A 288,358-nucleotide genomic window follows, 5' to 3' on the forward strand; every position below is an offset into this window, starting at 1 on the left:
ACAGGAAATGAATTCTGTCAACACTAAGAATGAACCTGGAAGCAGGTTTTTACCCAGAGCCTCCAAATGGGAACTCACTCTGTCTGACACCTTGATTTCAGCCTTCTGAGACCCTGAGCAGAGAACCTAGTTATGTCGTGCTGTACTTTTGAACTACAGTCTGTGAGCTAATAATTGGGTATTGTTTTAAGCCTCTAAATTTGTGATAATTTGTTACACAGCAATAGAAAACATACAGATGCCATTGGCTGAAAACAAGGGGTGCTTGGCAAATAGGCCATAGAATGCCCTCCCAGGGTAGCCTGTAGAAAGTAGCTACAGAATATCCCTGCAGCCTCTGGGAAAGGCAGATTCCACCTTTTACCCTCTACTCCAAACCCTCAGTCCCTGTGGTCCTATTTCCCTAGTTAACAGCACCCCCTCTACCTTAGCTCCTCTGACTATTAGCCGAGATGGACATTTTATGTGTTTGGGCTTTGGTTTCTCACGTGGAGGCTGCTACTCCTTGAGTCGCTCTTGATTCCGCACTTTTCACACCAGGACTAAACTAGTCCCTTGCCTGCAACGACCAACCCGCTCCTGCCACTTCCCACTCCAGGACCAGGCTAATGTTCTTAGAACTCTGAATCCCAATCTGTACCAAGCATACTGGGTTCCTGTTTGTCTGGGGGTGGGGGCGACGAGTGGGACTGGTCAAGGCTTAGTTTTATGGAAGGAAAACGCTGCAGATATGCAGTACCCTTGCAAAGCCGGAACTACTGCCCTGGTTTTTGAATTAGGCTCACCTCTTCCTTACTTTAAAAGGAATTAATACCAACAGCATTGATGTGAGAGCCCAAAATGATGATACTGGATGTTGCAAATTCACATTTTTTTCTCTTTACCTTGGATATCTGATGTTTTGAAATGACAGACATTCTTTAAGTTCCATGTCTAGAAATAGACCTTTAGATATTTATAAAATTCAAAAGTTATAGGGTCTTTTCATTCCCATTGGGCTATGCTAGAAATAGGCCCAGTGGAGAAGCCTGTAGATTATAGGTAGAGCAGCTGACAGTGCTGATCCGAGGCAATGGCATAGCAAGGCGCTCACTACTGCCAGGATCAGCCAGGTATGAAGAAGGGGCAGGGGACTTATAAAATTTTCTTATAAATTTTATAATTTATAAGACTTATAAATTTTCTCCAGAAAATTTAAGAAAATTGATAATAATTTTCAATTGATATTGAAAATTATCAATATCAATTATCAATTGATAATTTTCAATTGAAATTGATAATAAATTTCAATTTTCTTAAATTTTCTCCAGAAAATTTAAGAAAATTGAAATCATATCAAGCATCTTTTCTGACCCCAATGCTATGAAATTGGAAATCAGTTACAGGAAAAAAACTGTAAAAACCATAAATGCATGGAAGCTAAACAGTATGCTACTAAATAACCAAGAGATCACTGAAGAAGTCAAAGAAGAAGTAAAAAAATACATAGAAACAAGTGACATGAAAACACAACAACCCAAAACATATGGGATTCAGCAAAAGCAGTTCTAAGAGGGAAGTTTATACCAATTCAAGCTCACCTCAAGAAACAAGAAAATTCTCAAATAAACAATCTAACCCTACACCTAAAGCAACTAGAGAAAGAAGAACAAAGAAAACCCAAAGTCAGTAGAAGGAAAAAATCATAAATATCAGAGCAGAAATAAATGAAATAGAGACAAAGAAAACTATAGCAAAGACCAATAAAACTAAAAGCTGATTGTTTGAGAAGATAAACAAAATTGATAAATCCTTAGCCAGACTCATAAGAAAAAAAGGGAGAGGATGCAAATCAATAAAATTAGAAATGAAAAAGGAGAAAACACAACCACAGAAATACAAAGGATTATAAGAGACTACTACAAACAACTATATGCCAATTAAAATGGACAACCATGAAGAAATGGACAAATTCTTGGAAAGGTGCAATTTTCCAAGACTGAACCAGGAAGAATTAGAAAATATAAACAGACCTATCACAAGTATGAAATTGAAACTGTAATTAAAAATCTTCCAACAAACAAAAGTCCAGGACTATATGGCTTCACAGGTGAATTCTATCAAACATTTAGAGAAGAGCTAACACCTATCCTTCTCAAACTCTTCCAAAAAATTGCAGAGGGAGGAACACTCCCAAATTCATTCTACAAAGCCACCATCACCCTGATACCAAAACCGGGAAAAGATATCACAAAAAAGAAAATTATAGACCAATATCACTGATGAACATAGATTCAAAATTCCTGAACAAAATACTAACGAACAGAATCCAATAACATATTAAAAGGATCATCATGGATCCTTGATCACCCTGATCAAGTAGGATTTATCCCAAGGATGCAAGGATTCTTCAATATACTCAAATCAATCAATGTGATACACATATTAACAAATTGAAGAATAAAAACTATATGATCATCTCAATAGATGCAGAAAAAGGTTTTGACAAAATTCAACACCCATTTATGATTAAAAACTCTCCTGAAAGTGGGCATAGAGGGAACCTACCTCAACATAATAAAGGCCATATATGACAAACCCACAGCAAACATCATTCTCAATGGTGAAAAACTGAAAGCATTTCCTCTAAGATCAGGAACTAGACAAGGATGTCCACTCTTGCCACTCTTATTCAACATAGTTTTGGAAGTCCTAGCCATGGCAATTAATGAAGAAAAAGAAATGAAAGGAATACAAGTTGGAAAAGAAGTAAAACTGTCACTGTTTGCAGATGACATGATACTATACATAGAAAATCCTAAAGATGCCACCAGAAAACTACTAGAGCTAATCAATGAATTTGGTAAGGTTTCAGGATACAAAATTAATGCACAGAAATCTCTGGCATTCCTATACACTAAAAATGAAAAACCAGAAAGAGAAATCAAGGAAACAATCCCATTTACCATTGCAACAAAAAGAATAAAATACCTAGGAATAAACCTACCTAAGGAGGAGAAAGACTTGTACTCAGAAAACTATAAAACACAGATGAAAAAAATCAAAGGTGACATAAACAGTTGGAGAAATATGCCATGTTCTTGGATGGGAAGAATCAATATTGTGAAAATGACTATACTACTCAAAGCAATCTACAGATTCAATACAATCCCTATCAAACTACCAATGACATTCTTCACAGAATTAGAACAAAAATTTTACAATTCGTATGGAAACACAAAAGACCCCGAATAGCCAAAGCAATCTTGAGAAAGTAAAACAGAGCTGGAGGAATCAGGCTCCCTGACTTCAAACTATACTACAAAGCTACAGTAATCAAGACAGTATGGTACTGGCACGAAAGCAGAAATATAGATCAATGGTACTGGATAGAAAGCCCAGAGATAAACCCACGCACATATGGTCAACTAATTTACAACAAAGGAGGCAAGAACATACAGTGGAGAAAGACAACTTCTTCAATAAGTGGTGCTGGGAAAACTGGACAGCTAGAATGAAATTAGAACACTACCTAACACCTTACAGAAAAATAAACTCCAAATGGATTAAAGACCTAAATGTAAGACCAAACACTATAAAACTCTTACAGGAAAATATAGGAAAAACACTGTTTGACATAAACCACAGCAAGATTTTTTTTGACCCACCTCCTAGAGTAATGGAAATAAAAACAAAAATAAACAAATGGGACCTAATTAAACTTAGAACCTTTTGCACAGCAAAGGAAACCATAAACAAGATGAAATGACAACCCTCAGAATGGGAGAAAATATTTGCACATGAAACAATGGACAAAAGATTAATCTCTAAAATATACAAACAGCTCATGGAGCTCAATATCAAAAAAACAATTAAATTAAAAAATGAGTGGAAGACCTGAATAGCCATTTCAGCAAAGAAGACATACAGATGGTCAAGAGGCACATGAAAAGATGCTCAACATCACTAATTATTAGAGAAATGCAAATCAAAACTACAATGAGGTATCACCTTACACTGGTCAGAATGGCCATTATCAAAAAATCTACAAACAACAAATGCTGGAAAGGGTGTGGTGAAAAAGGAACCCTCCTGCGCTGTTGGTGGGAATGTAAATTGATACAGCCACTATGGAGAACAGTATGGAGGTTCCTTAAAAAACTAAAATAGAACTACCATACGACACAACAATCCCACTACTGGGCATATACCCTGAGAAAACCATAATTCAAAAAGAGGCATGTACCACAATGTTCATTGCAGCACTATTTACAATAGCCAGGACATGGAAGTAACCTAAGTGTCCATCGACAGATGAAGGGATAAAGAAGATGTGGCACATATATACAATGGGATATTACTCAGCCATAAAAATAAATGAAATTGAATTATTTGTAGTGAGGTGGATGGACCTAGAGTCTGTCATACAGAGTGAAGTAAGTCAGAAAGAGAAAAAAAATTCCGTATGCTTACACATATATATAGAATCTAAAAAAAAAAAAATGGTACTGATGAACCTGTGGCAGGGCAGGAATAAAGACGCAGACATAGAGAATGGACTTGAGCACACGTGGTGGGGGGAGGGGGAAGCTGGGGTGAAGTGAGAGTAGCATCGACACATATACACTACCAAATGTAAAATAGGAAACAGCAGCATAGCACAGGGAGATCAGCTTGGTGCTTTGCATGACCTAGAGAAGTGGGATAAGGAGGGTGGGAGGGAGGCTCAAGAGGGAGGGGATATGGGGATATATGTATGCATATGGCTGATTCATTTTGTTGTACAACAGAAACTAACACAGTATTGTGAAGCAATTATACTCTGATAAAGATCTATTAAAAAAAATGACACATGTACCCCAATGTTCATTGCAGCACTATTTACAATAGCCAGGACATGGAAACAACCTAAATGCCCATCAACAGATGAATGGATAAAGAAGATGTGGTACATATATATAATGGAATATTATTCAGCCATAAAAGGAAATGAAGTTGGGTCATTTGCAGAGATGTGGATGGACCTAGAGTCTGTCATACAGAGTGAAGTAAGCCAGAAAGAGAAAAACAAATATCGTATATTAATGCATATATGTGGAATCTAGAAAAATGGTACTGATGAACTTATCTGCAGGGCAGGAATAGAAAGGCAGACGTAGAGAATGGACGTGTGGACACGGAGGGGAAAGGGAGGGTGAGATGAATTGGGAGATTAGATTTGACATAAATACACTACCATGTGGAAAATAGGTGGCTAGTGGGAACCTGCTGTATGGCACAGGGAGCTCAGCTCCGTGCTCTGTGATGGCCTAGTTGGGTGGGGTGGGGGAAGGGGAGGGAGGTCCAAGAGGGAGAGGATGTGTGTATGCATATGGCTGATTCACTTCGCTGTGTGGCAGACACTAACACAACATTGTAAAGCAATTATACTTCAATTAAAAAAAAAATCAGGGAAAGAATAGGATTGTAACTGTGAAAGCTGGAAACTTGTCAATATACCCTGTTTGCACAAACGCGTTAGAAGAGAAGATGGTCTGACTAGAGCTTAACAACAAAATATTATAATAGAGATCATTTTTTTAGTGTTAATGTAATACAGCCAACTGAGGCAGAGATTTAAGTCATTTAGAGAGAGATAAACCACTGGGAGACAAAGATGATTTTTTTCCTGGTCCATAAGAAGTCTCTCTTAAAATTACCCCACTTTTAAAATTTCTAATTCCATGTACCTCAGCAATGTTTGATTAATTTTTTTTTTTTTTTTTTTTTTTTTTTTTTTTTTTTTTTTTTGCGGTACACGGGCCTCTCACTGTTGTGGCCTCTCCCGCTGCGGAGCACAGGCTCCGGACGCGCAGGCTCAGCGGCCATGGCTCACGGGCCCAGCCGCTCCGCGGCATGTGGGATCTTCCCAGACCGGGGCACGAACCAGTGTCCCCTGCATCGGCAGGCGGACTCTCAACCACTGCGCCACCAGGGAAGCCCTGATTAATATTTTGACTTTAGTATCAGAAATTGGGGTTTGGATTCTAGATAATTTATTAAATTGGAAGTCAGCTTAGGAAAAATCCTACAAGATGCTAAAATTTAGGCATGGTTGTATCCCAGTGTCTGGTCCCTAGATTTAAAAGAGTGGTAAAGAAATTAGATTCTGCAGCGAAGGACCAGAACCTGGGGAAAGGGGACAATGTCCAGTATTACCATCATCGAAGAGACTGTTCGGCCCCATCTATGAAAGCATTGTGACTTTGCCAATTGCAAAAAGCCCTAAGAGAACATTCTTTGAGAGTGGGCATACTAGTAAATAGGTCATGACTGAAATAACTCCTTCCTTAGCCACTTTAGCTTTTTAGAGTATCATGAGGCTTCTCACCCTGGAAACTACAAAGAGTGCAGCTCCTAGACTACACTTGTTGATTTTTTATGACATCTTCCTTTTTACAACCGTCTTTCTCCTTAGAGAATTGGCTTTCCCCATCCTTGAATTTGCAATCAGAAAATTGAATCTACCCCCATGGAGCTGAAATCAGTTATCTGTGTTGATTGGCAAAGCCTCTGAATTACGTTTTTCTTGTAACTTCCTGTCCCTATTGGAAGCCTGCTGTTTAGAGGCAGTGTTTATATTAGAAACAAATGCTTTGATGTCTTTGGCAGGGAGTAAAGCTTTCTTACTGGCTAGAGTCCAAAAGGAAGTGGCATTTTGGGGGACATGGATTCTAAAAATAAGGATGCTCTAAATATGTCTTCTAGATTTCAGTGATGAAGTAGATGTCCTCCCCATAAGAGCAACAGGCTGTGGGTTCATTTGATAGATAAAACATCTAAATGATGAATGATAGAGCTTATCAACATTACACTTTTCAAAAATATTTTATTTTTAATTGTGGTTAAAAATGCATAATATAAAGTTTATCATCTTACCCATTTTTTAAGTATACCATTCAGTAGTGTTAAGTACATTCACACTGTTTTACAACCAATCTCCCCGTCTTTTTCATCTGGCAAGTCTGAAACTGTATTCATTGAACAATAGTTCTCCATTTCTCCTCCCCCGGTCCCTGGCCACCTCCATTCTGCTTTCTGCTTCTACGAATTTGACTTCTTTAGATTCTTCATATAAGTAGAATAAGTACAATCACACAGTCTTTGTCTTTTTGTGATTGTTTAAATATGCTTTTAATAATAACCCCAAGTCCCTAACACCAGTTCCTCAACTGCACATTCCTTCAGTTGAGAAGCCGCCAAAGCACTTTGTTTTGTCATCATGATAATAGTTAACATGTACGTGAGTGTGCCGGTCAGTGTGCTGAGAGCTTCATACTTGAGATCTCTGTCGGTCCTCACAACAGCTCTGAGAGGTTAGTGCTAGGATTAGTTCCATATTACAGATGAAGACACAGGGCTAGAGCAGTTAGGCAACTAGCCCAGTGTCATACAGGGAGCAAGTGTTCAAGTCGGCATTCACGGCCAAGTGGTCAGAGCCCTGAGCGTAGGCACTAGACCACACTGCTTCTCCCCAGTGTCTGTCATTTGCCAGGGATGCAATGGGTCTTCTCTGCCGAATCCCTTATCTTTTTCCTTCCAGACAGGATAGGCATTTCTTAGATGAGTGCCCTTGTTAAGCTAACATCCAATTGTGCAATGACTTCCAAGTAGTCGTCATAATCCCAAGATTTTTGTGAGGAAGGTTGTTATCCTCAATGTACCTGAGCTCATCTGCATCTGCAGTGATCAGTTCCTGGGCTCCTGACAGCTTCTCATAGCTGGTCCGCCGGAGACTTTCTCAGATGCCCAAACTGTGCCAGCTTGTCCAGTTGGCATGCAGGGCAGCTGGAAATATTGGGGATGTAACACCCCCGGGGGAAACTCAACCACTCAGGGGTGGAAATAAGGGGATAAATTACTTCTCCCCCTGCACTCTTCTTCCTCGATCTCTCCCTTTCACCTTACCCTCATTTGTACCTTCTGCAATGACTCCGTAAATAACCCCCAATTTCTTATCTCAGCTGTGCTGGGGAACCCAAACTAAGACATTTGACAAACATGAAAGTGGAATTGCAAGCCAGCTGCTGCCCAGTTTGTTGTTTTTGCTGCTGTTGTTTTTAACCGAATTGTATCCTCATACCAGATGTTTGTTGGAGTATCAAGGGATGAACAGCCTTGACGATGGGACATTGGGCAAATATGACTCTGGGATAATTCACCAGAGTACGGAGGTACTGGGATTGAAAAGGAACTGGCCAGCCTTGTACAATAGGCCCTGGTAAACAGAACAGACACTGTGAAATTTCAAACCACAAACAGCATAAATTAAATTGGAACTTAGATGTATGTGTCATTGTTGGCTCTTTACAGAATAAATGAAATGCAAGCTGAACAAATCTAAAGGGCAGCTTGTTTCCTCTCTTTCTGAGGAAGCCACCCATGGGTGTCTGTTCATTGGTACTAGAGCACCATAAGTGGTTGTACCGTGTATTTCCCATGTGGACTACTACTGAGCTAAACCAAGCATTCAAGGGAAAATAAAACAGTAAATGCATGTGAAAAATGATTTTATTAAAGAAATATTTCACTTCATCAAACCACGATGAACTCATCAGAAAATCATGAAAACATTATTTTGTTATACTCCAATACAGCTGGTTCTAGTCTGATTAATTATTTATAAGTTAGTCAATCATAAACAATCAAGCAAATACCCTGTTGCAATTTACCTTTAATAAGCAGTCATGTGCAATTCACCCTACAGAAACGTGGCATCCAAAACTTTATGTAGGATGAGAGGGGACATGCTGTCTTGTTTCAGGAATCCTGTATATAATCTATGCTAAACACAGGAAGTTTGGCTCAAGAAACTCACAAGCGACTCAACTACTCAAACCAAGTACAATAAAGTGATTCCAGAATGATAGTTGGTGCTTTTGTTCTCTCAAAATAAGTTTATTTCAAGGGGGAAATATGAACAATGGAACAAAGGCAACGAAAATTAAAATAAGGGATGGGGACTTCCCTGGTGGTGCAGTGGTTGAGAATCCGCCTGCCAATGCGGGGGACACGGGTTTGATCCCTGGTCCGGGAAGATCCCACATGCGGCGGAGCAGCTAAACCCATGCACCACAACAACTGAGCCTGTGCTCTAGAGCTCGCGAGCCACAACTACTGAGCCCATGCGCCACAGCTACTGAAGCCCGTGTGCCTAGAGCCTGTGCTCCGCAGCAAGACAAGCCACCGCAATGAGAAAAGCCCACACACCACCATGAAGAGTAGCCCACACTCGCCACAACTAGAGAAAGCTCTCGAGCAGCAACGAAGATGCGATGCAGCCAGAAATTAATTAATTAATTAATGAAAATAAATGATGGTTCCAAGTGATAATGAAAGTTAAAGAGTCAAAATGAGTTGGAAAATTAACCACAGCCTCATTTGCACTGAGAAATTCCACTTAATCTCTTTCTGCCATGACAATAATGGAGGAAAAAGAATGATGGAGGAAGAATGGGATTAATGAAAAGATAAAAGGTAAAATTAAAACCAATGATTCTCTTTCTGTCCATGAAAACTAATCAACAACAACAACAAAGCTTTGAGAAAGAAGAGAGTTAGGAGTTTCTAATTTAGTTTGGAATGTTTCCATTGGAATGAAGTCAGAAATATTCATTTTGTTTGGCTACACTCTTACCTGTCTCTAGGTGTGTCTGTTTCATCTATTTTTAGAACAGAAGATTATTGAGCCCAAGGATTATAATTTACTTATTATATGTTAACAGAGAAATTTGGTATATAAATCTAGAAGCACTTCCCTTTGCCCTAGCCTAGAGTTATTGATTAGATTTTGCCCTCTTATGCATAGTGTTGAGTAATTATTGGAATGAATGTGTTTGAGATCGTCGATGGTCTGAACACATCCCAACTTGAGGGGGCACCATCCACAGGCTAGGATGACATTGTGGGGTGTTACCTGCCAGTGAATGTGGCCATGTGGCCTATAGCGTAGCAGAGAAGAGCTCACTAGAGCACCAGAAAGAGTCCCGTAGAACTGAACTCTGCACAGCCATTAGGGAACAAGCCGTACATAGAGACCAGTTTTGTTGATCTTTGAGTATTGACATTTTAAATCCTTGACCTTTATAAAAAACATAATGTGAAAGTGTTTGAGTGCTTAAATACATTATGTAGTATATAATGAACCCTTTTAAAAGTATATAAATATTACTTCAGCTCACAAAACGTTTATTGTTGTGCGTTTAAGGCAATGCATAAGCATTGGACAAACAAAAATGGGAATTAGGCTTTTTCTCAGTGATCCTACACTCCAATGGAGAAGACATGGTATCAGTTTTTTATGGAAAGTAGTAGATAACGATATGTATATAGAAAACAAGTTAAAAATAGTCCAGAGGTTAGAGTTGAGGTACAAAAGAGAGAAAGATCTAGAAGGACTCTGGGTTTCTAGTCCAAGTTTCCGTGTAGATTGTGGAGCCATTTGCTGAGAAGGGAATGGGAACGCTCCACAAGGAACAAGGATTTAGGGGATGGTAACGAGCTTATTTGTGAGTTGTTGTCAATGACAACGAAGACGGTGTGGGATATATGGCCCTGAGAGTGGCCCTAAAATTGAAAAAGTCACTGATGTTAGCATGCATCTGGGGCATTTGACTTATTGTTATAAAATGAAATGTAGTCATTCAAACACCACACACACACAGTCACACACAGTCATACATTACTCCTGTCCAAAGGACACTGTGTCTGTAGTTCAGTACAGGTGGCTGTTTGTCCCCTCAGAGTACGAAGCAGCTGTTCTAACTTCTGTGTCTTCATCGAAGGTTGTCATCTCCTCTGTGGTCAGAGTACCGTCTATTTACTGCTCCTCCGACCACATTTAAGTTTTTGCCAGGGCTATAGCTAAAGTAACCGCTTATCTCTTCAGCTCTCTACTGAGTCATCTTTTTTCTTGATTTGCTTCTTGCCAAATCTTCAGTAATGTTTCTTGGCCTCCAAGCTAACGCACAAACCAATACACATAGGCTTTTCTCAATATCACCATCAACCACAGTGCTCCAGGGGACCTGTCACAGCTACAGGGCTCTTGCTCTGCTCAGTGGGTTGAGAGTTGCGAGTTGAGAGCTCTCAGCCCCTGGCTCTTGCCTCCAGGGAGGGTGGGCTGGAGGTTTTGTCCTGGCCATTCCCAATTTCAGTCACTTGTGAAGTCTGAAGTTTTCAAATGCCTCAACTTCTGAAACATGCAACTTTTGTTACATGTTATTTCTGAATTGGATGTTTTTACTAAAGGCAAGCATGTTCAAATATAAAAGTTATTTTTTAGCTTAGTTTCTGCCAAGAAGTTCTTGAAGTGATGGTTTTTCATGCCGTAATAAATCTGGAAAAGACAGCAAGTAGATGCTACCTTAGTCTCACATTATGAAGGGACTTGTACACTGAGTTCAGGAGGCTGGGCTGTATTCTGAAGGCAAAGAAACAACCCAAAAGGTTTTGGATAGAAAATGACAGAGTCCTCCTCTTGCCCTAGTTCCTCTCCCCCCAAGATACAAGATGCAGGTTTAAGAAATTTCACTCTGAGAAGGAAAGACTGTTCTCTGGCCTCCACTGATTTTCTGAAAGTGGCTTCAGTGTGCCCTTGATTTCTGTAGAGTCAAGAGGATAACCGCTTCAGACGACTGTAAGACGAGCTCACGTTGTTTTCTGTTTCATCCACACTAGAACATTCCCTGAGTGCATTGTGATCATCCGCTTCCATCTTTCCACTTCCTGTGTACCTTTCTCCCTCCTCGTGGGCATGTGATACCTTATTCTTTTACCATACGGCTCAGCCAGGCCCTTTAGAAAGCATTCTCCCTTTCCCTCATCCGAGGTGTCCTATCACTGACAAGATGTCTCCATTATAGTTCTTATCATACGGGACTGTGGTTATTGTGTGTGACCGTCACGTGGACAGGGAGACCTGCCCTATGTGCCCCCAGAAACCAGCAAGGGCTCTGACGCTTCATGGATTCAATAAGCGTTTGTGGAATGGGATGGAACTAATTGAATTAATTAAGGGTAACTTGGCTGGTGTTCTTCATTCTTCAAACCTGTCAACCCCCTGTGGGGTAAAGTGTTACCACCAGCATTATCAGACCAGTGATGGTGGGCAATGAAATACCGGAGAGGCCTACTCCAACTCCCTACCTCTCAGCAGTTGTACACCCTGCAATATACCAAAGGATATATAGTAAAAAGAGAAAACCAAGGGAAGGAATCAGTGATTTACAGAAAGCAAATATCAGGAAAAAAAATAAACATAGATGAAAGGAAAAAAAATAATCCCTGGCATGCTACTATTTATCCCAGCTCAGGTCCTGTCTTTTTCCAAAACTTGCCCTTTAGTTTTTGTATGAGGATCTTTCTGATACATATCACAAGACAACTGTTGGTTAGGCCAGGTCTTCCCTCTGCCATCAGACACACCTCTCCTGGCCAAGCCTGGACAGCACAGTAACGAGTCTGGTTGGTGTACACCTGTTCTTGCTTCAATTCTCAGTCTCTGATTGTCTTTCTCTACATGTTCCTGAATTGCATTTTCTGTCATTCTCTCTATGTGACCTTGTCCATTTCCTCTTCAATTTCGATGTGTTGTTTTGTATACGATAACGGGCTTTCTTTATTTCAAATTGACTACTTGGAAAACTCAGAATTTTCTATACATCATTTTTGAATAATGAGTTCAAGCATCTTTATACAGGGTTTACCAATTACTTTATACACGTTGCTCAAGAAATAAGGCATTCATCAAAAAGAAAGGCAGATACGTGAGGTGATGCTGCGTTGAGTCGATGGGAGGAATCCTTGCACAATGTATATGTGTGTCAGATCATCATATTGCACACTTTAAGTATCTTACAGTTTGGTCCATTATACCTCAATAAAGCTGGGGAAAAATAATTAGTAAAATAATACCTCAAGTAATTTAAAGTTTTAAAGGCAACATACCTTTATTTTTAAGAGATAATTGTAATCTATTATGATACAATACAATAGATCTAAAGATCTGTTAAGATCTTTTAAAATTCTTATGTTCGCGTTAGTTTAGATAGACAAATAGATGAATATAGATATGGTCAAATGATCAAACTGGAGAACAAGTAATCTATATGAAGTAATTGTTCATTTTTAATTGATGTGTTTTCTTCTGAATTATATGATCTATATTCAATATTATATTATGATATGAATTATAACTTGTCATATAGGTGGCAAAAATTTTTCCCATCTGAAATTTGCCTTATAACTATGAATGGCATACTTGACTTACAGTTATTTATAATGCTTGTGTTATTTAACTGATGAATACTGTTCTTCACTGGCTTGCCTTTGTGTCATAGAGAAGGCTTTGCCGTGAAGCTGTAAGCTTCAGGCTCCTCACATATATGTGTCCTTTTCAGAGTTCTGGAAGGGAACCTAATAATATGTTAACATGGTCATAAAACGTATCAAAAATCAAATGCATTAATCATATTCGGTCTCTTTTCACTCTCACTTCCTCTCCATTACATACACTAAACTTCATGTCAAAATGCAGTCATAGAGACTATGTACATTTAGGAATCCAACCAAGGAAAGTGGAGTTCCGGACACATTGAGCTCAGCAGAACTCAATGTGTTTATGTGGTTTGCTCTCATTTCTCAGTATAGTTTTGTTACTGCTACTGTGTCTCTGTAGGAATGGCTTCCAGGAATAGGCACAATATGTTTGAAATGTACAGAGCCAGGAACGAGTCTGTGGAAAATCCTTCCATGTAAAATGATAAGCACCGAGTTTGGTTCTCAGCGATGCCCGGTCATAACAGAAAATTTCTCCTGGTAATGTGTATAAATAATTAAAAATTGATAATGCAGAATATGTAATTTTAAGAGTCCAGGCAATAAAATTATGTGTTGTATATTTCTATATGATATCAATAGAAATTATTCTGACATTAAGAAGCAAATTGTAATTTTAAAAACTCAGTTAATATTAAAAACATAATTCACTAACACAAAGAAATGGAAGTAGTGAATAAGCCCTAGGGTTGTTCCGGTTAAGGAAGAGAAGTGAATAATATTAACAAATTGGAAAAAAGATTTATGTTTTTTGCTGTTTCTATAGGAAATACTAACATTAAGACGATAACATAATATGACACCACAATGCCATCAAGTACAATTGGTTAAATGAGTGTAACCAATTCAAAAAGTGTTTTAAGATTATACCCTACAGAAAAAAACTTGCAATATCCCATGCCTTCCAATTTATATATGAAATAAACTTGTTAAAGCTTTTCCCAAATTCAACAATATTAAAAATTTGCATGATGTTATCCATTATGAGTTATGAAGCTATAAGAAATTTTTCTAACCTATCAATTTAAGGAAAGCTCTCTGATCGGCCATGATGAAAAGACTGGATTATCTTTTTCTTCTTTCTTTAGAAAATGATATTTAAAAAGTTATTGGCATATGAAGAGGCAATACAGCCAAAAAAATATAGGAGAAAGGTGTTACAGACTGTGTCAAGCAGTTAATTAATAAAAATCTTATTTTTTTCCAGATTTTGTGATGTCTATGATATTTATCAATTTTGTTTTCTTGTTCATACAGGTATTCATTTTTGTTCCTAATTTTGCGTTCACATTTTTACATTATTTTGTTTAATGAAAACTCTAAAATTGATTAAGCTTGAAGTGTCACAAAACTTGGATACAACCTTTGTATCATGTGTGGAGAATTCTTGACTATAAACATGATTTTCTATATTCAAAACCTTTAATCTATCAGGAATTTATTTTTGATTATTGTACGGGGTGGGAAATTTGTCTTTTTTTCAAAACGGTTAACCAGTTGTTTCAACATCATTTTAAAATAATATGTATTTTTTTCCTGTTGCTAACAAAAGTCACTTTAGCATATGTTAAATTCTTAAGTATGCTTGAAATTCTAGGATTCTTATTCTGTTCATTGTTCTTTCATTCCAGTACCACTGTTTTAATTATTATATTTTGATCATTTATTTTGAAAAATATGAGATAAAATCTCATCTCTTTCTTAGTTTTCAAAACTTTCTTGGTTATTACAGTTTGTTTATTTTTCTAGTTGAATTTTGAAAACACTCAAGTCATGTGTTATAAAAAGTTCATTATAATTCTGATAAATTTGTAATTAATTTAGCAAAAACTGATATCTTAATATTGAGTCTTCTTGTCTGGGAGCATTATTTTTTGTAGTTGTCCATGTTCCTTGGAAAATGTTGTAAATGTTTTCCTGTGGATCCTATGTATTTCTAACTAAGTATATGTCTAGATGATTTACTCTTGTTGTTGCTGTTGTGAAGGGCTCTCTGCTTGGTTATTGTTGGTTATTATTGGAAAACAGTTTTGTAATTAATATGTCGGTGTGTGTGTGTGTGTGTGTGTGTGTGTGTTGTAAATGACCATTTTCCTGAACTTTCTTGTCTATTTAGAGAATTTTCCAGCTGCAAACATTGATATCAATGATACTCTTTCATCTGAATATTTTACAATTTTTTTAGCTTTTCTATTATATTGGCTAAGATTCCAACATCACAAAATAGTAATAAACTGTTTACATCAAGTATTTGTGACTTCTATAGGAATGCTTCTGAAACAGAGAGAGAGAAAGAGAGAGAGCCATCTAAGTATCTGCGTATCTGTGTATCTGTTTGTATATGTATGTATGTGTACTCACACATATGTATGAAATGTTGAAGGAATTATTTTTTTCTAGTTTCCTTAAATACTTTATCAACCATGGATGTTGAACTAAACTGGGCACTTTTGGAGGATATCTTTTGATATAATCATTTTATTTTTATCATTTGCATCTATTACGTTAATAGATTTCTTGCTAAACCATCCTAAGAATAAACCCTACTATGGTAGTAATTTGTTGTTCTTTTAATACATCTGAATTGATGATATTTTATTTAGAATTTTTTCTCCTCTGTAATCATAAGTGAAATTTAGCTGTAGTTTTCTTTCATTGTGATAATTTTATCAGGTTTGGGTATAAGGTTAAAATAAACTGGGAAGATTTCCATCTTCCTTTATTCTCTGGGATATTTTAAATTGCAGAAGAACTCTATAATTTCAGAGTCTAAAATAACATCTATAAAATCATCTGGTTTTGGCAAATTTGGGGGCTAATTATCATCTTTTTCAATTTTATTCATGGTGGATCTTCAACATATTGAGCCAATTTTGGTTATTTATATATTCCATGCTGACAATGTACTTCATCATGATATTCTAACTCACTTGCATAAAGTTTTATGAAGTGTCTCCCAATGTTTTGTCCATGTACCCTATCAGTTAAAAATATTTCAGTAAGCACCACAAATTACTTATTTAAGAATTGTATATATTTACCACTTTACTCATGGATTACATTCATTATAAAACAAACTTGGTAATAGAAAAATTTAAAGGGTAAGATAAAGGTGAAATAAACTATTTTGAAACAGTTTTCACTTTTTATGTTCCATAAAAGAATTAAAAAACAAACAACCCTTTTTGCTCCTCTAAAATAGTTCCTTTTTTCCCCAGCTTTTTTGAAATATACTTGACATATAATATTGTGTAAATTTAAGGTGTACAAGTGTTGATTTGATACACTTATATATTGCAAAATTATTAGGTAACATCTCCATCTCATCACAGAATTACCATTTCTTTTTTTGTGGTAAGAACATTTAAGATCTCAGTTAATGGGCTTCCCTGGTGGTGCAGTGGTTAAGAATCTGCCTGCCAATGCAGGGGACACGGTTTCGAGCCCTGGTGTGGGAAGAACCCACATGCTGTGGAGCAACTAAGCCCGTGCGCCACAACTACTGAGCCTGCGCTCTAGAGCCCACGAGCCACAACTACTGAGCCCACATGCCACACCTACTGAAGCCCGTGCGCCTAGAGCCCATGCCCCGCAACGAGAGAAGCCACCGCAATGAGAAGCCCCCGCACAGCAACAAAGAGTAGCCCCCGCTCGCCGCAACTAGAGAAAGCCCACGAACAGCAACAAAGACCCAACACAGCCAAAATAAATAAATAAATAAATAAATAAATCTATTTAAAAAAAAGATCTCACTTAACAACTTTGAAATATATGATCCAGTATTATTTGCTATAACCGCAATGCTGTACATTAGCTCCCTAGAATTATTCATCTTACAACTAGAAGTTTGCACTCTTGGACCAACACGTCCCCATTTCCTCTACCACCACCCCCAGCCTCCAGCATAAAGTAGGCTTAATATCTTAGTACAAGTTATGTGATTAAATAGACTTTTTAAAAAAAATCTTGATTTAACACTTTGTGATACAGTGATCAAATATCTTTATTCTAAATTCAATTTATTTTGATATTTATTTTTAAAAAACTGTCCTAGCTACAAAGATACCTCACAGAAACACATCGGTCCAAACTGGAAAAAAAATAAGTACATCATTGGCAAGCTTACTAAATCACTATATTCATCTTTTTGAATTAATTATATACAATTATGTAGGTATTGGTTAAAATATTAGGAAATGTTCACCTCTCCTGAAGCCAATCAGTTGGTCTTTTAAAATAATCAGAAGTTGTTGAATTTTTATATTTTTAACAAATGAATTTACAAACCACTGGGACTGTATATTTTGAATATTTTAAAGCATGTTAGGTCATTTTGTGTCCAAGTTTTGAGAGTATGCAGATATAAGAAATATTATAAGTAACAAATTCTGTTTTCAGCAACAAAATTACATAATGGTAGAAACATTTCCAAACATTGATTCTACAAAATGATGTCTCCATAGCATAAATTTCTTTCAAAAGCAGTCACTTTCTATTTCCTTGTAAAGACATCATCATTTTTACTTTTGAGTGGTAGATTGTGCTAATATGTTTTTCAGTGACTTTTGAGTTGATACAACTGATGGCCATTTACCTTTGCAGAAATGGTCGGCGAATTTGGAATACTCTTCTCAATAAAGGAAACATGCATGCTTCACTGATAGTTTCAATCTGTGTTCTCAAATTTAAATCTCAGGTGTCCTCTAAGAGGAAGTGAAATCCCACCAATTTTTAGGTTGACATCTTATAGTTTCCATCAAAAGTTCATAAATTTGCAAATATATGATTTGTGGCATTTGGTAACTATCAACATTTAAAAAATGAAACAAATCACATCATATCTAATGGCATCCGAATAGCACAATAATTTGATATCTACCACCATCCATTTTTTTAAATATATGGATCAACCCAATCAAAAAATGGGCAGAAGACCTAAATAGACATTTCTCCAAAGAAGACATACAGATGGCCAATAGGCACATGAAAAGATGCTCCACATTGCTAATTATTGGAGAAATGCAAATCAAAATTACAATGAGGTATCACCTCAACACCGGTCAGAATGGCCATCATCAAAAACTCTACAAATAATAAATAAATGCTGGAGAGGGTATGCAGAAAAGGGAACCCTCTTACACTGTTGATGAGAATGTAAATTGGTGCAGCCACTGTGGAAAACAGTATGGAGGTTCCTAAAAAACTAAAAAGAGAGCTACCATATATGATCCCCAATCTCACTCCTGGACATATATTTGGAAAGAAGGAAAACTCTAAGTCAAAAAGTTATATGCACCCCAATGTTCGTAGCAGCACTGTTTATAATAGCCAAGACATGGACACAACCCAAGTGCCCATCAACAGACAATTGGTTTAAGAAGATGTGCCATATATATATATACTCACACACACACACATATATATATAATGGAATATTACTCAGCCATAAAAAAGAATGAAAAATTACCATTTACAGCAACATGGACGGACCTAGAGAATACCATACTAAGTGAAGTAAGTCAGACAGAGAAAAACAAATATATGATACCACTTATATGTGGAATCTAAAAAGTAATAAAAATGAATCTATATACAAGACAGAAATAGACTCACAGACATAGAAAACAAAGTTTACCAAAGGGGAAAGGGGGGGGGAGGGACAAATTAGGAGTATGGGATTTACAGATACAAATTACTGTACATAAAATAGATAAGCAAAAAGGATTTACTGCATAGCACAGGGAACTATATTCTATATCTTGTAAAAACCTATAATGGAAAATAATACAAAATATATATATATAAATTTTTTTCATACGTGTCTGAATCACTTTGCTGTGCACCTGAAACTAACACAATATTGTAAATCAACTGTACTTCAATTTAAAAAAATATGAATCAGATCTTATTTAACAATGGGAAATTGTACTTCATCATTTTTCTCCCTATATTACTATCCTCCTTCCACTACCTCCTCCCCCAGAGCATTTATTTTAATATATGTTTATTTTTGAAACTCTATGTTAATCACCATTATTTTCTCCAATAAAGAATATGCATATAAATTGAATGTTTAATTTTGTAATTACCTGTGAACATAAGGCTCTAAGTGTTAATTGCCTCTTGGATAGAGCTATCATTACAATTGTTAGTAGTACATAATTGGTCAGAACAACTTAACTATATTACAAATTTCCATAAATAATCATTAAACAACATTTTTTTAATTACTGGGAAAAAACTCTTAATGGCAAGAATGAGGTTGGGTTATTTTCATGTATCCATGGATAAATATTGCCTATGGCTTGAATGAGACAGGGCTCAACATCAGTTCTGCTCATGTGTTTCATGTTTCTGTATGTGAGCCCTGAGAAACCTTGTTCATATAAATCGATAGGAATGGAGGTTTTGTTAGTGCAATGCTGCTCAATTTATTTAACCACTTCTGGATCATATGCCAAGAAGTCACCTACTGATGAAATTACTTCTAATTATCTTTTGATGATTCTAATTCATTCTTCAACTTTGTTGAAAGCAAAGAATGGATATGTTACCCAGTCATTAGAATTCATTCACTTAAGCTTTATTGAGATCTACCAAATGATGATTATATTAGTCAGCCTTTCCTGTGTAGCCAGCAAAGTCTTAGTGGCATATAACAAAAAGCAGTTATTTCTCTCCCTGGCAAGTATGTAGGTCAATGGGGACAACTCTGGTTCATGCAGGGGGTCAATTCTGGTTTGTTCCGTGTTTCTCCTCCTGGAATCCAGTATGAATGCACAGTGGGCATGACCTCGTCATGTCAGCGGTCAGAAGCAGGTGGTGCATCTTAAACCCTAGGCTCAGAGTTGGCACACTGCCCCTTCTGCCCACATTCCATTGGCCAACGAAAATCAGGTGACCATGAGTATTATTGTCATGGATGCCTGGGGTAGAGGAGTGAATGTTTGCTAACCAATAATCTAGTCTACCACATCTCTTAGCTGCTTCTTTATTGTTGTCTGTTTTTATATTGGGTTTACTTTTTGCTTTGTGGTAACTTTGCTCAAAATAATATATTAAAATGTGTTGGTAGATTAAGAAAAGCATAAGGCAGGCTTCTGAGATGCTGGTAAATGCTCTGTTTTTTTTACTGAGGTGGTAGATACGCAGATGAGTTTGCTTGGTGATAATTCACTGTACATTCATGATCTGTGCACTTTTTCTGTAAGTATGTTATACTTCAAATAAAAGCTCATTTTAGTAAAAGGAGTTGAGACAAACAAATTCTCTTTTATTTTGAAATCTTTTCCAGTGCAAGAGTTTTATAAGGATCTTTTAAATTTACCACAATCTTTAACTAGGTATTTTATTAATGTCTTTAGAGCTGTAGATTTAAGGCATTCAACCTATGGAAAATGTCTGCTCTGAAACCTAATTAGCTAAGTCATTTCTCATTTTCAAATCTATCAACTAAATCAGATTTAGCTTGCATCATAAAAACACTCACTGCATTTTTCAGTTCAAAGAAATATGCTAATATTTATTTCAAAGAGTGTTATTTAAAAACCACTGTGAAATAAATTTTGGAACACATTTTGTAATACAGTTTACTAAAAGTGATTAAGGTTATAATTGTGTAGATTCAATATGATGAATTTATCTGCTGTATAAGTTAAAAAGTAAGAATAAATCTGTACACTATTTTTTATGTTTTAACATCTAATAATGCAGTGCAATGTAGAGCTAAAATGATGTTATTGTGAAGGGAGAAATATAATAAAAAATGGTGTTTATTAAATATTGTGTGCATACATGTAAGGAATTTGACATTTCACTTTTGCAATAATTAACTAAAAGTCATGTGTAAAAATACAAAAATAGCTTTATTAATTTTGCTCACCTCATGAGCAACCATTTTCTACATTTAATGAAAGAAGTTTTATATACTCCTAGAAGTTAATTATTCTAGCAACTATCCTATTAATTTGAAATTTAATAAGAGGTGGAAAAAAGTAAAAATTTAGACGATGAAAAAGTATTTTTAGGACATGAGTTGATAAAACAAGTTTTAATCAATAATTGAATAATATATATCAAGTCTAAAAAGAAGAAAATACAGTATAACTTGAAAAATGTGGACCCCAATTACTTCAAAAGCAAATAGTACTATCAATCTATGTTGTTCTTTGAATATGCTTCTCTTTCCAGTCAATGACACATCCTAGGGATGGGTGTTGGGAGCAGCTGAAGAAAATTGCTTGTGTTTAAATAAATGAAAGAAAAAAGAAACAGTCATTGTAGCATCCATATGTCTAATCAATGTCCCCTTTGCTTTGTCCACACTAAACTCTCCCTCAGGGCGCATTGCACTTCGTGACAATCCTTGTGAGAAGTAAGGAGCAAGATTGTAAAAGGAAATAACCCTCACTTCCCTCTCCCTGAAACGCTGGGTCTCAGAACAACCTACCAAGGGCAAATTTTTTTTTTTTGCGGTACGCGGGCCTCTCACTGTTGTGGCCTCTCCCGTTGCGGAGCACAGGCTCCGGACGCGCAGGCTCAGCGGCCATGGCTCACGGGCCCAGCCGCTCCGCGGCATGTGGGATCTTCCCGGACCGAGGCAGGAACCCGCGTCCCCTACATCGGCAGGCAGACTCCCAACCACTGCGCCATCAAGGAAGCCGCAGGGAAGCCCCACCAGCTGTACTTTTAAAAGGAACTATGTATGAGAGCGGGAAAGACTAGCAGCCCTATGGACTTTTATTGATCCATGGACTAATCATGAAAGGAGGCTTTCAAGAAAATGGTATTTCCAGAAGTCCTTTGGTGTGGTGCCCTGAAGTTTCCTCTCATTATGGGACAATACACCACCATGCTGAAGTTCAGGAGGGCTGAGGGGTAGATCTCCCATGATAGTGTTACTGCTGTTCACTGAACGTGTCCAAGCTCTTTACCTTCTAGGCTCATGGTAGACTCCATGAGACCAATGGACTAGTTCTGCCTACTGCATTGTAAAGGGAAATGATGTATGTCCTTTCCAGGCTGGAGCATTTAAGTCTACTGCAAGACCCTCCAGAGCTATCTTTTCCTTCTGCCATGATGATTGGCAACCTTCCATCCAATGACTACCTGGGTCACAGAGTAAGAACAACATGATACAAAGACCCAAAAATTCCCTGGTTGAATGTACAGCGTACATGAGAAATAAACATCTCTGTTTTAAGCCACCGAAATTCTGGGGTGGCTTGTTTCCCAGAGCGTCCTGACCAATTCAACTTTCTTTTGTAATGTAGGACAAGGCTCTTTTGAAAGGGGAGATAAGAAAGAAGGGAATCCATATTACACTAAGTGAGAAGATATATCAAAGTTGTGCTCTGCATAGTTAGTCCTTTAAACTATCCACATTGTGTGCCCTTTTTACAAGATAGACCATCCGTTAATAAAACACATATTTTAAATACTTTTCCAAAAGATAATTGGGGAATCTCAATGGAAAACAGAAGACATTCATGATAATTCCTCATCTCATTTCAGAGAATTCTGAAGACTCTATCATTTTAAATAATCTAGTCTGAACCCCACTTAGCTAAGTATATATTAACCAGGTTTGTGCCAGTGCACTGAAAGTGAAGAAAAACCAAAGGCAGCAATGTCAACACCTCAGCACGGTGAAATCCTCACCTCCTCTCGCCTACCAGGGAGACACAGGCCTGACACACATATCAAGTGAGGATCCTCTGTTATATACGACTTTCAGCTTTAGGAAAGTTTATTTTCATTTTTTTAGATAAAATACCTAAAATTAAATTTTCCAATATTTTATTTGCAGAACACTGTGGATCATTCTTAAGGAGACATCCACAACACACGAGAGAAAACTGAGAGTACTCACTCTTAAATTCAAATTAAATCTCTTTTAATCTGTAGTTAAGTATTCTCTATCATTACTAAGTTTAGGCATTTGTAACTTTGTTCTTGTTTTTCTTAATTGACTTGGTCAGGTATTTATCAATTCTTTTGGACTATTTAGGAAATGGTCTTTTGTATTGATCAATTTTCTTTTTTTATGTATTATTACACTTTTATATTTAATAATTATTTGGTGTTCCTTTTCTTAAGTTTATTTTATTGTGATCTTAGCTTCTTTTAAAAAAATTATTTATCTATTTTATTTATTTTTGGCTGTGTGGGGTGTTCGTTGCTGCGTGTGGGCTTTCTCTAGTTGTAGTGAGCTATATTAGCTTTGTGAGTTAAATACTTTTTTAGTTTCATTTTTTCTGGTTTAGTGATCAAAATATATTTAGGACTTCACTTACAAGATGAGTGAGTTCTGAGGCTCCGCTATGCTCTACACTTGACATTTCCTAAGAGAGTAGATCTTAAGTGTTCTCACCACCCACATAAAAAAAATGGAAACTGTGTTGGGTGATGAATGTGTTAATAAGCATGATTGGGTAATCATTTCACAGTGTATACACATATCAAATCATCACATTCGAAACCTTAAATACAATTTTTATTGGTCAATTATACCCCAGTAAATCTGCGGGGAAAGCATTTAAGATGATTATATTTTCACTTAGAGTATAGCTTTCATTGTATTGGTAATAAATGTTTTCCTTATGGTCAATGTCTAATTATATTCATAATGTTTAAATCTGTAATTATATAGTGCATTTGATTTCTTTTTTTTGACTCAAATGATATTTAGATAGGTGTTTTAATACTTTCAATCAGTTGGACTTAGAGAAAGAAGGAGGATTTTGGCTTTTATTTTCAATTTTAAATCTTTGGTTGCATTTATAGCGCTATGATTGAAAAAATCTATCTGTACCATTCTGCTTTGGGGAGTTTATTGAGATTGTTTTCAATTATTGATTTGGGGAACTGGTTGTCGTGGGTTTGGTGGGAAGGGTCCTGGATTTTGTATTTAATCTCTAGTCCTTTCTTACTAGGTCTAGGTAGGGCATAATTCTTAACAGAAAAGCTCTCAAGATCAGTAGCAAATTAGCTTTACTATAATTTCTTGAGATCACCCTCAAAGAAAACTTCCATTCCCCAAAGAAACACAATCAGCAACGGTAAAATGGGTTCTTCTGCTTCCCGGAACAGGACAGGATAAGCCCCAGATTTCCTTGGAATCGTCACTCTGGCAATTGGCTGAGAAGCCAAGAAGAACAGCAGTGTGGACATCCTCCCTGTGTGCCGGGCTGTTTTGTTTTTACCTTGGAGCCAGTGGGGTTAGGAGATGGAGAAATGGGGTTAAGTCTTGATGACTGGTACCACAGACCTGACTGTACTACTTAGTCATCTCACCCACCTGTAGATAATGCCTTGCCAGCTGTGACCAGAGTCAGACTGGCCTGGCCTGAAAGGTGATACAGCCTATACATGGCATGAATATTCTCAAAATCAGCTTTGCTAAAGGAAACAAAAATACAAGCTTTCCAAACACACCTACTCAAAAATTCTATGAACTTATTATAAAAGAAACCTTTATTTTATTTTTTAAATCTATTTTGTACCAGTAGGAAGTAGGTAACAGAGATCCTTGGTTACCTAACATCCAGCCTGGGGGAAAGAGCATTGACTCAACAAGCCCAGGGTTTGTCTCCTACCAGATCACTACAGGGACCCGATTCACCATAATTGATATAAACGTCCTGCCATTCTGTGGGCACTAGAAAAGCAGGGACACACTCTTTCTAAGGGACAGGTTTTATTTATATCCATTAAGCCATCATTACTAATGATATTATTAGGTTCTTCCTATTTATTCTCACATCATCGCCTACTTGATGTTATTGCTTTCCTCAAATGAGTTGAGAATTTTAATCACAACAGTAATAAAGCTCATTGAAAAAGTTAAATAAGAGATCATAGAAAATGAAACGTCTTTACCTCCGCCCCTCCCCTCCTATCCTCCTGAAGTATTAACTCAATGTTAGAAATTTGGGGGGATGCTTTTCCAAATTTCTCTTCTAACAAATACATACAAACAAGTATCAAGGTCTTTTAAATGGAATCATGCTATAGATATGAATCCCACAATTTTCTTTGAAGTTAGAATTTTCTAATATTCTTTATGTGTATAATATGCAGTGCTATTTAGCTTAGCATATAAAAGTTTGACTAAAATTTTCGTTGTATCGGTATAAAATAATTTATTTGGATCTCACCTTATACTTCACATCTTAAACTGATATTTTTGAATAGTTTTATTGACACATAATTACATATCATAAAGTTCATCTGTTTTAATAGACAATTTAATGAATTTTAGTATGTTTACCGAGTTGTGCAACCATCTCTAAAACGTGACTTTAAAACATGGCCATCATCCGAAAAACAAACCTCATGCCATCATTCCCCTTTCCCATCCCCAGTCTTGAGCAATAAGTAATGTAGTTTCTGTTTCAAATTGTTTGCCTGTTTTTGGACATTTCATATAAATGGGATCGTACAATTTGTATGGCTTCTTTGAACGTAATGTTTTTGAAGGTTATCCATATTGTAGCTTTTATCAGTACTTTATGCCATTTTTATTGCCAAATAGTAGTCCTTATGTTGATCTTCGCCTAGCATACATTTACCATTTTATTTTTACCCCCAGTAAAATCCTTGTGTTTTAGGTGTCTTGTAAACAGTAAAAGATTACATTTTGTCTTTTATCAAATTTGAGAATCTTTGTATTTTTTTCTTTTTAACAAAAGTTTAATCCACTCACATTTTTAATTTGATATTAATAGAATTTCACTTGTTTCTGTCATCTTGTTTAATGTTTTCTGCTTAATATCTGATATCTTCCACTTTTCTTTTTCTGGAATATTTCTGTTGAACTTTTCCTTTTTTTTTAATTTTGTTTTTCACCCCTGCTTAACATTTGGAACATATATAACCTACTTTAAGTCTATGAGTAGTTTCTTTAAAGATGAACTTACATTTCTCCATGTTCGTGAGTGAGATTAGCCTGTAATTTTTTGCTCATTATGTTTTGTTTTGTTTTGTTTTGTATCGAGATTGATTTGGCCTTATAAAATGAGAAATATTCCCTTTTTCTATTCTTTATAAAATTTTGGTAAAATTAATGTCTTTTTTTCCCCTAAATCATTGGGAGTTTTCTTTATGGGAAGGCTTTTAATTATGGATTCAATTTCCTTAATAAAAAAAGGATTGCAAAGATGTTCTATTTCTTCTTCTATTTCATATTTTCTCTAGGAATTTGTCTATTTCATCTACATTTTCAAAAGTATTGGGATAATGTTGTTCTTAACATTTTTACAATCATTGACATTTTTCAGGATTAAATAAATAATTTTATCTTTTTTACTTGACATTGTTTATATCTCCCTTCTCTCTTTTATCCTTGACCAAAGAACTAGCTTTTGGATTTCTTGATTTTCTTTATTGTATTTTTTTATCATTAATATCTTCTCTTTTATTATTGCACTACTATTTTTTTAGCAAAAGATTAAATTTAAATATAAAAAGATTCTGAAAATAAGGACCCCATAACATTAGAGAATAAATAATATACTTTTAAAATTCAGTTATCCTGGAAATTCTAGGGAGAGGCTCTGGAGATGGAGTGAGAGTGACATTGGGACAGTAAAGACAGCAAGGGACAAGAACACCTTCAAGGGAAGTGGAGCCCATGGAGCCCTGGGACCACGGGCCAGGCTGCTTGCTGTGCATTCCCCTCAGCCCACCCCACATCAGGCCTGTTTGGTGTGAGCTCATCTCTTGCAGTGCGTCTCCATTCGGAGAGGCTCCAGGAGGGCAGGACTCCATCCAGCAATTTGAAACTCCGCTTGGATTTCTTCAGTGACCTTTGGAATTTGGGCCATTAGGGAACAGTTAAAAAATCCTGAAGCTGAAGAGTGATGACTGCGTCCAGTGTTGCACTGGACACACTGGGATCCAAAGGCTTTTATTTAGCTTTGGGGCAAGACCCAACCCAAATCTGTCTTTGGAAAGAAGATTCACCTTCCCTTATCATTCATTCACAGTTAAACAGTCCAGTACAGCTGGGGCAGAGCAGGGTAAATAGGTAGAGTTTGGGGTAGCCTAGACATATTTTATCTACTTCCTCAAGAGTAGGTTCTTGTCCTTCTACCAAAGGTTAAACAAAAATGAGCTTGTTTAAATCAAGGTTCTTTAAAAGCCAGATCTTCCAACCCTAGAATCAGTCAACTGAGTGTCCTTTTCACTGGAGAAAGGAAAGGGCAGGGATATGATCTTTGTGTTTGCACAGTTACCAGAAAAGTCTTCTTCATGACTATTACTGCTCAACTCCACCTCCTTTTGTATTTCTTTTCGTGTAACTTACCTTTCCTTTTTCTAACTTCTTAAGGTAGATGTTTAGCTCATTGATCTCAGCCTTTCTTATTTCTAATTAATGTATGTAAAGCCATAAAACTCTTTCTAAATATAGCATTAACTTCATCCCACAAGTTTGATACACAGTATTTTATTTTCATTGTGGTGTCTTCTTTGATCCATGTGTTACATAGCTTTGTATTTCTTAGTTTCCAAACACATAAGTTTTTTCTGTTTATCTTTTTGGGTTGTGTTACCACTTAACTGCCCTGAGTTAGAGAAAATTCACTGTGTGATTTCAATCTAAGTGTCTCAGGTCTTACTTAATGGCCCACTAGATCGTCAAGTTTGCAAATGTTCCACGTGTGTAAAATGAATGTGTGTTCTTAGTCATTTGATCTCAGTGTTTCATATGTGTTCATAAGGTCAAGTTTTTCGATTGTGTTGTTCAAATTTTCTATATTCTTGTGGACTTTTAGTCTGCTTGTTCTATCCGGCATTGAGAGACATGCTGAAATCTCTGAGTACACTGGAAGATTTGCCTGTTTTTCCTTACAGTTCTGCCAGTTTTGCTTTACACATTTTGGAGCAATATTGGGTATATGTCAGCTTAAATTTGTTTGTATCTTCCCTGTTAATTGAAATTTTATCATTAAAGTGCATCTCTTCATATCTAGTAAAGAGATTAGACTTTGCCTTAAAGTCTCATTTGACTGATGTCAATCTAGGGACACTAGTTTTTTGCGGTGACAGTTTATATAGTGTATCTATTTCTATCATCTTATCTCCAACCATTATATACCCTTATGTTTTAGATGTGTTTTGTCTAAGCAGCTGAGTGTTACATTTTTATTCAGTTTAACATCTTTACCTTTTAATTGGATCATTTAGTCCATCTCCATTTGATGTAATTACTAATATATTCTTTTAAATCTACTGTCTTATTGAGTGCTTTATTAGTTGTCCTATCTACTTTGTGTTCCTTTTTAGCCTCCATTTTTTAACTTCTTTTGGACTAATTATTTTTATTCTTTGCTTTTTCCGCTACTAGTTTGGAAGCAGTACACTCGTTAATTATTCTTTTAGGGATTGGCCTAGAGGTTAGAGCAGTCATTCTTGACTTATCAAAGTCTAATACTAATTTATAACTTTTATTCTTTTTCAGGAAAATACACGAACATTACAACACTTTCATTTTATTTGTCCTGTTCTCAGACTCTTCCCTTTTTATTACTACCTGCTCTTTTTTTTTTTTTTAATATTTATTTATTTATTTTTGGCTGTGTTGGGTCTTCGTTTCTGTGCGAGGGCTTTCTCTAGTTGCGGCGAGCGGGGGCCACTCTTCATCGCAGTGCGCGGGCCTCTCACTGTCGCGGCCTCTCCTGTTGCGGAGCACAGGCTCCAGATGCGCAGGCTCAGTAGTTGTGGCTCACGGACCTAGTTGCTCCGCGGCATGTGGGATCTTCCCAGACCAGGGCTCGAACCTGTGTCCCCTGCATTGGCAGGCAGATTCTCAACCACTGCGCCACCAGGGAAGCCCAACTCTTATTTTAATAGATGTGATGTACTCTCAGATCATACTGAGAATATAGAGCAGAGATTTTTAAAGTAGGCTTTTGTTTCTTGCAGTAAATAAAGAAGTTGGTAAGGAAGAAAGGAGACTCGCTTGTCTCAAATTCATCCCCTTTTCTGAACCTCCAAGTCTTTTCGTATGTCTGGTGATTTGTTGCTGTTTCTTTTTAGCTCTTCCTTATAGAGGAGGGTCTTTTTATTTGTCCAGTATTGGTAGTCTAGATGGGTTTTATTGGAAGCTCTGTGGGTTGCTTTGCTAAACTGTATAAAAAATGGAAGCAACTCTTTCTCTCACTGAGTACACAGCCTTTTGTTATATGGCTTTTCAACTTCTCCTATCAAGGTTTGGAGTCTGTCTCCCTACTTCTCAATTTGGGCTGGCCTTTGACTTTCTTTGACAAGCAAAATATGGCAGGGTCATATACCAATTCCAAGCCAAGGCCTCAAGAGGTTTTGTGCATTTTGGTTCTTTCTCTTGAATTTGGCAGAACCACCACATAAAGAGCCAGCTAGCCTGCTGGAGGATGAGAGGCCACGTGAAGCCCAGGAGGCATCACAGCTGAGGCCTTCCTAAATCAACCAGCCTCAGCCAGCCCAGTAGCTGATGGTACCCATAAGTGAACCCAGCCAAGACCAGAAGAATCACCTAGATAAGCCAGCCAAACTGCAAACCTGCAGAATTGTGGGCTAAAGAAATATTTTAAGTTACTAAATTTGGGGGTGGTTCATTATGCAGCAAAAGCTAACAGGCACAAATCCCTATTCAAACCTTTTAGACTCAGAAGAAAGGAGGAAAAAAAAAGTTTGGATTTATTTTCTCATGTTTTAATTTGGAGGCTTAGGCATCCAGCAGTCGGTCAGGTAGGGAGGTGGTCAGGTGGATGGGGAGTTTCAGTGACCTGCTAAGACTACACGGTGCTAGGTGATCAGTAAACCATGGTAGGTCTTATCCTCAACTAGCAGTAATCAAGTGGTAATCAGGAGAAAGTCAGTGGGCCAGAGGGCTGTTTCTATAGCATTGTGGCCTCTGAGAAAGCCCATGGCCCTCCAGGTACACATCCATAGCATGAACTAGTACATCTATTTGATTTGACCTGTTGTGCTAGGAAGATCAAGGGAATGTAAGAGCATGGGACATCCAAACAAAAGAGCAAAAAAATAGGAGAAACTTTCAAATGATGATTCTTTGTACTGCAAGCCCCTTAAGCCAGAGTTATCTCTACAATGCAATCCAGTAGAAAAGTCTGACAAAAGTTTGGGGCCACTCACTCAAGCCAGGAAGTTTTACTGAATGCCTAATACTTGTGGTATAGTTTTAAGAGCTAGAAAAATAATTATAATAAATCAGATATTTCCTCAGTATGGCCTCAATGAGGGCTTTCCTCAAGGAAGAGGTGGGCTAGGAGGGAGTAAGGCAAGTATTTTAATATGGCAATATTTTAATATTGGTAATATTATTTTAATAATGTTTCAGTAATGGTACTACATCCTCAGAATTGGTGGGTACCATCTGGAAGTGTGAATTCCACAGGAATTCAGTGGAAAGTAGGGATCAGTTGATGATTCGTCAAAGGGGAGTCATCTGATCTTGAAGGAAAAGCAAGATCTGGATTAAGAAATGGCTTCAGCATGGGGTGGGAGGAGATGGAGGCTCTTTCAGCCCAGACACTGAAGAAGGAAGCTTAAATCACAGTCCATAGATCTTATATTTAGGAGGCAACATGAAGGTTGACAGAAGACCAAGCAGGAAGTGGAGAACTAGCTATGTGACCCAACAAAGTCGCTAAGTCTTGGCTTCCATTTTCTCTCCTGTGAAATTCAGGTGTTAAAGTTGATGTCTAAGTTTCCTGCCAATGCTAAAATTCTGAAGGGCTTGGAACAAAACACCGTTGTATTTTAAGTCATTAAATAGAGTTGTAGTCATAGTTTCATTTTCACAGCCTATTGTTGGTCACATTCTTGATTTATTTAACATCAAATCCTCATTTGAGAATGCAATAGCTAATTATAACACTAAAATGATGGAAAATATGATTTGCCTTGCAACAATATATTCTGACAGGAGCTCTAGGAAGGCCTTATGATAAACAAAACACAAACTTTGTGCATTAATAATGTGTACAGTAGAAATTGGAAAATGTGTGAGAGGGAACTGAATTGTTAGGGATATCTATAAAATAAGGGTTAAAGGCTCTAGGAAGAAAAAAAAGATTAAAAAAGTAAAATGATAACTTAAGTGTAAAAATGAGACTGATTATAGAAAGAGGAATTAGAAAAAGAAATGAAATTTTTGTTGAAATTTGATTATGCTAAAAAGGAAGCTTCAGAGCTTGTTAATCATGTTTAGTTTTGTCTCAATAAGAATAAAAGCAGATACAGCCACTATGACGAACAGTGTGGAGGTTCCTTAAAAAACTAAAAATAGAACTACCATACGAACCAGCAATCCCACTACTGGGCATATACCCTGAGAAAACCATAATTCAAAAATAGTCATGTACCACAATGTTCACTGCAGCTCTATTTACAATAGGCAGGACATGGAAGCAACCTAAGTGTCCAACGACAGATGAATGGATAAAGAAGATGTGGGACATATATACAATGGAATATTACTCTGCCATAAAAAGAAATGAAATTGAATTATTTATAGTGAATTGGATGGACCTAGAATCTGTCATACAGAGTGAAGTCACTCAGAAAGAGAAAAACAAATACCGTATGCTAACACATATATATGGAATCTAAAAAAAAATGGTTATGAAGAACCTAGGAGTAGGACAGGAATAAAGACACAGATGTAGAGAATGGACTTGAGGACACAGGGGTGGGGGGGAAGGGTAAGCTGGGATGAAGTGAGAGAGTGGCATGGACTTATATACACTACCAAATGTAAAATAGGTAGCTAGTGGGAAGCAGCCGCATAGCACAGGGAGATCAGCTCAGTGCTTTGTGACCACTTAGAGGAGGGAGGGAGACGCAGAGGGAGGACATATGGGGATATATGTATATGTATAGCTGGTTCACTTTGTTACAAAGCAGAAACTAACACACCATTGCAAAGCAATTATACTCCAATAAAGATGTTAAAAAAAAATAAAAACAGAAAGAAGTGGAACTCTGAAGTTACACTGATTAATAACTGAGATATACTTGCATGCATAAGGATTTAATAATCTACCCTGACTGCAGTAGTGTATAAAATCATAAAAATATATTCAAACATTATTTTCAGTACATATAATTTTAAACATTTAAAAAGTATTTTGATGGTATTCTGATACCTCTAAAGGTGTAATTAAATCTCCATTTACCTCCAAGTGCAAAACTTTTATGTTTTAGCTAAAATAGTGGTCATCATCCAGATTGTCTCTAGACACCATCCCTAGGTATATTAAATAATACTGAGTCCACATGTATATTAAAATAAAGTAGGATAAAATTTGACATGTTCCTGAATTCCTTCCTGAACCCTGACCTTTTTTCAATAGACTTGGAAGTCTGTTATTTAAAGCATCTCAAGTTAAAATGCTGTCATTTTCCATTAGAAAGTAGGTTATTGATTTTTCTTCCTTCTTCACCCACTGTCACTGACCCATATCCTGTTAAGAGCAAAAGAGCTGTGGCATCAGATGGAGGGTAAGGGTAGTAGAAAGTCTCTGGAAAGTCCGTGCTGAAAAAAACGGATTGATGAGCATGTACTAGGGTAGAGGATAAAATTCCTAAGACTGAATAACCTAGCATTTCATTCAGACACAAGTTAAACATTACACAAAGGAGCTGGTCTTTTTTTTTTTTTTTTTTTTTCAAAAATCAGACATATAGTTTCTCGGTTCTAAAGCATATTTGTGTCTACTGGCAGACAAGTACAGGTAATTGCCTCCAGGTGTTTGCCTGCAGGAAGTTATTGAAATTCAGTGCTAGTAATCGCAGTTTCCTCAGCAGCAAAAACTAACCTACAGGAACCTCATAGGCACAGGTATATTTTAGAATAGCAATGCCAGCCAGTTTAAAGGCCATAGACCCAGAAGGCCCAGTTTAACAGGGAACAAATTAACTAAAACAAGATTCAGGGTGTATTTTTAAACTATTATCAAAAATTTAAGATTTAAAAAAATACGTTCTTGGTTTTAAAAAAGTTTGTAAACTTGTTTCTTTTTCGTAAATTTTTACTCATTTATGCTAACTGCGTAGCAGAGTCCCCCCACCCAAAGGGAATTACAAGAATATGTTTCTTTAAGTTCTGTTTTTATGAAAGCTCATGTTAAAAAATAATTCATTATTAAAAACTAATCTGGATCTTTATTCCACTGTGAATAGATACCCTATGGTATTTAATTTATCTATTTTTTATTGAAGTATAGGTGGTTTATAATATTATATTAGTTTCGAGTGTACAACATAGTGATTCAGTATTTTCATAGATTGTATTCCACTTAAAGTTTTTACAAAATAATGGCTATATTTCCCTGTGCTGTACAATATATCCTAAACATCATAATTAATCCTATACCCCTATCTTGCTCCTCCCCAAGATTAACCATTAGCATTTAGCTCATTTCCTCCACTCAAATGACAATAACATTTTGAAAGGCACAAATCTATGAAGACAGAATAAACAAGAATGAAGACAACAGCAACAAAAATTTGGAAGCTGGGAACAGATCTGAGAAAGCTAAATTCTAAGTCAGCTATGGGAAAAGTTGAGAAGTAGCCTGATTTGGGGGAAACATTTTCAAATAAAGATCCAGGAATGGGCATCATTAGATACCTCTGGAAGTTCTGTTGCAAGTGAGGTTGTTTAAGGAGGAGCTGGACCTCCAGATCCCCTCCCTTGTTCCATGCAACAGGTCAACTGCCAACCCCAGCAGCTGACTGGAGAAAATGATTTCCTGCAGACAGACATGCAGAGGGTACAGTCCTAAAAACAGCAGGATTGAGCTTACATACTGAGTGCTAGGATTTCCTTCTCCTTTTCTGGTCTGAAACACTGGTGGACACACACACACACACACACACACACACACACACGCACATCCATCCAGGCAGGTGATTGAAGTCTTCTCTAGAGAATTTGACCAGTGTAAGAGAAAAGATCTGAAAATACTGACACTGAGGGCTCCACCAGGAAGAGCAACGCCAGGTCAGCATACAGTGAAGTCCCTGGTGAATAAACACTAGTCACACACTCATGTATTGAGCTTTCAGTTTGCAGTCCCTGTGTGAACATCCAGACAGGGATTACCAGGATCTACTTCTCCTGTGAGAGAGGCTGAAACAAATAATCAGCAATGGGAGAAAACAGAGGCTGCGGGGAGAATAAAACTGGAAAACTAATGTTAATACACTCAGGGAGAAGCTATGGCATGTAGGAGACAAGAAAAAGATGCTATTTTATAAATTTATTTATTTTACTTATTTATTTTTGGTGGTGTTGGGTCTTCGTCGCTGCATGCAGGCTTCCTCTAGTTGCAGCGAGCGGGGGCTACTCTTCCTTGCGGTGCGCGGGCTTCTCATTGTGGTGGCTTCTCTTGTTGCGGAGCACAGGCTCTAGGCGCGTGGGCTTCAGTAGTTGTGGCATGTGGGCTCAGTAGTTGTGGCTCACAGGCTCTAGAGCGCAGGGTCAGTAGTTGTGGCCCATGGGCTTAGTTGCTCTGCAGCATGTGGGATCTTCCTGGACCAGGGCTTGAATCCATGTCCCCTGCATTGGCAGGCGGATTCTTAAGCACTGTGCCACCAGGGAAGCCCAAAGATGCTATTTTAGAAAAAGAATATTTGGGGGGTAAAGAGCCCGTAGAAATTAAAAACAGAATTGTGGAAATAAAAAATTCAATAGAAGAATTGGAAGATAAGGTAGAGGAAATCTTCCAGAAGTGGAGCCAAAATGGGAAATAGAGGATGAAAGATAGGAAAACTAGAGGGCACGTCCAGGAGGTCAAACACCTGTCTGATAGGAGTTCCACAGAGAAAACTGAGCAAACAGAGAAGAGAAGACGCCCAATGAAATAACTCAATACTTCCCCAAACACAAGGACATGTGATTTTAGATCAAAATAAACCCAGCACCAGAGATAATAATAAACCTACACTAAGATACATCGTTGTGAAATTTCAGAACTCTAGAGATACAAAATATACCAAGAGCTTCTAGAAAGAAGAGATTTCATAAGAAGAATCGAGATTCAGAATGGCAGGACATTTCTCAACAGTAATGCTCAAAGCTAGAAGACAATGAATTAATGCCTTCAAAATTCTGAGCAAACATCTTTTCCATCCTAGAATTCTTATCCTGACAAATTATAAATTAAGTGTGAAGGTAGAATAATGACATTCTCAGATGTTCCAAGTCTCCAAAAGTTTTGTTTTCTATGAATCCTTTCTTAGGAAGCCCCCTGGTGGGTGGGCACCACCCAAATAAGGCAGTCAAGAGATGCAGGAGGTGGTGTCCCAGTTGAGAAACCAGGGGAAGGCAATCCCCAGGATGATGGTAGAGGGGATCCCCCAGGAAAACAGTGACACGTCAGGCCTTGGGGTCACTCTTCAGAACACAAGTCAAGAAGCTGCGGGACAGAGCTAGTCACTAAGACCAAATTAATACTGTACTGAGTAAGTTTGAATGTATTAAGGTGGCATTTACCCATCTTAGAATGAATTAACAAATACAAAGCAAAGGCACGAATTAAGCAATTATTTTCACCGGGGAAATAAAAAGAGACAGCATTGTAGTATGTGATATGGTCTAGCTGTGAATAGTGTTCAGAATAACACATGTAGTCATGTGATAATGTATCTGTAAACACTTTTGGTCCAAGCAAAATGATAATCTCTGTGGGGCAAAAGGGGGGGGGGGCATTGTAACCGTTCGTGCTGCAGGATAGAGTGGTGGTGATAGAGATAAAGGCTCATGTTTCAGAGTGAGAAGTCAATAGATGAGTCTAAATTGAAAGGTCAAAATTAGCAATGTGCATTTCTTACTTATAGTTACAAATGTCAACATTAAAGAATTGGCCAGAAGGACTGAGAATATTTGTGTCTAAGGAGTGGGAAAATATGAGAATGGAGATGATCGAAATCTGCTTTTTTTCATAGCATGCGTTATAATATTTGACTTTTTAAACTTTAAACTTTGATGAAAAATTGTACATTAATTTAAAAAAAAGCTCGGGTTAAAAAATATACTCCAGAAATCTTTGAGTGAATTATTCCTGAAGATGTGGCTAAAGTGGATCGTTTATCTGACGAAGACCATACCTCCCTACTTCTTCATTCATTCATACAGTGATGCTGTGAATGAACATTTGTTGAATGACTGCTTGTGCAAAGTACCATGTGAGATACCATGGAAAAGGTAAATAGGAAGGAATACTCATGATTTCCTTCCTCATGTTGCTTGAAAACAATAGGAAAGATGTGAAACAAGTTTTTACATGTTTATATGAATAAATGAAAAAAGATGTGGTGGTAGGGGAACTACATGTGACGGTATAAAAGAAACAGATTGGGACATTTTCCTGTTGGATGTGGCAATTTGAGTTGAACACTGAACAAAGAGGTAGATCAGATAATACTAACATGAGCAAAATCATAAAGAAAGGAAATGTTTCAACCAGTTGGGATGGTTGCAAATTACTCGATATAATGAGAACAAGGAATGACAGTGTTAACTCCAAGGGAGCAGGGACTTGTGGGTCTTGTTCATCACTGTATTCTCAACACCTAGAACATTGCCTGGCATATAATAGATACCCAATAAACATTTGCCCAATGAGTGGCTTGATAGGATTGGAAAGAAAAATGAAGAGTTGGTAATGGAGGGCCTTGAGGCCATGTTAAGAAATTTAGACTGTGTGGAATAAGAAAATATTTGAAGAGAAGATTTTCAGAGTTCTAATTTTGATGGCTGAATTCAGGATAAATTGGAAACATGAGAGATGTCAGGCTAGTTGGGAAGAAATGAGAAATAAAGGATTAAATAATATACAGTAGCCACTAAAGTAGAAGGGAAGAAACAGTTATTGAAGAAGCTTGCCGTGATTTTATGTACATATACTAAGTCTGGGGTTAGAAAATCTAAGTTTAAAACTTGTCTCTGTCATTTAATGTGTGTGAAAATCCTGACAAGTCAGAAATTCTTTTATGAATATCAGTTTCCTTATTAGTAAAATCAGAAAATTTTAAAAATCCTTTACCTGTTATCTAAAGGGTATCAGGTAACTTTCAAGGATATCTAAATATTGGGTTGGCCAAAAAGTTCATTCAGGTTTTTTCCGTAAGATGTTATGGAAAAACCCGAATGAATTTTTTGACCAATGCAATACATTAAGGAAGGATAAATTGAGTGGAACAAAGGAAGAGAAAACCTTAAGAGTGGAAACAGGATATTCACAGGGTTGAGAAACTGAGTCTAAGCAAAGCCTTTTTTTTTTTTTTTTTTTTTTTTGCGGTACGCGGGGGCCTCTCACTGCTGTGGCCTCTCCCGTTGCGGAGCACAGGCTCCGGACGCGCAGGCTCAGCGGCCATGGCTCACGGGCCCAGCCGCTCCGCGGCATGTGGGATCCTCCCGGACCGGGGCACGAACCCGTGTCCCCTGCATCGGCAGGCGGACTCTCAACCACTGCGCCACCAGGGAAGCCCGATATAGTATTATTAATTAAAGTCCATGGTTTACACTCGAGTTCACTCCTTGTGTTGTACCATTCTGTGGAACCCATAGCTTTTTAATCTACCATTTTTAATTGTATTAAAGAAAGTCTAAGAAGGTGAGGCTCATGATTAAAGACGATTATCACAAAGTATCTGATTAGAAAATTCACCAGTCTTTGAAGTAGAACCAACAAAACTGTAGATTCTTTACCCTAGAGTGGAGTTTATTGAGCTCGTCCAGCACAGTCACTTCACAGGTAAAAACTAAAACCCAATGAGGCATCAATGTTAATGATGAAAGTCACTACCTACCTATGTTTCACACGCACACACACACACACACACATAAAGTATTGGACACAAAATGCAATATTTCCCTGTAAGGATGCTTCATGGATAACATCGAGTCGGTTATTAATTAATTAGTAAGGAAGACTAAAGGGGGGTGTATGTGGAATTATAAGAGTTGTCTATTCTAAACAATTTAGACCGGAAGCTAGAAACCTAAAAAAAGTTAAACAATGGCACTTAGTGTTGCAGACATGGTCAACTACCTAATTGAGAGTATGCCAATTTTATATGAGTCTATCGGCCCGTCTCATGGAGTGGTCACAGGAAGGCTACCATTCAGCTGGATCTTAGAGAATGGGCAGGGTCTGGATGAGCAAAGGGGAGGAAGGCGGGCACTCCTTGTAGTGACAGTGATTGGAAATAGGGGAAAAAGGAAGCATCAAGCTCATTGCAGAAACAGCAAGTGGAAACATTTAGCTGAAATGAAGACTTTATTTGGGGAAGCAGCTGATGAAAATGCTGGAAATGCACACTTGGATCACACTGTGGTTTGAAAGGCAGCTGGGAATATGGGCTGCATCTTGTAGTTAGAGGGGAGCTACTGGGTTTCTTTAGTCAAGGAGTTACATGATCGAAGCATTATTTTTAGGAGACAATTAGTGCCTGATTAAGTGAAGCTGGGAATGTTTGGACTCTAGCCCTATCTTTTCCAAGTTGTTTTCATGATGGACAACTGTGTTCTTTCCCCAGACTCCAATGTTAATATTGGCAACACTGGAGTACTACTGAATTAATCTACTATGGAGAAGCTTCTTATTAAACATAATATAGGCTGTACTTGCTTTTCATCTTTAGCAATCTTTTGAATAAAAGAGGGAGCAAAAACTTTTTTTAATGTATCACAGTGGACCTCTACATCTTAGGATGATAATGATGAAATCCCAAGTCTTCTAAATGTGGGGGGAAAGGGAGTTAGTGTTGGGAAAACAGGCAGGAGGGTGTTGGTTAAGAGAAAATTGAGGGAATTGGAAAATGTGGTTGGAAATGATGTCAAAATTGTGGGTTATGGGTGGTTGTAAAGAGATAATTCTGATTTTAATTAGTCAGAGAATCTATATTCGAGAAGCTTGATGTCAGGTCAAAACAAACTAGAAGAAAAAGAGAGATTGTGCAGTAATCTTCATCCAGAGAATTCAGTGCACTTGTAAATATTAACAGGAGTAATTGTAATTGAATTTAAGAGGGCAAATGTCCAATTCACAGACTTTGTAGAACCTAAAAATAATATTGTCCTGGGTTTAAGAATAAGCCATTCACTTCAAATTCAGGAGCAAAGAAGAGCAGTAGAATGACAAGTAGGTACCAGTATGGAAATAAATGCTTACTTAAAAAGGAATCCCATTATGTACTATGTAAACAAAGAAAGAAAGGAGGATACAATGAAGAGACATGGAAGAATAACATAAAAGACATTACACACTGTGATGGATAAAGAGAAGGAACTATTTAGATAGATACTTTTGTAGAAGTGGATACATCCAGATTACTTAATAAGCACTCATTGCTCTTTTGTAAAGCATCCCTAGAAAGTAGGTTATGATTATCACCCCATTTTACAGTTGAGGACACTGTAAAATGCCCCTTAAAGCTTTAGCACATTAATCTTAGGTTGCTAATTGGCAAAGCGTCTAAATAGTAATTTGGCCATGATCAGAAACACTAATATTTCTTTCCGTTATCTGGGATCTTTAGTTTAACCTAGAAGAATGGTTCCTTTGATTTATCTGCTACACAACTGGTCGGTATCCCATGATGACATCTCAGTACTACCATATATTTTACATTACCAGAAAAATCAAGCAAGCTTCAAGGGTATCTTAGTAGCAAGAAATCCATACTCATGAGTATCTGCTAATATTTCTGCAGCATCCCAGAATTTCTTTTGTAAGTACTGCCCAAATTTATTCTGGCTTTCTTTGAATTTGTGAAAACAGACACAAATGAAATATTTTCTTGTGATTTGTTGCAGGGTGGCAGCTTGGCCTTTTGGGAATATGAATCACAGACCACTGTCATAAAATAACTTGTGTTTGGAAACTTTTTTGAATAATAACTGGTTTGGGACAAGACTTATTTTTTCCTAAGAAAATGAAAAGTTTCTTAATAAGAAATTTCATCAGAGATTTGAGTGAAAAAAGAAATGTGTGATTTTGTTTTAATGGTACCAAAATGGATACAAGATCATCAGATGCTCAGAATAGATACTTGTAAGGAATGATTATTGAGACAGTAAAAAAAATATATTTTTGAAGAAAATTCAGAAGCTAGCCACCTTCCTTCCCCCAAACAGACTTTAGGGTAATAGAAAACTATGCCTTTAGAATATGACAAATAAGAAAAGATCTACTGTTAGGGAAATGTCTGATTTACCTTTCTGGAAATCATTTTATTTGTTCCACAGGGGTGGACCATGGAACTTTCTGAGAGAGCAGGCTTACGAAACTGTTGTGTGATCAGAGCTCAGGGAGGGACTGCTTTGACTCTCTTGTTACTATGTGAGGGATAGAATCTTGCAACCAGAAGGTTCCACAACAGTTGGGAACGACAGTTGTATGAGTAGCAAGTGGAAGACAAATGTGTGTCGTGTTACTCCTGCTCGGAGACTACATACCACGAGTGTGCCAAGATTTCCTGCCTGCATCAGTATTTTTTATAATTACTGAACCTCGTGTGTACGTAATCCACGAGTAGCAAAAAATCTTACAAATAATATCTACACCTTCTTTAGGTTGGGCACTCTGGCCGATGTTCACACACACACACATGCACACACACACACACGCACACACACACAGCCTTATTTAGATGACTTTCTTTGTTTTTTTGTGGTTTTTTTTGCGGTACGCGGGCCTCTCACTGCTGTGGCCTCTCCAGTTGCGGAGCACAGGCTCCGGACGCGCAGGCTCAGCGGCCGTGGCTCACGGGCCCAGCCGCTCCGCGGCATGTGGGATCTTCCCGGACCGGGGCGCGAACACGTGTCCCCTGCATCGGCAGGCAGACGCCCAACCACTGCGCCACCAGGGAAGCCCTGGATGACCTCTTATAGCCCTTGTTCCGTTTCCTATCTTCCACTATAAATTAAGCTCCATCTCCTCCTGCAGAATTAAAAGAGCGTAAATTTAAAAAGTATGTTAAAGTTTACCATGAGCTGTTCTTGTCCTCTTATTAGTGGCTAACTCTTGTCGTTCATTTCCTTGCTGGTCACTTATCTGTGTACTAATATTATTTTTGTTCTCCTTGGCTTTTATACAGTCAGTTCTGCCTATTGCTCTTTCTCTGACTTGTCCCATTGTGGACTTTGACTCTTGATTCCTGGGCCCTGCTGCACTGATACCCATAGACATTTCGGCATAACAGGAACTGCTATGAAAAGAAGATACTGATAAACTCCAAAACTTCATCCAAGGAGCAGGCATGTAGAGAAAACTTTTTAGAGCCCGACAACATATGTAGAAAGCCAGAACCTGGTGAGTTTGGGAGCTGACAAGATTCGGGGTGGCAGAGAAGGTAGTGGAGCCGGTAAGTATACACTGGCAGTGGACATGTGTTGGAGAAAGAGGGCGCCTTAAAGCTGGTAGGCTTGGAGTTGTGGTGTAGGCAATTTATCTACAGGAAGAAAAGGTTACTTATAATCAATGACATCCAAGGGAAACTTGAACTGCTTAAACACTGTGTTGAATCCTGTCCTGTAGCCTGGCCCACACACCTAGTGTACCCCTGTGTTGATGCTGAAATTCCATAATTATAGATATAACCCCCATTAAAATGAAAATATGCCGGGAATAACCTAATAACCCGGCATATTTTGAACCTGAGATATAAAATATATTTTTTAAACCTGAAAATATATATATATATATTAAACGTGAAATCAGGTTCTACTAGATAGACCATCAAGGTGGGAATTAAATCTCAAAGAGGAGAAAGGTAACTTGGAAAAAAAACACTATCTGCTGCAGAACTGTGTTTAGGCGCCACGTGCTCTCCCAGCGCCTCGACGGCTCCAGGTGAGAGTGTAAAGGAAAGCTCAGACTGGCTAGGAGGCAGCAGGTGCGGGGCTTCAGGAGGTGGTCTGTGCTGCAGGTGGTGGGAGTCCCTGTAAGGCCAGATGTGATTGTACCTTGGACATGTTACTTAACCTCTCTAAGCCTGAGTTCCTTTATCAGTAAGGTGTGGATAACAACACCTTGCAGCTGCCAGTTATTATTTTTAAAATAACCTTTATTTGAGAATATTTTAGATCTACAGAAAATTTATCAAGGCTGTACAGAGAGCTCTTGCATACCTGCATCCAGTCTCATCCATTGAAAACATTTTTATATTATTATGGTACATTTGATCAAAAACAAGAAAATGCCATCAGTGCATTACTATCAACTAAACTCCAGGCTTTATTTGGATGTTACCGAATTTCTCCATTAATGACCTCTCTCTATTCCAGGATTCCATCCAGGGCACCATGTTCCATTTAGTTATCAGGCCTCCCCAGTCTCCAGAGACTCTTTTCAATATTTAAAAGGTAATTAATGTTAAAGAACACTTAGTAGAGTGCTGGCCATGCAATAAGGAATTGGTCAACACTCACATATATATATTTATAACTATATGACAGGCACTATTCTAAACACTTTAGAAATACCAACTCATCTAATCCTCGTGATAATTCTATGAAGACTCCAGTTATAGCCACTTCACAGATGCGTAAACCGAGGATCAGGAATGTCAAATCAGTTGCCCGAGATTATGCATCCGGCACAGCTGGGATTCAATTCAGGCTGGCTGGCTTCCAAGTTCATGCTTTTAATCATAGGTTGCCTTTCTCCGCAAATGCTTAATACACGCTGCTCATTAGTAGTAAATCCTGGAACTGGTGACTTCTCTCCAGTGTAGTAGGGGTATTACTAACTAGTTGTTTTCTCCCCTCCATTCCTCACTAAGAATATGTTTTTTTCCACATTGTTAGGTCATGGATAAGGTTGTATTGTTTTCATTGTATGCTGTTGGCTCTTTCTAGCGTTCCCTAGTATGCACTTGTCAACATTGCTTATGAGGAATTCTTTTAGGAACCACAAGTATCACCTCTATCAATCACTTCTAGTACTTTTTCACCTCTTTAACAGATAGGACACCAAATAATACTCATTAAACTCTTCTACTAGTTGACATTGAACTAGGTGCTTTTTTTTTTTTTTTTTTTTTTTTTTGCGGTATGCGGGCCTCTCACTGTTGTGGCCTCTCCCGTTGCGGAGCACAGGCTCTAGAGGCGCAGGCTCAGCGGCCATGGCTCACGGGCCCAGCCGCTCCGCAGCATGTGGGATCTTCCTGGACCGGGGCATGAACCCGTGTCCCCTGCATCGGCAGGCGGACCCCCAACCACTGCGCCACCAGGGAAGCCCAAACTAGGTGCTTTTAAATGAAGTTAGAGACTAAGTTCCTTGTAATAGCGTATCCTGTAAGGTTAATGGTATCAATATTGGCATTAATGTGGATTAAGTCATTGTTCTTAAACCTTGACATGGTTACATGTAAAGCCATTTTCTCTTCTTCCCCTCAAGCATCACACCATACCAACTTCCCCATTTTCACCACACAATCTACCAGGTTCTCAAAACTGTGTGAAACAGTGGACTTTTTTTTTTCATTCCCTTTTCGTCTTTGTTTCAGGGAGGTACAACGTTATAGAGTTATTGTAATGTTTTTCAGAAAATATAATCTTTAAGCTTTAGCATCTCAGTATCCTCTGGGTTCCAATCACAGCACTACCACTTACTAGCTCTATGGCTGCAGGCAGATTATTTAGCATTTCTAAGCCTCTCTTTCTTCATCTGTGTTATGGATTTATGGGGGGGAGTAAATGAGTTTATACAGGAAAGCTTGGCGAGTCATAAACTCTCAGTAACTGTCAATTACCACCACCACCATTACTGCTGTATTCCTCCTGCCGCTGATACAAATACTACTATAAGAACTTCTGCAGTGTAAATGCTATTTTCTATTACTGCCCATATAAATACTACTATTACTGCCCATACAAATGCTACTATTCCTGCCCATGCAAATGCTGCTATTACTATTTTTGCTGATACAGACACTACAGACAGTCCTGTACTGTATATTTTTTTCACTATACAACGGTGCAAAAGCAAGATTCAATAAAAATCATACTTCTAAGTTTCTACTTTATTTTGATGTTTTCCCAGGCTAGCAATTCGCGTGACTATGATACTGGGCAGTGGCCCCAAACCACATCGCCCAGGCAGTCACACCATCCAGACGGTAAAGAACCAAACACATACAACTATTCAGGTTTTCACTTTCAGTACAGTATTCAGTAAATTACATGAGACATCCAACGTTTTATTTTAAAATAGGCTTTGGGTTAGGTCATTTTGCCCAACTGTCGGCTAATGTAAGTGTTCTGAGCACGTTTAAGGTAGGCTAGGCTAAGCTCTGATGTTCAGCAGGTTAGGTATATTAAATGCATTTTTGCCTTACGATATCTTCAACTTACGATGGGTTTACTGGGCGTAACAGTACTGTAAATCAAGGAAGATCTGTGCTATCGCTATTTCTGCTGATACAAATACTACCATTACTACTACTGCCCATAAAAATACTATGACAGATCCTAAATCCATCAGTAACAATAATTTTCCTTAAAAAGATCCTTCTCAGTCCAGATGTCTCCAAATGACATGCAATATCATGTCTTAATGCCTTCTTAAGAATGCCCAAGAAGGCTTTTCTCAGCCCATTCTGTCTTCACAGGTCACTACCAGAGAACCCATTCCTGTTTGGCCGGGACTGTTTGGCCTCTCATCAGGGTATAGTTATTCACGGCCTCCCACTTCCTCTCAATAGTGCCCTGGTTTGCAGGCTGCATTTATATGGCCACCCTTCTTTTTTTTTCACATTTACTTTGACTTTCTGCTCTAGCCAGAAAAACCATCACACACAGTTTACTTGCTGTCTCACCTTCAAGCTATTTCCCTTACCTGGAATGCTATTCTCAGACTATTGCCAAATCACGAACTTTCTCTCCTTCAAAATCCTACTCAGAGCTCACCCTCAGGATGGAACTTTCTCTGATAATCCTGCCTTCCACCCAATCCAGAAAGCTCTCAGCAATCATGTAAGTAACTGTATAACTTTAATTGGCTCTGTTCATAAGTTGCTTCTTGTATCTTTTCCCCTCTAGGTATTTTTCCATGTGTTTATTCTGTCTCCATTAATTTGTAAACTCCCAGAGGGCAAGGTCTGAACACAGGTTGGTGTTGGCATAAAGTGGATGGACAGATAGGGCTGAGGGCTGAGTGTTAGACTGCATTATTTCTTGATTACTGATCTGTTAAAAAAAAAAAAAAGCATGCTTTGTTAGTGCTTTGTTTGTGATGGTCCTGAGCCTGCTAATCTAATGTAAAAATATATCCAGTTTCTGCTAGTGACCAGTTAAGGAAGATAAAATCAACAGTTACAAGCTTTCCATAAAGGGAGGGGAGGGTGCTGGGAGATTATGACCTGTAAGAATGGTATATAAAAGGCATGTTATTACAGAATTTCTTTTCTTCAGAGGTATCTTGTCTCTTCAGGGCTGCAGGTCTAAGAAGGGAAATAATATTTACTTTCAAAACTGAGATCTAAAAACCAAACAAAGCCTCAGAAAACGTACAGTACCACCTTGTTCTAAGTTTGTGCTGAGTGGAGGGAAAATGAATCTAACTGAGAAGGCCTCTTTTCTGTGTGTCTAACAGAAAATGCCACATGGTCCAGCGCTCCAGGATTACTAGATAGGCGGATTGTTCATTTCAGTCCAGGTAACAAAGGGAAGCGGGGCAAATGCTCCCTTCTCGCTGCGGGCTAAGAAGTGGGAATACTTTACCGTGACCACCTGCTTCCCTCTCTTCAAACCAGCACGTAAAGTGCCAAATATCTGTGTATCATTCTCGGCGCGGAGCCCACGGTATAAACCCAACGTAGGCGGTGCACCAGATAACATCAAAGCCCCAGGCAGGGGCCAGAAAAGGGGGGGCAAAAGCAGCCGAGGGAATGAAGCGCCTCCCCCTAGCATTTCCTCTCACGCCCACTTCCAACCTAGGAGGCTTTTGGTTTCTGCTTTTGTTGTTTTTAAAATTAAAAGTTAAACCCAGGAAGCTTTGGATCAGAGTTTGGCGTGGCAGTTCGGGTAAGTTTTCCCTCGGCTCTTTTGTCTGGCGTCTGGCTGGGGAAGAGCCCGGGCGTGGGGCACAGTTGGCAGAGAGTGCGGGGCAGGTTTTGTCGCCGGGTCGCCCCGAGGAGGAGGGGATTCGGCCGGTGGACGGGAAAGCCCAGCGCGCGCGGAGGGCGGAGGGCGGAGGGGAGGGACGGGCGGCGGCGTGACCCGGCCGACAGCTGGGAGGAACCTCCGGGATCTCCGCGTGGCGGAGGCGCTGCCGGGCCGCGCGCTGGGCGGAGGGCCGGGGCCGCGGGGCCGCGCCAGGGGGGAGCCCGAGCCGGGCGGGCCCGGCGGCCGCGTGGGAACCGGGGCAGGGGGCGCGCGGGCGGGGGCGCGGAGCCCCGTGGACGCGGCGGGATGGCGGGGTCCCCCGACGAAGCCCCGCGGAGGACTTGTGCTGGCGCCTAACTGCCCTGCGAGGAAAATGTGTGCGGAGCCTCTCTGTGACACTGCCCTCGCGTGAACCCCGCTCCCCAAGAGCGCTCTGGCTGCCGGGAGGGTGCAGCCAGAGAGGAAGGGGGCCCTAGGAGCCCCCTCTTTGTTTTTTTTTTCTTTTTCAGAGTAGGGTCACCTCCCCCAGTGTTCCAGAATTTTTGACAGTTCAAACTGCTGTTTACCATTCCCATTTATCTTGTGGTTAAAAAAAAAAAAAGCTTTTCCCCAAATTCCGTTTATAAGATACAATTTGAGAAATTGTATTCAATTTGCCACAAAATAATTAAAGCCGAAACTAGCTACTTTATAGTTTAGTTGGATTCCCCTGCATTCTGATAACTAGGAAGTTAGAATTGTAGGCAGAATTAGGAAAAGAAATTGCACTTGGAAAATTCGGAACTTGAAAATGGGAAAATGTTCGGTATTATATATATTTCCAAAAAAAGATTAATATTAATTTGATGCTCAAGATAGTTAAATTGTGAATAGTCTATTTAAGAAAAAAGTTCTTTAACAAACTGAAATGACAAAATTAATCTATTACAACTCCAAATTGCATGTTTAATTTGTTAGAGAGTTCACAGCAATGCCAAATCCCATATAAACCTTGTGTTCACACTATGTATTTGTTATGGTAACAACTATTGGGTTAAAAATGTATTCAGTTAGCATTTTTGACTTAGCAGGTGACACAGAGTAGAGTCAGTTATCATCAGCCTTACCTTAATCTTTATCGTCTGACAGATTAGGTGTACTTTCACATGTAAATGGATTTTTAAAAAATTATTTATTTATTTTTAACATCTTATTGGAGTATAATTGCTTTACAGTGTTGTGTTAGTTTCTGCTGTATAACAAAGTGAATCAGCTATACATATATCCCCATATCCCCTCCCTCTTGTGTCTCCCTCCCACCCTCCCTATCCCACCCCTCTAGGTGGTCACAAATCACCGAGCTGATCTCCCTGTGCTATGCGGCTGATTCCCACTATTTTTTTTTTAATTCAAGTTGTAAAGTTACATTTACATACGTTTTGTGATTGCAGTCCATTAAGTGTCATTTAATTTCATACCAGAGATGATTTTATCACATCGAAAATGAAAAAAATTGCATTATTTCATTGCAAGGTTGGAAGCATAGTGTGCTAAACATTATTTCAAATTTAGGCAGTTGTTGGCTGATCTTCGCTTTTATGACCAAATCTACTTTTTAATGGGCATATTCCCCCCTTTACGTGACACTATTTTTGGTTACAAGCTCGCCATTATTGAGTATTCCATTTTTAATCATTCGCATTCTGGTGCATTAAGCTTTTCTTAGCTCAAATGAGCTAGAGGTAGGATTTCCTCAGGGGAATTTTAGGGGTCAACCCTAGGAGGAAAAACCTAGATCTCTTTATGGAAGCCCCAGGGAACAAAACAATTCAAGTTTGCGCAGATGGCCAGCAGAGTGGGTGTACGGTCGTTCAGCATTTTTATTCCTTAAAAGGGGAAAGCACTTTGGTTTGTATATGAGAATTTTTTCTGCATCAAAATTGTTCTTTCACCTTATTCCTCCCAAGTTCAGCGTGGCTACTTAAACCAGTCATTTGTGCCTGCTTGTTTCGGTGTACATGTGGAATTTCTGAGCCCCAAACTTCTAACGTTCTTTATTTAGGTCTAACCCTGAAAACCTGCATCATTACCCTGGTGTGCAGCCCCTCCTGATTTCTTTTCCATAGATTTCCACTCCTTGCTTCCTCTGTTGCTTTCTAGCAGCCGGGGTCAAACTCTGGCTTATGGTAATTACTCCTTCTTCCCCCTTTCTCTCCTCCTTGCGACCCTGTGGCCAGGTCGCTGCCCAGGCCCGCAACCCCCTTTTCCTGACCCCAAAGAGCCCTCTCCTCCCTGCCCCAAGCTGTCAGGCGGACCGGCAAGGGTTAACTGCGCTCGCTGCTCCGGCTCTGGGAACCACCAGCGGGCATTGCAGTGGCCTCTGGAATAACCTTGGCTTTCCTCAATCTTTTAATAGAACATCCGCCACCAAAAAGTAGTTTCAGTTCAGGGTTAAAAATATGTCCCCTTCCACCCTTCAACTCAACACCCCGCCCCCCTCCCGTTTTTTTATAAAGTTGTTTTTCAAAGTTAATGAGTTTCAAGTTTCACAATGACTTTCCCCTTCCCTCCACGCGTTGCTGAGGAAACCCCCTTGGGGTCCCCCCGCACCCTGGCCCGCCCTTTTCCCTCTCCCCTCCCCCTTTCGGCCCGGGCGGGGGGCGGGGCTGGGAGACCCCATGACGTCACCGGGCCGGCCCACATCCTGCTTTAAAAAGTAAAGAGACGGTAAAGAGAAACTATCGCCCCGCCCGTCCCCGCCCCTCTTCCCGGACCAACCGCCCCCAACTGCGCGACCCGGCCAGGCCTTCCCTGGGCCGCGTGACCGGCGGGCCCGCCCCTCCGCCCACGCCGGGCGCCAGTCCCCGAACCGGCGCGACCCCGGGCTCCCGCCCCTCGCGTCCCTAACCCCGCCCCTTCCCCCCTCGGGCCGCACCGCCCCCTCCTTCCGTCCCCCCTCCCGTCCCTGCGGCGGCCGGGCGGGGCTGAGCCGCGGGCGGGCAGCGGGGGTAGGCGCGGTCCCGGGCCCGCCCCGCCAGGGAGACCCGGGACTCCGGGCTCCGAGCGAGCCCGGACCCGGGGCACCCACCCTACCCCTACCCCACGGCAGGGCTGGGCAAGCGGCGGCGCCAGTCCCGCTGGGCCTCCGCCCCCGGGGTGACCCCGCCCCTACCCCCGCAAAGACCCCGCCTTGGTCCCCGCCGGGGGACGCCCCCTCCCCCGCCCCCGCGTCGCAGCCCACGGCCTCCCCGCCTCCCGCCCCCGGGGATCCCCTGCTGCCCCGCCTACCCGCGGGAAAGCCTCCGACCTTCGCCCTCCCTACCCCGCGCCACCCGGCCCGCGCTCCTCCCGTCACCCCTAAAGACTCTAAACGTGCCCTACTCTGCCCCGGGGAGAGGTAAAGCCCGCGCCTGCCCTCCTCGCCCCAGACCCCGGGGTCCCCCCGCCCCGCCTCCCGCGGTGCGCGCTCCCGGCCTCGCCGCCCGGCCCCCCGGACGCCCCCTCCCCGGCGGCGGCGATCATGCCGCGGCCCCGGGCGCCGGCGAGCGCTGCCGCCTCTCCCTCTCGGCGCTTGCGGCCCCCGCCCGCGCGCCCCGCGCTCGCCCCCCCGCCCCCCGGCCGGCTCCCCTGTTTAATATTTCAGCGCTGGGTGGTGAGAGTGCCAGTCGCTGGCCTTTAGTGTGGCTGCTGCTGGGGGCGGCGGCGGCGGCGGGGAGGGGGACGGAGCCGGGGGGACCGGGAGCAGCAGCCGGAGGAGGTTATGTTTGTGTTTGGGGTTGTCAAGTGAAGGAGGGATCCCAGGCGCCGCCGCCGCGCGGGGGTCGAGGAGATTTCGAGCTGCGGCCGCCGCCATCAGCAGCGCAGCTCTAGGGCCGGCTGCAGCGGCAGCGGCCCCGCCGGGCGTCCTGGCAGCAGGTTCGGCGCGGGCTCCGCGGCGGGGGCGCTGCAGCTGGGAGGGCGGCGGGGGACCGGCGTAGTGGGGTGGGGGGCAGGACCACATCCCTCTCCGCGGGCGGGGGGCGTGCGGGCGCGCGTGTGTGTGCGTGTGTGTGCAACCGCAGACCTTGCAGAGGGGATGGCTGCGTGCGGGAGACACTTGCCACTTCTGGGCTCCCTCGCCGCGCGCGAGCGGCCCGAGCTGCGGTCCTGCGAGCCGAGCAGGTACGGAGGGACCCAGCCTCCCCGCCCGCGTTCCAGCCGCAGACGCATTCTGCAAGACGGTGGGGGGTGAGGGAGGCCAGGCCTCGGCTTCCCAACCTCCCGGCTTTGTGGCTTGCTTTTCCTTTCGTTCTTTGCTCTAAGTGCCTGTTTACTCCCAGCCACCTGGGTAGTTTCTTTCCGGGTTGGGAGTACGCGCCTGCAGCAGTTGGGAAGAGGGCGGTGGGTTTGGGCGCGGGTCGGCTCCGGCTCGCCTTGGGGTCGGGCTGGCGAAGGAGTTGCTGCTGGAGAGGGGAGGGGGCGGCGGCGGAGCTGGCGGCGAGGAGGAGTCTCAGGGCTGCCGCGCTCGCCTCGCCTCGCCTCGCCTCGCCTCGCCTCGCCTCGCCTCGCCTCGCCTCGCTTCGCCTCGTCCTCCTCCTCCTCCTGCTCTCCGCATTCACTCTGGGCTCCTTCCTGAGCTGGCACTTCCATTCCCCCCTCCTCCTGGCATGCGAAGCGCTTTGTTCAGTGCAGCGTTGCGGAGGGGTTTTCCCAGGCTCCGCCCTCCACATTCATTCATGTTTTTTCTCGTTGCAACTAACTGTCTTTACGCTTTTTGATCGTGTCATGTTTTTGCTCCATGTAGTATTTATTTCTTTCCGTAAAGGAACGGTTCATCACTCGTCTTCATCGCTACAGTGCTGCTGTCGTTGGAAAGACTCACTCCCCCCCTACAAGGATTTAAAAATGGGATGGACAGCTAGGGACAGTGGGTAGGCAGAGAACAGGGTAGCGGAAAGCTGTTACTGATTGGGAATTTGCATATTTTCTGTGCAGGCTCCGGATCTTGTGGTGTCACGTGATTGAATTACAGTCGGAGTTGTCGCTTTAAAAACTTCTAAATATCGTGACCTTTTAAAAGCGTTAAGTTGGGAGTTAAGCCTTCATACAGTTTATTTGGCCCTGACGTCTCTACATTCTCTCTTGAATCGGAAGCTCCGTCAGTTGGATGGTGGATGTTTTTCGTGCAGGGAGTTGGGGAACTATATCTTTTATAGACCATTTAGCACAGTGCTAGATGAAGTACACGGTATTGAACCTTCATATTTCATATTCTTTACCATGCAGTTAAAAAATTGCAAATATTTTTTATGCAGTGCCCACATGCAGCCTTATCGGGGTTAAAATACTAAAGTTAATCATAGCCTTCTTTCCTTCTGCTTCTTCTCTGCTGTATTGAAACCATAAATTTCTAAAACCTTATACTGGTTATTAGATACAGCCCTATGGTCCCATATAGGCATTCTTAAAGAGGATTAATATTTGATATTTCCGTGTGCCAGGCAGTGAGCAAAGCACCTGAATTGTTTAGTTCTTACAACCCAATGAGGTGGATACCATATCCTAGTTTTACAGTTGGGAAATCTGATCTTCAGAGAGGTTAAGTACCTTGAACAAAGCCACACAGTAAGCCTTGAACCCAGTGTGATTTGACACCGAAATATATAGTCATGACTTGTTGTGCTATACAGCCTCTTGAACAAAACCCCCAGAGCAGGTACTATTTCCAGCCAGGAAATAAGCGTTGAGAGTACCTGAGTCAGGTGGTGCCACATTTCTTATTTGTTGGCCGTGGGCAGGTTCCTTAACCTCTTCCTGTCTTAATTTTCTTATCTTTAAAATGGATAAATGATAGCTACCTAAGCAGTTATCATTAGGATTAAATTAGGTAATGTGTAGGAAGTACACAGGCACACAGTAGGTGCTTTTGTTTTTTTCTGTAGTACTGGATGTTTTAAAAGTATTAAACAAAGCATTGCTATTCCATTCTTGTGTCTTTGCTTAGTGATTAAACATAATTTCATGTTTAACATCATCATCATGGGCTTTGCTTATCAGCCTTATTGCAGGAAGTTAAAACTAAGATTTTATAGCTCAGGGGTCCTTGAGGATCTCATGGGGGAAAGAGATGGTTAAGTTTTGGATTCTTACTGTTTTGACACATTGTATTTCAAATCGCTGTTTTTAAAATGTGTATGTCAGGACAGGGTTATGCTGCAGTAACAAATAACTCCTAAACCTCAGTGCTTAAAACAACAAAGATCTCCTTTATGTTTCTGCTCCATGATCACGTTGGGTTGGCGGGAGCTCAGCTCTGTGTTGTCAGACTCGCTGTCTAGAACAGTGCCTGTCTCATGGCAGAGGAAGAAGAGCACTGGGGGATCTGGCTTTGATAACTAAATGCTCCACCCTGGAAGCGATGCCTGTTTCTTCCACTCACAGGTAATTAGCCAGAACTGGTCACGCATTCTAGCTAAACACCGGAAGGGAGAAAGAACAGTCCTAAAGGAGCCTAGAAGAGAGAACTGGAATAATGGGGGAACAGCCTCAATAGCAACCACATGTATTAATTGAATTAACTCAGTAAGACAAAATGAATGAGACATGGTCCATGCACTAAAGAATTTATAAACGGGCAGACTTGTACTATATACAGCAAAACCCTTTTATAGCCTGATGTACTTTAATTGTACCTGGAAATGTTGCTTTAAAACACAATTCACTGAATTTTTTCACTCTTTTTTGTTAAAGGTACAGTGATTTTTTTCCCCTGTGTTTTTCACGGGAAAGCCCAGATAGTGGAAAAATGATGTGTCCTACATCGAATTAAAAGTTAGTAGGTAACCTTCTGCAGTGGCCTTCAGCTTGATTAGATTAGTTGAGATTTTGTTGAGTTTAGACTAGTGCAGTATTCAGCCATAACTTTTGAAGTGTCTTTTTCCTTTGAAGGTAGTAAAAGGTAGTGAAATGTGACTTTTTTTTTTCTTTTTCAGCACATGGATTAATTGATGGACATTGGGTTTATGGAGCTGCCTTTCTGTGACCTGCTCTTCCTACAGTTTCTAAGAAGAAAAAGGGGCCCCTGAATCAAAGAAGATGCCTCGAACTAAACAGATTCATCCCAGAAACCTAAGAGGTAGGGCTCTGCATTAGATAGAAGTAGGGTTTACAGTCAATCTTTAATCAAGTATCTCATTGGTGGCAGGAATGGCAGCTTGTTAGATGGTGACCCTGCTCCATGGTCCGGCGGCTCCAGGACCCCTGTTCTGTTTCTCTGGTTCACTTCCTCTTGCCCTGCACAATTTCTGTCTCTCAGGAGATGCTTTGTAAATATTTGTTGAACGAATTAATTGAATCTGACAAAACTACAGTGCCTTCCCAAGCATTAGTGTGGGTATTAAAGTCTGAGATTCACTGTCTCTTAACAGGCACCTTGTTTGGAATGAGGAATCTGAAATAAATGGTTGGATATTCTTTGCCAACTGGATCACCATGAATTACTTTTTTTCACCCCTCCCCCATACTTCTTTTGAGATTTATTTTTGTACCAGTCTATACATTAGATTAACAAGAAGTGAAGACAGTTGTAGTCGACGTTAACTCAGACCATTGTTTGCAGGACTACTCAGGAAGTAGGTATACTGATTTATTTTCCATAGGGAAGCAATTGGTCAAAAATGTGTATGTATATGATATACATTTCATATAAAACAAAAAAAATCAGCATTTCCTCTTAAATGTGAAGAGATATTTTAATATTAGGAAAGTCAGCTTTTTTTAGCTTATTGTTTTAAAAGATTTGTATTATTCTAATGTACCTTATCCACTGGGAACGGTAATTATCTTTTATATTTAACTTAGTAGGTAAAAGTGTGTAGCAGTGTTAAGCAAAGAACTGTTAAAGCAAATAATTCCAAACTGAGTAAAGTATCTTATGAAATATTTACAATTACAGAAAAAATATTCTCAAGCACACGCAAGGTAAGAAATGACTTAAAAATCAGACAAATTTAATTGAAAATGTTCCTTGGTGAAATAATTTGGCCAGTCCCTGTAAGGCGGTAAGTGAAAATGTGGCCAATTACGTGGCCTACTTGAATCTGCAAACAGTGCTCATTTCCTACCTAAGCGTACTAGAACTCTCTGCCAGCACAGGTGGATACCTCAGCCTGAGTTCAAATTGATGATTTTAGTACCAGTGTTCAATGAGATGAGGATTTAGATGGAGTGTGTTAAGTGTCGTATGTCGAAGTCTGATTTTCAGGGTCACATAGAAAATGTTGGAAACTGACTGTATTTGCCTGTCTCTTTTACTAGAATCTGAGCCCCCGAAGTCGGACTTTCTCTCATATACTTCTGTAGGCAATGGCTCCATGCTCACAGCCAGCTGAGGCGGGCGTTTGGAGTCCTGGGCTCAGCTTTTATAATTCATCTGTCCAGAGAGGGTACCCTGTTCCGATGGATCTGCACGCTCTAAGGCAGCCTTGGGGCTGGCAGGGGCCCTAGCCCAGCACAACCCCTGGCAGCTAATTAGGAGCCCAGATACTCACTGAAAGAATGAATGCCTGATTGATCTGAAAGTATCGTTCATTAGGTCATAAACATTAAATGTTTTTCATATTTAAAATATATCCTTTATTATATTCTAGATAACATGGCTATCCAGAGAAATGCAGAGTTTTAGGCCATAGACTTTTCCTTTCTGTATCAAATAAATGTACAACTCAGCAGGCACTTGTTTTTTGTTTTTGTGAATTTATTTATTTATATTTATTTTTGGCTGCGTGGGGTTTCTCTAGTTGCAGAGGGCAGGGGCTACTCTTCGTTGCGGTGCGCGGGCTTCTCATTGCGGTAGCTTCTCTTGTTCCGGAGCATGGGCTCTAGGCACGCGGGCTTCAGCAGTTGCGGCACGTGGGCTCAGTAGTTGTGTCTCATGGGCTCTAGAGCGCAGGCTTAGTAGTTGTGGCGCACAGGCTTAGCTGCTGCGCGGCATGTGGGATCTTCCCAGACCAGGGCTCGAACCCGTGTCCCCTGCATTGGCAGGTGGATTCCCAGTCACCGTGCCACCAGGGAAGTCCAGCAGGTATTTGTTGAACACCCTCCTGTGCTGCCATTCCAGGTGGCAGGGATGAAATGATAATCAGACATGGACGCTGCAAAGAGAAGGTAGTGAGGGAAGAGCAGACGTTTAGAGATGACACTGGAGTTTGGGGATCATGTTACATTCCAATTTTGCAGGGGCTGGTTTGGAGAGGGGCAGGGTGGGAAGGAAAGATAACATCTGAACTGGGTTCTTAAGGCTGACAGATTACCTAGGAAGCTGACAAGACAGGATGAGTGCATTTCATCTTGGGGTGGGAGCTTGTGAAGCAACTTGGGGAATCCAAGCTCCTCTAAGTTACCATCCATGACCAGAGCATGAGAAGCTCTACTCAGAGGGGAGACGAGGGAGGGAGGGAGGAGATTGGAGTGGGAGAATTGGGAGGAGTCAGATTATAAAGATCACGAAGTCTGGGTCTAAATTTAGTATGCAAAGTGAAAAATTTTAGCAGGAAAACTTGCTTGTTTTCTGAAATTAAGATGTTTTGAAAGTTTTCGAAGAGAACTTGTGATAACTTGGGTTCTGGCCCATTGGTGAGAGTCTAAAAAGTTGCTTGACTAAGGCAGTTATGAACTCTCAGCCACTAAAGAAAGGATCAAAGTAGATTAGCGCAAGATGACAAAAGCAACTTTGCTAAAGCCGTGTGGGCGGATGGGCAGATTCGGCAGGCACGGGGGAGGGGGGACTTCATGGAAGGGGTGGTGTCTGAGCCAGTTAGCTCACTCAGCTGAGAAGGGTGAGGGCCAAGCTGTTCCCATTGGGAAAACCCAAGTAAGCAAAGGACAAAGGCAAGAACACCTTTACAGTTTCCTCTTTCCTTCTAAAAATGTATGAGGACTCTATCCCTAGGCGCAATTTGGGGGTTAAAGTAAGCAGGGAAACAACAGGTACTAAAATGAATTTTTTACCATTTACTGTTGTCCCTTGAACGGCAAGTTTTGAACTTCACAGGTCCATGTATATGTGGATGTTTCTCAACCACAGGTTGGGTGAATCCTCAGAAGCTCAACCCCTGGATACGGAGGGCCAACTGCCTTTATTTAAGGGACTTGGGCGTCCATGGATGTTGGTACCCGTGGGGGTCCAGAACCAACACCCCGTGGATACCGAGGGACGACTGTATTTTGTATCTCAGTTGTGTGATACAGTTGGAGTATCATGTTTGCTTGGCTTTACCTGTGACCCACTGCTTTGTCTTGTAGAAGAGCTATCTCATAAAGTTAGCTCTGCCGTGGGGAGAGACGCAGTCAGAAGACCAGCTCCTCGCTGCTACTCTGTGTGCTGTCATCTTAGGGGTTTCCATTGAACACGTTGCCTCTATTTAGTCTTCCTTAGAAAAGAGCCTGTGAAGAATTTGTCTTGTGCTTGGTCATCAAGTCAATAATTAAAGCTTTATCCTTAAATCTGAAATCATATGTTTATTATGCTTCCATGGCATGTGGAAGGATTGGGGGAACATATGTATACACGCACGTGTGTGTGTGCGTGTGTGTATTCACGTGTTAAAGTATTATACAAGTGTAGAAAGAATACATGCAGGGCTCTATCCTGGAGGAGCACACGGAGTTAGTACAGGTTTAAATTAGGCACGCAGGCTGTGCTCCCATAGGAGGCAGAGTTTACACCTCCGATGCTAGAGGTTCTTTAGTGGAAAAGCATGAGAGGAACTGGTATGTTAAGGGCAGGACATGAATTTGGGGCATAACTGAGTCAGAGTTAGAGCCGATGGGTGACTTGTACAGTTCGTGAGAGTGAGGTTTGCCGAGTTCTGGTCTCTTCACCCTTGGCCACATAAACCACCTTTGCCTTTGGTGCCCACTTGCACACTGTGGGTGGGTAGCGTCTAACAGCGACATTTCCTTCGTGAGGTTGAATAGGCATTTCTGAAGGTTCCCTGGAGAGGGGCTCTTGGCCACCGTGTGGCAAACTCCAGGCCCAGCTCCACGTGTGGTCTATATGAGCGTGCAGCAGGGTGGCGCCTTCCTCCCCAGCAGTCATTCCCTACCCGTCGCCTCCTTCCCAGGTCTTCGCAGGGACTCTTGGGTAACGTGGAATGGAGGAACTGGGGACTTGCAGGGGCTCCATCTGTCATTTTAAGATAAAGGGCTGTTTTTGTGCCTTGCCATTCGTCACTGTGAAAGTTTCAAAGCTTTGGGAAAAAAAAATGGGTGTCACCTATTTTGGGTTGTATTTGGGCCTAGGGTTTCAGAGAGTCATCGGCCTTAGGACTGGAAATCAGTGTGGAAAATACTAAGTATTAACCTTTGCAAAATGTATTTTGAGAATTTGGTGTGGCTGTTTTTCATTTTTATTGGTTGAGTGCATTTGGCTCTGAACACATTGTGAAAGACGAGAGCTCTTTTCCCCTCTGAGAGCCAGCTTTATTATAATGTGAGAAGTAACACTTGGGAGGGTGATCAGAGCGTAGCTGAGATCCACAGGTGGGGTCTGTGGATGCCCATCGCCTTAGAAGATAAGGTCCAAAGCCGTGAGTTTAGCTGGGACACACTTGCCTCGCTCTGGCCTTCTTGTTCTCCTGTGTATCTGTTGGATAGTCATTTGCCATTTCAGGAGCTCGGCGTGCAAACCCAGCATTTTTGTGTTGCTCTTCTTTCTGGAAAGTATCTCTTCCCCCTCCTCACTTCTACTCTGTTTTCTTACTCTGTGTGGGAGGTGTGTCTGCCAAAGAAGATTTCACCACTTCTTTGACTTTTTTCCCCTTTCCTCCTCTCTTCTCCCCCTGTACTCTGCCCCCCACTGCCCCCGTATACAGTGGGCTTCTGTTGCTTGTGTCTACAGGTGCCTTATTATACTTTGTAATTGCATCATGATTATTCTACAGATCTGTCATCTTAGCTGGATATAAATTATGTCAAAAGAGACTGTTTTAGTCTTCTATCTGTGCTCAACAAAATAACATTCGTGTTAGCTTTTTAGCCAACTAGAGGGTTAAAGATGATTTGTACTCATGAAATTTGCTTACGTTTTTGAACTTTAAGTAGCAAATGCTTCTTATGATATTTGGTGACCTCTGATTAAGTAACCTATTCTAATATAAAGTTTGAATCGCCTTAAACAGGTAAACCAAGTAGTTATTATTAACTTTTGTTTTATGTGAGGTTTTGCCGTTTGGATTCCTAGAGTTTATCCCTTTGGTACATTTAGTTAATATAATGGTAAAGAGTTGGGCTTTAAGCTGTCACGGACTAGCCGTGTGGCCTTGGGCAAGCTGGGAGTGTTGGTTTCCTCCTCGTAAAATAGAGACAGTGTGTGAAGGTTATGGCAAGTGTAGGCAGTTGGGACAATGCCTGGCACTGGATAGACACTCAGTCCAGAGACCTGTTTGTTACTTTTGGTAAAAAACTGGTTTATGTCCAACTCTTGAGTTACATGTTCTTTGCAAACAGAGGACACGAGGAATCCCTATGTGGAGCCTCTAACTGCATTTTGATAACTGCATAAAGGAAGCTGCCTCTGTGCTCAGCACTGTTTACTGATGTGCCGCCTCCTGGTCCTGACTCCTCAAGGCTTGGGATTTGGGAGAGAGAGGTCAGTGCGGACAGTCATCTGGGGAGGGAAGTTCTTAGCCAGTGCGCTGCCGCTCAACTCTTTCAAACCTTGCCTCATATTTTGACAGTGTTGAATGAAGTAAAACATGTTATTTGTTCTGTCTGCATGGAGTTCTCAGGAAACTGATTGTGAGGTCTTCTATTCTATTATAATTGAACTGTTGTTAAAAATGTTGACATCACTGTCACGTGGGATAGAAGTGACGTGCTCTGGTCATCGCTATATGGTACCGTCTCTCCATCCCCTGGCCCCCTCCTGTGTGAGACCGCAGGAACCCAGCTGGGATTTCGGAAGTAATCTCATTAATGCGAATATTTTCATTTGCTCTCAGTGTATGAACCTACTCCAGTGATTGTTTTGTAAAATCTTACTGTGAATATAATTTTATGTTTTCTTGTTATGTGGGGATTATCTTGTTGAGCTTATCTGTAGAATAGGTTTAATTTTGATGATCTTCAGATGGAATTCCAGCTGCTTATGCATTGCTTTTCACATTTGAATGTTAGGTTAGCACAGCCTTAAGATTTGAGAAGTTAGAAATTTTGTTGGGAGAACCACCCCATGTCTTACAAAAAAAAAATGCTATATATGACTGTAGCTAGAAATAAAGTAAGTAATAAATTAAAATATAGTTTTGATGACAAAGGTGAAAAAGCAGTTGCAGTTATTAGGAACTATTGTATAAGTAGATGATATTATTTATTAGGAACTATTGTATAAGTAGATGATATTATTTATTAGGAACTATTGTATAAGTAGATGATATTATTTATTTTGACGAGGATAAAAATAGAAGAATAGACTTAATATAGCAAGCCTCCGTTGTTTTTTTTTTTATTCCAGATAATTATTTTTTGGCTCCTGTTGAGAGCTTATCTGATGCTTTTTGAATGCTTATTAACATTAACCAAATGCTTTTTTCTTTTCAAAAGCAAATACAAGATGTAATAATATGATTAATCAGAGTAATGACTTTATTTTAGAACATCTTTGCAGAAAATATGTTCTGATGAGGTATAATTTTGTCTTACCATAGACTGGAAAAAGACATACTATGCATAACCACCCCCCCCCCCCCCCCCCCCGGTCACATACACAGGTGTTAAAGCTGCACATTTTAGAACGCGGTGTAACGTGAGTAAGTCTGGGCTAACGTTGACTCTTGTGTTATCTGAAAAAATATTTTATGAATAAATTAAGTGCCTTATTTTTTCATTTATGTATTGAATTCTTTTAAAACAGTTAAACTATTTTTGCATATTAATAATGTGCTATTAACAATGTGCGAATTACAAATGATGCAAAGCTGTTCTTATAAAGCACTGGATGTTTGTAATACTGTTAGCCGTCTATAGCACAAAAACTTACCACCAGTTAGGGTCCTTTCTTCTCAGTGCTCAAATCTTTATGTTAGAGGGAAGTTCTTTTTGACCATTAGGCTTAAAGCTTATAGTTGGTGCAGTATTGCGTTAACTTTGACCTTTTTTTAAAATAGCTTTAAAATGAAGACTTTTCAGAAGGTTCTTAGACATTTTCTATAATGAATTTTGTTCTAGAAAATACCCTGAGGCTGTGCTGCCATGCAAAAGTATTCAGAAAATATATGGTGATCACAAAACAGCTGGCTACTGTGAGTGGCTGCTCACAAAATGTGAGGTGGAACCATAGTAGTTTAAGAGTTAGAGCCGCTTAATTGATACAAAGCTTGATTTTTATTGTACTTAGGTGTTCATGTGTGTATATTATTTGTGTGTGCTTATATGATTAGAATATGAATTTGCTCAAACATATTTACAGGTTTGTATTTTGAAGTGTGCTTATTTGTATATGCTTATCTTCCAACTCTTTCAGATTCTCCAGTGAAGAAAAAGGTACAGTCAGCATGTAGCCGCTTAATGTTACAGTATCCAAATAGAAGTTGATTAAACATATTGCTACAATGGGGCAGTGTTTGATAGTTTAAAAGTCAAAAAAAATGAACTGAGCTGCTACACAGGGACCTGGAAGGTGGTTTAACAGTGCCAAGGAGTTATCTCTCCAGTTGCTAGTCTCTCATACGCTTCTCCAAGAGAATTATCCAAGTTTTACAGCTGGGAAGGACGGACCTTTGAGGTATTTGGTTCATCTTCCTCATTTGACAGATCGGAAAGTTGGGCAGAGACATTTAGGGGAATTGATCTTGAGCAGCTCATTTGTGTCTTGTTCAAGATGATGTTTGTGGAATGGTCTTTAAAATCTTTTCTTATCATATTGCTTCCCACAGTTACAGTTTGTTGTGGGCCGGTAGCAAGAGGGAGGTTGTGCCATGTCACTTTTATGATGATGAAAAGAGCTAGCGGGCTTCCCTGGTGGCTCAGTGCTTGAGAGTCCGCCTGCCGATGCAGGGGACACGGGTTCGTGCCCCGGTCCGGGAAGATCCCACATGCCACGGAGCGGCTGGGCCCATGAGCCATGGCCACTGAGCCTGTGCTCCGCAACGGGAGAGGCCACAACAGTGAGAGGCCCGCGTACCGCAAAAAAAAAGAAAAGAGCTAGCCTCTTCGCAGGTCTGTGTACTAGGCTGTACTCAAAGAGCTTTTTGCATGTTTGTTTGTTTAATCCTTACAACGATGTGAGATGGCTGCTGTTACTGCTCGCATTTCATGGACATGGGACTGAGGCACAGAGAAGTTGCTGGTTGCCCAGAGTCCCACAGCTAGGAGTTTCCAGTGCCTTTGCTCTTAACTGTCATGGTTATGCTTGTTCATGTTGATAGCAGAAAGAGCTTTCCTGACTAGAGTAAGAGCTTAGAAATGCTCTCCATCCCAGTTACAAAATAAAGCTTGTCAAGCTTAGCACATAGAGCTGAGGTTACTCAGCAGGTCAGAATTTGAAGGACCTTTTTCCCCCCTCTAAGTCTTTAACTGTTGGAAATCCATTTTGGAGTTGTGTACGTAGACCGTAGTCCAAGTTGGATTTGCTATGACAAACAATCAAGGGAACTTCCAAGCTCTTCAAGAGGGAAAGTATAGCTGTTCCATCGGAGATGTTTACTTACATGATTTGCTTAGTAAGATGTAGTTGAAAGGAAAGATGTCTTGCTTAAGGTGGAGAGTGGCAGTATTTAAACGGGAGTTTCAGCATAAAGGTTGAAATTTCAGACATAACGGCTTAGAAACTATTTCTGGGAAAATTAATGACAACATTAAAATTCTGAGTAAAATAAAGAACAAAACATTTTATATTTTTTTCTCATGCAGTAGGTACAGAAGAATATAGAAGAGATGTACTGTTTTAGATATATGTGGACCTATATCCAGATTGCAGATGTAGGTAAAGGACAAATGAAGAACGACTTTTAGGGGTGAGAGATCAGGGTTAGGAGATTTTATTAGTCTTTCATTTTAACAGTGAACAACAAACCTTGTTACCCTCCTTCAGAGAGTTTTAGAACACATGAAAAAGATCTAAGGGTAATATAAAGCAACACGTATATAATTTCAGATGAGTATGGTACAAGCAGTATGGAATTCTCAAAGGGAAAATGGAGCAAAAAAAAAATCTGAGTGGGATAAAAGCAATCAGAATATACTTTTTTGGAGAAGTTAACTTTGTTCTCCTTGAAAACCTAAAGGAGGCAGAGATTTGAGATGGGTTTTAAAGAAAAGGATAGATTGACAGAGAAAGTAAGTTTTGAGGCTTTTGAAGAATGGGGGGCAATGATACAGAAGTGGTTGTTGGTCTAGTTTGCCTGATGAGTGGATTTCTCACTGAACTTGAAACTTTAATGAAGAAGAAGAGAGGAAACTTTTTAGATTTGATATGTGTACTTCCAATTATTTATGATAATTGTACAATTACCCAGTTGAGTTCTTTTATACTAAGTTGAATATTTACAGAAGGCTAGGGACAATTTTATAACACTTTGAAATTAAAAAACAACCTCTCCACAGAGAGTCTTTAAAGCAGTGAGTCTCTTCTGTATGATGCTGTAATGGTGGATACATGTCACTCTGTCACTCTACATTTGTCCAGACCCATAGATTGTACACCAAGAGTGAGCCTTAATGTAAACTATGGACTCTGGGTGATGTGATGTGTACAATTGTCATTTGTAACAAATGTACCATCTGGTGGAGAATGATGCTGGTGGGGTAGCCTGAGCATGTGTGGGGATATATGCGAGATCTCTGTACATTGTGCTTAATTTTGCTGTGAACCTAAAACTGCTCCAAAAAAGTGTATTTAAAAAAACATCCAAAAACGCCTCCACCTCGGTCCGTATGATTTGTTGATATCCAGGCGGTAGGGTGATAGGTTAAAAGAATGAGTCTCTCTCTCTCTCTCTCTCTCTCTCTCTCTCCCTCCCCCCGCCTGCTTCTGTCTCTCTTTTATTTCGGAAAATTATCTTCATGCACACGAACAAACCAGCAAAAACTAATGTGTGACCTCGAGCAACTAACTTGAATTTCGTGTCTTCATTGAGAACACGGCATGGGAGTAGGCAGGGGTCGGGGGCAGGGTGATGTTGATCTGTAATTTCCTTTCTAGCTGTAAACAGCTGTTATTCCAGGCAGGGGTCAGCAAGCTACAGTCCAGTGGTCAAATCCAGCCTTCCACCTGTTTTTGTAAACGTTTTTGCTGGAACAGAGCCATGCCCATTCATTTACATGTTGTCTGACTGCTTTCCTGCTACGAAAGCGAGGGGCTGCAAATGGCTGAACAAGGCCTAGAATATTTACCATCTAACACTTTACAGGAAACGTTTGCCGACCCCTGTCCAGGAGCTAGAGGAGAAGTAGATTATTTATTTATAAAGCCCTTTCTGCTTGGGAGTAAGTCAGAAAGCTCCGTCTTTCCGTAGAGTTCCGCTGTCGGAGTGCATCGCAGGGGGGCCCAGAGCTGCTGCGTTAGCACGTCTGGGTCTGCCGCCTCACATCTGTTTGGGAAGGAGTCCCTTTGCTTGTGGTTCTAAGGTGAAGAGAGCCTTAGAGGCTGAGTTGGTCTTGCCAGAAAAATTCTGTTGTTCTTGATGTTCTGATGCCGGGATCGTGGGTCCCCACCCAAAAGGCCTGGGTCGTCAGGGAGGGAGCCAGCTGCTCTGTCAGGTAGAGCACTGTCCTTTCTGTGATTGTGTTGTTCCCGTAGTCACCACTGTATTTAACTCACAGCGTAGAAAAATACCATAAGCAGCGATTTCCCATGCTGTACATCTTGTGAAGGATTGTTCTGCAGAGAAGCAGAGCTGCCTCTGAGGGGAGGGCCTTCTGAAAAATGGGCTTGAAAAGGCAGTCCTGCCCCTTGTGAGCGGACCTAAGGATGGGACAGGTCGTCTGAGCAATGACTGTACTGACACGTGAGGCATTACACTTTGTGCTTGGGTGTTTGAGAACATGATTAATACCTGGTGGGTCTGAATTCTCAGTATTCCCTACAACACTTTCTTTAATCTCCAAGTGATTCTTTATTTCTGTTGGTTTGGGATAGTGAGTAGGATGGGGGTGAATAGAGGAAATGATATGTTTGTGTTCTGGTTTCATTTTACTTTATTTTGCTTAAGTTTAAATACTCTATGTTAAGGATAGGCTCGATTGAGTTCATAATAACTCTTTGAGTAGTTTGAGAAATGCTTTTGAAAGCACTGTCAGTTCTCCACAAACACACTGGAACCTTAGTCTCTTTACTTTGGTACCGGCTGATGTTAGCACATGGCTCAAAAATGGTCTGAGAATCGGGAACTGTTAACGCGTTGCCTTTCTCGGTGAAAGGAAGAGCCTGTAGGGTCATGAAGTGACCCAGAAGCCTCTGTCTGGAGTTCTGCAGGCCCTGCTGTGATGTGTGGGACACACTGTGGAGTTCAACAGCTCTGCCCTTGTCTTCTGGGAAATTTATAGTTGACGACGTTTAAAGACCGTAATGGCTTACATATGCAAGTTCAGACAGCTGTGCAAACATCTGATGAGTGAATATGTAAGTAATACTCAATTAACATACATAAGCAGATGTGTGACTATGTGACAAGGGTTAAATGCATCATTTGGCCTCTTCTTTGTTGATAGTTTAAGTTGATTTGTTGCGTTTTGATGAAATTAATGCCATATGAGTGATAAGTTACATGCCTAACATTCACACTAACATCCTGGACGAGCCAGAGTTTGCACTGTTTGTGTTTGATGCTCTTTCGTGGAAAGAGTGCCTTTGTCAGTCTCCAGACAGTAGTTTATAATTGCCTCTGTCAAACTACTGTACAATATATTTTTTTTACAGACTTGTTAAGGTATAATTTACATGCAGTAAAATTCACCCACTGTAAGTGTACAGTTCAATGATATTTGGTACATTTATAGAGCTGTGCAACCCTGACCACAATCCAGTTATAGAACATGTCCATCCTACGCCCCAAATTTCCCTGAGCTTTTAGTAGTCAGTCCTCGCTCCCATTCCTGGCCCCAGGTAGCTCCTGGTCTGCTTTCTGGCTCTTTACGTTTGCCTTTTCTGGACATTTAATATGATGGGATCATGCAATGTACAGACTTTTATGTCTGGCTTCTTTCAACTAGCATGATGTGTTTGAATTTCACGTGTATCTGGTTTTTTGTTACCTTTTATTGCTGAGTAATATTCTGTTGTACGACTAGATCCCATTTGATTTACCCATTCACCAGTTGGTTTTCATTTTGTAGTTATTGTGAATAATGTTGCTGTAAGCAGTCATCCCCAAGTCTGCAGTTAGCTGGAGTTTCTCTAAATGCCACTTAGGTCAAGTTGGTAACATGTTTTACCTGATACAATTATCTCCGATTCCAGTTCTCTTAGGGTTGCTATTTGCGTAGTGTATCTTTCCCTGTCCTTTTACTTTGAACCTTTCTTTGGCTTGTTGAACCTAAGATATATCTCTTGTGGACATGTTGTTGGAATTGCTTTTTTATCCTGTCTGACAGTTTGTCTTCTGAGTGTGGTGTTTATTCCATTCACATTAATGTAATTATTGTTACTGATGGATTTAAGTCTGCCATTTTGTTCTTTCTTTTCTCTTTGTCTCATAATCTTTTCTCTATGTCACTGTCTTCTTTTGTGTTAAATATTTTTTAGTTGTACAATTTTGATTTCTCTGTTGCTTTTATTGTTGTTGTTATTATTATCATTTTGAGTCCATTTCTTTGACCAAGTCATTTGGTTGTTTTAGAGATTATAATATGCGTCTTAATGTATCACTGTCTACTTGAGAATCATGCTAACTGAACAATGGTAACTTTGTTCCAGTTTGTCTCTTTCTTTCCCTTTATGCTATTATTGTCATATATGTGTGATCCCTGTATGTTGTAAACCCAGTTATACAGTGTTAAATTATGGCTTTATACAATCTTCTATGTTTTAAAGAATTTAGGGAAGAAATGAGAAAAAAAAGAATGTAAGAAACAATATTAATAGCGTCTTATTTACACTTCCAGCAATCCTTGTTTCTTCTTGGGGATTTGAGTTATTGTCTGTGTCATTTCCATTCAACCTGAAGGACTCATATAGCATCTTTGCAAGGCGGATCTTCTAGTAATACATTTATCTTTTCGAAAAGTCATGGGATGTCTTTCTTTTCTCATTCTGTTTTTTTTTTTTTTTTTTTGGTGGTACACGGGCCTCTCACTGTTGTGGCCTCTCCCATTGCGGAGCACAGGCTCCGGACACACAGGCTCAGCGGGCATGGCTCACGGGCCTAGCTGCTCCGCGGCATGTGGGATCTTCCCAGACCAGGGCACAAACCCGTGTCCCCTGCATTGGCAGGCGGACTCTCAACCACTGCGCCACCAGGGAAGCCCTCTCATTCTGTTTTGAAGAGTGGTTTTCTGGTTATAGAATTCTTGGCTGGTAGCTCCCCTTCCCCCCAGCACTCTGGACATCCCATGGCCTTTGGTCTTCCATTGTTTCTGGTGAGAAATCAGATGTGTATTGTGTTGGTTTTCTCTGCGTGATGTATTATTTTTTGCTTGCTGTTTTCAAGTTTTTCTCCTTGTTTTTGGCTTTGAGCAGCTTGAGTACTATGTGTTCAGGTGTGGATCTCTTTGTGTTTATCCTATTTGGAGTTTGGTTGAACTTCTTGGATGTGAAGATTAATGGTTTTCTTTTTTTTTTAAATCAAATTTGGGAAGTTGTAGGCCATTAGTTCTTCAAATATTTTTTCCACCCTTTTCTCTTCTCCCATTACAAATATGTTGGTAAGCTTGATGTTGTTTCACAAGTCTCTGAGGCTCTGTTTATTTTTCTTTGATCTTTTTTCTGTGTTCCTCAGATTGGTTAATTTCCTTTGAGCTACCATCAACTGTACTGACTTTTTCTTATACTAGCTCAAATTTGCTGTTGAACCCCTCTAGTAAGTTTTTCGTTTCATTTATTGTACTTTTCAATGCCAGAATTTCCATTTGGTTCTCTTTTTTTTTTTTTTTTTTTTTACAATTTATATCTCTTTTTTTGAGAGTCTCTATTTGTTGAGTTATAATACTTTAATTCTTTAAACATGATTTCCTTCAGTTCTTTGAACGTATATTTCATATAATAGCTACTCTGAAGTCTTGACCAGTTAAATCCAACATTTGGGGATAGTAGGGATAGTTTTTATTGACTGCTTTTTTTTTTCCCCTGAGTATGGGTCTTGCTTTCTTGTTTCTTTTCACGTCTCCAAGTATTTTGTTGAATATCTTACATTTCAGACAATAGATTGTAGCAACTCTGGATTCTAATTCTTGTCTTCTCAAGAGTTGTTATTCGGTAATCGTTTGTTTAGTGACTTGCCTGCAGTCAATCTGTGAAGCCTTCTCTCCCACATTGTGTGACTGCTGGTGCCTCTGTTCAGCTTGTCTTTTTGTTTCTTTTCTCGTTATTACTTTTTTTTTTGGGGGGTACGCGGGCCTCTCACTGTTGTGTCCTCTCCCGCTGTGGAGCACAGGCTCCGGACGCGCAGGCTCAGTGGCCATGGCTCACGGGCCCAGCCGCTCCGCGGCATGTGGGATCTTCCCGGACCGGGGCACGAACCCACGTCCCTTGCATTGGCAGGCGGACTCTCAACCACCGCGCCACCTGGGAAGCCCTCTTGTTATTACTTTTAAGCCCAGCTCCCCAGGGGTCACCCTTGAGGCAGCATAGTTTTGTGTTCAGCCAAAGCCTGAGCAGAGGTTGACCTGCTTTTGCTCTGTGCCGATGGGTCCATGTGTGGGCAAGGAGCACCTTCAGATTCCAGGCAATTGTCCTGTCTGCCCAACTCCTACTTTCAGCCAGACCCCCTCGCATCTGTGTGTGGGTGCCAGCAAGGGATGTGGGGCGGGGGGGGGGACGTGTCCACTCCGACACCTGCGATGCGTGTGCAGGATCTCTGGTCAGCCTGGGATGTCTGTGGAGAGTTGCCTCACCTCCCAGAACTCCCCTTGAAATCCTGGCTAGTCTGCTTGTCTGTTCCTTGACCCTCCCTTGACCTCAGCCTCAGGCTAGCTGAGCTCAGGCCTTTGTGTTCTCTTGCTAATGGCATCACCTCCTTAGCTGACAGTGCCCCGTATCTAATGAGCCTCGCCTGCAGTGGCAGTGAAGCTGTTGGTTTTCTCAACTGACCCACCCCTTGGCTAAACTGTTGCATCGTTAGGAGCTGAGGGCAGGGGGACAGGAGCGGCCGGAGCAGAACGGCCGTGGGCTTGCATTGTGCTGGTCTTACCTGAAGTTCAGTGCTTTTCAGGAAGAAACATTTCTGTTTGTGTATGGCTTTCATTGACTACCAGAGTGCTGAACTGGTTGTTTTGAGGTTTTGTCTTGCTTCAGAAGTTGTGTTTAGGAAGAGAATTTATCGACCTCCTCATTTTGCTGACACCGCATTTCCTCTGGAGGTGTTCTGAGTGTCCCCCTGTGTCAGGCCCTGCCCTGGGCCCTGGGCAAGTCACACAATGTGTTTTAACCAGCTTCTACTTGACTGCTCATAGAGACCCAGCTAACTGGCTGAAAATCTAAGTGCTTTTTAAACGATAGGAAAAGGGAGATGATTGTGTTTTTAGGATACTATTGCAGCCATTATTCATATTTTAAATCCATACTACTCATATATAAATATTAGCCCACTGATAGCTTTTATATCAAAGCTTCTATCACTGAAAGTGTGATTTAGTGGGGGGGGGGGGGAAGCAAGGGCTTTCAAGTTTGGGGCTGTGAAATTGGATCGACTCCTAATTCTATAACTTACTAGGTCCTTGAGTTACAGAATGTTATTTAATCCCTCTGAGCCTATGTTTCCTCACCTTAAATTGTGGCTCATTGTACCTATCTGATGAGTTATTGTGAAGATTAAATATGGTACAGATAGAAGATCTGGTACATAGTAGGTATCCAGGAAATGTTACTGTTCCTACCCAGCAGGTTTGTGCTTGTAGTTTGGGTAGGTTTTTCTTTATCAGATTATCTGTTTCTTGCTTTACTTAGCTTTGCTTCTTAAGTTTTCTTCTCCTTTTATTGAATAATTTTGGTATTTATATGGTAATTGAAATGTACAGTATATTTTTTTCAGAGTGCATTTTGGTTGAATGCTCTTTCCAGATATCCAAATGTTCCCAGTGTTTCGTAGTGATTTCCTTTCTAAAATCTAAACTTTATGTGTTTATAAGTGCCATGAAACTTTCTACAGCCACTTTATTGTGAATGAGCTCATATATATATGTGTATATATATATATATATATATATAAGCGTGTCTGTCTTGTGGGGAGGTCTATAAAATGAAAGAAAGTGGATCATTATCTAGACATTCTCAGGACATGATTGGAAAGGGCAAAGCAAGGTCTCTAGTAGAGAGAATCAAAGACCTTTACAGAGAAATTTTCTTGGATCTTCCTGGATCAGAGCTCACCCTGTTCAACCTCAGAGGCTCTGTCCTGTGAGATTTTTGTTAATATGGAGGAAGTGGTGACTTTGGTTCCATCAGGTTTTAGTGTCATCTTTGGTTTTAGAGAGGATGTGATTGGACTGTGGCATATCCAGATCCTCTTGGTAGCAGCCATACTTTCATGTGATTCACAGAACCGAGAAGTTAACAATTCTCTTGCTTAACATTCTGCTTAACTCCGGCAGAGGACCTTATGCCAGGATATTTTGTAATACTTTCTATTAAATTTTTTAAAATTAAATTTCTAGACACTGCCTCTTCTTAGAATTCTTTAATTTTCTTCTGAAGAATGTTTGTATGGATAATGTGTTTATCAAGAGTAATTCTTGAAAATAAACTACTTGGATAACTATAAATTTTTCAATATTGACATTGCAGAATTTAGAAATTCAGGAAATCAGGATTCAGAGCTCCCTCATGGTCAAGTGAAGTCAGGGAGCCGCTGGTCACAGGGTGGACAGGCTCAGGCAGGCACTGTATAGGCAGTGCCCTCCCACTGACAGATGCAGCTGTGTGCTGTCTGGAATGAGTTCTGATTTAACAACCCATACATGCCTGTGACATACGTGATACAGCCCAAGTTCTAGAGTTAAATAATGGACTTTGTAAACATGAAATGGTCCTTTAGCATCCGTATCTGTTGCAGGGGTAAAGGACAGAGTGATATATTCATGTCCTTCCTGTTGAACACTGGTACAAACGTGTCTCTGGAGACAGGTCTATAAAAATGATTACTTTTTTTCCCTTCAGGCTTTAGAAACCATATTTTTGGCAACAGTGTCTGTGATAAAAATTTTAGAAGAGTTTTATTAAATGAAGTAAAAGTTTAGACTTTCTGTTCTGTGTAGATTGGATGTTCTGTCCTGTGTGCTCAGTGAACATTTGATGAATAGGCGTGCAAGGTGCTGGCCCACTGAGCACTGTGGCGGGTTCCAGAGGAACCCTGGCCTGTAGGACCCAGCCCCCATGGCTCAAGAGGAGCGGCCGGACCGGCCCCCAGTTGTGCAGACAGGTGCAAAGTGGTCAGTGCCGTGGGCCCCTGGAGCTGCTGCGGGGAGCCTGGGAAGGGAGGCAGTGCTTTCTGGTTCAGAGGGGAAGCTACCCCTGAACCCCAAGAATTCCCTTTACCTCCTGTGTCCAGATCGAACTAATTCTCCAAGCCCCTTTTAGTGCATAAAACCTGCATACATACGTATATACATATACACACATATATGTGTATATAAATATATATGTATGTGTGTGTATTTTTTTTTCTTTTTTAAAAATTTCCTTTCATTGTGGGAGCCTGAAAGAGAGGAAAGAGGAATTCCGTGGTGAGAGACTTGGTTAAGGAGAATAGCTTGGATGCTCGGTGTGGTTCCTCCCCTTGATGGGCCAGGTTGCATGTGGCGTCTGACCTGACATGTCTGTCACTGGAAAAGCCTGTAAATGCAGGATCTCAACAAAAATATCCTGGAAAAACAACTCGATACCGTTTGCGTGAATCAAGCCCTTGGTACCAAATGTATGAAGAACTACTGACACCTCATGGATGTGGATATTATTTTTTTTCAGTTGCATAAAGAGTGTGTGTGTGTGTGTGTGTGTGTGTGTGTGTGTGTGTGTAGCAGAGTCTATCTGTGTGTGAGTCCGGACACTATGTGGCCCTGGCTCAGATTGATCTGTGAGTTTAATCAGTGACAATGAAGGCAGTTCAGTATATTCCCAAGTTATTTGAAAAATAAAATAAATTGTAGTATATTTTGTTCAGTGGAATCACAGCTTAATCTTTCCAAGAGTACCCAGATTTGTTCTGCAGAATTCTGCCTATAGGAGAAAGTAGAGACAAAGCAGTACTTAAATAATGCCTTATCCTTTTCAAACGTATGGGCATGATTGCAATCATGCTTTTTCCCTTCCTTTTTAATGAAACAATAAGAACAGTTCAGAGAAGTAGAGTGTTAGGACCCATTTACAAGTAAATCTAGGAGACTGGAATTTCAGTGGAAAATTACATACAGCACATTTTACTTTTCATGTATCCCTTGCTCTGTGGACTCGTGTGTATATCAACAAAGTTGGTGTTAAAACCTATTTCTAAAGTGCATCTTATTTTCTAACATTTACAATTTTGGAATTATTCTTCATACACATATAAATGCGTATACACAAACAGAGAAGGATCATTTAAAAATGATGTTGGGTTTAACTGAGAAGGTGCTTGGGAGGGAAGGTACTGAAACTTCACCCCACAAGTCAACATTTAAAAGAGTGGACATGTAGAAAATCAAAATATATTAAAAAAAAGAAAAACAGGAAATGCAGAAGAACATGTGAGACCTCTGGAGAGATTACAGTCTCAGATTTGAAGAGTTAGAATTCAAATAAAAAGCATGACAGATATAAAAGTATAAAATATTTATCTCAGGGCTGTTAGACAAGGTTAATGTTAAAGGTAGCTTATTCTAATACGTAAGAAACTATGATAGGTAAATGGACAAAGGAAACTAGAAATGATAAAGTAATATCTGGAAAAGTTACTCTCAGTAATAAAAAGTGAAAATGGGATAGAGATAATTTTTATTTACCAATGCATTTGGTATTTAAAAAGAATAACACCTAGGTCTCCTGAGGTTGTGTGCAACAGGTGTAATCATTTGCTGTTGGTGACATGGAGTAGGTTTCAGGGGTGCAGGTGAAGGTGTGATGTGCAGCTCGTGGGGGATGCATACATATGCAGAAACCGTCTTGTCTCCAGGGTGAATTTAACAGTGACGAGCGGTGCAGAGGGCATGCAGTGGGTGGGGAGGACCGGGCCAAGGAGGGTGTGTTTGTGTCGCGAGGGTTGGAAAGGACTGCGTCACTTTCACCTCCCAGCTCGCTCTTCTTTCTGAGTAGAGCGTGAGCAACCTGTGTTGTTAGTGGTGCCCCATGCTCATAAGTGTTGGACTCCTGGTTGTCGGGCTACTTGCTAAATACCGTCAAGTGCACAGAATCAAAATATACTCACTCGTCCGTGTAAGTTTCTTTGTGTATTTACTGTCGTGGTCATTCCTATATTGAGCCCTGATAATTTTCTTGAGACTGTACGTGAATCAGTGGCAAAAATTAGATTTTCTGACTCCTGATGCATGAAAGTGTATCCCCTTTGGCCGTTTATTGCTGAGTAATCGGTTACAGCTAAATTAAAACATATTTGTGGATCATGTGGTTTTAAGTGGTTGGGAAACGAGCTTTTTTGGATATTATAGGAAGGAATTTTGTGTATGCAATAGGCAGGGAGTGTTTCACTGTTTTTTAAAAAATATTCTTCAACATTAATATCTAATATATTCTGACATTTACTCTTTTTCTTTTTTTAAAAGTGTCCTATATAGAAAAGATTAAGGAACATGATATATCTCTTAGGCGTTAATGTCGGGCAACTTCATTATGTTTTAATGATTTGAGCTATTGATGTCCTTTCTGTTGAAGGCAAATAGCAATAGTTATTACGTGCTCTGTTAGCGCTTCTATAACATCTTCATAATTTCTAAAATGAATTTTTTTAATAGTCGATATAACTGGTTTCTTTTTTTATTAACCTATGTGTTTTATGCATTTAAAAGCATTCTGAGAAGAAGTCTATAGATTTTACTAGACTCCAAGCTGCATACAGCACACAAAAAATGTTAAGAACTCCCCACCCCCTAATCCCTCAAATCTCAAAGCCAGGAATGGAAGGGACCAGGATGAACTATAGAAATTAACAAATAGACGTTTGAATCTCTACTCTGCCTTTCATGACCCTCATCAGGTGGATGATACCTTTAACTTTTGAACTTCATTCTCTGCATTACAAAATGGGTATGATACATACATCACAAGTTCTGATAAGGATTAAAACAGATGCCATATATAATATACCTGGCAGGGTAACGGGCCCATAGAAGAAATGTTGTTACCTTTGGTCCTAACTCTTACCAGAAACTAGCTGTGTGTCCTTGGGCAAATTCCTTATCATTTCTGGATCTTTGTTATACATTATTCTAAACTAAATGGATTTAGACTTGTCTTTTTCTACTTCAACTAAAAAAGTTATGAGATTATTTTGAAATTCAGGGTTGCCTTTTTCAAATTGGAATGATGTACATGTCTCTATGTGTCACCCCTAATGGGAAGAAGACACACATCTTTGTTTTGTTGATTAAAGACAGATGAGCATTATTTTTCGCTTCTATACCACCTAGCTTTTCTTTACCAGTTTTCTTTCATTAGATGTTTGCCAGTCACCTTTGATTGAAACCATGCCTGTTGCCTCAAATACCAGCTAGAGCGATATGGAGGTTATCCTGGTAAACAAGCCTGTCTTTGGGGTGGATTGTAGGAATCCCACTTCAGTTCCAACAGCCATACTCTTGCATTTTGGGACTGGTCGCCCTCTCTCCCTTATCTTCATTTCCAATAGCTCTTTAGGCCTTCTTTTTTCCTTTGGCTCCAAGTTGGTAAAAAGGCCATAGGATCAGTTGATTGTGGGTGGGCGGAGGGCTGGCATAGGCTTATGATAAAGTAGGAGTATACAGTCAGGGTTCCTGATTGCAAAGGTTAGAAGCACATTCCAAGTCAGTGAAGGAATTTGTTGGAAGGATATTGGATAGCTCACATAATCACCCACACAAGTGGGTAGCTGTGTTTAAAAGACAGGTGGGAAGCTGTGTGTGCAGCCAGAACCTGCAAGGTCACGGCAAGGAGCAGCGTGATGAGGTTGCTACGCGGGGCACTCCTGGACCCTGGACAGAGCCTGGTGGGGAGGCCCTGTGAATGAGCGCCCCAGCGGGTGCAGCGTCCAGGAGCCCATGGTGGGCTCCTGCAGCCTGAGTCAGGGAGGCAAGGCACCTGGCCCTGTAGCCCTGGAGAGGGGAGGGAAGACCTCACCCATTGGTGGATTCCCCAACCATGGGTGGGGATTCAGATGCTGAGCAACTAAGGGGAGCTACAGACAAAAAGAAAGATGAATGTTTTCTACTACTGGATGCAGGGGTTGTCGAAAGTGCCTCTGATTTGTGTGTTTGAGTTTGTACCTGCTCTGAATGTGCATGCACGTGCCCGCTTTCGGAGAGGAGAGGACCCACGGCTTTCATCGGAGTCCTAAAAGGGCCTTTGATCCCAGAGCAGCCAAGAAACACTCTATAATAAAGAGATTTAATGTGTTTGGATCTTTGCTTTTTCCACCAGGTGGTGCAAATCTTTTATGATGTTCACAGAAGTTAAATCTTCTTACAAGACAAGAAAAATTTTAAATTAAATCATTTTCTTTCTTTAAGAGTTTAGTTCTACCGCATAATGAAGGATCGTTGATCTGATTCTTGCCTTCTTTCTGTCTTTCGTGGAGAAATAAGTGGATTTTTATAATGCTGGCCATTGCTTTAAATTTTCCATAGATTTTCGAGGCTGGAACACACCATTTCGTTTTGTTCTTTCTAGGAAAAAAAATATGAAAACTGGGAAAAGGTATTAATATATTCAATATACGGACTGTTTCAAGCTCTTTAAGAAGCCAGAAACACTCAATTTTTATAACTTTTTGCTCGACAGAAAATGTGTATGTTTTAAATTTTTGAAGATTAAGGGTATCTTAACAGACATGTCACACTTTAACTGTCTCATAATGTGGCTCAAATGACAAGTAGGATTGTAATCAGCACAGGAGGGAGCGCTGCTGAATGGAGAGGCCCCTTGATTTGATCTTCCATCAGTGTGGCTTAGAAAGAAGGTGGGGTGTCGGGCGCGGTTTGCCAAGTGTAAATATTTCATTCTCAGGGTAAAGACAAGCAAGAGTGGATTTTCAGTTTGAATATGTTTAAGGTTGTCTTAGAAACTTGGAAAATTTTCAGTTTGGACATGTTTTGAATATTTTGGGGAAAAGTATTTGAATATACTTACTAAATTTAAGTGTTATATAGACTTGCCATTAACAGAGTTGCTTAAAATATACACTGAGATTAATTTTTAATAGTTTAACATTTGAATTTGATTATTTGATAGTTTAGATGTTTATACCAACAGCTAGCTAGTAACGGTTTTAATTGATACCTAACAACAGGTGAAAGAGTCCGAGCCAACTAGATGGCCTCAAGGTCCATGCTGTGTGTCTCGAGTTTAGATGAGAACTCATTAAATGAGATCTTTTTTGATATTATTATATTTGTAACTCTACTCATTTGGCTATATTTGAATTTCTTATTTTTTTAAATTTTTTAATTTAATTTTTTTTTTTATAAAGCAGGTTATTAGTCATCAATTTTATACACATTAGTGTATACATATCAATCCCAATCGCCCAATTCATCACACCTCCACCCCACTGATTTCCCCCCTTGGTGTCCATACGTTTGTTCTCTACATCTGTGTCTCAATTTCTGCCCTGCAAACCGGTTCATCTGTAACATTTCTCTAGGTTCCACATATATGCGTTAATATACGATATTTGTTTTTCTCTTTCTGACTTACTTCACGCTGTATAACAGTTTCTAGATCCATCCACGTCTCAACAAATGACCCAATTTCGTTCCTTTTTAGGGCTGAGTAATATTCCATTGTATATATGTACAACATCTTCTTTATCCATTCATCTGTTGATGGGCATTTAGGTTGCTTCCATGAACTGGCTATTGTAAATAGTGCTGCAATGAACATTGGGGTGCATGTGTCTTTTTGAATTATGGTTTTCTCAGGGTATATGCCCAGTAGTGGGATTGCTGGATCATATGGTAATTCTATTTTTAATTATTTAAGGAACCTCCATACTGTTCTCCATAGTGGCTGTATCAATTTACATTCCCACCAACAGTGCAAGAGGGTTCCCTTTTCTCCATACCGTCTCCAGCATTTGTTGTTTGTAGATTTTCTGATGATGGCCATTCTAACTGGTGTGAGGTGATACCTCATTGTAGTTTTGATTTGCATTTCTCTAATAATTAGTGATGTTGAGCAGCTTTTCATGTGCTTCTTGGCCATCTTTGTCTTCTTTGGAGATATGTCTATTTAGGTCTTCTGACCATTTTTGGATTGGGTTAGTTGTTTTTTTAATATTGAGCTGTTAATATATTTTGGAGATTAATCCTTCGTCCGTTGATTCATTTGCAAATGTTTTCTCCCATTCTGAGGGTTGTCTTTTCGTCTTATTTATGGTTTCCTTTACTGTGCAAAAGCTTTTAAATTTCATTAGGTCCCATTTGTTTATTTTTGTTTTTATTTCCATTACTCTAGGAGGTGGATCAAAAAAGTTCTTGCTGTGATTTATGTCAAAGAGTGTTCTTCCTATGTTTTCCTCTAAGAGTTTTATAGTGTCTGGTCTTACATTTAGGTCTCTAATCCATTTTGAGTTTATTTTTGTGTATGGTGTTAGGGAGTGTTCTAATTTCATTCTTTTACATGTAGCTGTCCAGTTTTCCAAGCACCACTTATTGAAGAGACTGTCTTTTCTCCATTGTGTATCCTTGCCTCCTTTGTCATAGATTAGTTAACCATAGGTGTGAGGGTTTATCTCTGGGCTTTCTATCTTGTTCCATTGATCTATGTTTCTGTTTTTGTGCCAGTACCATATTGTCTTGATTACTGTAGGTTTGTAGTATAGTCTGAAGTTAGGGAGTCTGATTCCTCCAGCTACGTTTTTTTCCGTCAAGACTGCTTTGGCTCTTTGGGTTCTTTTGTGTCTCCATACAAATTTTAAGATTTTTTGTTCTAGTTCCGTAAAAAATGTCATTGGTAATTTGATAGGGATTGTACTGAATCTGTAGATTGCTTTGGGTAGTATAGTCATTTTCACAACATTGATTCTTCCAATCCAAGAACATGGTATATCTCTCCATCTGTTGGTATCATCTTTAATTTCTTTCATCAGTGTCTTATAGTTTTCTGCATACAGGTCTTTTGTCTCCCTAAGTAGGTTTATTCCTAGGTATTTTATTATTTTTGTTGCCATGGTAAATGAGAGTGTTTCCTTAATTTCTCTTTCAGATTTTTCATCATTAGTGTATAGGAATGCAAGAGATTTCTGTGCATTAATTTTGTATCCTGAAACTTTACCAAATTCATTGATTAGCTCTAGTAGTTATCTGGTGGCATCTTTAGGATTCTCTATGTATGGTATCATGTCATCTGCAAACAGTGACAGTTTTACTTCTTCTTTTCCAATTTGTATTCCTTTTATTTCTTTTTCTTCTCTGATTGCCATGGCTAGGACTTCCAAAACTATGTTGAATAATAGTGGCGAGAGTGGACATCCTTGTCTTTTTCTTGATCTTAGAGGAAATGCTTTCAATTTTTCACCATTGAGAATGATGTTTGCTGTAGGTTTGTCATATATGGCCTTTATTATGTTGAGGTAGATTCCCTCTGTGCCCACTTTCTGGAGAGTTTTTATCATAAATGGGTGTTGAATTTTGTCAAAAGCTTTTTATGCATCTATTGAGATGATCATATGGTTTTTATTGTTCAGTTTATTAATATGGTGTATCACATTGATTGATTTGCATATATTGAAGAATCATTGCATCCCTGGGATAAACCCCACTTGATCATGGTGTATGATCCTTTTAATGTGTTGTTGGATTCTGTTTGCTAGTGTTTTGTTGAGGATTTTTGCATCTATATTCATGAGTGATATTGGTCTGTAATTTTATTTTTTTGTAGTATCTTTGTCTGCTTTTGGGATCAGGGTGATGGTGGCCTCATAGAATGAGTTTGGGAGTGTTCCTTCCTTTGAAGTTTTTTGGAGGAGTTTGAGAAGGATTGGTGTTAGCTCTTCTGTAAATGTTTTATAGAATTCACCTGTGAACCCATCTGGTCCTGGACTTTTGTTTGTTGGAAGATTTTTAATCACAGTTTCAGTTTCATTACTTGTGATTTGTCTGTTCTTATTTTCTATTTCTTCCTGGTTCAGTCTTGGAATGTTATACCTTTATAAGAATTTGTCCATTTCTTCCAGGTGGTCCATTTTATTGGCATAGAGTTGCTTGTAGTAGTCTCTTAGGATGCTTTGTATTTCTGCGGTGTCTGTTGTAACTTCTCCTTTTTAATTTCTAATTTTATTGATTTAAGTCCTCTCCCTCTTTTTCTTGAGGAGTCTGGCTAATGGTTCATCAATTATGTTTACCTTCTCAAAGAACCAGTTTTTAGTTTTATTGATCTTTCCTATTGTTTTCTTTGTTTCTATTTCATTTATTTCTGCTCTTTATGATTTCTTTCCTTCTGCTAACTTTGGGTTTTGTTTGTTCTTCTTTCTCTAGTTCCTTTAGGTGTAAGGTTAGATTGTTTATTTGAAACTTTTCTTGTTTCTTGAGGTAGGCTTGTATAGCTATAAACTTCCCTCTTAGAACAGCTTTTGCTGCATCTCATAGGTTTTGGATCTTCGTGCTTTCATTGTCATTTTTCTCTAGGTATATTTGATATCCTCTTTGATTTCTTCGGTGATCTCTTGGTTACTTAGTAATGTATCGTTTAGCCTCCATGTGTTTGTGTATTTTACATTTTTTTCCCTTCAATTTATTTCTAATCTCATAGTGTTGTGGTCAGAAAAGTTGCTTGATGTGATTTCAAGTTTCTTAAATTTACTGAGGCTTGATTTGTGACCCAAGATGTAATTTATCCTGGAGAACGTTCCGTGGACACTTGAGAAGAAAGTGTAATCTGCCATTTTCGGATGGAATTTCGTAAAAATGTCAATTAAATCTATCTGGTCTATTGTGTCATTTAAAGCTTGTGCTTCCTTATTAATTTTCTGTCTGGATGATCTGTCCATTGGTGTAAGTGAGGTGTTATAGTCCCCCACCCTTATTGTGTTACTGTCGATTTCCTCTTTTATAGCTGTTAGCAGTTGCCTTATGTATTGAGGTGCTCCTATGTTGGGTACAGTCTATGCGTATAGATTTATAATTGTTATGTCTTCTTCTTGGATTGATCCCTTGATCATTATGTAGTGTCCTTCCTTGTCTCTTGTAACATTCTTTATTTTAAAATCTATTTTATCTGATATGAGTATTGCTACTCCAGCTTTCTTTTGACTGCCATTTGCATGGAGTATCTTTTTCCATCCCCTCACTTTCAGTCTGTATGTGTCCCTAAGTCTGAAGTGGGTCTCTTGTAGACAGCATATATATGGGTCTTGTTTTTGTATCCATTCAGCGAGCCTGTGTCTTTTGGTTAGAGCATTTAATCCATTCATGTTTAAGGTAATTATCGATATGTATGTTCCTGTGACCATTTTCTTAATTGTTTTTGGAGGTCCTTTTTTTCCCTTGTGTTTCCCACTTAGAGAAGTTCCTGTAGCATTTGTTGTAGAGCTGGTTTGGTGGTGCTGAATTCTCTTAGCTTTTGCTGGTCTGTAAAGCTTTTGATTTCTCCATCGAATCTGAATGAGATCCTTGCCGGGTAGAGTAATCTTGGTTGTAGGTTCTTCCCTTTCATCACTTTAATTATATCATGCCATTACCTTCTGGCTTGTGGAGTTTCTGCTGAGAAATCAGCTGTTAACCTTATAGGAGTCCCTTTGTATGTTTTTTTTTTTTTAAGAAGGACATCAGCTCAGCTTTTATTTATTTATTTTTGGCTGTGTTGAGTCTTCGTTTCTGTGCGAGGGCTTTCTCTAGTTGCAGCAAGTGGGGGCCACTCTTCATCACGGTACGTGGGCCTCTCACTGTCGCGGCCTCTCTTGTTGCGGAGCACAGGCTCCAGTAGTTGTGGCTCATGGGCCTAGTTGCTCCGCGGCATGTGGGATCTTCCAGGGCTCGAACCTGTGTCCCCTGCATTGGTAGGCAGATTCTCAACCACTGCACCACCAGCGAAGCTCCCCCTTGTATGTTATTTGTCGTTTTTCCCTTGCTGCTTTCAATAATTTTTATTTGTCTTTAATTTTTGCCAATTTGATTACTGTGTGCCTCGGCGTGTTTCTCCTTGGGTTTATCCTGTATGGGACTTGCTGCGCTTCCTGGACTTGGGTGGCTATTTCCTTTCCCATGTTAGGGAAGTTTTCAACTATAAGCTTTTCAAATATTTTCTCTCATCCTTTCTCTCTGTCTTCTCCTTCTGGGACCCCTATAATGCGAATGTTTTTGCGTTTAATGTTGTCCCAGAGGTCTCTTAGGCTGTCTTCATTTCTTTTCATTCTTTTTTCTTTATTCTGTTCCACAGCAGTGAATTCCACCATTCTGTCTTCCAGTTCACTTATCCGTTCTTCTGCCTCAGTTATTCTGCTATTGATTCCTTCTAGTGTAGTTTTCATTTCAGTTATTGTATTGTTCATCTCTGTTTGTTCTTTAATTCTTCTAGGTCTTTGTTAAACATTTCTTGCATCTTCTCGATCTTTGCCTCCATTCTTTTTCCGATGTCCTGGATCATCTTCATTATCATTATTCTGAATTCTTTTTCTGGAAGGTTGCCTATCTCTACTTCATTTAGTTGTTTTTCTGGGGTTTTATCTTGTTCCTTCATCTGGTACTTAGCCCTCTGCCATTTCATCTTGTCTGTCTCTCTGTGAATGTGGTTTTTGTTCCACAGGCTGCAGGACTGTAGTTCTTCTTGTTTCTGCTGTCTGCCCTCTGGTGGCTGAGGCTATCTAAGAGGTTTGTGTTCCCTGATGGGAGGGACTCTATATTTGAATTTCTAAACAAAAAGATTTTCTGTTGAACTGTGGCATTTTAATGAGGGCCTCAGTGGGGTCACTGAAGTGTACCTCCGGAAGCTTGAGCCCCCCAGCCCCGCTGGTGCCCTCTCAGCCCACACATCTCTGACTCCAGACAGTGGAGCTTCGGTTGCCCTGTCCACGCCCCCCTCCTTCCTCCAAGCAGACTGGACACATCCCTCCTCTGCCGTCCTTCTGGAGCCTCCGCTCTGAGGCTTACCTGTCAGCGTCTATGGAGCGTTTATTACCTGTCAGCGTCTGTGGAGCGTTTGTTTTCTGGTTCTAGGGCTTTTGTGGCTGTTTAGGAGAGTTGTCAGGAACTAGACTAGGGAGGTCACCAGGGCGATGAGACATCGTGTGGCTCTCGGCACACTTGTCTCTGTTCCTAACCCTGATCGTCCCCTGAGCATTTTTATACCTACCATTGGTCAGAAGTTAGATTGTGTGAATATGTGTGTGTGGATCCAAATAAATTCGTCATCCGTCTCAGACCAGCAGCTTGGTCCCTGGTCCTGGGAGGGTCCCGTGAATTGCCTGGTAGAGGGAGGAGCAGGTTTGCTCCACGTTAGAATTGGTTCCTGGCAGGTTCGAGTAATCTGGAAGGAAGGTGGAGCATGTTTGAATCGATTTGACACGTTAAGGGAGATTTATTTGGTTTGTGTACTTCCTTTAACGTGTCATGAATTGGGCGCATTTTTCAAGGTGCTGTCAGAGTGGAAAGGTGGCCCAGGGATACTGTGCTGTCAACTCCAGAAGTCCGTGGGGATGGTGACCCCTGGGGTTGTGCAGCAGGCAGGGACTGGGACTAGCCCCTTAATTTCTTCAGTAAATTCAAGTTGAGTTAATGCTTGGTAAGGGAGTGTGTCCCGTGGTCAGTGGAGATTGACCCACCTGAGCCTCAGAGGGTGTGTTCATAGCACCTTTTACACCTTATTACCTTTATCACCTTTATCACCTCTCAAACAACAATTAAAGATGCATTATGATTTTTACAGTGCATGCCTATTAAATGCTTTCTGTAGCACCTGTAGTGGTGCAAACATCCCTAGTAAAAATTTGATTGTAACATTTGCAGAAATTGGGAAGCCCTGCTTTATAGTTGTCTTTTAAATTCTACCAATTGGAAATCGGCAGTTAATTGTATTCTTAATACTTGATGTTTCTTTTTATAAATGAATGTGATTTTTCAAAAGAATGTTAAGTATCTTTTGTGAAACATTGACCCAAGAGATGAAATACATATAGTAATTTAAATTACCCGGGATTCACTAGGAGATTTTTAGAAATAATCGTAGCCATATAGAAACTAGAAAAATTTTTCCTTGGTTGCCCTGAGTATCTGAACTACTTCTGTAGATTTTATAGACTTTCAGATTGTGTTAAATTTTTAAAAATGTACTTTCAAACACATAGATATTCTAAACTGGAGTAGTAGTTTAAAAATTAACCATATGGTAATAATATTTTGTGTATGTTGTTAGGGATGGTGGCCAACATTTATTGAGTTCTTACTGTATTTCTAGACCTGTCCTAATCTTATTACCTCATTCTATCCTACAAAAAATTTTTGTAGCAAGTTCATACTTGCTTGTCACCGTTTGAGAAAGAGGAAAACTGAGGCGCTTAGGAGGAAGAAGCCACAGGCCCCAGAGGGCCTGAGTGGCAGAGCAGAGACAGGAGATAGAGTTCTGGTCTGTCCTACCCAAGGCCTTGTCCCTCATCTTACTGCTGCCACACTTCTAAGTGCATAAAGTGCTATTCAGATACTTTCTGCAATAATATATAAATGACACAGTAGTGACATAACTCTGAATGCCTATGCGATATGTGTACGTCTTATAAGATTTAAGTTTGGGGATGTACTGGTGTACAGTATACCTCTCATCCAGTGATGTACCAGGATGCCAAGAGTCAGTGCAGCTTTAAACAATTGGAGGCACTTTGCCAAGATCATTGTCAAAGGATTCAGGGAGCTGCACAGTTGGCCAGTGGGTGCAGCGGGGTTTGGGGAGGCATCCCTGGAGAGTGAAGGAGCTGGGTCGTGTTGCTGCCCGCCCTGTGCGGGCGCTGTGCTGAGGAAGCAGGCTCCTCACAGCCCTGGGCAGTGGCGGTAACCTGTCCCAGGTCACTCAGACGCCGGGCGGGCGGGGTTGTTAGAGACGAGGGCATCTCCCCCAGACCTCTTTTCTCCATCTGGCGCGTCGCTGATCGCTGTTGCCCAGGCTGCCCTTCCCTCACTCTGCTTGGGGGCGGAGTCTGAGGGCGCGTTTCCTTCTGGTTCCACCCCCAAATTCATGGAGCTGTGGGTCCTTCCACGCGGGCCGCCTCACTCCTGTGGATACCCCGAGGAGGTGACATTTTAACTTGCTGCTGTCTCCGCCTGCAGCCGAGGGAAACTCGGAGTTGTCTCAGTGAGCCAGCCGGGAAAGAGTTTCAGACCCCATCTTGGGTTCATTGCACTTGAGTAACTGAGCAGTTCATGTAGTTGGGGGTATGGCAGGGACCCTCTGAGTTTATCTCTGAGGCCGGCTAACCCTTCGCATTCCCGTTTAGGAGTCATGATACACCTGGGACCTCCTTTTCTTACCAGCTGTTGTGCCCATGGATGTATTAAGCCTTTCCCAGGCTGTCTGTTAAGCAGGCACCCCCATTCGGGGCAGTTATTTGTTTCCCTTAAAAGTCACGAATTTTGGGTACCTCGGGGTCCACTGGTGAGGGCAGGTGGGCTGTGCAGAGCGTGTGACTAGCCGTGGAAGGCACCTCAACACTGTTCCTGAAAAGAGCACATTACAGAGGCCCAAGAGTCCACATTTTTCCACTTCTTTCCATAATGGTATGAAAATTTGCTTTAATAAAGAATTATGATCATACTTTTCTGAACTTTGTCACCCAGACATTAAATGAGCATTTAGTACTTGGAAGAGGTGGCTTATATTCCCAATACTTCTTCTCTACAAACAGCTCTTGGCCTACTTCCAACTGGAGATGTCCACCATCCCTCCCAAAATTCCTGCTGTTTTTTTCTTAGTCGTCAAGATGTTACTTGTGATTCACAGCATGTTTCAAAACATGCATCTGCATCTGTTGTTAATGGAACCTGGATACCCTCTCTATCTGGGAAGTCAATGTGCGGGGTCCAAACCAGAATGCTTATTTTTCAAAATATCTTTCCGGGTGAGGTGAAGAACTCTAGAAGTTAAAAACAGAGTTTTCTCTTTTCCAATATTATTTAAATAAAAATGTCCTCAGTCTTTGAGAAACCGGCACCCGGGGTTGCTTTGTGACGCTTTCTTCCCAGGTACTGGGAATGTTGTGTAAGTTTCAGGTGTACAGCAAAGTGACTTATATATATATATATATTCAGTTATATATATATATACACACATACATATATTTATATTCTTTTTTAGATTCTTTTCTCTTATAGGTTGTTGCAAAATACTGAGTATCGTTCCCTGCTTGGGAGCATTTTTGTATTATTTTCTCAGCACTACTCTGTCTGCTCAGTTCAAACCAGAATCAAGCCTGGAAGTGTTTATGTGATGCCTACTGGCTGCTTACTGCATTTTAACAAGAATGTCAGTAAAAGGATGTTAAGATAGCTATCCATTGTGAATAAGATTCTGGATTCGAACAAATAGCCAGCTCCTGGTTGTCCAAAGGAGGGTGGCAGAGGTGTGAATACAAAAACAGGTGTGTGTGGCTCGGGGCGGGTGATCCTCTCAAAACCATTTATAACCATAGCATTCATTATGGGGTTAGATTAGCAAATAATAGGCGCACCCTTGAAACCGGTGCTAAAATGTAGGAATCTTTTCAGTATGTGGATGTTGGGGATTCATGATACTTACTGTGGCAGAATCCATTTGTCTTTCAGGTGAAAGGGGATTTTGGTGCACACCCCCCACCCCCCGGATTCCCATGGTGGGCGGGTCATCACCCTGGGGTAGAGGAGCCAGTGGTATCTGAGGTCCTCAGGCAGCTGTGGGGTGACCGTGCTCATTTTCTGCCTTTGGAGGAGCGTGTGTAAGGCTTTTCACAGACCATCATGTCGGTTGCTCTGCCTGAATTGCTTCTCTTTCACTGACTATATAGACTATTAAAAACCTAGGAAGTGCTTTTTGATATATAAACTTCACCCAGTTCTCTGTTAAAAAAATCGACACAAGTAGCTAAAGAAGATAGTTTTCTGTCTGCTCCCTCGGGTAACAAATACCACTTATATGTAGGAAAAAAAAAAAAAAGATGGAAGTATGATTTACAGATGACTCAGGATTATGTAAAAACAAATTAAATTTGTTGTTATCTAACTAAGAAGTATATACTTTCCCAGCAAGTTTGAGTAGTTCTAGTGAATAAACTTCCTTTTTCTAGCATGCCCTATTTGTGATTTCAACAATTTTTATTATGTAATGAGGGAACATTTCTTTTGTGAAATTTTGCTTCCTTTTTAACATGTAACTGTTATAATGAGAAAACTGAAATTTGATGACCTGGTTTGTGACATTAAAATGAGGGTGTAAACTCAGGCATTCGTTGGGAGGATGCTCATGATGGGGTGTCGCTGGGTGTAGTGAGCTCCCTGGTGTAGGGTGTAAGTCAGGACACCCTCAGTGTCTGTGGCCTTGCAGCTCCGAGAAACCTGAAGCCTCCTGTCCCATCAGCTTGCCTGGGCCTCTCGCCTCTAACCTGTGCGAACAGTGACCCCATTATCTGCCCTGAACGCAGGGCACCTGGTCCACCAGCCCAGGGGGAGCAGCCCTGTCTTCAGGAATCTTCAGGCTTGGATCCTCGTTTTCCCCACTTACTGTCCGAGTGATAGATACGCCTTAGCATCCTCATCTGTGAAGGGTCCTGCCTGCCACAGATGTGGACTGAATACTACAGTTCCTCAAAGGAGCCGGCACAATGGGTGGGTGAGTATTCGTTGAATCTGGATTGCCTCCCTCCCTCCCTCCCTCCCGTCTTCCCTTTGGGTTGAGCTGCTTGCTCAGGCTGTCCCACGTTCTTCCCCTCCACCAGCCTCACTGCAGTGCGCTCACCTCACACCCTCTGGCCTGGCAGGGCTACGTGCTTCATCCGACAGACTGTGTTCCTTCGGTTTTTCCAGTCTCTGCTCATCCTTCGCCGTCCGCTGTGCTCCTATTCTTGGGCTCCAGCAGCTGAAACACTCTGCTGATGACCCCCAGATGCGGTGGAAGACGGAGTCTCTGGGAGCCACAGGCTGGGTGCCGGGTGTGTTCATCGCTGCTGGGCTGGCCGTTGTTCCCAGGCCTCTTCGGCAGACTCTGTGTGTGTGTACACACACAAGTTACACGTATATAGTTTAAGACAAAAATCATGACTGTAGGGTTTTTATTTTTCCTCTTTGATCTTGGGTCTATATCTCCTTTCTCTCACAAGGAGAAACCTGATTCTCAGTGACTCCTGGAATGGTAGAATTACATACTTGCTTTATCCCACGACGTACCCAGGATAGTTTCAGAATAATAACGCCAACACCACCATCAACATGGTTTTGCATTTTCCTTTTTCCTTAGGGTACCTATCACTAGGGGTATGTCGTCGAAGTATTGTCTCTTGATACCGCTTGTTCCTCTGTGTATGGTTATGCCACAACTCAGTACATCCTGAAATTCATTCGTCGCATTTTGTCTTTGAATTTTAGGGATGGTTTTATTTTAAAATTTTCTTTTGTAATTACATAAAACATTTACGTAGTTCCCAAGTGTAATCTAGAAAACAAGCTACTACTGTCAAAGAAGTTCAGCTCTCATCTGTGTCCTCCCCGTGCAGTAAGTAGCCATTCAAAAATATTCTGCTTTGTTCTTCCATTTTTGTCTTTACTGTGTGTATATTATATAATTTATAGGTAAAATATAAAAAATGTAGGTATATACGTGTGTACGCTGACCCATGCTTTGTATTTCCAAAGGAGAGGAAACGAGCCTAGTTACACTTTACATGTTAACATGCAGACTATAACCATTTTTCGTTCTGTCTGTCTGTCTGTTTTTCCTGCGGGAAGGGAGGATGTTGGGGAGGAGTGCATGAGTCCGTATTTTTGAAGTCACCTCATCAGAGGGACCGAAGCCTTTATTTGTTGTTGTCCGTTTTTAGCCTTCCTAACCCTTCCCGAGTGGCTCTTTCTTTCCTGTGGTTCCCTTCTCTTTCCGTCACTATCCTTGCCCATAATTACACTTCGGCAGCCTCGGGAGAGAACCTCTGTGGCTTTCTGAAAATTGGCCTTTTTTATAAACTTGCCCAGATGAGTTATAGGAGGAACTGTCCTCTCTGCTTTCCAAATGAGTTCAGATACCGCGTGGGGGGACTTGCCGGTGAGCGGAGCGTGTGTGCTCAGCCAGCCCCGCCCTAGGGGCCGCACAGCTGTTCCTCGCTTGGGAAGCAGCCTCTGGGGTTGGGGCACCTTTGGAAACTCTACCTGCCAGGTGTGCAGCGTGCCTGACTAAAGCACTGTCTTCTTTTTTTGTTTTTAACAAGGACAACATTTATTTATTTCATATGGAGGTAAAAGTATATAAAAGATGACTAAAAAGATTTGCTAGAAGTTAAAAAGACAGCGCAGAAAAGCAAAATCTAAATAAAACATACAAAGACAAACTAGGAAAAATGTCATCCATCTGAGCTATACATAATAGGTCTAAATTTCTTTTAAAATACAAATATGGCAGTGCTTTATATCAAAGATGTAAAATCTATCAACTGCTTTCAGATAATAAGCCATAAAAGCAAGTGAACGCCAATTATTTACATTAACAGTTTACTCTATATTTGTTACCTTTTCAAATGTTTATATGATTTATAGGCATCATATCAATTAAAATAAATAAAATATTTTAAAATGAAATCATGGATAACAATCTATTAAATGTTACCTATACAACAGAAAGAACAATGTAAACAGAAAATGAAAGGTAATTCTTAATAAAGTAGTACTGATCATAAACCCACTTAAGAGAATTTTGACTCCTGATTATTTAATCATACTACTTACAATAGAAAAATAATCAAGAACTTGAACCTGATACAAACTAAACCACATTTTAAGTAAAGGACAGCAAAGGCAGAGAATGGAGTGGGCATCTGGGGCTCTAATAGAGTACTAGGATTCAGAAAAAAATTTCTACAAAGGCAACAAAATTTAACTCTCGTAAATTGGTATTTCATAAGGAACCTCCATACTGTTCTCCACAGTGGCTGTATCAGTTTACATTCCCACCAGCAGTGCAAGAGGGTTCCCTTTCTCCACGCCCTCTCCAGCATTTATTGTCTGTAGACCTTTTGATGATGGCCATTCTGACCGGTGTGAGGTGATACCTCATTGCAGTTTTGATTTGCATTTCTCTAACGATTAGCGACGTTGAGCATCCTTTCATGTGTTTGTTGGCAATCTGTATACCTTCTTTGGAGAAATGTCTATTTAGGTCTTCTGCCCATTTTTGGATTGGGTTGGTTGTTTTTTTGATATTGAGCTGCATGAGCTGCTTGTATATTTTGGAGATAATCCTTTGTCAGCTGCTTCATTTGCAAATATTTTCTCCCATTCTGAGGGCTGTCTTTTCATCTTGTTTATGGTTTCCTTTGCTGTGCAAAAACTTTTAAGTTTCATTAGGTCCCATTTGTTTATTTTTGTTTTTATTTCCATTTCTCTAGGAGGTGGGTCAGAAAGGATCTTGCTGTGATTTATGTCATAGAGTGTTCTGCCTGTGTTTTCCTCTAAGAGTTTTATAGTGTCTGGCCTGACATTTAGGCCTTTAATCCATTTTGAGTTTATTTTCGTGTATGGAGTTAGGGAGTGTTCTAATTTCATTCTTTTACATTTAGCTGTCCAGTTTTCCCAGCACCACTTATTGAAGAGGCTGTCTTTTCTCCATTGTATATTCTTGCCTCCTTTATCAAAGATAAGGTGACCATATGTGTATGGGTTTATCTCTGGGCTTTCTATCCTGTTCCATTGATCTATATTTCAGTATTTGTGCCAGTACCATACTGTCTTGATTACTGTAGCTTTGTCCAAAGTAAGGGAGTCTGTTTCCTCCAGCTCTGTTTTTCTTTCTCCAGATTGTTTTGGCTATTTGGGGTCTTTTGTGTTTCCATACAAATTGTGAACTTTTTTGTTCTAGTTCTGTGAAAAATGCCACTGGTAGTTTGATAGGGATTACATTGAATTGGTATATTGCTTTGGGTAGTATAGTCATTTTCACAATGTTGATTCTTCCAATCCAAGAACAAGGTATATCTCTCCATCTGTTTGGATCATCTTTAATTTCTTTCATCAGTGTCTTATAGTTTTCTACGTACAGGTCTTTTGCCTCCTTAGGTAGGTTTATTCCTAGGTATCTTATACTTTTTGTTGCAGTGGTAAATGGGAGTATTTCCTTAATTTCTCTTTCAGATTTTTCATCATTAGTGTCAAGAGATTTCTGTGCATTAATTTTGTATCCTGCTACTTTACCAAATTCACTGATGAGCTCTAGTAGTTTTCTGGTAGCATCTTTAGGATTCTCTATGTATAGTATCATGTCATCTGCAAACAGTGACAGTTTTACTTCTTGTTTTCCGATTTGTATTCCTTTTATTTCTTTTTCATCTCTGATTGCTGTGGCTAAAACTTCCAAAACTATATTGAATAATAGTGGTGAGAGTGGGCAACCTTGTCTTGTTCCTGATCTTAGTGGAAATGGTTTCGGTTTTTCACCATTGGGAATGATGTTTGCTGTGGGTTTGTCATATATGGCCTTTATTATGTTGAGGTAGGTTCCCTCCGTGCCTACTTTCTGGAGAGTGTTTATCATAAATGGGTGTTGAATTTTGTCTAAAGCTTTTTCTGCATCTATTGAGATGATCATATGGTTTTTATCCTTCAGTTTGTTAATGTGGTGTATCCCATTGATTGATTTGCATATATTGAAGAATCCTTGGATTCCTGGGAGAAACCCCACTTGATCATGGTGTATGATCCTTTTAATGTGCTGCTGGATTCTGTTTGCTAGTATTTTGTTCAGGATTTTTGCATCTATGTTCATCAGTGATATTGGCCTGTAATTTTCTTTTTTTGTGACATCTTTGTGTGGTTTTGGTATCAGGGTGATGGTGGCCTCATAGAATAAGTTTGAGAGTGTTCCTCCCTCTGCTATATTTTGGAAGAGTTTGAGAAGTGTAAGTGTTAGCTCTTCTCTAAATGTTTGATAGAATTTGCCTGTGAAGCCATCTGGTCCTGGCCTTTTGTTTGTTGGAAGATTTTTTTTTTTTTTTTTTGTGGTATGCTGGCCTCTCACTGTTGTGGCCTCTCCTGTTGCGGAGCACAGGCTCCAGACGTGCAGGCTCAGCGGCCATGGCTCACGGGCCCAGCCACTCCGCGGCATGTGGGATCTTCCCAGACCGGGGCACGAACCCGTGTCCCCTGCATCGGCAGGCGGACTCTCAACCACTGCACCACCATGGAAGCCCTATGAATACTTTTTAACTTCCTGAAACATCATTTTAGAAAATTAATGTTCTAAATATACTGCCCGTGGTACATCAGATAGTTTCGATATTGTCTGACCCTTACGCCTGTGAAGTTATTTGACAGTTTATAAAATGTGCATTTGAGAGGAAGGGAGGAAGAGCTGACTGACGGATATTGCCCTTCCCCTCGGTGGCTGGTATGTTACATCACTTATCTCGTTCAGGAATTAAAACCATCTTGTGAGGCAGATGGTGTGCTTTAATTTTGGGGTTTTGGTTTTGGTTTGGTTTTTTGATGGAAAAGCTGAGGTGTGGGGCCGGGAGTAGAGTTGCTTGCCTGGTATCACACAGCCAGTGGGTGGCAGAGCCAGGATGGAGCCTCAGTTTGTCTGAAAACAAAACCCTTACTATTCCCACAGCACACTGTTGCCTCACCTTTCCTTTCTTGTCCTAAAATGAGACCCAGGGATCTCATTTCACCAGATTAAGATTAGGTAACTGCTTGTTAGGTAGAAGTTTAGTTGACATAACAGTTGTTGAAAACCATGCAAAATGGTTAGGAAATGTTACATGAAGACTTGGAACAAATACTCAAACAGTAGTTTCTTGGAGTGAGAGGTGGGGATTCTCATTTTTAAAATAATATTTAAAATAATCTAGTTTTTAAAGTAATTTGATTTTCATTATTGGAAAAGCTGTATAGTTCCTATAATTAGGCCATGTGCCTATTATACTTCACAGCTATAGTTTTTCCCTAGATCACAAGACTCTCTGTGCAGCTGCTTTAATTCACATACCCATTTTGGGGAAGATCTAAAAGGATATGTGTCTCAAGTATATGACGTTTTAGAATACTGATTTGCCTGTGATGAGATACAAAATTATTACAAATACTTTCTACTGTGCTAGTTTTTTTTTGTGTGTGGATTGGAATTTTCTATGGCAGGTCTAGTCAAATTTTATTTTCTGCTCTTTAAACATTGAGATCTCCTGATACCAATTTATGGTTTGTTTAAAAGAAGAGAGTGAGGGTTTCTCCTGGTCAAGTTAGAAGATAAAGTTTACCAAGGGTAAAAATAAGAGAAATAGCATAAAAATGTGTTATAAGCTCTGGGAAAAAAAAGATTTATCATAGGAAAACGTTCTTAATTATAAACTCACCCAAATGTTTGGACATAACAGAAAACATAAATAGATGCTGCAAGTCTTGGGGCAAGAGACCAATAGAAATGTCCTCAGACCCTGGGGAGATGTTCTAATTCCCTGTAGGGAATTCTCAGACTATTACAGCTCTAGGTGAGGGCTTCACTGAAGCTAGTGTGTTGGCAGTAGGGGGACGAGTGTGAGGGCTATGGACTGCTTCAGCCAGGATATGTTTGGAGAGAAAATAAAACACCAGTTTTCCTTTCCCAGTTTTCCCAAACCCCACACAAAACAAGAGATGACATAAGAGCATAAGAGATAAAGACACACAGCTCTGTTATGTGGTGGCTTCCTGTTCTTTTCCAAAATAAATACTATTATGATGGATACGTGGATGCATAGTGCTGATTCCATATTTAAGGTTTTTTTTTTTTTCAGTGAAGAATCTCACAAGTAGGGTAACAGAAGGAGAGTGTACTTTTTCATCATTCCCCATTAGAAATAAGAGCTACGTCTTGTTAAAATCAGAAAAAAATGGGTTATCTTTCTTTCTGCATTGCAAGAAGAGACTACTATACTTGAAAGCTAATAGCTTTCAAACTCTTAGAGCTCTTAGCTCTCAGCAGCAAGTATAAAGTGTCTGCTCTGTATTCAGTTAACTTTAATCTGATGCTCCTTTAGTCAGTTGTGATGCCGGTGTGCGGTATTTTAGAGTATTATATATTTGGTTCACACATTTGACTGATGACTCTGTAAATAATTAGATTGATACCAACGTTTATGCTGTGGAAATTAGGATAGGAAGAACAGAACCTAGTCCATCTTTCTTTCTCCCTCTGTAGGTAGAGTTAGCAAAAAGTAGTATTTGTTGATATGTTTATTGCTGAAAATTTGAAAGATCCACATACAAAACTTGTCGTCACTCATAATTGTATCATCCAGAAATACTAACCATCTGATATATTTCCTATGTGTATATGTATACACGTATCCAGACTATATACATGCACATTTACACACACATGCATATGAACATATAATTATATATGTGTAAATTTTAAAACACATTTAGGCTCATATGCTCCCCTTTAATGGTATCTGTCACTAGTATTTCTCAATGTCATCAGTATTCCTTTTAGACATTGTTTCAAATGGTAACATGATATTGCATCCTATGACTTTGCCATAGTTAACATTCTCATGCTGTTCTGTGGTTGGTTTATTTCCATTTAATCTAATCATTATCGTGGAACCTCTTTTTTCACTTTTCTAATTAACATGGTTTAATGACATAGCATATTATTTGATCAAATATGTCTTGCTTCTTGTTCATTAAAAAGTCTGAACATTTGAGAAGCTGATTCAGGACTGTTAATATTCCATTTCTGTATTTATCCTGCAATAATTTTAAGAAAAACACTTTGTATTTTAAATACCTATTTTAGAAACTTATCTTTATTAGTTTCAGTTTGATCTGTTGTACTTTCATGCACTCTTTCATGAAATACAGATCGAGTGTCTTCATGCCAAGTAGTCAGACTACGATGCAGAACTAGATGGACAAGGTTGCTGTTCTTGTAGAGCTTATTGCCTGGTGGGAAAGTATAGTATGAAATAATTACCTAAATTATTATAGAATTACAGTTGTAATAAATGTTACAAACCAAAAGTCTCAGTGGGCTATTAGAACATACACTTGAGGAATCTGAACTGGAAAGAAAAGAGGATTCTTAAATTAAAATTATTCTTATTAATTTTATTATCTTTTGTGGCTTCTGTTTAAAATAGAAAACCTCTGTGCTTGATTTGAGGAGCTGCCACAAACCAGAGGATACAAAGCAGACACTTTATTTATGTGTTTTCCTCTCACCAAATACCCAGTCTGGGGGAGAAGAAATCATTAATCCTTCTGGTTGCGTATTTGACTTCTGAGCTGGAATATTCTCTGAGTTAGCAAATTTCAGGGTATAAGTTGAATTCTTTCAGCCAGCATTGCGGTTTTGAAGTATGAGATTTCATCATCATGATTAAAAAGCGTTCACCTGCTTACAAAGTAAGTTAAACACAAAATGAGCAAAATGACCTAGATAAACACGTACCCAAGACGAGGATCCGATTAAACCAGTGCTGTTTATACAGGTAATGCAGTGAGACGTGGAGGTCTCAGTACATCATTTAGGGGAACTGTGCCTCGCGGAATACTCATGGAAAGAATGATGTAACATTTGCTTCTTTTATTATACATTTGATTGCTCAGCAATTTAGTTAACAGAAGTCATGTGTTGGATTAGAAAGGCTGTGGGAGGTTCTAGGGATCCAGATTAGATCTAACCTCCATCTTGTGCAAAAATCGGAAGAAAAGCTGAGACCTAGAGTGATTAGTTAATAAAGAGCCCGAGTGAAGAATACAGAGCAGAAAGTAAGTTTAAATGCCCTCAGATTTATTTGGAGGCAAAACAGGATAAATAAACTGCCAGTAGGGTAACCGGGCAACGTTGGAAGATTTTTTTTTTTTTTTTTTTTTTTTTTTTGCGGTATGCGGGCCTGGCACTGCTGTGGCGTCTCCCGTTGCGGAGCACAGGCTCCGGACGCGCAGGCTCAGCAGCCATGGCTCACGGGCGCAGCCGCTCCGCGGCAAGTGGGATCTTCCCGGACCGGGGCACGAACCCGTGTCCCCTGCATCGGCAGGCGGACGCCCAACCACTGCGCCACCAGGGAAGCCCTAAACTTCCCATCTTGTACGGAACCTTGCATGGAAGGAGTGTGATATTCTTAAAAGTAATAAAATTTAAATCCCCATGTTTCCTTCACTCAGATGCTCATCTGTTAACATCTTGCCACATTTGCCTTATCTCTCTCTCTATGTACTATTTTTGGTTTTGCTTGTGGTACATTTGAAAGTACATTGAAACTGTCTGTTTTTGTGAGTTGACTTTGTATACGGCCGCTTTACTGAATTCTTACTCTTTCTTACAATTCAGTTGCTTTTCTTGGTTTTTCTCATTAGATTATCACATCACTGCAAAGAAACGATTTTGTTTCTTCCTTTACAGTTTTCACGCCTCTTTAAAATTTCTTTTCCTATTTTATTGAATTGTCCAGGACCTCTAGTCAAAGTAGTAAGTAGTATCACTGATAAAATTCTGACTTAGATGGGAATGCTCCCGATAGTCTGCAGTTAAATACAACGGTTGCAGTTAGCTTCTTGTGCATATTATTTATGAAGTTTCAGAAATTATCTTCTAATTATAACTTTCTGGGCCTTTTGGTAGGCATTGTTAGGCAATTTTAGCACTGTTTTGACTTCTATGGTGATATTTTTCCTTACTATTTCTGTGTAGTGAATTGTAGGGATAGATTTTTCTGATATCAAGCTAACCTTACGTTATTGAGATAAATCCAACTTGGTGTGATGATCTTTTGATCATTTAATGTATTTTGGTGCTACTTTATTTTAATTAGATCAGTGAATATAGATGCTGTTGTGACTAGTGAAATACAGATCCATTTAAGAGTTACTTTTGTTTTTTTTTTGTTTTTTGTTTCTTTTTTTGGCGGTACGCGGGCCTCTCACTGTTGTGGCCTCTCCCGTTGCAGAGCACAGGCTCCAGACGCGCAGGCTCAGCGGCCATGGCTCACGGGCCCAGCTGCTCCGCGGCATGTGGGATCTTCCCGGACCGGGGCACGAACCCGTGTCCCCTGCATCGGCAGGCAGGCCACCAGGGAAGCCCCACTTTTGTATATTTTTATCATTGATAAGATTCCAACATCAACCAGATAGTAAAAGTATAACTACGATCACTGGGAGAACTGCAGAAATTTTTGTTTAAAAGAGGTCCTCACAGTCGAAATGGTTGGGGATCAGTCATCTAGGAACTTAAAAGCAGGTCTTATGCTCACCCTTGCCCTCCTCATCCTGGTAGTTTTGCTTATGAGTCTGTTGTCTAGAAGATGGTCTTAAAGTTAACCTGCACATCCTACAATCTCAGACATAAAAGGGATTTTAAGAGGTTATCTCAGTTATATTTTCTAAATAGATTAAATTGTGAATATGAAATTTATTTTTGGAGGATGGGAGGGGTGTTGGTATTTCTTCAGAATCCCTCCTAACAATCAATAGTCATTACATAGTAATTGTAAAATGTGAAGGATATTAGGTTTTGAGTTAATAACTCCCTGAAGCCCGAATGTTGGGTTGTCATGTCTTTTTAGTGTGGGAAGGAAGGAATGCAGATGATCAGATGTATTCTCACAGCTATTGTCTGTTTTTAAAAATGCCTCCGTATCGCTGCGATGTCTGGGTATATTCCTTTCCCCTTTTTACAGAATCTATAAGCCAAACGCGTGGATTGTAGAAAGAAGATTATTTAAAACCAAAATGCTGCTGTAACGTAGGGGGTTTTGATCTGGGAGCATGTGCTAGTTGTCAGTATTGCTGGTGATTTGGAAAACGTTGTGTAAAATTTTCGTTTGCTGCATTTATAAAGTGCTTACAAGTAATTCTGACAATTATAGTTTTTTGAAAATAGCCTTCTCCCAGTCCTGTGTTTAGTGAAATACAGATAGTCAAAAGAAGGTGAAAGAAAGCAATTGGTGACGTAAATTACATTTTAGGCCCACTTGCACGTTGGCTGGCTCTTTTGAAGTTGCTTCTCAAATAAAATTCTAGGATCATTGCTCTTAATAGCTGAAAGGAACCTGGAGAGTATTTTTTCAAAATATTTTGGGACATTTCTGATGGAGCAAATATTTTGCTAGATGTTAAGTTTATAAAAATGAATAGAATACGGCTCTCGCCTGTAAAGTCTAGCCTGAGAGACAGATAACCTGAATCAAGAGCTTACTTGGGGATAGTATATTCTGGAATGGAACCCTTCGGCTGGAGGTGGATTTCCCAGGTTTTGTGGGTGTCACTCCCACAGTTGGGCAGACAGCCCAGGCTCACACAGCTCCAGAGTGCTGTAGTGATGGCGCTGCTGAGTCTGGATTCCTGGTCTCTTGACACACGTCTCATGATCTGGTTCACCCTGGGTTGACCTGTTAGGCTTCGAAAAAGAACACTTCGCACCTCTGTTTAAAGTAGCTTGCTCTGTGCACTTAACAGCTGTTTCACTGAGATGCATAGGTATTCCTATGTTCTTATCTCACACTTTTTTTTTTTTTTTTTTTTTGATGAGGGAGGAATTCCCACTAAACATTTAGAACCAGAAGCAATTGGAGTGATCATTTGAGTAGTTTTTAATCTGATCATGTCACGTGTTCTCTAACATCCTGTACTCTGACCATATACCTCAGGACCAAGGCTCAGACCCTTTCTGTGGCGTTTCGTCCTTCCTGATCTTGCCTACTTCTGCAGCCACATCCTTCTCTGTGATCCCTCTTTTACACTTGAACTTCAGAAAGGCTAAATGCCTACCTGCCTGTGGTTCAACTGATTTGACGTGCTGTTTTCAACCTTCATGCTTTGCCCAGGACCTCTTGACTCTACTTCTGCTGTGGACTAATACCTCTTTCTGAGAGCTTCGCCTTTGGGAATCTTCCAGAACCCTGGGCCGGTCTAGTTGAAGGACAGCACTGACCACCCCAGAGTGGTCCTTCGTGAAAATGCCTCATGTTTAAAAAGAAAAAAAGTTTTAAAACTGCCTTTTTCATGAGACGGTAAAAGCGTTTCCACATACCTGGGTGTATTTAAAATTTTTTTTACTGATTATTCTGTTGTATTGTTTTTCCTTGGAAAATACATCTTTTAGAGGATATTAAAGCAAGCACATTTTATACTTCATCAACCACCAATGGGAGCTTGCTCCATGCAAGTTCAGTTGGAATTCTTATTAATAAATAATCACACGTTGGACGACAGTTTACAGGATTTGATATTTTGTCGCATTCTATGGATTAAAACATGTATTTTAAAATAAGGTATTTTAAAATTTATCAGTTGCTGTTAGTCATGGTCTTATGGACAAGAATTACTTCTGTTCTCCAATCTCTGTAGCCATATGAAGTGTAAACTAGCCATTATATATTTTTTTCTTTAAAATATCTTTAGGAAAGGAAACTGTTGGATTACAATATAAGCTAAACCTGATAGCAATTGAAGGATAATCTGTTCAGCTTTTCCCTTCTGTAGCATGATTAATAGATAATTGACTATTTGGTCAAAAGGTAAAAACAAACCTTAATTTTTCTAAATAAATATGAACTCGCAGAAGAAACAATGCATATTGAGTGCTGAGTGTTTCCTGGTAATCATAATGGTTGGTCTCCCTCTCTCTTTCTCTCTTTCTCTGTGTCTCTCTCTAAGAAAGCCAAATTACAGGATAGTTCGTATCTTAAAGGATGCTTATCTCAAATACTGGGATGCCCAGATACAAAAGGGCACTCGCTGAGGTACTGCCTCGGTAAATGAACCTCAGCAAATCATAACCGTCTTTGGATTCTCAGTTACGTTATGTAAGTGGTCATACGGATGGATTTTTAACTCTGATTATCCTAAATTGCTTTCCCATCCATTAAACGGTGGAAGGTGTTCAGAAATAAAAAATAAGAAGAATGCACTGCTGTTACTTTAAGAAGGAAATTAAGTAGGAAGGGAAGAGGTGAATGTTGTGACTGCTGACATTTGTGGCCTCTTTTCATTTGCGTAAGAGGTGGACTGGCTTTTCTGTAGCTGCGTTGCCATGGAGAGGTAGTGGGGGAGGACTCCCAGGACCACAGCCTGTGCGAGCAGTTCTGTCTCCACGCTGCTGCTGCAGAATGTGACGCGCAGGGCAGGGAGCTCAGGTGTGCCAGCGGCACAGATCATGGGGGCTGGCTGACCTGTCATGGCTGGTAACGTGACGGTGCAGAGACCCCTGGGGGTGACAGACACGTTTGTGGAAGTGCCTGTGGATTCTCTATGTGAAGTGAAAGGATTGTAATGTTGTATGTATTCCCACCCTTCATGATTCCTTACACTCAAGATTTGATGGAAAGAGTGTAAACATATTAAACCAAATGTATGCCCTTGTTATAAGAAGAAATGACATAACAGCAAGTCAAATAAATGCTGATGGGAATAATACACTCAGAAAGATCTAATATGGTAGGTGAGACTGTAACCAGGAATGAATGTGTTACTAACCTGGAATCATTAGTGAACGGGTGTTATAGAGCCGTGTAGCTAGATAATATGAGAAAAATGGAACAATGAAAGTTATAATTTTTCTGTGTAACAGGTAGAAGAAAATCAGTTGTGTTTTTTATAGATAAATATGCTTGTATCTTAGATGAATTTTAGGAATTTTGTCATTGCTGTTAATAGATTTTATTGGGAATAGTTTTATGTCAAATAGAAAAGTCTTATTAATGAGTTTGTAGTATGATCATTTTGTGGGGTCTTACTGGCTTGTTTTCTTGACATCAGTGATAAATTGAATATGATGATTATATTAGTCTTTTGATTTCTCGTGGCTGTCATTGTGGATAACGCCTTTGTTTAAAAACAAATGTGATTGGTAATTTTAGCTTAAACTCTGAGCTGCTATTTAGAATATTTCTAAATAAAAATATGTTTCTCTTGAGGAAATCATATAATACGTTAAATTTACCAAACATAAAGAAACTGATTTGACATCCCAGTTTTCCGATGAAATCTGAATGATTGTTTTATAGTAGTTGAGTCAGAAATGGTTTGCGTGAATATACATCGTACGGCTGTGATAGCCATTGATTGCTTAATGCATACTGCAACTTACCTTAAGAAGGATAACCAATTGCCTAATTAAATCCATGAAGGAAATGCCAAACCAAGTCTTTTTTTTAATGAAGATAGTGTTATTTATGTAAAAATCTAGACATAGCGTCATACATAGAGGTACATAGTACTACTGTAAAGATTTGTAAGATGTACAGCTTTATTACTGAATTTACTTGGAAAGTATCAAATTCAAATTAAGGTATTTCAGAAATTGTTCACTAAATGTAGAGATTATATGTATATATAAACTATTTCTTAAGTGTTAACCTTATTTTGCTTACTAAAACCTACTTCTTTTGTGTTTGGAATATTATATATTAAGGATAGATTTCCTTACTTTTTAAATATAATATTTAAAGGCATAAAAGTTAATAAGTTATTAGGTACAGATGTTGATGGAGTTGACATTTTCTTTATTTTTCTTAATTTTTAAATTAATTCTCAGGTACACCTATTCAACAGGAAACCAAAATTAGTTTTCTCGAGTACTCATGGAAGCCAAAGGGCGATGAGGTGTACAATATTTGCATATGCATTAGATAATAATAGGTAATTTTTAATGAATGTTAACTACAAGCTAAGTACTAAACATTTGTGCTTGTTGACTTTTCTGAATCTCACACACCTTTGCGAGGCAGGTGGTTTTGTTTTGTTTTGTTTTGTTTTTACCCATTTTATAGATGAGGAAGCTATGTCTAGAGGGTAATTTGATGTCACAGAGATAAGAAGGGGGTGGTCCAGGATTTGAACCCATGAAAGTTTTTAACCACCACGCTGTTTGTTGCATGTTAAAACTGTAGCCTGGCAGTGTGAAAAGCTTTCCATCCAGGTATCCTGGGATGGAATCCCAGCTTTCCACACCTTAGCCAAGTGATTGATAGCAGAAGTTGCACCTCTCCGTGCCTCGGTGTTTTTCATAGATACTTAACGATAGAATACATGTACTTTAGTTCTAGTGCAGGTGTGAGGCCTGCTTCCCCTCACCCCCATGGTAGTAGTTACTGTTATAATGTATTATCATTCATCACATTAAAATATAAGATAGTAATCCAAATTATGTTTTATTACTTCATTTGGAAATAATTACTAGGATAAAAGAAGAGTAGAGAATATGATTAAAGTAATATTGAACCTTTCTCGGATACCCACACAAGTATGTATCCTTTTAAAGCAGGGTTTCTCAGCCTCGGCACTGATGATGGTTTGGGCTGGATAACTCTTTGCTGAGGGAGACTGTCCTGTGTGTCGTAGGATGTGTGCAGCCTCCCTGGCCTCTGCCCACTCGATGCCAATCCCTCCCCCTCAACGGTGACAACCAAAAAAGTCTCCAGACCTTGTCAGATACCCTTTGAGGGGCAAAAACATCCCTGGCCGAAAACCACTGCTAGAGCTATGTAGACATTAATCAAATAAGTAAACATAATGTAATTACAGAGTGTGCTAATAGACAAGGCTAAGATGCTGTAACTGAGAATAAAGTGAGGGAGCAGACTGGCGTTTGTGGCAGGTGTGGCTGCGTGTGGAGTCCAGCAGGGAGGGGCGTGAAAGGCGCGCAGGCCTGAGTGGAGGCTGTGGCCGAGGTCTCGGTGAGAGGCGCAGGCTTGGACCCGCTGGTGACAGTGGACAGTTTAGAGAGGTTTTTAAAGGGAGAATCAGAGGGCTCGGGGTTTGCTGGAATACTGCACCCGTAACAACAAAGGGTGGTTTGAGGAGTGGACGCAGGGCAGTCTGCAGGCTGACTCACCGGCCCAGTGAACCCTGTGTGCCTGCTTCGCTGTGCACGGGACTCACATGTGTTTCTTGGCAAAGTTAGAAATTACTGAATGTCCTAGACCTTCATGAATATTGGAAACCATGAGTCTTACCGTCTGTGACTGCCAAATGACTGCATATTTAAAACCTGAATGCTTTGCCGTGCTTTACCAAGCAGATGTGCTCTTGAGGGAGGTGAGAGCTCTCACGCTTGACTGTGGCATGCCTCGGTGCGTGCCCCTGCCGTCGCTACCTAGGTTTCTGTCCTGGCCCCGGGGATTTCTCCTCCAAGTGCAGCCGCTTGTAACGCAATCAGTTCTTTGGACAGCAAATGATTATCTTGCTTTTGAGTCACAATTGTGAAGTTTCCAGACTGCTTAAAGCAGGGCGTCCCTATGGTGGCTCCAGTATATACCCCAGGTTTAACAAGTGGTAAGAGCAGGGCATTCCAGGCCCTTTCTGTGGGCAGCGTTGAGGGAGGCCTGATGGGAATTCCTCTCTTTCCACAGCAGATAACTTCAACAGGCTGTTTAATGGTGCTATCTTAATGGTAAGATCGTCATAAGCGTAATTTAATGAACTTTTGTTAATAATAGTGAATCGCTGACTTGTAGTTGCAACTTAAATGTTAATATTACAAGATTGTCACGCCTGTTTCCTCAGCAGTGATGATAAAACCTTTTTTTCCCCCACGAAATTAGGTTGTTGGAATTGTGTGTATCTGAGTGTGTCTGTCGGGGATTTCTACCACGGTAAAATGGAAATTCATTTTTGAGCCAGAGCTGAGGCCTGTCGGTTGTGAAGTCTGTAGCCCAAGGGAGGACAAAGGGGCCAGAGGAGAGAGAGGCTGCGTCTCCTGACAGCTTCCTGGAGTCTTGTTTCTCCGCCCCCCCTCCCCTCCTCCACTTCCCCACTCCACTTCTGTTGATCAGTTAGGTCAGTTATTGGCTGCTTCATTTTCCTCTGGGAAAAGACATTTTCAACTCAAGTTTCCATCCACTGTCATCCTCCCAGTGGGCCTGAGTAAAAGTAGTCGAGACGTTTTTAGTGAAGGATGTGAATTCAACCACGTTTGAACACGTGCTGTGTCTCTAGGATTGCATTTGTGATGTGGGGAATCCCTTTTCCTACCATTAGGTAGCGTAAACATCTCAGAGACGGAAGAGAGATTTACACGAGAATTTAAGGAATGAGACCACAAGTAACAACAGGCAAATGGGATACAATTAAATACCATTACATAGATGCTTTATTCCATACAGTAGTATGGAGTAGATGAACTTCTGTGGGATGTGTAGGAAGGTAAGAAAGTGTTGCTTTTCTGGATTTATGCATAGACGTTTCAGAGAGTTGGGATTTAAGCTTGGTCGTGAAAAATTGGGGAGGGATGGATAAATACTGCAGGCCAGGATGTTGGGTGACCGTGATAGATGTTTATCATGGCGTTTATGATTTTAGCAGGTGATACAGGCCTGCAACGAGCAACCTCACGCACACACGTGCGGGAGGAGCCAGGGTGCTGTTGGCACACACTGTGGTGGCCCCCGCGGGGATCAGGAAAGGCTTCAAGAGTACGTGGTGTTCAAGCTCAAACGTGAAAGATGAGGAATTGCCAACTCAGGCAGGACACCCTTTCAAATAATATGGAGAAGTAGTGTAGCGTAGTGTTCAGTTCACATCCTGGAGGCCACGTGCCTGGGTTTCAGCGCGGCAGACAGGCTTCTCCTTATTAGCTCTGTGAAGTTTGCTTCCGTGACCCATGGTTCGCTCCTCTGTCAAACAGAGGTCAAGGGCGGTTCCTCCCTCCTGGGCAGGTTTTCTGGGGAGGGCTGAATGAGCGAGTACCATCCGGTCCTTAGAGCAGTGCCCGTAGACAGCAAGCACTTAGATTTTAGGTGGTATTGATAGATTTTTCCCCAGTAGGGTCAGAAGGACGATGAGGGCTTCCCAGGCAGGTGTGAGGGGAGCATGGGGAGGCGGGTCCCAGAAGGAACCCGCGAGTTTGAAGCAGCGCTGGGGGCAGGCAAGCTGCAGGTGGGCGCCCCCCAAAGGCAGCGCTGCTTCTCCTCTTAGAAGAAGCTTTTCGGGGGGAAGGATTCTGGCGATGCGTCCGGACAGGTAACGGACAGGTAACTTGTCGTTTCTCCCCCAGCTTTCAGAAATGGGTAAATGTGTTAATTCTGTTTTGCTGGTTTGTTTAACGTATCTTTCAGGGAGTTTAAGAAATAGTTAACCTTATTCGCTCTCCAAAATAATTGTATCCTGGGTATTCTCATGTGCTACAATGTTATTGAAAAGAGCTTTCAATCATGTTGAAAAGAGCTTTAAGTTTTCTCAAGCTCCATTATATTTCTGCGTGTTTTCACCGTAATTTGCCTAACTTGGTCTGTGTGATAGAGTTAGCCTCTGAAAAAAATGCCTGCAGATGATAAATGACCAGAGCTATTTTTGGCTTGACCAGATCAGATCCATACATACTAGGTCACAAGCCTAACCACTGTTATTTTTGGCCAGAGTCCTTGCCAGTGAGGGAGGTAGCCAAGTACTTCCTTTGTGGAAAAAATGACATTTGTTCATTGTTTCAGTCGTGATGATTGCTGCAAACATATGGGCTTTTTTTTACTGATTGGTTTGTAGAGTTGCAGATTGGGAATTTTATGCATTGTAAAATTTGTCATAAATAAATGTTTGTTCGTAACCACTTAACTGTACTAAGGGCCCGATGCTATTATTATCTTCTGTGAGCTGTTATACTAGGTAATGGTGAAGACAAATAAATAGAGGACATGTGCATGGACACATATAATGGAGTGGTGGGTATATTTCAAATCAGGTAATAGATACATACACACTATATATTATACAAACACACACATCCATTATAAACGTGCACTTGCAGACGTATACAAAATTGTATGAACTGTTATTTGATTATTTAGGCTAATGGCCTCAAATAGTAATGTGAATGGTTCCCAAATAATTTATTTTCCTAAAATAAAATTTAATATAATGTAATCAGCAGATTTAATGATGTGTTTTCTAAGTGTTAAATTTGCTTCTGAAAATCAGTTTAGGGACTCTCTCTGAATGTGTTGGCCAGTGATAAAAAGCTAACTTTTAAGTTCGTGGTTGACCATTAATATTGTGGGTCACACAGGTGACCACCTATAGATTTCTGCACTTCTTTACATTTTGTCTTTGTAATGAACTAGGTCACTCAGTAGTTCATATCTTTTACATGTAAAATTATAGCATAGAATATTAGTAATTGGAAATTGTTATATGCTGTATATTTTCTTCTATTTCTGTTTTTCTCTGTGAAGCTATGAAAAGTTGGGGAACTAAGTTACTCTAGGCCAATTATGAACCTATAGCACAGAAGAGATAATAAAGATTGTTTAAAAGATGTAGTTAATTTAAACTTTTTGAGTTTGGATTTTTTTTTAAGGTCTATTTGTCTTGTTATCAAATTTTAATTCTTCCCTGCTTTTGAGTAGCCTTATAAGGTATAGAATGGTTAGGACTTAAGACATTTATCTGATGCCAGTTTTAAGAGTATTGGACAGCTTACCTGCCGTGTGTCCAGCATGGCGTGCGGACTCAGGGGTTAGCACCTACCTGCCCTGCCCTCGTGGGCCTGCTGGGCTGGTGAGGAGTCAGACCTTAAAACAAGAATTGCTCACAGTAAAATGAGGTGACAGCAGTGGCAGGGACGGTGTAAGGTGCTACACAATTACTTAGCAGTGGCCCCTGACAGTCTTGATGAACGACAGAATGTGAGGGTGTTTTAGTTTATTTTGACTGTAATTCCCGCCATAAAGATCGTTATCCGTGGGTGATGACTAAAACTGTTAGACTTTGTCTGTTTTCACTTTAGTTGTTTCCCCTCCACCACCTACTTCGAATTTTTCATAGCCTTTTACCTTCTGATTCTTGCTGGTTAGGGAATTACCCTTTAGAAGGGATGCAGATTGGACTGTTTTGAGTTGAAAAAACAGACTTCTTAACTGACCTCTGAATATTTTGACTTAACATGTTGAATTGGGTAAATTAAAGTGTAAAGAATAGTGGATTGCAATATTTATAATGGTATTATTTCTGATTGGTAAATGTTAAAATAGCCTCAATTTGGAAGGAGGAGACAGGCATCAAATAATTTGAAAGAATACAGAGTTTAAGTGAGATATTGAAAAAAGGAATCTGAAAGTATGCATATATATTCATATGTATACATATGTATCTACAGATATATGTGTGTGTATATATATGTACACATACATAAGTAATAATATGTATTTTTTAAGCATATAAGTAAATAAGCACTTATATACTTTTAGGGAATTGAGGCATTCAAGTTTTATTTTTGATTTGGCTACCCATATTTATACATACATACATACATTTTTATACATACATACATATTTAAATGAGTAAGTTATACATCTTCTTCAATATGAGTAATAAACTTAATTTTAAAAATTAACTCGTATAGAAGCATATACAGTTTTAAAAATGAGCATTTCCCCCTTTTCCTGCCCCTGCTCTTTATCCTCTTTTCAGAAGTAACCACCCATATTAATCATTATAAATAATGATTAAAATTTATAATCATTGTCACTTTTTCAGAAATGTTTATGCAGACACGGCAACATCATTTTTAAAAATATGCACACATGTCCACAAAAAATTGAATTACATAATATCTACTGACCTGAACCTGATCTTTTTTAAAATTTAAGATTTTCACACTCCAAAAAGTCATTGCCCAAATCCCCGCAGTTAGGAGCAAAAATTGAAAGCAAAATCCGTAACCGTAGAAAAACGTCTACTAGTGAGAACTGATAAAGTTTGGCTCTACCCAAACCTCTTGTGTGATTTTAGGTACCCAGTTATTCTCACCCAGAGGTGTCTTTTTCAGTTTATTGCTGATTTTTATTTTTTTCACTGATAATAGTGTTATTTACAGAATGCACTTGAAATAGTATGAGAACAAAGCACTTTCAGTGTTCTCTAGTGACCAAACATGATAAAACCAGAATCTATTAAAATAAAAAGAAGTCTAGACTCAATTCCAAATCTGTATGTCCAGCCTTAACCAGTCAATCGTGTTCTATTTGGCTTCTCTTTAAGCATCTTTCCTGGAATAAGCCCTAATCCCTGCGGTCTCATGTTGCAAATTCAGTATCACGTCTGCAGATGGACTTCTCATCCCTAAAGGACCAGCTTTGGTTCTTTATTCATTTGTTCATATAGTAAGTGATTGAATGATTCCTAGATGTTAACAAAATGCTCACTCTGTTGTATGTGTGTGTTGTGCTAGGTGTGAATACATGGTGGTGAAAGCAGGTCACCTGCCCTTGTGTCACATAGACTGGTACCATCTTTGGTCCAGCCATCAGAACCTGAATTTCCCATGTCATTTTAGACTCTCTGATTCCTTACTCAATATGCGGACTTTTCACCACATTCTCCTCTCACTCTGCATATTTACTTTCTGCCATTTAACACCTACTCATGGTGTCCCATATACTGTATGTTTAGTTCTACTTTGTAACTTTCTTCATGCTCTTTCCTCACAGAAGCCTTTTCACTTCCCCTGGAATTGATGTCAACTCTCACACTTTGCCAGTATTTAATAGGATGAACTAATTAGTAATTTATTTAAAAAGAACTTTAAGAAGAGTGCTTTCAGCTTTTCAAAAGATTTTCAGAGCTGATAATTTGCCTGCTATTTGTAATGTGTACTGGAGAATAGATTGGGGGGAAAAATCATCTATTTCAGTTTTGTGTTTTTTAAAAAATAATCATTTCAATCTAGTACTTTAAGATTTATTTGAAATAATATGAAATAACTTGAAGGTACTAAGATTTGCTGTTTCATTTGTTTTTTTATTTTAGATATTGTGCTTTTGTTATATTATTTCCATTCTTTTAAGAGTTTCTATATTTCTTCTGAAATTCCTCTACTCTCATCCTTCACAAAATCCATCTTTTTTTTTCTTCTGTTAAGTTCTTTACTGTATATATTATAGTTTAAATTTCTTGTCATTATTTACAACATCTTTGTCGTGTGCAGGTCTAATTCTTTTTACTGCTGTCTTACTCTGTGTGTCAGAGTTTCATGATTCACACGCCTAGTAATTTTTTCTTATATAAAGAACAATGTGGTTGGTTATGTTTTATAGGCTCTGGATTCTGTCGTCTTCATCTGAAGATCGCTGAGTTTTGTTTCAGCAGACAGTTGAGTTACTATTAGATCTTCTGGAACTTGTAGAAGATGGATTTTAGGGTTTTCAGAATCGTCTGTTTGATTTGCCCTGATTCCAGGATGCGAAGTTAATTTTAAGGTGTGGCCTTCTGAGATTTCAGTGGAAATAACAGGGTTTTTACCTGGCCTGTCTCTCGTGGCCGGACTTGAATTCCAAATTCTGTGTTCTCTGTACCAATACTGAAAGCTTCCGCTGATACTTTGCTCAGTTTTTTTTCAGCCTGCCTGTGTTTGCTTTCCCTCAAGCTCCTTGGAGTCTCACCCTCCACACAAGCAGTTCAAGACTCAGCGAAAGACTTGAAGGGCTTGTTCCCAGATTCTGGACTCTCCTCTGGGCCTCCCTTTTTCTGGGATTTTCCCCACTCAATTCGCAGCTTTTGCAGCACCCCACACTCTCCCTCTGCCTCCTCAGCCCAGTATACCTGCTGCTTTCTACTTGAGGCGTGCTCTTCACAGACTGGTGACTGCCCTTCTGGAAAGAGTCATCGAAATGTGGGTCTTACGTCATTTGCTTCTCATCCCTCTAGGGTCAAATCCCATCCGATTTTTGCCTGCTTTCGGTCACTCTCCAGTACCTTCCTGTTTATTTATTTAAATATTTTGTGCATAGTTTTATTGTGTTGATACGAGAGTCCCATATAAGCCGCTCTGCCCTTACCAGAAGCCAGAAGTTCTAAATGAGTAGATAATACATTCTTGCTATCAGTGGAAGTTTTTATAATGTTAAGCAGATGGTTGTCTAAAAGAGTTAAGAGACTCCGGGAAGCCTCCCAGGCTGGTGAGCTGGAGGAATCAGAGAGCGCTCTGATCCTTTGGTTCCTGAGTTTGCTATCCCGGGATGACGGACACCCAGTGGGAGATCTCACCACTACAGTGCTTTGCACTGTACACCATTGTGAGCAGAAGTAGATTGATTATGGTGGGGTACGTAGTATGAGAGCTTTGCTTCTTTGTCCTTTCTTCCTTTTGTTATTGTGAGGGTATCATTGTTTACTGTACATTAGAGGTACTTATACACTAATATATTTTAGTTCATTAGTGTATTTTCATCTCCGCTAGAGCCTGGGTTCTCAAGGGAAGACACTGCCTATAGCTCAAAGCTTTGCACATGGTAGGTGCTAAGGATGGAATGATATGTGCTGTGCCGAGCACAATGCCTGATGTATTGATACCAGTACTTTTTTCTTTCTTGTCTACTCTCCTCCACTCTTGTTGTTAAATGTAATCAGGCTGGTAAATGAGGAAAAGGAACAGATTATTTGTTCCAATTACCTACTTGTCCCCCTCTTTTTTTCATGTGGCTAAATAAAAATAGTTTTATACTAGTAAGAGATACATTGTTATATAATTTGGGGAGAAATTAAGAAATTTAACAACTGAAAAAATAAAAACATGTTCATTATTACTGTGAAAATGTACCTTTGAATCCTCGTCCAGAATGCAGAACAGTGACAGTGTAGATCAAGTCTCTATCAGAACCTGGATTTAGGGTCTCCATAGATCCTACCGTTCCTGAGATCGTGTGCAAAGAGCATGTGTGTTTGTGTGTGTGTATCATTCACTTCCTAGGAGAGGCTATACACAGTGATCATATGGATTTTTTTTTAATAGAGACATTTTGAAGTTTCATTTTCTTCTTAGTAAACTAGCTTTTTCTTTTTTTAATTGAAAAAGTGATGGATCAGTATTGGAACAGTATTGGAATAGGATGGAGATGTTCTGATTTTAAAACAAAAGAAGACAGTGTCCATATAGTTTTTGTGTCATTTTATTTTAAAAAGTGATGTGTGTATGGGGGGTTTGTGTGTGTGTGTGTGTATGTATATGCGTGTGTGCGCATGTTTGTGTGTCTGCGTGTGTGTGTGTGCCCACAGATGTGAAAAATGACTTGGAACCTAAGGTGCCAGTATGCCCAGGTTAATTTGGTTGAAGTACTGTTCCCTTCTTGTACCATATATCATTGTTTAAATTTCAGATCTAAAGTAAATCTCACGAGGTTAACTGATTCAAACGGAAAAGAAAGTAAAAAAATACAATGAAATATATGTCTTTCTCACCTGGTTCCCTTTCCCCAGGGGTGACTGTAAACGCCAGCAGCAGTGAGTGATTTAAGTGTCATTTCCCACACACACAGAGACACACAAACACACCCATTTTTATATTTTGACGCAAATAGATGTATACTGTACACATTGTTCTGCTCCTTAGGTTTTGTTTTTTGATTTGTTTGTTGTTTTTTTTTAACTTTGTATCTTGGAAAGCTTTACAGTCTTCAAATTCTTACCCTCCCCCTGCCCCACCAAAAGGAATTAAGAACACTGGAGATCATATTTCTAGAAATCATTATTTATTCTCTTTATTATCCTTTTCAACTTTGGTGTGTACAAACCGGACTCCTAGTGGTAGCTTAGAAATTATTTAATTTCCTCTTGGCTCCAATTATGTCTGGGGGCAGTGACCTTGATTAAAGGCCTACTGTGTGCTCGGCCATTAGCTACTTAGCTTCATTTCCTTCCCACTGTTCTATATTGTTTCTGGCTTGTGATCATTATTTGAACTATAACACTAGCAATACGTGAAGAATACTTTGGTAATTAGTTTTTTTAATTTTCAGATTGGGCTCCCTCTTTTGTCCTTTTTTTATACCTTTGATTGTGAGAGTTTCAAAATGATTACAAATAGAATGGTGTGATAACCTCTGCTCACCTATCATGCAGTTTAGCAGTTCACACCTGATAGCCAGTCTGGTTTCCTTGCCTCCTCTGGGCACGTCCCCTCCCACAGTGTTTTAAGACCTCAGATATAGCATTTCACTGATAGGTTTTTATGATATAAGCTCTGAAAGACAAGGAATATTTTTTTCACATAATCACAATACATTTATGAAACTGAAGAAAAATAATTCATAACTGATCATATTAATGATCAGTTATCCTATCCGTGTTTAAATTTCCAGTTCTCTGCAGTGATACAAGTTTTTAAACATTTTGTTAGGGCCAATAAGGTCCACATATTCTGTAGTTTGATATGTCTTTTATGTTTCTTTGATCTATAGGTACCATTTCCAGTTCTCTTTCTTTGCAGATTATTTGTCAGAGAAACCAGGTTTTTCGTCTTGTAGAATTTTTCATTATTGGTTCATTCTTAAATGGGCAAATATATAAATAGATTGCTTTAAGAATTGTTTTAACTGGTGGCTTTAAGTTTCCAGATACTCTTTAGGTATCATCAGATTATATTTGAACGTGCGTTCGTTGGCTAACATCACTCTATTTATGGCTTTCAGCCTACATTTGCAGATTTGAAGTATAGGATGCCCTTTGAAATAAAAATTCACAAGAAAAAACAAGACAAAATAGATAAAATTAAAGACAACTCTGAGAGGTCCCCATAGCTATGCATCAGATAATGACTGTATTATGTCTGCTAAATTCGTGGGAGGGGCTCAAGGAAGAATGTGGATTTCTACATTCATGGATCCCTAGTTGCTATTCATCAATGCTTTTATTTGTCCTTAATATTGGTCAGTTCTTCCATTCCCATCAATAACTCTGTCTAATTTTCCCCGGTCTCTAAGACCCCTTCACATAAACGCTAAACTCCTTTTTCTTTGTAGACAACCATGCCTCTTACCTCAATAAAATTGTGAAAGTTGGATATGAACTTCCTCTAACTCATCCTTCTCATCAGCAGACTTTACCCAACACATCCTTCTCCTTCTCTTCCCTCTGACCTCAGGGAATCGCCCTGGGTGTTTCCCTATTCAGAACCAGCCCTCCGCCCGGACTTGACGCTGGCCCCCACTTTCTTCAGTGCCTTGCCCTTCACATCCCACACTCTCGCCTGTATCTTTACTCCCTTTTTATTGGTTCCTTCCTTTGGCTTTATAAACATCTTTGAAAAACACGTCAAATCAGACAACCCACCCTTGACCGTGTGTTTCTCTCTGGCCCCCAAGTTCACTCTCTTGTTTTTTGCTGAGTGTTTTGAAAGACAGTTCTGCTCTATTCTGTCCTCCACCTCCTGTCCCATCACTTTCTCAGCCCTCTGCCCTCCGCCCTCTCATTCCACTGCAGGCTCCGGGAAGCATCACCAGGACCTCTTAATTGCTCAATCCAGTGAAGCTTTTTCAGTCTCTATCAGTTGCATCATCTACTGATTTGATAATGAAACACTGTTTTCTTGACTTCTGTGGCCAAATTGTTTTTGGTTCTCCTAATTTTTTTTCAGCCATTCTTTTCTTTTTTTCTTTTTTGTCTTTCTCTTGGGTTTCTCTACTTCTCATCCCAAGGATTCTTAACTGGAGGGTAGGTGGCCCATTAAAACCACTTGTCAAAGCTTTCAAAACTTATACAATCTGGGCCACCATTTCTATAGTTTCTGATTCAGTAGGTCCTTCTAGAAGCCTATAATATAGTTTTTCTTTGATATTCTATTATATGAAGGTACCATAATTTACTTAACCATTTCTCAAGTATTCGACGCATATTTATTGAGCATCTGCTATATTCCGGGTGTCATTGGTTATTTAGGGTTTTTTCTGTTATGAAAAGTACTCTGATGAATAGCCTTTGTTCCACTCCTTTCATAGCCTCAGTCTAGATTTCCACTAGTTGAATCAATATATTAAAATGCAGAGACGGGTTTCAAGGATCTTGATGCCTATGGCCAAATGACTTCATAGAATAGTTATATTTTTGCTTCCACCTACCCTGTGGTATGGTTTTAGCAACCAGTTATGTAAGACGGTAGCTCTCAAATCCTGTGTGCTTAGACCTGTTGTCTCCGGATTTACGCTGCAGACCGCTGGGAGTGCCCGACTCTGTCTTGTTTTCTGCGTCTTTGCCTCTCCATCCGCCTCACGCTTCCCTCCCTGAATTTCCTCCTCCTCTAGACAAGATCTCTCCTTTTCTTCTCTGCGTATTCAGCCCATGTATTATTTCTTCCATGAAGGTGTGGCAGGACCAGTCTTCCTATTTCCAAGACAGCCGCATTCACACCCTTCAATGTTCCCCTAGGACCCCACGGACTTAGTCACCCAGTTACTGCGTGTAGAGGGATTGCTCATTTACTTCTATAAGTTCCTACCTGTAAGATTAGTCATCTTTGTGTATCCCTAGGGCTAGCCCACAGGAGCTAATAAATATATTCTGAACTGAATGAACCATTCACTATATTAATGTTTTTATGTTTTAGAAACTACCCAGAGTCTTTCATATGATCTGGAAATTTGGAATTTAGAACCTATAGCCAGCCGACATATTTTAAAAAAATAATTTGATCGCATATTTTTAGGGTTTTTAGTTTTTATTAAATTTAAATAATTTTTATATTAAAATATTTATTATAGATAATTGAGTAATTGAAGAAAATAGAAATAACATTAAAACTGTTAATGTTCTACCCTCAGATAATCATTACATTTGAGCCTATTTCTTTATAGATCTGTGTGTGTGTGTACATCTATGTGGCACAAAATGTTTTTACGTAATACACTTTGAGCATTGTTTTCTATCAGTAAGTATTTTTAAAACATTTTTAATGGCTAAATAATATTCTGTTGTATGGAAGTACCATAGTTCTTTAACTAGTCCTTTATTGTTTTACATGTAAAATTGTCCACAAGTAATTGTTAATTTAACATAAATGCTACCGTAAATACGGCAATAGCAATTCCTTTATTGAACAAATATGTGTTGAGGCTCTAGTGATCTAAGCACCTGTGTACTCTGTTGAATAAGATACAGTTTTAATGAAGAAAGCGGGTGAGCATGCAGGCTCTCGGAATATCCCGTGATGAATGCTGCTCTGGGCCTTAGAACACTGTGCTGGGGGCACAGACCAGGGCCTGGGGGAAGGGCCAGGGAAGGCTTCCGAAAGGAAGTGATAGGTTATTGGCTAATTTCTCTGTTTTAGGGTGTTTATTAGAATACCACTTCGTTAATATGATGAAGCATACATATCCTTTTTTATTTATCGTGGAGGGTTTTTTTGTTTTGTTTTTGTTTACACTAGAGATAGGTGTTTTAATCAAGGACATGTTGGACATTATTTAAATTACCTTCCCCCCACCCCGTCCTGTCCTGTTACAAATGATAATAACATGCTTCCTAATACTGAAATGTCCTTGCATGCTTGCTGTGCACCCTCCTGGGACGTGGCTTTCTGACTGTGGAAAGTACTTCTGGACGTGGGTTGCCACATCCATATTCATTTGTGAGCCTTGTGTGGAGTGTTGATTCTTCTGCCCCTGCAGTCACATTTTGATATCAGGGTTACAGCAGCTTTTAAAAATGGTTTAGAACACCTTTTGTGTTAGCTTGTACTCTGGGATAGTTTAGGAAATGCTTTATTCTTCAGAATTGGTAAGAATTTGATAATAAAACCATCTTGGCCTTTAACCTCTAAAAAAGTAATTCTGTGTTGCTCTCTGGTAACTTTCTCAGTCATCCCTCGTTATTCTCGTTGAGTTTTTCTCTTTCTGGATCAAGTTGAGTAATTTTATTTTTTCCTAGAATTTTTACTAGTAAATCACAGTTTTCAAATTCATGAGTGCCGAGTTGAGTCTCTCTCTCTCTTTTTTTTTTTACTTATTTCAAGCAATATTTTTCAGTTTGAAATATTACTAGTCTAGACTGTCATTTTCGGCATTATTGTAGAGTCTGCCTCCCTGAAAGACATAGGTCTAGAGATAGGAAAGATGTGTAACTGACAGGTTAAAACGTGTTACTTATAAAGGTAGGTTTCCTTAGCTGATTTAGTAGTGAACATTGGGATCATCATTTAGACGACCATGCATACGTGGTTATGGGTATTGGATGCATTTTTAACATTACGTCATTGTCATATATTTAGTCTTATTGAAATAGCTCTAGCAGTTACCAGTGAGAACAGGGGGCTCGTACTGACGTGTGATGAGGGACATGGGAGTTAGGTTTATTCAGTAGTAAAAATAGTGCAGTCACATATGGTGATCTTTTTTCAATCAGATGGTATCTCTTCAGCCTTTTACAGTTCCTTAGGATCTACTTCGTAAAATTTACTGTTAGTGTTTCCACTTTATGTTTTTAGGGCTCAGTGAAGAAGGAGAGCCTCTAGGTGTCAGAGCAGAAGTTATGGGTGCCTGTCAGAACAGCAGGAGAGAAGCATGAGCTACTAGAATTAGGGGAGAGATCATTTTACTCCTTGATAATCTAATGGAGTGATAAATAGTTGATTCAGGTGCTTTCAGTGCACTGATGCAATTTCCCAAATGTAGGAATCATTTATAACATTAAGGAAGATAAAACGCCAGGCTCTTACGTGAAACCACCTAATGCCAGTTTCAGTTTGTGTGCAGATACGCCTTTTTCCCTTTTTCAGAGTGTACCCTTGCTTCTGTGTGTCACTTGGCAGGTTATCGTCAGCATTTTTAAGGCCAGTAAATCACTCAGTCTGCCTTACTGTCGTTGTTACTAATGATCACCAGATACATAGCTGTGGAAAGACGGATCCTACACGCAGGGGTGGTGGCACAGAGAAGGAAGCAATGGCTCTGAGGAGGGTGTCAGAGCAGGTTTCCTAGAGGAGGTGACATCCTGAAGGGATGGGGTGGGAGGGCAGCTAGCTGGAAGAGTCTCAGGGACCTGAGGGAGCCTGCGCCAGGGGTGTGGCTGGAGCTGCAGAGGAGGGAGTGGGATGACAGACAACTGTGTTCGCTGCACAGGGAATCAGGCTTTATATTTACCGTCAAATTGATGTTAAAATGCTTGTTTAAGAGGTAGAATAATCCGTAAGGTCCTCCAGGGGAGCCATTCTTTTAGCTTTATATTTCTGGTTCTTCCTTTTGTACCTGACACCAGGCAGACATTCAGTGCAATATAAAACCCTCAGCAGTTGTTGAACCAAATCCTAACAATTTAATGAGTCGGTCCCCAAAGCTATGATGTATGTACTGAGTCGCAGGGCTCTTGAGGAGTGGTGTCGAGGATCTGAGATGGTACAGGAGGCCCATCGCCCCCACTTCACCGCAGGGTGAAAAGGGTCAGAGACAGGCACTTGCTGTGAGCTCTCATTTGAAGATTGCTTTATTTTTCCAAATGATTTGTTTTTAATTATCTAGTCTTCTTCCCAGAACCCCAAAAGAACGGTGGTTTCCTAAGGGCTCCAGGACTTTTTTTTTTTTTGGCTCAGTGGTTTCAGATTATGCTCCACAAATCAACATTTTTTTCTTTATTTACAGTTATTTACCTATGATGAAAACAAAATGTTTTGCATTGTTTTCTTGTACAAACAAAAGTTTTAAAATATGTAAGGCATTAAACAAGATTGTTCATAGCCTTTACCGTTAACAAATAGTTTCTGTGCTTTACCAGAGAAGAAAAACTGTAAGAAGGTGTACATTTTTAATAGTTGCAGAACCAAAATCTAACCTACACTGTCAGTACCCTTCCTCTCAGCCTGCCACTCTTTCAGCCATGGGCCCTTCTGGATCTTAGGGACAATTATGGATCCATTCATGTGTTGCTGGGATCTTTTCCAGGTAACAACTCCAAGTGTATTTAGTAAAAACTGAATTAATTAGAATTACATCTTAATTTAAATACGGTAAGAACTCATTACAGTAAGAATATGTTATTTATTTTAGATTTACCACTGGTGTGAATGTCAATTTTGCATATATATCTGTTTTTATTTTTAAGCAACAGAGAAACTACTGTTTATTTCTGAATGTGCAGTCTTTGTGAAATTACTACCTCAGGTAACAGTGACACTGGGGAGGGCATGATGGAAGATGTCTCAGAATCTGAGATCCCATTATAAACCACACGCACCCCCCTGCCAATCAGGGCTTACAATGAGATATGTCCTGGCTGGGAAGTGTTGCCCTTGGTTGAGGACTGCTCTTTCTATCAGTGAGTTTCAAGCTGCAGGTTTGCTCCAGCAGTGGGTTGTGAAATCAGTGTATTTGAGCAAGGCAGCATTTTCCATTTTTACTAGGAAAGGATAGAAATTAGAGTGTGGGTAAGTTGGTTTCTGAATTATGTATATACATAATAAAGATACACATGTGTAATTGGTTGGAATGTAAAAATATCTTTCTTACTCTGGGTCATAGTGAAAAAAATGATAAATGTTGCTTTTAAATACTAGTGAATTGCCTTGTCTGAACCAATAAAGAGCATATAATAAATGAGAACTTTCTCTGTAGTTTTGGAGAGTGTCTTTAAAACATCATCTTTTATCAGGAGAATTATAAAACATAGGTTAACTATAAACAGGACTTTCTCTAAAAATTGAGGCAAAATCTTATAATGGCTATTATAAGCTCTCTCATTGAAGACTGTATTTACCTATTGAACTGGAGCTCCAGGTAAAGGCATTTAAGTAGATGCCTATACCTAACACACTAGATATCCTAAATCTACTGATTTATACACAAATGTAAATTGAGGTCATTTTTGCAAGAATTTGTTATGTTAAAGTACAAATAGAAGGTGGCCAAACCTCAATATACTAAATAGAAGCTATTCTTTAAATATTATGTCAAGTCATGAGTTTTTGCTGCCTTGAGCCCCAGTTGGTTCTATTAATAAGAAGTCGTTTTATTGTATAGTGCCAAATTTTGTGTGCATAAACTCTTAAACAGTCATTACTACTATGAATATACATAATATATATGTATATATTATTTATGGTTCTCAAGTTTGGACAAACAGCTGGCAGAGAAATAATAGCGCTTTTCATTTTTATGTTTCTCAAAGACTGTATATTTAATATTTATTTACATTTTGAATGTCTCCAATGTACTTAGTACATTTTATTTTTTGAAAAAGTGGGCCTTGTCTTTTTGTTACTTGTGTTAATCCAGGTTTCACCCATACGTTTGGAATTCTCCTTTTGAAGTAAAAGTACTGCTAAGCGCAGGATCTACTTTCTGCATTTAATAAGGGTTTGTGTTTTTTTTTTTCAGTACTGTTTCCAATTTCACTCATCATTTCAGGAGAAATAACTAAAGTTTGTAAATGAGAAGAAATTGTATTATTTCCAAAGATAGTCTCTTCTCCCCTCAAATCTTATCCTGGGTCTGGTAATTAGCAGGAAGCAAATAGGACATTGCTGTGGGGAGTGCATTTGTCAGGATGAAGATTTAGTTACGATTAACCATTGCTTGTTTCCTTTATTCTGATGCTCCCCCCCGCCGCTGCCCTGATATGGCAGGATGGATGGATCAACATGCAATTGAAAGAAGTTTGATCAGTAAATCGAAGGTTCTGTGGATTTCTGGCTTTTCTGGAAAGGCTGATGGGGAAAAGGCAGATAGAACCAGAACTTGAAGGGCATATGGTGGGATCTGTGCCCTATTTAGTTGGGGAAGGATGCCATTTTGGAGGCTGCATCTTCCATGGCCAGTAGAGGGCATTTGGGGAGCTGCTGGTGGATGCTGGGAGGCATGAATGGCTGACATACCAATATTTTGAAAGCGTTTAAACTGTACGCCAAGGGACTATCTAAAATGTTGCATAATTATGGTTACTGTATTCATTTCAGTACAAAATAGTACCCTAGGAATTTTGTTACTTTTACCATTATAATTAGCACTTAGACCACTGTATTAAATTTGGAATTGGTTGCTGTCATAAATCATCAAATATATATCTCCTTATAAAATTTAAATTAATTGTTACCAAAGTAGAACATGTGCTTATTTACAAAATCTAATTGTGCTCAAAGCTCACATGGGAGACCTACAGGCTCTGGGCCCATGTGCCTCCCTCTCCCAACCACTCCTGAGGCAGCCATCCCAGCTCTTCGTTAGTTATTGCTTCTTTCAAAACTGTGTGCATATATAGCACTTCTGTAGTCATTAGTTTTATCTGGTATCTCTTTAATGCAGTATTCCACCCTCACACTTCATTGATAACTATTCTGTAATCAAGGGTTGGCAAAAGTGATGGGTATTGTGTTGCTGCTCTTCAGCCCATCATTTCCTTTATTTTTCCATCCTTTCTTTTATCTCTTCCGTGTTTGGCTTAGGTCTGAGGCTATCTATGAACTTTGCTTAGACTTGTTTCTAAGCCAGTAGGCATTTGCTGTATCTCTCTAATAAAATCTGTGTGTCTTCATAAAGAAAGTATTATGTTTACATACTTTTATTACTCAGCTAAACATTTTTAAACTATGGTTCAGTATTTAAAATGCACTAATTACTTGCATTGTGGAAACAATTGGAAGTAGTCCCTGTGACTAAGACATAAAATTATAAGTATAATTTTTAAAAGGACTTTATTATTACTTTAACAGTTTACACATATTTGTTTCATAAATAATTCATTCAACAAAGATTTATTACTATGCGTCAGGTACTGTTCATAAGTAATAATATTTGTTTTACTGTATTCTTATTTGTGTATGATGAATTGACTTATAATTTTTTGTTGCTGTTTTTCTTAGACAAAATTGAAGAAGCACAAAAAGAACTCAATGGGGCAGAAGTGTCAAAAAAAGGTAAATTAAAATCAACCCCAGTATAGGCTTTATTCTTGCAGAGGTTCCTGTATAAATATCTTATTATCGCAGCCTCTCTAAATGAATCAGTGTAAACATATCCCAAAGTTAATAATCACCTTAAACTGATTGATACCTAAAAGTCTATGGACTTTGCTTTGTGAGATGTTTTAACTGCATAGCATATTCTGTAACTGTTTCCCACATGTTACTATTTTGCTGGTGGGAATATGAAAGATGGTTGCAGCTTTTCTGAAAGTCCTGTTTGCGAGACTGTCCCATAGCAATCAAGTCACCAGTATAATGAGTACTGATGGTACTGTGTTCCCATATGTGTGTGCATATGTGTGTTCACGTGGTGCAGTATTCTTTGTGAAATGACAAAAACCTAAGACAACTAAAATAACCCAAATGTTAGTCATTGCCGGGAATAATTGCATCAATTGTAGTACCTTCATATTTTGGGATGTTATGCAGCTTTTAAAAAAATGTTAATTATTTCAGTTGACTGTGGTGATTTGTTGCAATGGTGAGAGAAGGGGCAGAGGAAGGTGATTAACCTTTATTTATCTGGATTTTGTTCTTTCACTAGTTATAATGGGTAAATTTTGTGTAAAGAATAAAAAGCTTAAAAGCAAACATCGGTTTTCATCACAGAAAGCATACTGATTATTTTCCCAGGTAATACGAAAAAACGCTTTCGATGTACAACAGCCTGTGGGAGGGGAGGAAGAAAGGAAGGTGGGTAGAGTTCCAACACTCTCTGTTAATGCGTAGAATTGAATAGAAGGATCTATGGTTCTCTTTATGGCATTTAGATTTCATGATTTTTTATTGCTTTATCCTTGTTGTATCTTCTAATTACAGTGGGATATTTTGGCAGAGTAATTTAGCTACGTAGGATTCCAATGGAAAGTCATTTTTTTAAATCTAGTTAGCTTCCTAACTAGGTATCATTAGTGGAAATAATTTCCGGTTGTCCAGCTTCTCTATCCCTTGGACCAGCCTGTGAAGTCTCCAGGGTTGTCTGGGGTTTGTCTGAGTAGTGACGCTGTGATGCGCGGACACCTTAAAGTGTCTTCCTTCTTTTTTCTCTCCCCTCACCCACCATGGGATCTCTGGGAGGCCCGTATCAAATATGACCCTTTAATGACACTCTTGCAGAAACATAAGTCTAAGAAGAGCAGAGAAGTCACCACAGCCACACCGTTCCTTTGAAAGGTTGACTGAATATCCCTTCCCACATTGCTGAAATCATGAAGCATTTGAGACACTCAGGCTATAAGAACCTAACAATTTAAAGTTCTTTGTCATGGTCAATCTTTTCCACATCTACTGATGGTTTAGAGCTGCTTCAGTTAGGGAAATAAGTCTGTTCTTGTCTTCCTTTTCCCCCTCTTTCCTACCCCTGTGGCAAAGAGCTTTAAAAACCATGAACTAAATGTCTGATAGGAAGGGGGAAATGAAACAGAGGTTCTAGAAAAAGAAATTGGATAATGAAGTTGAAAATAGTCCAGTGGGCTGCATTTGGCAGGCTACACTTATTTAAGACCCAGGATGAATACCAAGTGAGCATTGTTCTGTGCAATTCACTGCCTAGAATTTCTACTCAGCTTTCAGTTTTACATACGCATTCTGGGCAAATTAAAAATAAAATAGTTTTCCTCCAAAATATAATTGAGGAGTAACATCAGTTTGTCTTTAACAACATGAGATAAAATTTTTGAGTAATAAACGTCTTGAGATTTCTCAGGTCTTTGCTTGCTAAGCTGTCTGTTTGGTGAAAGGAAATTCATTTATTCTTTCGAAGAATATACTTTAAAAATTTAGAGTTATTTATTTTTATTGATTCAGATAAGTCATATGGAATAGCCCACTTTTTCACTATTTTTTCCAACATGCGTTTGGTTATTTCCCCTGACATTTTAACTTTTTCTACATCTGCCTTTTTTTCTACATTGCTCATGTTTCTAAGGCTTCATCTCCATTGAAGATGCTGTGGTCCTTAACCTATTCAAGGTTCTTCCCGCTCCCCTTCTTTTTTTAACCATTAGGACAAGTAACTAATTTATCTTCAGAAGCATTTAGCATACCGGTAGGCTCTTAAGGAAAACAAACCTTGCTTATTGGTAGATTAAAAAAGATATCTTTCCTGTTTTCTAACATTTTAAGGAAGGATTCATCTGTTTAGTATAATACGGTGGCAAAGAAACTGACTTGGCTCATTATACACCAATAGGATAATGAAGTGCACTAAATTATGGTAATATTTTTTTTTATTCTTTCTCTCCGCTTATGAATGAAAGTCAGATGACTAGAATGTGATTTACTTTGATTTTAACCAATTTGGGGATAAATATAGCATGCAACATTCACACAGTTCTCTATAATGTCCTTATTTTCTTCCTTACAGCACTATTTACTTGGTCTAAACATCCACTGTGCTTGACACTATTTCTAAAATTATTGCACGAGATTTAAATAAAATAAATAGTGAATGTCACAGATGTAGTGATGAATATGTATGAAATAAACTGGGAAGAAATAAATAGATCAGTTAGGAAAGCTTTTATATGCTGTCTCATGAATAAACTTTAATTTTAATACTTTGTTTTAAATTTTTATCACACAATATTTGACACATAAAATAATATATAAATAATATATATTATTACATATGTAATATGTAATATATATTATCACATATATCATATATTATTACATATATAATGTGTAATATTATATATTATCACGTACACTTAATACATAATACTTAGTATATGTAATATGCATTATTATAAATCATAAGAATAACATGGTAATCTTTGATTCCAAAACCCAATTTAAGAACTGGCACATTGCTAATATGTACTGTTGTATCAGCCTACATGCTAGTCTCCATTTCATCCCACTATCTGCTTGGTAGAGATATTTAAGTGTTCTTAAGTTTGCATCATCATTTTAGTGCTTCTTAAAAATAATTGTGTATTCTCAAACAATATCCTTTTTGGTTTTGTCTGAGTTTGAGCTTTAAAAATAAAATTATATTATTTGCAGTTGGAAAAATTTCATTATTTTTTATGGCTTAGTGGTATTCCATTCTGTGTGTATGTATTCCACATCTTCTTTATCCATTCATCTGTTGATGGACACATACCTTGGTAATTGTAAATGATGATGCTATGAACATTGGGGTACATGTATCTTTTCAAATTAGTGTTTTTGGTTTTTTGGATATATACCCAGGAGTGGAATTGCTGGGTCATATGGTAGTTCTATTTTCAGCTTTTTGAGAAACCTCTGTATTGTTTTCCACAGTGGCTGCACCATTTTACATTCCCACAACAGTGTACAAGGGTTCCCCTTTTTCCACATCTTCACCAATATTTGTTATTTGTGTTCTTTTTGATGATAGCCATCCTGATGGGTGTGAAGTGATACCTCATTGTGGTTTTGATTTGCATTTCCCTGATGATTAGTGATGTTTTCACGTGCCTGTTGGCCATCTGCATTTCCTCTTTGGGAAAATGTCTATTCAGTTCTTCTGCCCCAGTTTTTAATCAGGTTTTTTTTTTTTTGATGTTGAGTTGTATGAGCTGTTTATGTATGCTGGATATTAATCCCTTATAGGTCACATCATTTGCAAATATTTTCTCCCATTCAGTTGGTTGTCTTTTCATTTTGTTGATGGTTTCCTTTGCTATGCAAAAGCTGTTAAGTTTAATTAGGTCCCATTTGCTTATTTTTACTTTTATTTCCTTTACTTTAGGAGATGGATCCAAAAAAAATACCGCTGTGATTTATGAAAAAAAGTGTTTTGCCTGTGTTTTCCTCTAAGAATTTTGTAGTATCCAGTCTTACATTTAGGTCTTTAATCCATTCCGGGTTTATTTTTGTATATGGTATTAGAGAATGTTCTAATTTCACTCTTTTACATGTAGCTGTCCAGTTTTCTCAGCACCACTTATTGAAGAGACTGTCTTTTCTCCAGTGTATATTCTTGACTCCTTTGTCATAGATTAATTGACCAAGTCAATGTATTTAATAATATGAGATTATTCGAGTTTTCTTTTTTCTCTTCAATCAGATATTCTTCTTATAATTTATCCATTTTATTAACCATTCACATTTATTGGCAAAACGTCATTCATGGTATTCTCTTACCCTCTCTCATTGCTGCTGGACCTGTAGTTGTGTCTCCATTTTCTCACTGTTAATATTGTTCATTTGTGCCTTTTCTCTCTGTCTTGATTAGTCTTGCCAGAGGTTTGTCTGCTTCACTCCCCTTTTATTGTACCAGCTTCTGAGTTTCTTGATATTTTCTTGTATCATACTTTCCCATTTCATTACATTTTTCTCTTTATTATCTTTTCCTCTTTTTTGAGCTTATTCTGTTATGAAATTTCTTAAGTTGGAAACTGGGCTTATTCATTTTTAAGTCTATTCTTTCCTGTTAGAATCATTTAAAGCTATTGATTTCCTTGTAGACCTTGCTTTAGCTGTATTAAATATGACTTCATGTTCGCTGCTTTCATTAATTTCTGTGCTGGTTTCTTTTTTCCCTCTCTTGATAGAATTTTTTTCCCTTGGGGATGGTTGGGGATTTTATTTTTTTGTTAGTGATTTCTGACTTAATTGCATTGTTATGTTAATTGATTTTTAAAACCAGTTTGTATTTCTAAAATAATTTACTCTCTGTTTCTGAATACAGTATAGTCAAAAGTTTCAGGGAATGTTCTATAAAAATGCTCCTAGAATTTATGTTAGAAATTTAGAATTCAGCATTTTACAGATAAATTCACCATTTTACAAAGATGGAAAAGCTGAAGTTGAAAACTGTTAAATAACCTTATCCCAGGGACTGCAACCAGAAAGTGGCATGAGGACTTTTCTAGTCTGTGTTATTCTAATATTATTCTGCATCATAACTGGATGAGAGCTGTATTCTAGTGATAGTTGAATCTGTAGTACAGTTAGTCCTGTTCTAAATTAAGCCGTTGAATAAAGAGATCACCTTTTAAAAGAATATTGTAATGATTCAGGAAAAAATAGGAGTCAAACAGTGGGTATAGGAAAAGGTGGAGATTTTAGGTCAGCTTGCACTGGGATTTTTTCATATTATTCTGTCTCAAACAGCAAAATCCTGAAATCACCACCATAATACCTATAATTTCCTTTTAGAAGCCATCACTCTGAAATTATATACTCTAGCCACCAGAAAATTTTTATTTAAAAGATAATTTCAGTTAATCATCTGTTTTACCATGTATATGAGACTAATGGGTCCTAAGGATATAAGCAGTTTATGGCTTAAGAAATACATTAAGGAATCTGTCCTGCGAAATAACTCTGTGATATTCAGACCTGCTCCAAGGAGTCACTTGACAAGTAGGATTTTTGTTAACATAGGCATAATGAATGGCCTGGAATTACCCTCTTGTTATCTGGGGAAGCTTGAGGGAAGTTAGGTTCCTATGTAAAACTAGATTGAGTAATTCAGAAGTGAACGTGACAGACTAATGAGCAAAAAACTAGATTGTGAACTCTAATTAGTGGGTAAATATGAAAGCCAGAGTTTGCTCACCTACTTTCCTAAATTTTTTTAAGCTCCTTATAATATGAATAAGTTTGCAAGGAGTGAAAAACACTCCCATTTTTTTTCTTTTTTAAATAGCACATGTGATATTAAAAAAAAAGAAATGAAGTTTCATTTGGAATAGTATTTTATGTTAATAAGGTTATGCTTTAATGCCAGTGACATTCTCTTCCTTAAGAATTCTGCTAAGAATACTTAAGAAAATACAAGAGCATGTTCCTATAATTAGGGATGATGAAGTCCTTCCTAAGTGAGACTAAACTTTAGGTGGCATACTGGAAAAGTTGGACTGATTTTTATTAAATTAAAATGAATAATGTTAAGATAAGATTAAATATAAGATAAGATTAAAATGTTTTAAAACAGCCTGAGAGAAAGTATGTGCAATAAAACAAAACTTGGTTGGGTTACTTAAAATGTTATAAACTTGGAAAGGCATTAGCAATTTATAAAATGAAAGCTCACACGGATACAGTCAACGGAAGGGCTAGTGTAATATATTAGTGAGATGTCTGAACTATTGAATTTTTTAAAGGAACACAGTTTAATTATTTCAGTATTATAATAATGCTAGCTAGTTTATAAATTAATTACCAGGAAATAGTGTAATTAAATGAGCATTAATGGCTGTTTATTTTTTATTTTATTTTTATAACGTAACCAAAAGTATGATTAATCCCCAATATTTCTTATCTTCAATTGTGAGATGAATTCTGGTTAGTGGGAAAGACAGAGAGAGAGAGAGAGAGAGAAAGGGAGAGAGAGAGTAAGGGAGACAGAGAGAGAAAGTGTGTGTGTGTGTGTGTGTGTGTGTGTGTGTGTGTGTGTGGTTGTTTCCTTTTGGGTTTGTATCCTCTTACCCATTCTTTTATTTTTTTTTTTAAATACAACAGGTTCTTATTATCTATTTTATACATATTAGTGTATACATGTCCATCCCAATCTCCCAATTCAACCCACAGCTCCTCCCCCCTGCCACTTTCCCCCATTGGCATCTATACATTTGTTCTCTACATCTGTGTCTCTATTTCTGCCTTGCACACCAGTTCATCTGTACCATTTTTGTAGATTCCACATATATGCGTTAATATACGATATTTGTTTTTCTCTTTCTGACTTACTTCACTCTGTATGACAGTCTGTAGGTCCATCCACGTCTCTACAAATGATCCAATTTTGTTCCTTTTTATGGCTGACTAATATTCCATTGTATATATGTGCCACATCTTCTTTATCCATTCGTCTGTCGATGGGCATTTAGGTTGCTTCCATGACCTGGCTATTGTAAATAGTGCTGCAGTGAACACTGGGGATGCAGGTGTCTTTCTGAATTATGGTTTTCTCTGGTATATGCCCAGTAGTGGGATTGCTGGATCGTATGGTAATTCTATTTTTAGTTTTTTAAGGAACCTCCATACTGTTCTCCATGGTGGCTGTATCAATTTACATTCCCACCAACAGTGCAAGAGGGTTCCCTTTTCTTTACACCCTCTCCAGCATTTGTTGTTTGTAGATTTTTTGATGATGGCCATTCTGACCCGTGTAAGGTGATACCTCATTGTAGTTTTGATTGCATTTTTTTAATAATTAGTGATGTTGACCAGCTTTTCATGTGCCTCATGGACATCTGTATGCCTTCTTTGGAAAAATGTCTATTTAGGTCTTCTGCCCATTTTTGGATTGGGTTGTTTGTTTTTTTAATATTGAGCTGCATGAGTTGTTTATATAGTTTGGAGATTAATCCTTTGTCCATTGATTCGTTTGCAAATATTTTTTCCCATTCTGAGGGTTGTCTTTTTGTCTTGTTTGTACTTTCCTTTGCTGTGCAAAAGCTTTTAAGTTTCATGAGGTCCCATTTGTTTATTTTTGTTTTTATTTCCATTACTCTAGGAGGTGGGTCAAAAAAGATCTTGCTGTGATTTATGTCAAGGAGTGTTCTTCCTATGTTTTCCTCTAAGAGTTTTATAGTGTCCGGTACATTTAGGTTTTTAACCCATTTTGAGTTTATTTTTGTGCATGGTGTTAGGGAGTGTTCTAATTTCATTGTTTTATATGCAGCTGTCCAGTTTTCTCAGCACCACTTATTGAAGAGACTGGCTTTCCTCCATTGTATATCCTTGCCTCTTTTGTCATAGATTAGTTGACCATAGGTGCATGGGTTTATCTCTGGGCTTTCTATCCTGTACCATTGATCGATATTTCTGTTTTTGTGCCAGGACCATACTGTCTTGATTACTGTGGCTTTGTAGTATAGTCTGAAGTTAAGGAGTCTGATTCCTCCACCTCCTTTTTTTCCCCTCAAGACTGCTTTAGCTATTTGGGGTCTTTTGTGCCTCCATACAGATTTTAAGACTTTTTGTTCTAGTTCTGTAAAAAATGCCATTGGTAATTTGATAGGGATTGCATTGAATCTGTAGATTGCTTTCAGTAGTATAGTCATTTTCACAATATTGAGTCTTCCAATCCAAGAACATGGTATATCTCTCCATCTGTTTGTGTCATCTCTGATTTCTTTCATCAGTGTCTTATAGTTTTCTGAGTACAGGTCTTTTACCTCCTTAGGTAGGTTTATTCCTAGGTATTTTATTCTTTTTGTTGCAATGGTGAATGGGATTGTTTCCTTAATTTCTCTTTCTGATCTTTCATTGTCAATGTATAGGAATGCAAAAGATTTCTGTGTATTAATTTTGTATTCTGCAACTTTACTAAATTCATTGATTAACTATAGTAGTTTTCTGGTGGCAACTTTAGGATTATCTATGTATAGTATCATGTCATCTGCAAACAGTGACAGTTTTACTTCTTCTTTTCCAATTTGTATTCCTTTTATGTCTTTTTCTTCTCTGATTGCCATGGCTAAAACTTCCAAAACTATGTTGAATAATAGTGGTGAGAGTGGACATCCTTGTCTTGTTCCTGATCTTAGAGGAAATGCTTTCATTTTTTCACCATTAAGCATGGTATTTCCTGTGAGTTTGTCGTATATGGCCTTTATTATGTTGAGGCAGGTTCCCTCTGTGCTCATTTTCTGGAGAGCTTTTATCATAAATGGGTGTTGAATTTTGTCAAAAGCTTTTTCTGCATCTGTTGAGATGATCATATGGTTTTTATCTTTCAATTTGTTAATACGGTGTATCACATTGATTGATTTGCATATATTTAAGAATCCTTGCATCCCTGAGATAAATCCCACTTGATCATTGTGTATGATCCTTTTGCTGTGTTGTTGGATTCTGTTTGCTAGTATTTTGTTGAGGATTTTTACATCTATATTCATCAGTTATATTGGTGTGTTATTTTCCTTTTTTGTAGTATCTTTGTGTTGTTTTGGTATCAGGGTGATGGTGGCCTTGTAGAATGAGTTTGGGAGTGTTGTTTCCTCTGCAGTTTTTTGGCAGAGTTTGGGAAGGATGGGTGTTAGCTCTTTCCTAAATGTTTGGTAGAATTGACCTGTGAAGCCATCTGGTCCTGGGCTTTTTATTGTTGGGAGATTTTTAATCACAGTTTCAATTTCATTACTTGTGATTGGCCCATTCATATTTTCTATTTCTTCCTGGTTTAGTCTTGGAAGAGTATACCTTTCTAAGAAAGTGTCCATTTCATCCAGGTTGTCCATTTTATTGGCATAGAGTTGCTTCTAGTAGTCTCTTATGATGCTTTGTATTTCTGCAGTGTCCGTTGTCAATTCTTTTTCATTTCTGATTTTATTGATTTCAGTCCTCTCCCTGTTCTTCTTGATGAGTCTGGCTAAAGGTTTATCAATTTTGTTTATCTTCTCAAAGAACCAGCTTTTAGTTTTATTGATCTTTCCTATTGTTTTCTTTGTTTCTATTTCATTTATTTCTGCTCTGATCTTTATGATTTCTTTCCTTCTACTAACTTTGGGTTTTCTTTGTTCTTCTTCCTCTAGTTCCTTTAGGTGTAAGGTTAGATTGTTTATTTGAGATTTTTCTTGTTTCTTGAGGTAGGATTTTATTGCTAAAAACTTCCCTCTTAGAACTGCTTTTGCTGCATCCCATAGGTTTTGGATCATCGTGGTTTCATTGTCATTTTTCTCTAGGTATTTTTTGATATCCTCTTTGGTTTCTTCAGTGATCTCTTGGTTACTTAGTAACGTATTGTTTAGCCTCCATGTGTTTGTGTTTTTTACGTTTTTTTCCCTGCAATTTATTTCTAATCTCATAGCGTTGTGGTCGGAAAAGATGCTTGATGTGATTTCAATTTTCTTAAATTTACTGAGGCTTGATTTGTGACCCAAGATGTAATTTATCCTGGAGAATGTTCCATGGACACTTGAGAAGAAAGTGTAATCTGCCATTTTCGGATGGAATGTCCTAAAAATATCAATTAAATCTATCTGGTCTATTGTGTCATTTAAAGCTTGTGCTTCCTTATTAATTTTCTGTCTGGATGATTGGTGTAAGTGAGGTGTTAAAGTCCCCCACCCTTACTGTGTTACTGTTGATTTCCTCTTTTATAGCTGTTAGCAGTTGCCTTATGTATTGAGGTACTCCTGTGTTGGATACAGTCTATGCGTATAGATTTATAATTGTTATATCTTCTTCTTGGATTGATCCCTTGATCATTATGTAGTGTCCTTCCTTGTCTCTTGTAACATTCTTTATTTTAAAGTCTATTTTATCTGATATGAATATTGCTACTCTAGCTTTCTTTAGATTTCCATCTGCATGGAGTATCTTTTTCCATCCCCTCACTTTCAGTCTGTATGTGTCCCTAAGTCTGAAGTGGGTCTCTTGTAGACAGCATATATATGGATCTTGTTTTTGTATCCATTCAGCGAGCCTGTGCCTTTTGGTTGGAGCAATTAATCCATTCACATTCAAGGTAATTATCAATATATATGTTCCTGTTACCATTTTCTTAATTGTTTTGGGTGTTTTTTTTTTTTTTTTGGTCCCTTTCTTCTCTTAGGTTTCCCACTTAGAGAAGTTCCTTTAGCATTTGTTGTAGAGCTGGTTTGGTGGTGCTGAATTCTCTTAGCTTTTGCTTGTCTGTAAAGCTTTTGATTTCTCCATCGAATCTGAATGAGATCCTTTGCGGGTGGAGTAATCTTGGTTGTAGGTTCTTCCCTTTCATCACTTTAAATATATCGTGCCACTCCCTTCTGGCTTGTAGAGTTTCTGCTGAGAAATCAGCTGTTAACCTTATGGGAGTTCCCTTGTATGTTATTTGTCATTTTTCCCTTGTTGCTTTTAATATTTTTTCTTTGTCTTTAATTTTTGTCAGTTTGATTACTGTGTGTCTCAGAGTGTTTCTCCTTGGGTGTATCCTGCCTGGGACTCTGTGCTTCCTGGACTTGGGTGGCTATTACCTTTCCCATGTTAGGGAAGTTTTTGACTATAATCTCTTCAAATATTTTCTCAGGTCCTTTCTCTCTGTCTTCTCCTTCTAGGACTCCTATAATGCAAATGTTGTTGCGTTTAATGTTGTCCCATAGGTCTCTTAGGCTGTCTTCATATCTTTTTATTCTTTTTTCTTTATTCTGTTTTGCCACAGTGAATTTCACCATTCTGTCTTCAAGGTCACTTATCCGTTCTTCTGCCTCAGTTATTCTGCTATTGATTCCCTCTAGTATATTTTTCATTTCAGTTTTTGTATTGTTCATCTCTGTTTGTTTGTTCTTTAATTCTTCTAGGTCTTTGTTCTTTAATTCTTCCAGGTCTTTGTTAAACATTTCTTGCATCTTCTTGATCTTTGCCTCCATTCTTTTTCCGAGGTCCTGGATCATCTTCACTATCGTTATTCTGAATTCTTTTTCTGGAAGGTTGCCTATCTGCACTAAATTTAGTTGTTTTTCTCGGTTTTTATCTTGTTCCTTCATCTGGTACATAGTCCTCTGCCTTTTCATTTTGTCTATCTTTCTGTGAATGTGGTTTTCATTCCACAGCCTACAGAATTCTAGTTCTTCTTGCTTCTGTTGGCTGCTCTCTTCTGGATGAGGCTATCTAAGAGGCTTGTGCAAGCTTCCTGATGGGAGGGACTGGTGGTCGGTAGAGCTCAATGGCTGTTTATTTTAAATAAATATATTTATAAATTCTACTTTTTAATATTAAATGCTCAAAAAATCATCATGTTTTCCTTGTAAAGTTGTTATTAGTTCATTCTTTTATTCAGTAATTTTTTATTATGCATCATCCGTTCTTTTTAGCCCTAGGAAATAGATAGGAAAGAAAAAGTCTGTACATTAATGGAACCTGTTTAACTCAGCTCTTGCCCAAATTATCATAAAATCTGAATTGGTAGAATCAAAATTCATGAGGTTTTCTGTAGTCTGGCAGCAGTGCCTAACTAATTTCCCTTGGGAAAACAGGAACAGATTTTCTGTTTTTTAGAAAAAAAAGTCATCTCTTTTTTCTTCTCATGCTATATTACTTGGAATTTCAAATTTAAATATTCAGGTCTCCTGAAGTGTTCTTTTTTAGTGTAATAGGCAATGCTAATGGCTCACGTAACAGGAAAATTAGTATTTTTTTAATTATTTGTGCCATGTATATGAGTTAAAGGTATCATATGTCAATGCTGTCAGTATTTCGAGATTTAAAAATACTAAATCCCAAGAGATCATTGCTTTGCAACTAGACTGGTGCCGGCTTTATGGAAGATGATCTGCATAATGATAAACAAAGCACCTTTTAGTACATTTATGTAAAATAAATGTCTGTAAGTATTCTGTTCACGGTTTTTAAATGCAAAACGTAAAACTTTGCTTCCTACAAATTATGAGAGGCAAAAACCCTCAGTATATTTCCTATGAATCTTACTGATTACACTCTATGGTGTAATCATTTATTAAATTAGAGGCTAAAATAGTTAGCAAGATTAACTGTTATAGAATTCGTTGAAAGGCTTGCATTCTTTTACAGTTTCATAGCCTATTCTGTTGACTTCAAAATGCTATTGATTGTAAGATGCAACGTGATTTCATGCACCATTTAGGAATGGAAAAAGTCACTGCCAGTTAAGTCAGGACACAGCGCCTTTATAATTGATTGGAAGGTGCCCCAGGGTTTCAGGGAGATTAAAATGTTCAAAACGCATTTGTTTAAGATTCTATAAAGTGTGTGTTTATGTCCACTGCTTCATTTTTTCACAAGAGAGATATGAAATAGTTCAGATTATGATATATGGGTTTGAGCTGCTTTGAGGACAGCATCTCTCAGGACTGTGGAAACCAAAGAAATGGGTCTCATTCTGTTGGTTCACTTGGGGATTCATGGAAGAATGATAAGGAAAAAAGCCCAGATTATGTTTAATTTACCATCTTCACTTTCTTAGATAATTGACCTCATGCATATGCCTCTATTATTTTTTATATGAATCGTGTTGCAGACTGACTTAAAAGGATAATGTGTGTAATTGCTGTTGATTTATTTAAGCTTTTCTCCAGCTTTGCTTCTGTATCCTATGTATGGGGCAAAAGAAAGAAAAAAAAAGAGAGGCGGGTTCAGATGTTTATTGCCTACATGGAGACTTGTTCTTTTTTCTCATGTTTAGTCAGATCAGAGAAAGCAGTACACATGTTGCGTGGAAGTCGGCGATATAATTCTGGGGAAGAAAGAATAGAAAATAAAAGCAATGGGAAGGCAGAATCAGTTGAAGATAGGTAAACGATTGTGTGAAATTCTAGAAAATAAATCTTAAAAAAATTGAAAGCAAACAGCTGTGGAAACAACAAAGTACCGTTTCACCCAAACAGGGCATTCTTTTGCTACTGTTTCAGTATTCAGAGTGTGTTTTGTTGGGCTATGCTATATATAAGAAGAATATCAAATTTTAAGGATGATAATTTAGAATTTTGCACTAACCACCAAGCATGGGATACAATAGTAGCTATTTCATTCAAGAAAAGATTTGGAAGAAGAAAATGAGACTCTCTTGATGAGTGAGAAAAGGCAGGAAGAGGACTGAAAAAAATTTAAATGAGAGCAAATGTATATAGTAACGTGTGCCTAGTTGGATGTTTAGCTAATGTGGAAAGGATTTGACAGATTGTATTGGAAGTATAGCTCTGCAAGGGAACCAAGAATGGGGGTGTTGCTATGGGTGTTTATTTCTTGAAGCCCACCACCTAGCATGAAGTTAGCCGCTTAGTAACTGTTGACAAACCTCTTTAATGGCTTCCTGTGTCTCTTCAGTGTGAAGACAAGACAAAGCTCCCTAACACAGCCTATGAGATCTCATCCCTTAAGCTCTTCCCCTCACCACTGCCACACAAGTGTCCTCATGAATGCTGTAGTTCAGTTTGCCCAATATCATATACTGGCACCTTCTATGGCTCCTAGTGCATACAGTAGGCATTTGGCAAATATTTATTAATAAATGAAGATGGATGGCTGGGTGGGTGGATGGAGGTGTGGTACGGATGGATTCCTTTACACAGCAGGCATGGCTTTTAAACAATATATACTTTTACTTTCTTCTGTTTTCGAAGTGTGTTTAAATCGATATATTTTATTTCTCCTGCTGTAATCTAGACTGCATATCTGAAGTAAATTGTTTGATTATATCAAATTATCTCCAAAATTTAATCTATATAATTTAATTGTATATAGCTGCAGTGATATATAAAGATCATTTCTGTATGTCTCTCTAACAAAAATAAAAGCTTCATTCTTTAGTCTTTAGTACAGACTGTGGACATCTAGTACAAATGAATCCTTTCTTTTGATTTTTCTGAACACTGAGATTAAGACTACTCTTGGTGTAGTTTATAATGTTTATATAACATTTTAGTTAACCTGGTGGGAAGTTGTGATGTTCTGAAGAATTGAGGAACTTTCTTAGAAAAATCACCAAGGTTTTTAGAATCTTTCTCAATGAAAACGAAGAAAAAGGATATGAATTTGTATTACTCTTTGGTCAGGGAAGTATGATTGTTATTTTGTAAACTTATTGTTTGAATCAAAGTCTGAATCAGCTTTCTACCAGGTAATCTTTTTAAACCTGCAGAAATATATCAGAATATTTGGTTTTTATTAGTGTCAGCTATCTTGTTGGCAACATTCACATTTTTATCTTTTGTTTCAACTCACTATTTTCATACAAACCATATTATAAGACATTAGAACAAGTTATAAAAATAGAAAATATACTTATTTTGTAACACCTCATCTCGATTGTTGTCAATTTTCTATTACCTTCTTTGCTAACTTGGCTAGAACATAGCCAAAGAGGACCTGTTTTGAAGTACAAGGTTGTTCTTACCATTTTTTCTGGGGTGCTCCTTAAAAGTCAGGTTGAAAGTGCTTATCAAAATGGCAAATAAGAAGGTTCAAATAACAAATGCTATAAGTATGCACTTGCTCTCCTTCTCTTAGTGGTATCTTTAAAAGACAGAGTTATGTCAAGTAAAAATTATATCATAGTATTGTTGGAGTGTAATGTTTATGGATATGATATGTATAACAATAATTCCACAGAAATAGGGAGAAAGAGACAGGAGGTATATAGTTGTAATGTTTCCATGTCTCACTGGAATTAAGTTAGATAAGTTAAAATGTAAGGTAAGCGCTGAAGCACTACAAAGGAAATAACTCAAAAAAATAGTGAAAAAAAATCATTGAAGAAATTAAAATGTTATATTAGAAAATACCACCTAATGTAACATAAAGCAGTAAAGCAGAAATGTAGGAACAAAAGAGATACAACATGTATTAAAAACAAAAAGTAACGTGGCAGAGGTAAATACAGCTATGTCAATAATAACATTACATGTGAATGGATTAAACAGTCCAGTCGAAAGGCAGAGATTGTCAGACTGGATAAAAAAACAAGATCCAGCTATATACTGTCTATGCTGAGACAAACTTTAGATTCAAAGACACAACTATCAATAGATTGAAAAAGACCAATAGATTGAAAGTAAAAGGATGGAAAAACCAGTAGATTGAAAATAAAAGGATGGAAAAAGATATGTCATGTAAATGGTAAGCTTAAGAAAGCTGAAATAGCTATACTAATATCAGACAAAAGAGACTTTAAATTTTAAAATGTTACTAGAGATAAACAGGGGCATTTTGTAATGATAAAAGTATCACTCCATCAGGAAGACACAACAGTTATAAACATAACAGAGCCCCAAAATATATGAGATAAAACTGACAGAAACGAAGGGAGAAATAGACAATTCAATAGGATAGTTGGAGACTTCAATACTCTACTTTCAATAATGGATGGAACAACTAGGCAGAAGGTCAACAAGGAAATAAAAGACTTGAACAACACAATAAACCAGCAGCCCTAACAGACATCCATAGAGCATTCCATCCAACATCAGCAGAGTACACATTCTTCCCCAGTGTACATGACACATTCTCTGGGATAGACCATAACCTAGGCCATAAAAATTTTTATCAGTAAGTTTAAGAGGAATGACATAATATAAAGTTTGTTTTCTGACCACAATGGAATGAAATTAGAAATCAGTAACAAAAATTGTACTTATCTGAAAATGTCCTTCTGATGCTATGGTAGTCAGTAGAGTAAAACTTTTATGTGCAGATGATTCAAAGATTTTCAAAACAAGTAGACTGAACATTGCTATGAAATTGATAAAAGGGATTCTACATTAGATTCTCTATCTACACATGAGGAAGCTAACACAGATAAAGCCCACTGGAAATACTTTCTTTGAAACAAAAATACAGCTTGCTTTAACAATTTTTTTAAAGACTACAATTGCTCCAAAAGAACATAGAGTTGTTCTAAAGCATTTCCTTAAGTAATGTAGCAAGAAGGGGATTATTTGGTTCTACACTCCAGAGAAATATATTTGGAACTCTCTCATCTCTTTTCTTTTGAGTAAGATAGAGTCAGAACATCTTAGCTGCTGAAACTTTTAGCAGAAAAATAAACTTGTGACCCAGTTTGGTTACCTTGGGTCTTAAGGATATACTACTGAAGAGATATAATTTCTTAAGGATATACTACTGAAAGAGATATAATTTTATTTTTCTACGTTGATTTAATATTCTTTATTTTAATGGTATTCAGTTTATTTCAAATAATAATTCTTATTTTATATTCTAATACATGGAACATATTAGAATAATGTAAGCTCTTTTATAAACTAAGACATCAAACAAAATATATGTTTATGATTTTTTATTAGAAGAGTATTAAAATTCAGTTTCACTGAAGCTAAAATACACGTGTTAATCAGTATTATTCAGTATTCAGTTTGGTATTATAGAAAATGAATGCGAAAATACTGGTTTACGTATTGTGTTCTAGTATCACAATTCAACCGATGATGATGATATAATGATAATAATGGTAATAATAATATCATCAACAATAGCAATGTTAATGAGCTTAAATTGAAGTTCTGGACACCACACCATGCTTTCTACATGTATTATCTCAAAAAACCCTCACAACCCTATGAGGTGCCATTATGTGCGTTTTACAAATGAAGAAGCACAGTGACAGAGCTTCCCTAAGGTCACATAGCTAGTAAGTGGTCAAGCCAGGACTTAAAACCAGGCTTTCTTCTGTCCAAAGTCCACCGGGGACATATTTGCGTAATGATGGTTTGGTGAAAGAACAAGCAGCAGTGATCACTGGGTACAAGAGAAGGATGGATCTAGGATAATTTCTGGCTTTGGAATGGCTGTGCCATGCACTGAGATTGGCCTGTAATGTTAAATCTGTTTTGATGTGTCAGGACTTAATTGATTCTGTTGGGTGGTTTTCCTTATGTTTAATATGAAAGTTTACTGTAACTTACTTGAAAGTTGAATGTTTGCAAAGGAAGAAGAGCATGTATATGTCTTCAGTAGGTGTATTGTTATTTTCTTCCTTAATTAGAGGCTTGTTCAAGCTTGTGCCTTCTTGGGTCGATTGCATTTATAACTTCTTATATTCTATATGTTATACAAGTATCCAAATATTTTAAGATGGAGGATAACCTTCTCTTATAATTTTAAATAGTTTTTTTCTGTTATGTCCTACCCTTTTTCATTTCTTTTTTAAAAATGTATTTTATTTATTTTATTATTATTTTTTTTTATGGCCGCACTGCGCGGCATACGGGATCTTAGTTCCCTGACCAGGGATCAAACCCACACCCCCTGCAGTGGAAGCACAGAATCTTAACCACTGGACCACCAGGGAAGTCCCCCTTTTTCCTTTCTGAGAACATTTATTATTGATTAGATTGATTTTTTAAATAAATATATTTATTTTATTTATTTTTGGCCACGTTGGGTCTTCATTTCTGCGCACGGGCTTTCTCTAGTGGTGAGCAGGGGCTACTCTTCATTGCGGTGCACAGGCTCCTCATTGCGGTGGCTTCTCTTATTGCGGAGCACGGGCTCTAGGCGTGCAGGCTTCAGTAGTTGTGGCACGTGGGCTCAGTAGTTGTGGCTCGCAGGCTCTAGAGCACAGGCTCAGTAATTGTGGCGCACGGGCTTAGTTGCTCTGCGGCATGTGGGGTCTTCCTGGAGCAGGGCTCCAACCCACATCCCCCTACATTGGCAGGGGATTCTTAACCACTGCACCACCAGGGAAGCCCTGATTTTTTATTTAATTAAAATTTTCAAACATAGGTGTTACTTATTCTATTTAAAAATTTTTCAATTTGATTTATCTCTGATTTTATTTTTGTTTTTTATTCCTACAGTCAAAATTCTTTCTCTGAAATTATATTGACTGCTTAAGAAATTTTCTTTTATATATAAAAAAGTTCTGCAGATTTATTTGCCTTTGAATGATTACTAACACAAATACTTGAGTACCTATTTTGTCTCTATCTGCTAGGTTTTGGTCTATATTTTAAATTATTGTTAAATAAGCAGTTATTTGTTGGGTTCTTAATTTGCTAACTACCTGCTTTGGGGTTGAGTATTTCATTACACATTTATTTGTATGTGAACAATACCCGTGCATGATGAATTTAAAAATACAGAACTCCAGGTGACAGAGGTGTGCCATCTCTATACTCCGATCCCGTAGTGTTTTAATTTTTTTGAAACTTAACGAAATTTTTATTTTAACAAAGATTTTGTAATGTATAAAATTTAGTATGTCCTTATTCTCCTACATTTTCCTTTTCTGTTAAAACCTATATTCTTTTCCTGTTTCCTGATTTTTTTTTTTTTTTGCTACATCATAGCCTGTTAATGGTGAATTCAGATTCCCTCCCTCACCCCATAATTATTTTTCTATTTCTTATGAACAGTTCTTTAAAATGTATTCTGTTGCCTATTTGTTATGCTGTAAAAGTTTAATGTTGTATCTTGCATTGTATAAACCCTTGACTAAATGATTCTAGTTGTTACTTTGGAGGAGTTGATCTCAAATTCCACTTATATCCCATTCCTGCTTTTCTTTTCAGGGCTGAGGTTCTTGTTCAGAGTTGCTGCTATGTTCTGATTGTTTTGTAGTGTATTTCCCCCATTAGGAATATTGTCAAAGCTTTGAATCTATTTTGGTTAGTAAAACTAAACTTATTCTTCACTCAATGCTGCAAGAACACTGACCTTCCTCTCCATGTGCCTTTAGTGAAGCATGGTGATGCTCCAAGAGGCTGCTGTTGTGTCAGATGCTGGCTCCAAGCTTTTGGGGCTCTGCATCCACAGCATTTGTTCCTTCCTCTCTTATGGGTGTGTCCATTTACTCTGCTTTTGACTTACATGCTATTATTATCATGTATTTGAATTCCACCTATATCTTTTATTACTTTTATGCAGTTGCTATTCATCTTCATTTTTCACACTCATTAATCACTTTGGGACTCATTTCGTCTTACATCTCTAGTTTCCCATGTGGGATAATTTTATTTTATATGAAGAATTGTCTTTAGTTTTCCATTAGTGCAGGTCTGTTGTGACATTTCAGATGACAAATTATTTCAAGTATCATTTATTAGAAAATGTCTATTTCTTTTTCATTCTTGAAAAATACTTTTCCTGAGTACAGAAGCATAGGATTCTAGCTTGGCAGTTTATTTCCCTGAGTACATTGTTGCTGTTGAGTTGTCACGTGTGAGCCTAATTATTGCTTGTTTGAAGGTAATCTGTCTTTATAATTAAATTTTCTGTTACTGGTAAGACTTTTGGCCTCGTCTCTGACTTTTGCAGCTTCATAGTGATGTGCTGCATAGGTGTGATTTCTCTGTGTTTATCTTGCTTGTGGTTTATAGTACTCTCAAATCTGTAGATTCATGTGTTTCATTAGTTTTTGAAAATTTTTAGACCTTATCTCCCCAGATATTACTTCTGCCCAATTATTTATCTCCTCACCTTCTGAGATTTCATTTCCAGCCTTTGCAATTTATCCTCTTTGTTTTAGATCTAGCTCCTGAATTTTGCATTCCTTTGTCTCCTAGCATTGAGTTGGCCAAAAAGTTCGTTTGGGTTTTTCCATAATATGTTATGGAAAAACCCAAACGAACTTTTTGGCCAACCCAATACTTTATTCCGTGTTGTTTCTTTTGACTTCCGTCTCAGTTTCCTATTGTTTTCAGCTGTTACGTTCTGAACTTAAATCCCTCCAGTGAGGTCTAAATTTGATTGTATTTTTTCAGTTCTGTAATTTATATTTGGCTTTTCAAATATGTTGTCTCTCTTTTCATACTTCTCAGTTCTCCTCTGGAATTTTCAGTATGCTTGTCCTTGAACAAAATAAGCACGTCTATTTTTAAGTCTCTATATTAATTCCAATATATTGAACCCCTGTCAATTTATTTGTAATGTTGGTTGTTTCATGTTGAATTCTCTTCTCAGGTGCCTGGTTATCTTTGAATATGAGTTAGACATTCTATCTGAAAAACTAATGAAATAGTTTGATGCCTAAGTTGATGATACCTTCCTCCAAAGAAGGTTTTAGTTTGCTCCTACCAGGTTCCTAGGAGGACTAGCCAATACAGTATCAACTTAATCAAGTTTGGGGTTTGTGGATTTTCTGGGTCCCTGAAAGTGAGTTACAGTTCATGCAAAGGTTGGTCTACATCAGTTCTCGCGTTCCTAGAATGAAGCCCTTCCAGATCTCGACTGGAAACGTAGGTTTTCATAGGGACTCCATGCATGGCCTGCCCTGGGTTCTGTCATTTATACCCTTCACTTCTTTAGATTGTCCAAAGAGCTGCTCAGCTTTTCATTGCTCCTTCTGGTTAAGCAAAACCTCTCTGAGCAAAAGGAGCCCCAGATGCTGATTTCACTTTTTGGACTTTTATCCTCCCCTAGATCTTGGCCGAGTACATTTTCATTGCCTTCTTAATGGTTTGGTGCCTTTAAACTGATAATGTTCGTATTTTGTTTAACTATTCTGATGTTCTCAGGGAGGATCATTTGATTTACTTAATTTGTCATTACTAGGAGTCCCTTAGAAATGTTATTATAGTTAGAATATTAACTTGTTGTCAGCCTATATGTTGCAATACTTTTCTCTGTCATTTGCTTTTCTATGTTGAAGTGTTTTTGATATACACTGAGAGTGTTTAACTTTTATATATTAAAGTGGTTTTTCTTTTGCTTGTTTTTTGGGTTTTTTGTTTGTTTGTTTGTTTTGCTTAGTAAATGTGTTTCCACTCTCAAAATTAGCTAAATAGTTATCCATATTTTTCCAGTTCTTTCTGTGGTTTTATTTCTTACACTGAGTTCATTTAACTTATTTTGGAACGTGGTGTCTGCTTAGCATCTACTTTACTTTTTTGTCTCGTGAAACCTGCATTGCGTATTTTAGAACTACATTATCCTTTTACCAAGATTTTGAAATATGCCACTTTTTCATATACTAAACGCATATATAGTCTTTCTATGGATTTTCAGTTTAACCATTAATTTTTTTTTTTTTTTTTTGGCGGTATGCGGGCCTCTCACTGTTGTGGCCTCTCCCACTGAGGAGCACAGGCTCCGGACGCGCAGGCTCAGCGGCCATGGCTCTCGGTTCCAGCTGCTCTGCGGCATGTGGGATCTTCCTGGACTGGGGCACGAACCCGTGTCCTCTGCATCGGCAGGCGGGTTCTCAACCACTGTGCCACAAGTGAAGCCCTTAACCATTAATTTTGAGAAAATACTTTACTATTTAATCTCTTTCTTTATATAATTCTTTTTCAGAATTTTATTGTCTAATTTAGAATATCTATTCTCCCAGGTGAAGATTAGAGTCATGTCATATTTTTTAAAGAGCAAATCTTAAAAATTGTTTGCAATTGTATAAAATTTAGACATTTGGAAAGAATTGATATCCTCAAAATATTGATTCTCTCCAGGAGCATGATGTGTTTCTTCATTTTGTAAGTACCTTTTGAAATCATATCAGAAGACTTTTAAATTTTCTGTATGTTTTGAATATTTTGTGCTAAATTTATTTCTAGGCATTTTTCTATTTTTATTGCTGTTATAAATAGAATATTTTTTCATTGTATTTTCTGGTTTTGGTATAAGCAAAAAGGTTGATATATGTATGTTTTGGGTGGGCAGCTGACTTACTGAACTCTTGTTAGATGTAGTAGAGTTTCAGTTACTTCTCCTAGGTTCTCCAGGAGACCATTATGTTATCAGCAAATAATGCTGTTTTCTTCCTTACCATCATTTGTATCTTATTTCTTTTTATTCTGTTATTGTATTAGCTAGATAATTTGGAGACATGATTAAAAATTATAGAGATTATTACAAGAATCTTTTAGTTGCCCCAGACTTTAGGGATTTCTCTCGTGTTTGATTTTGAGTATTGCCTGTCATTGGTGTGGTAAATATTCTTTATCATGTTTTCCTAGTGCTCTGAAGGTTTGTTTTGATTTTTCTAATTCCCCTACGACTTCCTCTTTAACCCCTAGGCTATTTGGAAATATGTTGCTCAATTTCCAAATATTTGGGGATTTTCCTGATGTCTTTCGGCTGTTTATTTCTCATTTAATTTGTTGTGGTCAGAGAACATAGAAAGTTATTTTTTTGGGCAACAGACTTTGTTTTTAAGTTTAAATAGTCATATGTGGCCAGTGGCCCCCTATGATAGTTTCCTGTTGCTGCCTAACTAATTACCATAAGCTTAGCAGTTCAAGAAACACTTCTTATCTTATAGTTCTGTAGGTCAGAAGCCTGACATGGTCTCACTGGGCTGCAGTTGAGGTGTCAGCAGGGCCATGTTTCTTTCTGGAGGCTCTAGGGGAGAATCTGTTTCCTTGCTCTTAGGCAGAATTAAATCCTTGTGTGCGCCTGAGCTCCTCCTCTCAGTTCAAAGCCATTCCCAGCCTCTTGAGTTCACCTGTGTTCCTTGAAGCCTGGTTCCCCTCCTCTTCAAAGCTAGAAATGGCAGGTCAAGTCTCTCATACTTCACATCTCTTTCCTGCCCCTTCTGTCAATTGACTAAGTTTGAAGAGGTCCTGTAATAATCCAGGATAGTCTCCCCACTTTAGTACCTTAACCTTATCACACCTGCAAAGTCCCCTTTGCCACGTAAAGGGGCTTATTCTCAGGTCCCTTGGATTAGGGTGGACTTTTACAGAGCCATTATTCACCTACCAAACTGCTGTATTGTGCACTACAACTTTACGTCGTATTATATTTTAAAGCGATGACATTTTTAAAATTCTTTTTAAAATTTCCTTTCGTTTTTATCATTTTCAGAGCTCTTTATTTCTTTATTTATATGTATAGCTCCACATTAAAGTTTTAACCTTTCAGTACAGGTCTGCTGACAGTGAATGCACTCAGCTTTTGTTTTTCCCAAAAAAAGTGTCTGCTTTGGGCTTCCCTGGTGGCGCAGTGGTTGAGAGTCCGCCTGCCAATGCAGGGGACACGGGTTCGTGCCCCGGTCCGGGAAGATCCCACATGCCGCGGAGCGGCTGGGCCCGTGAGCCATGGCCGCTGAGCCTGCGCGTCCGGAGCCTGTGCTCCGCAACGGGAGAGGCCACAACAGTGAGAGGCCCGCGTACCGCAAAAAAAAAAAAAATGTCTGCTTTGCCTTCATTTTTTGAAAGCTATTATTTTTTGATGTAGAATTCTGGGTTGGCAGTTTATTTTTTCTTTCAGTAGTGTTAAAATGTCACTCCATAGTTTCTGTTGAAAATTTGGCTTTAATTTTTATCTTTGATTCTCTGTATAATTTTTCTACCCTCTGGGTGCCTTTACCCAGCTTTTCTCTTTACCTTTAGTTTTCAGCAGTTCGAATATGATTTGTCTAGGTGGTTTTTCTCCTTTTCTTTTTTTTAACTTTTATTGCTTTTTTGTTTTTTTTCCACCTTCTTTCCTCATTCTTAATCTTTCTTATTCTTATTCATTCCATGGGGGTTCTCTAAGCTCTTTGGATCTATGGTTTGTTGTTTATTTTTGGAAAATTCTTGGCCGTTATTTCTCACATATTTCTGCCTCCCTGTTTGTTCTTTCTTCTCCTCCTGTGATTCCAATTATACATGAGACCATTTGATATTGTCCTGTGGCTCTTAGATGTTTTGTTCCTGTTTTTCCCCCCCATGTTACTTTTCTTCTTTGTGTTCTGTTTGGTTTATTTTTATTGGCCTATCTGTAAGTTTACTTATTCCTTAGTTTTGTTGAGTCTGTTAATGAGCCAATCAAAGGCTTTCTTTATCTCTATTCCTTTGTCTTATTTCTAGCGTTTTTGTTTGACCCTCCCACTCTGTTTAAATTCCCATTTGTGAATGTATGTTGTCAATGTTTTCCATGGATATTTTAACATATTAATTATAGTTATTTAAACTTCCCCATCTGAGAGTTCTGACATCTGGATCATCTCTGAGTCTGGTTCTTTTGGTTGCTCTGTCTCTTGACAGTGGGTTGATAGTGCACGTATCTTAACTTTTTATTGAATTTTGGGAAGTGCGTGCCTCACGGTAGGTACTGAGTTCAGTAGTTTTTAATAGCTGAAAATGGGCACTGCTCTTCTGTCAGGTCATCAGGTGGGGAGTTGAGGCAACCTGCTCAGGAGTGGGGCTGCATTAGGATTTTGGTCCACTGTGTTTATCTTCAGTGCACCATGCTGGCCTCCAGTTCTTCTATCAGTGGCCTGCCCTTTCCCTGTGCTTATAGCAATGCTGGGATATGGAGTCTCCCCCTCCTTGCCCCTCTGCTCGTAGTAGAGCGCCGTGCAAGGCTGTCGTCGGGCAGGTGAGGACTGCTCTTTATCCTGGTGCAGCCTCAGTCGGAGGCAGTTCCGTGTTCCCTGCTGCTCTCCCAGGGTAGCAGACCTCTCATTGTACGGGAATGGGATTTTGGTCCCAGGACAGTTTGCTACCTCCCCTGGGATAGAGATTTCCTGGTCTGCTCTCCCCCAAGTCACAGTGGGTTTTACCCAAGGCTGCTGCTCTTTTCCCAGCAGCTTAAGCCTTCAGGCTTTTGCTCCACATCAGAGAAGCGTTCAGGCAGGGCCCGGGGCTTGGCGCCTTTTCTGCAGTGGCAGCTGAGCCCCTCCCGCGTGCCCGCCATGAGCACCTGGGGGAGGCCTACAGAACAGAGCCTGGGTGTGGGTGTGAAGCCCCCTGTGTCCAAGGCCAGGCCTGTCCACCCCACGCTCAGCCTCCAGCAGTTTGTTGCAATTCGGGGTGATGCTTTCTCACTCGTTCGCGAGGCTGGCACGTCTTCCTCCACATTCTCCTCCCCACTTGCCCCAGCGGAGCTGGTCCACACATCCCTCTGTGGGGTTCAGGCTGTTTGGTTGCCTTGTGATTCTGCTTTATGGTGAACTCAAGAGAAGTTCTGATTTTTGTGATATTTCTGGCTTTTTCTTACTGTTTGGGTCAGGGCAATGCTTTTCGAGTTTCTATATCCTCAGGCAAGAATGGATGTTGAATTTTATTAAATATCATTTACCCTTATTCAGAATGGTCATGTGAGTTTCTCATTTATTCTTCCTGATGTGGTGAAGTATATCAATAGGTTGCCTGATATTAAATTCATCCCTTATTTTCTCTTACTCAGAGAATTCTTTCATTAGCAAATATTTTTTTAACACCTATTAAGGGCTGGATGTATAGGGATGAATAGTAAACATAAGATCTTATAAATCTTATATTCTAATCAGAAGGTAGACAAAACATATAAGTAGATAAATAGGGCATTTCAGATTGTGATCATAATTATGAAAAATAAACAGGGTTTGGGCAATATGGGGCAACTAATGTAGGCAGGTAACACTGATGTTAGGATTTAAAGGTTGAAAGTGATCCCGGCATTTAGAGTTGAGAGTAGGGAAGGCTTTTCAAGAGATGGCGAGTCCAAGTTCCCAGGGGCAGGAAGGAGACAGGCCTGTTGAGGCATCAGAGTTCACCCACCACGGCTGAAGCATAGTGAGGAGAGGGGAACGGTGTGGAGGGGGCTCGGGAAGCTGGGTAGAGGACCACGCTGTGTTTTGGTGTCTTAGATGTTTGAATTCCATTCCGTGAGGAATGGGAAGAACTTGGAGATGGATGTGGCTTTCTGTCGCTTGCTAAGTGAAATTAGTTGTTCCCATATCTTACGTGGTTGGTCCCTGGCTGCTGTACTTCTAGTGTGGTTCTTCATTGCACGTTAATTTATTTGTTATCCGTCTTGCATTTTCAGTCTCTTTCTCTCTGCTGACTTTTACTTCCTGTTTATAAGCCCACTCAACACCCCTTATCCTACAGAAACCTTGCTATGACCTCCTCTCCTCTGGTACTGGCATCCTGCCTTTCTCTCTCCCTCCCTTCACGGCCAGATTCCCAGCGCGTGGTCTGTATTTGCTTGCCCTGCACTTCCCCAGGCCCTCCCTCACTCCTTGCCCTTTTGTGATATGGTTTTTATCCCCTGGACCCAAGTGACGACTGCTCTGAGATAACAGCCCCCCAAGCCCAGCAGCCTCGTGTCTCGTCCTGTTTATCTGAATGTGATACGTAACACTGTTGCCCACATCTTCCTCCTTGTAAGTCTCTAAACCCTGGCTTCCTGAGCACTTCACTGTCACATATTTTGTCTTACGTTTCTTATTACTCCCTGTTTTTTGTCGTTTCTAGCTCACCCTTAAATATAGGGATGCCCCAAGCCTCTGATGCCAGACTTCTCTCTACTGTCTATTCTCTGTGGCTTCTCATTTCTGTACTTTTATAGAAACAGCACTCACTACGTGCTCCCAGATCTGTGCCTCTAGCCCAGACTTCTCTGTAGGTAAAGGAGAGAATATGCATATATACTTAATATGTCATAGTTTTCACATTGCTGTGTAATCTCTGTAATTATTTTACATGGATGTATAATGTTAAGTGGCTGTGCCGTAGTTAGCCTGTCCATTTCCTGCTGAAAATTTCTAATCCAGGGTCTGCAGCTCCAATTTATAATTGTACACAAGGATATTGAGCTTGAGATTTGGTGGAATGGAAAGTGAGTTGAGTTTTTTCCCCCTCCCAAACTAGCTCAGTCCTCCCAGAGAACAGGAAACCTCAGCAGAATCTTTGGCAAACCTTTCTCAGGCTTTCTTGCTTTGAGAATCAGCTAAGAGGCCCATTGTCACTACCTGAGTTCAAGGTAGCACTTTAACTCTTGCATGAACGACTGAAAGGCCTTCTAAATGGTCCCCCTACCTCTGATCTCTTGATGCTCTGACACAGTATGCCATCAATTGTTAGAAAACAGGTGGTCCTTGTGTCCCCAAGACCTAAGAGAGATCTGAAGCTTTTCACACTGATGTGTCTTGGAGTCAGCTGGAAAAAGATATTCACCTTCAGTCAAGGCAGGGTTTTAAACACACTGTTAGATTGTAGGTCACCATACTTGAGAATATCCAAACGTGAGAATATCCTTTGTCATACTTTAGCTCCTATTTCCCTAACCATTCACCTTTTTCCAGTCAGGTGGCCTCTGCAATCTCTCCAAGCTGTTCTCAACCTCCTACTTGGTGGAGAGCTGGCTTGTTTATAAAGCCCAACAAGTCAGGGATTCTGACAGTGGCTATGCTGCCAATCTTGGTCCCTCTTCTAAGTGCGATTTGTGTCTTTTAAATGAATTCCTCTTTGGATCTCTGACCTGTTGATGCCTCAGAATTTCTGCCTGATGGTCAGCCATTTCCAGCAGCATGCTGACCAGAATATAATTTTCAGCAGTTGGTCGACCTTGATGTTGAGCCTTTCCCACCCACTTCCTGGTCTGAGTGTGCATGCTCACTGTGTAAGGAAGGAGGGTTGTGCTTCATCCTTCACACAGAGAGGGTTATGGGCCCCCAAGGATGTCCAGCCCTAGTGTTGGTAAAAAGCAGCAGCTCTGGAATCACATGGTGATAACTATAAAGCAGCGTTTGTCCCGTGAGGCAGAGGGAAGGCCTGTGCCCTGGGAGGTGGGAGAGTGAGCATCATCCTGGTACACCTTCCACCACTGTCTCACGGTCTTTCTTTCTGCTTCCTTTAATTTATTTTCACGTTAGTCTACCAAAATAACAAATTGCCCTTAAAAGTAATGAAAAACCTAAGCACTGATGGTAAAGAGCTGCTCCCCTCCCATCTTCCACCCCAAGCTGTATTTCTGCTTTGAGGCATTCTGGTCTATACCCTCTCTTAACTCTATGGCCTGCGGTAACTGTATACCGTATGTTGTCGACGTAGCCACAATGTTTGATTATTACATTCTTTCCTGTAAGGGCGGGAGAAAATAACTCCAGTCACGCTTTGATAGGTTTGAAATTAATCAAGATTAAGTTGAGTTGAAAAAACTATCCTGAGTGTATGATTCTCCAAGACCCAAGGGTCTGCTACCTCACACTTCAGGGCATTGGTTCCCCAGAGGAGGCTTGTATCCCTGATTCCTAGCCAGAAGCCTTAGCCATTCACTCTGTGCACTCCAGCCAAGGGATGGAGAGTAACGATCCCATGCAACTTGCCTTAATTCCACCTCTAGAATAATAACGTGGGATTCACCTCAGATGTGCCTGGCACCTTCCCTCTTTACATCGGTCTCATCTGCTCCACCACCCTCTCCCCTCCTGATAGCAGCAACAGCAACAACAAGCTCCTTGCCTGTAGAGACTAATCCAGCATCGAAGGTCATCCCCTTTCAACCACCCATGATGGAGTGGACGTTACCCCTTGAATGAGGGGAGTGAACCCTGGTAAAGGAGATCCAACAAAGCTTAGAAGAGCGAACACAACTCAGAAAAACACTGTTGGGAACATATTCTCCATTGAATGCCACTCCCTGTGATGCCCCATGATCTCAGGCAATAGAAAAGCCTGATGTGATGAAGAGAATGTGAAAAGACAGACCAGAAACTCAGCCTTAAAGGAAACATTACTTCAGAAACAGAAGCTTTTTTTTTAAGCATTGAACTTAATAAGAACATAAATTTATTAAAGCAACAGTTCAAATATAATATGAGACAGTAAAAGGAGATGATATGGGCAATGTGGAACTTAGGGAACAAAATGAGAACAAAGCAACGTCAGTCCAAAACCAATAAACGAATTTGAAACAGCAAGGAATTTAATGGCCTGAAAATCAAATTACTGATGTAAGGGAAGAAACGTTAGATAATTCTAGAAAGAGCGAAGGAGAAAAACAAAAAGATTGAAGAGATTTAGATCATCATAAGGGTGGTCCTGCACAAAGGTCATTTTTTTTTGCCTACGTTGGGTCTCCGTTGCTGCACGCGGTCTTTCTCTAGTTTCGGCGAGTGGGGGCTACTGGGCTCTAGGTGTGCGGGCTTAATTGCTTCGCGGCATGTGGCATCTTCCCAGACCAGGGCTCGAACCCGTGTCCCCTGGATTGGCAGGTGGATTCTTAACCACTGCGCCACCAGGGAAACCCCATAAAGACAATTGATGTCAGTAAAGTAAAAGAGCCAACCCCAAAGAAAACAATTGGCCAGAAAATGTATTTGAAGAAATAATAAAAGAAAATTTTCCTGAAATAAACTAAATGAATTTTCTTTTAGAGGTCATTGTGTTCCAGGAAAAAAATGAAACGTTGTACAGTGGTAAACTCTGAGCTGACTTCTAGTGATGTTATTAGACTTTGAAAATAAAGGTTTTTGCAGATACGCTGGCAGAAAAAAGGCAAGTCACCTCAAGGAGGAGAAACTACCAGTCAGGCTGGCAGCAGGCTTCTCTCTACAAGCTTCATTGCCAGAAAGCAAAGGAGTGTGCAAAGTTTTGAAGGAAAGAAGTGGTATATTAGCACCAGGTCTTAAAATTCAAATAGAGAACGAAGGGTAAACAACTATGCAAATAGAATGTAAATGTTATAAACATTCATCAAAGAGAGATGAGTCCGTCTTCATCTAAGATTGAAACATGGTGCGTAAAATCTGTTTAAAATGCGTTTTTTCAAATTCTTAACTTTAGAGGAATTATGTCTATAAAGAAATAGGGATCTTAAGTCATTCCTTCCTTTTCACTTCAGCTTCATTTTCTTTAAGTACAAAGTTGAATTGTACTTCTTAAAACAAAAAAAATACATAGAATGTTCCCTTTAAAACTTAATGTAGGGTTTCCCTGGTGGTGCAGTGGTTGAGAATCTGCCTGCTAATGCAGGGGACATGGGTTCGAGCCCTGGTCCAGGAAGATCCCACATGCCGCAGAGCAACTAGGCCCGTGAGCCACAATTACTGAGCCTGCGCGTCTGGAGCCTGTGCTCCGCAACAAGAGAGGCCGCGATAGTGAGAGGCCCGCGCACCGTGATGAAGAGTGGCCCCCACTTGCCACAACTAGAGAAAGCCCTCGCACAGAAACGAAGACCCAACATAGCCAAAAATAAATAAATTAATTAATTAACTCCTACCCACAACATCTTCTTAAAAAAAAAAACTTAATGTGGTATTTCTGGTTTTAGCTGTGGGTTGAATTTTTGCATTTTTTTCTTTGGAGTGTAAGCCATTGTTTAATTTTTTTTTTTTTTTACACGTAACTTTACCTAAAAATAAAATCTTATTACAGAAAGTATGTAAAACATAACAAAATAAACCTATCTACCCCACCCAAGGCTCTGGTTGCATAGGGTGGTGGTTGGGCTTGGCATGGGCAGATTTTTTAAAAATCTCTTGTGTTTCTGCTCTGACAGTTGCCTGAGTTGGGAACTGCCGTTCCTCCAGGTGGCTGCTGGGCTCTGCTTTTGTATTTATTTTAACAGCCTAGTGGCTCTCACTTTTGTTTCAACCCACCTCCGAGCTCCCGGGAAGTGAGTAGGGAAACTAAGCACCCGAGACGCTGATCATCATTTTTCATTTTGCCTGCTCTCTTGTATAGTTAACGAGAGGCATAAAGTACATCACCGACTTTATTGCATTCATCCTGAAGAGGGAAAACCACTGGGCAAACATCATTTTATAAATGAGTGGGTTGAAGAATAAAAAAGGTTTGCTCAACATCATTTTGTAGAGGTATCAACAATATGATACTTTTTTTTCTATTTTTCTTTAGCTCAAATAGTTTCATCATGAGACACCCCGCCCACCCTTTTATTTGCCCTTCTGATTATGGTGGGTAAATGTATCTTTAGTGGATTAGTATGCAATTTTTAATTAAATTAATACATGAAATCACATAAACTGATGTCACAAGATGACCAGAATATTATATTTTATGTAAATTCTTCTGTTAATGCAAAGCGGTTATTTTGGTATAGACATTTTGGTCTAATATGAATTTTTAATAGGTACATTGTAACAGCTATTTGAAAATAATGAGGAATTAGAGTATTTGGCTTTTCTACAAGTAAGTAATATAAGCTTGAATAATTTTTGTTTACGTGCCCGAGGATCCAACAAATCAAAACAAACGAAGTTATGGCAAAAGCAGTTATTGCTCAAAACTACAATACTTGACAGAGATTGTGGTGGTTGATGCCATTTAAATGGTGATTTATTTCAACACAGCAAGAAATGGAGGTAGTTTCATCTCTTCTCTCCTGTTATAAGTTCTGTCTGTCTACCTACTCACCTATCATTAGTGGCAAAGAAACATAGCCATTGAATATTTTGTTCAATTAAAATGGTGATTTTTATTTTAAAACTAAGGGCCATTAACAACATTAGGACTTTAAAATTGTGTTGGTGAAGAACCACAAGTAAGTATATTATTTTACTTTCATATTTTTCTGTTTATTGATATAACTGCTATTTAGCAATTCTTCAGGGTTCTATCAGTGAATATCCCATGATCATCTGAGGTATCTGTGTCTAAAAATTATTGTATAGTAACCTTTGTTCTCGTAAGAATATCAGTATTGCCTATTTTGGAGCAATACTGTTATGTAGAAACTTGCTGAGAAGTTTGCTTTAAGAGATACTAGGGCTTCCCTGGTGGCGCAGTGGTTGAGAGTCCGCCTGCCGATGCAGGGGACAGGGGTTCGTGCCCCGGTCCGGGAAGATCCCACATGCCGCAGAGCGGCTGGGCCCGTGAGCCATGGCCACTGGGCCTGCGCGTCCGGAGCCTGTGCTCCTCAATGGGAGAGGCCACAGCAGTGAGAGGCCCGCATACCGCAAAAAAAAAAAAAGATACTAAATGTGATAAGACAAATACCCAGCATTAAAGGTTGAATTTTCTTCTTTGTGGGCCAGCTCTCTTAAGACTAGGGTCCTCAGCTGCAAGGGTGAAGGGGGAGGATAATTTAGTTTTGAAACATCAGGTTCCAGGACTGTGGTGAGATAGGGGGTCAAGAACGGAACACAGCCTTCTAGAAATGTGCACTAAGGTCTTCGCATGATTGTTTCAACAGATGTTGATGGCCAGCCTTCTTAATATTGCCAGAATGTAGGAATGCAGTTTTATCCAAACCGGCTTTCCTTTAAATTGCCTTCTTCAGTTGTCATAACACCCTTGTGATCGAAATGTTAACCTAAAAACATCATAGTTGGTGTACATACCATTTTACCAATTGGTTTTCTTTTTTCTTCTTTGAACAGAAATCTTAGAGGCTGGTATTAAAGGAACTTCAGAATCACTTAAAGGTGTGAAACGAAAAAAGATTGTAGCCGAGAATCACCTGAAAAAAATACCAAAATCCCCACTGAGAAATCCTCTTCAGGCAAAACACAAACAAAATACAGAAGAGTCATCTTTTGCCATTCTTCAGAGTGTGGCGGAGTCCCACAAGAAGCAGAATCACAGTCCTGTAAAAAACGGGAAGCAGTTTACCAAACACAATGGAGAAGCCCCTGGGCTAATTGCCGAGGTCTCTAAATTGCAAGAGGCTGTCTCCCCGAAGAAGCCCTCGTTTCTGCAGCCCCCATCCGAGCCGCGCCGGTGGAGGTCGGAGGGCTCCGACCCCGCCAAGCCCGGTGTCCCCGAGGGAAAATGTGACTCCAGTTCTCTGTCCAGTAAAAGCAGGACTGACCACCGTGAATGTATCTCCTCTCACTGCAGCCCCCCGCCCTCCTCGTATGCAAACACCGCGTTCGATGTCTTACTGAAGGCCATGGAGCCAGAACTGAGCACCTTGTCGCAAAAGGGCTCCTCTTGTGCGGTTAAGAGCGAAAAACTGAGACCAAATAAAACTGTACGACCCCCTTCTCACCTGAACCACAGCCCGATGGATGCCCCCGATCCGACCCCGCAAGAACCGGCTGCCCAATCACAGCCGCCTCCTCGGACCTCATACGCCGGGCACGTGTCTGCCGCTCAGAAGAATGACCAAGCGGCACTTCAGGCCGTTTCTCCTTCGTATAATCCACGCGAACACTCTGTTTCTAAACCTGGCCAACAAAATCAGCAGCTTCCAGCGTGTTCGGGTTTCACCAGATCACTCACGAGTCTGCAGAATCAGGAGAACGCCCAACTTGAACACGTCTGTAACGCAGCAGTGATGTCATCCGTAGGTGTGACGTCACCCTCCAGTAGAACTCAGGTTTCTCCTCCAAACCAGCAAGTGGATGCTGCCTTGCCGCTGTCAGTGAGCCCCGCCCTTTCCACGCGGTCACCCCCCACGCCAATTTACAACTCAACTCCTGTCGCCTCTGTTGTTAATCACAGCGTGGAACAAATGTGCAATCTTCTTCTGAAAGATCAGAAGCCAAAAAAACAAGGAAAATACATCTGTGAGTATTGCAATCGAGCCTGTGCAAAGCCCAGTGTGCTTTTAAAGCACATCCGCTCCCACACTGGAGAGCGACCCTATCCCTGCGTGACCTGCGGGTTTTCATTTAAGACTAAAAGTAACCTCTACAAGCACAAAAAGTCCCATGCACATACTATCAAACTGGGTCTCGTCTTGCAGCCAGATGCTGGCGGCTTGTTCGTGTCTCACGAGTCCCCCAAAGCACTTAGTATCCATTCGGATGTGGAAGACAGTGGGGAGAGCGAGGAGGAGGGTGCTGCTGACGACAGGCAGAACGACCCGGGCTCCATGGACCTGCAGCCCGTGCAGATAATGAAGATGGTATCCAGCTCGGAAGCTTTACCTAAACTGGGTTCCATTCCAAGCAATCCAGATCCTGTGGTAGGTGACTTTTCACTACAGGACAGATTTTCAGAAGCACAGGCTGTGACAGAGTTACCCAAGGTTGTGGTCCACCCCATCAGTGTGTCCCCTTTAAGAGCTGACAGCCCGAAGGTTACGGACTCCAAGCCTGAACCTCCTAGTGCACAGAAACAGAAGGACCTTCAGGTAACCGGTATACTGTCCCACTCAGCCTGGGCGTGCTCCCTGGAGATGGATGACAAGTCCCATGAGAAGGGCGATGTGAGTCAGCCCGAGGGAAAACAGGAATCTCACGTGGGAACGGTACATGCCCAGCTCCAAAGGCAGCAGGCCACCGATTACTCCCGAGAGCAGCAAGGCAAACTTCTCCTGAGTCCTCGCAGTTTAGGAAGTACGGACTCGGGTTACTTTTCACGTTCTGAGAGTGCCGACCAAACAGTGAGCCCACCCACCCCCTTTGCCAGAACGTTGCCCGCCCCAGAGCAGGACTCTAACAAGAATAATGGGCCTTCTGCACCTCGTGTCAGCACACCAGCAGCTTCGGCTCTTCCAGCAGGTGAAAAAGCGTCACTCCTCCCAGGTCAGATGCGCCCACCTTTGGCGACAAAAACGCTTGAGGAACGGATATCAAAGCTTATCTCAGACAACGAAGCCTTGGTAGATGACAAGCAACTGGATAGTGTAAAGCCACGGAGAACCTCTCTCTCACGACGGGGAAGCATCGATTCCCCCAAATCGTACATATTTAAGGATTCTTTCCAGTTTGATTTAAAACCAATGGGACGGAGAACAAGTTCAAGCTCTGATATACCAAAGTCCCCTTTCACTCCCACAGAGAAATCAAAGCAAGTGTTTCTTCTGTCTGTACCTTCCCTCGACTGTCTGCCCATCACCAGAAGTAATTCTATGCCTACCACAGGGTACTCAGCAGTACCTGCAAGCATCATCCCTCCCCCACACCCACTGAGAGGAAGTCAGTCCTTTGACGACAAAATTGGTGCTTTCTACGACGATGTCTTCGTACCAGGGCCTAACACTTCTGTGCCCCAAAATGGACATCCCCGCACTCTTGTCAGACAAGCAGCAGTAGAAGACTCCTCAGCAAATGAAAATCATGTTCTGGGTGCCGGGCAGTCCTTGGACGAGAGCCATCACGGAGGCAGCCCCGCTGGTGAGACCGCAGCAGCAAGAAGCAAGCCCCCGGCCCCGGGTTCACACTTGGAAAAGAAGAAGTCTCATCAGGGGCGAGGGACCATGTTTGAGTGTGAGACCTGTAGAAACAGGTATAGGAAACTGGAAAATTTTGAAAACCATAAGAAGTTTTACTGTTCAGAGTTGCACGGACCAAAAACCAAGGTAGCTCTGAGGGACCCCGAGCACAGCCTGGTGCCCAGCGGCACACAGCCTCCCATTCTGCACTACAGGGTCGCCAGTGCCACCGGGGTCTGGGAGCAGACGCCCCAGATACGAAAAAGGAGGAAAATGAAAAGCGTCGGAGATGACGACGAACTTCAGCAAAACGAAAGTGGAGCATCTCCCCAGAGCTCCGAGGGCCTCCGGTTTCAGAGCGCGAGGGGCTCGGTTCCCAGTTTGTCTCAGCAGAACGTTGCCATAACTGGTGACCAGCCGCCTAGAAATATCCAGCTGCAAAGCTCCCCGATTCAGCTCGTGGCCAGAGGCCCCGAACAGCCCCCGGACCCGAAGCCGTCCTCCGTCGTGGAAGAGCAGGTGAGCTCGGCTGCCCAGGACAGGACAGAGCCCAAGAGACACGGGGCCGGCATCTCCGTCATCCAGCACACAAACTCGCTGGGCAGACCCGGTGCGCTTGACAAGCTGGAGTCTTGTGAAGGCGCTTCCCCCATTTCTTTCCAGGAGCTGAGAACAGGGAAGCCCGGGTCTCTGCACATAAGAGGGATTTCCCAAGAGGAAGGCCGCCTGCCCCGGAACACGTCTCAGCCCGCCGAGCCTGCACTGTCCGATGCTCTGAGAGGGGAACTTCAGGAAGGTTCCAGAAAGATCTCAGGTGAGCGACACGTGTTAGGGCAGCCCTCAAGACTCGTTCGGCAGCACAACATCCAAGTCCCAGAAATCCTGGTCACAGAAGAGCCAGATCGGGACCCGGAAGGCCAAGGCCACGATCAGGAGAAGTCTGAGAAGTTCAGTTGGCCTCAGCGGAGCGAAACCTTGTCCAAACTGCCAACAGAGAAACTGCCACCCAAAAAGAAGCGGCTCCGTCTTGCCGAGATCGAGCACTCCTCAACCGAGTCAAGCCTGGACTCCACTCTCTCCAGGAGTCTAAGCAGGGAGAGCAGTTTATCTCACACTTCGAGTTTCTCTGCTTCCTTAGACGTAGAGGACGTTTCTAAGACTGAGGCCTCCCCCAAAATCGATTTTCCGAATAAAGCGGAGTTTCTCCTGATTCCACCTGGCTCTAATACCCTGAACGTTCCTGGGAGTCACCGGGAAATGAGGCGCGCTGCATCGGAACAGATTCACTGCCTGCAGATGTCGATGGAGGTCTCTGATTTCAGAAGTAAATCATTCGACTGTGGAAGCATGACTCCACCTCAGCCAGCCCCGCTTGCTGAATTGCAGCCTCCGACATCCCCTTCTGGCATGGGGGTCGCCGGGCATGTGCCTCTCTTGGAAAGACGGAGAGGCCCGCTGATACGGCAGATCTCTTTAAACATCACTCCGGAGGGTCATCTATCTCCTGGGAACCCATCCTCTTTCCAAACTATCGCTCGCCCTGGTGTGAACACAGTGCCGTTTCAGGGGCCTCAGCTCACTCATGCACCTTCACCTGAGTTTCCTGCAAATACTTTGGACTCCCAGACTCAGATTAAGGATCTGCGAGCAGAAACTTCAAGTTCCAACTCTCCAAACATCTTTCCTGTTCAACAGCTTCTTGGTATCCATTTGTTAAATCAAATCCACGTGCCCCTTAGCCTCCCAGACACACAGATGTCGCTGCAGGTGTCTACACAGAGTGTCAAAGCAGATGCAAGCCCCGGTGGACATGTATCTTCTAAAAGTGAGGACTGCTTTGCTCCCAAGTACCAACTTCAGTGTCAGGTGGTCCCTTCGACCCAGCCTTGCACTTCTAACGCTGTACATCCTCTGCCAAAGCAAGTTCTTTCAGACCCAGCTGGGGCCAACCATCGTGCGACCTCGTTGACATTACCAGCCAAGTTAGTAGAAGCCACGTCTAATTCGTGTCCTCTGCCACCACTGAAGGTCGGGCCTCTCGGCAGTCAGGTGCCGAAGGTGCCGGCGTCCTTTGCGCTGCCCTTGCATCTGCAGAGTCGGGTCCCAGCGTACTGTTTCGCCACAGCCACAGCTCTGCCGCAGATCCTAGTGACCCAAGATCTATCCAGTCAGCCGATTGGCCAGGCTAATCATAGTATGGTGCCAATCAGCGAAGAGCAAAATTCTGTGCCAAAGTCGCAATACGCTCACCGGAATGCTTTGCCAAACCCAGAGGGAGAGCTTGTCTGCGAGAACGTTACTTCCGAGATGGGCCAAAATTCGTCGCCATCAGAATCCTTGCCTGTAACTCAGAAAATGTCTGTTGGTAGGCTTTCCCCCCAGCAAGAATCTTCAGCTTCAAGCAAAAGGATGCTGTCCCCAGCAAACAGTTTAGACATTGCCATGGAAAAGCACCAGAAGCGGGCCAAGGATGAAAATGGGGCCGTTTGTGCCACAGATACTAGACAGTTGGAAGCACTGAGCTCAAGAGCTCATGAAGTCAGTAAGCAGAAGAAGCCAGTCCTGGTGAGGCAGGTTTGCACTACGGAGCCCCTTGAAGCTGCGATATTGGAACAGGATATTTTTTCTCACCCTGAAGTGAGTAGTGAGGCTCTGCGTTTGACTGGTGTTTCACCAGCTGATAATTTGTCAGCAGGACACTCCAAGCCTGTGGTTATAGAACCTGTAAAAGAATTGCAGGAATTTGAAAGCATCCCGTCGGCCACATCGCTGACTCTGACAGTTAGAAATTCAGCTGTCCCTGCAGAGAAAACTCACGTTTCTTCTTCGGAACATGTAGACGATAACCAAGAAAGGAAGTCACCAGGGGTTAAAACTCCAGGCGACGAAGCGAACGTCCAAGAACAGAGTCCGCCAGCAGCCACCACTCCTTCCGCATGTAAAGCCAGTGACACACAGCAGCCGTCCTTCCCCAGCCTGAAGACTGCAACCAGCTTCACGTGGTGTTACCTGTTGAGGCAGAAGGCCCTGCACCTGCCCCAGAACGACCAAAAAACTTCGGCCTACACCGATTGGACCGTGAACGCCAGTGATCCAAATCCACTCAGCTTGCCTACCAAAGTGGCTCTTTCTCTCCTGAACTCAAAACAGAAGACCGGAAAATCTCTATATTGTCAAGCAATAACGACCCATTTCAAGTCAGATTTATTGGTCTATTCAAGCAAATGGAAAAGCAGCTTAAGCAAGGTACTTGAAATATCATTTATCTTGAAAACTAGTCTGTGCAAGTTAGTTCCAACATGTCTGGATGCCTTTAAAGATTTCGATGGGAGGTTGTATTTTAATTTTGAATGACAAATTGTGCTTTCGAAGTGTACAGTTATTTGAAAGAAAGAATGATAAGTTTACCCAGGGAGTTATACTGATAAAGATTACCCAGAGTCCTCTAAGGTTTGATTTTCTTGTTAGGTGAGAGAAGATTATGTTTATGCTTTATCCCTGCTAACGAAGGGGAACAGAGGTGTGGATATTAGAGATTGTTCTATTTCACTTAAAAATGTAAGCAGAGACCCATTCATCCTTGTTTTATGCAAATCTGACCACTCTCCCCTCACCGTGCTGATCCCAACTCTCTTCCTGTGTAGCTCTGAGAATCATCTTAGTACTAGAGAGAAGGTTCACAAAATGACTGTACACTTGATAATTAAGTTGGTTTGGTCAGGATTTGTACAGTAAGGTCGTAAAACGATGATTTGGGGTTATTTGTGGAATAAAACTATAATTAGAGTTGTTGGCTTTATAAAATGGGGGAAATCACTTAAATGATTAAGAATAAATAGATAAGGGTATTAGGTTGGACTCTGGACATTCAGAATTATAGATTAAGTTCATGATCTCTATAGGCTCACAAGCACATAATACAGGTTCATAAATATTTATCAATAAGAAAATATCACAGGATCAGTATGGTAATAGAAGTATCCATAACTTTAATAAAAGAAGGAAGTCTCTAACTGCCAGTAGCTTGAGCAGGAGGTGTGGTTACACGGAAGATATTCCAAAGGTGGTGATACTTCAGCTGAGTCTTTAAAAAAGAAAAAAAAAAAAGTAGGGATTTTTTTTTTTTTCAGGCAAACAAGAGTGAGAAATTTTAATAGTCTGCCAAGTGATGTGGAAGTGAGAATGAACTTAGTTCATTTAAAGAGCCCCGAGGAGTCCAACATGGCTAGAAGGTGTTGGAAGTTTGAAACACTGACGTAATTTGAAGTTGGAAATGTAGGTAAAGACCAAAGAATACGCGTGGTGGTAGAGAGCCTTTGATGCTTTCTCAGCGGAGGAGGGTGCATCCGAACCATTCAGAATTTAATTGTTAAATGCTCAGGCTCTACGTCTACTAAGTCAGATGGAAAATGAGGCTTGAGCGTGAGAATTTAAACAGCGCTTCGTGTATGTATGTCCCTGAAGTACCTATGAAAAGTGGCTCTCCTTCAGTACCAAGTGCCTTGGTAGAAATGCCTTGGGGAATGCACATCTGGATTTGGAGCTGGGAGAGAGCTCCGGGCGGAAGGTGTAGAGATCGTTCAGTGCATAGGTGCAATTAATGAGGCCTTTAGAGAGAAGGGCCTGGAATGGATCCCGAGATCCCTACTACTCAAAGGCTTGAGTGGATGAAGAAAGTCCACATAGGAGATGAGAGAGATTGTTCATAAAGGAAGGAGGGGGACTACGAGAAAGTGGTATCACACAGATCAAGGAAGAAGATATTTTAAAGAGAGTTGTTCAAGCCAAGAGGCCAAACGAAGATGAAGACTAACATGGTTTCTGGACTGAAGGGTTCTAATGTCCCAGAGACGTGAGTTATATGGGCAAGTGGCCGTGGAGGACTCGGTACTGGGTTGACTGTTAACTCACAACCCAAATGTGCATGTATTTATAATTCAAAATGGAAGAGAACAGGTCGATGGTAAAGTGAAAGCATTTCTAAGAGAAGCAAGGTGTCGACAACATACAGTGTATAGAGCGGTCAAACATATAAACTAAGGAAGTAGTAAATATTTTGGCATTTAGCTTCTTGGTGAATAGAAGTCAGATTTGATAGCAAGAAAGTGAACAAAAGATAAGTGGGAATTTGGTACTGAGAAGAAGGTAAGAAATAAGATTACTGTTAGAGGTATAATGTCAAGGAAAGGTATGTGTGTATTCCAAACCTGATGTGTTTGCCAGAAAAAGTGGAGACAGTTGCACTTGTACATGTCAGGGTCAGTGTCATTACCTCTTCACACCACCTTTTTGAGACACTCAGGCCAGCAGCTTTTCTTTACGCCTGGGTTTGTAAGGACAGGGCCTTCCCAGGGGGTTCTTCCCGAGGCCACATAGGCCCCTGGGTCCATGATGCACATACTCTCTTGTCACTTACTGTTGTTATGTCATCGCAGTATGATAGCTTTCTACTTGGTGGTGTAATTTTTAAAGGAAGTTTGTAACAAAGAGGACCTTGATCAGAAAAGTTGTGCCTTGTGTTGGGCTTGGCCAGAGGACTGGAGTTTGAGCTCTTGCTGTTAACACTTGACGTTGGACAAGTGACTTCACCCTATGCGTGTCCTTCCTCACTGGGATGTGATCCACCAGTGCTGGCTGCCTCACAAGGATATGTGAGAGCAGAGTAGGCTGGGGAGTGAGAAAAGAGGTAGTAAATAGTGCGGTTGTATAAAATCATAAGGTCGCGTCACTACAGAGTTTCCGTAGGAAAAGCACACACTGTTTATTATTCTGATGTTCACTACTTTTTTCCTAGAGATTTTAGTATTATCAGGCCAAGACCTAACTTTTGACCTGCCCTATAATTCACAGTTATCAGTATTCAGGAACTTTTGATATATTCAGGATATAGAGAGGAAACGTAATTATGGTTCAGAATGATGGGAGACGGGAAAATAAAATACTGGGAAATGGAGCTTCGGCTCTGGCTTTACACTGCATTGATGTTGAAGGGAAGTTAGTCATGTTTCTCAGGAGTATGAGACATTGTACCATAATGGGGTAGCTAGCTCTTTTCCATCTTTAAATAATAAACTCTTTAACAAGTATACTTAAACTGTAGTCTGAGTGGTTCGTTAGCTATAAGAAAGAATATTTAGTTTACTAAAAGAAATTCCTAAAATTAAACTCGTGGAATACCAGGGTGGAGGGTTGTAGAGTCTTTATTTGGGGGTGTCAGTGGAATGTGGTGGGATTTTAAAGTAGCATGAGCTGTGTCAGTTTGCTGTGATTCAGACAGATAAAGGAGGAGATAAAGCAATGACCTTTAAAGCTGTTACGTCCTTGAAATGCCTTCCATTAAGCTAACCGCATGCACTGTACTCGGCCATGTTTTAATTTCCAAGTGAAACACTAGCATGTTTGTGTTTTCAGTTTTATTAAATTAGTGTCTCTCTCTCTCTTTTTTTTTCCCTTTCAGAGAGCATTAGGTAATCAAAAGTCCACAGTAGTTGAATTCAGCAATAAAGATGCCTCTGAAATTAACAGTGAGCAAGATAAAGAAAATTCCTTAATCAAAAGTGAACCAAGAAGAATTAAAATATTTGATGGAGGGCAAGTACAACTTTTCCTTCTTAAATGTACATTTAAACTTACTTTTTAAATGTACATTTGCTTTCATGTGAATGAAGACTTACCAGTGCCGATTTTATATAACCGTTGCAAGGTTTCTCAGCTTATTAACAGAATCTTCATGGCAAAATACATGTTAGGTATTATGTTAACTAATGCCATTTTGATCAAGAAAATGACAACTATTTAGAAAACACTGTAGGTTCTAGGAGGCAGCAGAGCACTGAGTTTTCAGAGTGAACCCTGGGTTTCACGTTGCTTCATAGTAAGGAGTGAACTGAAAAAATCTGCTCTAAAAGAGACGAATCATTGCCTGTTTGATGTCTTCTGTGAATTCGGTCGTGAGAAAAATTGTAAAAGCCAACTGTAGTTAAAATGAAGCTCAGAAATATTTCAGTACCTGTAGCTGTGATTGAATTTAACAATAAAGGAAACTTTTAGAGCAGTCACTTAGAGGAGCTATTTTAAAATCAAACCTGGTATTGAATAAAGTTGTTTGATAAGAAGTAGCTATTAGAATATTGTGTTGATGTGAAAAGCTGGAATATTCTGTTACTTACATGTGCATAACATTTATATTCATTGAGTGTAAAAATTGTGCCTTGTTTTATTTTTTAGGTTGAATTTCAATCATCAGTATTTTCTCAAAGGCATAGTATCCAGTTGCCCTATTCATTTTCCTTTTCTTTAAATTAGATACAAATCAAATGAAGAGTATGTATATGTCCGAGGCAGGGGAAGAGGAAAGTACATTTGTGAAGAATGCGGAATCCGTTGTAAGAAACCTAGTATGTTAAAGAAACACATACGAACCCATACAGATGTCCGCCCCTACCACTGCACTTACTGTAACTTCTCCTTTAAGACTAAAGGTATGAGATGACATCGCTTCATGGTCCTTTATTATATGCATTGAGTTAGTAGACCTAAGACCCAACTTTACGTATTCCTTGACCAAGGATGCAGTAGCTTAAATAGAATAATATAAATTACATCTTGTCAACATCGTAGTCTTATATCTCTTTAGATATTTCTAGACCTCTTGAGAAAAAGTTTTAAATTACACACTTTGAGAATATACGTAATAAATATGACATTTGAAAAGGAGCAACTGCCCTTTTTTCTTTTACTTCCCAAATTAGAGTTGTATAACATGATGACTAACACGTTTTCAAAAATACTTACTTTGGAGCTAAAGAAGAAAAAAGAAATTTTCACGATCACATTGTAGATGCATTTCAGTGCTAAAAGATTAAAGAAAAAATTAAAATAATAACTGCAGTAAAGTTATACTGATTACATTCATGTTTTATTATCTAATTTTACTCATGCATAGCCATTTCTTTTTCTTTCCCATGAAGCTCTTTTACTGAAGTACTGTTGAATATCAGCTTCAAAAAATTTCTAAATTTTGTACTATTTAATGTTTGTGGAACTCAGAACTAGTAATTAAAATTATATTTAGTACCATTTCTGTATTCTTTATATGTTTTTATTTAAATTGTAAGCCTTTATTATAGTTAAGGTAATTTTACTCTCTACAAATTTCCTGTGACATATAATGAATAAATACACTATCATAAAATGTTTGCTTTCTCCATTAGGTTCCTTGTTATGAATCATTATACAAACATTTCTTGCTTGAGACTTTAATTTCATATACCACCCTTTAGAAAGTAAGAATCTCGCAAATACAAAGCAATATAATCATAAAATTATTTGTCTGAAAGGACAAAATCTGTGAAAAATATTTAATCAATATTTTTTAATAGAACTACATTATTTTTATACCTTTTCAGTTAACATTTGCTTTTTTTTCTGATTATATTGGTTGTCTTTGCAGTTTTTGTTTTAAAAATTGATCAACTCTTTAGCAAAATTTATTCTATATTTTGGCCAGTATTTATTGGCATTTAAAGAGTATATAGCAACTAAATAGCTTCAAATTAGCTCTCCTTAAATGCCAGTAAAATCTGAAACAAGAATGATGGGGGAAAAAACAAAACTGTTCTTCAGGTAGCCTTGAATATTTCTAAAGTTTCAAGAAATCATAAGTCAGAAGGAACCCTAATTCTGTCATTCTCAGGTTGTGGTATAGAACCTTCTTCTGGAAACGGAGGGTGCATTTCAGGATAATTTTCCTGATCTTGTGTGAAGGCTTTGATAGGATTAAGTGCTTTGATCTTTTAACCCAACTTACTGCTTTTACACTGGTGTTGATCCTATGATTAAGAAAAGTCCGTCTGTTGAATAATTTCCAGTGTGAGACCAGGAGCCAATATTACAAATAAAACATTACCAGTTACAGAATGATGTTACCAAACCACATAAAAGAGGATCCAGGTGTAATGTGAAATGGGTGTTTCTCAAAAGAAGGAGGAAAAGGAATCAGGAAATTTTATAAAGTAAGGGCAAAGAAAGGAAGGAAAACTTTGATGTGGAAAACAAATGAAACTACAGAGATTTCTTGGCAAAGAAAAATATTATGAATCATCAAGTGTTAATCCTAATGAAATAACTCAAGCCAACGTCATGTAAAATATTAGATAAATGTTTGTTAAATGGTGGACAGGGCATAATGATCTTTGAAGAGTGAGCAGTATATGTTAGCAGTTTTCATGTCTTTCATTTCTCAAATATGCTGGATACCTGAATTTACATTAACTTTTTTGTTTTGTCAGATAATTCATTGGAATTATGTGATAAATATTTATCTGAAGAAAGCTACCCTAGCTAAGCAGACTGGTGAAGAAAATATTAGAAATTCAGTATTTCCCTATTCTCGGCATGGCAGTTCTCTTTTTTATGGTCGCTTCCTTGTAGAAGTCTACCTTTTATGAATATATGTCAAACAGATTCCATAGTACCTTGTAAAGGTAGCTAAATAATAAAAGACTTGTTTTTAGATTAGGCTGTAAATTTTGCCCTACTCTGATTTACTTTGTTGTCCCATTCTTGAATGTGTCTGGTTATTAACAGAAGGTAATAGTGATGTAATGGCATGCTATATAAATAGGAGTATGCAAAGATAGCATGGTACTATCAAAGGAATGATCTGCCCTCCTAGAAATTGATGCTTCTGATGGTAATGCTCGTAAATCTGTACTTCATCATTTGTCCTCTCGGTTTATTTTATGAATGCATTTTCAAAATAATTTTAATTGGTTTGTTTTCACTATTCTGCTTTAAAGGTCAGTCAGCTCCGTCAGTGAGCTTGCATCTCTGCAGGATTTAGTTCCATTTATATCACAGAAAGCTGGACTTTATATATAGCTATAGGAACCCAGAAGCAAAATCTTTCATGCTTTCCAGAGGATTTATATTACTGTTTATTAAGTCTGTTGAAAAATTTATCTGTTAAGTTAATGCACAGCCTTGCTAGGGGATATTTGCATTTGAATGTACATACTTTGCATATTGAAATGCAAATTGTTTTATATTAAATTATTTAAGAAGTTGGTTAATAATAAGTAATAGCCCAAGTTATGAGAAAATATGCTTATTAAAAACTCATATTCCCAAATTTGCCTAGTTACCATTATACATTAACTTCTCAGAAAGCAAGTGACCTTCGTGGCTGTCTGTTTAGGGAACAAAAGCATTTTGAAAGCACTATTAGTGGACCTTGTGATTTGGTTTATAATATTGTCATCATACTAGAAAGTGTTTTGACTAATAAGTGGAAATTTCAGCTACAATAAGATGGGAAAACTATTTTTCATAACTTCTAATGTGAAAAATTTGAAGCATACAGAAAAGTAGATATTTGCATAATGAACACCAGTATGCCCATCACGTTTTAATAATTGTTAATAATTTGCCATATTTGCTTCATAGTTTACTTTTAAAGTGTATTTAAGGTAAATGTGAGACATGGCCAAGTCATTTAAGCCGGGCGTTACCTGTAGAATCACAGAGGTCAAGGTTTGCTGGATCTTAGACATTTCCTGGTCCGGGCCCTCTCTTACACTGGAACCCCTTGAGCGCTAAGCTCTGGGATGCTGTGCGTACTAACTAGTGCAAGAATTGGCCTAAACGGGTGTGACCAGTCCCACGGGCTTCGTGCAATTTTAGTGAAGGTGAGGCTCTATAAATAGTGCAATTTTGCAGGTCTTTCAGCTACTGCAGACTCAAATCTGGACCAATGATTCGAACATTTTTTGCTCTGCTGAAGGTTTATTCTGAAATACTAATTTGCCCTGCTCGCCAAACTCAGCATTTAGATTTTATTTTCGAAAGAGACGATTTTCCCTTCTTGGCAATTCTGTGTGTGTGGCATTATCTACTCAAGCTGCTTGGTATCCTCGAGAATTTGAGCTCTCCCCCTGCATTAGTGATCACTTGGGGCCAGCACGCCCAATGGTTCCCAGTTAATCTGGTGATACTTCCAGAGGTGTACACCAGCTGCCAGAGGAAACACACCTCTAGGGATACTATTATGAGACTTGTAGTCAGTATGGTGAAGTAAAATTAATGTAGGAAATTCTTTCTCTTGTTCCAAACACACAGAACTACTATTTATAGTACAACAACCAACTGTAGTTTTAAATAGATAGCCAAGCTTGAAATTTAGAAAGAAAGACTCCCAGCCGCCAAAACTAAGGAAACTCCAAACTAGAATGGTGAACAGATATTAAAAAAAAAAAAGTCCATAGGGACATCAAGCCAGATATATGCCCACAGGCCTGGGATTTAATGCTGCCAGATATATGCCCACGGGCCTGGGGTCTAATGCTGGTCCTGGAATGGCATCTGAGACCTCTGAAATAAGCATGGCTCTCCTGTCCAGTGACTTTGGACCATGTGGGGGAAAAGCTACCTGCTAAAAAGCAAAACCCTATACCTGTGCCATGCCAAAAGAACCTCACAAACTGATCCAGGATTAGCATAATGAAATTGTTAAGGTCCCAGGCAGAAGCAATTGGAAGGCTGACCCATAGCGATGTGTCTACAACCCAGGGTACGTAAGACTCCACGGAAACCAATCTTGCTGAAGATAAGTTTACAATAAAAACTAAAAAATGTGCAAGGAAATAAAGTACTATGAGGGAAAGCCAGCGCACACAACTGGTGGAGAATTCAGAAACCACAGATCATAGTGCAATCTGAAAGGGACTTTAAGTGTATATAAAATGTTCTAAGGAATAAATAGGGACTAGAGAATAGTAACCATAGGCAAAAGTAGACATTATCAAAGTTGAGGAGGCAGATTTGAAAGAGAGAGAGATTATTACCAGTAACAAGGTTATTACAGCCTATAGACACCAGTATTATTTTTTGAGCAAATTTTAGTCATTGGAATTGTATAACCACAATCTGTACTTTCACTTGAAATAGGAATGGAATTTGCCAGTGTTGACAAATGCAATAGCAAAATAATACTATGTAAGCTTAGTAAACATTCTTTTCCCTTAAGGAAATCTGACAAAACACATGAAGTCCAAGACACATAGCAAGAAATGTGTGGATTTAGGCGTCTCAGTAGGTTTAATAGATGAACAAGATACAGAAGAATCAGGTAAGGCTTTATTCCATATTTTTCATAAATGCTATTTACAATGTACTCTTTTTTTCTTTGCATCCATACTCTTCTTTCCATTCCCACTGATACTGCTCAGTTCCTCCTTTCATTACCTCTTATTTATACTATGTGATAGACTCCTAATCAGTTTTCTCACCTTCCCTTTGTCTTCCTTCCTTTGCATCTATCCCCACTGATGTTAAGTTAATCTTCCTGAAGCATGTGTCTGATCATACTATTCCTCTGCTCCAGGTCTTCCATTGGTTTCCATTTGCCTACCAAATAGAATATGAGCTACTTGACCTCAAGTAATTCCTCAGAATCCTTTATAATCTGATGCCTGCCTACTTCTTCACCTTTATCCCTCATCTCTCTCTCTCTTTCACCTGCCCTAATGCTTGAATCTCCTGCTTACATGACACTGATCCGGCTCTCTGCCTGTAAAGCCCTCACCCTCAATCCCCACACAAACGTGGCTCCCCGTCTGCATTGGTCAAAATCTTATTTTCCTTCAAGATCTAGCTCAAATCCACTGCCGTCATGAAGCCTTCTCTGATATTCCCTTCCCACACCACTTGCGGGAAGCAATTTTTCCCTTTTCTCAACGCCTGTAATATTTTAGAGTTCACTCTCTGAGAGTATTGAATCCCTTTCTGCCATAACTTTTTTTTATTATTTACATGCTTCCTCCCTTACCTCTTCGCTGATTCTCAAGCGTGTCATGAGTAAAACTGATGCCTGAGTGATATTCGCTGTGCCCGCAGCCTCTGCGCAGTGCCCTGCTCATGGCAGCTGGTCTGGAAATATTTGGGGAATAAAACATTTGTTTGCTTCCCCAAATTGTTTATCATTTTGAAAAAAGGTTAACTGGTTGTTTTCTTAGTGATGTTAACTCAGCAAGTAGAAGTATTTATCTCTAACCAATTTTGAGGGGAAATTAAGCTGTTCATCTGTTCCGACTAGTCAGACAATAGAATTATTTTTTGGTTAAGACTTTTTGTTTTAACCCAAGAATTTATCAACAAGAGATAAGTTTTTTTAAAAAAAAGTTGTCCTATTGCTTTTTTGAAAAACACCCTAAATTAAACATTTACCTGCTTGCTATGTTTTAGTTAGTATGTACTAGTTTGATGTAGAAAAAATTTCCAAAGAGAAAATGGTGAGGACATCTTTGAAAATGCAGGTTAAAAAAACGCAAATGCTTTTCATTCCACCGGACAACCAGTAACACACTAAATGAATCAGCCTGAATTTGTTTCTAAATATGCAAGAGAAGTGACTCACATCTTAAGTGCTACAGTTGATATGATTTCGTATTTTAAGCACAAGGAGAGGATTGCCTTTAACTTGAATTTTGGGAAATAAGTGGATGTATTATCAGTAGAAGGAAAATATAATCATAACAAACTTAGGACAATAGGGAGGTTTCTAGTGCTTTATAGACACTTTGATGCTCTGATACATATTGGGGATGGCAGTATCAGGATTTAAAAGTATCAAATTAACATATGTGTAACTTTTTGTCCTAGGAACATACGTATTAAAAACTGATTTTTGAATGGCTAGGAATTGAATTCTGTGTTGATGTCTTTGTATAAAGACACACATTTAATAAAATTAATTAATTTACTTCTAATGTAAATCTGTTTGATTTATTTTCTGCTCTTAGTAGTCATGCAGTAAATTAACTACCATAACTATTTAAGTGAAAAAAAAATCCCTCTTTATTATTTATTTGCTTTATTGCTGTTACGCTGAGCAATTCAGAATTAAAAAGCTAGGAAAAATGAGTAACGCTTTCAGTGAGTATATTTGTTACCCGGAGACTAGAAAAGGCACAAAGTAGAGGCTATAATATGAAATATTCTGAAAAATGTATAAACGTTAAAAGCATTATTATTATAATATATACTCTTAGGTGTTTTGCTTCTTTAAGAAGATGAGTCTTATCAAAATTAAGTAAAATGTAGAATCTTCTGAACTGTCAAGGGAAGGTAGTGTTTATATCCCAAATTTACGTAGGAGAATTAAGTGTAGTTTCCATTAATTATCATGCATCGTTTAGATTGGCCAGCTGACTGATGGACTTACATATCTATCCGTTCATTTTTGTTATTTCTCACCTGATTCCAGAAACACTTGAAGCAGGTCTTAGACTATAACTCAAACTTGATAGCCTAATTCCCAATTCAGATGAGATCCTCTGATTAAACTCTAGGTAGTTTTACCTGTTTTTTCTGTGTTGTTTTTTTTTTTAAGTTACTGTACTTATCCGTGGTATACTCAAAGTTTTTTCACGGTTTTAATTGAATAGTAAATTATAGCACATAGGTGGATTTTGCCAAGTGCTGTGTCATACCTCGTAGTCCTTTATAACATGCCAACAAAATATATTCCTCCACTTTTGCTTTATTATAGGCTTGGAATGTAGGTATAAGTGTGGCAAACGCTGTTTCAAACGAATGGTCTGGTTTTCCCTTTATTGTCTTTTGTGCTTTTAAAAATATTTTGAGATGTTTTTTAAAAATACAGAAAGATTACAGAGAGTCTTATTACATGCGCTCATGTATTCACACCAGAGTTGGGGATTATAAATATTTTCTCACATTTGCTTCAAGTCTTTTTCATAAATTGTGTTTTTGAAAATTGTATTTTCATAAATCTGTACTTTTGGAAAAAAACAAGCTAAGTAAGGCATTACACATTAGGTGCAGTATCCCTAACTCGCCCTTGCCCGTCACACGCCCTCCCAGAGGCAAACACTAACTGCACTTAGGGGCTTTCTCTCAATTCATTTCACATACGTGTGTATATCCACACATAGCGTGTGCTTTTGTTTGGGTTTGTATTCCGGAGTTGCAGGAACAGTACCACCTTGTATGCAGATACCGAGGAAATTGATTTTGCCGTATCATTTTAATTGCTGCCTAGGATAATTTCTGTTTCTGCACATCCTTAACTATACCTGGTGCTACACGCGTTTTAGTTTGGGGCCACCTTGATGCATGGTAGTCTGCTGTCTGTACTTACATTTTCTTGACTGCTGTCCTACGTTTGGATCTTATTATTCTTCGGGAAGAAGATTCACTCTATTAAACTGATGGTAGTTAAGAGATGGGATCTTGCGTAGCAATTCTTTCGATGTCTATGTTTTTAGAGAGGAAAGCGCAGAAGCCCACAGTGTGATGCTGCGTGTCCGCAGCGTGTACTGTTTTCTAGTCCAACACCAGCCTAGAATATTCTAGGCATTCTTTCTTCACTCTCCTTTACTGGATCCTTCTCATCTCCCCAGCCTCTGAACGCAGTGCCCAGGGCTGCGGTCACTAATCTCTCATCTCTTCTGTCTGTGCTCCCTCCCCAGGTAGCCTTCCGACTTTAAATACCATCTATATGCTGATGATTCCAGTATCCGCTCCAGACTTGCATGTCCATCTTTCCACTCACCATCTCCACTTGGATGTCTAATAGGCATCTAGAGTGTGACGTGCCCCAAACTCCTGGTTTCCCCCTTATGTGACTCTGAGAAGCACGCTTCCCTGGAGTCCTTCTCCCATCCTTGCAGCTGCTGGACCAAAAACCTTGAAGTCGTACTTGGTGTCCTTTGGCTCCAACCCACCAGTAAAACCTTTGGCTCTTCCTTCAAAACGTATTCGGCAACCTACCGCTTTGAACCACCTGTTCCTCCCAGCCCTGGTCAGAGCTATCATCACGTCTTCTAAGTTGCTTGCAGTAGCCCCTCACTGGTCTCCGTGGTTCAGCCCCTGCCTCTTTACAGCCTGCTTTCAACACAGCGGCCAAAGTGGTTTCTACAAGTTACGTCATTGCTTTGCTTAAAACCCTCCATCGGTTTCCTGTCTCGTTCGGAGCCGTGGTCTGTGTCCCCTGCGAGCACCACGCCTCTGAAACTCAGCTCCACTCCCGCCTCCCCTGCCCCTCAGCCGTAGCCACCCTGATCGCCTGCCTCGGTGGCAAGCATACCGAGCTGGACCCTTTCCAGGGCCTTTTCTCTTTTCCTCCCTTTGGAATGCCCTCCACCAGGTGCTGCAAGACACCCCATCATCTCTCAGTGCTCTTCTGCTCAGATGTCACCTTATCAGCGAGGCCTTCCTGAAGCTCCCTAGAGAAAAGAGCACCTCACCCTCTTACTGCCAGCATTACTCACGCCCCCGACCTGCTTTATTTTTCCGTATAGCACTTACAACCACTTAACAACTTACAGATGAGTGTGTGTATTTATTATCTGTTCCTTTCAACTAGAAAATAGAACATAAGGACGGCGATCTCCCTGTGCTCACTGCTGTATCGCCAGCACTTGCTGGGATTGTGGCTAGCAGCAAACCCTCGATAGTAAATAGTTGTAGATTGAATGGATGACCGGAAAAAAATGACCTATAATCTGTCAGGAAATCATTCAATATTGTTGTTTTTAGACTATGATATACTAGTTTTCCATTACATTCCTTCACTACAATTCAGGGGTAGCTGTAATACAATATTTAATGCCTTTACCTATGAATAGTGTTTACATGATTTGGCCGTGGTCGATATAGGAATTTTCAAGGTGATGATGGCCACTCATTTGTTAATTTCTTATTTATTGGTTATTAGATCAGAAGACTAGAAGATATTTTAAGTTATCCTGACGATTCCATTTTTTCATCCTCAGTAATGATCTGTGCAGACTGATAAATATCTGTTCCATTTTTCAGTGGTTCCAGAGAAGAAGAGTTTATTCTCTTTGTGATTGATTATTTATTTATTTATTGGTTATTAGATCAGAAGACTATTTATTGGTTATTAGATTTATTTATTGGTTATTAGATCAGAAGACTAGAAGATATTTTTTATTTATTTATTGGTTATTAGATCAGAAGACTAGAAGATATTTTAAGTTATCCTGACGATTCCATTTTTTCATCCTCAGTAATGATCTGTGCAGACTGATAAATATCTGTTCCATTTTTCAGTGGCTCCAGAGAAGAAGAGTTTATTCTCTTTGTGATTGATTATTTATTTAGCACCGCAGCAACTGTCTAGTATGTCCACAGTCACTGCCCTCAGGAGCTCCTCGCCTGTGGCTGTGATGTTGGGACATTGGAGTGAGCTCAGACTTGGCAGGGTTCACTCCTCAAGGCTGGAATCTGGGAAGGACAGTGACGGCCTCGTCTGGAACAGAAGGATGACTAAGGGTGTCCTAGGAGAACGAAAAGAAAGGAAATATATCAAAATATAATGATGCATATATTGCTTTGTTTGAAAAAGTATTGATGAGGGGGTGGGGTAAAGGAGGGCAAGCATTCTGGACCGAGGGAGTTGTTGAGCAAAAGCCCAGAGGTTGGGAGAGGGGAATAGGGCATCAGGAGTATAAATGGGGCAGGATGAGAGAGTTGGGCAGGGCGCTGGGGGACAGGTCCTACTATGCAGGGGAGTTTTAGCACCTTCCTTTAAGAAAGTCCGAGGGATTTTTTTTTTTTCTTGTATCATCTAAAGTAATTTAAAGCCACTACCTCTTTAGTCCCATATACATCTGACTTTTAATCTGGATTATTTTCTCAAATGTTTTTTAAACAAGCAAACAACAAATAGTAGGCTTTTAATTTGTGTCCCCAGGAATTTTCATTGCTGAGCTTTTGTTTGTTTTTTCTTTCTGCCGCTGCTGTTTTATTTTGTAGTGGGAATTTAGACAATAATGACTAAAAGAAGCATGATTTCTTTAAGTGGTTAGTCCCATTCAGCAGCAACAATAATAAATAATACGATAGAGCAAAAATCTTTTGGGGGGGACTTCCCTGGTGGTCCAGTGGCTAAGACTCCGCGCTCCCAGTGCAGGGGGCCCGGGTTTGATCCCTGGTCGGGGAACTAGATCCCACATGACACAGCTAAGTGTTCGCATGCAGCAACTAAAGATCCCATGTGCTGCAACTAAGACCCGGTGCAGCTAAATAAATAATTTTTTTTAAATCTTTTTCTGAAAGGGTGTTTTTATGAACAGAGTACCTCAGCGTTTCAGCATCCCTCATTCTCTACCAGATGGAGTTTACAGGTTTGGGTGGAAAGTCTGGTACGATTTTTTCCCTTGTGACACCCAATTTTGTATGTATATGTGTATAATGACTCATTTAGAAATCTTGCTCTTCATTTATTAAATTAGGGAGCATTATTTCTCCTGGAATTCATTTCTGCTGAGCAGCACCAAGGGGTAGAACTTCCCCCACAGACTAGACTATCATAAAAGATAAGGACTTGATTTTTTCCTACCTTAGTGTTTCCGGGTATGTTTTAAAACCGCGCCCTTATCAACTCCATAAGGGTGCTGCACGAAGTAGTGGCGTGTGTTACGAAGTGTTGCATTTTACTATCAATTTAATTTTCCAAGGAAAATTACAGATTATTAGCCATATAGTAGTAGTAGAAGTAGTGACTAACTTGAAAAAAAAATAGGAGGGAGAATATTTTCAACTATCATAGTTTTAATCTTTGAGGTGTACATCTGCTCGTAGAAGGAAGCTTGGGGTCCAGAATCTGGTCAGTGCCGAGTGATCTGACATGCTGGGTTCTCTCTCCCCCTGCTTCCTCCCTGCCCGTAGGAGTTTCCTGCCTCCCTGATCACACCTGGAAGCTTCCCCCTTCTCAGGGATCAGGCTCATGGCAGCGGTTCCTTCTGAGACTTCAGCCGCCAGCTCGAGATGGCTGCCTGACAGTGTATTCCCTATTTTCCTGGCCCAACAAATGAAAATAAGTGATGAAATTGCATCGTGTAATGTAGGGTCTTTCCACACATAACTTGCTGTCTCTTCCCTTTAATGATGAACAGTTTTATCAAGTGCTTTTGTGGCATCCTAGGGTCATACTGTCATTTCTCATACTCTTAATCTAATGTAACTCTGGTGTTAAGCCCACTGCACAGTGCACTGCTAGAAACCGCACTGAGATTCCATTTGCTGCGTGTCTACGTAAAAATTCAGGAAGATGCTAAGGTTTGGCCAGCAGTTAGGTGTCACAGCAGTTTCTTACCTGTGTCCCAAAAGGTAGTGATTCCAGTGGCTCTTCCGATGCCTTTCATGTTGCCCTCACGGCTGCATTTATCCAGGGACGTGACTGATCTACTATATGAAATACGCAAGTATGAAATTACTGAGTAAACTCTTATCAGCGGAATCTCCTTTGTCACCTAGGCTTTCCTAAACACAGTCGAAGTTTCTCACTTAATTATGCAACTAGATTACAGATGGCTACCAAATAACGGTGATTAAAGAAAAATAAGTAGCCAGGTTCAGGAGCCACGTGTCTCTTGGGAAACCAGTACACTGACACATCATCTTGATCAATACGAAAATGTGTGACATTAAGTCTTCTCTAGATACTGAATAAAATCCTTAAGTAGTTTTGATAGCCACCTTCATATTTCACATTGACAGCAGGGCAGTTCTGTCAGAAGTGGAGTCCTACAGCACCTTAGGAAGGACTATTCAATTCAGCACACTTATATGAAAGTCACATATACCTAAACAGCCAGTGCTAACAGGATATGCAAGAACTTGTTCCAGATATTTACACCTTGATTATCTCAGACATCTGGGAAATGGGGTAAACATTTTAAAGAAAAGAACCCCACAAGGATATTATTTGGGCACCCTGATTCTAAATGCCAGGCTTTGCAGAATAGCAACCAGAAACCTAAGGATAGTGTTTCTAAGGTTTAGAGGAAAGATTAGGGGGCTTGGTCGTTTGATCTTTTCTGTAGCACATACATAATCATCAAGAAATATCATCTCTGAGCTTTCATTTATTCAACAAAATTTGTTAAAGGCTCTCCAAAGGCCAGTGTTACTACAGAGTATCCCACCATATTTATTTTTGAAAACTCATTACCATTCGGTAATGTCTTGGTCAGCTTCTGGTTTTCTGGGAAAAGTCCCAAGTCTTTTTGTTCTATGTTCATATTGAATTTTTCCTTAATATCTGCCTTGTTTTGTTTATTTTCATCAAAGGTTTACTGTATATTTATTTCTACTTATCTACAGTATTTCTTTTCCTGGTATTATCTTCAATCTTTTTCTTTCTTTGAATGTCCTAAACCTGTTTTCTACTCTCTACCAACTTGATACTCTGAATGTCATTCACCAGCAGAATGTGCATGTTTCCTGGTTGATAGAGTGCTTATTAAAGGTCAGCGTGAAGAAGCTGTGATGCAGGAGCAAAGACTCCTGATTTTTTGATGCTTTACTGCCCTTAGAACAGTGGGCTGTATGGCTGCCCTTTTTTTTTTTTTTGCGGTACTCCGGCCTCTCACTGTTGTGGCCTCTCCTGTTGCGGAGCACAGGCTCCGGATGCGCAGACTCAGCGGCCATGGCTCACGGGCCTAGCCGCTCCGCGGCATGTGGGATCTTCCCGGACCAGGGCACGAACCCGTGTCCCCTGCATCGGCCAGCGGACTCTCAACCACTGCGCCACCAGGGAAGCCCTGCCCATTTTATCCTTCAGCAGATGAATTCTTGTTCCAATTTTCAAATGGAGTAAATTTAGAGATGTTGGGAAACATTTATTTTGAATTAAGCAGAGGGGACTATAAATTTATCTAAGGCAGCCATTAAAATTTGGACATTTGACATCTCAAAGGAGTTCCCGTGTAGTTTAAAACTAGCAACTCAAGCTGTAGTTATAGTAGGTGTTCCTGAAAAGTCTAATCCCTCCAGCCAGCTGCACGTGTCCCTGTATTCTTGCCGTGCAAAACGATACAGTCTCAGGAATTGCGTTCCTGTGTTCTTGGGGTATTAGTAAGTACTTTTTCTTTTTCACCTTTTGTGTCAAAAACCATGCTACTGGCTATTTGCTTTTCATGTCCTTGGTCCGAAGAATGTTTTTGTCAACAGACTGCTCGGAATGTTAACATGTGCCCTCCACTGCCAGACTGGGAGAACCATTCAGTGTGGCAAGGTGCAACTGGAAACACTGTTCCCGCTGGAGGTTAAGTACTTAGGATGATGCGTGTAAGAGGATGGCATTAGATCACAGGATTTAAAACCTGTATCACGTTTACCCTTAAAATAAATTTAATGAATTTTTCTAAATGAAGTGCTTTCAAAATGAAACCTGTAGAATATGTTTTTGTCACTGGGATGTTTACAGAAAACATTATTAGTTCTTTTAAGAGAAACTTCCACGCACAATAAGAAACCATGATAGGTCTTGGGACTTACAGTTAAAGAAGTGTGTATGTCGTTAATGAACAGTGCAGATACCACTGCCTTTTGGTTTACTGCCTAAAGTTAACAAACGTTAAACCCTGGCTCATTATGTTGTTAAGATGAAAACATAGTTTAATAAAAAAACCCAAACAAAAACCCACTACTGCAGTAGTTGCATGCTTTAAAAGACTTTTTCCCCAGGTTTCCCTTGTTTGTCTGGATTTCAGAGTAATTTTTCTAAACATGAGGAAAACAAAAGCAGACCAATTACAGCAGTAGCAGAATGTTGAAGAGGGAGGTGCTGCTGACCTCCCAGGGGAGCCTGTCTGAGGGAAGCCCCTCCTGGCTCAGCCAGCAGGGGTCACTGTCGGGCAGCGATGGGAGGGCAGCCTGGGGTTCATCCAACTGAAATCAGATTTTGAAACACATCTTCAGGGAAGTGGTTTGACATAAATTACTTTTGAAAAACAATATTGCTGCATTGTTTACCTTCTTTTTCCCTCATGAATTTAAATTCACAGAAAATAGAAGAATTAATTTTACACATATGTAAAATTGTACTGAGTAGTAGAAATTTTATTTGTAATGAGTTGGGAATGTATCTAGGAGGACAGAAATTAAATAGAAATTTTATAGGCCATTTATTTATGAATTTGTTCTGCAAGTATGGGTTCCTTATACCTGTTCTAGGGTCCTTGGGGGATGCAGAGGGGTGAGCTACAGCCTTCCCCCTGCTGGAATAGTACAGTCTACATTGTACAAAGCAAGGAAGGAACAATTGTCATAGAGTATATCTTACTGGAGTAATGACAAGACTCCTAAATACAAAAAAAAAAACCTGTTTCCAAATTCTGACTTTGATGCTTTCCAGCTGTATTTAAGTCTCTTAACTTCCTGTGTAAAATGAGTTTGGTATCAGCTCTGTCACGAGTGGCTGTTAGGTTTAAACATAACGAGTAAAATGTTGGCAAACTTTTTCTGTAAAGGGCCTGATAATCAGTATTTTAGGCTTTGTGGGCCGCACAGTCTCTGGCGTGACAACTAAACTTTGTGAGTGTGGCAGGAAAGCTGCCATAGACAGTATGTAAATGATGGGCCTGGCTGTGTTCCAGTAAAACTTTATTTAAAAGAACAGGCAGGAGCCGCGTGAGGCCAGCAACTATGGTTTGGCAGCCCCTGATACAATAGGAACTCAGTGTAGTATGCCGTCGTAGTTACTATGCTCAGTAACAGGCTGTAGCAAAACGAGCAGTATCACAAAGTACAAAATGGCAAGTTCTGGAGGAGTTAACACGTCTGTGTTCTTGACCTTGCTGACTTGTCACGGGCAGGTCACTTTTCCTTTCTGGGTCTTCTACCCTGCACAGCTTCTGACCGGATAGCAGCAGTCTTCGTTGGGGGTAGGGGTTAAGGGGACAGGGCAGTAATACGAAAGGACTTTTCTTAGCATGCATCCAGAGAGCAGAGGTGTCTGGGCTCTGTTTTGGTGCTGTGCATCTTTAAAAGATGCCATTGTCTTCGGTTCATTTACGTTATCCACTGTATCTTGTTCCGGTCACCCTAGAATATCCACCCTGTTTAACAAATATGTAATGACCCCAGATTCATTTTCAGGTTCCCAAACTTTGACAGGGGTCTTCCCCTTCAGGAGTTTTACGACCCAGTGCACGTAGAGAGATAAACATTATTCAATCCTTATCTTGGGGAAGGAAAACTACAGAAAGAAATCCCAGCTCTTCTCAAGTCCTCTGTGAGCCGTAGGCATGTGGCTCTGTCCAGGGAGAAAGAAAGGTCCAGGGACACCAGCCTGTACGTCTTCCCACCCAGAATACTTCAAACCTTGATCTGAAGTATGGGACGATCAAGGCCAAAGAACATTAAAAGGGAGCCAAGTAGTCTTACCCCCTTCCCCATTAAAAAGCGTATGGTGTTCTTTATAAATCCTTCTCATACGCTGCATACACTGACATTTTGTATCTATATGTAAAATTAAAAACTTTAAAGATTTATAGTATAACTAATTATTCTTAAACTTCCATACTTACTGTAAAATACAGTGTATTTGTTGTGAAATTAAAAAGGTTATTAGTTTACATTTTCCTTGGGGATTGTATTTTATATGTTCTACTCTTCAAAATGAAATAATTACTTGAAGCTTTTAATGTCTGTACCTGTAAATATTCAACTCACTCATGCATATTTATAAGCTAGGTTATTGACTGTAGTTCATTGTTGACCTTTCTTTCAGATCATTCTGTGGTTAGGTTTTTATAATATGACATCTGAATGTGGAGACCTGGGTTTAAATCTTGGCTCTGACACTTCTGAGCTGTGGGCTTCACACTTTAAAATAATTAACTGCTTTTTAAATTTTTTTTAAATCATTGTCTGATAAAAAGTCGGGTCCTTAATTAGTCCTTGTTTTAGTTATGATCAGATGGCACTGGTCTGTCTGTAGTACTGAGCTGGGCTCTCTCGCAGTCTCGATGGCTAGAACCGGAGTAGAGGCATTCAGGCATCATACGTACAACTGAATAAGAACTGCAAAAATACAGTTACAGATACAAGGTAAGAATAGTGTTAGGTGCCAGATATTTAAAGAGCGTGTGTGTGTGTGCGTGTGTGTGTGTGTTAGGGTGTATTTTGGAGAAATAACCTGTGCCTTTAAATTAAACAAGAGAAGTGTTGGAATTTGTTTCAATTAATAGTTTCCTATTAAATAATGGGAAAGAAAAAAATTGCTTGTCAGAGAAGTCTTGATGAGTATAATAAGAACAGCAGGGAGATGGAGATCGTGCAGGCTTATCTGAATGAGACAGAATATTGGTGTCAGTAGAGTAAAATAAAGGTCCTGGAGCATTGGCAAATAGGTTTTTCCTTAATGTCATTTTTTAAAAGATTATTTTGGTCTTTGTAGAAAGTCGAAAAACTAGTAGAGAGAGTTCTTGTATATTCTTTACCGAGCCTCCCCTGTGCTAGCATCTTACATAACCAAGAACATTTGTCAGCTCAGGATTGCTAACTAAAGCATGGGACTTACCAGTTTTTCCCCTGATGTCCTTTTCCCGTCCCAGGCTCCCCTTCAGGATCCCACATCACACTTAGTCGTCGTGGCTCCTCCACCGTGCCCCTCAGTCTTTCCTGTCTTTCATGACCTTGGCATTTATAGAGAGTCCTGATCAGTTATTCTGTAGACTGTTCTCAGTTTGGGGTTTTCTGATATATGCTCACAGCTGGATTGAGGGTATACATTATTGGGGAGGCGCCATAGGGTGGTTATGCTTTTCTTAGTGCATCATATCGGGGGTACAGCATGTCAGTGTGTATTACTGGTCACGTTAACCTTCTTTACTCGGCTAAGGTGATGTCTGCCAGGACTAGCTACTGTAAACTTACTGTTGTTCGCTTTATAAATATTACATATTTGCGGAGATACCTTCAAACTATGCAGATATCCTGTTTATGCACTGATGGCTCTTGCCTGTGGTAAGTATTGCTATGGGGTTCTAATTTATCAATTAGAATTTTTCTGCAAGGAAAAGGTACCATTTCTCCATTAGTTCATTCATCCGTTCATTCATTTACATCAGTATGGACTCAAGGTTATGTATTTTATTCTTTGGGTTATAATCCAGTTATTTATTGTGCAGCTCAAGTTCTCATTGACCATTGAGAGCTCTTTGAGGTCTGTTCCTATGCCCTTTCAACATCCTGCTTCTTTTTTTTCTTTAAGTGGTTCCTTACTTTTTTTTTTTAATTTTTATTTTATTTATTCATTTATTTTTGGCTGTGTTGGGTCTTTGTTGCTGCGCCCGGGCTTTCTCTAGTTGTGGTGAGCGGGGGCTACTCTTCGTTGCGGTGCGCAGGCTTCTCATTGCAGTGGCTTCTCTTGTTGTGAAGCACGGGCTCTAGGCGTGTGGGCTCCAGTAGTTGTGGCATGTGGGCTCAGTAGTTGTGGCTTGTATGCTCTAGAGCACAGGCTCAGTAGTTGTGGCGTATGGGCTTAGCTGCTCCTAGGCATGTGGGATCTTCCTGGACCAGGGCTTGAACCCATGTCTCCTGCATTGGCAGGCAGATTCATAACCACTGCGCCACCAGGGAATCCCAGTTCCTTACTTTTTGACACCCAAGATGTTCCAGCCATGGAGTTCACCATTTCCCCAGGGACCCCTGGTTCACGTTACTGGAGAACGGTATTGAGGAACCAAGATCTAGCCGCTAGGTGGTGTGTTTCTGGCTACTAACCTGTCACTGCTTCTAGCCCCTCTCGTTGGATAGAGCTGGGAAATATGCATATTTATGCTAACTCGTACATATACGTACATCTGTGTTTATTTCTGTATCTGTGTATGTGTACGTGCGCACACACGCACACACACACACACAAACGAGAACATGAATCCATACTGATAATTCCAGTTCCAGTCCAGTCCCACAGAGTTTATTTTAGCCTGCTCCATTTCCTTTTTTTTTCTTTCACCAACAGTGAGAAACCTTCTCATCTACAGTATGTTCACTTATTTGTTCAACTCTAGCATACCAATAAACTAGTTCCAGAAATGCTGACCCACCTGTGAAAAACAGGTTTACAATCACAGCATAGTGTCTGTGTGCAGCTCTTTTTGTCTTTAGCCTTCACATTGTCTGGTCAGAACCCCCTTTGCCAGGGTTACCTAGGTCATGGTTGTGGAGTTCATTTGTACTCAGCCATCCGTCTCAGCTTGCGTTTCATCTTAGATTTCCACCACATCCTGGTTAGTTGTGTTTGTATTTACACACCCTACAGTTCACCTTAGGGTGCACAGTTCTGTGGTTTTCGACAAATGTGTACAATCGTGTGTCCAGCCCCACAGTTCCACAGAGAACAGTTCCATCGCCCCAAAATTCCTCTGCGCCACTTCTGTATGGACACCTCCCCCCTGCATCCAACAGCCCCTAGCAGCCACTGATCTCTTTTCCTCCCTGTATTCGTACGTTTTCCAGAGTGTCATACGAAAGGAATCAGAATAAGGAGCTTTGGGGGTCTGGCTTCTCTCACTTAGCAGAATACATGTGAATTTGTCCATGTTTTTGTGGGTGTCAGTAGTTCATTCCTCTCTATTGCTGAGTAGTATTCCGTCGTATTGATGTGCTATAGCTTCGTAGCCACTGGCCACTTGAAAGATGCCTCTGTTATTTCCTTCCTGCTCCTTGCTTTCGGTTTAGTTTGATTGTCTTTTTCTAATTTCTAAAGCTGAGAACTTAGATTATTTATCTGAGACCTTTCTTCTTTTCTAATAGAAGTGTTGGATACAATAAATTTCCCACTAACCACTGCTTTAGCTGCATCCCACGAATTTTGAATGTTATATTTTGGGTTTTATCCAGTTACATTTCTAGCTAAAATATTTCTAACTTTTCTTTGAGGCTTTCATTTCTGACTCATGGATTGTTTAGAAATGTGTTATTTAATTCTGAAATATTGGGGGATTGTTCAGATATCTTCCAGTAACTGATTTCTAGGTTATTCTGTTTTCAAGCAAAAACGTAAGTATGATTTCTATTCATTGAAATGTGTCGAGGTTGGCTTTGCAGCTCAGAATATACACATGGGTGAATGTTCCACGTACACCTAGAAGGAAAGCACATTCTGCTCTTTGGATGGAACATAACTGTTAACTAGGTCTAGACGGTTGACAGTATTTTTCAAGTCTTCCGTGTTCCTACTGATTTTCTGTATGCTTGTTCCATCCGTTACTGAGTAGAGTGCTGAAGTCTTCAGCTGCAGTTGTGGACTTGGTTATTGCTTTTTCGTTTTGGCCTCATTTAGTTTGAAGCTCTGGTTTCACTGCTACACATTTAGGATTGTTGTATGTTCGTGGAAAGGTAACCCTTTGATCATTATGTAACGTTCCTGTTCATCCTTGATAATATTCCTTGTTTTGATGTCTGCTTTGTCTGATATTAGCATATAGTTTTTTCAGCTGTATTTTAGTTAATTTTTAAAGGTATATCTTTCTACAAACTTTACTTTCTATCTATTATGTCTTTATATTTAAAATGGGTTTCTCATCCATAATATATACTTGGGACTTGCTTTTTTACCCAGTCTAGCAGTCTCTCTCTTTAAATTCATGTGTTAGAGCCTTCCTTTTATTTTTATTTTTCATGTAGTTGGAATAAAATCTATCATCGTGCCAGCTGTTTCCTATTTGCTTCATTTTTTCCTTCTTTTTATGCCTTAATTAAGCATTTTTATGGTTCTGTTTTTCTCCTCTGTTGACTTATTTGTGTCTTTTAAGAAAATTTAGTCATCTGCCTTCAAATAATATTCCATTACTTTACATGTAGTGTAAAGACTTTATATAGCAGTGTATTCACAATTCCTCCTTTTCATCCTTTGTGCTATTATTGTTATACCATTTACATGTACACATGCTCTAAACATATAGCACATTTTTACTACTGTAGACATTAAATTATCTTTTAGAACAAGCAATTAAAAATTTTTTAAAATTTTATCTTCATTTATTGTATTTCCATTGCTTTTCTTTTTTGGGGGTAAATATGAGTTCCCATCTGATACCATATTCCCTGTGCCTAAAGAGCTTCCTTTAACATTTATTGTCAAGTAGGTCTGCTGGCAGTGGATCTCCTCAGTTTTTGTTTTCTAAGAAAGTCTGTACTTCTCTTTCATCTTTGAAAATTATTTTCAATGAGCATAGAACATAGAATTCTGGGGTTTTTTGTTTTTTTTTTTTTCTTTTCTTTTCTTTTCTTATCATTGTTACTGTGTTTTTCATTGCTAGCATTTCTTTTTTTTTTTTTTTTTTCATAGTTTCATCTCACAGATGAAATTCCCGCTTGGTAGTATATATTGTTCACCTTTCTCGTTAGAGCCTTTAACATATTGGTCAATTATTTTAAATTCTCTGCAAGTTCTAACATCTATATCATATCTGACTGGTTCCGATTGCTTTTCCTCTTCTGCGTATGTTTTTTCTTGCCTTTTTGTATGCCTTGTAATTTTTGTTGAAAGCTAGACATCTTGCATAAGACAGTAGAGACTAATGTACATGGTTTTTATGCCTAGCAAGGCCCTTTGTGTGGGAGTTAGAACGTTTCTAGTCAAGAGTTGGACTGGGTTGGAGAGATTTGTTGTTGTTAAGGCTACCATCAGAGCACCAAAGCCTTCAGATTCCTATAGAGCCACTTCTTGTTTGCGGTGGGGGTTGGGTTATAAGAGAAGTGCTTGTTCCTTTCCAGTTTTAGGTGTTTCCTTTGTGCTATGCCTCAGAGAGGGTGCTCTACACATTCTATTCTTCTCCTGGTCCTCTTCCAGCAGTATTTTGCTGTTACCTCTCATTTCAAGCTCCTTAACTTGGCATTAGGGGGTGAAGAGGAGGATGGGATGCCACCTCTGTTCTGATGCAGCCTCAGCCTTCTACGTGCACCATGTTCTCAGGTTTCTGGACTGTGGCCCTCTTGTTCTCCTTCCCTAGCTCAGCTGTTGTGGTGGACTCAGCTGGCAACCTTGTCCCTCCTTAAGGAGTAGAGTTGTGTTTTTTCTCTTATTCATTCCCTTTCCCTACTGCAGTAAGTTTTCACCAAAGTTCCCAAGGGCAGCAATGCTTGTTGCCCTCCTCTTCACAGGACAAAGTGTTTGTTCCCTAGTGGAGAGAGGGGAGAGGGACCTAGGGGGAGTTCCTTGCCCCTCCTAAATGCTGCTGCTCTCCCCTGGATCTGGACCACAATGGATACTTAGTGCTCTTTTCTGTGAGTGCTTGAATGGTGTTCATGACATAGAGCCTGCAAGAGAATGTAGCCCCAGAGGAGTCACACAGCCCTCCCAGCCCACGCTTGGCTCTAACCAGTCTGTCAACCATTTAGCTGACCTCCCCCGACCCATGTCCTGCTGCATCTGCCCCAGATGACACAAGCATGTGTCTCCTCTCTTCCTACAGACACTGTCTCTAGAGTTTGGGCTGTTGGATTGCCTGGGAGTTCAACCTTATAATGGGTTTAAGGAAATCTTCCTACAGACACTGTCTCTAGAGTTTGGGCTGTTTGATTGCCTGGGACTTCAACCTTATAATGGGTTTAAGGAAAGTCATAAATTTAAAGTTAGGCCTGTTATTTAAAAAAAAAAAAAAAAAAAAGAAAATAAGTAATAGCTTTTACGATAAAGCAAGTCTCACCCTAGTCAGGCTTTGCGGCAGGGTTGGCCTCTGATGAAATCCCTCTCCAGCCTCCCTCTCCAGTAACCTGTTCCCTCTCGTCAGTCATCCGGTTTCTTCTGTTTTGTTTTGAGTTTTTTTACTTTCTCCTTTGAAAGAAAAATTTTTTCTCATATTAAAATCTCTAAAAATACATCTGATTCGGCATTCATGTGGCAAATTCAAAATATATGGGGGATGACTCTCTAATTTTAGCATTTCAGACATCAGACAAGGTATCAGAGAGGGATCTGTGAGGCAGGAGGCAGGGCATCTACCCGGAAGTCACCCATTCCACGTCCAGCATGGGCATCTGGTGGGATTCAACAGATTGGTGTTATTTTATGTATGATTTTACAGCAAAATAGTAGAACCCATAAATCAAAAGACATGAAATCACATATGAAAGGAATCTAAACGTATATGTTTTCTGTTTGAATGTTTTAATTATAAAAGTAATATATGCTTGAGATTAAAAAAAACATAAAAGTTCTAGTCTGTTCTATCTCCTAGAAATAAACATCCTCAAATGTGTTGGTGTTGATGCTTCAAGACTTTTCTCTAAGAACTTATCTTTGTAATATAGAAAGAGTAGTAAATTAATGTGCAAACCATTTGGAAAACCCAGGAAATATACCTATTAATTATTTCTGTTCACGTTTTTTTCTCTTCAAAAAGAACATATAAATGCAGACTGTATCACAGCTAAGTTGAACTTGGTCTGATGCCTTCTTTATTATAGCTCAGTGACAATGAATTGGGGTAGAGATTTTGCACTCCTCGTCCATTTAACTTTTTAAACTTTATTAGCTTTCTAAGGGAAAGTACCTCTAATTTTGCAAGATTTTGAATAGATAAGGTTTTAAATCCAATTTCACATGAGCTTATGAGATATCTGAAACTATTCCCTAGATTATCTTGAATATTCCTTGTTAAACACAGTCTCACATGACATTATAAGGCTGATATTAATGACTTTTAATTAATGTTCCCCTTCCTGTGAGAAGTGGGTTGAGTCATTATAGAAAAAAATGATGGGAAAATTTAGTACCTTTCTCAGTTAAAAAAAAAATGTACAAGGATTAAATATTACAGAATATTACTACTCAGAGGACAGTGGAAATATGCCTAAACTACTATTCAAATATAAAGGAAAATTATTCTGTTTGCAAATACGAAATACCATCATTTTTTTGGTTTTGTTTTCATTTGTTCAATAAAAGGGAGATACAAACAAGTATATAGAGAAAAAGAGCTCAGAAAAAGAGTTGCAGTGAACTCTTTGTTAATTTTCTTTATATAGTTCAGTTTTCTTTTGCAGGTTTTACGAGTATAATATTTGAGGCCTTTATTTCTGGTTTTCGTTGTGTATCACCCTCTGCCTGTCTGCTCCCGCGAGGTTCATTTCACGTTCTGCATCCCTAACAAGCCTCCCTGGCCACGCCCCACTCTGTCGGCGCCTCACTCCCCTGATTCCTGCTGCACAGACTGACCTCCGCATGTCATTCTCCTTGACTAAACCGTAGCCTTTTTATGGGTAGAGCCCTTGCCTTGAACATTCCTCACAGTATTGCCAAGCTTATAAAAAAGAAAAGGTTGCATTCGACCACTTGCAAAACATTCTGTAACATACCCTCCCGGTTGTTTTTATCAGATGAAAAACAAAGATTCAGTTACGAGCGGTCTGGATATGATCTTGAAGAATCCGATGGCCCAGATGAGGACGAGAACGAGAACGAAGACGAGGATGAAGACAGCCAGGCCGAGTCGGTCCTGTCGGCAGCCCCCTCGGCCACGGCCAGCCCGCAGCGCCTTCCGGCTAGAAGCGGCCTCCAGGACTGTCGGGGTGCTGACGAGGACGTCAGGATTCCTGATTGCTTTTCTGGGGGACACACGGACCCGATGGATGTTCTCCCGAGAGCGTTGCCCACCAAGATGACCGTGCTTAGCACAGTGCAGTCGGACTACGGCGGGAAGCCGGGGTCTCCGGTTAGGACCAGGCAGCGGGCTGCGGGGGATGAGGGTGAGGCAGCCGCTCCTGGAGACTCTGCCAGGTCACCCGAGGCTGCGCCCAGGTCCCCGTGTCACCAGATGTCTGTGGACTACCCCGAATCCGAAGAGGTCCTGGGAAGTTCTGTGGCAGGAAAGGCTGTTGCTTTAACACAGGTAATAACTTGGTGGTTTTCTTTTCGTTTAACCTACTGAATATGGGGAACCTACTGACTTAAGAAATCAGTGCACTTAAATTACTCATTTACAGCTAAGGCAGTTTCTTTAACCTTATTTTTTTGTTTGATTTAAGGCCAAAGGACATTTATGTCCTTTGGATTCTTGTTAGGTATTTTAGTCAGAGTTTGTATATTGTATTATAAGTCTGTAAAAGAACCAGTATATTTACAGTATACTCATTTGTTATTATTTGGATTTTTTTTAAAAAATCTTGGAATAAAAAGTATGTGTGTGCCAACAGAGAATGTGAGTCTTGGGACCTACGTATTCCACGGCTTCCTCTGAGATGATCTTCCACTGGCATCGATGTGGTGGATTTGCACTAAATTATCTGAACATTTTGCATTTTGCCCCTGTTAGCAGGCAGCTACCAGTTTCCATGACAAAGTTAATGTGACCCAAAAAACGTATTAAGAAGTTCACTTTGCTTGAATGATCAAATTGCTGTGACAGCTTAGGAAAGCTTCCTGCCCAAGAACTAGCTCAGGGCCAGACTCAGGCCTCGGGAAAGTCACCCTCCATGTGTGCTGTGAATGATTTCCTGCTTTCACAAACCCTGGTGGGCTTGTGAGGAATCCGTCCTTCTCTCTCATTGACAGTTCTCTTACCTCTGGTATGGACTGATAATTGTAATAGGATTTATTTCTAAATGCGGCAGATTTTGGATTGCTGGGTATCACTGGAGAAAACTAAAAAGACTGTGAAAAGATTGGATTTCTGTAGCCTATCCTACATTAATATAATTTAATTAAATTACGTTCCTATTTAAGTAACATTAATTAAATTAGTATGTACATTAATGTAGTTCCATAATACGGATATATCAGGAAAAAGCTAATATTTATACGATAATCTTGGGTGGAAGGGAGGATTGGTGAGATTTATCCCTTCTACTAACATTTCATCACTCTCACATTAGTCACCTGTGCTCTAACCTTCTCTATCCCCAAATCGCTCACACACCTGCCAATGGCTGGAAATCTGGTTTCCAGTAGACATTTCATACACTTAGAATAAATGAACAAATGAAAACTGCAGACCTTTCCGTTAATGGCAGCTCTTTATTTCATAAATGGAGAGTCCTCCAGTTAATTTTCCCCCGAGTCGATACTCATAGCCAACTAATATCTCAGAATTTCTCAGTAACTCCTAATCTCTAAAATAGGGTGGAGCCGGTGGTGGCAGCAATAATAGAAACAACAACAATGGAAGAAGAATTATGGCCCCTCTCAGGGTTAATTTCAGTATAACTGAGATGATATCCAGGAAATTTGTTTGAAAAATGTAAAGTACTCTACAAAACTTGTTGCTGACCTTTGGAAAGAGATGAAGAGTGTAATAGGTTTTAAGTTGGAAATTTATTGTTTAAATCAAAATACAACTTTTAGCAAGCTTATCATTTTTATAAAATACAAGTGTACATACTTTTACCTCAGGAGGAATAGACTTTACAGGAGCTAAAGATTTTAGCTCAGTGACTAATAAGGAAGCTCTGCCATCAAGGACCGTTCCGTCTTGTCTTTTAGGGCCCGTCATCCGTGAGCCTTCCTCCGCGGGGCACTGAGCGCAGCCCTCAGCCGGCAGGGGCACCTCCTTGCACGACCTCGCCTCGGCCCGGCGCTCAGGAGCCGAAGCAGCAAGTCGCTCTCCATCCGCCTCCAGGCCTGCCTTCTCCCCAGACGCATCTGTTCAGCCACCTTCCTCTGCATTCCCAGCTGCAGTCAAGGACACCGTATAATATGCTTCCGGTCGGGGGGATCCAGGCGGTCCCTGCCGGCCTCACATACTCCACGTTCGTACCCATCCAAGCTGGGCCAGTGCAACTCACGATCCCCGCTGTCAACGTCATTCACAGAACTGTGGGCACCCCCGGGGACTTGACCGCCGAAGTGTCCAGCGCTACCAGCCCCTCCGGAGTGGCTGAATTGAGCAGCGTGGTGCCCTGTATTCCCATCGGCCAAATCCGCGTGCCGGGCCTGCAGAACCCGAGTCCGCCGGCCCTGCAGCCCCTGCCGGCACTGAGCATGGAGACCGTCAACATTTTAGGCCTGGCCAGCGCGAACCTCGGCCCGCAGGTGCGCCCGCCCGGGCTCGCTCTGAACGCCGCCGTGGGGCTGCAGGTGGTGACCGCCAGCCCTTCCTCCCAGAGCGGCCCCGCCCCCCCGCCCCCCATCCCGGGCCTCCAGATCCTGAACATCGCCTTGCCCACGCTGATCCCCTCCGTCGGCCAGGTCACCGTGGACGCCCAGGGAGCCCCCGAGAGGCCCGCTCCCCCAAACAGAGCCCGGGAGGCGCCGCCCAAGCAGCCCTCGGCCGCCGGTGCGCACCCGGGCGGTGGGAGCGCGTCGCCGCAGGGCTCGCCCCGAGTTCCTCGGGAAAACGCACCGAAGGGTCTAGACCCACCTGCCCCGGCCAGAGACCACGCCAGGCGGGACGGCTCCAGTCGCCTGGACGCGGGGACGGCCGCCTCCGGGAATCACCCGAAGCCCCGGCACGAACTCCCTGCGGCTCCGGGCAAACCAGCATCCGGGCCCCCGCCGTCCGGCCGGCAGCCTCGCCCCCTGGACCGGGAGGGACCCGCGGCCCGGCCTCCGGCCCCGCCCCCGGCCCGGAGGCAGGCCGCGCAGTTCAGCGATGTGAGCAGCGACGAGGACGAGGACAGGCTCGTGATCGCAACCTAGGGGCGTTTTATTTGCGGGTTTGGGGTTTTGTTTGGGTTTTGGTTTTCTGGAATTTTTTTTTTTTTTTTTATAGAACACTTACAGGTTTCTTTGAAAACCCTCCTTTCCTTAAAGCACATTTTTCTGACATAAACTCATGACTAATCTTTGTGCAATCATGAACTTTTGACCAATAATCGTTGTTTTGTGTCAGCTCCAGCCATTTTTGTACATGTTGTATAGACAATTGTGCCTTTTAGGAGTTTTATGTTTAGAGACTGTACAGATTGTTGAATATCTATATACATAAAATATATATTATATATGTATATGAAAACCAGGTAGTTATTTGTGTTTAGCAAAAAAACCTGTCAAATAAATCCAATGATTAAATTATACGTTGCACTGTTAAATATAAATTTTTATGGCTGTGGGACAGAGTTTCTGTGTATAAATTAGTACGTGAGCTCCATGTTTATTGTATTCATATTAGTCTTTGAAAATGGGTCTGTCCTTCTTGCGTAAGACAGTAACTTTACACTTCAGACAGAGTTTCTGTGTTATGTTTCAGTAAAATATCGTTTACTGACTTTACCATCGCTTTAGTTGTGCTTTCTTTATGTCATGTAGGGGCCAGCAACCTACATTCGGAAGATAGCCCTAGGTTAACATTCCTTCCACACTCGCCCCCCTCCACCCGTATTTTTGAGAAATGGGGGCTTTATAGTGGTGTTACTGCTGTGTGAAACTCACTGAAATCCATTTAGCCAAGTGACCAATTTTTCCAACTTGTGAGGAGTAATTCTGTAGCTGTTAACTTATGAGGAGATTCAGTACTTGAGAACACTTTCTGTAAATATACATAGCATACGGACAGAAATGGGCAAAGTTCCTAAGGGTGAATATGACAGCTTCTGGGAATTGTAAATTAAGTTACAAAACAGTCGTCCGGAGAGCTCGGCTTGGGTGAGGTGCATGAAACCCCATACCTCAGGTATCACCCCAGGTCTGGGCTTGAGCCTGGCCTCTTCTTTCCCTCAGCCCTGATCGTTACACCCGGAGACCTCTGTCCAGTACCAAACTACAGGGGGTCCAGGATTTACAGAAGAACCAAATTCAGACTTCAAAATTACTTCAGTTGACTCTTTAGAAATGATTACTCCCTGTCCTGAGAGGCTTAACTTATTCAGAAAAATGGGGAGGGTACCCACAATTACCACTGCAGTGATTTGCATTATTACCTGAGCATTGTAGATGCTTCATTTGTGAAAAAAATGTTTTAATGTTGGAATTTGAATACTTAGCACATCATTAAGGCAATGTGTTCATGTTCTTAAAGGCCTACGCTGTGAAGATTTCAGCAATACGAAGTTGGTGAGACAACAGTGCATGAGGGAAATACTCTAAGGAATTTGGAGTCCTCCTTTTAGCCAGCCCCTGCTTCAAATCTGGGACTTTGGGAAAAGTGCCTGTCATCTGGGCCTGCGGGCTCTAACCTAAATTATGATCTCTAAAATGCGCCCCAGCCCCAGTAGGCTGTGACAGATCAGTGATGCTTTTGATGCTTGCTTCAATTTACATTTATACTTTTCCACAGATAGTAACAAAATTCTCAAAAACAATAAAACTACGCTTTATATTCCAAGATGTATTTGAAAAGAATTCTGGACACTCTGTCATAGGAATTGTATTGCTCTAACAATAGAGTTGTTGAAAATGAGGTCCATTATCTTGTCAGATTTCTCAAAATAAGTTTTAACTTTGTGTCACACCTCTTATTACAATTTTGTTGCCTAAAATTCTAAAGCAGAATAATAAACATATTTTTGTTTCCGAATCACATTTTAGGTACATATGACTTCTCTAAATTCAAAAGTAATGCTAAGAATTTTGGCATTGAGGGGTTTTTTTGTCTGTTTGTTTTTTAGTTTATATAAATAGAATTTTCTTAATTTGAAGAATTCCTGTATTTAACCAAATACTAAATGTTGTGATATGCTTGGATCCTCCCTTGAAAATTTCAGAATGCCGTAACATACCATAGGCTTATTTTGTACTCTTGACTTTTTAAGATTCATCACATCGTACACATATCTTTAGTATCACTGGCTATAATGCCTTCATGTGGCTTTCAAATATTTTGCTAGCATTTGAAATACGCAGCTAACTCAGAAACATTATCAAAGTTTGTGCCATTATATTTTGAAATAGTCCCGTGAGCAAAACATAAGGGGATAATTTTGAACTGTTTCTCCAGAGTCTTCTTTTCCCAAGGAGCAAGTCATTCTCAGATATTAATGACTTACAAATAATGACTCGAATAAATTACTTACAAGTAATCCAGAGAGCTGGGAAACTACATTTGACTTTTATTTTGTTGTACTCTCATGAAAGACCCAGGTCAGTAGAGAACTAGAATGCAAGGACCCAGCAAATCTCTTTAAATTATTATCAAAACAGGTGAAACCCGTAATGTGAAACAACTTCAATATCTTCTTGTATGAATCCACTGAAACCATCAGAAGTGTCGGCGAGAGCAAAAGAACAAACGTCATTTGTCTAGTTTTTACAGATTAGTACATCTGTTTTATGAATGTTTGCTATGACTTAACATAAATCAATGGCACTAAAGTAGTTATTTTTATTCTCTAAGTTTTAGGCTACAGCAATAATTATTTCAGAATGAGATGATCCACTGATAATATTTATATAGAGATTTTGTTTCTCATCTTTTTTCATAATATAGGCATGATTTTCCTTTCACGGAAAAGGTATAAACAACACTTTTCTTATTAGTTGATCTCTGACCTGAATTTTAAATGGTGGGGCTTAACAAAGATTAGGGATCATTATTTTCCTTGGAAGACTGTCAAGATAGGTAACATTTCTTTCATGATGCGTGCTCAGGGCAAAGTACATGCTCTTCTTCACTTCTCTGTTTTTAGCATTACGTTTTAGGGTGAAGTTTGAGATCGACTTGAGATCATTTTGAGATCAAGCAACACCAGAAAGGTGACTTTCGTTGGAGTAGTTTTGTTTCCAAACCATCTATACATTCGAAACATGGGATATTAAATGTCCCTAAAATAAGAATCTTCTCCCAAACTGACTTCCCACGACTTAGGAGAATTATCTATTTAATATTCAATAAAAGTTATTGTATATATATATAATATATTTAATATATAATATGAATATGTATTTTAATGACAGTAACTCCTTGCTGTCATAACGCCCCAAAGATATGCAGGGAATAAATTTAAAGCAAGAATAGTAAAATATTTTTCTCTACAGATTGTATCATCTGAAAATCATGAGGCTGTTACGTATATTGGTTTCATCTAGAACCGTGCATACATAAGATTCTGTGCAAGGCAGTGTAGGCATGAGTTAAAGCAGAGGTACCTGCCCTCAGGTGTTCCCTCTTCTCTGAATCAGGAGTGGATTTGAAGAAGACTCAGGCATCCAAAACCCAGGAATAGTTTAAGTATAAACCAACTCCATTACTATGCAAGATACAAAAGGAATTAGAAGGCACACTTTCTACCCTAGAGGGGCAGGCCTTCTTAAGATTTAGGCCATAGAAACTGGAGAATAATACTAGACCACATACATCTCAGAAACCACAGACTATAAACATTTCGAAAGGTAGAAAAGTTATTGCCTGAATAATTAAAGAATGAGCTGTGTATGTTGGGGATTGCTGTATTTTTGAAGGAGATGATGTAGGATTTGGGACTCTAGAACAGAGAGGATGCCAAACAGCAGAACAATAGAGTAATGAAGGTGGAGGTGAATATGTTATTTAAAATTATGCCGGGAACCGGTCTAAGTGGAAGAGAGAGGATCCGTTCAGACTTTCAACAAATATTTATTTAGCACCAACGAGGTAGGAAGCACTTTGGAGATGCTAATTTAATGCAAGTTAAATGGTGTTTACCCTCAGGAAGCTTATGTTCTAGTGGAAGAGCACAACCAGGCACAAAGTACCGTATCATAAGGGGCATAAAAGTGCTACAACCAAGAGCAGGAGGTGAGCACAGAGGGGAGAGCTCGGGGCTGAGTAGATCCGGGGATGCTTATGGAACAGGTGACATTACTCTTGACCTTGAAGTGGCTTTGCTAAGGTGAAAAATAGAAGGGAAGGGGATTCCAGACAGAAGGGTTGTGGAAGGGGACCAATATTCATCCTTACTATGTGTCATTTGTAATGTCATCAATGCTCCAGGCAGATGTTATTCTCCCATTTTAGAGACAAGGAGGCTGCATCTCACAATGTTATGAAACTTGGTCTTGCAGGTGCTGGAGCTGGTACTCGAATCCAGGATTGTACACACAACAGCATTACACACAAGTAAAGGTGCAAGAAGCTTAAAGGAGTATGGAGACAAAGGGAATAGACAACATTATTGGGGCTTAGCAAAGCATGTAACTAAGCCATGATAACATTCTAGAGAACAAGGGCTGAATTTAAAGATGATTAGAACGGCAGGGGCTCTTCATGTGAAAAGGGCACTCAGTGGGTCAGAGTTGGTGGGAAGGGAGTGCCATATCATTAATGTGCTGAGAATTTATGGGGGGCGGGGAAATAGGACAGCAAAAGTGAAGAGGAAAGGGGAGTAATTCAGCGACCGTGAAAAGCAAATACGTTATCCATTGCCACGCTGGCCACAGTATCTCTTTAATTGGTGAACTCAATATATTATAGGAGACATTTGTTGACGATCCAAATAAATAAGGACCAGCATCCAAGAAGACTGGACTTACTGGAGAGATGACATGAGCAGATGCTCTGCCACTTGTGTTGAAAAATTAAACTGTATCTTTTAAACGTTGCCGTTTCCTTTATACAAAGTTCAGCACGTGCCATCCTCACCCCCTCCCCAAAGCATCACTTTGGAGATATTAGAAATACAGTACTTAGACCCAGGTGAAAAGCATCCACACTCTATACCCATGAACAGAGCATCATGGGAGTATCCTTTCTGACGGAGATTTCTGGACTCCAAGCTTGAACAAGATAGAGACAAATGAGCGCATTTCCAGGCCACCAAGCCCTGGAGGCAGAACAGCCCAGATGGTTCATCCTGATGGTTCAGCCACGAAGTCACATCAGGAGAGTCCCAGCAGCAGGAATATAAGGAATAATTGTAGTAAATAATAATAAGAAAGTTACCTTTTCTTTCAGTAAGGGAGAGAGTTTGGGGATTATCAAAAAAGAAGTCAGACTACTAGGGAAATCCTGTGTCTCCATTAATTTTTGTGTAAAACCAGGATTAACCTCACAGCAAACAGCTAGTGGGCATTCAGGGCTCACAAACTAAAACTCATTTGCATAAGAACCAGGAATAAATATTAGGAACATAGTTATCTTCAAGGGAGACTGCAAGATTAAAAATTCTAGTGTTATTCACATCAATCCTTTAAGATATATCAGGATCGACCAGGGAGGAAACGTGTAAGTGTTCTTCCCTCCAGTTTATTCTGAAGCCAGTTCTGAAAGAGCACGACTCCCAAGAGCTCGGGTGCTGGGGACCAGATGTACTCTGGCAAAGCACAGAGGCAGCTAAGAAGAGCCCAAGAGTCTGACCAGTCAGTGATCCGCCCACATTTTAACATCAGGGAGAAAGACCAAGCCGATGTTTCTGTCAAAGTCATGGATCAAGTGTGGCTTAGTTTGCAGTTTGAGTCTTTTCTAAATTAAAAGTCCCCCTGAAAAATAACAAAAGTTTTCTTATTGCCTTGCTTTTGTTGTCTGAGAAGTTAGGGCTCTCTTATTCCATAATGCTTGAGGGTTACATTAGAAAATAAGGATTTATTTCAGGGCGCTGAAGAATTATTCTCTTGAGGCACTTGATTGTGGCAGAAGTGGGGAGTGCATGTTGGGGAAATGACGGAAGAACGGAAGTTAAAGATCTAGGAAGTTTAAAATTTTATTCCTCCCTCCCACACTCAGGTGATACACCTAATTCTGAGAAGACGTAATGAATTCAGGTAATTATGATGAAACCTCAAATGAAATGTGAAAATCTCCTGGTTTAACAGGATATGATAAATTAGTTTTCAAAATTAGGTAAATTTTCTTTAAAGGTATTCGTATAGATTTAAGTTTTGAGATTATACACAGTTATGCTCCATTGACACCATAATGGTATTTTATGGGTAAATCGCATTATATATAACGCAGTATTTCTAATTTTAACAATTACAACGAATACCATATTATGTTATCCGCGTTTTATGTTTGAGAAAATGTCTCAGGGTTACAAAGCTAGTTAAGTAGTGACGCTGTGATTTAAAACTAGGTCTGTTTTTTCCACTCTACCATGCTGCTTTCAGTAATGATTTATAGTAATTGGGTTGTATCGTATTCATTTCTAGGTGAAAGTCTACTTAGTATTCATAAATCATCCCATTTAAATTTCTTACTGAAATGAACATGTCCAGTGCCAGGCATATTTGTATAGCTAATAGATTTTATAACCTTTTTCTATACCCTTTCTCATAATTGATATGAGGAGTCATAAAAATATTTAGTGAGGAAATATTTAGTTTTAATAGCAGGAGATAAAATGGCAATCTAAAGTGACAATTCTAATCAAGCATAAAATATATAAATCTCCAAAGTGTATTAGGTTTCAATTATTACTCATTATTGAGGAAAAAGTCTGTTACATATCATATTATGATGATAAAAGTTAAATTGAAAAGAGGAGAGTTGAGTGTGGACTCACATTGTTTAGGGTGTAGACAAGGTCTGAGCACAGCATAACATAATGTTATTAAGTCTCTGAACTTGATCCTTTCAGGAATATTTCCAGAAAGAAATAGAACAATTTTCCATTACTTTTGATAGAAAGGAAAATTATTTAAACATACTTCTCTTATGAGAGGGGACATCAAATTGTACTATTTTTCCAAGGTACCGATTTAAAAATAATGTAAAGAAAGCAAAGATAGGAATTTAAAAGGAAATGAAGACATTTATAAATTCTTTTTACAAAAGCCGTGAGGAAAATAATTGATCTATTTAGCAAATGATTCCATATCTCAGGATAAACCAGTAGAGGTTAACTATATAAAATTTAACTTTTTTTCTTAATTTTGGTATCTGCAATATAGAAGTGAATAATTAGATACCTTTTATGATGTTCAGATATTCGTGGGTTTTATAAAGATATAAAGACCAATAGACACTTGTTGGAAGTTGGTTTTGCTTGAGACAAGACATCTTGCATTCATTGTTTTCAGTTACTTGAAAGACAGCGTGTTTAGTTATTTACCTATGAATGTTGCCAAATGGGATCTAAGGAAACCTTGTAGGTGAAAGACAAGAAGACTTCACATTCCTGAAGGTCAGTCATGGAAAGAAAAGCCAGCTTTGGGATCAGTCAATTAGCCAGGCATGCCTAGTTTTCTTTGCTAATAGCAAGGCTTATTTTTGCCCTGAAGGGTCAAATGTTAAGACTGGGTTTGATTCAACAGTTGTACCCTTTGATACATTTGAATTTAGTTATTTCAGAACATCTTTATACCTTATACAGTGAGACATTTTTTGTTACTTTGACACTTATATTCCTTAAAAGTGGTTCCTTAGAAGTAGTTTAAGATTTCAAGCAGAGTCTGCTTTTATAACCAGCCATGTATAATCGTAATCACTATTGATTGAAAGATCCAGTCTTCATTAAGAATATATTAACTATTCTAATAAAATAACTGACATCACTTCATAGTAAGAAAGGGGCTCCAACCTTTTGAATTCATCATTTTGATGATAAGAAACTGAATTCCAAAAACTAATCTACGAGGAGAAAAATAAAATAATTTTTTAAACTTACTTTTTTAAAGATGAATTTCAGATCCAAATTATTAATGACTTTTTTTTGTTAATGGCCATGAAGTTAAATGTTTAATAAAATATATTTTTCTTTGTCTCGGCCTCTGTTGGAAATAGTTGTAAAATGTTCAGTACATGGTGCATCAGTCCTCTTTGATGCTTAAGCAGCCCTGAATGCCTTCAGGTCAATGCTCGGAAGGTCCTTTAAATGGAGATAAAGATCAGAACTGACACAGGGACCCCAGAGGCCTATCCTGGAAAATGTTTTGTTTGTTTTGTTTTGTAGCTAAACAAATTCCTGCGAACTCTTTGTTGTCATTTTTCTAAATCCTTCAAAAAAAGAGGGGTTTGGAAGACAAAACAGATTCAGGCATCAAAACATTTAAACTTTCTGCTATAGGTAGGTAAGGACATATATTCTTTAGAATTTCAGCTAAAATAGATTAAATATTTCATAACAGACTTTCATTAATGTCTCTCAGAGGCACTTAAAGCTTTCGTTGCTGTTGTTTTTATGTTGCTATTTAAATAACTCTCTCTGCGGCATGTAGAATACATGCTGAAAGTATTTGTAAATGATTTGTGATGTGAAAGATTTGTAAATAAATGATTTGTAAAACCTCCACATCTCATTAATTCAGTCCAGAGTTAGGGAACACTTAGATCTGTTGGCTGAAGTGTGTTTGAATTTTGGTTCAGTCTCTGCTCAAGGCTTATTTCAGTGGCCGTAAGATTGTATCCTTATTGTTGTAAATCATCTTACAAATTTATGATCACATGGGGTATGGACAAGGGAGAAGGGATTTGCAAAACATGTCTCAGGTTCATGATCTACACATTGCAACAATGTTATTAGCACAGATAGTACTGATGTCCTATAGTTTGTTTGTCAATCAAAACACAAGCTTAATTTTCTGTTCTTATTTTTAAATATTACATATGGAAACAAGTAACATATTGCATACGGAAACAAACAATCTTAAGAAGAGATTGCCTAAATTTAAATTCCAGGTCAATGACTTATCAGCTAATTGTCAAATGATTTATTTTCTATGCCTCAAGGCTTTCATCTGACATTTAGGGCAAAAGTGAGTAGCCACCACACAGGGTCTGGGGGAAGATTAAAGCAGACAGTATGTAAAACGGTTAATTCCTGGTGCATAACATTATCTGAATAAATGTTAGCTCTGATTGTTAGAGTTTTTCAATGATTTTGAATGCTTTGCAATAGGACAGATACTGATAGTCATCCAACAAATACTTATGAAGCACTTACCACATGCAAGACCATGGTCAGATCTTTATCTGTGACTATGTTGAAAACCACTGATACCCTTTTTAAAATGCTGCGTTATGCTAAAAATGTTTTCTAACATTTTGCTTTGCAGGAAAACCAGACAAAGCCGAAGTAAAATGAATAAACCAAATAGGTGATTTCTAGCAGCTTACATGAACTCTTCTGTCTAAACGTTCAAAAAGGGGAAGTTATCCCTGTTCATTTTCAAGGAGAAGAGGGGCTGTCAGCTGGCAAAAAAGGTGTGTGTGACATTTGCAGATGATGGAGCACACTCCCAAAGGGAAGGTACCCATTTCCCCGGGCTGTCCTGTGGTCGCCTTTATCCTTGGTAGGGCCTAGCAGGAAGTGGGCACCAGAGTTTTCTTTGCAGACATCACAGCTGGGCCCAGGCGTCCCCAGACCTGCCCAGAGACCAGCGTAGGATAAAGATTAAACCTCCCGGAGGCTTGAGGAACCCATCAGCAGAATTAGGCTGGTGTCTCTCAGCATCTCTAGTTATTCTGGAATTGGGGTCGTTTTTCATTACCTCGCAGCTTACTCCAGAGTGGGATAGGAGAAGATTCAAATTAGATGCTTAAGTGGGGATTGAAAACAGCTGATTAGTCAGAGAGCGATATGGTTCAATTCTAGGTAATTTTTTTTTTTAAGTCTTGGGTGTGTTTTTAAGAATCACAGAATTTTAGGTGTAAAAAGCAAACTCAAGCTAACTCCTTCAATCTCCTCATTTAATAAATGTGGAGAATAATGTCCAAAGAGGAAAAATACATCCTTTAAGAAAAGTACAAAGTGGCCACATTCGCACTGGCTGCCAGCACGGGATCTGGAGAGACGGTGCCTGAGATTATAGTTGTCCCCCTCCACCTATGAGCTTTCTAAATGTGAGGTCACTGAGCCCTCCTGTATCTCAATTTCCTGATCTATAAAATGGGTACAAGAACACCAGCCTCAGAAGTCAGCGTGAGGATTAAATGAGATCTCATATGGGTGTTTGGGAAAGCGCCTACCTAGCCTGTAATAAGCATTCAATCACAGTTACCTCTTACTATTATTACTATTATACTTATTGGTATTATTTGGGGGAAATGAAAGTTAGACACCAGTAGACAATGACGGACAGTCCAACATCCCTTCACTCTAAACCTCTAATGAGTTGGCTACATGATAAGGAGAATTTTTATGCTTAGGAGTATTTGGTTTTGTTTTTAATTTGTATGTCTTTCAAGTCAGCAAAGTACTTGAGAGAAGAGATATAAAAGTTATGCTTGTGGGAGTTCTCTGGTGACGTGGTGGTTAAGAATCCACCTGCCAATGCAGGGGATATGGGTTTGATCCCTGGTCCGGGAAGGTCCCACATGCCGTGGAGCAACTAAGCCCGTGTGCCACAACTACTGAGCCCGCATGCCACAACTACTGAAGTCTGTGCGCCTAGAGCCCGTGCTCCGCAACAAGAGAAGCCACCACAATGAGAAGCCCGTGCACCGCAACGAAGAGTAGCCCCTGCTCGCAGCAACTAGAGAAAGCCCGCGCGCAGCAAAGGAGACCCAACGCAGCCAAATATAAATAAATAAAATAAATAAATCTATTTTAAAAATACGTATAGAGAGACATAAACAAACAAAGTATAGATTTTTGGAGTCATAGCTCTTTATGTAAAAGCACAGGAAAAGGCATGGAATGATACTGGGCATCACTGGAGAGGAGCTGAGGATTGTGGGGAAGGTTTTCAGGGGATGCTTGGGTTTTATGGGGCCAGCAAAGAATACACCTGTTTTCCACTATGTAAAACATGAATACATGGATGGACACAAAAATGTCAACTTTATGACTTATAAAGGCTGGGGCAGAGCAGGTGGCTTAGGTTCACAACCAAATGGGCTTGCGGGGGTCTTGCTCCCTCACCTCCCATCACTTTCACCTGCCCTGCCTGTCCCGTCCCCCCGCCAGGCCAGGCTTTGGGACAGTCCATGAGAAGGGGACTTTAGTTCTGCATAACTTCATCTTGGTCAGAGCCAGAGGGGAAAGTGAAGAGACTGATTCCTCAGTCTCATTGCCTTTTAATAGATGAGCCCCACCTTACTTAAAAAATGCAGACCAACACTGTCACCACCAAGCTTACTTCTCCTTGTCATCCTCTGGAGAGGTGAGGATGGAAGGGAGGAAGCAGGAAGGGTGTGAAACCAAGAGCCCTCTTGTGATTGCTGCTTTTTTTTTTTTTTTTTTTTGCGGTACGCGGGCCTCTCACTGTTGTGGCCTCTCCCGTTGCGGAGCACAGGCTCCGGACGCGCAGGCTCAGCAGCCATGACTCACGGGCCCAGCTGCTCCGCGGCATGTGGGATCCTCCCGGACCGGGGCACAAACCTGTGTCCCCTGCATCGGCAGGCGGACTCTCAACCACTGCGCCACCAGGGAAGCCCGTGATTGCTGCTTTTATTGTTACTTTTCCTATTGTTCCATGAGGATGGTGGGTGTTTGTTCTAACAGTATTACTAACAAGTAATGTGTTTAGAAAGGAATGTGTTCTTGTAGCACAAGTGAACAAAACCAAAATTTGAGTAGCATTCTACAATGGACTTTAGGCTTTTCTCCCAACAGTAGTCACTTATAGGTAATGCTTTAAGGCTTCCAAAATGGAAAATGTATTCATGTTACATTCATGTAATAAAATAAAAATTAAGATAGAAAACAGAATGGGAGGCTAATGAGCTATGACATGAATTTTCTTTGAAAAGACTAGAAATTATTTCTATGAAATTTAACATGAATTAAGAATTTCATTAGTATTCATTAGAAATTCATAGAATTTCAATAAGCTTTACAGCAACATCAATATACATTCAAGAATTGAGCAGCATTTGTGAAATAATAAAAATAATAATTATTAAAATATATGAACAGTTACTGCATGCCAGTTGTTCTGTTATTCACTTTACATTGTTTGTTTGTTTGTTTAATCCTTTTAGTAGCACTATGAGGTGAGCAGTCCTCTTCAGTTAAGGAAACTGAGACTTGGGATGGATAAATATTTGCCGAAGGTTCTAGAAAAGGTAAGCCCATTTCAACTGTGTATTTGTCTTCCCTTTTCTTCACCCATATACTCTTCCAGCTGCCAGGCCAACACTGGGTAAGCTGAATATATGCATATTAAATTCAAGTAAGTTCAATTGTTTTCTTATATACTTTTGCAATGATTCACAAACTTGAACCTTCATCTACTGAGAAGAAAGAGTCCTTTATTCTTATAAACTATAATTATAAGCATTCAATATTTTTAGAGGGAAAAATGTATCTGTTTATACTAGGTGTTTAATAAGCACTTACAGATTTGCCCTAATTGTCAGCTTCTCCCAAATTACTATTGTTTTCTAAATTTCTTAACGAGTAATTATAAATAGATGTTTGGGTATGAAAAATGAGAAAAGATATTCAGTGTTTCCTGTATTTCATAAACACCACATAATTTCCATTCATCACAATTTCCATTTGTGATATGCAACAGTGTTAGGCCGCGCCAGGGGCCCAATCTATCCCAGAAGCTGCCGCAGATTCTTTTCCTTCTAGATTACTACAGATCTTCTCTGCAATGTCAGAAATTTACACAGATTTATATTTAAATACATGAACATATCTTTGTTTTCATTTGCAGCAAAGGATTGTTTTAAATTGTAAATGCTGTTTAACGTTGAATAGGCTTGAAAGGCTATATCAAGTACAGGTATAAACAACATACGATTTCCTTAGTAGTAGTAAGTATAGTACAGTAATGCTGGCAACTGGGTCAGATTCAAGGTAAGAGCTGATACTCCGAATGTGGAGACTATTTATACCTCTGATTGTATGTATGTTTAGCTTGGCTTATGAACCTGATCCAAGCTGTTATTGCAGAGAACTGAGGTAATGCAAAGGAAAAGTATTTGGGGACTTCCAGTAGCTTCTTGAGCCAACAGAAATAGAGCCACATGCCGAAGCATGGACTTCCTCGCTAAAATCAACACATGAAAATGTGAGCATTATCCTGGATGCCATTGTGCTAACGCAAGTGTGCAAAGGTGAGAGTCTATATTTGTCTAGTGCAGATTTGATTCTTCACATGTCATAAAACAGGAAAGCTGACATCTTGATGACTCACCTTAAAAATCCTTTTTTTCCCCTCTTTTGATAATGATAATGTATTTTGTAGTACAGACAAGAAAAGCTGCTTTTTTTTTAATCTGCCGAAACACACTGAGATTATGACAAGCCAAGATATAGAAACTATGAGATACCTCGTGTTTCTTTTCCCAAAACTTGATTCCCTAGATATCCAAATCCAGTAATTCTGTAGCTTATTCACAGCTCCTAAGATTTGGGGATTAGACAGTCCATACACCAGGAACAAAGCGTAAGTGCTTTCTGTATTAACAATAGAGAATAAAATATCACTCCAAAGGGAAAAGCAATTTAAGATGCTGATTAAAGCAGATATTTAGAAATTTTTTCTAGGAAACTGTCAGGCTGAAAAGTCAGAGAGAAAGCAATTCGCACAGCAGTACCCCTTTTTTTCTATTTTGTTCTTTAGATTTCCCCTTTCATTTAAAAAAGAAAAAAGAAGAGCCAAAGAAAGGTATTTGAGGAATCACACTGAGAAATTACTTCCTCATCCCATGCCTCAGGGTGTGAAGCAGAAAAATCAGAATCCTCAGTGCACTGGTCAGAACGCTGGTAGATGATTGGCACCTCTAAGAGATCTTTCGTTCTTCTTCCAACGAGGAGCAAAAGTTCTGATCGTGTGTGAATTAATATGAAGCCAAGTATTTTCATAGAGATGTCAAAGTTTTAATTGAATTCAGAGCTGAAGGAAACGCCTATTTCTTCAGGGAGGAAGAATGGCTTAGTGGATTGTGTCCCTGACCAGGGGCTGGAGAAAATGGGTCCTCCCTGCAACTCCCTCACTATTTTGATCTTTCATTTCTTCCTTCTGAAAGGAAATGTCTGTCATGCCTGCCTCGGAAGAGCCTTGTGAGGAAGAGCTGATGAAGATGTATTCGAATCACCTAATAAAATAAGCAGTGCTGTATGAGTAGAAGTAGCCACCATTCACATCAGAATTTCCTTGTGATTACTAATGAGTGTGGCACTGTGTGAGTCCTTGCTGCGGGGATGAGGTGTCAGCTCAGATAGTGGCCCTCCCCAGTGACTCAGAAAATAATATACATCTTAGCACAGAAGGAAACCTAATTTTTTAAAGTGAAGAAACAAGGAACAATGCCAGAGACCAAACTGCAGTATAATGTTATCTATGGGGGAGACTTTGCTGCAGGACATTTAAAAAGAGAAAATTTAAAAAGATGAAATACTTTCAACTAGAACAGCTAAGAGGATTTTTTTTTTCACTTTTAGGAAAGTATGAAGCCAAAGGAAAACAAAAGAAATGTTGGGAGGCTACCAAGTCCAGTTTTAATCATTTTGAGAAGCAAGAATACTTGAGAGCTGATGAATTCATAAACATGGTGCAACAAAGCTGCTGTTGGTACTGGTCTTAACGTCCTCTGCAGTATTAATCATTGACACAAAAGTCTCAGGAAGCAAGCTGAGAGAGAGAGAGACAGACAGACAGACAGACAGACAGAAAGGCACATTTAAAGGGTATGACTCTGCCGTGGAGCAAACTGGCTCCAGCAACTTCTCTTGTTTATTAAATATTCTGTGCAAACGTCTGGGTTGCAAAGCTGCATTATGGAGTTCTTGGCTATTATCTTTTAGATAAAAGCCCTCACTTTTTAGATGAGAAGGATACTGAGATAACTAAGTTATAATCACTTAATTTAATTTTGTCCTTCTTGGGCTAGAATTCAGGTTCCCTGATTCCTAATCTTTTTGCCGACTTCCATCATTTTTCACTTTTACAAGATAAGATCTTTTAATTATTGGACAGGGATTTCAGCTCATTTCTGGAAACCCTGTCTAACCACCACCACTCAACATCATATTCCAGCACACACTGCTTATATACGGATATGAATAAAAGTGAAGTATAATCTTAATAATTTTCTTACATCCCTTGAAATTAGAGATACAAACACAAGGGGTAGAATCTATGCTCATAGTTTTTGATGGGAAGCAAAAAAGGTTTGAAATACAGATTGCTAGCAAAAATAAATTTTAAAGAATTTCAGATGATTAAGCTCAGTATAACTTTAAGAAATTACACTGGCAGGGATTGTAGGCTAAATCACACTATTGATATGAATTCATTGATAATCTTTTGGGGATGTGTGAGCTATTTGTCAGAATTTAAAAGGGAACTGTTACCATCCTCCTGTCAAGTACTTGCAGTTGGGAAACAGTTACAGATTTAATGGGATTGCCTTTCTTTTTTTGCCTTCAAGAGACTATAGGCAGAGTGTTTTCAGCAAAGATCCTAGTTTGGGATCTCTGCAAACCTTTGTATTGAGAAGACAGCTGATCCATTTGTGGGCTAATCTGGAATTTTCTAGAATGTTAGCTACCCAAAGTTGAGATATTAATCCCTGTAATAACATTTGGCATAAATATAAAATTTTTTTTTCTTTACCACGTACTTACAATCATGTATCATCATACCAAATACAGACTAGGACAAACATCCACTATTGCAGCCGTGCACACGAGGTATATTTTGATCTGTATTCGTGGTCCTCTATTAGTACGGCATTCACTAACAATCCAGTTTTGGCAGACTAAATTTACATTTTAATTTCATTATCATCAGAATAATGAGGCTATTGATGTTTCTATTTTCTCTTTGAACAGCCTCTTCAATTTGAACTGTGGCCCTTTTGTGCATCAAACTGTTGTCACAGATGGAATCTTTTAGCATGCATTTTTTTGTTTCTATGAAGCAGTTAGAATTGGAAAAAAAATCTCTTCACACTCACTAAATTCCATCAATAAGACCAAAACTTTTTTTTTTTTTTTCTTTCTTTTTGCGGTACGCGGGCCTCTCATTGTTGCGGCCTCTCCCGTTGCGGAGCACAGGCTCCGGACACGCAGGCTCAGCGGCCACGGCTCACGGGCCCAGCCGCTCCGCGGCATGTGGGATCTTCCCGGACAGGGGCACGAACCCGTGTCCCCTGCATCGGCAGGCGGACTCTCAACCACTGCGCCACCAGGGAAGCCCCAAGACCAAAACTTTTATAAGTGATTATTTTATCGTTCCATACAGTAGACGTTTCAGCGAAAGGTGATATGTATTATTAGTTTATTGCATTAAAATAATTAAAAATTAAAAATCTAGGGACTTCCCTGGTGGTCCAGTGGTTAAGACAATGTGATTCCACTGCAGGGGCGTGGGTTTGATCCCATATGCCACGTGGCATGGCCCAAAAAAATTAAAAATCTTCCTAGAAGAAAGTATTATTTATTTAAAAATGAAAAGCAGGGCTTCCCTGATGGCGCAGTGGTTGAGAGACCACCTGCCGATGCAGAGGACACGGGTTCGTGCCCCGGTCCGGGAGGATCCCACATGCCGCGGAGCAGCTGGGCCCGTGAGCCATGGCCACTGAGCCTGCGCGTCCGGAGCCTGTGCTCCGCAACGGGAGAGGCCACAACAGTGAGAGGCCCGCGTACCGCAAAAAAAAAAAAAAAAAAATAGAAAAGCAGTGGAGGTCTTCAAAATATTTCAGGCTAAAATTGATGTATGTGGAGATGGAGATACATATATATATTCTCTATGAATACATACTTTTAAAGTAAAATTTCTAGGATAAACATAAACCTTTTAGTATTTAAAAAGAAGGGACTTCTGGTTATGGATATGACTAAGTAACAGGTATTGGATTTAATTCCCTGAGTAATCAACTATCAACCTGGACAAAATATATGAAATAATTGTTTTCAGACATTGGACAATATACCACACAGGTCTACGGTTCTTAGGAGAAGAAAAACACAGGACTGTAGAGACATCTTACATTCACCTTATCTTTCTGCCTGGGGCACTGTCCAAACTGTAGTACAAGGAATTTAACCCAGGCTGAGAGCAGTGGTCTTCTGGGTGGAGGAAACAGATACCAGAGTTCAGGGCTGCTGAGTCATCTGTAATTCATGGAGGAGGGTATCCAGAGATGAAAGCTGCACAGAGAAGTGGCTTTAGAAACCTGCATAGACATTCCTTTGAGCCTCTCATAGACGACGTTCCTTTGAGCGAGTCTCTCGCCAGGTGCTAAGCTGGGTGTGCTCAGAGCGACACTCCATGATTACCATCAGAGAAGAGCCACTGACAGGCTGGCAGTTGCAATGGGTGGGCTCCTGGAGGTACCATTATGCAAGGGGGTACTGGAGTTCTGACCAGAGTGGAGTCATTTCACTGAATCCCCCAGGCATTCTGTTGAACTCATAGGAAAGCCACCTTAAAAGTAGGGCTAACAGCCGAACGAAAAAGTGAGCAAAAGATTTGATACACATTTCATTTTTAAAAGATCCGTGGGGCTTCCCTGGTGGCGCAGTGGTTGAGAGTCCGCCTGCCGATGCAGGGGACACGGGTTCGTGCCCCGGTCCGGGAAGATCCCATATGCCGCGGAGCGGCTGGGCCCATGAGCCATGGCCACTGAGCCTGCGCGTCCGGAGCCTGTGCTCCGCAATGGGAGAGGCCACAACAGTGAGAGGCCCACATACCACACACACACACAAAAAAGATCCATGAATGGCTGATAAGCACATGTTGAGTAAAATTTGCCATTAGGGAAATATGTGTTGAAACAAAAATGACATACCACTACACACCCACTGAAATGGCTGCAATAAAATGTCAGACAATACCAAGTGTTGCAAGGATGTGGAAAAACAGGAAACTTCATGCGTTCTTGTGGGAATGAAAAGGCACAGCTACTATGAATAACATTTTGGCAGTTCCTTAAAGTGTTAAACATAAATTTACCATTCAACCTAGCAAATCCACTTCTAGAAATCTACCCAAGAGAAATAAAAACATAGGTCTACACAAAGATATGTACGCAAATGTTCACAGCAGCATTATTTATAATAGCTAACCAATGAGAAACAATCTAAATGTTCTTCAGTTGGTGACTGGATAAACAAAAATGAATATACCCATACAATGCAACTGTATATTCAGCAACTAAAAGGAATGAACTGCTGATGCATGTTACAAAATATATTGTTAAAAATGTGCTAAATGAAAGAAGCCAGAAACAAAGGGGCTACTTAATTTATTTGCAATGTCTAGAAAATGCAAATTTATCATCAGAAAGCAGGTCAGTGTCTGCCCAAGACTGAAGATAGAAGCTGGAATTGACTGTAAATGGCACAAAGGAGTTTTTGGGGATGATGGAAATGTTCTTAAACTGGATTGTGGTGATGGTGACACAATTCTATAAAATCATTGAATTGTTAAAAAAAAAAAATCGGGCTATACTAACCATAGAGTAAGTGCCAATCTAGAACCTTCTTAGTAAAGCCAAACTCAAGCTGCTCCACCAGTAAATTAACTGCCTCTGAAATAAAACCCACAATTGTTTAAAGGGAGGCAAAATCCAGACTGTAAGCAACATAGCAGCTGCACTGTCCAACATGCAATAAACAGTTACTAGACAGGTAAAGAAACAAGAAAATGTGGCCCATAGCCAGGAGGAGAAAATGTCAATAGAAACAGACCTGAGATGATTCAGATGGTGGGATTATGCAATAAAACCTTCAAAGAGTATTATAAATCTGTCTGAGGTTTAAAAGAAAAACACAGACATTTTGAGTGAAGGTACAGTGAATTTCAGCAGAGCAATCAAAACTATAAAAATTGAATACATGGCAAATCTGGAACTAAAGAAAAGTCAGAAATGAAAAATTTGCTGGGTGGGTTGATCAGCAGATTGGAAAATACAGAAAGAAGTAACGGTAAATTTAATGCAGAGCAACAGAAAACTCAAGTATAGAGAAAGATTTCTTAAAAATGAAGTGACGTATGAGACATATCAAGTGGTATAACACGTGTAAGTATGTTTAATAATATGAGAGTAAGACAGCCCTTTCTAAACATAATACAAAATATAGCAACTATAAAAGAAAAGACTAGTGAATTTGATCATATAAAAATTAAAAGAAAATTTTGCTTGGGTAAAAAATACAACATGCAAAGTAAGTTATAAACAATAAATGGAGAAAACATCTACACATTAATTAGAAAAAGCCAATAACTTGATGGAAAAATCAGCAAAAAAACATGAAGAAATGATTAATCAGAAGAGAAATACATATAAATTTTTCACCTATGAAAAATGTTCTACCTCACTTATAAGTGAAATGTCAATTAAAATGACTATATACTCACAGATATAGAGAATAAACTAGTGGTTACCAGTAGGGAGAGGGGAGGGGGGAGGGGCAAGATACAGGGTAGGGATTAAGAGGTACAAACTACTGTACCTCTTAAATAAATAAGATACAAGGGTGTATTTTACAACATGGGGGAATTGAGCCAATATTTTTAAATTTTAAATGGAGTATAATCTATAGCAATATTGGATCACTATGTTGTACACCTGAAACTAATGTAATATTGTAAATCAACTATACTTTAATTTTTAAAATAATAAAAATAAATAAATAAAACTACTGTACACTACACCCCACAAATGATTACCGATAAGAACAAGAGTGGTTGATAATGCACTACGAAATAAAGATCTTAAAGAGATATTAGCACTCGTTCATTACAGCACTGTTCACAATAGCCAAGGTGAGGAAACAACCTACACGTCCATCCATAGATGAAAGGATCAAGAAAATGTGGTTTATACATACAATGAGATACCATTCAGCCTTGAAAAAAAGAGAAGGTGGTTCTTCAATATGTGACAAAATGGATAAAACTTGAGGACATTATGGTAAGTGAAATAAGCCAGTCAAAGAAAGACAAATACTCCATGATTCTATTTATAGATTCATAGACTCAAAGAGTAGAATGATGGTTTTCAGGGGCTGAAAAAAGTGGGGAAATGAGAGCCATTAATCAATGGGCATAAAGTTTCAGGTGAGTAAGATGAATTCTATAGCTCTTCTGTACAACATTTTACCTACAGTCAACAATAGTGTACTGTATGGTTAAAAATTTAAGAGAGTACATCTGATGTTAAATGTTCTTACCACAAGAAAAAAAATTAAAGAAAAAAGAAGGCTGATTGAGGGAATATATGGAGAAACCATTAGTTTCATACATTGCTAATTAGAATAAAATAATTGTTCCAACCAATTCAAAGGGCAATTTAACACTAGATACCAACATTAAAGATAACATGTCTTGGAATTTATCCTATTTGTAGGAATTTATTCTTACATATTCACACATGAAAAAAATTGAACAATGATATTTGTTGTGTCCTGATGTGTGATGGCAACAGTTGGAAACAATTGAAATGTCCAAATGAAAAACAGACTAAGTGAATGATGAGATATTCTTTCAATAGAATGCGATTCAGCCACTAGAAAAAAATGAGGCAAATCTACACATATTGATATGGAACACTCACTAAGACATATTAGATAAAAAAGAAAGCAAAGTGCAGAACAATGTATATATTATGCTACCATTTGAGAAAAACTATAAACATGTTTGTAGGCCCACATCTCCACCCCCTGCCCCATACACAGATCCAAAATGCTGATAGCATTTGTATCTTCTGGAGCAGGGACTCAGGATTGGGGACAAGGAGAAATGGGAGAGGCTGGCTCTTTACTCTATAACCTTTTGCTCCCTTTGAATTACAATATTTACTATTTGTATGCATTACTTAAAAAAAAAAAGAAAATAAAAAATTTCGAAGTTGAAGAAGCAGGGTGGAGGGGTATTGCACCCAAAATAAATGTCAAACTTCTTTCCAGAGTTACAAACCCTCCTTGAACTGACTTTTCCCCCATTTCTTCAATCACTTCTTATTCCTTTCTCCTCCTCACACTCTGTGGTTTCCAGCTATGCATTAGTCCCAGGACGCCCTTGGATTCCAAACTCTACAGATGCTCAAGTCGTTCATATACGATGGCGTAGTATTTGCGTACAACCTACATACACCCTCCTGTGTATGTGTATATATTTTTTAATAGATCTTTATCAGAGTATAATTGCTTCACAATACTGTGTTAGTTTCTGTTGCACAACAAAGCGAATCAGCCATGTGCATACACATGTCCCCTTATCCCCTCCCTCTTGAGCCTCCCTCCCATCCTCTCTATCCCACCCTTCTAGGTCATTGCAAAGCACCGAGCTGATCTCCCTGTGCTATGCTGCTGCTTTCCACCAGCCAACTATTTTACATTTGGTAGTGTATATATGTTGATGCTACTCTCACTTTGCCCCAGCTTCGCCCTCCCACCCCACATCCTCAAGTCCATTTTCTATGTCTACCTCTTTATTCCTGCCCTGCAACTAGGTTCTTGCGTCTCCCTCCATTCATCTGTCGATGGACATTTAAGTTGCTTCCATGTCCTGGCTATTGTAAATAGTGCTTCAGTGAACATTGTGGTACATGTCTCTTTTTGAATTATGGTTTTCTCAGGGTATATGCCCAGTAGTGGGATTGCTGGGTCATATGGTAGTTCTATTTTTAGTTTTTTAAGGAACCTCCATACTGTTCTCCATAGTGGTTGTATCAATTTACATTCCCACGAACAGTGCAGGAGGGTTCCCTTTTCACCACACCCTTTCCAGCATTTATTGTTTCTAGATTTTTGATAATGGTCATTCTGACCAGCATGAGGTGATACCTCATTGTAGTTTTGATTTGCATTTCTCTAATACTTAGTGATGTTGAGCACCTTTTCATGTGCCTCTTGGCCATCTGTATCTCTTCCTTCGTGAAATGTCTATTTAGGTCTTCTGCCCATTTTTTAACTGGATTGTTTGTTTTTTTGATATTGAGCTCCATGAGCTGTTTGTATATTTTGGAGATTAATTCTTTGTCTGTTGTTTCATTTGCAAATATTTTCTCCCATTCTGAGCATTGTATTTTTGTCTTGTTTGTAGTTTCCTTTGCTGTGCCAAAGCTTTTAAGTTTAATTAAGTCCCATATGTTTATTTTTCTTTTTATTTCCATTACTCTAGGAGGTTGGTCAAAAAAGATCTTGCTGTGGTTTATGTCAACAAGTGTTTTTCCTATGTTTTCCTCTAAGAGTTTTATAGTGTCTGGTCTTACATTTAAGTCTTTAATCCATTTGGAGTTTATTTTTGGGTATGGTGTTAGGGAGTATTCTAATTTCATTCTTTTACATATAGCTGTCCAGTTTTCCCAGTACCACTTATTGAAGAGGCTGTCATTTCTCCATTGTATGTTCTTGCCTCCTTTGTCATAAATTAGGTGCCCACATGTGCGTGGGTTTATGTCTGGGCATTCTGTCTTCTACCATTGATCTATATTTCTGCTTTTGTGCCAGTACCACACTGTCTTGATTACTGTAGCTTTGTGGTATAGTGTGAAGTCAGGTAGCCTGATTCCTCCAACTTCGTTTTTCTTTCTCAAGATTGCTTTCGCTATTCAGGGTCTTTTGTGTTTCCATACGAATTGTAAAATATTTTGTTCTAATTCTGTGAAGAATGCCATTGGTAGTTTGATAGGGATTGTATTGAATCTGTAGATTGCTTTGGGTAGTCTAGTCATTTTCATAATATTGATTCTTCCAATCCAAGAACATGGTATATTTCTCCATCTTTTGATGGAGAATTTTGAATTTTGTCAAAAGTTTTTTCTGCTTCTATTGAGATGATCATATGTTTTTTATTCTTAAATTTGTTAATGTGGTTGATTGATTTGCATATATTGAAGAATCCTTGCATCCCTGGGATAAATCCCACTTGATCATGGTGTATGATCCTTTTAATGTGCTGTTGGATTCTGTTTGCTAGTATTTTGTTCAGGATTTTTGCATCTATGTTCATTAGTGATGATGGTCTGTAATTTTCTTTCTTTGTGATATCTTTCTCTGGTTTTGGTATCAGGGTGATGGTGGCTTTGGAGAATGAATTTGGGTGTGTTTCTCCCTCTGCAATTTTTTGGAAGAGTTTGAGAAGGATTGGTGTTAGCTCTTCTCTAAGTGTTTGATAGAATTCGCCTGTGAAGCCATCTGGTCCTGGGCTTTTGTTTGTTGGAAGATTTTTAATTACAGTTTCAATTTCATTACTTGTGATAGGTCTGTTTATATTTTCTAATTCTTCCTGGTTCAGTCTTGGAAAGTTTTACCTTTCCAAGAATTTGTCCATTTACTCATGGTTGTCCATTTTACTGGCATATAGTTGTTTGTAGTAGTCTCTTATAATCCTTCGTATTTCTGCAGTGTCAGTTGTGATTTCTCCTTTTTCATTTCTAATTCTGTTGATTTGAGTCTTCAACCTTTTTTCTTGATGGGTCTGGCTAATGGTTTAACAATTTTGTTTATCTTCTCAAAGAACCAGCTTTTAGTTTTATTGATCTTTGCTATTGTTTTCTTCATTTCTTTTTCATTTACTTCTGATCTGATCTTTATGATTTCTTTCCTTCTGCTAGCTTTGGGGTTTCTTTCGTTCTTCTTTCTCTAATTGCTTTAGGTGTAAGGTTAGGTTGTTTATTTGATAATTTTCTTGTTTCTTGAGGTGAGCTTGAATTGCTATAAACTTCCCTCTTAGAACTGCTTTTGAGTGGCAAGTCCCATAGGTTTTGGGTTGTCATGTTTTTGTTGTCATTTGTTTCTATGTACTTTTTAATTTCTTCTTTGATTTCTTTGATTTATTTATTTTATTCTCTGGGCAACTTCTATGATAGTGCCTGACACATTGCAGGTTGGTTGGAATGCAAATATCTCTTGAGTCAATTAACTCATTCATGAAAAACCAAAAGTTTTATTACAAGTTAGAAGAACTGTCTTACTGATTGGTATTTACGTGTAAAAATGTGGCCCCTATGTTTAGTATTTAAAACTCCCATGATGTCCAATATTTTCTACTGCTTTATACACTCAACTTTCATGCACATGGCTCATTTTTCTTAACAATCTCAGTGCTTTGACAACCAAATCAGAAAAAAGAAAAGCACAGAAAAGTGTAATTTTAGCAACTACTAAATGGACTAATAACTCCAGTGGTGATTTTAAAAAATTCTTAAGAAGCATAATTCTCAACTAATTTTTCTTATAACAGTAAACTAAGTAAGAGGAAGCTGGTGCATATAAGATGTGGAGGAACCACACTTGTGTAGGGGGGCTGTTACTTCATCTACATCAATTTGTTGAAATATCTTCCACGTGGCCCAACCCATAAAGGAAACCATAAAATTTGTACATAAGTTAACATGCAATGTTGTTTGATTATTTTTGCCACGTCCAACTCACAGTGTAGTTATAGGGCTGAATTTTAAGAGTAGTACCAATGTAAATGGCATGATGCTTTTCATATTTTAAATTGCTTTCATAAATATTATCTCATTAGATCCTCATTATAAAAACACAACAGAGATGATTTTGGCCCTTGCTTTTGTAAAATCATACAGTTTTAGACCTGGGAAATTTACAATGTCATGTAGTTCTGTTCAGTTTATAAGTAAGAAAACTGAGGCCAAGAAGCATTAGAAAGGTGTGTTCCAGTCTCACAGCTCAGTAGGATCAGGACCCAGGTCCTTTCTTGGGCAACTGGAAAATGACTGAATATGCTCCTGCAACACCTTAACATCATACAAATGACCTTAAAAATGTACAGATTTATTTATTTAAATAAATTGCACCCTTTTCTCTTAAAACATGGAGCACAGTGCAATAAAAAACATCATCTATATCCTATTACCCAGATAGAACCATAGTTTTCATTTGGGGATATTATTTTCTAGTATCTTTCTCTGATTTGCATAAATACATTAATATCAGTAACATTATATAATAATGTTATATATTATATATTAAAAATACATATCTTACAATATATATTTAAAAGGTATATAAAATTTCATTCTATGCTTTTCACTTAACATTTTATTATCTCATTTTTAGTGCTGAAAAGTCTTCATAATCATAATTTTAATACATATTTAATATGCTGCCTAATTAATGTACTGTAATTTACTTATTCCATTTTCCATTTTGGACACTGAGGTTGTTTTTACTTTTTGCTTTTACAAACCATTCTGAAGTAAACATTCCATGTCAATACCTTGGTCAATACCTCTGATAATTTCTATAGGACAGATTCTCTGAAAGATGATTACAGGACCAAATAAAATGAATATTTTTAAAGTCATTGACTCACATTGTCAAAGGGTTTTCCTTCAAAGGATGTGATAATATCGCCAAGAGTGTGTGAGAAACGTTTCCCTAGGTTTTATTCTCACTGGGTATTTTCATTTAAAAATACATTTCTAATTTAATAGGCAAATAGCTCCCAATTGTTCTTTATTTTGCATTTATTTACTTGTTATTGAGCTCAAACACTTTCCAACTTGTTTACCTGATATCTTTTAAGCCTAGATTAATCTAATACTTTTTTTTTTTTTTTTTTTTTTTGCGATACGCAGGCCTCTCACGTTGCGGAGCACAGGCTCTGGACGCCCAGGCTCAGCAGCCATGGCTCACGGGCCCAGCCGCTCCGCGGCATGTGGGATCTTCCCGGACCGGGACACGAACCCGCGTCCCCGGCATCGGCAGGCGGACTCTCAACCACTGCGCCACCAGGGAAGCCTTAATCTAATACTTTTTTTAAGGCAAGCTATGACACTGAAGATGAAAAAGAATGAAGAGCAAGAAATGAGGAAAACAGAGGCAGAAGTGACAGCGACCCCTACCAAGGTGATGATGATCTCAGATTATATTGTCGGGTACATTAATAGTCAGGTTATGAGAAAAAGAGGAAACAAAAGTCATAAGACTTGAGCTCATAGTGAAAAACTACTTCACCCTGGCTCAGTTTTAGATCTTAAGGGACTTTTATCCTTTGTTAAAGTTTTTACAAACTAAATGAATTAGTTTAAGGGAATTAATTTAATATTAAAAGGAAATAATGGGGCTTCCCTGGTGGCGCAGTGGTTGAGAGTCCGCCTGCCAATGCAGGGGACGCGGGTTCGTGCCCAGGTCCGGGAGGACCCCACATGCCACGGAGCGGCTGGGCCCGTGAGCCGTGGCCGCTGAGCCTGCGTGTCCGGAGCCTGTGCTCCGCAACGGGAGAGGTCACAACAGTGAGAAGCCCGCGTACCGCAAAAAAAAAAAAGAAAAAAAAAAAAGCCATCCATTCACCGTTGCAGAATGGTATAATCCACTGTCATAAACAACATATAATCAGATTTCAGCTGGGCATTTGATAAAGGTCACTTATAATAGTTTCGCAACTAAGGCTGGATTATGACATTCAGACCAATTAGCAGTATGTGGAACCACTGATCTGAGTAGTGTGAATTAATAAGTTGACATGAAACGCATAGGAAGTCATGGGAATAAAGCTCTGTTCCTGATCTTTTTGCGTTAAAGAATGTCAGTGACTTGGAGAAAGTAATAACATTCCCATTTTTATCTGATCACACGATTTTATATTAATTCCTACACATGGACAATTAACCAATACACTCCCATTACACATGTCCTCTTTTCTACTTCTTCCTCTAGTAGAACAAGAAGTGACCTCGATGTGTTATATTTAGGCATTTAATCCATTTATTTTTAAGCACACATTAAATGGAATTTTTCACTCTTTAGCCCTCAAGAAAGAATCAGCACAATCGTAGTTTCCTCATTTTGATCATTACTCCAAAAAGAATTCTTGGGCATGGACCAGGTGTTGTCTGAGGTAAGCATTCACGTTCTCTTCCGCCACTGGTCCTGTTCTCTGTATTGCACCACTTTGGAATATCTTCACTGCTCTGTTATTTTTCCTGCTAAAGGGAAGTGACATCAGACTGACTTTGGGTTTAGTCTCTGTCACATCGACACAAGTCCCTGCTCCAAATCATTCCTTCCTCTCCCCTTCCGCACCAGCATTTGCCATCCCCCATCACAGCTCTGAATCGCTCTTTCCATTTCTGGCGCGTTGCCCCGGTAGAGATAGAGGACCAGTGGTCGAATCCTCTTCCCAGACTCCTGGTGAAAGTAGCCTCAGTCTTTTACTTAATCTCAAGTTGCTCTGTCACAATCCATTTATTTCATTTAATTAAGATTTATTTCGCTTTATGCTGTGCTGGGAACTGACAAGAAAAGCAACTATTTTCATTTAAATAAGATTTATTGAACACTTCTATGCCAGGAATGGAGCTAAGAACAAGGGATAAAAATATAGAAAGACATATTCCTTGCCCTCAAAAAATGCTAAGTTTAGGAAGATGGAGTTAGTGAGTAAATCAACTTCAATTCAGCGTCATAGATGCTAGATACGATGAGAAGTATATAGGTGATGCTGTGAGCACTCCTAGAAAGAGGATCTAAATCATCCAGGTGAGGGAGTTCCACAAGGTGAATGTTTAGCAGTAAGTCCCAGTTGGCTGTGTAAATAAAAGGGCAATGGGTGTTGCAGGCAGAAGTGTCAATGTGAACGAAGGCAAGAAGGCCTGAGGAGGTGAAGCTTTGGGAACTGCATTCTGTTTGGCTCGGGGAGGGTACAGAGCAGGGGGGATGTGGTGGGAAAGCAGGTGAGAAAGGTAGATTGGCTTTAGATCCTAAAAGACTTTAGACTACTTCTTAATGCTGTGGGGAGGCAAGGGAGGGTTTTAGGCTGGGGAACCACAGGGTCTGATTTGCATATTGGAGGGACCACTCCTGGCAGCCATGGAAGGTTGAGACAGTAGGGAAAAGGCAAGAGGAAGGAAGGACGATTAAGGGGTTAGGAAGTAATGTTTACAAAATGTGGTGGGGGTCTGAATAGGGCTCCTGAAGAAAAGATGGATTTGAGAGTGACGTAGGAGGTAAAACAAAGAACTTCATGAAGATTTGTCTACGGGATGAGGAAGAGGGAGGAGATAGAAGGGAACCTGGATTTCTGGCTTCGGCAAGTTGGGTGGCCGAGGATGTCATATAGAGAGTATACACGAGGAGGGTAGGTTTCGGGGAATGACAATGGCTTCGGCGTTGGAAATGTTGAGTTTGAGATGTTCGTGAAACGTGGGGTGTGAGGCTGGGAAGCGTATCAGGCAGTTGTCTTAAAGCATCTGCAGCTCCAGATGAGTGGGCTGGGCTGGAGAGAATGATATAAATAGACATGGCCAGCGTGGACATGGTGGCTGGAACCCTGGGTTTTGATGACATCACCCAGGAAGGTGGTAGAGAGTGATCAGGTCAGAGGACCTCTGAGGATGGAACCCTAGGAAAACATTTGTGGTTGGTCTCTATTGTTTTGTTTTATTAAAATGGGTCCTCTTGAAGATTTTTTTTTTTTTCAAGATGCTAGGCAAACTCTCCAAGGCTAAGCAGGCAGCTGAGCCAGGGTTGGAACTCAGCAGTTTGATTTTATTTATTTATTTATTTATGGCTGTGTTGGGTCTTCGTTTCTGTGCGAGGGCTTTCTCTAGTTTTGGCAAGCGGGGGCCACTCTTCATCGCGGTGTGCGGGCCTCTCACTATCACGGCCTCTCTTGTTGCGGAGCACAGGTTCCAGAAGCACAGGCTCAGTAACTGTGGCTCACAGGCCCAGTTGCTCTGCGGCATGTGGGATCTTCCCAGACCAGGACTCGAACCCATGTCCCCTGCATCGGCAGGCAGATTCTCAACCACTGCGCCACCAGGGAAACCCCTGAAGAATTTTTTTTTTTTTTGTAGATTTTTTTCTTTTAATGCTGAGAGGAAAGAGCCGAAGGAGAAAGTCTGAAGAGGCAAAAGAGAGCAGGTAAGTGCAGAGTGATTTTCCGGAGGGAGCAGAAGGTTTTCATTCATTTGCTCATTACAAGTATTTGCTGAAGTCCTCCTCGAAGCTGGGAATCAAAGACCCCTGCCCTCATGCAGCTTACATTCCAACCGTGATGAGAGACAGCCAGAAAAATTTAGTAAGTGATAGAGTATGTTAGAAGGGGACAAATGCTACAGAGGAAAATAAGGCTGCATTAGGAGGATGGGGGTGGGGTGGGGAGAGTATATGTATGTGATTTAAAGCATGATCAGGGAGAATTTCCTGGGGAGATGACAAAAACTTGAAGGAGGTAAAGGAGAGAGTCATGCAGACTTCGAGTGTTCTGGGCAGCGGCAATAGCAAGTGCAAATACCCTGAGCCTCAGAGAACAGCAAGGAGGCCAGTGTGGCTGCAGCAGAATGAGTAAGACGAAGGGCAGCAGATTAGACCAGGGAGGTGCCTTGTGGACAAATCACGTAGCTGGCAGTTTGTAGGTCTTTGTAAGGAGCGTGGCCTTTTCTCCGAGTGAGATGGGAATCTACTGCAGGGCTGTGAGCAGAAGAGGAACAGGGTCTGACAGCTTTTAAAGGGTCATTTTGAGGCTGAGGACAGATTGTTGGAAGCTGTGTTAGTCAAGGTTCTTCAGGGAAACAGAGCCAGTAAGGTGTGAGTGTGTGTGTGTGTGTGCTTGTGTGAGTGTGTACATGTGTGAGTGTGTGTGCATGTGTGTGTGCATGTGTGTGAGTGTGTGTGTGTGTGTGTGTGTGTGTGTGTGTTTATATGGAGAGAGAGACAGAAAGAGAAAGAGGGAGAGATTGATTTTAATGAATTGGAGCACACAATTGTGAAGGCTGGCAAGTCCAAAAATCTACAGAGTTGACCAGCAGGCTAGAGACTCAGAAAAGGGTTGAAGTTCAAGTATAAAGGAGTCTGCTGGCAGATTATCCTCCTTTTCTTCAGAGATGGTCAGTCTTGTTTGTCAGGCCTTCAACTGATTGGATGAGGCCCACCCACATTATGGTAACTTGAAGAAAGCTTAGTTTGTGGAGGTAAAAAAATAACTCATATATCTCCAATATGAGAAGTTACTTTTTTAAAAAGTTTTTCCTAATTGCTTCTTTCTAAGATTTTTTGGTAAACTTTTTATTGTTTGGTTTTATGGCTATGTAGAGGGGTCTCATGAGAATGACACTAAAATAAGCTTTTGCTGACTTGGAGGATAAAAGGTAGTGGGAAGAAATCCAAATGTGTCCAACAAAAATGGTCCCCTCTGCACTTAAGAAGTTATTTTTCTAGAATTCAGATATTTGGAAAAACACTGATCTAAATCCATATTTTCTTGGAGTCAAAAAAATTTTAAACAACTTTAAATACTACAGTAGACAATTTTTATATTCTACTCTCTTCTAACATGGAGAGTCTTTTCTTCCATATTTTATGACTTTGAAAGATTTATTCTATTTCATAACTTGGAGCACATTTCTCATTTTCTTGCTATGTTTCCAGTGATGCAAAATTATTGACTGTTTTTGGTATTGTCTGTTCTTAATTTACCCCCATAATTGAGTTAGGACATTTCTGGATCACTTCTCCCCTTCCTGCATTTTCTCTCTTTCTTTCAAAATCTTCTATGTCAGCAGAGTAAGTTGTAGGTAAATGCTTGCTGAATATAAAAGAGTTGATGCATACCCAGAATATGCAAATTCATTGTAATATTAAGTTTAAAAACGTATCCCAAGGAAGGTAAGTGCATTCCACCCTACCACTTGCACCAAACACGCTGGATCTCTCTGTCTCCCTTGATCCATCGTCTACAGTGTGAACCTTGAATTAAATGTCAGAAAAGTTACAGTTACTAGGAAATTACGTGGAAATCAGCGCTCCATCCTCCTTCAATTTTCTGAAAATGAAGTAATCACAGGGACACCCCTTCAAATCTCTGTAATGAATGTAAGTACAGAAAGTGCATTTGTGAACTGCGAACCCCAAAGATCTGGTTTTCTAAATTCCAAAAAAGGGCATGCATTTTTGGATGTCAAATGCACATTGATGTCAGACATCATTAACGGCAGCACATTTTTGCATTTTGCAGTCCAACTCCCAAGAGATCTCATCGAAGAAAAAGTCTCTCCCTCTTGCCCTTGATTTGTGGGGAGGACGGTCTGACACATGAAGCTTTGTCACTGAGAGCACCACTTTGGCAGCTGGAAATGACCTTATATAGTAGCATCGCTTCACACTCCCAGTGTTGGAAAGATCGGTTTGGAATGTGGTGACTTCGACTGCTGATAAGGACATTCCACAGGAGGATGGATGCTGGGGTCGGCTTGAGGAAGGATGGCTGCAGCACCATCACCCATTAAACATAGTCCTTGTTTCAGACCCGTGAACAGTAGCAGCAGAGTTTTCATTCATCATAGACACTATGACCTGGGCTGGGCCCATTTTGCTTTGAAACGTTTGGAATTGCCAGCCAATATGCATCCCGTGGAGTGAGTGTGCCTTTCAGTGCGGCCGTTTATTATTATAGGGGTGACACTGGTACACAGAGTCACTAGCGAGCTATTGCTTCCTTTGCTGAGAACAGCAGGAGGAGATAAAAAAGCCCTTCAGAAAATAATGTATCAGACATTTGTAAACCAGTGAGCTGAGCAACTGTGTCCTGAGGACAGAAGATGCCTCTGAAGGTGACCGCACATCTAGAAGCTTCATTGCTCATCTTGCTACTATTGGGCAAGTGAAGTTCAGGGATTCAGAGAATATCCTTTCTCCTCGTAAATGGGAATGAAGAGCAGGGGCACTCAGAGCGCTCCAAGCAGACAGCCAGACCAGCACAAAGTAAGGTGGCCTTGTCATTTTGTACCATCTGGGACAAGGACACATCCCAGGCTACCAGACTTCTCACGGGCGCCCCTCGTTTCTCATCTTTGTCGCCGCCTTCTTGGTACACAGCTCAGTGCATGGTGGGTGTTCTTTCTTCCTCCTTTGCTGTTCTCTCCCTCCTTCCTTGTTCTCTCCTTCCATGCCCGCCCACCCCCCACCCCCCACCCCCACCCCCACCCCAAGCCCACTCCTTTCCTTCTATCCCAGGCACTGTGCTCAAGAACAATTTGCAAAGCCTCATGCAGGGTGAATTTCAGCAACAGGCATCCTCCTAAATCTTAAGAAAAAAAAATCCCTTGCCAAAGCAATTTATTTTCAGCCCACTTCTGTGCCACTTTCAATACATTTTGGTTTCTGCTTTTTTTTTTTTTTTTTTTTTTGCGGTACGCGGGCCTCTCACTGTTGTGGCCTCTCCCGTTGCGGAGCACAGGCTCCGGACGCGCAGGCTCAGCGGCCATGGCTCACGGGCCCAGCCGTTCCGCGGCATGTGGGATCTTCCCGGACCGGGACGTGATCCCGCGTCTCCTGCATCGGCAGGCGGACTCCCAACCACTGCGCCACCAGGGAAGCCCGGTTTCTGCATTTTAAAACTGGCAATGATTATATATTCAGCATGATCAGACCCAGTCGTAGCCACCTAATTCATTGCTTCATTTCTCCATTCACAAATATTTATCATGCCCCTGTTATCCACTAAGCTCTGGGATTACAGCAGTAGATAAACAACAAAGACTGTCCTCATGAAGCTCGGGGGGTGGGAGAGAGAAGCAATATACAAACAATGAGTAAACATACATCACATCAGGCGGGAATGAATGACACAAAGAAAAACGAAACTCTCTATGCATGAGATGCATAGAGAGTTGCCGGTGGAGAGCTGGATGCCTTTGGAGCAAAGACTGGAACAAGTCCTGTGGAAGCCAAGGGGAAAAGCATTGTAGCCAGGGGGAACAGCAAAGGCAAAAGCCCTGAGTCAGAGAGTGGCTGGGTGTTCAAGAACAACAGTGTAGCCAGAGCAGAAGGGTTGAGAAGGATAATGGGAAACGAGGTCACAAAGCAGGCAGGGGTGAGATCTCCCGCAGTCCTGCAGGCCATGGTAAGGACCTTGACTTTCCCTCTGAATCAGATGGAAAGCCAGTAAAAATTTTTGAGCAAATGCAAGTAGGGTATGATCTACTGTATCACCCAGTGGTTAAGTCCTGAGGTCTGAGGCCAGGCTGCCAGTGTTGAATCATGCCTCTGCTTCTTGCTAATTTTGTGACTGAGCGTAAGTTACTTTAGTGCTTTCTGTATGATAACCTTACCCACCCCCTGGGGTTGTTATAAGGATTCTATAAATTAATGTGTATATAAACTATGCATTTTTTAAATATATAAACTAAATGTATTTTTAAAGGATCTCTTTAAAAACTTGTGCAGGATAGTTTTGACCTATTTTTCAGCAATTACTACAAGTGACTTTCCTAAGGCCGAAACTTGCAGATGACCAGGTCAGGATTTATATACAGGTCTGCATGACCCTGGCGCCCACACTTTACCATACAACACAGTACCTGCCTCTTTCCTTCCGCAACCCAGGCTGCTAGAGCCATCATTAATGGGGTAGTAACACTGCATGTTATGAGTTGAATTGTCGCCCCACCGAAATTCCATTGTTGAAGCCCTAACTTCAACACAGAGTGTGATCTTATTTGGAGATCGGGTCTTTACAGAAATTATCAAGTTAAAATGAGGTCATTAGCGTTGGTCCTAATGCAATATGGCTGGTGTCATTATACAAAGGGGAGGTTTGGACACAGAGACACACACACAGGGAGAAGGCTGTGTGGAGATTGGAGTTTTGCAGCCACAAGCCCAGGAACTACCAGAAGCCAGGAGAGAACCTGGAGAAGATCCTTCCTCAGCAGTTTTAGAGGGTGCACATCCCACCGACACTTTGATCCTGACTTCTAGCCTCCAGAATGTGCGACAATACATTTCTGTGGTTTTAGCCAGTCAGCTTGTGGTACTTTGTTACAACGGCCATAGGAGACTAATACCCTGTGTTTAGGCTATCTTTAATATTTTATATACTCGAATTAATCCTTGCCAAGTTTCTAGCAAAGGCCCAGTGCTGGACTCCCTGCCCAGCTAAGAGGCCTGAGTTGCACCCAACTTCATTGCTGTCCAAACCCTTTGCCCAACAGGTGACTGAGAAGCTGTAGCCAATCATTTAAAATTAAAGGTGATGGCAAGTGGTATCGCTCACCTAGGTCTCTGAGGTGTGCTCATTTCCTCCTGTAATTACCCAGTCAACACCACCTGTTAATAAACCTAGGGGGTTGCCAACATTGATCAAGTAAAACGTGAGGAAATTGGATCCTATGGAAAAATGTCACATCAAAGTATCAGAAACATTTTTTAAAATCTGTTCTGATTCTGCTGACTTTTTAAGTAGGACAAATCATCCCTGATGAGTAGAGATTGCCCGCACCTGGGTAGATAGCCTGGTAAGTCACTTCATTTTAATTGCCTGTTGTGTGGTTTCATTTTAGCCTGAGATCTTAATTCCCACAACTGATCTCCACAGCATGCACACCGAGAGGTCATGCACCTGCTGAAGATGGATTTAACCACACTAAACTCTCCATTAAAAAGACCTAGTCAGGGACACTGCCTTTATTTAATTTTTAAATGTTTGTGCAGTATGGTGGCATATAAGTGCTCAATAAATATCATTTTCATTATTACACTTGATGTTTTCCCTCAACCTTGATCTCTTCCCATAGACAATTTAAATTCCCTGTGTTAATACTAAACCAGAGGTTTCCACTGAATTCCTATAGTTTGCACACTCTTCTACAAATGCATACTACATTGCCCATAACTGCTGAGAAGCGACCTCTGAAGCAGACTGGGGCGGCCAACTTAAGGTCTGATCCATTGCTTAGTAATTTCATAACTACTTTGTAATCAACAATCTAGATTTAAGGATCATGGTGTGGAATACGGCAGGTCTTGATCTGAACTCAGCTGTGCCACCCACGAGCTGTTGGTCAGGTTATTGAATCCCTCTGGGCTTCTGTTACTTCAAATGTAAAATAAGGATGATAATAACATCTCAGTCGGGATTATTTTGAAAATTAAATGAGATAGTACACATACAGTGCCTGGCACCCAGCAAGCACTCTTCAAATGGTAGGTAGCTAGTGCAGCTCTTACTCACCACAGGGTGTTACTACGTGATATTTTTAGAAATACCTTCTGAGGCCATTGCTCCCCTCAATAATGATAATGAAAGGCTATAGAATTTTTTTGCCTCTGAAGAAGCAATTGTTGATTCCCTGAAAGAAGGAAAGTCCATAAGGATTTTTTAAGTCAATGCTTCATTAGTACTGATATTTCAATAGGAGGCACAGGACAGTAGTAATTACTTTTTTCTAGTTCTTGATTGACACCTTCCATTAACTTAGATGAGTGCTTTGAATCACCTAATGTCTCCCAATCTTTTGAGCAATTTCCCAGAAAGAGGTAATAATGATAATAATGACAACTAACATTTACATAGTGCTTGCCAGGAACCAGCTACTAGTCTAAGTACGTATACATATATTTTTTTTCTTTTGATCCTCCTAAATCACCCTAAGAAGTAGGCACATCTATCCCCATTTTTAAGCTGAGGAAACCGAGACGCAGAGAGCTTAAGTAATTCACTTGAGATCATATACAGCTAGCAAGGGGCAATATAGCAGAACGCCGAAGAGGAGATACCGCCAATCCATTGGTCTTCGTGTTCTTTTATCATGTTTTATTATTATTTTAAAATATATCATGAAACATTTCATATATACAAAGAAGCCCAGGTGATGTAATCAAGTTGTTGCTGGTGAACTTTCTAGGACGCAAAGCAGAGCAGAAAGGGACAAGAGCCCGTCTTAGGGTCAGGGCTGGGGGAGGGGGAGGAAGCATACAGAAAGGAATCACCTACCGTGGAGTACACACTGTATCTATCTGATAGTCATAGGGTATTTTGAATTAAGTTTCATGAAAATGTTTATATTCTTGAGTTCATAATTCACCTCTAGGAATTTATCCTAGGGAAACTGTTGGAGGAAAATACAATTTTCATTGCATTGTTATTTATAACCAAAAAATAAAGAAATAGCTTAAATTCTTGGAATAATAGGTTAGCTAAGTAAGTTGTGATATATCCACAGGATGGAATAGTATGTAGCCCTTACAATCAGGGTCTATGGGGGGGTCTATCATCCCCTTTGTACCCTCACCATCCACATTTCTATTTGAGAAAGTATCTTTCTTTAATGTAGCAATATATCAGGATTTGGATGTCAAAAACAAATTTTATATATATATATGTATATATATATATATAAAGTATGAAGAAAATACAACACTCTTATTTTTACTACCCAGGTGAAACTATAAAACATTACCAGTAGCATTGAACAGCACTATGTAACCTTCCCAACCGTAACCCTAGATAAACACTATCAGAGCTTTGTGCTTGTCTTTCCTACTCATGTCTTTATTCTTTTATTTGTAGATCCCTCTACACACTATTGTTTAGTTTTGCATGCTTTTAAGTTCAAATTTCCTGGCACATTGACTGTATTTTTTGATAACATCCTTTTATTTTCCCTTCTCTATTCACCTCTCTTCCGGTTTCTCTTTCCTTTCTCTTACCCCCATTTCACCATTCACACCAGCCTCCAGAATCACAGAGTTCGGGGGGATATCAGGTTGAGTTTTGAGCATTAAAGCTCCCAGTCGCAGTGCAGCAAGCTGGGGAGAGAGCAGGAGACCTAACGCTTACACTGCAACATTAAAAACATAGTATGATATCCTCCGATTTATCTTTCATTGAACTGAAGGGTGTTGTAGAAACTCTCCTCTCTGGTCCTCTCTCCCTCTGCCTCTTCCCTTTTCTCTACACCTTCCACTGGACATTTCACAAACAAATCTCTGGAGTGGAGTCTATTCTACTTAACAATAAGCCCCTCTAGCAGTTGGAGTCACAAAACCACAGTCAGACGTGGAGACAGCTGTAAACCCTGCTTTCCCAGATGGAGAGCAGCCCGAGCAGGGATTTGGTGGAGGGAGATGGGAATACATTAGGCAGAGTCTGTGATGAGAACAAAAGAGGCAGATGACTGGTCACCACTCCATCTTAGAGGGCAAGAGTGTAGCATTCCAGATTTGTCATCACCTTGGGGTCTGGCAGGGTCATTAGCATATTTCCAATAAGCACAAGAAAGAAACAGAAAGTGACAAGTATCTGGGGGTGCGCCTGCCTGCCTCTCTCTTGTGCAGACAACTGGAAAATATGACTCCCCCCAATCCCACAGGGGAGGGAGAAATTTGGAACTGTTCTGATGAAAGAGATGATGAAAGAATGGAGCTAGATGAAGAGGTTCAAATGCTGTTCCTGGTCTGAGAAAGAGAAATGATTCATTTTTAATAAGATCGACTGCAAAGAGTATAATCGTGTGGGTAGAATCCTCTCACACTGGCACCCTGGCGGATAGAGAGGGGATAGGACGTCCGGCATACCTACGTGTGCACCAAACAGCAATGCGGTAGACTAAGGGGAGTCGTCCGTAAGCCCCCAGGTAGACACGGGGTGCAGGTCAGCCTGGCCCTGCCCAGGCCTATGGCTACTGCCTGGGAGAGTGTATTGCAAGTACCACATCACTGATTTGCATCACCTACAGATATGTTTATGGATAAATTTATTTTATTTTTTTAACATCTTTATTGGAGTATAATTGCTTTACAGTGGTGTGTTAGTGTCTGCTGTGTAAAAAGTGAATCAGCTATATGTATACTTATATCCCCATATCCCCTACCTCTTGCGTCTCCCTCCCGCCCTCCCTATCCCACCCCTCTAGGTGGTCACAAAGCACTGAGCTGATCTCCCTGTGCTATGCAGCTGCTTCCCACTATCTATTTTACACTTGGTAGTGTATATATGTCCATGCCACTCTCTCACTTCGTCCCAGCTTACCCTTCCCCTTCACCGTGTCCTCAAGTCCATTCTCTACGTCTGCTTCTTTATTCCTGTCCTGCCCCTAGGTTCTTCAGAACCATTCTCTTTTTTGTTTTAGATTCTGTATATGTGTGTTAGCATGTGGTATTTGTTTTTCTCTTTCTGACTTACATCAGTCTGTATGATAGTCCATGGATACGTTTATGAACAAAGTGTCTAAGTAGCACAACTACACAGGAAACAAAAATGATCGACTTATGCAAGTGTGGATTTATTTTAACCATCCCATTCCATGCCTTTCTCTAGCCAGGTGAGTCTAGGCTACCATCGCTCTTGTCTTGGTCGTTTCTCACCCCGTGACGCTCATCCTCTGTGGGTGACCCGGGTGTATGGCGGGTACTGTTGTAATAAACTCCCGCTCTGACATTCACTACAGCTCCCCATCAAAACCACTCCTTCCTCCCCGTTTCGTGGCAGGGTGTTCCTGCCACTATAGCATCTGACAATGGCAGATAATCATTTTACCTGTGTCTTTTGCAGCTCAGCAGAGCAAGCGTACCCAATTCTGGCCAAAGGAACTTGAATGTTTCAGGAAAATATCTTACGTTTCCTAATTCCAAAGAGAGGTTTCTCTTTGTTTTTTTTTGCTTCCGTAGAAGAAGCGTGTGATGCTTGGAACTGCAGCCACTGTCTTGTGATCATGTGGAAACAGCCCCAAGATCATGAAGAAGCTGACCCAGATCCTGGACATCGCTGAGCAACTGAACCAGTCTTGGAAATCCCTGTCTCTAGGCTTCTTGTTAGGTAAGAAAGATGAACTTGTCTAAGCCCTTTTTAGTCAGATATTTTATTTCCTGCAGCAGAGAGTATTAATGATAAATTGCAGCAGAAACTGACACACCATTGGAAAGCAATTATACTCTAATAAAAATGTTTAAAAAACATGATAAATTGCAACATATTATGCCATGTAGTAATGAAATGTGTAATCACAGTGCCCTTTTATAGACCCCTTGGGTGGGCTTCCATTGCAGGTGTAATAAAGTATAGAGTCCTTACCTGGGTTACCAGGCCTTGTGCATCAACCCCTCCACCTCTCCAAGGACTCAGACTTTGTCCTATGTTCCCTACCCACAACCTCCTTTTCTTTCTTGTTTTCCATCCTGGCCAAATTTCTACCACAGGGCCTTTGCACACATTGACTCTATCCTATTCCTTCCTCTACACCTAGCTTTAAGCTTTAAGGCAGCTTCTTCATAACAGCCTTGCTTTGTTACCCAATCTAAAGCAGATCTCGCATGCTATGCCTTCTGACTGCTCCCTGCTCTTTCCTCGGTGACTATGGCTGACGGGGTGGGCTCCCTCAATGTGCATTCCAACCTCCTTCTAGAAGGCAGGGACTGAGACTGAAACTGCCCTTTCCAGGCTCCCTGGAAGCTGGGCTCTAGAAGTGGTTGAGATTCTGCCAATCAGACATACATGCAGAGATGGTTTTCACATGCTGTTGCATGAGCAGAGAGTGGTGGCTAGAGGAGCTATTTGCTGGCTGGGAACCTGGAGGAGGAAATGTGATTTTCACCTTGACAAAGGCACCAGGTCCCTTCGTGGCCTAGTTTTGCAATATGGTTTGGGGCGTTGATGTAGGAATGTTTGCGAAGAGTTTGTTTCTTTAGGCCTCTTTCAAATGTGGAGCCAGCTATAATTTTTAACACGTCCCTTTCTGCTTAAGTTGTCTAGGGTGGATCCTGTTGTCTGTAATTAAGAACCTGACCCATAAAGAAATACTCACCGTGATTGTAATTTTATATCTATTCATACATTGCCTTGTTACCTGGTATCTCCTGCTAGCCTCTATGCCTTGAACAATCAGCACGGGGTATGCATGTATCTAGGGCTACAGTTATTTATTGAGTGGGTAAATGAATGATTTAAAAACACCAGACATTGCGTATAAAGCTGTAAGAAAAAATAATGTCTTGAAGTCACATGTATGATATTTGAAACTCTAGCCACGTGTAAGAAGCCAGGAAGCTAACATTTACAGTGAATTTCCAACTTGCTGATTTCACCTGGCAGACTCATGGGTATGACAGACAAATTAAACAACAAACAAACAAACTGAAGACCAGGGAACATGAACTCTGTTATGAAATGAAATAATAATCCTGACCATAATGATTTTGTTTCTCAAGATATGGAATTTTTTTTTTCTTTTTTTTTTTCATTTTAACATCTTTATTGGAGTATAATTGCTTTACAATGGTATGTTAGTTTCAGCTTCACAACAAAATGAATCAGTTATATATATACATATGTTCCCAAGGATATGGAATTTTACTCAGGGAGATTTCCCTGGCCCTTTCCAAAAGAGGACAAGCTACACTCTGATCTGAGACGCTGGCATAGAACCATGGAACGCTCCATCGGAGACGCAGCCTCACCTTCTCTCTTGGGTGATTCCCTGATTAGACACTGGCCATGCCTTGCCCAGTGGACCGTCGGATCCATGAGGGCATGAACCCATGTCTGGCTTGAGTAATCACTGTTCCTGATGCTTCCTAGCACAATGCCTAGCACACAATCAGCACCCAGGAAATAAATAGATTGTGCTGCATGCTTTTTAAGCATCAATTCTGAGGAGTTTCGTAAAGGACTAAAGTTAGTGTTATATTTACATCAATGAATCAGATATCTCTTTTTACATCTTATTGGTGTATGTACGTTATAAACGCACAATCCCCGTCTCATACATGTAAAAATATATTTTCTACAGCCTACACAGTCTTCTTTAATTGTAGTAGGCTCTCTCTTTTACTGTGGTTTTTTCCATCAACTACTAAAAGTAGCAAATAAGTGTATCTCTTGCTCTCTTTGCTCTCCCTCCCCGTAGCTGGGCTTGTTCCCTGAGTCTGCTCTCTATCTGGTATTTCAACTGAAAGCTCATATGCTCTGAAGTTACCCATTGTTTGGAGTTGTTCCTGGGTGACTGACTCTCACCATTATAAATATTAGAGAGGAGGGAGTGGGAACTGAGGGGACAGAGGGAAAAGGGGAGAAACCACAGACCTCAGAAAAGCCCTCCAGAAAGATCATCTCCCCAAGATACAAAACAGAGGTTCATGTTTCTTCACTGTGGTCACATGTTCCTACTCAAAGGCTGGTGTTGGCTGGAAAAAAACATGTTTCTGCCATGTTTTCTTGTGTTTAATTCTGTTTTGTTTACTGATCTGTAAGTTACGTTAATAAGTATAGATTTTACCATTTTAATCCAATCCAATTTGCAGTACATTTCATCCTACACACAGTAGGCATATATGACGTGGAGCTCATTTATGCAAATCAATAATGTATTTTCTCTTCTTTGATGTCTATAATCGGCTTTTGTGCCCCAAATCTCCACTGAGTCTAGGAGTTTCCATTAATGCACAGATGATCACATCCTCACTTCATGCCACCAATAGTTGAGATTCCCTAGTCCCGAAATGCTCTGATGTTCTTTCTTGTGACCCAGAGCTGAGGACCCTGCATCTGCCCTCGTCCTCCCATTGCATCCATCTTCTTTCACATGACTCCCAACACACACACACACACACACACACACACACACACACACACACACACACACTCACTTCACCTGTCCTTGAGTCCATGCTCCCCAGGGATCTCGGAATCTAGAGGGTGCTCTCAGAAGCCTGCCTGAGGGCATGACACACACATGCTGAGCTGCAGGAGTGAAGGTAAAATTCACGAAGACGGGGGCACAGAGACCCTGAGCCCCAGAGCCTGGGGTGTTTGGGAACCAGGGAGAGGGAAGGGAGGGAGCAGTGAAGGATGATGGAGAGGAACTAACGCAGTTATTCTCCAGCACCTGCAGCTCAGGACTCCCCAAAATTCACACCCTTTTACCTTGAAATTGCTAAACCAAGATTGCCTTCAGGCTCTGGGAGTCTTTTCATTTAAAAGTTGTATCTTTTGTAGTATTCAACTCATGCAAAAAGAATATGTGCAACTCAAGTAAGTTTTGTCCCAAAATGATAACCTAAATACTTGTGGGCCTGAGATTCACATGTCCACGGAGGACCTTGTAACTCAGTTTCCACTAACTTTTCACGATTACCTGAAATTCCTTTTGTAGAAGACAAAAGCTTTCATGCTAGACATTGACAGGAAGGCTAAAAACGCAGCTACCAGAGAGAGGTGACACATTGGTATGAATGAGCTTCAGGCAAAGCCTAAATGGTGACAGCCCCGTGCTTTGTAGGTGCAGGGGGCTGGGGGGAGGGGCAAGGGAGAAAGGGGGCTCAGAAACTCTAAAACCAAACGCCCCGAGCTGAGCTTCACACACTGTTTTCCATGCCTGTGCCCCTTATATCTATCTATTCAGGGACACATGAAAATTGTGGACAGAGGCACTCCAAATCCCATGCTGTCACAATTGAGCCTTCTAGAAGCTGTTTCCAAGATAGCAATATTGCTATTAGTAATATTTATAATGTACTGAGTGCATATGAAGTGTATTGCGCTCAGCTCTGGGGCCTCAGCTCTGAGAAAAAGTGAAATTTAGAGTTCACAAACACTGTAGTCTACGAGGGGGACAGACAAGAAATCAGGCAGTTATCACACAGTCTGAAAAGTGTGATTTTTATGCCAGTTTAATGCACACTTTCACAGCATCCTAGAGCCTCCTTAAAATTGAAACCAAAGACCTTTTTGGGGAAGTGATTTGTTTCATACACGCCTCCCCTGATCTATTGTTATTCCAAGAGGCAGAGGGCTTGAGTCCGTCCTGCAGACGCTCTACACGGCACGGCACTTAATAAATAATCGCTAAATATCCGAGCGAGGAAACCACCAAATGCTAGAAGAGAGGCAAGCATGGAGACCTGAGGGACAATTAACTCTATCCCGGGGCTCAGGGAGGCTTTGGGGAAGACCAAAGCCTGAATCCTACAAGAAGGAGCAAACCCCTTAAAGTCCGGGAGGCGAGACCGCTCAGCGCGCATCCCGTTGGAACTGGGACCCGCGCAGCTGGAGCTCAGAGCTGCTGCTCTGTCCACGGATTTTAGTGCAAAACAGAAAACGGCGCCATCACCAGGTGGATAAGTTGCCGGAAGGCGCCCCCTCTCTAGACCAACCAATTAGAAAAAAGACACTTTTCTTCCAGGATGATTGACTGTGTCTTCCCCTTGTCCGGGGCCACCTGCCCAGCTGCCCCAGTAGCCTTGGCAATGGGTAGGTGGGTGGCCAGAACCGAGCTAGCTCTAATAAGCAGGGACAGACCCACAGGCAGCCCTTCTGGCCCCATAAGGAGTTTGAACTTCATTCTGTGAGCAATGAGCTTTTGAAGAACTTTAACTTGGGAATGACGCTGCCACAGAACTTTACTCAGCAGACACTTCTTGAGCTCCTGCTTACGTGAGAGGCGCACATTGATAGGTACCTGCACTGGTGGAAGCTACAGTTTAGTGATGAGAAAATGGGCTTTGGGGCCGGCAGCAGGTAGGAGGAGCCTCTTCAACTAGAGAGAGAATCTTATAACCAACCCTGTGAGGCAGACATGGTGATCCCCATTATACAGATGAGAAAACTGAAGGAAGGGAGGTGAAGTAACTTACCCACTGCTACACAGTTTCCAACTCATATCTGTGCGATCATAGATCCCACAGGCTGGCACTACAGAGAAAAAAGCAAAATGCTGAACAGTATATGTCCTTACAAGAAATTTAAATGTGAAAATAAGCAAGATAAATCACTAATTGAGCACACACACACACACACACACACACACACACACACTAATGAAATACAACCTCACATTCCAGAAAATGCAGTCTGGAAAGTATTGGTCAGAATATGGCCAGGGGCCTAGCTTTAAACCCCATATGAGCTTATTCAGACAAGTTAATTCCGTCCTGGGTGAAAACATTCCATAATCACAGACCTTGCCTCTCAGCTTAGCAGGGCCCCTCGAAAGTGAATGCTATTCATAGGAGCCCAGAGCTGTAAAAAGCCGGTCGGAGTACCCGATTTGGAACTCTCAAGTTCAGTTGAGCAGTTTTGCGAATTAATGTCAGTTTTCTCTTCTTTTCTGGAAGCTCTCTAGGGGAGGAACTCTGTATTCCAAAGTTTCATCACCCTGATCAGTAAAATGTTCCACTGAGTTCAAACTCAATCTTGAGTATGGGACCATCTCTCCCTTCTTTGGTCCTCTATTGGAAGGGAGATCGGAAAGGCTCTTAAACGTATTTCTTCTCTGAACTGGATAAACCCCAGTTCCTTTTAAAGTTTACCCTAGGATTCATTTTTCTCTCTTTATAAAGTGTTCATTTCTCTTCTCCAAACTGTCTCCTTTCCAGTTTCCTTTCTGGAAAAAAAAAAAAAAAAAAAAGCAGGAATATGCGTTTTGGGAAACAGAAAAGCCAGCAATGGTAGTTACGACTGCTTCCTGTTCTTGGTGGTATTGTGTTCTACAGGGTTGCTGTGAACACTGAATTGATGAAGACTGAACCATTGCTCCCAGGGGAAATAAAGGTTAGGTTCCTGTGAGCCTCTGGTCATGTTTTCATCAATCGACCAATACCTAACCTTGTTTTATGTGTGTTTTTGTCGAAAGACGCTTTATGTCAAGTATCACGTTGATTCATTGACATTGAATTCATGGCCATCAGAGCTGTAACTCACACCTGAATGAAACTTAGGAGACACATAGATTTTCTCCATAAGGCACATCACACAGCCTCTGTGCTTAGGACACTAGACGGCCCTTTGGCACTATGCCTGGGGGACATTTTAAACAGTGAAACCCCTCCAAAGACACAGAAATGCAAAGAACGTGGCACTAAAGAGATAGCAAAGACGACACTTTATCAGTATGGGAGCTGAAACAAGAAGCTGGGAACATGCACATTGGTAGCTCATAGGCTTCCCTGTCCTGCCTGTGTCCATCAGTCACCGTGAAAGTGCTGCGAGTATTGCTTTGGGGGTTGCAAATACATTTTAGCAAGTAGGTAGATTTGACTGTGTTTGTTCCTTTCTGTTAAGTGATCAGGGCCTTTTACAGATGGTAGAAAAAAGGGTGAGAGGAGGGAACTGGGCATTTTTTTGGAGATCCAGAAGATTGTTGAAAATGATTTTGTGAGAGGTATTGTACCTGGACAGTAGCTAAATGGCCTAAGGTGGAGGCATATAGTTCCTTACATCTCCAGCAATCTGCCTGCAGATCTCCTAGTGTGAAAAATGGCTTGCTATAAGATGCAAGTTTTGTCATCCTGTACGTGTAATTATATTTCAATAAAAAATAGCTCGACAGTGAGCCGTGAGATTATACAGCCCCGAAGCTGCTGTGAACTTCCAGCCATCAAACCCCAGCCCTCCTGCCCCTATGGCAGCCCTGAGTTTCTGCCCGGTGGTGGGTGTTCGGACACGCTGACACACAATGGGCTGTGAGGGCTCCTGGGAGCCACATTCTTTGCTGGGTACTTTCACTTGAAGGACAGGGCATCAAAACTCCAATTCAGTAAATCAAAAGCCAAATCCATACTTAACAGGAAAAGACAAAAATCACTGATTTAAAGGGATGACCCAAAGCTAAAAACTGATGGAAAAATCATGTCATGAAATCCATTCAAAACATGTACTTCTTGGGCTTCCCTGGTGGTGCAGTGGTTGAGAGTCCGCCTGCTGATGCAGGGGGTGCGGGTTCGTGCCCCGGTCCGGGAAGATCCCACATGCCGCGGAGCGGCTGGGCCCGTGATCCATGGCCGCTGAGCCTGCGCGTCCGGAGCCTGTGTTGTGGGGAGAGGCCACAACAGTGAGAGGCCCGCGTACCGCAAAACAAACAAACAAACAAACAAACAAAAAAACATGTACTTCTCGTAGTTCCCATATGCATTTGCTGCTCAAGCTCGACTAGTAAAAGTTATTTTTTTTTCCTCCTACTGGAACTAGCCTATAATTTGATTTCTAGATTCTTCCAGGGTTGTGCTCTGAACAGAAACAAAATGAAAATATTTCAGGGGCTTATTTGACAACCACTGCAAAAGAAAACACATGGTTATCTGTGGAGTCGTAGGTTAAAGCTATAAATTTATTTTATTAAACAGAAAGGGAATGGGTGAAATTTAAAGACACTGTAACCCTGACCCTGTTTTCTTGGAATAATATTCTCGTCTGATTTATTCCTTTAGTTTTTACTTAGAGATATCACATGCACACCAGTGGTAACCCCTTCTTTTTGGTAAGGTTTTATCTCTCGTAAAAGTCTGATGTATTCAGTGATGAATTTGGATTAAAAGAAGTTTTTCCAAAAAATCCATAGACTTAAAACTACAAAGAACACATTAACCCTTGCATTAAAGAAGGAAAGGGCAAAATCTTGACATTTCCTCCAAGAGAGAGCAGGTCTTCACCTTCTTTATATAATCTCTTAGAATATAACGTCTAATATATATATATCTTATTTTATATATGTATATTTTAATATATACTATATGCATCTCAATATATATTATATATCTTAATATATGCCATATGTATGCAATATATATATAATTTCTAGTAACATGATCACAGTCTCCATTAATACTAGACTAGATCACTGTTTGGGAAGTCTGTTCATATTTTTAGTAATTGAGTTTATTTTTTTTTCGCAGACAATAAAATGTCCAGTATCAAATAAATAAGGGTCAGATGATCCCCAAATAACATGACCAGAGTGTTCATAAGATTCAAAGAAGCTGAGTTAGATCATTTCACAAGGACAAATGCAGCTCTCCTCCAAATTCAGTAACTCGTGGAATGTAGCAATCTTGCCTTGTCTTTCCTCTGAGCCAAGCAGCTTGGTGCTGTCACGCTCATCTTTCATCTCCTGTGCCTTCCACCAAGTGTAAGTTTTTATAGTTGGGAGAAAAATTTATGAATTTCTTAGTTAAAATGAAAGTGAGTCTATGAAAATGAAGTTGATCCTAATTGATCCTGATTCTCTCACTCAAACTATGAATAAATAGACTGGAGGAAACCGCTGTAAGATGTGAATTAGTGATGTGGCTTACTGACTGTAGCTGTTGTGACTCATTGGATCGGCCTTTCTTTCGTTATTTTATAACGAAACGTTGTTGGGTGCAGCCTTAAAAGCAATGAGAAAATCAACAGAATGTTCTTGGAATGACTGTTGGCAAACTTTCTTTTATTTGCCTCTGTTCTCTTCAGGGAGAAGAGAGGGCACGTCACTTTCAGAAGGATTAAAAGGTCAAAGGTCTTGGTGAAGGGACGTCTACACAAGCCTTTAGAACACTGTTATCAGAGGATCAGCTAGAAAACAATCTTCCAGCTAATCCTCTGCCTGGATCCAAAGAAAACCCTTTACCTTTCCCCCCACCCCCATCTTTTTCCCTTTACAGAAGTCATGTTCCACAAAAACCTCTCACTTTGCCTTGATGTCTTAGTCTAGGTTTACAGGATCCGAGTCCTTCTCTCTCCAGCTCTCTCACTTTTTCTCAGTACCATCTTGGTCTCCAAGGCTAGCCCTTCCTTCCTCACTCTGTCCTCTTCCTGCCTTTCTCTGACCTCTTACTGTCTTTGCTTGGTTTTATCTAGGATTCCCTGTAAAGCCCTCCTAGCCTCCACAAGAGCCCAAACCTTAGCTGAGGCAGAACCTCTTCTGAGGGAGAAAAGACACTGACTTCCAGATTGCTGGTATTAAAGATCATCTGGTCTACCTGCCTTGTTTGTCCACCATGTTATAGGTGAACAAAATTCATGGAATTGCCCGAAGTCACACAGCCAGGCGGTGGCTGAGCGTAGACTAGGACTCAGAACTGTTCATTCTCCATGGCCTCTAATAATGGCTGCACCTTGGTTGCAAAGTCCTTTATATAGTCCGGCTGCTCTCCTAATCTAAGGCAGTTAACCCAGTGGGCAAGATTGCTGTTCTTGTCCTGACGCCAACTCAATGAGACCAGGGTGGCATGCGTGTTGGCAAGCTGTAAATGAAGAGGGGTGGCTCCGCTTTACACCCAGAGCCCCGTGATCTGGACTCATGGCCAGAGGCTCCAGTCACTGCACCACAAGGGGGAAGCGGACTTCTCACCGCCTCAGGGTGGATGTCGCCAAGAGACCCTCCTTCTCTCCCTCATCACTGCACTTTGTGAACCACTGCTCACCAGGAGATTGAGTAAGACGGAAACCGGGGAAAATCACACAGTGTGTGTGTCGGTTTGACGAGAGTTTACATAACGCTATAGGAAAAGAAACCCCATAAAACTGTCAGCTTTGCTGGGGCTGTCTTCTCCTCCCTCCCAGCTGGAGACGGAAGAATGGGGAGGACCCAGTACTCCCTAGTGCCCTGTGCTCCTTGGTCATCAGTCACAGAGGACAGGAGCCTATCTGGATGTTTGTGTTAGGTTTGGGAAGTTGACACTTGGTAGTGATGCTGAATGCGCTTTGCTGTTCACTTTTTGTGGTTGGAAAAATCCTCCTAATATCATACATTAGAATAAAGCACCACCTTGTGGTCTGATGCATTTATTAAAGTGGCAAAAATCTGAGAGCTGAGACTGGAAATGCTCCCCCACCTGGCAGCAGAGAAGCCAAGTTCTGAAAGCTGACTCCAGGGTGGCTGAAGGTAGCAGGAGCCCCAAAATGTCTTTCTGCTCCTTCTGGGGGTTCTCGGATCAGGTAACAACAGCATCACCTTCCATGGTGTGAGTTTCACGTTTCTGACACTAAAATACTATGTTATTTACATAGAGTAACCAATGTAATCCTTTCAAAACCACAGGGAAATGAGTCTTAATATTTAAACATTAGAGGTTGCAGCTGAGGTCACTGCATGATCCAACCGCACTTAAGTGCAGAGCTTAGATTAGGGGTCAAGCCCTTCGGACACAAAGTCTCTGCTCTTAACCACTGCTCTGCTGATCCCCAAACCAAGACCAAGACCAAGACCAGGGTCCACTTCAAGCTCTCTCTCCTAGGGGACTGTGGTTCTGGACTCAAATCAGAAACAGCTAGAGTCTTACCTGAAATTCACTCAGGGGGCTGGAAGTAACCCATTCCCCAAGGTTTACTTGGTAAGGAAAGTCTGTACTCAGACGTGGAGACCCCACTGGTGCCCATCCACCTTCTGAGATGGCCAGAGGTGAGGGATTTTGAGGATGAGCCAGAAAGTGGCTGAGCAAGCAACCTGACCCGAAACCATTTCACGAAGAAACAAAACCAGGAAGAGATCTTTAGCAAATATTCACTTGTACAATTATAGTCCTTTCCTGAACCATGATATTTTATCTTCTTTAAAAAGTCATTATTTTATCATGTAGTTTGTTTTAAAGGGAGGGTTGGAGAGTCTGTTTGGTTACTATATAAGGTGAGCAGGTAGTAGTAATATAGGTAAAACACTTTTAGAAGGGAGACCTGGCCCCGGTCTTGTTCCTGTGACATTGTGAGTATCTTTGGGCAAGTCACTTCCTTGTCTCGGGCTCTCAATGATCTCATTTGTAGAACAGGGGGTTGGAGTTGACTAAAAGGTAGATGGCTTTAAAATAGTGCTCGACGCAACTGTGGAAGATCTGAGTCAAGAACCTCAGCTTTCTCCATTTCCTTAGAAAGTCTGTCCTGCCCACGCTCCCTTCCTATTTTCAACTGAATCTGCTGCTCATTTTGGTAGCACAGTGACCTGCACACAGAGATGGTCAATAACATTTTCTAATGACGATGACTTGGGGAGACATATGCGTCTGTTTTTCCAGAGGAGGTAAATCCACATCGTTCTTGACTTCCTAGTCCCTTTTCATCCACCAAAAAGAAATCCAAGCAGTGTTTTAAAGTTCTATAAAAAGAGGAAGCACTGCTCTGGACTTCCTGCCCTTGGAGGGTTACTATGTGACACCAGGACAGTGCCTGTTTGTTTCAAAGCCTCTCACCTTCTATTTCCTTCCTGTGTTCTCACTCTGGGTGTCTATTTGTTGAGCCCTTCTTTTAACAGGTAATCTGTGCTAGCGTAGACCCCAGGACAGGGCTGTCCAATAGAACTTTCTGTAATGTTGAAAATGTAATTAGTGCTTTGCAATGTGGCAGTCAGTCAAAAACCAACAGTTATAGGTGACTACTGAGCATTTGAAATGAGGTTCGAAAGCCGATGCACTGAATGTTTAATTTTATTCAATTTTAGTTTATTTAAATCTTAATTTAAGTTGCCACATATGGCTGCTGTTACCACATTGATGAGTACAGCTCTATAACATTGTTATGACACGGGTCTTTGATTCAGACTCTGTGGTTTTTCTAGGACATCAAGCATATATTATAACAGAGCTATCCTTAATCCTGGCTCTATAAGCAGACCTTTAAAAGATTCTTTTTCTGTGTTGTTTTTCTTGAAAACAGGGTTTCAAAAATGTAATGGTGTATTAGTCTTTGTAAAATATCTATCTTTGAGATAACTGAATTTTTCTTAATTTTACCCTAAATGATAGAAAAAGAATTCTGGTTTGATTCCATGGAAATAGAAATTATTCTTTAGTTTAAGTAGAAAAAGAAGTATTTTCTCACTCTGTAGATTTTTTTCCGGTTAATAATGGAATAAATTTGAATGTAATCTTAGAATATCTTCCAGTTAATGAGTATTTTTGATGTCAAACATTTAATAATAAAAATAGATCCTGTCCTTAGAAGTACAGATTTATATATAAGGTATTTTTTTCCTAAAATATTTGATCTGTAGGATGAAATTTAAAAAAAAAACTGGTGAAATTCTCAATGCTTTATTATATAACTCCTATCTTGAATAAGCTCACGTTACTTTCCAAGTATGTTTCTAATTAATTAGTCCAGTATTTCTCAACTGGAACAAAGATTGGGTAACATTATACCCATTAATCTCAAAATAAAGCCTTTATCCTCAAAAATATAAAGAGGTTTTCAGAGAGGTGACAGTCCTGAGAAAGTGACTCCTATATCGGAAGAGAAGACTAAAACGTCCTGTAAATAATTTTGACAAATGCACGGAAGCGCTCGTGAGAAAGCATGTTGATGCATTTCAGAGTCTATGGTGGCAACGAGCAAACAAGAGACTCTGTCCCCTCAACGAAGGAGCGGTACCCCTAGTGTCTTTCCTTGTCCCCTCCATTATGAAGTTGTCAAGCTGGGACCGCACGATGGTCTGCTGCTCTGGGCCTGTCCTGGCTTTATGATGATGATAAGCAGACACCGTTATCCTAGGGGACCAGAGCTCTATTTGAAGGATTCTTCCTACACTTTTAACCCTGGTGCAGAAAATCATCCCCACTCCAGAAAGTGACTTAAAACCCCAAACTGCATTTCCTCGGATTAAACATGTATTATGTGCCCAAATACAAATGAATGGAAATCAACTTCAGGAGTTTAAAATAAGCCAAATTGCTGCAGAAAAACAAAGGTAGCCCATGCTTCTATTTCTTTTTTTTTTTTTTGCGGTGCGTGGGCCTCTCACTGTTGTGGTCTCTCCCGTTGCGGAGCACAGGCTCCGGACGCGCAGGCTCAGCGGCCATGGCTCACGGGCCCAGCCGCTCCGCGGCATGTGGGATTTTCCCGGACCAGGGCACGAACCCGTGTCCCCTGCATCGGCAGGCCGACTCTCAACCACTGCGCCCCCAGGGAAGCCCTATTTCTTTGTCATTTGTTTTTCAGGAGAGTTTGTACTTGAGAGGATGTAGACGTTTCACTGGCGTCTGAAGGCACATTTACGCCATGATAAAAACCAGACGATACCCCGGTGGGGTCCCTTCCCAAGCCCTGAGTCATTTGTCCGACGTAGAGGAAGCGGAGAGCCCTTCAAGCCCACTCTACACCCACTCACGTGGCTGCAACGGACGAGGGAATATTCAGCACCGTCGGACAGGAATTGCCCTGGACTCCGTGACCCTCAGAGCCATGAGGAAGTTGGTCAACAGCACTTGTCAGAGACTTACCAGAGAACACACAGGGAGAGAAAACCCTTGCCAGGGTTGACTAACACGATCCTCAGGCTGCTGAGAATCCTCGTAGGAGGAGAGGAAACCTCCTCTGAGAACTGTGGTTGCTGCCAACCGTGGGTGAAGCAGGGCCATTTAGCTCTCGTAGGAAGAGATATTGAGACTCCTTTACTGCAATCAGTTTGCAAGCCTAGATGTGAGGAACTCACCAGTGTTAACGCAGACGAGACATCGAAGAGGAAAACGCAACACCGTGCCAGCAAGAGCTGCGAGAGGCGTTTCCTTAGGGTCCACCTGACTAAAAGCTTCCCAGTTCCTCGGTGAAGAGGAATTAGAACTTACGCGAGAACCATACCCTGTATCACTTCTCGATTAATATATACAGTGCACAGGCCAATTGTTTGGAAAACTGTATATCTCAATTAGGTCAGCTGAACCATCCGCGACTGATCTTTGAGTAGTTGGCATAACATTCTAGCTTTTAGAAACTTCTTCAGGATAAATTAGATGCATGGCAAGACCCAGGTTGGCTGAAGAGCCCCGATCAACCATGACTGTTAACTTCTGGGTGCAGATTAGGCAAACTAAGTAAGCAGCATGTCTTTCAGAATGTCACCTCAATACTGCTTGCTCTTCTCTTGCCGTGATACACATGAGAGTCTCTGCAGCAATTGTTCATTTCCCTAAACTCATTTTAAAAAGACACATAGAACAGCTAATCTTTCCTGAATGTTCTTGTTCTCCTTCTTCCTCAGTAATAAAACCTCTGAATGCTAGTAGTCATGACCACCTAGAAGACAACCTCTATTTCCTTGTCTTCCAATATCTGTTTTCCCCGTCATCCTCAGGGAAAGAACCAAGGGTTGTAAGCAGCAGTAATGTGTATGATATCTAGGAAGTGTCACTAAAGGAGATATTGTAGCCTTAGCCTGCCTCCTTTTTTTGTATCCTGCTGCCTGGAATGCAGATGTGATGGCTGGCGCTGGGTCCTGATGAGACGAATGGAGCATCAAGGTAGAAAGCACTGGATGCCCTGATTATGGTGGCGTCATCATTCCAGTCCTGGATCAGCCGCATTCACAAAAGAGATTATACAAATTTTCGTCTCATTTAAGCCACTTTTATTTTAACTGTTCAATCACTCTCAGTTGAACCTGATCCCAACTCCTCCAAGAAAACATTTTCATTATGAAGACTTGAGGATATACGTACTGAGCAGATACCTTGAAAAATCATGATGGGAGGAGAGATGGCTCAGAAAAGGCTGCAGGCTCAGCGCTCACATTATAAAAATTATTTGCAAGAATCATGGGTCTACATTTCTTCCTGATGAGCTTGCCCATTGCTCTATGGTGAGTGAAATACCGATATAATTGCTCACCTGTCTTCTTTCTTCAGAAATTAAATATAGTTCAGAATTGAAACCAGGTCTTTCTTCTCTTGCTCTTTCAATAGGAGACAATCACGGGAGTGACACTTTTTTGAAGACTCAATCCTTGTTTCCACTCTCTTACATTCCCTAGCAAAGGATTTTCTTAAGCAAGTTCCACAAATTGCATCATCACACATGCTTGAAACAAATTTAAATTCAGTAAACCAAAGAAAGCAAGGGCGTGGTGGTGGGAATTGCTCCTGAAGCACTCGAGTGTATGCTGTGGGCCACCCCTATCTTTACTGCTTTCCCATAAAAGGCTTGAGAAAAGGAAGTTAAGCTGCAACCCCATTAGGTAATAGGCTGTGCATTAATATAATTTATGGGGAATGAGGAAGAGAGACTCAGCTTTGAAAGAGTTTCCTCAAGAGCATATTTCTCTTTGCTGCAAACATCAGTTGAGACATAGGAGGAAACCTGGAATCCCTCACCCATCTTATACCAAACACTTTCTGGAGGTGGGCGATCTTTCAAGATATTGAAAATGTTTCTCAGTAGATGGTGCAGTTTGACAGCCAGTCTTCACCAGGCTGATTTCCAACCCAGGGAACAGAAGTGGACATAAAGAAGAGTGGTGAGGGGTTTTGACTTAACCCAGAATCCCTCATACCCTTAAAAATTATTGAGGACCCCCAAAAGCTTTTGTTTATGTGGGTTATATTTAACATATTAGAAATAATACTGAAGAATATTTAAAATATTAATTTTTTGTTTAAAATAACAAGAAACCCAGTACATTAAAATAAAATAATTTGTAATGCTGTTAAAACGGAAAGAAATTTAAGATATTTATTTGTTTCAAATAACTGACAAACTCAGTGCGTGTTAGCAAAAAATAACCCCTTTTAATGAAGTTAATTATTTTTTCCTAATGGATCTTTCGCCCAAGCACGATTTTGCCGTATAATGCATCAATCACTGGAAACTATTGTTTCACTGAGTGAACATTTGAGCTTCCAAATACGGGCTATACAATATTTTTTTTAAATCACGTTTGTTAATATCACTGAGCTCATTAGAAAAGTCTTTAATCATCAGGAGGCTATCAGGTTTACATTTAGCAGATACAAGTTTTCCAAAATTCCAAGTTTTGCTTGAAGGCTCAAAGTTTATCTTTGGCAGCAAAGAATGTCTGTCATTTTCCTTGAAGTGACAAGCTCTCTTTATGCACTCTCAAGAAAAAGTCTGTCAAAAGACAAGTTCAAATAACAATAGTTTGCTGTCAGCTGTCTTTCAGGGAAAAATGGTGTTCCATGAAAAAATAGGCTATGTCAGCTTGCAACTCAAACGACTGCATGCATGATGGAGTATAGTTGTCGACGTGCTTTATACATACTGCCTATTTTATCACATAGAATATTGAAAAGACATCTGGTCAAGGGTCAAGATTAACTAAGTTAATCATTTCCCTGTTTTATTGAGGACATGAAATAGTCCCCCCACCGTTTTTTCCTACAAGTTTGTGGTGATAAAAAAAAAATACAGTGACGACTGATGCAGGCTGGAGCCCCTGCCCCGGTTGGTACAAAGGCAGCAGCTATTATACCTAGTTTTGCTTTTGCACAATTAATGCAAATGTCAACGCAATGAAAAAGGCAAATAACATTGTAGTATTATTATAGAAATAGTTTTCCTCTCCTGGACCCACACAAGGATCTCAGGGAATCCCAGGGGGAAACAGACTACACTTTGAGAATGGCTGTGGTAGACGATTCTAGTATTAAATTAAGATTCATCAACATTACATGGATGAAATTTACAACAATAGGGTCTTTTAATTAAGCATCTTTTCTGCACTGTCTACCCCATCAGGAGCAAATCAAGAGTAAACTGTTAACAAAAGTTTATGATGACTGCTATGATCTAAAATTGATCAACATACAAGAAATATCTTACCAATAATTACTAATGTAAAAAAGCAGCCTCAGAATACATTTTAAAAAATTTCTACCCCTGAAAACATTTCAGAATTTAAGAGGCAATAATAATAATAATAATAAATAAATAACTACAAAATCCCCTTTGAGTGCATTTTCAGCAGCTCTTTTCCTAAAGGTTTACGTTATTTTATTTTAACTTGAAAGCGTCTCTGTGATGTGGTTGCACAGGGCTTTGTATCAGCTTCATTTTGCAGGTGAAGAGTCTGAGAATATGAGACTTAGCCACAGTCATAATGGGAAAGAGGGGAGGAACCAGGGGGGTCCTCCTGGTGAACATTTTAAAGCCCTTTCCTTTTCACCACCCTGAACCACTTGGTGTGTCCATCCTCAGCAGCCATATTTCATTTCAATAAAAAGAGACGATTCCAATGAACTCAGAGACCGTAGAAATCCCTAAGGTGGAGTTTGCCAAATAACTGAAAACCTGCAGGGCAAGTGTGACTCCCATGAGATTTTTCCAGTTTCTATTTCTGCTGATAGGCAGAAGTTCATAGAAAGGAAGAAATTCTCTCAGCCGGGGTCACATCACTTGCTAAATTTGGAATTCCAGATTAGAGAAACACCCTCAGCTGACTGAGCCTTCCATTCCTGATGTCCTGGAGATGCTCATTCTGAAAGTACAGATGCATGTTTCCTTCCCCTTTGGAACCAGAGGGCAAACCTGGCTAAGACGGCTGCCGCCCTTGGCCCTCGGGAGTGATGGGGACACTATGTCGAGATTTAGGCAGAATGTGTTCAATGGGAAGGGGACGTGGGTGGGGACCGGTGATGAGTGAAAGACAAGGAAATGGGAGCCGGTGGTCCTATAAGCAGGAGCAGTTTTAAAGTGGTCAGGTTCGTAATTTCCTAGCCTGTTACAGGTAACAGAATCTTTCCTACCTGTCACCAGTGAGTAGTTGCCATAACAACGCTGTATTTATGTGACCCATATTTTACCTCCCAAAGGCAGAGGAAAATCCTTAAAGAAACACATAGACCTCCAGTTGTGTGCAGAGAAGAGCGACTGTCTTCCCTCCTCTTCCAAGTCATACGACCCTTTCCTCTTGAAAATACCCGTAACTTTTCCTTCTTATTTCCATCTTTCCCTCCACTCTAAATCCTAGCACTGGACCTAAATGGAAGGCACATAGGAATTCCCTGGCAGTCCGGTGGTTAGGACTCCGCGCTTTCGCTGCCGAGGGCCCGGTTCGATCGCTGGTCGGGGAACTAAGATCCCGCAGACCACCTACCCCACCTACCCCGCCAAGATAATAAGTAAATAAATGAATAAATAAACAGATAAATAAATATAAATAAATGGAAGGCACAGGCGAAGTGTTTTTGAATGGAACCTGCCTGACCCGAGCTGGCTGGCAGGCAGGGCAGCATCTAAGAGCCCTTCTGCAGCCCTCGTCTCAGGGGTCAGAGAGAGATCACAAGAATACACATTGTTCGGATGCAATCACTTCTTACCGATGAAAAACAGCTTGCCGGGGTGGAAAACTATTTTCTCAGATAGCAATTTGCCTCAGAGCTGCAAGGACATTCTTTTTCTGTGCCAAGAATGTCAGTCAGTTCAGAATTCCCTCTCCCTTGAGATCCTTGGCATATGTCTGTACAAGCATGTGTAATCCTTATGCTTGGTGCTAGTGTGAATGTCAAGGAGGAATATTGGGATTATTCTGCCAGTACTTGGTTTTCCTATCTCCTCCACCCTCACCCCTTTTACGTTATCTCTTGACGTTCCCCCCGCCCGCCCCCCCATCTCTTGATTCTATTGTTTCTAGATTTACTGTTCTCAGTTTAAAAGTGTAAGCCCTTTGGGATGAACGGTGATATAAAATCTGGGCAGGATCGAGAAGCATCTTACAGTATAAAGGAGAGGGCTCTGGACCATGGTCCAAAAGACACAGGCTGGACTTTACCCTGTCAGTTATTAGCTTACACAAAGCCACTAACGTCTCTTCGTCTCAGTTTTCCACCTTAAACTGGGCATGATAATCCTTACTCTGTCTGCTTTCCAAGATCTATGTAAGAATCAATTGTTATTGTGTAATATTATGTAACACTATCTGACATTGTTTATTTGCTTCATTCCAGTACCAAGAACGGTGCATAGCTGGTGCTCAATAAACATTAGTTAAATGAATGACTATTTTCAGAAATGTTTTGTAAAGTGTGTAAGCACTGTACAATGTTTTTATTATACTTCTTGTAGATTATCCTAGTAGAGGGCAATGCTCTAGACCCCTGTTTCTGTGATGTGTGGTGCGGGAGCCGGCGGGGTCCTGCCCTGGCTGGGGTTGCAGGGATCTCTTTCCAGGCCACGGCATCTGCTTTTCTTCCGAGATGCCATCTCCTCATGTGGATCTGAACCACTGCCCAGCAGATTGCGATAAAGAACATTTGGTATGTAAATGTGTTGCTGGAGGGCAAAGGGTGGTTCCCAGGAGGGTTGGCCTTATACGTTCATAACACATTTTCATATAACACAGAATGACACAGATACTGGCAGTGGGAATTTTATTAGTCTGGGAAGTTTCAAGAGAGTTCCAGATCAAAAAAGGGACAATAGTAAATACCAGGATTATGGCAAAAAGAAGAATTTTAGAAGTATTCTTATGAAGAATTCCTACTTACACACTTGTTATGGATTGAATACCGTTCCCCTTAAATTCTGTGTTGACGCCCTAAACCCCAATGGAGCTATCTTTGGAGATAGGGTCTATAAAGAGGTAATTGAGGTTAAACAAAGTCGTAAGGGCTTAGTTCTCCTCTACAACTTGTGCTTATAAGAAGAGGAAGAGATACCAGAGCTCTTTCTCTCCCCATGCCAGCCCCCACCCCTGGGGGCCACAGAGGAAAGGTCATGTGAGGACAGGACAGAGCCAGGAGGCAACCATCTGCAAGCCAGGAAGTGACTCGGTCAGCACCTGAATCTGGGACTGCTAGACTTCTGAAGTATGAGAAAATGAATTTCTGTTAAGCTACCCAGTCTACGGTATTTTTCTACAGCAGCCTAAGACAGACTTTGGTACGGAGAAGTGAGGTGCTACTATAATAAATACCTAAAAGTGTGGACGTGGCTTTGGCGTCAGGTGAAAGGTAGAGGCTAGAAGAGTTTTGGGGTGCATGCTAGAAAAAGCTTAGATTGCCTTGAAAGGTCTGTTGATAGAATTGTGGACATTAAAGGCAATTCTGAATGAGGCCTTAGAGAGAAAAGAGGAGAGCTATAGAGAAAGCCTCTATCATCTTAAGGAATACATATTTCATCAGGAATATAATGTTGGCAGAAATATGGATATTAAAGGCCATTCTAATGAAGTTTCAGACAGAAACGAGGAACTTATTATCAGAAACTGGAGGAAAGGCCATCCTTTTTATAAAATAGCAAAGAACTTGGCTCAATTCTGCTTCAGTATTTTGTGTAAGGTAGAATTTGTGAGTGATGAAACTGGGTATTTAACTGAGGAGATGTCTAAGCAAAGTGGAAGAAGTAGCTTACTTGCTCCTTATGGTTTATAGTAAAATGAAAGAAGACAGAGGTGAGTTGAAGGAATTGTTAAGCAAAAGGCACCAGAGCTTCAAGATTTGGAAAATTCTCAGCCTATCCATTTTGCACAAAATGAGGAAGGCGTTCTGAAGAGAGCGCGATAGGTGTTCTTATTCATTTGATAAGGAGATTAGTATGGGTGTAAAACACAAATTTAATGAGCCATTTCAGCTGAAACCCAGCATAGAAATGGGATTATACCATCAGAAACACTGCCATCTGGGATAAATGGAACAGAGAAACAGAACAGAGTGAAGGAAGGCTGTCAGACTTCTGGGATTCTGCAGGACGGGACAATCGAGCTAGTCAGTTGTAAACATGAATTATCCTTCAAGAAAAGGGAAGAATGGAACCAAAGGTGATTCAGAGAACACCAGGATTAGCACCAGAGGCCCAGGGAGCAGGGCTGGTTCCTTCTTGCTTTCAAAGGGTGGGGCTATGTCTTGATATTAACGAGCCAGAGCCTCAGGGACAGGGCCACCACCAAAGGCCATGGGGATGACACTGCTGCCCCAGTAGGCCTGGAAGGATGAGCACAGAGCCAGAGAAGATTATTCTTGAGCTTTAATATCTTATGGAGTTGGCCTTGCTAGGTTTTGGACTTGCTTGGGACCTAACGCCCCTTTCTTCCTTCTGGTTTTTCCCTTCTGAAATGGGAATGTCTATCCTCTGCCTGTCTCACTGTATTGTGGAGGCAAGTAATTGGTCTGGTTTCACAGGTTCATAACTGGAGAGGAATTTGGCTTTAGGATGAATCATATCTCGAGCTTCACTCATATCTAATTAAGGTGATATTTAGATGAGACTTTGGACTTTAGACTTTAATGTTGATGCTGGCGTGAATTAAGACTTTTGGGGCTGTTGGGATGGGGTGAATGTATTTTGCTTGGGAGAGGGACATGAGTATCGGGAAGCCAGAGGGTGAAATAGACTGAGCAGTATTTCCCTGCCACCCAACCCCAAATCGATATATTGAAGCCCTAATTCCCAGTGTGACTGTATTTGGAAACAGTTTCTATAAGGAGGTAATAAAGATTAAATGAGGTCATAAGGATTGAGCCTTAATCCGATGGGACTGGTGTCCTTATAAGAAGAGGAACTCCACATGTCTCTCTCTCTCTCTCTCTCTCCTGCCTCCCCCAGCCTTTTCTCCCCACAAATCCCCCCACTTTTGTGCCACAAAGGGAAAGCCATGTGAGAATCACTCAAGAAGCTGTCGGCAAGCCAGGAAGAGAAATCTCCCCATGAACCTAACTGGCCGGCACATTTTTCTGGGAATTCCAGCCTCCAGGACTGTGAGGAATAAATTTCTGTTGTTTAAGCCACCCAGTCCGTGGCATTTTGTTATGGCAGCCTGAGCGGACGAAGACAATCCTCCTCTCCTTCGGTTTCTCCAGCTCACTTGTGAGTAGTTTCTCTGCAATTGACAGCTCTGTCTCCATCCCACATGCAAAGTCACATTGCAGTCCAGGAGTGACTTGAATGTATGTTAGAATATCCTTGTGATCCAAGCATGATGGAAAAGAGGAGAACAGTTACAATCCGCTGAATGACAGTAAATTGAGGGCAGCTCTGTTACCTGCCTGGCCAGAGATAATTTGGGTATATTTCATTAAACTTCAGGAGAGTGAAAGATTGTTTCAGGTAGCCTGTGGAATTTTCTGAAGAGCACATGCGTAAGGTCAATGACTTTCTCTTGTATCAGGTTTTTTGAACCAAAGTTAATTGTGACGAATCAACTTTGCTCACACCACTGCTATCACTACTTGAAGCCATAGCTAGGTGGTATTGGTAGCGTACATGCACACGGAAGTTATTATCTGGGAAAGTGAAAAAGGTGTATTTTATATAACATGGTAACAGAATAAGTGTGAAGACTGAATTTTTGGAGCTCGGGTTTGAACCTCCACTTTTAACTTTTTTTGAAAGATTGTTGCTACAGTCTTATTATTTAGCACAAATATTGAAAAGGTTGGACATAAATGAGTCAGTCTCTCACAGTCTTTCTCAAACTTTAATGCTCCTACCTATTACACAAAGGGCTTGTTAAGAGACGGATTCGGATCCGGTGGGTTTTGGATGGAGCCCCAGATTCTGCATTTCCGAGTTTCTGTTGCTGTTGCTGCCGCTGATCTAGTGAAGATCACGTATACTGTGTATTAGACAGAATGTTGTGGAACTGTATTGTTTTTCTCCATGAATAAAACACCGTGTGAGCTTGAGTTGTTGTTGTCTTTTGTAGTACATCATAATTCCTCTCTAAGAATGGTTCAAACCTTCCACTTTGAAGAATTACGTTATAGGGATTGTAAAGTGATTTGAGCTTCAAATGCTTGATGTGAAAATCCGCTTCATACCTACTGATTAGTTGATTTCCGGAAAGTAGATCTTCAGAGATGTGTGAGGAATGTCTCCCAGTGATACATAATGACACATCCCTATGTAGGGGCTCTAGAAACCTGTGCATTTAGAGACAAGACAAAGTTAACACTGCAAGAGCCAGTGAGAAAGCATGACGAATCTGAGACTAGCACTACGGCTCCTTTGCAAATAGTCCTTCACTTGGGGTGAGCAATTAGTTTAGGAAACGGTAAGGAAGGTTTGTTTCATAATTTTATGACTGGGTACCTCCTGGAGTGAAGGAAAGGCATTGAAAAATTTGGCAAGAGCTAGTAAAGCTGGAGTCCTTATCTGCAAGGTTTGGTATGCATATGGGTGTGTTATTGCTTATTTCATTGTGATTTATGACAAGCAAATTCCTATTGCCGATTATACCTATTGGTGATTATGGCCTACTTGGGACCTCTTTCCCTCCAGACACTAGGGACTGCCAGAACCAGGCTTGCCTGTGGGTGAAACAAGGAAATTCCCAGGGGTCAAGGGAAGGCTAAAACTCCTCCACGAAGCAATCTTTTGTACCCTTTCAGAATTTGTATACCTGTACATACACATATGTATGTATGTGTATTGGGTAAGAGATTATAATTCATAAAGTAAAATTGAAATTTAAGAGCATTTTTGACAGAAAAAAAATGTGCTTTATCTTCCTACTCCTACTGAATCAGATTCCTCAGAGGTATACAAGATAAATCAATTTCACAGATTATAAGTAAGACTGTTGAATGTTGGAAATAATATGGTGTCACATTGGTTGTCAGTGGCTTAAGTTGGATAAAGGTGGTGCACTTTTTTTGTATTTTGCTTGTCGTTCTTTGTTTTTGTTTTCTTTTGTAAGTTAGACTTGACCCTGGAATTGATACTCTACCAAGAGGTCTTTATGACACCTGCCAGTGGTGAAAACAACTGCAAGTTTTGCAGATGATTGACTTGGAGCAGGTATCTTCAGGCTCAGCTCACTTCAACTCTTTGCTCAAATAATTCCAAAGTTCTGGGTGGTTTGTCATTATCAGTGAGTAGAAACTTTCGGCATTGCTAAAAGTTGTTATGTTCTGTGAGAGAAATTTTGGGTAAGATTGAGCTTTGAGGAAGTTTCATATTGCATAACCTAGGGGATGCCTGTTCCTGCTTACATCTAAACAAACTTTTCAACTGTTTATAAGGAACGTTGTTAATGTTAAACAGCGTTTAAACATTAAACATACATCTAAACAAACTTTTCAACTGTTAATAAGGAATTTAATCTCCTCTATGTCCAAATTTCATTTTACCATAAAAGTACTCCTTTCGACTCATCATAAAAGTATTCCTTAAAAAAAATATAGTACCCCTTTAAAAGGTTTCTTTCAAAAGATTCTCTCTCTAGGAGATGGAATTAATGAATGAGACCAATTACCCTTGTTTTTCTGTAAGTCCAGGGCTCCCTAAGCACAAATTTCCAATGGCTCCTAGCACATGTGTGTATACCAACAGGTTATCCATACAATCATTGCCTATAATACCATTCAAACATATAATGAAATCCAGCAAGTCATTCCTGCCTAACTGATGTAACACAGATCAAGCCATGCTTCCTGAGACTGAAAGGTTAGCATGAATCTGACTAGGGCAGATGTCTCGAAAATTACTGCAAGTACAAAATAAAGGGATATTGGACTGAGGAAAGGCAAAAATCAGCAAAATAACATAATTAGGGAAGATCCATCTTAGCTTCTATGCCTCTGAAGTTAAATATTAGATGCATACATATCACAATACTCACATGTAACTCAAAAGATATTAAAATGAAAACAAAACAAAAGATGTATTCAGCCATCCTCAACAAAACCTATTCAACTGACGAGTTATTTCATCATTTGATATAATGCATAGACCAGTGATGAATATCTCTTTAGTAGGAACATTGTAAAGTCTTACACGACGGAAGCCATAAATGACATAGGTCTTGCTGAAAAGTCGATAAAGCAAGTAAAACCACGTATCACACTAATGAATGTGGATCACATGCCTTTGATGCATATCACTCAAACTTGAGGTGTTACTCAAAAAGACATACTTGCAATTTCTGTCTTTCGATTTCCTAGGAGAGATTACTATATTGTCTAAAATGAATGTACTATTAGATGACTGACAAATGCATTTTACATTTACACGTCTTCAGTTGTGCACGTATGAGTATGCCACTAAAATAGCCTTTTAGCTTTCTGCATTTATAGTAGGTCGGATTGATATACCTGTTAGGTGTTGTTTGACGTGGATTCAGTTTGCATTGTTCTCCAACTCATTTGCTCCTAAAATCTGGCGGTAACAAAAAGTTCTTGGTATATTGTGTAAATATAAATGATCGCTGCTGATCCTGACGGGATTCTATACCTACTGCAGAAACCAACTTCGTGGCAGCCAAGGGAAGAATAAAAAAGGAAAACAAGAGAAAGATATTTTAATTTCACACATAATTTGTGTCATGGACAGTGTTTTGTTTCATACAAATCATAAAAGCAATAAAAAATTAGGTTCCATTTCTGTCCCTTATCATGTCAACTCTCTAAGGTAAAAAATTAAGCATTTTGGGGCTTCCCTGGTGGCGCAGTGGTTGAGAGTCCGCCTGCCGATGCAGGGGACACGGGTTCGTGCCCCAGTCTGGGAAGATCCCACATGCCGCAGAGCGGCTGGGCCCATGAGCCGTGGCCGCTGAGCCTGCGCGTCTGGAGCCTGTGCTCTGCAACAGGAGAGGCCACAATAGTGAGAGGCCTGTGTACAGCTAAAAAAAAAATAAATAAATAAGCATTTTGAGTAGGTCTCTGAAGTTTATTAGATAATAAAGGTATCGAAAGAGGGGCTAATTTGATTTGGATTCCAAGAGCGGTGAAGCTTTCTGCATGGTCATAATGGCTTTCCAGAACTTTCGGGTTTTAGTAATTCTGCAGGAACAGAAGGTGGCATGCCTGACTCCTCTTAAGTTGTATCAATGTCAGTTGAACTTGAGATTGATAGTCAGGAAGAGAAATGGTGGCATGGTTTTAAGTTTACCTAAACATAATTCATGTGTGTTTATCCAATATTCACTCCACACCTACCATAAACCATATGATCTGCAAGATACACAAACATGAATGAACTTGTCCTCGAGGAACCAGTAATTTTAAAGTTAAAAGATAAAGAAAAATATCCAGCTTGCATCCCAGAAGAAAAATAAAAGGGTCACCTATAAAGAAATGAAATCCAGCAAACTATTATATCTGGAATGGATAAACAACAAGGTCCTCCTGTATAGCACAGGGAACTATATTCAGTATCCTGTAGTAAACCATAATGGAAAAGAGTATATATATATATATATATATATATATATATATATATATGTCTGTGTGTGTCAAACTGAATTATTTTGCTGTACACCTGAAACTAACATGACATTGTAAATCAACTATACTTCAATAAAATAAATGTACAAAAAAGAAATGAAATCCAGATAACCTCAGAACTTTTCTTCAAAACTGTAAATGCCAAAGACAATGGAGCAACTTATAGAATTGTGATCAAACCACACTCTATATGTAGTCTCTCTGGTGAGAGAATACAGAAAATATGTCCCCACTCTCTTTCAGAAGAAGAAAATGCTTGAACGCATGCTATAGCAACCAAGAATTGAATAAAATTAAAGCTTAAATTGTGTAAGAAACAGATTGCCAATGAACAGTGAAATTAGTGATTTAAAAACTGAATGCGGGCTTCCCTGGTGGCGCAGTGGTTGAGAGTCTGCCTGCCGATGCAGGGGACACGGGTTCGTGCGCCGGTCCGGGAAGATCTCACATGCCGTGGAGCAGCTGGGCCCGTGAGCCATGGCCGCTGAGCCTGCACGTCCGGAGCCTGTGCTCCGTAGTGGGAGAGGCCACAACAGTGAGAGGCCTGCGTACCTCAAAAAAAAAAAAAAAAAAGAAACCAGGATTAGGACTAGAAGGCCTAATATCACCATTTCCGTACACAAGGCAGAAATGCCCAGAACATCAGTTTTGACTTAAAATTGACCAAAATCTGCTGGTATGCTTCTGCTTTGATTTTGGTTTTGGAAGACTGAATAGATAAATACCTGCTTCAGCTGGACTTCTGGCATCCTGAGATCCTGCCTGATCAAAAATTATATGTTTATGTAGATGACCATCACATTTAATCAATGATTGACAGTTAATATTGCGATTATGAGATTTTTCACTTGTAGGTCAAAATGTTCAAATGGCAGCCTTTTCTTATGGTTTAGTCTAATACAAGTATTGAAGAGAAATATGTTTGTTAAATAACTTTAGGGAGAGCATTATATCTGTGGAGATAAGCAGGAATTCACGAGTGAACCAGAAATTGTTAGCAGGTGTGTGGTAAGGAGGGGTCTATACCTAAACTCAGCTTCTCTTACCCGCGTGCTTAGGAACCAGTGTTTCCCTACCCTCCCCTGAAAATCTGGCACAAAACGAGACTGCTTGTCCTCTGAACTCAAAATATTCTTCCCCACAACTCACTCCATTCCTCAAGGAAACATCAACCTAATAAAGAGAGAGTAACAAAGCATGGGGTCCCTCTGCTGGGATACAGTTCCAGGGTGCATGCAGCTGTGACCAGGGAAAGCATCTTCTTCCCCAAGAGGTCAAAAAGATGGATAAGAAACTGCTGATTTTCTTCCTGTGAGCTCCATCCTTCACCAAGTGATCCTGGCTATAGTTTACCTGAGTCTATGACATGACGGTAGCCATTTTGAACCAGCCTTAGCTGGTTAGCTATTCTATAAAAAACAATAAATAACAATATAAGGAGAATAATGGAATTAGATTATATAGTGCTAGTAATCCTCATTGGATTGTTTGCATACTAGTACTCACATCATGGAATAAAATAATCATGAAGAACTGTACTGGGCTTCCCTGGTGGCGCAGTGGTTGAGAACCTGCCTGCTAATGCAGGGGACGTGGGTTAGAGCCCTGGTCTGGGAGGATCCCACATGCCGCGGAGCAACTGGGCCCGTGAGCCACAGCTCCTGGACCTGTGCTCTAGAGACCACGAGCCACAGCTACTGAGCCTGCGTGTCCAGAGCCTGTGCTCTGCAACGAGAAGCCGCGATAGTGAGAGGCCCGCGCACCGCGATGAAGAGTGGCCCCCGCTTGCCACAACTAGAGAAAGCCCTCGCACAGAAACGAAGACCCAACACAGCAAAAATAAATAAAATAAATTAATAAACTCCTACCCCCAACATCTTCTTTAAAAAAAAAAAAAAGAACTGTACTGAATTTTCAGTTGTTTAACTTTGTGTAAGCTGTGGGTATTTCAGGAAATGTGCTGCTTAGGAATTCTTCATCTCTTGTGAAGATGAGTTAACAGCAGAATGTCAGCACTACCGCCTTAAATTTTCCTGAGGAGGTAAATCTTAAAAATCATGGACAACAATAATATTGATGATTTAGAATAATATAGTGAAGAGTATGAGAAAAGAATGTAAGAGAAAAATGAGGAACCAAACCACAGTTGATGGTGGTTTGGTTTAATCTACTGATGGTGGTTTAATCTACTTTCAAAAACTAGATTTCACAAGAATGCTCTAAGAAGATAATCCTTCATGTCTCTGAGTCTCCAAAGGTAAAAGTTTTACTATAAATCTTGTTGAAATGATTGCTAGACTGCTATCATTTTCAGGATGTGAAAAAGAAGGATTATTCAGATTTCCACAATCTACGAATCCTAGGTACAATGTCCACTTTTGGGATGTATATTACTAAGAAATATTTTCCGGAATTCCATTTTACTGTGCACAAGTTTATTGACATTTTAAATGTGCTACTTCTGCATCTTGTTTCTCAGTCATTGGGACATGCAGAAGCCACCAGAAGTCCTTTTAAATTTGACAATGTTGTGGGTTCATGCTGAATTAGCTAAGTTTCTCTTTTATGTGCTGAATGAGAGATTTGAGGACACAGTTAATGAATCTGATGAAGAAATATTTATAGAATGGAAAAATCAGTAAATATAATTATTACCAATGATGGACAGACATGATGAAGGCTATGATTGACTTAGGAATGATGGGCATACACTCTTTTATTCATAACCTTCAGTTATGTTTGGAAACTGATCCTAGCACAGTGTATCTTAACAGAATTATCTACCCAAGAAGAAAGACCACAAGACTTCTTGTTCTTTAATCAAAGACAAACTTCATGATGTTTAAGAGATTCTGGAACAGGCTTGCTGTGTTTAAAAAGATAAGAATGTAGCTATTATGTATAAAAAGGCTGCTTGAACCAAATAAAGCCTCAGTACTGCAGGTTACAGTTAATGATACAAGCCTAGCAGGGGGTACTAGCTGCTAACTTTTTTTTTTATTCAGAGAAAGTAGTTTGTTCTTTGGAACATTCTCAAGAAATAATCAAACTGGTGAGTCTTAAGAGTGCAAATACTTATTACATGATTCCTGTTATAAAAATACTCCTGTTACTCCACTCCAGAAAATATTGCTGCAATTTCTTTATAGGCAATAGAAGCTGAGATGCAGAGGGAAAATCAGGGATTATTCTGTTATCCCATAAGTTGATTACATTCCATTTCGGCATTTTTAGATTCAAAGCTTGAAGACAGATTTTTATCAAATGATTTATCTGAATGCAAAGTATATTAGAAATGTAGCATAAGTGAATGTAAAAATCTCAAGTGTGATTATGGAAGTATTTCAAAAGCTCTCACTCCAGCAGTTCACAAAACTTAAGTTGGTGCAATCGTTTTAGTGAAACTACAGCATCATCATCAACCAAATCTCCAAGGCCAGGAGCTAAAGGGAAGGAAACTGCCTACTCTGTAACTGTCAGAGACGAAGGAAAGCTTGGTGGCAACATGTCCACCAGCAGTGCCTATTCTTGTATAACTACCCAGAAAATTTCTCTCCTCTACCAGTCTTGGTGAAACTGAGCACTTATTTAATATCATCAATGTGCAGTGTGGTAAGTACAGGAGGAATGTAGTGTCCAACAGAGCTGAGGAATTACCAGTTCTAAACTGTAATATCAAATTTAAAAAAATTAACTACTAAAAACTTTAGTGATAAAATTATAATGATAACTTAAAATAAAATTTTAGATTTGGGCTTCCCTGGTGGCACAGTGGTTAAGAGTCCGCCTGCAAATGCAGGGGACACGGGTTCGTGCCCCGGTCCGGGAAGATCCCACATGCCGCGGAGCGGCTGGGTCTGTGAGCCATGGCCGCTGAGCCTGCGCGTCCGGAGCCTGTGCTCCACAACGGGAGAGGCCACAACAGTGAGAGGCCCACTTACCGCAAAAAAAAAAAAAAAAAAAAAAATTTTAGATTAATTTTGTACTCCTGCAATTTGTTCTATGTTGATGATATATGATTTTGCCATGGTTTGGGTAAATAACAAATTTTAACACTTGGCTTTTCTATATTCTTCCAAAATATGTAGCCGGTATCCCTCTATTTAATATGGTTCAGAAAATACTGGTTAAGGCATTAAATCATGAAATAGGAATGAAGTATAATTCCTGAAGGAGAGGAGGTAAAGTCACCATTATTTGTAGATGATACAAATATAATGGTAGAAATCTTATGAGCACCAACTGAAATATTCTTAGAATTAACGTGAGTTCACTAGCAACTCAAAATTTTAGCAGCTTAGAGTTTTAAAATAAGATTTAAATAATTAGAAGGATATAACTTTATCGACACAAAATAGCACTGTAAAGAGTAAATACTTCTTAATTTGTCGGTTTAACAAAGTTCTGGTCACACTTGCAATGGAATTTATTTTGACATTTAAAATGTCAAAAGATCAGCTAGAGAATAAGTGGGTAAATTGGCTAAGAATATTTTTAAAAATTAAAGTGATGGGCAGAAATTGCTCTATCATCTATAAACTATGTTATAAAGTAGCATTAAGTAAAATAGTGTGATTTTACTGAAAAAATTGAAAAATAGATCTGAAACAAAAGAGTCAGAAATATATCCCAAACCTATGGAGAAGGAATGGTGTTTGTGGTAATACCATAGGAAAATTAGCTCTTTGGGGAGAAACAATTAAGTGCCTTCTCTCTCTCATATACCATTAACTGAATCAATGTTTAAGAAGAGCTTATAATAGTGCCTGGCACATAGTAGTTCTATTCAAAAAAAACAAACATAAGATATCAAGATAAATTAAGAACTTGAAGTAAAGCATCAAACCTTTAGAAATAAAGAAAATACAATTTAATTTGGAAATTTCTATACAAAAATGTAAATATTGATATACTTGGTGAATTTTGTCCAACATCAGAAACATAATACAAAACAAACAACAAGCTGGGTAAAATATTTCCTAGCAAACATGGTAGACAAATATATAAAAAGTTCTTACAAATCAATAAGAAAACCAGTAACATCTCTTGATAAATAAGTACATGAGCAGACAAGTTACAAAAGAAATATGAAATTCTGATACTTATAAGAATACGAATTTAAAGTAATAAAAACTTTAAAAATTGGTAAAGACTTCCAATAATCTCAACATTTTAGAATACTGTTAAAATATATTTTATCAAAGTAAACATGTTCCTGGTTAAAAGGGTCTCATAATTAAAATCAATAGGCTTCTTTTCTTCTCGTCCTTACTCCAAGTCCCACTCTTTGAAGGCAAGTACTTAACTCTTTGTTTCTTCTCATATTAATGTTCATATCTCTGAGTAATAAGATTACATTGCTTTCCCTATTTTTATCATTTTTATACCTCAGTTATTGATCGCTACAGTAACAAATACAATTTCAGCTCTCTTACAATATACACTTTCCTCTCCTCTCCTACCCATGGAATTATATCACTTTTTAAAGTTAAATCATTACATTGTTATGACCATGTAAATGTCATTCCCTGCAAAACCAGGCAATGTTTTATGATTATATGTCTTTTACAGTTTTGCCCCCTGATCCCCTGGAATTTCTGATTGCTTTTATTTTTTTATGGCAGTAATTGCCTTTATCATACTGTCAAGGTTTTTTCAAACTCTTTATACTTTCAAGGCATGCTGGCAAATCCTCTCCTGGACTTAAACTACCCTCCCAGAATCCTAGAGCTTTCTACTCCAATCTGGGCTGCTTGCTCTGCAAAGATTTGTTTAAAAGGTTATATAGAAAAAAAGGGTGTGGTGAGACACTCCAGTAGTGCTGGTGGAGTGTACATTGTTACAACACTCTTGAGAGCACTCTTGTCAATACGTGTCAAAAGCTATAAACAATCAAAGACTTTGACCCCATGTTTTACTTCTAGAAATGTCTTCCAAGACGACAACCAGAGACGTAATACAGAGTTATGCTCTAGGACAACTACTCAATGATATTTATGTGAAATATTGGAAGTGACTTAAATGTCCATTTATTCCTGAATTATTAATAGATTATGGAGTATTCTGGATTTACTGAAGTTTATCAGTAGAACAGCTTTTGAAATCTACTTTTGGGAAACACCTCAAAGAGAGAAGTGGCTATCTTCAAGCATCTAAAACTGAGGTATATTGAAGTATATTAAAACTGTAATAAAGGGAGATGTGATAAGAAAACCACGTGATTGTCAAACAGTGGGTCTGTGTTTCACACATTGGGAAAACCTAGATAGAGCAAGGAAAGTCTGCAAGTCCTAAGTCCTGAATCACTGTAGTGTGGCTACTCACGTGGGCAACCCTCTGCAGCATGCATGCCCCAAGTGGGTCGCAGGGGCTTTATTTTTCATTTAATGATGGTAGTGAGGCTTCCAAACAACGAGGAAGACAGCTGAGAATGAATGGGTATGAGGAGTTAGGTAGGTATGTGAAACTGACAAGGAGGGGAAGAGGTATTATTGGAGAAAGGCTGAAAGTTCACAGGGAGCCGCAAACAATGGCCCAAGCTCTAAGGTCCTGGGCAAAAGGCGTGTGGGGAATGAGTACACTCACCTTGAGAATGATAAGGGAAATTATGTCATTGGGGGAAATCCAAGTTTCAGCTGGGGTGAGGCAGAGGAGTGTGTATTTGAGGCAAAGTTTCCAAATTTCTGAAAGTTTCTTGGCTATCAGAACAGGGTGCAGCGAGGGTCAGAGGGGAGGATGTGCTGGAGGACAGTCAGGCTGCTCTGCATGGAATGAAGAGCAGAGATAAGGGTGGGCCACCAGAAATTTGTCCCATAGCGACCCTGAAGATGAGAAATTCCGGGAATTGAGGGTAAAGACCCAGGGCATCAACAGAACTAATAGGATGGCACTGACAGCCCCAGGATTACAACTGAAACTTTGGAACGAATTGTGGAGATGCCTCCACAAACTTTTGTTTCAACTCTCTCAGGTCCACCAGATTGTTTACCAGGGCTTTAAGGATGACTTCATGCACAAATATCTGGGAGAAAACCCTATGGCTTAGTCATCTGAATGAATGCTTTGCAAGAGAATGAAGCAGTAAGGAGGATGGATTTAGGATTATATATTTATTTATTTTTTGTTTGTTTATTTTTGTTTTTATTTCCATTACTCTAGGATGTGGATCAAAAAAAATCTGGCTGTGATTTATGTCAGAGTGTTCTTCCTATGTTTTCCTCTAACAGTTTTATAGTGTCTCTAGTCATATAGGTCTCTAGTCCCATTTTTTTTTTTTTTTTTTTTCTTTTGTGGTACACGGGCTTCTCGCTGTTGCGGCCTCTCCCGTTGCGGAGCACAGGCTCCGGACATGCAGGCTCAGCGGCCATGGCTCACGGGCCCAGCTGCTCCGCGGCATGTGGGATCTTCCCGGACAGGGGCACGAACCCGTGTCCCCTGCATCGACAGGCGGACTCTCAACCACTGCGCCACCAGGGAAGCCGTCTAGTCCCATTTTGAGTTTATTTTTGTGTATGGTGTTAGGGAGTGTTTTAATTTCATTCTTTTACATGTAGCTGTCCAGTTTTCCCAGCACCACTTATTGAAGAGACTGTCTCTTCTCCATTGTATACCTTTGTCTCCTTTATCATAGATTAACTGACCATATGTGCATGGGTTTATCTCTGGGCTTTCTATCCTGTTCGATAGATCTATATTTCTGTTTTTGTGCCAGTACCATATTGTCTTGATTACTGTAGCTTTGTAATATAGTATGAAGTCAGGGAGTCTGATTCCTCCAGCTCCGTTTTTTTCCATCAAGACTGCTTTGGCTATTCGGAGTCTTTTGTGTCTCCATACAAATTTTAAGATTTTTTTGTAAAAAAAATCTAGTTCTGTAAAAAATGCCACTGGTAATTTGATAGAGATTGCATTGCATCTGTAGATTGCTTTGGGTAGTAGAGTCATTTTCACAACATTGATTCTTCCAATCCAAGAACATGGTATATCTCTCCATCTGTTTGTGTCATCTTTGATTTCTTTCATCAGTGTCTTATAGTTTTCTGCATACAGGTCTTTTGTCTCCCTAGGTAGGTTTATTCCTAGGTATTTTATTCTTTTTGTTGCAATGGTAAATGGGATTGTTTCCTTAATTTCTCTTTCTGATCTTTTATTGTTAGTGTATAGGAATGCAAGAGATTTCTGTGCATTAATTTTGTATCCTGCAACTTTACCAGATTCATTGATTAGCTCTAGTAGTTATCTGGTGGCATCTTTAGGATTCTCTATGTATAGTACCATTTCATCTGCAAACAGTGACAGTTTTACTTCTTCTTTTCCAATTTGTATTCCTTTTATCTCTTTTTCTTCTCTGATTGCCATGGCTAGCACTTCCAAAAGTATGTTGAATAATAGTGGTGAGAGTGGACATCCTTGTCTTGTTCCTGATCTTAGAGGAAATGCTTTCAGTTTTTCACCATTGACAATGATGGTGGCTGTGGGTTTGTCGTATATAGCCTTTATTATGTTGAGGTAGTTTCCCTCTATGCCCACTTTCTGGAGAGTTTTTATCATAAATGGGTGTTGAAATTTGTCAGAAGCTTTTTCTACATCTAATGAGATGATCATATGGATTTTATTCTTCAATTTGTTAATATGGTTTATCACATTGATTGATTTGCATATATTGAAGAATCCTTGCATTCATGGGATAAATCCCACTTGTTCATGGTGTATGATCCTTTTAATGTGTTGTTGGATTCTGTTTGCTAGTATTTTGTTGAAGATTTCTGCATCTACATTCATCAGTAATATTGGTCTGTAATTTTCTTTTTTTGTAGTATCTTTGTCAGGGTGATGGTGGCCTCATAGAATGAGTTTGGGAGTTTTCCTTCCTATGCAATTTTTTGGAAGACTTTAAAAAGATGGGTGTTAGCTCTTCTCTAAATGTTTGACAGAATTCACCTGTGAAGCCATCTGGTCCTGGACTTCTGTTTGTTGGAAGATTTTTAATCACAGTTTCAATTTCATTACTTGTGATTGGTCTGTTCATATTTTCTATTTCTTTCTGGTTCAGTCTTGGAAGGTTACAGTTTTCTGAGAATTTGTCCATTTCTTCCAGGTTGTCCATTTTATTGGCATAGAGTTGCTTGTAGTAGCCTCTTATGATGCTTTGTATTTCTGCGGTGTCCATTGTAATTTCTCCCTTGTCAATTCTAATTTTAGTGATTTGAGTCCTCTCCCTCTTTTAATTCATAAGTCTAGCTAAAGGTTTATCAATTTTGTTTATCTTCTCAAAGAACCAGCTTTTAGTTTTATTGATCTTTGCTATTGTTTTCTTTGTTTCTATTTCATTTATTTCTGCTCTGACATTTATGATTTCTTTCCTTCCACTAACTTTGGGTTTTGTTTGTTCTTCTTTCTCTAGTTCCTTTAGGCATAAGTTTAGATTGTTTATTTGAGATTTTTCTGGTTTCTTGATGTAGGCTTTTATTGCTATGAACTTCCCTCTTAGAACTATTTTTCCTGCATTCCATAGGTTTTGGATTGTCATGGTTTCGTGGTCATTTGTTTATAGGTATTTTTTGATTTCCTCTTTGATTTCTTCAGTGATCTCTTGGTTATTTAGTAACATGTTGTTTAGCTTCCAAGTGTTTGTGGGTTTTTATGTTTTTTTCCCTGTAATTGATTTCTAACCTCAGAGTGTTGTGGTCAGAAAAATGCTTGATATGATTTCAGTTTTCTTAAATTTACCAAGGCTTGATTTGTAACCCAAGATGTGATCTATCCTGGAGAATGTTCTGTGTGCACTTGAGAAGAAAGTGTAATCTGCTGTTTTTGGATGGAATGTCCTATAAATATCAATTAAATCTATCTGGTCTATTGTGTTATTTAAAGCTTCTGTTTATTTATTTTCATTTTGGATGATCTGTCCATTGGTGTAAGTGAGGTGTTAAAGTCCCCCACTATTATTGTGTTACTGTCGATTTCCTCTTTTATAGCTGTTAGCAGTTGCCTTATGTATTGAGGTGTTCCTATGTTGGGTGCATATATATTAATTATTATATCTTCTTCTTGGATTGATCCCTTGATCATTATGTAGTGTCCTTCCTCGTCTCTTGTAACATTCTTTATTTTAAAGTCTATTTTATCTGATATGAGTATTGCTACTCCAGCTTTCTTTTTTTTTTTTTTTTTTTTTTTTAAAACATCTTTATTGGAGTATAATTGCTTTACAATGGTATGTTAGTTTCAGCTTCACAACAAAATGAATCAGTTATATATACACATATGTTCCCATATCTCTTCCCGCTTGCGTCTCCCTCCCTCCCACCCTCCCTATCCCACCCCTCCAGGCGGTCACAAAGCACCGAGCTGATCTCCCTGTGCTATGCGGCTGCTTCCCACTAGCTATCTACCTTACGTTTAGTAGTGTATATATGTCCATGCCTCTTTATCGCTTGATTTCCATTTGCATGGAATATCTTTTTCCATCCCCTCACTTTCAGTCTGTATGTGTTGCTACATCTGAAGTGGGTCTATTGTAGACAGCATATAGATGGGTCTTGTTTTTGTATCTATTCAGCAAGCCTGTGTCTTTTGGTTGGGGCATTTAATCCATTCACGTTTAAGGTATTTATCTATATGTATGTTCCTATGACCATTTTCTTAATTGTTTTGGGTTTGTTTTCATAGGTCCTTTTCTTCTCTTTTGTTTCCCACTTAGAGAAGTTCCTTTATCATTTGTTGTATAGCTGGTTTGGTGGTGCTGAATTCTCTTAGCTTTTGCTTGTCTGTAAAGCTCTTGATTTCTCCATCAAATCTGAATGAGATCCTTGCCAGGTAGGGTAATCTTGGTTGTAGATTCTTTCCTTTCATCACTTTAAGTATATCATGACACTGCCTTCTGGCTTGTAGAGTTTCTCCTGAGAAATCAGCTGTTAACCTTATGGGAGTTCCCTTGTATGTTATTTGTCATTTTTCCCTTGCTGTTTTCAATAATTTTTCTTTGTCTTTAATTTTTGCCAGTTAGATTACTATGTGTTTCGGCCTGTTTCTCCTTGGGTTTATCCTGTATGGGGCTCTCTGCACTTCCTGGACTTGGGTGGCTATTTCCTTTCCCATGTTAGGGAAGTGTTTGACTATAATCTCTTCAAATATTTTCTCAGGTCCTTTCTCTCTTCTCCTTCTGGGACCCCTATAATGCGAATGTTTTTGCGTTTAATGTTGTCCCAGAGGTCTCTTAGGCTGTCTTCGTTTCTTTTCATTATTTTTTCTTTATTCTGTTCCATGGCAGTGAATTCCACCATTCTGTCTTCCAGGTCACTTATCCGTTCTTCTGCCTCAGTTATTCTGCTATTGATTCCTTGTAGTGTAGTTTTAATTTCAGTTATTGTATTGTCCATCTCTGTTTGTTTGTTCTTTAATTCTTCTAGGTCTTTGTTAAACATTTCTTGCATCTTCTCGATCTTTGCTTCCATTCTTTTTCCGAGGTCCTGGATCATACTCACTATCATTTTTCTGAATTCTTTTTCTGGACGGTTACCTATCTTCACTTCATTTAGTTGTTTTTCTGGGGTTTTATCTTGTTACTTCATCTGGTACAAAGGCCTCTGCCTTTTCATTTTGTCTATCTTTTTGTGAATGTGGTTTTTGTTCCACAGGCTGCAGGACTGTAGTTCTTCTTGCTTCTGCTGTCTGCCCTCTGGTGGATGAGGCTATCTAAGAGGTTTGTAGGATTATATGTTTATTAAAGGAAAAAGCACAGATGAGAGAGTGTTCGAGGTGCACCTGTAAAAGGTGGAAAATCCAGCATTGGCTCAAGATAGCTGGGACAGGCTGGGTGCTTGCATGGGAATATTCTGGGACTATCTGAAATCTGGGCTTAGTTCTGAGTCAGGGTGGAGCAAGGTATGGATCTGTCTTCCTAGCAGAATGGAACTTATCCCATTGTTGAGGGAAAAATCTTTCAGAAATGGCTCTCCTTTTGGACTAAAGGAAGGAGCAACTGTTACACAGTAAAGGAAGACTGAAAAAGGGAGCAAAAAGGATTCATGCTTTAGAAGTAGACACACAAAGGTTTCAGTCACCCATCTGGTGACGTTTTGCCTTCCCACTTCCCCGAAGTGTTTAAGTTTAACCTAGGGCATAATTCAAAGTGGGTGTGGTGGTGGGAGGTATATTTACAGGTGTTCTCATATTTCTGGCTGATTATAAAGGGTCAATGTGCACAATTATCTTTAGAGTAACCATATAACTGTGAAGAAGACAGTCCTATCATCTTATAATCATTAGCATTGTTAATGTTTCGTTTGCCCAAGTGTTGAGAAATTGTTCATGTAGATAACAGCGAATGCACAGCATCTTCTGACAAAGAAGATTCAGAGCAACTCAAACCCTCTTGGACCAGCATGTGACCTCATTCCAGAATCCTAAGCTGCTGCACTTGAGTTCTGAATTTGACTTGGTAAATATATGTTTTGGTAAATCTACAGAGCAGAGTTTGTCCAGTGTTTGAAAGAAATCGTATTCTGTATCATTTACCTACAAACACATCTACCAGAACCAATGGGAACAATTTCCTTGAGGGCTTAGCACAAAAGAAACCTGTTACAAAGGAGGTACATTTGCAAATGATTGAAAGAGAACAAAAATACACCCAAGTTCTGTGTGTTACCTCTGCCTTCATCCACGGTATGGGCATTCACAGAGTGGCCTCATTTTTCACCCCTCTGACATTGTCCAGCCCACCACTCTGGGTCTGCACAGAGGCTTCTGTCTTCCTCATACTTGAATTCCATCATCAGCGGTCTCATGGAAAAATCTTTCACCACCATAAATCAACTTGGCTGTTATTGATGCTTGGCCTGAAGTTACACAAACACTATGAGATCTTGGAAGAGAGGGTTAAATGGATTAATTCTGGACATCTTTCATGACAGTTACATGCTCCTCACATTTCTCTGCTGGGTTTTCCTTTTCTGAGTGGCTTCTTAATTTCAGTATAATCATTTTCTCTATCCTGTCCAGCTCTTTGTTAAAAAAAAGAAAGAAATGTGTTTCTTAGAAATTGTCTTTGTGAACTGACCTTTGCATATTAAGCTCTGTTGCCTTGATTTCTAAAATGAGTGGAAGGAGAAGTAATCATGAAGGTCTAACTCTCCTTAATCTTAGGTATGAGCTTACTGAACAATTTTTCTTTGAACTCATTGGAACATTTAGTATTATTTTCTTTAAGAAACAAAATGTCATTTAACAATGGCTCTTATATAACTATTTTTACCTGTAACACCCAAGAGTTTCTATTGAGTAAAGAATAAAGAGTAAGTCCTAATGTAACATTGAGATGTAGGTAAGCTCTGATAATGGTATGAATAGTCTCATCTTTCTTGTGGTTAGGTCTCTGCTCATCAAGAGCCCCATGACTGTAGTGAGAGAAGAAACCAGGCACCTGAAGCAATGTGGTTAGAAGCACGGGATCATGATGAGTGTGAGAACAACCTGGGCTTGAATCCACTGCTCCAATAACTGTATAAACTTGAAAAAGTTTCTTAGCCTCTCTGAGCTTCAGTGTAAGAGATGAGATGTGGTCAAGTGGATTCTGGGTAATGGTCCTGAAGAACAGGAGAACCACTTTTCTAACAATGAGGGCAGAATATCTAAAAGGGGATATTATTTGAGTTTCTTGTTTAAATTCAGTGGGCAGGTTGGAAGGGAGGTGACTAAAGATAGGAGGTTCTAGATATAGGGCGTGGCATGTCAGCAGCCTCAGACATGGACCATGAGAGAAGTGGAGGGAAGATGAGTTGGGAATAGGAGGAGATGAAGAAAGTCAAATGTGACTAAGGCCATCTTCTCTGCCCACGTGTTTCATAATATGAATAATGACATCCTTTCAGTAGAATTTAATATCATAGAGAACTTGATTTCCTAACTGGGGATTTCCTTTGTGAGCCATATTCTCAACTGTGTTCCATTTCGATTTCATTTATCAGAAGAGAAAAGTCTATCGCCGAGGGAACAAGGAGGGAACAAAGGGCCATAGCACTTAGCCTCATGATGAAGGTGATAGGAATGCAGAGTTGGAGATGAGCATGGGATGGAGTATTGCAGCAGGCTCCAAGGAGGACGGAGCTTTGGAGGAAGCTGCCTAGATGCCAACAGAAATGGGAGGTCTTGATGTTAGCTCTGCCTGGGTTATAGGAAGCTTTGTACCAGACCTTGTCCAATGCCAAGCTAGGTGCCTGAGCTGACGTGTAATAATTTCTGAGTTTGTTGCATGAATGAAAATAAGAATCTACCTGTTAAAGACTGAATTGTGTCCCCTCCGAATTCATATGTTGAAGCCCTACGCCTCCCCATTAGTCAGAATGTGACTGTATTTGGAGGTAGGGCTTCTAAAGGGCTTTTAAGGTAAAATGAGATTGTTAGGGTGAGTCCTAACCCAGCATGTCCTTATAAGGAGAGGAGATCAGGACACAGAGAGAGACATCAGAGATGTGCACACACAGAGAGTGGCCGTGTGAGGACACAGTGAGAAGGCAGCCATCAGTAAGCTAAGGAGAGAGGCCTCTCCTTAAACAACCCAGCAGATGTCTTGGCCTCGGGCGTCCAGACTCTAGACCTGCAAGACTAAAACTTACGTTGTTTAAGCCATCCAATCTGCAGTACTTGTTTATGGCAGCCCTGGTAAACTAATACACCACGCCTCTCATTTAATATCCCTCCAGATGACAATTACGCCTTAGTTATATTTGTTGTCTATCCCCATGGTAGCAACTTTTTTTTTTTTTTAACATTCTAAATGACTAAGCTAGGTGAGAGTTGAAGAAATTAAGTTGAAGCAATAGGGACATACATGAATGGGGAACAGAAAAATGTAATTGAGATGGATGTAAAGTTGAGGGAACCCTTTCCACACTTTTCCAATGACTCAGAGACTGGTCACTGCTTGACAGAATTTTTTTCTAGAGAACTGACTCATATTTGAAGAGGAGGCAGGCATTAGGACCATCATTTTAGCTCACTCTTTCACATATGGGACCGGGGGGAGGTGATGATGATGAGAAGCTAGAATTTGGGCCTTGGTTAGGGAAATAAGGAGACCAGAGGAAGAGCTGGGGTCAGGGAAAATTCATCATGTGACTGCCTCCTGCATTTTTATATATGCAAAATAATTCAGAACAAACATCAAGGCAGAAAAGGGAGCTAATAATGATTGAGTTGTACTCTTTGGGGACTGTGTAGCAAAGATAGCCTTGAAAGCAAGTGGAGAAGATACTGTGAAAGCTCTAAATTAAATGTCAGGGGTGGCCCGAGGGAGCTTTGCCAGATGGGCAAAGGATGTAGAGGAGAGCTGTAGAGAATAATGTCATGGGAGTGGTGGTGATCCAGTTATTATTATAGGCCCTTGAACTGCTCTCATTTATTTAGTGGGGATCCAGGCACAAAAGACACAGCTCATCTTCCCAAGGATTTTCCAGTCCAGTGAGGAATACTGACAAATAAACTGCAGCTTGACTACAGTGTTGTAAGTGCTAAGACGGGAACACATGGTGTTCAGCACAGAGAGCACAGAGGAGGGACGCCTTGCCTGTTGCTGGGCTGATCAGAGGAAGCCTCCCCAGAAAAGGTGATGTCCAAGCCAAATCCTATGAGAAAAGCAGGGGTTAGGCAAATACAGAGAGAGGTGGAGGTGTCTTTCAGGCCTGTGAAAAGTTCGTGAGATGACAGTGCATGACTTGTGGAACTACAGGTAGGTTATTATGGCTGGGGTAGAAAACAGTATTTCTGGATCTTGTGTTTTCTCAGAGGTGGGAGGAAGCACAAGGGAAGAAACCCACAGTGCTTCTCTCAGAACTCAAAAGTGGCTTTATTTTAATAGCATACATCAATATATGCATATTGGGAATCCTCTACGTGATTCACGTATGCTTGAGGGCTATTACCATAAAGGTGGACTAGGACAACATGAAACTTAGCAATATATATTTTTTTCTTTTAAAGGGATGTGTTGAGACACTGGTGAGAAATGTAACTAGAATGGTAGGCAGGACCGTATGTTTTAAAGTTATGGCTTACCTGCAAATTCCTGGTTCTAACAATAGCTCGGGGATCTGCAAATTTCAGGGTGTTGAGTTAGCACCCCAATTCATTAGAGCATTGGAAAGACTTAGTGGATTCAGGGTTCAAGGGAGTTTCTTGTGTCATCCTTGAATTTCAGTAAGTGCCCTTTCTGTCAAGGCTACTGGAGAACTGGAGCTATGAAGAAAGTCTTCTAATGTAGAAAATGGAACCAAAAAGAGCCACCAACTTTAACAGGAAATGTGAAGTGGTCATACAATGAAAGAACAGTTGTGGTTAAGAAATACCGCTGGGTGAGGTGGAGCTGGGGACTGAAGGAGCAGAGTTTTTTCTTATGCTTGTGCTGTATTTGGCTTGCACTGCACCTGGATGAAATTTCATCTGTTACCTACACATGGTCTTCACCGTTATCTAAAAAAAGAAAAAACAATCCTTTGCTCTCAGAAGCAGGTATTGGTGCATTTTCATTGTGCTTAAAAGAATTGTCTTTTGACTAGTGAATTATGAAGAAGTACGCCACACCCTGCAAGATGTATTAAACCACCTAAGATTGGAATTTGAGATGCAACTGATGCTAATAGGTTCAGATATATTTAGTTACAAATACTAAAATTTGAAGGACTGTGAGGTAAGTAGCAACTTAAGAACTTTTAAATAAAAGGCTCCTTGACTTTTAGGCAGGGAGCACAATGGAAAGTGACTAACTGCACATTAGAACAGCGCCCTGTGATGGAATTGAAATCCATCAGACATATTTAATAAATCATGAAAAGTCCCCAGTAAACGAAGGTAGGTTCCTGATGGAAAAGTGGCAATTTATTTTCAAAATGTTGATTTCATTTCAGCCCAAATTCTAATTTCTTGTGTTTCTCCCCTAGTTGGAACTTAAGGACCTGAGTTCAGGAACTGTGTGGTTCACCACTGCAGTGCCAGCGTCTAGAACACGGCCTGGTCCATAACAGATGCTACATAAATATACCCAGGATGAACTAAAATCATCTGCACACCTACCTTGGGCCAGGCACTGTGTGGGAGGGTTTTGCAATCTTCATCTCATTGACTCTCATCATAGCTAGTGAGGTCTCCCCTTGGTCCATGTGGAAACTAAGCCTCAGAAAGGCTAACTGTCCAAGAAAAGAGCCAGTGAGTGTCAGATCTGGGATTCCACCCAGGTTTTCTAACTTCATTCTCAATAATGTTTCTGTTTACCTTGAGTTTAGGGAATAATTCTGGTTCTTTGGTGGGAGGACTGGGTCCTGACTACTGCAAAACTTATGGAAGTTTTTCTTCTGCTGCTGGTATATATATCCTCAAAGACCCATGATGTGAACTACGTAAGTTACTAATCAATGTCCTTCCAGACATAAATGTTTAGTGATATGCCAAGATTCCATGCAACCTCCACAAACTTCTATCCCAAGAGCACCTCCAGTGGTATCCATGGGGTCCCCCCAAGGGCTCTTACTCATACATGAGCCACTAGGCTCCAGGACCCCTCACTTGACTCCTTGCTGCTGGCACCCTCCTCCTTTCTTTGCACGCAGCCTTCCTTAAGAGTCACAGGGGCAAACAGAAAGTCCTGTCCTGATGAGTCATTTTTGGCCCCGAAGCCACTTCTCACTCAAGAGGCAGGAGAGGGATGGGAAGGAGTTTGGGCGTGAATTCTTGAAGAGAGAGACTTGGCCTGGTTACACATATTTCTTTTGTTATAAAATCCTGATTAAAATAGACATCTTTCACTTGACGCAGCAGATGTGCGGTTAGTGTTTTTCTTCTCTACTGTAACCAAAATTCACTTTCCTCCCACCTTTGGACTTGACCATGAAGATGATAACTCATCATAAAAATATAAAATTCCCCCCACTTTCTTCATAAGAAGATCTAGGGCATACACCTTCAGGTAGGCTAAACAAACGCTACTTTTGGAAAATTTTATAAGGGGCATTTAAAAGGCAGAGGCCTCGCATTCAAATCTTCCTTCTTAATTAGCTGGTTAGGGTGCAAAGTGAGGACTTGGAGTGAGAGGGGCTTGGCTTGTGTGTTCAGTGTGTGTGCGTTTGTGCGCGCGCACGCGTACACCTGTTTGTGCATACAAATGAAAAAGAAGAACCCTAGCACACAAAGAGTTTTATTTACACAAAGATGTTGATATGTTCAGAACAATTTCTAGGAGGGAAAATTTTTATCCAGCTGGCACGCTCTAATAGGGGAAAGAGAAGGGAACCCCGTGACTGTTTGTGCAGGCATTGTGTTAGGGAATTTACGTGCATCATGAATTCAACTTGTACTTAAAACTCTGTTTTCCCAAGTACCTTCTAAATGCGAGTTACTAGGCAAAGGTTGGGAAACAAAGATGAATAAAGTACATTCCTTTACGCCAAGGAATTTACAGTCTAGAAGGTGAGGCAGGAGAACAACTGGTGATTATAATCGGGTGTAATAGGTATTATGCAAGACGTCTGTACAGAGTTATTATGCAGAAGCGCTTAGGAGGGGCACTGCCACTTAATCTTAGCCGAAGGACGCCAAGCCTTAGTACAGGCAGTCAGAGCAGGCTTGGTAAATATGTATGTGGAGGGTTTTAGGAAGTCTTCCCTAAGGGGTTTTGGGAAGACTTCCCTTACTTCCACCGTAAGTCTTGAAACACTGGTGCAGAACTGTAGAGACAGCTTCATTGCAGGGAGAGGAGAGAAGCACGAGGAAGCTGGTAGAAGCAAGAGAGGGCTTGACAAGTTCAAGGACATTGCTCAAATATGTAAGGCTGGGAGGCAAGGCCATTTTAAAGAGTTCAGATTCATCTTGATGACTGCGGGAAAGCAGCAAAGGATTAAAATAGAGGAAAAATAGGATTGGTTTTGCATTTTATAAAAGTAAATCTCAGCATTTTGAATAAAGGCATATGATTATTTTTGTTTGTTTGATTTTTGATTGTCTGGAATGATAAATGACGAGGGACGGGGACCTTGCGATACACGTTGTTTCATATGATCTCCCGATTATGACGCTGGCTGTCAGCCTAATTTTCTCCCCGTGAAACTTTTTATTGGAATTTCTGGTGAGTTATAAGATAAACTGATCTCGGTTCATTGTCTTGCAATGCGGTGAATGGATTCTGAAGAAAGGAGACTGGAGGCAGGGGACCAGTCATGAGGTTGTTGAGCAAAGAAGGAGTGGCAAATGCTGCCAGGAGACAGAATGGATGAAACTGGGAAGGAGTGGGTGGGAGAGACATAGGCGTCAGAGATGACTTGTGCCTTTCTGGCTCAGGTGGTTAGCTAGGAGGATGGTGATAAAGCAATAGCTAACGTTTCTTGAGCACTAACTATGTGCAGGTACCATTCTACACGCTTTACATATATGCAACTCGTTTGGTACTTACAAAAACATGGGGATGTAAGTACTACTCTTTCCACATTCTACAGATGAGGAAATGGAAACAAGAAAAGGATGAGGAGTTCGCCCAAGGTTACATACTTAGTAAGAAACAAATTTAGGAGGAGTCAGTTTATAGAGGTACTGAAGACCAAACAAATGGATGGAATTACCTAGAAAGCATCTGCTGGGTGAGAAAAGGAAAGAGTCCAGGGCAGGACCTCAGGAAATTCCCGGCAGAGGAAGAGATGTCTGTGAAAGACATGGAGTTGGATCAGCCCAAGAGGTTGAAGGCCTCAGAAGACAGTAATGTGATAGATGCCAAGGGCTTGCAGGTTGGGGTTGCCACCTGCCTTTTCCAGAGGAGAAAATGGAATCTGGGAGGTGGTAGAGCTGGAATTCACTGCAGCCCTGGACGTCCTGTGCTTCCCACTGCTCCATGGTCCCTTTGTCATCAAGGCAGCATTCAGAGGACTGACACGTGATTCTTATTTTTATTTTTGGGTTCTTGGTTATGTGGAATGATAAGGAACGAGGGACTGGGACTTAGTTATGCACCACAATTCAGATTATGCCTTTATTATAAGTGCTGGCTGGTAGTCTAATTACCTCTGCATGAATTTTTTTACTACAACACTTCATGGGTTAGAAACTTAACTGATTTCTATTATATCTCCTCTTTTCTCACCACTGAAAATTGGTTAGAAAGTATCTAGGAGGAGAAGGAGACAACCCAATTATCCTCCAAATACTCATTGTTGGTACAGTTAGCCTTGACAGCTTACAGCTCACAAAGTTTGTTGGCAATCATTATTATTTACAATAATTACCAAGGTAAACTGACTATTTTCTCTGGATTAAAATTCAGCAAACGACATCAATTCTCGGGGATCTCTGCTTTTCTCAGGCCACTGGGTAGCTGGCCATTCCCAATCCTTTTCTTGAATTGTGTCAGGTCGAGAAGGGGCTGTGATCCGCCGGTCTCCGTCCTTGCAACGGCATTGCTGGGGCAGCTCCTGGGGGTCCCCGAGGGTCTTTACTCCCTGATGCCTGGCCGCTCTCCCTTCTGAGACTAGTCACAGCCACGTAGGCCTTTTATATATGTCACTCACACCACATATTTACTTTTCCTTCAAGTTCTATATTTAAAATTCTCTTGGAAAAGCTGACTTAAATGCTTGAGTCCTTCATAAAGTTAAACACTTGGCTTGCTTTTTGAAAGAATACTGCCTTTCCACCTGAATGTTTACGTTTTTATTTTTTCCCCCTTTCTCTGGCAGTGTTTGCAGCTAAACTCCCAATTTAGTGTCAGAAAACCATCAGAGTTTTTGCTTGTACAGCCCTTCGCTGAACTTGTCAATTTTTATGTATCTGTTTACTTGTCTGGCTGTTTCTCCCCCTACCTTAAAGATCTAAAGAGACAGGAATTGTGTTTTTTTTTTTTTAACTCAACAGTGCAAATTCTATTTTCAATTCAAGCTCAGTGCTTTTTGAAAACTACGGCACACTGTACCAGAGACAAAAAGAGGAGGCACATCTTAGAAAGTTGGTCCCAGAAATGGAGATGAGATGGGCAGATTTGCCCACTCCTGAAGCTACCCAGAGAAGCTCAGTGTCGGTAGTCAGTTTGAGGGAGGGGTCCGTTAGAGTTTGGAGTTGGGGGTTAGCTTGAGCTGGAAACTAGAAGATGAAGTGTTGGGATGGAGGATATAGGAGCCTGTAAACCAAGACAGGAGCTAAAATGAGCACTTACTTACACACTGGAAGGATGGAATCAGGAGCCAGAGAGAGAGCAATGTAGGGCTGGTGTAGGATAAATTTTGCTAAGTCAGGGAGTCTGAGAACAGATTCCCTCTTTTCTCTCATTTTACACTCTCTTGCTCGGCAATGTCATTTCTCAGAAAGATGCCATTAGGAAAACTTGAACTGAATAGGAAAATCTGACTGGTGAAACAAAAATGCTAAGAACCTTAAATGAAACTGCAACCTACTATTCCTTTCAACAGTGAAAGAAGGTGCAGACAGACACCATAGATTTCTGGAAAGTCAAAAAAAAAAAACACCAAAAAACAAAAAACTAGGTATCAACCTCCAAGATTGTTAAAAGGGAAACTGTTCAAGAAGAAGGAGAGGGTTAAAAATATGACTCAATAAAGTATAGCTATGAGAAATCCAATCAGACACCATTTTGATAAAGAAGGAAAAAGAGAGGGCTTCCCTGGCGGTGCAGTGGTTGAGAGTCCGCCTGCCGATGCAGGGGACATGGGTTCGTGCCCCGGTCAGGGAAGATCCCACATGCCGCGGAGCGGCTGGGCACGTGAGCCATGGCCGCTGAGCCTGCGCGTCCGGAGCCTGTGCTCCGCGATGGGAGAGGCCACAGCAGTGAGCGGCCCGCGTACCGCAAAAAAAAAAAAAAAAAAGGAAGGAAAAAGAGAGATAGAAAAAATAATGACCAGGAGAGAACATTTCTTTCTTTATAGTCTATAATAACTTGGTCTTATTAATAGCATATTTTCATTATTAATAATTTCATACTCCAAATAACATTTTACATACACTATTGTTTTTAATCATATCTATTTTTTAACATATTGTCATAAATGAGAAAATCAAAAGTTTTCATTCTCTATCTTCTCACTTAAGGCATTTAGTGCTTGCTTTATGTATGACTGGTTTAACATCTATACAGCCCAAAGGAAAACTTCTATAACAAATTTCATCTCATATAAAGAAACAACTATAGTCCATTAAAGTGAAAGGGGCTTTTTTCCTCTGATAATTTTTTCTTTTGTAGATATTTACAAACTATGTTTTCTCCACTGCCCCTGCGTAGCTTGAGTCCTACATTTTCAGCTAGAATTAAGATCTCATATGCTCAATCTAGAAACCATGCCTTCATTCTGATTGCCTAATCCTTCCTCTTTCAGATATCTGTTTACACAGTGTCTCAGGGTTTTTTGTTTGTTTGTTTTTTGATTTTTCAAATTAAAGATCTCCGCCAATATTTATGATTCTGATATTGTTTTTCCCTAGTCAGCATCCAGTAATAGAGCTTATATAAAACTGTTCTTCTGCTTTTCTTTACTTCTTTTTCTACCTTCTGCCCTTGACAACAACTTGCTCTTTTTTTTTTCTGGATCCTTGACTTAAAAGGAATTGACAGGGATCTCTGTATACCTCGTTAATTAAACCTGTCTAATTGACATGGTTGTCTCAACTAGAGAGCCTCAGCTAAACACTTTCATTTAGGCATCCTGAGATAAGTAGCAGGTGATATTTTCTCCTTTTATATTGGGAAAAGGCAGACAGAGACTAAGTACTTTGCTGAGTGAGGGGTTGTTTAATTAGTCGATGCTAGTTCCTAATAAGTTGTATAACTTACATTTGGGCCATGTTATTATTAAGAGTTTCACTTTCCTAAGGATTGGGTGTTCTCATAATTTGGCATTCTGGCTTAATTATAGATTGGGTCATTTTCCCTCCGTAGATTCTATTTTTTTCAATGCGTTCTTTTTCCTCCTTCTCTTAACTTAGTGGGTGCTGGCTCTTCCAAAGGTGGCTATGCATTTCAGATTCTGGGTTCCTTGGAAGAAAACAAAGCCCTTGAAAAATTACTAAGAATCTATTACTTATGTATCATTTGTTAGGTTATGTAGCTAGGGTTTTGAACCCATAACATCTTACCTTTAAGTGAGAGGAATAAAGTAGGTATACATTTGATTGAAAGAAGCTAAAAAGGATATTAGGATTAAACTGTCCTAGGTGTTTTCCAGTCATCCTTTGAGAGCAGGAAATAAACAATCCACATCTCAACATATATATATATAGTAGATGTTAATCATTCAAGGGGGGGTGGGTGCTTGGTTGGAAATCTGTGTGTGTGTTGGGAACCTGTACTCTGTGGCCCATTTTGTGGGATTCAAGTCACCATAAAGTGGCAAAATGCTCCTTGGAAAGGGGAGGGGGATGGGAGGGAATTGGGAAAAAGGAGGCTGCTGGTGCAGAGACCTGGTCATTAGTCCAAAAAGATAGTTTCTTCCAGATAATGCACAAAAATAGAATGGATGTTGAGGGAGAGAGAACAGCCAGAAAGAAACAATGCTGTTAACGGCTTTATCTAGAAAACTTTAGCCCTCCCTGACTGGTCTCGAAATAACTTTGGAAAAAAGTCTTTAAACAAGCTACTTCGCAGTTCCCCAAATCTTTTCTACTTTGTAGCAAGATAATGTGCTTTACATGAACATTATCAGTTTCAAGATTCTCTAAGTCATACTTCCCTGCTTCCCTCACATCCTAGGAAGAAGGAGGGCTGAGAACTGGGCCACGGCTTCATGCCTGACCTTCCTCCTGCCCCTCTTTTCCTCCTTTTAAAGTGAGTCTTCACACAGACTTAGAGAACACACTTGTGGTTGCCAAGGCAGAGAGGCTGCAGAAGGGATGGATTGGGAAATTGGGATTAGCAGATGCAAACTATCATACAGAGAAAGGATAAACAGCAAGGTCCTACTGTACAGCACAGGGAACTATAGTCAATACCCCGTGATTAAACCATAGTGGAAAAGAATATGCAAATGAATATATATATATATGTATAACTGAATCACTTTGCCGTACAGCAGAAATTAACACAACATTGGAAATCAACTATACTTGAAAAAATTAAATAAATAAGCTATAAGGATATATTGTACAGCACAGGGAATATAGCCAATATTTTATAATAATTTTAAATGAAGTGTAGTCTATAAAAATATTGAATCAGGGGCTTCCCTGGTGGCGCAGTGGTTGAGAGTCCGCCTGCCGATGCCAGAGACACGGGTTCGTGCCCCGGTCCGGGAAGATCCCACATGCCGCGGAGCGGCTGGGCCCGTGAGCCATGGCCGCTGGGCCTGCACGTCCGGAGCCTGTGCTCCGCAACGGGAGAGGCCACAACAGTGAGAGCCCCACATATCGCAAAAAAAAAAACAAACAAAAATATTGAATCATTATGTTGTATACCTGAAACTAATATAATATTGTAAATCAACAAAAAAGAGACAAAAAATTAAATAAAGTGAGTCTTCAATACTGCTTTCCCTGGAGTCCTACCATAGCCTGAAATTCAGCCATAAACAAACACCTCCTATAAGCTTTCATTTTATTCCATTTTTCTTTTCCCCATATTTCTCTAAAATAAAATCAACATAATAAGGTAGCAACAAACACAATGTCATCACTCCACATTCTTTGCTCTTGTGAGTCACATGTAGAAAAGAAAGTCCTTCAATGTCTTTTGACTTATCTCACTGTCCTTAGTAAAAACTACACTCAGAAAGACAATAATTAATAGATATTAAACAATATGAACGAAAAGTATACAGGTGTTTTTTAAGCTTCACCGAAAAACAAAATTTAAAGGCATCAATTTACAGGAAAATTATTCTTGTAGCCAGTCCAAAAAGTGTTTTTTTTCCCATCAAAAGAACAAACTAAAAAAAGTGCAAATGCCAAAGCAAACAAAACCCTTACCGGTAGATATATTCTGGAACTTGTGAAAGTAAATTAGCATTTTTCAATGAATCCAAATGCCCCTTTAAAAAAGTAACCCGCTTTTGCCCAAATTTCTTTTCCTACAATGACAACCAGTAATTATTTTTCCTTTTTCACTGCATACTCATATTTAAGAAAATATATTATTTGAAGAGAAATTTACTTTTATCAAAATCATTGTTTAAAGAGGGAGGCTTGGGCTTCCCTGGTGGCGCAGCGGTTGAGAGTCTGCCTGCCAATGCAGGGGACACGGGTTCGAGCCCTGGTCTGGGAAGATCCCACATGCCGCGGAGCGACTAGGCCCGTGAGCCACAACTACTGAGCCTGCGCGTCTGGAGCTTGGGCTCTGCAACAAGAGAGGCCGCGATAGTGAGAGGCCCGCGCACCGCGATGAAGAGTGGCCCCCGCTTGCCGCAACTAGAGAAAGCCCACGCACAGAAAAGACCCAGCATAGCCAAAAATAAATAAATAAATGAAATTTTTTTTAAAAAAAGAGGGAGACTTGAATTACTTGTAGGTAGGCAGCAGATGAGAGTAATAAAAATAATCCTTGTATCAAATCTTTTCTCATGAAAGGAAGGGGACAAGAAGAAATGTAGGCAGTCAGAGAACGTTTCTAAAACTCCATTTGAAGATTTTCCCCTCTTGCAAATGACTGAATCTAAAAAGGCGATTTGCAAAATATGGGGATAATTTTAACTCGTTTAATATTTTCTAATACAAATAAAATCCAGACCTTCTAATGGTGACATAGTCCATACAATGAACTGTCAAAATCATTTCAGCTTATTCACTAGGAAGGAGTTCTTCATGGTTTCCGTGCCTTTTCCTTTTTGTGCCCCATGTCCATCCTTAGGATTTCAGAGTGTGAGAACTACAGACCTTGTACGTTATGCTGTCGCATTACAGAGATATTAGAAATATTAACCATATATGTCACCTACACACGCTTTCTCTCTTTCATCATCATCAGCCATCTGGTCCCAGTGAAACTGTCAATCCAATAACCAAACCATCTTGCTGACATTCCCTGCCCCTTCTTAGCCTCTTTGCCACGGCTCCTAACTCCTCTCATCTTTGAAGATCTTTCCTGCTATCTTTTAAAACATTCATGCAGCCTCTTTCATTCTGTGATTACTCCTTGAATCATTCAGTACCTAGTATCATCATATCCCTTGCTTTCTTGTAGGTACCTTAGCTTTCCCACCTCAATGATGGTCCTTTTTCCTCCCTGGTGTTGCTTTTCCCCTGGCGGCTTTTATGAATCCTATGTCAGTCTGTTGACTGATGAATATGAAGTCATCGAACTTGGAACCCACAAAGTACCTAGAACTACTTTTAGCACCCATGGGGACTCAATAAACATAAGTGCACATGAAATTGAATACTGGAAGCTTTCCGATTTCTAATATAAAAATGAATTTCGAATGAATCGTTTTCTTGCTACTTTCCTAGAGTAGCTTTGTAAATGTCAGCAGGATACCAAAGGAGTTTTATTACACCAAAGCTGGGAAACAGCTAAGACCTCTGGCGTATTTTTTGTCATTATATATGAGGTGCGAAAGAAAATTTTTGTTTCAGATTTATAGAGACATAGTTGACATATAACGTAAGTTTAAGGTGTACAAGGTGTTGATTTGATACACTTATATATTGCAAATTATTACCACTGTAGCTTAGCTAACACCTTCATCATAATTACCATTTGATGGTAACACCTCACATAATTACCATTCTTTTTTGTGGTGAGAACATTTGAGATATACTCTCTTAGCAACTTTCAAGCATATAATACAGTATTGTTAACTATAATCACCATGCTGTACCTTACATCCCCTGATCTTATTCATCTTGTAAGTTTGTATTCTTTGACCAACATCACCTTCCATTTCCCTCACCCACCTCACCTCCATCCATGATAACCACCATTCTACAGGAAACTTTTAAAAACCAAAAAAGACATGCATAACTTGAAATGAAATGGTGTCATGAAAAGGGTTCTGACAACAGCGGACTTAACCACAGTCACCGCCCTGAATGTCACCCACAGGCAGTTTGCTTAAGAAAACATGAAGGTAGCCATCTTATTTATATGGCATCTGCCTTCCAGAATTATTTCCTTTTACTGTCCCATTCAAACATGTGGAAGGAAAACTTGTCTAGAATGACTACATAAATTAGGTTTAATGAAATCACTTGACTCTATTCCACTCACCTCCAAGGAGTCTTATTTTTTAACTCCTGCACCAGAATCTCTTCAGTTCCAACATATCATGAATGACATAGAATTAAAATTAAAGAGGAAAACATGAGGAGGCAGCTACTGGCCGTCGCATTTTTCTGGTCTCCCTGATGTGTGAAATATTACAACTACTATCTCATTTCAATCTATAGGTTCACATGTGGGGGGTGTGTGTGTGTGTGTGTGTGTGTGTGTGTGTAAACACTCAGAGAGGATATTTAAATTCGGGATAGAGGATCAAAATAAGATAAAAGGCAACTACCAAAACATTGAAGTGATAAAGCAAGGGGAAGTATGAACTAGGAACTTTTTGGATGTGAACTCCTTGTTTTTCTGGATTCTGGATGCCAGAACTTCTGTTTCTTTGGAATGCATCCATATGAGAGTTTTTTTTTTTTTTTTTTGCGGTACTCAGGCTTCTCACTGTTGTGGCCTCTCCTGTTGCGGAGCACAGGCTCCAGACGCGCAGGCCCAGTGGCCATAGCTAATGGGCCCAGCCGCTCCGCAGCATGTGGGATCTTCCCGGACCTGGGCACGAACCCGTGTCCCCTGCATCGGCAGGCAGACTTTCAACCACTGCGCCACCAGGGAAGCCCCATATGAGAGTTTTGATGTAGAATATTTGGAGATTATCTTGCAAGTAGAGGTCAGAGAGTGGAATTAAACCAGGGCTTAATTCTTAACATAATAAGACATAAGACATCAGATTGGAAGGAATGGTGTTCCCCAGGAGTGGGAAGCGTGCTGGTGTTGGTGTATCAGGTGACAGTACACGGCAGAACGCTTTTGATTTCTAATAGCTTAAGGAGCACACGATAAGGACGTTTATTCTAACATGTATTAAACCATGATTTCAGGCGCCTTATTTAACCATATAAAATGTATATGATTTAACCATACAGACCATGATTCCATATATATAACTGCTTAGGATAGAAGCAATAGAAACTTTCCTTAAAACTATTCAAGTAAAAGAAGTAAGTCAGTTGAAAGAAAAATATTCAGTAAAAATATATGGGTGGCACACCAATATGGCAAAAGTTGTGAGAGAGGTTTATGAATGACTGAGGTTTGGGAAACGCTAGGTTAGAGAATTGGACATATTCTTTTAAGCTAAACAGCTGCTATCTGTCATCGTCTTATGGATGAAAGTGTTGGGGAAGCAAAGTTGCATATGTTACATATTTTTTCCTTTTTTATTGACGTGTAATTGACTTACAATATTATATTAGCTTCAGGCGTCCAACATAGTGATTTGATAATTTTATACATTACAAAATGAGTATCATGACGAGCCTAGTGATAATCTGTCAGCATACAAAGTTATCACAAAAGTTATTATTACCTATATTCCCTACGCTGTACATTACCTCCCCATGACTTATTTATTTCATAACCGGAAGCGTGTACCTCTTAATCTCCCTCACCTATTTCACTTAGCCCCCTACCCTCTCCCCTCTGGCAACTACCAGTTTGGACTCTGCATCGACGAGTCTGTTTTTGTTTTGTTATTTTTGTTGGTTTGTTTCGGGTTTTTAGATTTCACATATAAGTGAAATCATATGGTATTTTCTTTCTCTGTTTGACTTATTTCACTTAGCACGATACCCTCTAGGTCCATCCACGTTTTCGTTTATGGCTGAGAAGTATTCCACGTGGTGTACATATATATACCACATTTTCTTTATCCATTGACCTATCGACGAACTCTTAAGTTCTATGCTTTTAGATACATGGGATGAATCTCTGCTGAGCAGCACCCTGTTTCCTGTGCTAAATACCAGTCGATTTTGGACACAGGGAGAAGCTGTGTTTGTTCATGACTCGTGGAGGTGTGTAATATGTCATGGAGTAATGTCTGTATTACGCAGTCTTCCACAACAGTGCTATGCAAAGTAGGAATGTAAAACAGTCAACAATATATGATCGAGCTAGTGGCCTGGACAGCTTCACCGACCCCACACTAAGCCAGCTCTTTATGCCTTGTGCTCTCTCTCATCAAGCAACCTAACGGCTGTTCTTTTTGCTGAGCTCATTGCCACATCTCGCCCCAGATTTATTGGCTGGGCAAAGTTGCAAATTGTTTTACGCAGAAGTTGAGAAACAGCAAAGCTGAGGAGTGCTAAAAACAGCACACTTTGCTACTGTGTAGTATCTGTACTTGGGGCCCAGGGTGTTTTATTTATAGCTATCTATTAATACACAGCAAGAGATGATACAGAAAGAAACACATAAAAAATACTTTATCAAATAGTTTCCAGTATTCAAGTGTAACATTAAAAGCAAGAACAGCAACAGAAGACTGTTCTATTGGGGAAAAAGGCCATCTTCTTTACCTCTTCTCTCCCTTCTCTTCCCTTCCCTTTCCTCTCTGAGGCGGACTGTGCCTGCAGAGAGCCTTTCCCCTGCTAGGTCCTGGAGGGCTGGGCTGGGGGTTGGTGATGGAGGTGGGATCTCCACTTCTTTTTTTTTTTGCTGTACGCGTGCCTCTCACCGCCGTGGCCTCTCCCGTTGCGGAGCACAGGCTCCGGACGCGCAGGCTCAGCGGCCATGGCTCACGGGCCCAGCCGCTCCGCGGCATGTGGGATCTTCCCGGACCAGGGCACGAACCAGCGTCCCCTGCATCGGCAGGCGGACTCCCAACCACTGCGCCACCAGGGAAGCCTGGGATCTCCACTTTTATTACTTTGTCCAGCAACTTTAACCTTCTCGTCTCCTCCACGCTCCCCAGCAAGGCTTCAGGCAGAGCAGCAGCGGCAGCATCTAACTTGTAAAACTGGTCTGTTGGGGTTCTTCCTCCCTCCCGCTCTTGCTTCTTGGCAAACTGTTTTGTTGGGCAGCTGCCTGGCAGTAGGATAGCCGCCTTCTCTGCAGAGAAAGGCTCCCCCCTTTCCTCCTCTAGGAAGAAAAGAGGCTGCTGCAAGAGCTGGAAGTGGAGAGATGGACAGACAGGGAAGGGAGATACCACCATTGCCCCAAGACACACAAAGAAAAATGGAAACGCGCACATGCACACCCACGTGAGGGTGCGTCTTGGAAACTCACGATTCAAAGAGATGGGGCAAGATGGGCCTTGGAACAATGCGACCCTCCCGGATCTGAAATCCTGCGCATTGACTTGAGCAGAAGGCCCGGGGTGACGGGTCGGGGCGGATCACTGCTGCCCACGTTTTGTATTTATTTGTCATTCAGATAGTTCACAGGAGAGGAGGGCGGGTGGGCTGTGGGAAGGCTTGTGGGCAGTTTCATTTTGCTTCACTTCTCCACCTGATCGCTGGGCGCTGCTGGCACCTGTCTAGGCAACCTCAGCGAGGTGGGTGTGGCGTCGAGAGATGGGCTTCCCTACCTGCCGGAGGGTGGCCCAGGCTGGACCTGGAGGGACTGGGAGGGACCGGGCGGTAGTTTCCAGGGAGGAGCTGAGGACAGGTTGGTCCTGACTGCGGCCAGTGTTTTGTTAAAGTTTCCAGGAGGTTAAAAAAAAAAAGAGTTGGGGGCGTGGGGGTGGGACCCCGGCCAAGACATATTTCCCAGGCCACCTCTCCCTCCCTGGGGGAAGTTTGGATCCTGTGAATGTGATATCAGCTCTCTTCTGCTCTCCTGTGTTCTGCGGATGGGAAGAAGTCGGAATGCACTGGCCAGGGCTGAGGCCAGCAGAGCTGGCTCCCTGCTGGCTGCCACTGAGTCCAGGGGGAGCTGTGCCCTCCCCGGCCCCTGGGGCTGGGCTGAGGCAAGCATATAGAGGAGGGGCCGAGGGCCCAAGCAGAGACCCCTGGGGACGCGGGGGAGGCCTCTCTGGGTGTGGATGTGGGGGGGAGGGTCCCTGCCTCCCCCCACCTCCACTCTGGCTGCAGTGGCTGCTTTAGGGGACAGATCTCATTACGGATCTGCTACCGCTACTGTCCCCCCTGCTGTGACTTTGAGGGATGTCCAGGCAGACCAAGTGTGCCCAGGTCCACGGCTTAGGTGTTGGGATAAAATCTGTCCTTTTGATTCTAGGGGTGAAGAATAAACAGAGAGGAGGAGGAAATGGTTCTGTGGGACCCTCTTGAGAACTGCAAATGAGTCTGCATTTGAATCCCTGCGTGTGCGTGTTTGTGTGGGTGGGTGTGGGTGGGTGGATTAGAGTAAAACAAGGTGAGGAAATGGAAGCAGCATCTATTTGATGGAGCTAGACGTAGACACATCTTTTTCGTGTGCAGGGAAGATTCTCTACCTTTATCCCATGGGCCTTACTCAGGCACACCGAGAACTTCGATGGAGCAGGGAAATTCTGGGGACCCCAGCTTTCTCACTTGACAAATGAGGCTAATTGAAAAAGCCAGATGTCTTACATTCATGTTCTGCTGTACACATTGCAGCATGCTGTTTCCTCCGCAGTGACTGCCCTGTGAGGACCTCAAGGCGTATTTCGTGCTTACATAGACAGGAAATTGCTTTGAAAACATAAGCACGTTATTAAAGGCGAGGTATCGTCTGCTCCCTTATTCAGGGCGGGCATTTCCTCCTTCCCAATACTTAACCCTCTGCAAGAACACCCCTTCGACTTACAAGAAAAAGCCAAAGGAAAACAAAGATCCAGAAAAGCTGTCCCGATGTAGGGAGTAAATGGAATATTCCGAGGGGCAACCGCGCTTTCCGCGTCAGGTGTCATTCCTCCCTTTCTAGGCTCCCACCTCAGGTGGCTGCGTTTCCTTCTGTTATTTGGAAGCCAAGGCTGTGGTTTTTTCCTCAAACATCAGCCCCGGTAGCTCTTCGTCTCCCTCTGGCGTTCCTCTCTCGCTATTTCTTTAGATTGGTGCCCCGGCAAATGGGGGGATCCGGGGACGGGAAGAGGGTGGGCACAAAAAGAAAAGCTGATGGGGGCTTCTAATCAGCAATCCCGAAAGGACTGGGTATGTGCCTAAAAGGATCCTTTTTTTTTTTTTTTTTTTTTTAAACTTCCTTTTCTTGCCAACCCCTCTCCTATCTTTCCCACTGTGGACGCAAAGAACTTGAGCCGAACAGCCTTGGTGGGCGGGGGCTGGAAGAAAGAGCAAAGTGCGTCCATCTATCTGCCAAAATGATCTGACCCCGAGTCGGGGGCGGGGGGAGGCGTAAGTATAGAGCGAGAGCGTCCCCTGGACTGATCAGCACTAAGAAATCGGAGAGACATAAAAGGCAAATGAAGCGAACAACAATTAAAAAAAAATTCCCCCGCACACAACAATACAATCTATTTAAACTGTAGCTCATACTTTTCATACCAATGGTATGACTTTTCTGGAGTCCCTCTTCTGATGCTTGAACTCCGGGGCTGGCAGCTTGCAAAGGGGAAGCAGACGGCAGCGCTGCACGGGCAGGTTTACCAAAGGTCTCCAATGGGTATTTTCTTTTCCTTAGCCCTGCCCCGAATTGTCAGACGGCGGGCGTCTGCCTCTGAAGTTAGCAGTGATTTCCTTTAGAGCCCGGCCTTATCTCCGGCTGCACGTTGCCTGGTGGTGACTAATGACACAATAACATTGTCTGGGGCTGGAATAAAATTGGAGCTGTTTACCCCCGCTCTATAGGGGTTCAGTATAAAAAGCCTGCCGAGAGCTGTCCAGGTCAGACGCGCTTCTGCCTCTGCGCTGGGACCAGCGCCGCCAGGGTCCCCGGGTCCCCGTGCGCCACGGCCGCCACCGCGTGCGTCCTCGGACCGCTCCCACTGCCTTCTCTCCTGGCAGACGCTTCTTTTTTCTCCCCATTAAAGAGCATTCGGGCTGAAGGATCACTTTGAGATCCGAAGAACCCGAAGCGCTCGGAAGGAACTGAAGCTGATTTTTCTGCGTTTGTCCCCCCCCACCTTCGGGTTTAGTTCGCAGTGGGGAAGGATTTTGATCCCTTTTTTTCCAGAATGGATTATTTCCCCATGATTTTCGCTCTGCTGTTTGTGGCTTTCCAAGGAGCTCCAGAAGCAGGTAGGCACGTTGACTTGTAAATCCCTGAATGCTGCCGTCTTCTTTTCCACCTTAATGCTTTTCTTGCTTCTGTGTTTTCCCCCATTTCTTTTTATGACTGCCGCTCAGATAGCAAGTGTAGGGGAATTATTGCTCAAAGGTGCTTACATTTTCTAGTGGAAAAAAAAAATCCTCTGTTGAAGACCATTGCTCCTCTAGCATTAAAATAACATTATTATTATTGCCTAGTGTATTTCCTTGGCTTTTAAAAATATGACTCAATTAAAGCGAGATGTAATTTAGCTAAATGTATGTTTGCAATGTATGTGTTCATACAGGTCATAGGACATATAGGAATTTATATCTTGTTCAAATACTGCTTTAATAGTGTGTTAATGTGTGAAATATTTAAACATTTCAGCTTGAAGCCGAGGAATTTTATTCAAGTCATTCAAGCAATGTATGAGAAGTAAAGTCACCTGCAGAACAGCCTGGTGAAAACCACCCCCAGGCGGTTTCAGGGTGAAGCAGGTGTTTTCTTTAAAATTGTCATTGTTGACTTTAGATTTCTTTTGGCAAGTTTTTGGCACTCGGAACAGTGTGGGCTCTATTTCCAGTTTTATTCACCTGTCTTGGGAGGGAAGCTAGGATAAATCTTGGCTGCTGAAGGATTTAGATAGCATGCGTGCATCTGCCCGTTTCCCTCTTTTAGGGTCAGCGCACTTTTTTGTCTTTTCATGACCCTGACTGAAGAGAAAGGATGTCAAGGGAATGAAAATCCTGGAATGTGTCTGATCATTTGAAATGTACAAAATTAGGCAGATAAGCTGCGTGGCTAACTTGTCAGTAAGAGGAAGCATGCTGCCGTGGGGAACGGGAGACGGCAGATCCCGCCCACACCATCCTGCTCCGGGGATTCAGAATTCAAAACCCACGGAACCTTGCCTGGGTCCCCGGAGCTGCTGCTCAGTTTTCCCTTAGGTCAGTGGTTTTAGTGTAGAGCTGATTTCTCTTCTCTCTCTCCAATCACCTCCCCGAAGCTCTGGACCTCCACCTAAGTTCAAGAGGTGTGTCTCATCTGGGCTACTCCCCACCTTACACAAGGTGTGAAGTGGTGGGTACTGCCCTAAATGGAAGGTCATCCTGCATGAGGAAGTGGCTCTGAGTCATGATTTACTTAGTTTCAGGTTTTTGGTCATCAGCCAATTTTAAGCCACCGTAGGTTGTGCTAAGTTCCATGCAGAAGGCAACCCAAATGTCTAACAGGCAGTATTTCTAAGCATTTCCTTGAAGGCTGCTTCAAGGGGCTGGTAAGTCCCTTTTCAGGTGGTTGTTTCCCCTGCACTTGTATAATCTCTCTGAAGCTGGATAAGCCAGTGGCGATAAAGGTGAAGTCATGTTAAGGAGGGAAAATAATAGAGTCCTTTTTGCTCTGTGTTTCTTGCCGGAGGCCGGCTGGGTGCTTCATCTGCTTTTATCTGCTCTGCTAGACGTGGCATCGACGCTGTGACCAGTGTGCCTTTGGGCCTTGGGGGAGACGCCGCCCACTGACCTGCTCTTTGTCTCCCCAGCGGTCCTGGGTGCCGAGCTCAGCACAGGAGCCGAGAGCGGAGGGGAGAAGCCCTCTCCCAGTGCGCCCTGGAGGCCCCGCCGGGCCAAGCGCTGTTCCTGCTCTTCCCTGATGGATAAGGAATGCGTCTACTTCTGCCACCTGGACATCATTTGGGTCAACACTCCAGAGTGAGTCTCTAGAGGGCATCGTTACTCCAGGCTTCCTCCCCTCCAGCTTCACGGGAGACTGGAGCCCA

At 40.2% G+C, this 288,358-nt stretch overlaps 2 protein-coding genes across 13 annotated transcripts in view; both read left to right on the forward strand.

Annotated features, from left to right (window-relative positions):
- The first annotated feature begins 46,281 nt into the window (after positions 1-46,281).
- Positions 46,282-189,633, forward strand: HIVEP1 (HIVEP zinc finger 1). Of its 12 annotated transcripts, XM_033863828.2 has the most exons (12): positions 49,735-49,859; positions 50,252-50,377; positions 51,437-52,882; positions 53,434-53,576; positions 119,445-119,498; positions 120,180-120,239; positions 151,915-157,883; positions 161,095-161,228; positions 161,943-162,118; positions 166,663-166,764; positions 185,805-186,316; positions 187,906-189,633. In XM_033863828.2, the coding sequence occupies exons 4-12, from the start codon at positions 53,537-53,539 to the stop codon at positions 189,058-189,060; spliced, it is 8,202 nt and encodes a 2,733-aa protein (XP_033719719.1). In that variant the 5' UTR covers positions 49,735-49,859; positions 50,252-50,377; positions 51,437-52,882; positions 53,434-53,536; the 3' UTR covers positions 189,061-189,633. The 12 variants fall into 12 exon arrangements, with proteins under 12 accessions (XP_019800732.2, XP_033719719.1, XP_073666434.1 ...); XM_073810333.1 differs by lacking the exon at positions 51,437-52,882; XM_073810332.1 differs by lacking the exon at positions 49,735-49,859 and having other exon boundaries at positions 49,896-50,377; positions 52,802-52,882.
- Positions 189,634-286,093: 96,460 nt separating this feature from the next.
- The window catches only part of EDN1 (endothelin 1), a 6,977-nt gene continuing 4,712 nt past the window's right edge, over positions 286,094-288,358 (forward strand). Inside the window, exons 1-2 of the mRNA XM_004315529.4 lie at positions 286,094-286,571; positions 288,122-288,290. Of these exons, the coding sequence (XP_004315577.1) occupies positions 286,508-286,571; positions 288,122-288,290 (233 nt within the window). The 5' untranslated portion in view covers positions 286,094-286,507. The remainder of the gene's footprint in view (positions 286,572-288,121; positions 288,291-288,358) is intronic.

This window comes from Tursiops truncatus, chromosome 10 (assembly GCF_011762595.2).
Source record: "Tursiops truncatus isolate mTurTru1 chromosome 10, mTurTru1.mat.Y, whole genome shotgun sequence".
Classification (NCBI taxonomy): domain Eukaryota; kingdom Metazoa; phylum Chordata; class Mammalia; order Artiodactyla; family Delphinidae; genus Tursiops; species Tursiops truncatus.

Bases quoted from the DNA above. Each gene is read 5' to 3' on its own strand.
- HIVEP1 (XM_019945173.3), top strand. From the start codon at position 53,537: ATGCCTCGAACTAAACAGATTCATCCCAGAAACCTAAGAG. The intron at 119,499-120,179 runs GTAAATTAAAAT...TTATTTTCCCAG, and splicing joins GGCAGAAGTGTCAAAAAAAG to GTAATACGAAAAAACGCTTT. The intron at 166,765-185,804 runs GTAAGGCTTTAT...TGTTTTTATCAG, and splicing joins ACAAGATACAGAAGAATCAG to ATGAAAAACAAAGATTCAGT.